Source organism: Neodiprion lecontei, chromosome 1 (assembly GCF_021901455.1).
Source record: "Neodiprion lecontei isolate iyNeoLeco1 chromosome 1, iyNeoLeco1.1, whole genome shotgun sequence".
In the NCBI taxonomy this organism is placed as follows: Eukaryota; Metazoa; Arthropoda; class Insecta; order Hymenoptera; family Diprionidae; genus Neodiprion; species Neodiprion lecontei.
The window spans coordinates 27,238,926-27,446,821 of NC_060260.1; the positions used below are offsets into that span (position 1 = coordinate 27,238,926).

Genomic DNA, 207,896 nt, shown 5'->3' on the forward strand with positions numbered 1-207,896 from the left:
ACTCAACTTTCTAACTGCCAGCACGGGACTTTGCCGCTGAAGGAATTTTGCACGCAACATGATCTCAAAAGTCAAACGATTAATCAGACCCGTGATTTATCGTCGCATTTTGTCAGATTTTCGAAACTACCGGGACCCTAAGAGATTACGTTTCTCTTTCCCCCAGGATCTTATTGCTCGAGTCGCTGATCACTTTCGCCTCGTGACTTATCTCCGAAGACCAACAACTCTGACAGTATCTTTTCAGAAGGTTGGTTGTGTCAAAAATTAATACATTTTATTAATTTTTTACGGGATAGATCTACATTCGTTAACTATCAATGTATTGTATTCGTAAGTTACGGGGATCGTTTCAAAAATACAAGAATATAAAATACTGGAATTTGAAAAAAAATCTCACACATCGATCGTTGAAAATCTAGTAGATTCATTCGATTTTACTACACGATGACACGTTTCATTCAGAAGATTATTTTCCTACAACATGACTAAGAAATTTTTTGTTGTTTTTGTATTGCCAATTGTTGATCATAACAAATGTTGGTGCAATTTTGTAATAATTAATATTTAACGATGCCAGCTGGGTAGTCGAATTGTTTCAGTTAATGAGTAGGAAAAAGTATTCTGACTAAAATGTACAATAAAATGGAACGAATTTACTGTATTTTTAATAATTTTGAAGTTATTTGAATTGAATGGTCGATATCTATTCGGTGTTTTTTTTTTTTTTATTATATTTTAATGAGATCTTGGTGGTTAGCGATTATATAAAATAATTTGATTAAAACCCAGTGTAGAATTTATAAAAAGTATCGATTTTTGTTCAACCAGCCTTCTTAAATTAACTGTTATCAGATAATAGCTGCATACGTATCACGGTCACGTGAATAACGATGTTTCGTCTTATTTTTTGCGTACGTTTTCTTTTTCTTTTCACGCATAGAATAATATATAATTTAAATATTAAAACCCACCCAGCTCTGGATCACGGAATCATGCAGAGAATACTGACAATTTTTGAATACCGCTCCAAGGATGTAATTTAAAAATATGATACATATTTACGTATTCTATAGACATCCGTAGCCCTATGTACTGGCCTTTCAATATCCCCCCCCCCCCCCCCTGTCTATTTCGATGAACTGATCAAATATCACGTTCGGTACACGCGACAGGAATTTTTCCGTCCGTCAATATCGCGGAGCGTATTAAAGCTACCCATACTACAGCCTCTAGCAGTCCTGAATCGATCTTCAAAAATTCGGGTAATATAATATCTGCTACCTTTTTAAACGGCTAATCTCTTTCCAATGCGTTAACGGTTCGCCAGATTTCATAACGTATTCAATAGACTAATCGCACTTTTCACAGGGTCTTTATACGCGAGAACTGGTAGAAGGGAGAGATTTATTTGAACCGAAAACCAGATAACATGGAATAACATTGCTGATCGAAAAACGCGACTTTCACAGTCATTCGACTCTGCCTTTTTCACCGATCACGGTCGCGTTGCTATTCAGTGATCCTTGAACATCTCCACTTTTCACAGAAGGAAAAGGATGAGGAGCAAAAACAGGAATGGTGAATTAAAGGTACGCATAGTTTCGTTTTGCCGAGATGCAAGAACCATATTTAGGGAACACAAATTGTGAGAGTAATTAGTTATAAGTTTCAACTTTTCAATTCAGTAAAGGCAAGGAATTGGGCACATCGATTTACCTGAAAAGTTAAGTTACCAATTCGAAATTGGTATTATTATTTCGTATCGCTCAGAATATAGACGGCAATAGTATAGAAAATCACATTTTTGGGGAAATCAATAATGTAAACAAATCTAACAATAAGGTTTGAATAGGTTGGTTAAACGGGAAACTGAAATATTTATAAATAAAAATCTCGGTTGAGAATACAATAGATCTTTAAAAATGAAGAAGATCTGAATCAAAAAGGCTTTTTAACCGAAATATACAATACATTATAGAAGGAACAGTTGACACAAAAAAGTCAAAGTACAAAGTCATAAAGTTATAAAAAAATTGTAAAACCCTGATTGAACTGCAACAGCAATGAGAACTTGCGATTCTCGTTCGTAATCCATCCGTGCAGATCAATAATTTTCAATAGGGTAAAAGACTTGTAAATTATTATTTTCTAACCATCGCGAAATTCATTATCCGTATATCGCGCTGGTACGCTTATACCAAGACAACGTAAATCCAATTCGTTTCGTCGATAAAGAATAAGAATCACAGACTGTGGAGTACGGGAAGAGCGGGAAGCGATATAAATTTATTGACAAGCGGTCCGTATCCGGGTTCGAAGTAGACATTGAAAAACGTTCGAGGATCGTCAGAGTCCGCAAAGTGTTATATCTGTTGTAAAGTTTTTCGAGTGAACGCCGCTCCGCAGAAACAATCCCCCCCCATTCCATTTCCGTTCACCAAAAAAAGATTAGTTCAGAATTACGTACTAAGCTGCGACTTGATGTCACGGTTTCGGGACACCGATACAGCCGAGCTTTGCCAAAGTGGAGAAGCATCTGGTTCCGGACTCACCGTCAGCCATCCCACCCCGAACTCTGACTCCGTATCGAGCCTTGGGGAGGAGATCGGTCTCCGCGCGAAATCCTCCCCTCCCCCACCCCCCACCGCCCTCCGCAACAACAGACCCTCACCCCTCACTTTCAGGCCGATGTGGTATAGGTGCACCGGAAGCTTGCGAAGGCTGCGGTACCACCCTTACAGACCTTCCTGCAAATTCAAATAGACGGGGGTGGCTATACGGGTGGATGCAATCCGGTTGGGAATAAATTCCGCGGTTCGCTTCATCGGGAGATTATTCCACAATTCTAGAATGAAGATAACGAGAAAATAGTAGAAGTAGTATTAACGATTTTTATCTATATTTTTCTACTGTTTAGAATTATTCTGATACGAAATATTTGACGCGCAGAAAAATATCGCACTGTTACATCAAAGATGCGAGAGGTAAGATTTATTGGTGTGCTTTAGGCTAGTATCGGATTATTGGATCGTGTAGCGGATTTTCACATTTCGATTCTTTTTCTTCTTAATTGTTGCATATTTTTGTGTTCGGTTAATCAAATTCCCAAAATGTATAAAGTGTTTTCGGAGAAATTCATTGCTCGGATTGTATCTGACGATGAGATGTTTCCAGTGATCATTTATCAAATATGGCGATCAAATAGGACGAAAGATAATTCTTTTTATGTAAAGAGAATGTGATTGTGGCAATAATTTGGGATATTGAATGACACGACAACTGTTTGAATGAGCAGAATATTTCTTTCAAAATATGGTTCTATTCAGCTAATCGTGTATAAAATGTGTATAGCATTCACTATACAGACAATGTATTTTTTTTTTTTTTGTTTTTTGTTCGTTGGCAATGCAGCGATTTGCATCGTTCGACGAGCGACTTGTGACTAATTTATTATTTTGGCTCAGTAGGATGAAGCATTCGTCAGCCATGTGAACACAGATTAACGGGGAGCTCGTTTTTTTACGCAGGTAAACAAATTCCACTTACAAGAAAAATTAGTTTGGTCTCCCCCTTTGATTTTGTTGCGATTCATGTATATTGCAGAACGTCGAAGTCTCAAAGATACGGATTGTGTTTTATCGGCGGAAAAAGGATTTAACGAGGTGAAAATGACTCCCGGAGATGAGCACCGAATGGAATGGTTTCTCAATTTCGGATAGAAGCGCTTAATGTATTTGAATGAAAAAAACGCTGAAACGTTTCATTCATCAATATAAACATTCGAGCGTTGGTTTCATTAAAATACACAAAACTCATCAAGAAATTATCCCGTTGGGTGACCATTTTTGGGGGTTATTTTTACCTCTTCAAACCGTTTCTCCGCCGATAAGATAAAACGAATATGTGAGTATCAGTATTCAATGTTTTACAATATACGTGACTTCCATCGAAGTCGGATAGGGACACCAAACTAATTTTCCTGGTTAAAATTAAAATTGACGATGAGATGCTCCGCGATCTCTGGGCTTGCGGATCTCCGGATATTACGCGGGTAATACAGAAATGTACTTCCTCTCATAAGTTTTCCAGTTAACTGAGTATCCTGGCATACACCGGTTATACATAATCGACCGGACGTTCTCCTTGCCTCTCGCGATTTCAATATTTCGCCTCGTTTCTCTCCGCGCTATCCGTAGGTAAACTCGATGACGTCAGTTTTACTAAGTTCAGTAAGCTTCGGGTACTAGAAAATGGGTCCGTTGCAAAAATTGATGTCAAAATTGATTAAAATCGGACCGCGTCGACCACGAAAGAATAATTTTTGTGGGCGATTTGGAAGTGCCACGTTCACAGTGTTGGATTGACATCAAATTATAGTTTACAGCAGTCCCGACCGCATTTTTTTCACAGTCTACGCACGAAAATATGGCCACCCAATCATGGCGAGGGGCATTGATCGCGGGATTCTGCTGAGAGTCGATCACTCGAGAGAGGTTATCCAACCCTTCGAGAGGACTCAACACGTTCGTTTATTAACCCTCCCAATAGATCCTGGCGTGAGCCGTTTAAGCCTAATTGATACGCGTTGTTAGAGTGCGTAAATGGGGTTGGAGCTTCCCGTGGTCAGTCATGTATCAGACTGATCGCTTGTTGACCTTCGAAAAAGTTTCGATTACACTTCAACAAATTTTAATTTCAATATTTCGAAAGTCTTTACAAAGGTACTGGAGTGTTCATCACGGCAGAAATTCAAGTTCAGCGCGTTCGATTAAAAAGAGTTGAGTTTTATTCAGAGGGATAAAAATTATTCTCTTCGTTCAAATGAATGAGAATGTCAGTGATGGTCCCGTTTCATTGTAATAAATTTATTGTAATCTTAGATCCGAAACAATTAAATTGCAATTGTTGGAATATTGTCGCGTTATTAACAGATGTCTACGTGTGAGAAAATTTTAAAATTCATACAGCAACGTCAATTATTAATCGTTTGGATGAAAACTGCTGGATAACTTGACAAGTTTCAGCCTTATGTGAAAAGTTAAAATTGTGTTACTTCTGTTTGTCTAACCGACAAAGTGGTAAAAATTTTGTTCTCTCAATCTACTCTAAGCTCAGTTTCGCCCTCTGGTTGCCTTTGAAAATATTGATTACCGAATAAAATCTTCTGAGGTATCTATCCGACAAAAAATCTAGAACGAAAAATCAACTGGACGTATAATGAAAGCTTGAAATTATCATCATCCAACACAGAATTTTTGCTATCAATTCGCAACCAGCTTATACAAAAGCAATAATTGAAAAGTTATTTAAGAAACTTTACAATCAGAACAATCCTTCCGTAGGAGGTAAACAAAATCCACAATTTGCATGTAATGCCCCCCGTTATTGTGCTCTTATTACTTTCGTCGAGAATCGCGGCGTGGCTCGTTTCGCATATCGCATGTTCGGCCCGTTTCTCTCTATTTCTCTCGGTGAGGTCCGTGCAACGCCTCGACCACTCTCGTTTGTAATCTTCGTACTCTTGACAAATGACCTGTCCAGCCGCGTTATACCACGCGAATCCTCTGCCTTGATTGTTTTCTCCAATTCCGTTCTGCCCGCCCGAGGCAGTCGGTAGCTCCCGGTAAACCCCTCCACATGTAGTCGAGCTACACGTATTCCCGGATAAAAGTGAGCCCAAACGCGTACATGTACGCTGGTTATATCCGCGTATTTCTCGCCGGCTTGCAGCGTTGGCTTGCGAGCACAACGGAGGGTGAAATAAGTGTAAAACTTACCCCTCGACATCAGAGCCGAAAATTTCATACGTCAAACTTCGTTGGCAAACAATGAAAAGTTTTAAATTACGCCAAGGCAAAGAGTGTGCAAAATAAGGCTAATAATAATGATCCAGCTACACAGAGAGAAACGAATTTAGTATACCAAAGTATACCGGTATACATAATTGCACGGATTGCAAAAATTGGGATATCAAAAAATAGTGTGACACAGGTTGGAAGATTCATTTGTTCCGTGTGGAAATTTCAACCGACAATCAATCTGCAATCGAATTCTCCATCAGATTTGATTGCAGGTAAAAAAAAAAAAACCAAAGTTTTTCACATTTATGACTTATGAATAATAACGACTTTTCATTTTTATACAGGTACTTGCTTAAAGGAAAAACGAAAATCAATTGTAACAAGGACGAACCGTTATTCGTATAAGATCTGCACGTTACGTCAATCGCTGGGTTATGTACGAAGTTCAGGTATATATCAAGTTGCGTGGCAACGAAAGATATGCACGGCAGGATTAATCGAAAAGTTTTGTAAAATGATTGCTCAGCGCAGTCGTCGAGTCAGCGATGCGCCAGGGTGTAATCGAGCCATAGGTGGGGAACCGTTCGCATTACACCACGTCATTCGGTTCCCTGAGTGGCCTCATTGCGTCATTCGCAATAATTTTTTATTCAATGCGGCTCGAAGTTTGCAACTCTACTCTTGTGTACACAGGCTGCATCCGCAATTATTTCTATACGAACGAAAGGGTTTTATCGTCCAACTTGACTGTACTCTAGAGCCACGAATTACCAGCGGAAAATTGCGAGTCCAGCGATCAGTTCACATATAAACTTCGAAAGAACTTTTTCCCTTCCTGATATCCGGACGGATAGTAAAGTTAGTTAATTTCGTATGAATTATGAGCTGCAGAAATATACATTGCTGCAAATTGAGCAGAGTATAAAATTTCCTGAAATACGTCAATGCTTATCGTATTTCTCCGGACGATGGATATAATTTTACGGCGTACAGTTTATGATGAATTTCAGTGAATTGTTCAGTCATTACAAATTGAATTTTTTATTCCCGTTCCGATTTCGATTACTAGTTCCGGAAAAATTCAACAGTTTGTTGATAGTATTTTAATTGGAGAATCTAATCCTATGGTGAAAGCAGATTCAGATGAATACTCACTGGTTACGAGAATGAGTATAGCTTTGAGTTTTCACAAAACGATACAAATCTTGAATCTCAAGTCAAAATTTTGTTCCGACTTTGTTTAGAAATTTAAAAAGTTACGCTGTGAACCTTACACAAATTTTTGAATGACATGAATACATGCTGCGCGAAATCAGAGACGTAGTGAAAACGAGGTTAAGAAATTTCGTTACTTCGATATTTCTTTTTTTCGAATACGATATTACTCGGTATGTGTGAAGCAGTTTCTTCATTTTTCCAATCATAACGTATTGATATGAAAATTTTAGAGCCGCTTTTGAAGATGCTGGGGAAAAAGCTTGTAGAAAAAATTATTCCAAAGTCTTTAATGGCGCCAGGTGTTTCAATTTTCATTTCATCTTCAGGAGTGAATTTGAAATGCACCGATGTGTCGGATTCTGAGTACCTCGATCAATTCCCAATTTCGAGGAAAAGTCCACGAGATGCTTCCCGACAATGATACGAATCCCTTAATTAACGCGTTTTAATTTTCAAGTGGAGTGTAAACTGAAATTTGATTCAACGAAATCGTTTCAAGTTCTAAGTTCCCATGCTTTTCTCCTCATCAGTTGGCAATTCGACGAGTCTTGAGCAATGAATGTTGAGTTCCTGAAGGAGCGGTTTTGTTTTCACGGAGCATAAGGGGGAATGAAAGGATTAAGTTTCACGAGGAAAGTATGAGGTAAACTTTCTCAAGTGAAGAAGAAATTCTACAGTAACTCAGAAGTCTGCCAGATGACGTTTTGCATTTCTGTTGAAAGAAACTTGTCGACTGTTATTCGTTGTTCGCTATTACACGTGCACTACGTCTCATTGCCTTCTGAGTGTGAGTTCACATTTAATCACTTGTCAAACTTGATCTGGAATTGTTTGATTTGCGAACGATTATTCGAATACAAAAATTACTATTCCATACATTGAATAATAACCAAAATCGTCATTTATTACTGATGCAGTTTGCTTTTGTCTTTTTTACATTGATAAATAACACCGGTCAACACGAATTTTGAATCCGGGTTCCAGACGTCAAATTGTGATTCCTTCCACGTAACTGATAACAGAAAAAAATAATTTTATCAGATAAAGTTTGCTTTTATAGAAACCAAAACGATATTTCGAATTTAAAAAAAAAATTACATATTCTTACATCATTGGTCGATATTGTAAATCGGCGATTCTAGGATACAATGCGATAGAGGAATAATAGCTAAAGCTTCAGATTTTACTTCCGGTACGTCAACCTTCGCAGTCGGCTCAAGTTTTTCGGCATTAGAATGAATCTTAGAAAGGTAAACAAGCCTTCGGTGTCATCGCGATGCATTGCGTCAACAGAACACTTCATCCTAAATCCTTCGCCGAGTTTACGTCTAGGTAAAGTTATAAGCGAAACTCCCGGCTGTGTAATAAAATTCATCGAGTCACGCGGCGCTATAAATATTTATCGGGCTCAATACGATCTTCGGGACCCGGCTGCCTGCGATACGTGGATTTTTATTGATGCGGGAGATCAGCCAGACCGACGAGAAAAACCTTGGAATTCATGCCAAAGTCTAGTCAAGATCAGACGGTCTCATGGTATCCGCAACAATATTTCAAACCAAGAGCATCTCTTTTAAGGGTTGTTTCTGAAAATTTTATATTTTATTTCTTTTCAATAACTGAAAAGTAATCAGTTCTCTTCGTCTGTTGGGTTATTGAGTCACTCGGACTGAGAATATATTATCTTCTTAATACCACGGATACAAAAACAATTCGACGCGGAGAATGCCGGAGAAGCAATGTAAACATAAACTGTTACGATGAGGTGACGATATTCGTTAGGGTGTTTCTGACCATTAGTCTCTTGGAGATATCCGAAGAGTCGAGACGGTAATTCCTTGCGCGATAAAAGTGAAATAAAATGAAATTAATGCCAATTCACTGTCTTTCTATAAATATTATTTATCTTCTTATACCGGACATCGTTGATTACGGATGTCTCTATTTTCCTCCGGCATTGGCTTCTGACGCGGTTGTTGCTTGCAGTTATGAGAAGACGTGAACTCTAATTAAGTAACGAGAAATTGCCGGTAATAATTCTTGTAAAATATTTGGCATCGACGAGTGGACTTGTCTATCTCATCCGAAATAGCCTTCAGTAAAAATGATTACCGACGGTAATACCATTTCAACGAACTTCTGTAGGTATTGTTACTTTCTTGATTAACCAAGTGGCGCGTTGATTACTGGGACCACTGTCAGTGCGAATAAACGTTAAACACTCGGGAGCCGAGTGTCGGGAAATGAATTCTGTGGGACGAGCAAACACTTGGTGCAGTAGATAAAGCCCCGGTCAAGTCAGCCGCGCAGCGCGGCACACCGAGTCGTCTGCTGCAGTGGGTAAGTTCGAAAAGCTTCTTTGACGGTGGTGGACTCGTTAGTTACCAGCGGAAGTGTAAAGTAATGAGTTCTATAAGTCAGGAATTGAGAAAGTTCATGACAAGATATATACCGCTATCCAAATACTCGGACTTTTCTCGCACAATGTGTCAATTTTGATATGAAAACTTTTGCCGGCAGTAATTGTGACCGCCTCTCAACTTGGTCATCGGGTCTTCACCCGAAAAAATATCGGGATTCTGTCATGCGAAAGTATGAATGGTGTAAGGTACAATTCGGTGCTGAAATATCGTATTTTGAGAAAAGAAAAACGCAACTGCAAAGCAGAGCTGCGCTAATACTGGTATAATTACAGATGTATCGGTTCTTCTTTTTCTCTGGGCATTCAATTTGAGCTAATGGCCGTTCTATCATGACCGTGGAGTTTGGAGTGCGTTTCACGCAGCGTGCGTCTATCTCACAAAAAGTTGTATTCAGAGGCTGAACCGTGGGATCAACTAATCATTCCGGAAATATGACACAACTCATTATTGGCATTGCGAGAACTGACAATACATTTCTTCAGAGAAAGCTCCCCAGTCTAAAAAAATCCATCAACACTCGCATCTCGAAAATCTCACCTGAGCTATCGACTATTTGTTTTATGATCATCTCAATGCTCGACTTTCGTTGAGAGTACGTATTAATCTCAAAACTGACCATTCAAATCATAGTTAATGTTTGACTGAGAAAGCTCCTTCTAAAATCGGCTGATAGCTGTAGTTTCCGCAGATTTGGTATTTTGGTCTTGCAAGATACGACGGGACGGGCAGATGGATTGATCTCTTCTTGTCGTTCATGTTTTACCATCTGCTGTTTCCGAATTACGTCAAGACCGTCCGAGACGGTTTTTCTTAATGACTTATGATTTCCAGAAAATTCTTTCCGAAAAATACACAACCTTTCCATTTTACAACTTTTTTATGGAAAACGAGATCTAAAATACTTAATCCTAAACGGCAAGTGGAAGAAATCTGGAAATATTAGAAACTGTATGTTTGGTGGCGTAGAAGTAGGAAATAATTCGGCGACCGGTTCGGTGGAGGTCGCGGTCAAACCTTGTTAACGTTCATTTGGACCACCCCGCATGTAGGTACAGCGATTTTAATGATTACGTGTTCAGAGTTCTTTCTTCTTTTGTGAGATCATTTGCAATAGCTTGAGATTGCGATCCAATCTCTTTAGCTTCCTCGTAAAAAGTTCTTTTCCACGTAGGAGCGAACAAGCTTGATCAAAATAGATCAGTTTTTATCAGCTATTTGGTAAGCCGTTATAATGCATGAGTCATTGATGTTGATATTTACCAGGCGGCAGCTTTCCAATACTGCTTGTGTTACATCTTTGTTTATAGCGTCGTTGTATCTTACTTTATGTAAAACGAGCTTAGTAATTTCATTTCCCTGATTTCTGCCAGTACATTATCGATGCTAGTTTTCTGTGACTTAGATCAAATTGAATCGAATCGAATTTTTTCACAAGTATATCTCGTGAGGTCATACCTGATATATAAAAAATTAGCCGAAAAAATTAATGAAGATAAAAGGCCTTGGTAGTTACCTCATTTCAGCACTAAAATATATTTTTATTCATCACATCTGTAAATGGTACAATGTTGCATCCGAGGTTCTTGTTTAGCTCTCGTAGACGACGTGAAAATATGAAAATCCTCCATTTTTAGAAAAATTTTCAAACAATTTCGTGAAAATTGTAATATAAATATTCTTCCATAGAATATAATTATATAATATAAATATTCTTCTTGTAAAAACAAAGATATGCACATCCGCATATCAGTTATTAGACGGCTATGCTTGTCTTACGGGGCTTCCCATCCGAAGCAAAGAATTTCAGATGTAAACATTTCACCTACACATTATATTCTTACTGGTGCTTGAAGAGACAAAAATTCTTAACATATTATGGATAGTGTTTGGTAAACAATAATTACTTCGGAGTAATAATTTCTGAAACACGAACAGCGAATGATGACGATTGAAGTTGTCGGCGATTCCGTTCAACAAACCATAAAGCTACGTAATCCATAAGTCTTCGTATAAAAATATTGACCGATGTGCTATGTCAGAAAATGTGAAAAAAACGAACTTTTTCGTGAAACGCATGGAGAACGGTTTATTTCTCAAAATGTGCAACGAACAACCGATGTCTAGGGAAAAACGTTTTATACAGTGACGCGAACGAACCTCTATCGTGTCTTTTTACTTTGAGGGTTCGTTTTTTCTTCAACAACTCGGGTGATTTCAAACTTTGAAGAGTATGCAATTCTGACATAAAACTTCACCCTACTGACGGCCACAATTATCAGAGAACTGGTCGCATCAGTCCGGATATAAAATTTATAAAGCACAACCCTAACCCTTGCATCTTTGGAGGGTCTGTTACTCGCGACTCGCAGAGCAAGGCTTGCCTCACTCATACTCAGGCAACACGCAAGTTTCATTCCACACGTTCGTAGTTCCGTTGGCCAGTCGCAGACGAACCTCAGCGGGAAGAGGATCATATCCTTTCGGTTTATCGGATTTTTAGAAAGTATCATCTGCGGAAACAGAAATGTCGAACAGCAGTAGGGCGAAAAGAATACTGGATCGCGATAAGTTCAGCGATCAGTTTGTCACTGCAATTCGCGTCTTACGTTGCCTTATGATTTATATAGGAATTTGGCCGGACAAAAAAAATGAGAAGCCGTATAATTTATTGTGGTACTTCCATTCGACAATGTTTTTATTTCTACTCTCCGGTTTAGTGTGTGGCCTCGTCGTAATTAGACACGACATGAATAAAGTTCTTTCCAATTTGAGCGTTACAAGTGGGTTAACATATTTCATTGGAAAGTGGTTCACCTTTTCTTGGCACAAAGTACTAATAAAGAAACTAACGTATTCTATGGATGAAGATTGGATCAACTTGGCAAATAAGACTTTGATTCAGGCTAGCGTACCAGAATCAGTACAAATAATGATGAAACACTACGGATCCTTAAACATTTACGTTTACATCATCTTGTTTGCGTTATTTATCGTCGATGCAAATTTTATCGTCGATTATGTTACAGCTACAAATCATCACGACAATCTTACAGACCTGTATAACATGTTACCATTGACTCACAGCTGGTATCCTGGTATCGATTACGATCGAGATTACATCATTCGGGTGATTATGAAATGAATAATTTTACTTAAAACTCATTAGATTGGATCCGATTCGTATTTGTCGCTTTGAATGCAATCTGAAGCTGTCAATCGTTCGAGATTCTGCCATTGGAGGCACCAGCAATAAGTAGTGCAAACAGAGCGACAATAGTGGATTGCAAAATTATTCGTCTGACAACGATCATTTACGAATTATTATTTCGCCACAAGGTTCCCAAACACTCGGATGAGCTTTTGAAATAAAAAGTTGTCACTTACCTCTAGTTGATCTTAATGATTCATGCTATGCGAAGATCTGTGTGCTCGACGGTGACTGGATATGATATAAATTGACAATATTTACGCATAATTATTCTGGTTGCGACAACAGAGTTATTGTCTCTATCTGAACGAATGAAATGTCTGCTAGTACTTTAGAATCGGCCGCTAAGCTTTCGAACTGTTATCTACAACGGGGTTTTGTGAAGGGGTTTTCAAGAGAACGAAGGATAATTCACCAAGGCCAAATAGGTGCCGGTAATATATTATTTGAAAAAATTCACCACTGCCAAACAGGCGCCGGTGAATATACTAAAGTAGAAATGGACATAGTTTAATAGACTTTCCAGTTTGATTTACTCAAGCTTCTGAAGGTAACTTATTTGGTTAACTCGCAATATATAAATTATACACAATGATCAAGTTTATTCAAATTTAAAGTGAGTTGAGATTTTAATGATTGGATATTAATATAAAATAATGGTATTCAAGCAAGAAGAGAATTACGGCATTTCTTCAGAGTTATTTAATTTGTCAAGATTTGAAAAGATTCTGTGAAATACTCTGATCGAAGGCTTACTTACGACGAACTGTTTTCGTTCAAAGATTTTGTTGAACTGCTCTAGTTGGATGAAATTGTATAACTGCTCTGTTTCTGCATACTGTAACGCTTTTCTGAGCTCATTCTTTAGCGTGCGGTTTTCTAGCGTGCTTTGTAGTTAGTTCCTTCCGGTTTTATGGGAGGAGGACCAATACGAAAGATTTACGTATGTCAAGATGGTATTTTGGGCCTTCATGGTTAGATGAATAGCTGAAGCCGTAAAAGGTATTGTAAAAGAGAAAATGCTTTGACCGTTAGCTTGCAATATTGAAAGGATACCAGTCGTTCTCTGATGTGGTCCATCTGGTACGCACGTGCACGTAAGTCTGTTTGGGATCAGACTGCCGTTAATATTATGTGACTATAGGATTTGCATAAACAAGAATAAACGTTTCTCAAAATGGTTAGAAGATAAAAAAAACCGAAACTTAAAGTGAAATATAAGGATGAGATAAAACGAAATTATAAAAGTTACAAGTATGAGAAAGGAATGTATCAATCCACGGAATTGAATAGATGATGCAAAAATGAGGCTAATATTCAGAAGCGTTAGGCATCCAGGATGTGACACGTTGATGCCCACGATTCTCTCGGAACAATCGGTTTATACGATGATTCATTATTTGAACCACAAATAATTACTGACGAATGTCGGTTTTAGACCAAACATACAAGTAAAGGAACAGGACTCAGAAAGTTTGGATTTGGTATCTTGTTTCGCTTGCAAAACGGCGAAGTCAAAATGAATGAAAATAAGGTCTCGGAAAATAGCTTTGAAGCTTTGAAATCACATCGATCCGAATTTATGATTGATCAAGCTTGATCCAATACTTATTATTAGTCATTAATACCGAGTTCAATTGAAAAAATACCTCACGAGGAATTGAGTTTAGCATTTCGTGTTGTTCAGATTTCGATTGTCCGTCAAGACTAGTTGTTAGAATTCGGTATCAGAAAATTCAAGATTTCTGTTAAATTCGATCGATCAAAATCTTGGGTACATGTAACAATTGAAGTCACTGTCAAAAATTAGTTACAGATCAATGAATCATATCGCTTGCACCGTTATTTATTACGCAAAGAAAGATAACTTGAGGAACGATATCGTGGTGTAAGAAATAGACAACAGAAATATATAGAATTTAAAAAAAAAAAAAAAAAATTAGACTGATTTGTCAATGAGTAACGGAATAATATATTAATTTTCGTGTAAAGTTTACAATTAAGATTCCGGCCATTTTCCGAAGGTGCTTCCCGTTAGATAAATGACATTTGAGTGACGGTTCATTCATGCAATGGTATTGTATGATTCAAGTTTTTGGCCGCTGCTCAAATACTGTGTACGACATCATCATTTGTCATAAGCACTGCAGTAGATGGATTCTTCGTTATTACGGTTCTACACACTACCGGTCAACTCGAGATTTTGGGGTACGTATAGACGCGCGAAAATGTGGTAGGCCTTTACGTATTGGCGGGTGTTTTACTTCACTGATAATTTTATATTTTCCAGACTTTTTATTGAAAGAATGAAATGTGATTCACCAGATTCCGAATGCCACAAAACGAATATCAAAGAGATGGTGAAGCGTCACCAAATGCTACTGAGGTAGGTTCTTACTTCTTCGTTTTGAGACATTTCATACTATTGGATCTTGTGAAATAAACTCACTTTCAATTCCAGTGTGGCAGACGACATACAAGAATGTTTCGGTGCGATTACCTTTATGCGTGTGTCTATCTCTTTGGTAGGCATATGTACCAGCGCGCACACATTTCTTGGGGTACGTAATAACTTTTTTCATTACGAATATGTTGCAATACTCAAAGTGTATCGGTAATTCGAAAATTTACAAGTATGTGATCAGTTTTACTTGGCTCCCATTTTGATATACGATTGTACAACGAGGTGTACAACAATGTCAGTATTTCTAAATTTTAGACCCCTTCACTTCACTTTTTACGAAAAACCTCGTTCAGTGGCAGCACACAATTTCGATCGACATGCACTCAAATTCTATAATCCAAAATTCAGCTATATTCGATAAGTAAATCAAAAATCCATTCGAAATTCAAACCAAATTTCGATCAATAGACTATACAACAAACGTCTTTTATTATAAAAATGCGAAACCGACTAGAGAAAATCATTAATTATTGAAACTAACAAAGTTATACAGTGAGAATGTTGATTTTCTGAACCTCGATTATCCGAATCATCAATTACTGGAATGATAGGAATAACAGTAATAATTTTTGGTGGCTATACCCTTAAGCAATTACCGTAGTAGATCATTTTTTCAATTTTCATGAAAAACAAAAGATCGTATTTACCAATACATACGACCTTTTGCTTTTAGTCGATGAATTTATACTTGAGCCGAAGAAAGGTAAAAAGAGCTTATTTTTGCCAAATACGACCTTACGGAATTAGTCAACTCAGGTTTTTATGGCTGAATCAATAGCAAAAGATCGTATTTACCAGTATGTATGAACTTTTCTCTCAATTTCACTGCTAGTCAATTTCAACCTTTCTGACCATACATTACATCCTTACATCCTTATACCAAACACGCGATGTGTTTTTTTGTCTGCTGCGGAGACCAGAGTTATTTTCATACATAAATCACTATGGGTCAAATATTTTTTTTCCGACTGCAGTGAGTGCAAAAATCAATGAAGTAATGCATCAACGCGCTTCCGGTGTACCGTTGGGCCTATTGGTCTAATCGTAATATTTGGAGGGCATTCATATCGTGAGGTACCTGATACATCAAAATAGCCGTTAAATGGAACTTTTGGCGCTAGATCGCTCACCTATAATTAGCGGAATAGTCTTTGTTTAACTATTAATTTGGACAATTATTTTCAAACGTGCTTATAGTGGTTTCAAAATTGAAACCAGAGAAAAAATCAATCTTGGGCTCGATCGCAAATCATCAAATTTGAACCGGACATCTCAGTAGAGCACAATTCCTCTTCTTTACATTTGTCGTTGCGAATAATAACTCTATTCCGAGGTTCGGAATGATTTACTCTCCAGGAATATTGTTGGGAATCTTGCCCACCATCTTTCGTAAACTGTTTGTTACTCCTTTTAATTACTTACATCTCCGACTAACAATAAACAGTAACTGATCTAGATCCAATCGATGGACAATTTCTAACGTATCTCTACCAAAATTGCAGTTTGTGAGTGACGCGTGAGTTTATACAGTATTTGATATAGATTTTTCAACTGCAGTGCTATCTGTTATAGGAATTACAAAAAAGTGAACAAGGTCACGTGATTGCGCTGAAGTACGGGTTCGTCTCTTTCACAGCGCTGGCGAATGTCTTCGTCTGCTGTTTCGTTAGCGATACTTTGATGAGTCAAGTGAGTATAACAAAGTCTGCAGAATCAAAGACTTCGGAAGAAAATTTCGCAATTCTTATGTCTGTTTTGAATTTATTATTCCGAATGAACTCGTCACGTGTGGTAAAATCGTTTGTTTAATTACGCGCTATTATATAAAGAGACGCTCACTGACCGGAAATTCAGTAAAAGCGTAGTTGAGATTGAATGGTTTGGAAGCGATTTCCGCTATTTACTGGGATACCCTTCGAAATTACTTGCTACCTACTTTTACATGCTTGATTCCGACAATATTATAGCTATGCGTGGGAAAACAGATGCACAGAATTGGTACAAAAATCACGTCCCTTCTAAGTACTCCGCGTTTTCAACTGACGTAAGCCTTTTCATTCAAGGGTCTTGCTATCAGAACGCATGTCTACAATTCAGAATGGTACAACGCTACGTCATCTGTAAATCTCTCGTTATCAATAGTTACGATAAAATCATCTCAACCGATAATAATTAGTGCAGCCAAAATCTTTCCTCTTACGTTGCAAAATTTCACAGTGGTGAGTATTTTAATACTGACATTCTGCGCGTGTTTATATCAATGTACGCTATCTGTAAACGACAATGTGTTTGGTTTGATTTTTTCGGTGGCAAATTATCTCACATATTATGATTAATACGCATACCTACCAACATGCTTACAGGTGATAAAATCGATCGCATCATATATTTCTGCACTGCGAGCAATGAGCGTGTCTCACATCTAGAAATATTCGAGTAAACCGATGGATCCGTACCTACGTGACACAAAGTAAGCGATGAGAACATACATTTATCGGGTGAGTCTTAAGATACAGTTACAAATGAAATATGCAGTGCATAATTCGTGCGAACCTAATATAATACATTTTGTTGAAATTCTAACCGGATATTTACCGGCTTGCAAAATGCTTACAACGATTTTTCTTTTAGAAAATGATTTATCGGTTGACGGTTTATTTCATTGATAGAACAATACAAATATCCAGATTTTTCCTCATACACAAACCTAGTAGAAAACACATTTATCATATTTCAAGTTTATGATGACAGGTAATTTCTTTGGTGTCCAAAGTGGAAACAGTAAATTACGTCACACAGTCTTTTCTCATGAATATTCATCGATGTTTACTCTTATTCAACATATGTTTTGTATTTCTGCATAGATAATCGAAAATGTTTAGCGCAACCTCCGTCGTTGATAGAAGAAAATCGCACCACAGGCTGCAAAATGCACGTCTACAAAAATGTTTCAAACTGATTGACCAAGCAACGAAAATACGTGCACACGACTTCGGCTAATGAGTATAAATGTTCATTTTTAGTAGTCAAAAATAAAAATTTTACGATTTCACGCACATACAATTTGCAAATATGCATCTACGTGAGGATTAATAAATGTTCATTTGCATCCAAGAATACAACTTCGTTGGGAGTCAATTTTTTTGCTCAACTTCCTTTGTTTCTCTAACTCATTATTCTGTTTCTAAATTCGGTTGGTATTCATCTCATCTGTCCAAGATATACCCAAGAGTTCACGCAGCAACACGACTACGTAGTGCATTTCAGTGTCGTGGACCATGACCTACAACGATAACGGTCCTTGCTGACAGGAATGCGACATCGGTTCTCAAAGATACTCTCTACTGCGATAACAATCCGAAACGGTATTATTAACAGATACAGAACCAGAGGCTGCGAACTACCATGTACGCCGTCTCCGGGACTGTCGAGAAGATTTTACATCCCTGTACGCCGGCCGCCGGAGTGGTACGAGAGGTTCCGGTACGAGAGGTTCCGGCACGTCAGGGACGGTCACATCGGGCAGTAGGTAGATGAAGTTATCCGAAGCAGAAAACGGTAGCCATCGGTAGCTGTTGGTTCCTCGGATGCCGGGATCGCTGTTATTCTGGCACGTTGTTTGCTTGCGCCAAAGCACGAAATTACAGAATTCCCAAAGAAAGAATCAGTGACTAGTGTTTATGGCCTATCGAGTATCGAATTCGCTCGGAGTACCCCGCCAGGAACGCGTTTTTCGGGAGTTTCCGTCAGCCACGTGCCATCGTTGCGGGCTATTCTGAAATTTCACGTTACAGCGTGCTTATCGACGACGCATAATGCGGCTCCCGTTCGACCCGGAAATATCGGGCTTTTACCTCCTTGTTACAAAATATGCTATTCACGATTTGCAATGCTTCGAGCTTATTCATTAACACACTTGCAGCAAGTTGCATCGACCGGACGACTGCTCGTGCCGAGATCGAGCTTTATCGTGACCAATTCTCGAATTCGGTGATGTCGACCTTATTATCCAGTACATGAAATTTGCGAAAAGCTCGCATGCCAGCAAGGGCTGTTGCCTGCCACCGTATAACCCGTCAATACTGATAGAATTTAAAATTACTATTTCAAAGAACATTGGTTGACAACAGTCGTGCACGAAACATCGTAACGAGTACTACGTAATGTGGAATTTTTACAGTCAGCGCGTGCCGTCACTTATGAATGAATGGATGCAACGTGGTTTCCATCGGAGTTCCATTCTATGTATAACTGTATAGTTATGTAGAAAATATTAAAACGAAATTCATGGTGGATCACTTTACGGGGGATAGTATGACGTCGGTGGCTCCAATTTTGGACCATTGATTCGTGATATTTTGACCAAAGGAAAGAGAATTTCAAGTATACAAAATGTGTTGTTTCGGCTTCCTGAAGGAGATATAAGCGCCATTGTGGGTTGTCTTTTTTTTTTCTTAAAGGTTAGAATAAGTTCAGCCTCCGTATAAGGTACCTTACCTGATTGTCCGTATCTGTGATTTTCGATATCTCGAAAAATTATCGAAACATCAACTTTTACCTCTGTTTAATTTTTGTTTATTTAGACTTGAAAACCAAAATTTCATCATTAAGATTTGGCGTCACGGAAATCGTAATCATGCCACTCTATGTAGCCAAGTAGGAAAAACAGAAACAAATTCTTGCGACAGTCGTGACGGAACCCTGCTCAATTTCATTTGAAGTTGTTCGTGCACAAATTCTTTATATGACTACTTTCCAATCTGCACATGATTCGTAGCATCACGTACGTGCAAAGTCAGTGGTTTGGCATGTCGAAAAGCGATGACCCTTATGGACAATGTTTTGTAAACAATAATTACTTCGGAGTAATAATTTCTGAAACACGAACAGCGAATGATGACGATTGAAGTTGTCGGTGATTCCGTTCAACAAACCATAAAGCTACGTAATCCATAAGTCTTCGTATAAAAATATTGACCGATGTGCTATGTCAGAAAATGTGAAAAAAACGAACTTTTTCGTGAAACGCATGGAGAACGGTTTATTTCTCAAAATGTGCAACGAACAACCGATGTCTAGGGAAAAACGTTTTATACAGTGACGCGAACGAACCTCTATCGTGTCTTTTTACTTTGAGGGTCCGTTTTTTCTTCAACAACTCGGGTGATTTCAAACTTTGAAGAGTATGCAATTCTGACATAAAACTTCACCCTACTGACGGCCACAATTATCAGAGAACTGGTCGCATCAGTCCGGATATAAAATTTATGAAGCGCAACCCTAACCCTTGCATCTTTGGAGGGTCTGTTACTCGCGACTCGCAGAGCAAGGCTTGCCTCACTCATACCCAGGCAACACGCAAGTTTCATTCCACACGCTCGTAGTTCCGTTGGCCAGTCGCAGACGAACCTCAGCGAGAAGAGGATCATATCCTTTCGGTTTATCGGATTTTTAGAAAGTATCATCTGCGGAAACAGAAATGTCGAACAGCAGTAGGACGAAAAGAATACTGGATCGCGATAAGTTCAGCGATCAGTTTGTCACTGCAATTCGCGTCTTACGTTGCCTTATGATTTATATGGGAATTTGGCCAGACAAAAAACATGAAAAATTGTACTATTTATTGCGGTGCTTCCATTCGGTAGGTTTAGTATTTCTACTTTCGGGTGAAGTGTGTTGGCTCACCAATGTTGAGGATGATATGGATGAATTCTTTGCTACCTTAGGCGTGGCATGTGCGTTATTTTACGTTCTCGGAAAGTGGCTTACATTTTCTTGGCAAAAAGTACTAATCAGAAAACTGACGAAATTTATGGATGAAGATTGGATCAACTTGGAAAACAACGCTTTGATTCCTAAAAGCGTACCAGATTCGAAACGAATAATGATGAAACATTACCGAACATTAAATATTTACGTCTGCACCATCGTACTTGTGTATATATTTACAGCCGGGGAGTTCGTCATTGATTTTTTCGTAGCCACAAACCATCGTGACAATGATACAAATTTGGGTAACCTCTTACCATTGACTCACAGCTGGTATCCTCTCGATTACGACCAAGGTTATACCGTTCAGGTATTTATGAAATGAATATTCTGACTCCAAATTCAAATGTATTTAGATCGAATACGCGCACTCGAGGAAATATGTCGCTTTGAATATATACTGAAGCTGTGATAGTAAAAACAAGGACCAAGAAAAGTCACTCGAAACATTAACGATTTTTCCGTTAGAGGTACTGAGTAGTGAAAACAGCGCAAGGACGATTAGTTGTGAAATCATTCGTCTCGCAGCAATTTATTTACAAATGGTCGTTCCGAAAAAAAATCCATATGATTTATTGAATTGTTGAAACTCTTGAAAAGATTATATCCACAAAAAATCTCAGATCCGTCAGAGCACAATTGAAGGTGCAACCAAGACCTGATACATTTCACATGAAACTACCTAATGAAGAAGATTTATCTTGACCTTGGAGATTTGTTGATTAAAGTTATTCTTGGATATGAAGGTCACAACTCAAAACACTTTTTATCGTGTTAACGTTTCGACCCTGGTGGGGGCCCTCCTCAGAACAATTTTATTTAAATATCTGTCACGAACAAAATAAAAAATTACGAAACTACCTAATATTTCAAAGGTTTGAAAAAATATCGGTGTGGAAATGGTTTCGCGGCAAGAATTATCATCGACCGTGCACGTTTCGTCAGGTGCGAAAAATATGCGTTTGTTGATTGTTTCGAGAAAATCGTGTTTCAATCGGTTTAATAGACATTAGAGTAATCATTATTTAAGCTAAGAATAATTACTAACTAATGCCGATATCAGACCGAAACTTCAAGTACAAGAACAGGACTCAAAATATATAAGAATGTGAAATCTTGCTCCATTCGCAAAATGCCGTGGCCAAAATGAAAAAAGTTAGGCCCTTGTCAGAACAGCTTTCAAGTTTTGCAAGCTTCATCAAACACTCAGTCACCAATACCGAGATCCAATAATGAGAACATACGTACAGGCTGAAATTCAGCATTTCATGGTCTCTCTAGATTTCGATAATTCGTCACAAACTTAGTGATTGGAACTCGATATCAGTGATTTCAAATTTTTCGTCAAACTTGATCGATCGAAGATTTAGGTACATCCAGCAATTATAGTCATCGCGAAAAATTAGTCATTCAGTGCGTGAGAAAGGACAACTTAAGAAACAAGATTGAGGTATAAGAAATAGCCTACGGAAATGTTTCGAGTGAAAAAAGCTAAGCCGATTTGTCAACTAGTAACAAAACAAATTCTTTCATTTTTCGTACAAGATCCGCAATTGAAATCCCGACTATTTTCCGAAGGCGCGTCCCGTTAGCTATACGACAATTGAGAGACAATCCATTCGTGCAATGATAAGTAAATCTAAACTAAAATTTGAATGATTCAAGCTGCTGGCCGCTGCTCAAATGATAAGTATGGTATCAGCATTGGTCGGAAGCACTGTAGTCGACGGTTTCTTCGTTATTACGGTTCTGCACACTGCCGGTCAACTGGAGATTCTGGGGTACGTACAGATGCGCAATAACTTGGTCAGCGTTTACGGATTGGCACGTATTTTACCCCTCTAATTATTGGTAATTTTTCAGAGATTTTATTGAACGAACCAAGTATGATCCAATGGACTACGAATGTGACAAGACGAAAGTCAAAGAGATGGCGAAGCGTCACCAGGTGTTGTTAAGGTAGGTTTTTACTTACATCGTTTTGAGAAGAACATTTCGAGGCAATTTATACTATCGAGTTTTATTGTCAGTAAAGGTAACTCTTTTTAAATTCCAGCGTGGCAGACGACATACAAGAATGTTTCAGTGCAACTATCTTGCAGTGCGTGACTGTCTCGTTAATCGGTACTTGTTTCCACGCGCACGCATTTCTCAGGGTACGTAATAAATTTTTCCAATACGAGCTTTCTTGGAATACTAGAAGCGTATGAGCAATTTCGAAATTTAAATGTAAGCGATCAAGTGGCGAAATTTTGATTTAACTGTTATTTTGATGTATTATCCGGTGGACAACGATGTGAATATTTCCAAAATTTCCAACCCCTTGATTTAATCGCTTACGAGAAACCCATTTGTGTGTCAGCACACAATTTTTATTTCATTGGAATTACCATTTATTCGGACTATGGCTCATACATATTGCCGATAGCAGTAAGGGCAAAAACCAATGGAATAATTAATCAACGCGTTTCTCATGAATCGTTGGACTTAGTGGTCTAATCGAATCTTAACCACTGTTTTCCTTGAACTGATTGTCACTAATATTTTAAGAAGAATTCAAACTAACAATAAATAGTAGCCAATCGAAACCTAACCGATCGACAACTCCTCGCGCATCGTTAGAAAATTTCAGTTTGTGTATTTCAGCTTTCAATTGATGCGTGAGTTTATACAATAATTCATCTGCCTTTTGAAACTGGAATGCTATCTCTTATAGGAATTAGAAAGAGGTGGAGATAATCAACTGATTGCGCTAAAGTACGGATTTTCCTGTCTGGTAGGGCTGATGAATATTTTCATCTACAGTTTTGTTGGCGACAGTTTGACTAGTCAAGTAAGTATAACGACGTATGCCGAATCAAAGAATCAAAGACTTGGGAACAGAAAAATTTCGTTATTCTCATCTCTGTTTTTAGCTTATTAATTCGAACGAATTCGTTAGGTGTGGCAAAATTATATATTTAATAACTCGCTACGAAGACAAGTTTTCTGGCCTGAAATTCAATAGAAGTATAGTTGGAATGTTTTGGCAGTGATTTATGCTATGTACTAGAATGCGCTTCAAAGTTATTTGTGGTACTCTTACACTTTCGACCCCGACAAGTATTATGCACGAATATACAAACTCAAAGAATCGTTAGAAAAATTTTCAATTTCAACTGTGGCGGGCTTATGTTTTTCAAGGGTCTTGTCATCGGGACGGTTACTTACAATTCAGAATGGTACAACGCTACTTCATTTGTTAAAGGCTCGCTGTCAATAATAATGGCCAAAGCATGGCAACCGATTATAATTAGCGCAGCAGAAATTTTCCCCCTCACGATGCAAAATTTCACAGTGGTGAGTAAATAAGTAAGTTTATTGATTTGTTCAGACAGACATTGTATATAAATAAGTGTCGATTTGACATGAATATACAAACATCTATTCGTCATTCCCTTGTTACGTATGAAACTTAAATTATTTTAAACTTTTGCGCGTTTTTTGCCTGAGATACATAACATATTATATAGTTAAATAAATCGGTAATTTTGCCTGTCGTACTTCGTTGTAAAATTCTTAGCCATGAGCTTTTGTACTGCTGGGATTAGTCAAATCAAGTATGCGCTCTGCCTTCGCTATATTTTGGACATTCTAAAAGAACATGCGTGAGATTTTCGCTGAGCGACTGGAAGCGCATAATTAACAATAATCGCTGTTATTTAGTTTCGGCTTGTAGTCTGTAATTTTTATCGAAGGAAGATATTGCAAACCAGTCGACGTTGAGCTAGAACTCTTATAATATGGATAGGAGAATTTAGATGTAAGCAGCTGTGCTCAGTGAAGTCCACTAGTGGACAGAATTCTGGAGTGGAGGAGTTTTTTACTCTACAACTGCCCAAAAGCTTCATTTATTTTTATTCTTTTTATTAGTCAGCGATAAGTATGTCTGCTTTTGTATTCGCGATATTATAAATATTCGATCGGTCTGCCCGATATTCAATCTTACCATCAGTTTAATCATCAGTTTTGTGCATATTTTCGGAAGTCTTTCATCCTTCCTGTTGACTATTTTTGTAATCCAGTTAAGAGCCTTCTCCAGGACATTTGCCAAAATGGGATACTACTCTATTTCGTTGCAAATAGCATAGTTAGCGCAGTGTTGTCTTGGGAGCACCATATTGATTTATGATAAGATGTTGTGTTTCGTTTGTGTATCCAAGTCCCCAGATCTCCACACTGTGTGAAAAAACGCTCTCTACCAATGCCCTAGATAAGGAGTTTACAGTTTCCCAGTCGTTAGAGTTCACTGAGCGTAAAGTATATAGTTTAGAGTTTATCACCGCTTGAGGTAAGCTTTCGATTTTTTTTTTTTTGGTCAATTCAGTCAAGAATAACTCAGGGCTCTTGAATTGAACACTCAGGTAATCGTATTCTTTAACTATGTCTATCTTTTCATTTTCGCAATTGAATGGCCATTTTTGGAGTTTTGCAAACCGGAGTTCTTTGTGCACTATCAGGATTTTGGATTTTTGTTTATTCATATTGAGACCATTGGAGTCACAAGATTTTTAATATATTTCCAAGGTCAATCTGGGAACTGCCTGACCTGAAGAATGAGATAACTTTTCGGCCAGGTTGACTCAGATGAATTTGAGTAATCGTGTTCGGGATGAAGAAAAAATTGTGTTTTAGCTGTATTTTGCGTATTATAAGTTCGAAAAAAAAAACAAATCTGAAATCAGTCGCAAATTTTCCCGGGGAACACGATCCTGTCATTAGTTTTCCAATATTTCTACGTGGAAACTCGGAAAATCGGAAAACACGTGTATCAAAATTGTCGAGAGCAGCATTTGATGACTAGTCGGAAGATAGATAAACGCAAGAGATTAAGCTGTGTCTGTAAATTCATTGTCGAATCGTATTATTAGCAGCAAATTTATTTTTCGATCAAATGTGACCGATCGGAACTTCAGGTATACAATGCGTGCTATGTGTGGACGCCAATGTGTTCGCTTCTGTTTCCTCGGTACCAAATGATCTCGTATAATTTAATCAGAACGCATACCTATATGCTGACAGATGGTTAAATCGATCGCATCATATCTTTCTGCACTACGAGCAATGAGCATGTCGGAAGATGGTCGAGTCAACCGATAAATTCGTGCAAGAGTAGAAAACACGTTTATCGTATTTCAAGCTTCTGTACGATGATAGGTAATTTCTTTAATTTCCAAAACAGAAACAGTAAATTACATCGCACAGTCCTTTCTCCTGAATATTCATCGATATTCATAGTTATTCAGCATATGTTTTATATGTCTGCACAGATATTCGAAAACGTTTAGCGCAACCTCCGTCGCTAGTAGAAGAAAATCGCATCATAGGCTGCGATATACGCGTCTTCAAGAATGTTTAAAACAGGCGATTCGATTTCAGCTAGTGACTATGAATACTTATTGTTAGTAGTCAAGAATTAGACTGCACGACGTTGTGAACACTAAATTTGCAAGCATGTATTTCTGTGAAGATGAATAAACGTTCATTTGTATTCAAGAACATAACTTCGTAACGAATTGACTTTCTTGCTCAAATTTTTTTTTTTTTCTTAATCCCTAGTAAAAGAGCAACTCGTGTCTGTTGGACTATTCAGGTCGGAAGTTACAATGGAACCTTAGGTTTTTTTCAACAATTACGGGGTGTAGACGATATTTATTGCAAAACAAAGATGCCTGTTTAAAAAACTTGAAAAAGTGTTGGGAAAATACGAAATTGTGTTGTCATTGCGATCGAAGATAAGAGTATTCACTTGTTTGTGTGAAATGTATTTTTTCAATTTCCAGGCATCACTTTTATCGAGACACAGGGTTGCATTTTTGCAGGGATTTCGTTCCACATGCATTTCGAGGTGATTTGAGGATTGAAATTCTATTCAAGTCTTATTGAAGGTCGCTTCAACGTATCCCGCAAAAACCGTATCGCCGTTTTTTAGCCATCATTTTTTTTCGAGCAAATTTTTGGCTAGAGAAATATAATATCCCTTGAAAGCACCTCCGGTGCAAAAACCTTGCGCCAAGTACATTAAAGTGGAAACTGCCAACAGAAATTCATTTTGCAACTTAGAAACCACTGAAATGACAAAGTACACAGTGTTATAGTCTAAGTTTAAAAAATGTTTAAAATCAAACCTTCATATGTGGATACTTTTCTTTAAAAGAGCTTTCTTTACACAAAGTATCGTATGAACTGTAGAGGTCACGTAGATTTTTTCCACGTTGCCAATTTGCAATATTCTTCCTCGTCTCGTGTACGATTAATATTGCAAACTTACATTCAACGTTAAAAGATTTACTTTGCTTCTTTTTCGGATAAAAGAGGAATCTGAACTTGAAAATGAACTTATACGAACTTACTGTCCGAACAATAATGTTTTTGACAAAACGCGTAATTTTGTCCGAACACGTAATTTCACTGTCGATTTTGAATGACACGATGAATAGTAATATTTGAAATCCGTCCGTGACCGAAGAAAGTCGAGATTAATTCTGAATTTGCTTCAACGATTAAACGTATAATCTCATAGATACTAATTTTAGGTGGAGATTGTCAGTGGAAAGAGTTGTGTAGAATTTGTCAATCCGATTCCTTCTGCATGGAAGATGACTCGATCCGTACAAAAACAGCCATTTATGGTGGAAACGTACCCCTAATTTGTACTGATACACGCCGCTCCATGCGGTGACGTGGTCATCCTTTCATCAAGTAATTTTTAACTTGTGAGACGATTTTTTTTTAAACTCAATAGCTTAGGTAGCCTCAAACTTGGAACTCTCGAATGCACATTCCCAATTAGTTGAACAAAGTGTACAATTCTGGTACGAAACTTTACCCTACCGGTGACTACAATTCTCGGAAAACCAGTCGCATCAATGCAGATATAAAATTTATGAAATCCAACCCTAAGCGTTGCATCTTTGGAGGGGCTGTTACTCGCCACTCGCAGACCAAGGCTTGCCTCACTCATACCTGCACAATTTTCATCCTCATGCTCTGAGTTCCGTTGGCCTGTCGCAGACGAAGCTCAGTCACAGAAGGACCATTGTCGTTCGGTTAATCGGGTTTTCAAAAATGACATTAGCGATAACCGCAATGATAAACGACAATCAGTCGGTAATAATACAGGGCAGTGATGAGTTCTGCGATCAGTTTATCACTGCGATTGGTGCGTTACGTTATCTCATGATTTATATGGGAATTTGGCCAAAAAGAAAACATGAGAAATCGTACAAGTTATTGTGGTACTTGCATTTGGTAACTCTCTCATTCCTAATCTGCGGTTTACTGTGTGGCCTCGCCGATGTTAGTCACGATATGGATAAAACCATTTCTAACTTGAGCATGACAAGCGCCGTAACTTGTATTATTAGCAAGTGGTTGACATTTTCTTGGCACAGAGTACTGATCAAGAAACTGGTACATTTTATGGATAAGGACTGGATCAACTTGGAAAACAATACTATGATTTATAAAAACGTACGAGATTCAAGAAGAATAATGACGAAATACTACCAAGCCTTAAACATTTTTGTCCTCACCATATTATTTATGGCTGTTGTTGCTATTGAGAATTTTATAGCCGATTTGGTTGCCGTCATGAATCATCGCGGCAATGATACAGATCAGAGTCGTACTTCGATTCTTCCCTACAGCTGGTATCATCACAATCGCGACCGCGGTTACACTAATCAGGTAATTATCAAACGAATACTTTCAATCAAAACTGTAATGAAATTAGGTCGGATACGTCTTCGAAAGAATATCTCGCTTCGAATGCATGCTATTGCTGTCCTCGTAAGAATGAGGACCAAGAATTCGATCACTTGAAACATTTTATCCCCGACTCAACGATAATGTTTACTGATCTGGTAAGCGGGAGAAAATTTACATGCAATTCCCCCGTATGCTTTTCTCCTGCTCTTGAGTTTTTCAGTATTTCTGGTATTCTCTAGTTTTTTCTGATTTTTGACTATTTCTTTCTACATTATAGTAGACATTAAATAATATTCTAGTTCTCAGACCAGTAAAATGATTAGATTTACGCTTTGATGAAAAAATGACAATAATTTGTACAAAATAAAAAATACTTTTCATCGTGCATCTGAAATATTCGATGTCTCACACCTAATATTTGAAATCTACTTTGTATATAAAATAGTGACAGTTAGGTTTTGGAAAATTTCGTTGCACAAAAATTTACTCATGAAAGAAAATTACTATATTATATGATGTGCAGTATTCAAAGACACATTTCTTTTTACCTCGTTTCATTTCTGAAATCATGATTTCTAACGTGAAGGATCCTCAGAAAAAAAAATCAACATCCAATTCGAATTTTGAACTACGTATTCAGATTCGTGATTAACGGTTTAAAGGCCGTCAGGTCCCATGTTACGTGAAAATGAGACGATTATTTTTAATTCGTACCACCATAATGGATTCGCCGTCATTAATTTTGAAAGTCAGATCTTCGATTCGTTATCGGTAATCGCAAAAGCCTTCGCCTACAAATTTCTACCAAATTTCGAATATTTATAATTTTTTTTTATCCTTCCACATTGGATTCGTCATTTCGGATTGCACAAATCTGATCTCACATTCGGGATCAACGACCCAACAAATTTTCGTGTACCAATTTTTACCGAAAACCAAATGCTTTTAGTTTTTCTTCTACAGCATACTGAATACGCCAAATTAACATTATTCACTCGACGTAAAAAACACAATTCTTAACTTGATATATCCTAAAAAAGAATGTTATCGAAATGAGAAACAAATTGTGCTCACAGGCACTATTTCTTGTCAAGATACAAAGTTGTGCTGTGAGACAAGTTTTTTTCCCTCATTTACTTTGAATCAATTTGAATGCCGAAACGCCAATTTTTTTTTCAAGTCGTACCGAAGGTCACCTTAGTAAAGTACCTCAACATTGAATGCCAGCCACCACTACTTTCCGAGCAAGTTATCGGCGAGAGAAGTGATACTAATGGAATCATCCGATCCCTATCTAAACAGCCGCAGGTCGTAAACTATACAGACCAAAGTTTATTACAACGATGCCGATATAATATTCGTCAGATGTTTAACACAACTTCGTTATAACAGAACCGAACTTTTATACCCATACTGAAAAATGTTAGGTTGTACAGTGAGACAATACACTCCCGATGGTATAATTTCCTTTTCCACGGTCCATTTTTAATTCACCGCTTTGTGAAGCTCCGAACTTTTCAATGCAAACCTGGAATCGGTAAGTTGCACCGAGTCTCCGATTCTGAAACCAAACCTCACCCCTCCAGCCAATAATGTTACCCAGCACATAAAATTCATGCACAGCACCCTTATTGCGCGTATCTCTGCGGGAGCCATCACTTGCCACTGATCGGCTCGATTTGCGTTGTCCGTGTCGATAGAATTTGGAATCCCCATGTGCAGGAACATGCGTCAGTCGTGAACAAAGCATCGTAGCCACTGAATTACTTTTTTTGGTCGTTCAAGCTTGTAATAGTCAGAAAGTATGAAATGCAATATGTCAAGGGATACCTCCGCCCGAACGGGGAAGAAGAACAATAAGTATATACATTAAATAGAGGTAGATGGAAAACGTTCAAGTTGAATCTAATGATTAAGGGAAATTTATGTGTTTTTTCGTAACTGGATCTAAGAAACTAAGGCGCAAAACTTCGAAAATCTAACACGTTTTCATCGTTCTACAGCGAATGAGCTTGTGAATAGGAGATAATGAACGCTTACTGTCGTTGGAAGTTAGGTTCAATTTAAATTTTTTTTGTAACAATTAAATGTATATTTGGATGCTTATTATTTTGCGAGCAAATCATCAGTTAGAGAAGTTGTACTTACGCATGTACAATGAAATCAGCCCCATGCGTTCGCGCAAAGTTGGGGAAACCACAACGCGTAACAGAATCGAAAGTATTCAGCTTCACCCACCAGATGCAAGTTTTTCCACACCACGACCAAAGTCTCCCCTCCGTGAAATCATTCCCTCCGCCAAAGCCTACTTTTTATTCAACGCTTCGCGTCGTCTCCAACTTTTCAATACCCATTGGCAATTATTTGATCCGAGTGTGCGATTCTGACGTTCAACTTTGCCGTGATACTTCCGATTCCGTGTGCGCCAGACACGCCGCAGAATATCCAAAATTCATGAACTTCGCCCATAGCGCATGCATCTCTGCGGGGAAAATCCATTGCCATCGCCTGATCGCAGTGTGCTTTCTTCGTATTGACAGTATTTCTAATCCCCACTCTGACCGCTTTGGTCAGTCGTCAGCAAAACTCCGCAGCAAGTGCATCAATTTTCGTCTTTTAACGACGAAATTTTCTATCGTAGAACAGCGAAGAACGCAATATCGAACGAGGCCGAAGTCATGATCACACCGAGCAACCATACTTTGAGCAATCAATTCACCAGGGCAATTCATAGTTTGCGTTGCGTCATGATTTATTTAGGTATTTGGCCAGGAGAAAGACATCAGAATTGGTACCTTCTGTTGTGGGTTTTTCATTCGGCAAGTTTAATATATCTAACCACCGGTTCGGTTGGCGGTCTCATCGTACTCAGACATAACGCGAACAAAATTATCAACAACTTGGGTATGTCGAGTCCAACAATACTCATTGTCTGTAAATGGTTCACGTTTGCTTGGCGTAAAAAACTGTGCAAGAGGCTCATGCATTTCATGGATGACGATTGGGCTAACTTGGAAAAAGATACTCTCATCAATAAAAGTGTACCGGATTCCAAACGAATAATCATCAACTTCTACAAGACGACGAATTTTTTCGTCTGCACTTTCATAATTTTGGCATCTGTTGCCACCGTCAATTTTCTGGGACAATCTTTTCTTTCTCTCAATCGACGCGATGATAAACCGATCAAGGACAACATATTCCCGATGCCTTACAGTTGGTATCCTGTCAATTACGACGGATTGAGTTATATTATCCAGGTAAATATGGAACGCAAATTTTGACCAAAATTTAGGATGAAAATAGATTTGGTGCATACTTTTGAAAGTAATAAGAAATAACTTTGTGTGGTTCGTTAAATTTTAAATACTTCAAGTTCCTAGTGTTCGCTCAAATAAGTAGTATGCTGTCAACGTTTCTCGCGACAACCGCAATCGATGGCTTCCTCGTTGCTACGATTCTACATCTCAGCAGTCAACTAAAGATTCTGAGGTACGAAGTGCATGTGTGAACATTGAACATAGATAACATCTGTCGATTTGAAAGAGTCGGATCCCACTAATAGTCTCGTACTCTTCCAGACTTTTCGTAGAGGGAATCGTCTATGAACCGTGCCATCCCCAAAATTACAAAAAGAAAGTGAGAGAAATGGTGAAACGCCATCAAGTGCTGTTGAGGTAAGTTGAATTGCGTTGGCTATTGTTTTAAAAAAGCCCTTTGTTCACTCACCTCTCAGAAAATGTCTCTTCAATTTTAGCGTGGCAGCCACGTTACAGGAATGTTACAGTCTCATTGCTCTGCAGCATGTAATGGCGTGTGTGCTTGCTCTTTGCTTCCTTGAATGTTCATTTCTCATGGTATGTACGCAGTAAATTTTTTCAATTCTGATAGCAGCCCGTAGTCATATTTCCTTCTTGTCGATCTGTTTCGCACAACTTACGAGACCAGTAATGAAAAGCGTGCTGTATTCGATTTTCATTCCACGAAATGATATCCTTACAATTTTCCGAATCGGTTGTTTTAACCTGACCGTCCGTTTGACATTCGATGATTTATGGAGAACACTTCTGAAATGTTACATGAAATTTACTGAAAACTAATTACACTTACTCATTTTCGGTGCACTGTAAAGTTTAGCTTTGTGACTTATCTGGACTGTTATTAAAATCTATTATTCTCATGCTCACTGAGTGATTCAGAAACGCCAAATACCACGACTCTCTCACATAAACCAAAAATGTTTTCACATAACTGTATTCGAAAATTTACATTGGCTTCGATCATACACAGAATGAATCGCGTGGGTATAGTTTGAGGTGCGCGACAGATGAATCTTTCTCGTTTCCAGTCAATGTAGCATGGCAGTTTAAGCTTGTTCGTCATAAATGATCGAATGCCCAAGACACGGACTGGTTTAGTGCTACCATTGTACAGAGATCACAAAAACTACCCCGTAAAAATTGACTACAGTATCCTTCTAGGGTAATTTTCAATGCGTCAGGCGCAAGTGACATTATTTTCAATGTAATATTTATGGCGTATTTTGATAGACAATCATCAGATTGCAAATTAGATAGCAATTTTCATTCCTAATGCTGTACCAGAATAATAGTATTATTTATTCAAACTTTCACTAGAAAATTGTGACATATGGAGCTTTTTTAAGAACAGCAATTACGATGCTAGAATGTCTCGACTAATATCATAAATATCTATGTGTCTGTAAATAATAAACTTGCCAACTCAGTGTGATAGTTCCAAACAAACGAGCAGAACTCCTCTCGTGAAACTTTGTTGACAATTATAATTTTATGCCACTGGAAAAAGCCACAGGAGTTTCACTAACAATTCCTCAACACCTAAATGTGGTTTAGGAATTACAAGAAAACGAAGCGAGCGGAACGAGTCTCTTAACGTTCGGACTTTTCGCTATCGGATCGCTGGAGACTGCCTTTATCTACTGTTTTGCCGGTGATTCGTTAACTAACGAAGTGAGTAAGAATATTTAAATCACGATGTGCATTTTTATAATTCGCACAAAAATTCCACTCCCGTTAGGTGCACGGATATTGCGGGATAAGAAAAACTGAGAACGATTTTGGAACAAACTGTGGATTTATTGAAATCAGAGCCTAATCAAAATGTAATACAGTACAATTTCGTTCACCCGAACGTCCGTCATCCGAACCCCTATGTCACCTAATCTACCTTTTGTTTCGTCAGAACGTTGTATAATCCGAGAAAGGATCTGACATTTCGGAATACAAATGTGCGCTGTGAAAAAAAAAAAAAAAATTAATAATTAAAAATCGGTTCATGTGCATGAGCATTATTTTGTTGAAATTAACGATATTTTTGTCAACTCTACACGTAAATGGAGTACAAATATAATGCGACGTGTGAAAGCTACACAGTATGGTTATACCATTAACTCAAAAATATATTCACTGCTCTGTTACAAGTATAAATAATAAACCTAGAAAAAAATCAATTCCTAGAAAATATCAAGGTGGTGTAACTCCTCGATTCGGATGATAGAGGTTCCGTAATACACAATATGATTTTCAATGCATGGCAATACTACAGAAGAGAAATTAATATTGGTATGATTTCTGCCGTTCCGTCAATTTTTTTTTTTTTTTGTTGTAACATAATTTGAATATAAATCTGCAAACTTGCTACGATCGGCTGACAGGAATTAAATGCTTGCCGTTTAGGAACGAATGTATGATAAGACTCAAGTTAGTGACATTCACGTAACGGAACGTTGAAACAAGAATTACTAATTTGCAGCTTTAGAATAACTGAATGAATTGAATTTACGAAATCTCAGTTTTTTAATGCTCTCTTACGATCGACCGAATCTCAGGATATTCTAAAGATGCAAAGCAACGGGTTTTTGTAAAAACGCATCATTACAGTAACAATCTTGAACTTGATTATGTATTCGCCTGAAATTAATGCTACTCATCATGTTTAAGGGATTCGCTATCGGATTGGCTATCTACAGATGTGAATGGTACAGTTTTACAAGATCGGCGAATCTCTCATTATCAATAGCAATGATCAGAGCACAGAAGCCGATAGAGATTAGCGCCGCCCAGATTTTCCCCCTCACGTTAGAAAACTTTACCGTCGTGAGTACTTGAATTTAAAAATTAATTCGGCCTTTATGTCTGCGTGTACTCTTTACGTCTGAATGCCAATTAGAAGTTCTATTACGGCTCTTAAACGTCAAATAACTCTATGACTGGTATTTGTTTCGTTTACAGATTGTCAAAGCCGCTGCATCGTATCTCTCTACTTTACGAGCTTACAGTATGGTGGAAGCCTGAAGATAATTAAGTCAGCCAAACGGTGATGGGAGAAAGAAAAACTCGTGGGAACATTCATTGAGCAGGCTACAGAATACATTAAGTAGAACATGAAATCCAAATAATGACGTGCTTATGTCGAGACTCGTTCGAGTGGTAATCATTCGCATCTCATGAGATTTGTGCGTGACGATTTGTTTGTGCAATCAAATCGGTATTTCATTTAACGACTTAAGCAGAAAATGAGTGATTGAGGCATATTCTACACTTTACTCGCAGGTATATGAATATAAACGTAGTAGATAATATTTTCTCGATTTTGTAATTTCGTTATTGTATTACATGAAAGGATTTCGTAGATGTTTCTGCAAATAATATATCTATTGAACGTCAATTCAATCTTATAATTTGAAACGTTCGGCGAAATAATTGTCCGTAACCTTGTTCGAACCGTAAGTATAAGGTACAAAATCCGATTTGCTTCACTCGTCGTTTCAAGAACGACATACGTGGTCTCTGTAACAAGCTGCCATAATACAGTCGAAATTGTGAAAACACTTAGAATGTTCTTCAGCCACCGATAATTTCACTCAAGTCTTCGGAAATGCCTGCCTATCCGCCAATTCATCAGCAATCCGTCGGGCTGCAGTAGTCAAAGCTCTGGTCAAGTCAGCCGGACGCTAGAAATAACTCGTGCCTCGCAAATTCTTAACAGGCCGCATAGTGCTCAACTACTTACCAACACCGGATTATTCTCTTAATTGACTATATGAAATGAGCGACGACAAGATCATTTGCCGAGATGTAGTGTTTATTAACTACAATTATGCGTATTTAGTACACCCTGAAGAACATATTTCCAAAACTGACCTAACTCTTGATGTATTCGTACTAGCTGCTGATCATGTGGTGTAAGTACTGTGCCATTTAGTCTGACGTACGACGTTGTTGCAATGGATGGAAGCATTTGTAGTCGCACAGTAGATGTAATCGGACCCTTCGACGTAGTTTTATTGTACACATGACGTCATCAAGGAGCTCAATCACCCTCCTCGGAATTACCACAAATTAATAACGCTCGATAGCCAGCTACTGAATAGGCAATGGTTTTGTGGCATTCTTTGGTATCCTGTAGCAAGTGGCGAGAGTCAGTGCGGCATTTAATGGGATTGAACTTCAACGCGCGCTCCGTGTACCATGATAGATGGTTTTCCAACGTTCTTCGCAGCTGCATATGTCGCAGAATGAAGCAGCAACGGGACAGTCGTTAAGTTCCAAGGTGTTCATGAACGTTTTCTAAAAACTTCTACATACATAAATGCATTTCATGGCTTTCTTCATTGCTGGTGTCAGTTTTCCCAAGCACCGTAATGTTTACTGGTAATATTAAATTACACTCGGTAAAATATTCTTACCGTTTACAGATGCGCAGCGGTTTTTAGAGGGATCCTGAAACACCGGTGACCATTCACATTTCCTCGGAACGGGATCAACGTACCCTGTGAACGCAGCTTAATCCACACACCCGACCATCATGGCGATTGTTGACACTCACGTGACGAATCCTGGCACGGATTCACCTATCATAAACTCAGGGTGATCGATTGCGGCACTGACTAACTTGAAGGACACCACTTGAACCAATTCGTAACGAACCACTCGCCGAACAACCCGTTGAATATTTCGGACACACCGGGCACGAGCTTTTCGCCATGACAACGATACCGCGTACAGCTTGCGATCAGCTGGTTCTTGAGGCAATGGGTGGCTGTTCCGGTATGCGGTGCTTCCATCTCTGAAACAGTGGTTGAAATTTTCAGGATCGTCGAGGGTGCGCTGGCCAATATTAAATTGAGGGTGGCGTCGGGGGCTGACGGAAGGTAAGGATTCCGCGAATCACTTTATCCCCGTTGACGGTACGCGGTAGAAATCGATGCGTGCTATCTGCTGCCGAGCGAAATGTGCCGTCAGGGTTTGGAAAATTCTCAATAGAGAGCATAGATGGTTATTTCAATTTCTTACTTTTCGAGCGAAGAGTAGGAAAATACCGATAGCGGGACTTTTCGCTCCTTGTCATTCGAAGACAAGATATTTGGCATTTGCTATTTGCTTGGCATCATTCTCTATAAATTTGAACTTTACAGCTGATCAGACTAAATATTAAATTCAAATTGGATACTTAAGAGTCCGCGTGTATGTGCGCCGGAAAAATCTTCTCCGTTCTTCGCGTATCTTGATGTTATATATTCGTTATCCTCGTAGTTCTGTGGAAAAACTTTTAAGTGTGGTCTTCGACCGTGCGAAGGATCATGTGATAAATTAGTATTCAAGCCTCGTAGTTTGATCGATGGAAAAACAATGTACGTGGTCTATGAGATTGAAATAATACTCGAAGGAAAGAGATCGAGATTAAACTGAATATTTTACTGTATCAAGGATATTTATTACATTAAACACAAATGTACCACAGTTTTGAAAATAATGATTTATCATTTTGGAGTGTATCCGCGATCTGATTATCATCGCTGCAAGCTCATTTATAACTCATATCTCGGAAAGCGTTAAATTCAATTAATAAAGAAAAGATGGAAAATATTCAGTTTCATCGGCACATTACTATCAGAGAGAATTTTATCTAATGGAAACTTGGGGCTTCAGTGACTTGTTCATTTAAGCTATTATTCGGAATCGTCCATTTCACGGGCAGACGATCATCGTGCGTTAACGTATGACTGTGCATTTATTGATTCACCCAATCCTATTGTGAGAAAGTTGCCTCAGGCAAAAAACGCACCGTGCAACTGAATCAAACCTGTATCCAGACAGGGGAAGGATATTTCCTGGATATTGCGACTCCGTCATATGCGTGATACATTTTTTATTCAACGGTCTGTCAAGTTTGAAACATTTCATTCTGCACTTGCAATTAGTTGTATCAACTGTGCACTTCTGTCGTTCGAGTTTGTCGTGATATCATCAAGTTTGGCGGACAAGGCACACTACAGGATTTAAAATGCATGAACTTTTTACCCGGTATTCATACAGTACGTTCGCGGAGGAAATAAAATTTAGCATGGACTGAAATCGATCTGCATGGACCACATCGATAGAATTTATAATTTGGTCAAAGTCGTTGATAACCTAGACTCAGTAATAACGATGAAACGTGTCTTTCAAATTTGTTTAGTTGATTACCCGTAAAAATATGACGGTGAAGCTTTCACCTACAGTGAAAAAGCATTCAAATGACATTGAAAAAATTTCGTCGTTAAGTAAAAGCTTGTCGGATAGCAAAGATATAATGGAAATGTACTCTTGTATTGCAATAGTCTTCTTTGATACATACTCATACAAAATATGCAGTACGTTATTAAAGTAAAGTCGTTCGAAATTTTTTGAGAAAATGAAAACCTCGTGGAATAATTTTCATATTTCCTGTTAAGAACTATGACTATCAGATGATTCCTTATTTTTTTCCCAATCTTGAATGATTCAGTTTCTCTGATATACGATTTATTTGTGCTTCTAGCGATTCTGTTCTTGCACATTTTACAGAGCATTTTTATGCACACAATACCGAATGGTAGGAATTTCGGCAACTGACAGACCTCTGGTTCTTCTAGGTCTAAAGAAACAGTAAATATGTCTGCAACCAAATTCTTCACGTTATCATTGAAAAATAATACTACCTTCAGTGATCCTCTATTATATGTGGATAATATTTACTCTGCGTTATTATATTATATCCACTATCCGAAATGAGAAGTATTCTTCCTCTCCCCTACAACTATCACAAGTTGTGATTACAGCTAATATAATCGAGTGCGTTTCGTCTCTTCGGTTTGCGACTAGTCTGAATCGGTGAATATTACAACAAAACTGCACCAAGAATAAAGTAAGACGTGTGAACAAACGAGAGTAGAAATCTAATCAAAAGAAGGTCGAGTATATTTTCGGAGGAAAATAAAAGAACAGAAGTTAAAGGCCCCAGTAAATTGAATGTATTAATGATGCAAGATTGAAAATACAAATTTTGATTAACAAGTTGCGACAGTCATTTTTTCTACGAATCACAAATGCTGATAGAAACGTACAACTGTAATAATATGGCAAGTAAATTATACCGCTCTAAAATATAATTGCAATCATGAATAAAAAAATATTGCGCAGGTTACTTCAAGAATAACAATCTATTAATCGCTGTATGATTGGATTCTCAGTTATGCAAGAAACCACCTGTATTTTTACAGTTAAATTATGCGCTATTCGTCCGAATCGAGATACTTTGAGAAATTTAGTTTCCATTATTCGGCTATTATTTGTCATCGTTTATGGTCACGCAACCTCGTTTATCTAATTAAATTTAATCGCATCGGTATATTTGTGACTCGATTCATTGTCAGTGACGGCCATAAACCGAAACTTTTGTGACAGAGATGTCGTCTTATACCGACAATGAAAGTCCGAGCCGCAGCCAAAAATCTGGGACCAAAATGCTCAAAGGAAAAGACGACTTCCAATCGAATTTTTCGAGCCGTTTTAGAGACATAAAAAACCTCCGCCAGATACACAAGATACCATGGATCAAGGAAACGAGTTTTAACACTGCAATGGGGGGCGTGAGGCACGGATTGAGTCTGATTGCATCTTGGCCAATGATGATGGAAACTTGGAGAATGACGGTGATTTGGTTGTTTTACGCTGCCGGGTTTTTTGTGTGCGTGTGCGGCTGTTTGGGCGGGGCGATTACGGCTAGGAAGGACCTCCAGCGTTTGGTCGCGGCGCTTGGTCAAGCCATCCCAGTCACGGTGATAGCCATCAAATACGGGCTATTCAAGACGCAAGTGAAGCCGCTGAACCAGATCCTGAAAAGCATGGAATCGGACTGGGAAAGTGAAAACCTGAATTCACGAAGGGACGATCCGGAGGCGATACGACGCCGTGAGATAATGACGAATCATGCCCGAGTACCCAGAATTTTTTTCAACGTTTATACGTCGGTCGTGACGATTTGTTGGATTTTGTTCACGATCGCGCCAGCAACGAAGAGAATATCGTCACGTGATCAATCCGCACCGAATGCCAACAAACTCCCTCTCAATTCGTGGTACCCTTTTCCCTTCAGTCACAGCCCTATTTATCAGGTGAGTTTCTGAGTCGAGAATGATGTAGAGTTTTTTTATCGTGGGTCATTTCGATGCCAGATCATGTACGTGTTCGAGGTATTCTTGGGGAATGTAATGGTCATCGCACACACCGGCATAGACAGTTTGCTAGTTACCATAATTTTTCATCTCTGCGGACAGCTGGAGATACTGCGGTAAGGATGGAATTCAATTCACATTACAGGCTCAGTGAGAATCCTTCCGAGGAATTCTACGAGTTTATTAAATGCATGTTTATACGATGGGAAATTTTAAGTAAAATAAACTTTAGAACTTTCAGAACATAATTGTCTTTATATGATTATTAAGCCACACTAACGAGTTGCACACAAATACCGAATTCTCTTTAAATATTATGAAGTGAGATCTGCTCATACTTTATTTTCGCTTTTTTGTTGATCCTACTGCAAGGAGTTGCATTGAGGAGTTTCGAACTGAGGAACGGAGTGAGGAAATGATGTGGGCTGACGTGAAGTTCATAGTTAAACGACACGAATGGATAATAAAGTGAGTGACATACGATAAAGTGACTCAGAGGAGACGACGTATTATACTTTAATTTAAATGTTTTCTAGTTCAGCTCGCAGTCTGGAGAAATCCTTCAATAAAATTTTATTCAGCCAGCTACTTGCAGGCACACTGCACATTTGCTTGGCAGGCTTCAGTGTCCTACAGGTACGCTAAAATTTGAAATCGCCCACTGAAAAAGTTCAATCCTAATTCTGCCGTCACTACAATTGGAAAAATATCATTTACAGGCAATGGAATCCAACAACACGTCAGTTTTTGTGAAGTTTGGCCTTTTACTTACAATGGCTCTGCAGCAACTATTCATTTATAGTTTGGCTGGGGATTACCTAACGTCCCAGGTGAACAGTCTTAGATTATAGAACGATGCCCAGAATCGGACGAATCTTAATTACTTCTGATGCGATTTCTGGCATAAGTTGGTGAGCACTTTTTCAGTGATCATTCGTTTGATACAGGGTACTTTGATCCGAGTAGCTGCCTATAAAGCCACCTGGTACAAACTACCACCATCTGTGAGCAGATCATTTTTATTGATCATGATCAGAGCAACGAAACCGATTACACTTACTGCGGGAAAATTCTCCGTCATGTCATTACCCAATTTCACCTCGGTGAGTTTTTGTTTCAAGTATTTGGTGGAACGGATTTTAGAATGAAACGACTATTGACGATATTTTAGTTTTAATAAAATTTCCAGCTTATCAAATCGGCGGTGTCGTATCTCTCGGTTCTAAGAGCGATGAATACGGACAATTCTAACTAGTTAGTTAGGACTGTTGAAGTAGTTTAAGATACTTGAATTCTACTTTATTGACGTAGTTAACTTTGTGCTATTGATAAATATTAGGAAATTTGTTAAAGGGCTATAGTTTACTGTATTCATGTCACAAACAATTCTATATTTAAGTATATAGTGAACTTCTATTTCTATTCTGATATCATTTTCTATACGATATTAATCGAATTATCTTCATGTGTAATAGGCTTTCAAGTCAGTCGTGTCAGTATGCAAAGAAAGTTTTTTACCTAAGCTTGATATACCGTAAACAAAATCATGCAATTGATACATGTCACGCTCTAAGTAATTTTACTGATCCTTTCGAGCACTCTTATTCAATTTGCTAAATACACACTGCAAAGTACTGCATTCAAATAATAGTAGCATGAACATTTGATGGTAACCATCGTCATTCAAACTTTTTCCCTAATCCATGACCAATGATCGATAAAACAACAACTGTTTGTTGATATTTTTTTCCCAAGATTTATTCTTAAGTGTAGCTGTAAGGAGAGAGATCGTTTGATGAATTTAGCACGGTTCAGTTTTACTTCGACTTCAAAACGCAACGAATATCAAAATTCACTTCAAACATAGTGTTTCTTTTCAGACACTCGGAGTTTTGTTGAATATAACAGTATTGCTGTTGTGCTTGACAGGAAACAGATTTTAATAACACTCACAAAATGGCAATATGCGTTACTTTTGATTTCATCAAGTTCTAAACGTTTTCTAAAGTTAATTCGTTTTACCACCATACGGTCACATCGCCATTTCACATTATCTTTCAACCAAGTTAGCAAGGCGTACGATATCGTGATTGACAGGCAAGAAACAGCAACAATTAGTCTATCGATCAATAAAAATTTTCCCTATTAATGGCGAAATTTCGACCCAAGATGCTACCATAATTAATAGCAGGACCAAACCGAACCTCGTACGTTAGTCAACAAACGAATCTGTATAGCAAGTGAACACTTTTTATCAGTTTAGGAAGTTCTTGAAAGTGAAAAAGTTTATATGAAATGGAGAACCTTGCCCAGATACAGCAACCCAAACGGAACTGAAAACTTAGAAGCTGATGGTGAGTATTAAGATTAACGATACAGTTAATCTTTCTTTATTTTATCTAACCCTGGTAAAAAAATAAAAAAGCTGAACACGTTTTAACAGTTGCATATTACGAATAATTTTGAGGAAAAAAGGTGATAAGCATTTGCTACGTTTCGATTTTCTTATAACAATTGAATTCGCATTTCCCTGCCTACTTTTTTGCGAGCAAAATATCGGCTAGAAAAGTTAAGCATAGATACAAATAAATCAGCTCTATCTGTTGTTACAAAGTTAGTTGAACGTAAAAACTACACATCGTGACAAAATCGAACGTACACAGCTTTACCCAGGCATACGCAAAGCGTTCTACATCAAGACGGAGTCTCCCCTCCATGAAATCATTCCTTCCGCCACAGTCCACTTTTTATTCAAAGCTTTGCGTGTAGTTTCCAACTTTGCAATACCCGTCGGCAATTATTTGAATCAAGTTTATGATTCTGTTGTCCAACTTCGCCTTCATACTTTGAATTCTGTGTACGCCAGACATATCTTCCAATATTTAAGATTCATGAACTTTGCCCACAGCGCATGCATCTCTACAGGGAACGTCCCTTGCCATTACCTGATCGCAGAGTGCTTTGTCTGTATTGACAGAATTTCTAATCGCGAACCTGACTGCGTGGTTCAATCGTGAACGAATCTCCGAAGCTAATAGATCGGTATCTTCTTTGGCCGATGAAATTTTCAATAGTGAAGAGTGCAAAACGCAATGTTGGAACAGTCCAAAGTCATGATTGCACAGGAGAACCATAATTTTAGCAATCAATTCACCACAGCGATTTGTGGCCTGCGTTACGTTATGATTTATTTGGGAGTTTGGCCAGGACAAAAATATCAAAACTTGTATCGTTTCATTTGGTTTTTTCACTTGGCAAGTTTGATATTTCTAGCTTCCGGTTCAGTAGGTGGCATCGTCGTACTAAGACACGACATAAATAAACTCATCAACAACTTAAGTATGTCAAGTCCAATGATACTCATTTCCTGTAAGTGGCTTACATTTTCGTTGCGTCAGAAACTGTGCAAAAAGCTTATGCATTCCATGGACGAAGATTGGGTCAACTTGAGAAAAGATACTTTTATTTATAAAAGTGTGCCGGATTCTAAACGTGTAATCACCAATCATTATCAAGCTTCGACTGTTTTCGTCTACACCTTTTTGATCGTAGCTACTATTGCAACCATTAATTTTGCGACTGATTCTTTTCTCTCTCTAAGCAATCGCGATAATAATACTGATCAGGATAATCTCTTGCCAATGCCATACAGCTGGTATCCTGTAGATTACAACAGATCGGGTTATATTGTTCAGGTAAATATGAAATGTTAAATTCTTATCAAACGCTTGTACCTACAAACGTAGATATGAGACGTAATGCTTAAAGCAGTAAAAAATAGCTCTCCATCATTCATCGGACCTTGAATAATTCAAGTTCTTGGTGGTCGCTCAAATAATCAGTATGGTGACAACATTTCTGGCAACAACTGCAGTAGACGGCTTCTTCGTTGCTGCGATTCTACACGTGAGCAGTCAACTCAAGATTCTAACGTAAGCTATGCATGCATGAATACAAATAACGTGTGGCAATTAAAGAGAATTCGATTCCGCTAATACTTTCGTACTTTTCCAGATATTTCGCCGAAGAAATCGCTTATAGACCGTCACATCCCGAACATTACAGGATAGAGATTAGAGAAATGGTGAAACGCCATCAGGTGCTGTTGAAGTAAATTTCATTGCCTCGTTTCCTGATTATTTCGAAAAAAAACCTCATTCCCTTATCGCGCAAGTAATATACTTTTACTTCTAGCGTAGCTGCCACGCTGCAAGAATTTTACAGGCTCATTGCTCTGCAGCATGTAATGGCGTGTGTGCTTGCTCTTTGCTTCCTCGAGTGTTCATTTCTCATGGTAGGTATGCAGAAATATTTTTCCAGTCTGACGGTACTTCATGGTGACGCCACAAGTATTTTATAGTAAATGCAGTTACATAATTATAATAAATCGTATAAAAACTTTTGTTGTTTATGTTATCAAGGTAACCGTGAAATCATTTTCAATTTTTATAAAAGAAATCGTGACGCACGGTGAGTTTGTAGATCTTAAATCCTAGACCCCACTAATTGATCCTTTTAATACCAAAATGTTTAGGAACTACAAGAAAATGGAGCGAGCAAAACAATTTTGTTAAAGTTTGGACTTTTCGCTATCGGATCGTTGGAGACTGCCTTTATCTACTGTTTTGCCGGTAATTCGTTGATAAATCAAGTAAGCAAGAATAACTGTAACATTATTTCTATTTCTGCAAATCACAAGAAAATCCTGTGTCACATGGGCAAACATTTAGCTCAAGACTGTGGCTACAAAATCCAAACCGCGAATGAATGAGTATTCACAATCAGGATATAAGACATATTGCAAACAGTGCCACGTCAAATACGATTTACAATTTTTATCTGTTTTCCACAATACCGCACTGTAGCAGAAATAGTACCTATCAACTTGACTTGCTGAGCTTCTTTTATTTTTAAAAAAGAATGCAAATCTGCAGACTACCTACAAAAAGTTAACATTAATTTAACGCTTGCTGCGCGTAACGGCTGTATTTGCGTTCAATCAATGCATCTTTTCGCATTCAAGGGCTGTGCTCTCGGATTGGCGATCTACAGTTCCAAATGGTACAATTTCGAAAGATCGATAAATCTTTCATTGTCAATAGTAATGATCAGAGCACAGAAGCCGATAGAGATTAGCGCAGCCAACATTTTTCCTCTCACGTTAGAAAATTTCACAGTCGTAAGTAATCTCATTCCATTATCAATTTGTCATTTATATCTCTGCATACTCCGGCTGACTCTCGATCAGATATTCTATTTTGTTTCCTGAACGCTCAACAATTTTATAGTCGTTATTTGTCTATGCTTACAGATAGTCAAGGTAGCTGCATCATATCTCTCTACTCTACGAGCTTACAGTATGGCGGAAGCTTAAAAAAATTTCATTACAGCCATTCAACGAGTGCAAGACAAAACAAAACTAACGGGAACACCGATTGACCAAGCTGCAAAAAAAATTAAATAAATTAAGTAGAATATGAAGTGCAAAATAAACTCGAGCATCTCTTGAGACTTGTTTGCATTGTAATTATTTGAATCTAATGCGCTGTGCGGTTGGCGATTCCTTTCTCTATGTGCTTGAATTCCCATTCAGTTTGTCGACTTACGTACAAATTGAGTCAAGGAAGTATATTTTACATTTTAGCCACAGGTACGAGAACACGAACGCACTAAAAAAAGTATTTCCCAATTTCGTTATCGTGAAATCCAAAAAAGATTTAGCAGATGTTATTGTAACCAATACAGATATAAAACGTGAACTCGTTATTTAAATTTGCATTCATTCGACTAAAATTGAATCTCACGCATATTGCAATCAAAACCCACAATATGAAAATAAAAAGTGTGGCGTAATAGGTATCCACAAATGCGTTCCAACTGCAACTACATAATGCGGTTTGCTTCGCTCGTCGTTTCGAGAAAATCATACACCGTCCCTGTAATTACATAATACAGTGGAAATTGTAAAAAACTGTTAGAATGTTATCCGACGACCAACAGTTTACACCCGAGTCTTCGGAAATACGCAACTTTTAATTCATAAGCAAATCGTCCTCGCAGTCAAAGTGTCAAGTTAGCCCACCAGTAGGATCGACTCACGCCTCACAGTTTGCCGATAGGTCACATAATAATTGCAGTAACCAGATTATTTTACTGAAGAAATCCATTGCCAATGTACAGTGTATTTGAACTTTCACTTCGAAATCTGTGAAAATGATATTGAGATTTTTGATTAAGTATGTAAGCATATCACTTGTCTAATGGCATAAGATCGTAAACACCATTACGTATATTTTTATGTATATATATATTTTCTGTGTTTTTTGGCCAAATAAATTGTTCACATTACCCGCTACAGAAAAAATTAACAGCGCGGTCACTAGTCGATACGTGACAATAGTCAAATACATAAATTACGTAAAGAAATTGGAGAAGTTTCGATCCTGGCGTCAGTTCACTCTTTCGGTCTACATGGTAGAGTGATCATGTCTAGGTATATAATATCTCCGATTTAATTATTCGTCAACGTAAGGCATTTCTAAAATGTTAGTCAAAATTATCGCGAAATAAACTGGAGTGATTCACTATTTCTAGTATGCTTTGTAAAAATGAAGGATCTGTCGTAAATCGAAAAGACGTACGTTTATAAGTTTAATGGTATTGAACCAAAAAAAATATCAAGATGGTAATAGATAATTTTTAAATTTGCCACGTGATCATACATTGCATTTAATATGTATCAAAATTCATCAAAAATTGGTGAAATACACATTTTGACATGTCCTGGTTCATGTCAATAAATAATAAAAGTATTTTAGAGTCTTTTGATGTTTATATGTGATCTAATTTATGAAACGATTTATATAATTGATCATTTCAATAAAATCTCTTGTTTTTTGAATCCTGTCTTTAAAATTTATAGATTAGCGTGGCCCATTCTTTTTTGATGTGAAATATTCTGACCCACGAGCATTATTCTCAATTTAAATTTCAGTCACAAAGTATCTGAGGTTTCAATAACTCATTCTTCCTTCAGACCTACCTCTAGAACAGTCCGTTTGGTCGGAAAATTACATAACGCAAAAACCAGACCGTACTATGAAATTATAACCATTTACCCAGCTAAGAGAAGGTTATTTTCTGGACATTGCAACTCCACCACATACATAGTACATTTTTTATCATTCAATGCTCGATCAAGTTTCAAAGTTTTCAGCGTACACCTGGAATTAGTTGTATCAACTGTGCACTTCTATCGTTCGAGTTTGTCGTGATACCTTCAAGTTGGATGGACAGGACACACTGCAGAATTTAAAATGCACGAACTTTTTACTCGATATTCATACAATGCGTCTGCACGGGAAACGCCGCGTGCTATCGATTGAAATTGATTCGCGCTGACTGCATCGATTGAATTTGTAATTCATTCTGAGTTGGGTGGGTTAGTCAAAACCGAAGCTTCGCAGTGAGAGGATCATCCTTACCAATTGCTGAAAATTTCATATTCTTCCTTTTGCAGAAGGAGAATCCAAGTTTATTATTCGTCACACAGTGACTGTCGAAAACCGAAGTATGCTCCAAACGATTAAAATCACAAAGCACACATGGTGAATAAAGTGGCGGTGAATAGACGAAAATTGGGACAAGAATAAAGTAAAAGGTAAGAGTAGATAAGACCAGTAGTGATGTAATTACAAGAATTTAAAATATGATTTGGGGCGAAAACAGAGGGAAAGAACGCTGAAGTGCCTGTGATTTGAATACGTTAAGTATCTATAAGTTACAAATATTACCTTTTATCAATTTTCCCAACAATTGTTTTTCGAGCAAATTATAAAAATTTATAGAGCCGTACAATAGCGATGCGATAAACTTGCACTGCTGTTGTAGCACTGCCATAAAGTGCTATTTAATTTGATGTCTAAAAGAATAATACACATTTTAGTTAAAGAATAATTAAGCTATCATTCAGTGTCACTGAATTTTTAATCATGTGGGGAACCGGCTGTATTTTTACAGTTAAATTATGCGCGATTCGTTCGAGTCCAGAAGTTCAGATACATATAGCATCCATTACTCACCTATTATTTGTCATTATTTTCGATCACGCGAACTCGTTTATCTCAAATTTAAGCACAACGGTATCCCTGCTGGTCCACTTATTGTTACTGTTAAAAATCAAGGGCGAAATACTTAAAAGAAAAGAAAATTACAATTCAACTTGCGTAGCCATTATTGAGAAATGAAAATTGTCCGGCAGATCCAATCGGACTAGAAAAATGGGAATCTAAATTCATCTAAGCATCATGCCCGAGTACCCAGGATTCTTTTCAAATTTACTGACGATTGTGATGATTTATTGGATATAGTTTAGGATCACACCAACAACCAGGCGAATATCGTCACGTGATCAATCGCCTCGTATCCTTTTCCCTTCAATTACAGCCTCCAAGTACCAGGTGAATTTTTTTTTTTTTATCAAGGTTCATTTCAGTGCCAGATTAATTACGTGTTCGAAGTATTCTTTTGGACTGTAACGGTCATCGCACACACCGGCATAGACAGTTTGGCAGTAACCGTAATTTTTCATCTTTGCGAACAGCTGAAGATACCGCGGTAAGTATGGAATTTATTTCACATCGTAGCTTCAGTGCCAATTCTACCAAGGGATTCCGCAATTCGATGTCAAATCCTCAGTTTTTAGACCAGCAATGAGTGTATCAAATGCACGGGGATGACCGGTTCATTCACAATGGCACTGCAGCTTAGTTATAGTCTGGCTGAGAATTATTTTACGTCGCAGCTGAATATTTTGTTCATGATACCCTGAATCGAGCGAAATTGATTACTCTTAATGTGATTTCATGATTAAAGTGGCGAGTACTTTTTCGTAGGGCGCTCTGATCCAAAGGGCTGTAAATCATCTGTAAATCCACTTGGGACAGGCTACCACCGCTTGGGAGTAGGTAATTTCTTTTGGTTCTTTCCAGAACAACTGAATCGATTATACTCATTATTGAAAAATTTTCCGACGTGCCATTATTCAATCCCATCTTGATGAGTTCTAAATTCGAATATTTGATGTAGTAAAATCTAAGAGGGAACAGCAATTGCCGATATTTCACGTTTGGTGATATTACCAAGTGATCAAATCGGCCGTTATCACATCTCTCGGTTCTAAAGGCAATGAATACAGACTAGTTAAAATAACTATTCAAGAGTGTTAAAGAATTCCAAAATACTTGAATTCTGCTTCAATCGCGAAAATAGTTTTATACTCCACGTAAGATTTTGGAAAATTACTTATCAGTGTAGTTGTCTGTGCTCAAATAAACGTATATATAATAAATGTACTTAAACAAACGATAAAATTCGTATCACAAACAATTACATGATCAAGTCAACTTCTATTTCGATCGTCGTTACACAAAAAACATTATCAAGTTAGTCATAGTATGCAAATTAATCATTTCTCTGAGTGAAATATGCCACCGCAAAGTACATTCAATATCTGTCCCTAATCCGAAACCGGCAATCGATGCGGCAGCCAAGACTTGTTGACATTTTTTGCCCAAATTCACACTCGGGCGTAGCAGTGGGGGCGGGAACTATTTACAAGATTTACAAGGCACCGTTCAGTCTTAATTCACCTTCGGAACGCGTCGGATGTCAAAATTCACTTCGTACAAAGTATTCGTGTTCGAGACGGTCGGCAATTGATCGTAGTAGCAGCGTTATCGTGATTCATGGAAAACCGATTATAAGGCGACTGGTTTATGGAGTGAGAGACAATCAAGCTTCCAATTTTGGTACAGAATTTGATTTTCTAAAATGGTCGTAAAAGTCGAACACTGTGTGAATCTCGTCAACCGCTTTCTCGCCAATACGCCAAAACGAAGAGTGGGCAATTCAACGCGTGCCTGTGAGAATACGCCTAAGCAACAACAAGCACACTAACTTTCACATGTTTGCAGAACGCGAAAACAGACGCAAGAAACAGTGTAGAATAGAAACATGCTTCCGGATGCATTAGCGTCCGACAAAGCTGCAGCCATCTACGGATTCGCGATTCAATGTACATTGAAGGCAAGAAGCCTCCCATAATATAACGTTTTCTCCATAAGTGTATCCTCTCATAATTTATCACCACCAACAGTACATAAATGCGACTCGGTTTCGCGACTTTGGTTCTTACGCACGTACGTTTTTATTGTTCTTGCTCACCATAGTGAAAAGCTTATATGAATTCAGTGCAGTGAATGTAGTGATGATGAATCGCTGGCGAATTCGGTGGGATTTACCGGAACGAGAGGAAGCATGAATCAACGACTAGAGGTGAGTGTATACAATATGTATTCATGTATTTTATTGCGTACTTCCATTATTATATTAATAATCAGATTATACAGTCGTATTCTAAAAGTTAGTTTTGATGAAAATAGAAAGAGATAGAGGGAAAAAATTGTGAAAAATAGTGGCACCTCTACAAAAAGGTAACGCTACGATTAACATGTAATTAATATATATGTTATAAGTAAGAATGTACAAAATAGTACCTACGCACTTAATTATATGCAAACGCGTCTCAAAATAATTCCTACCTTACCGTAGCAATTCTTTCATAAAGAATAATAATTCGATTTTTTATTCAAAAATGTTTAACCTTCGCATTACAATTACGGTCACCGTGTTCACGCTGAGTCGCATCGTCTCGGGGATGATCAGTTTTCAGTATCCCGAATGGTTTCCTACATCCGTAATGGACTTTGGCATGAACGCGATGTAAGGCTGATCACACTCCGAAGACGTTGCCCGCAAGCATGCGATTTAAGATCGCTTTGATGTGTGATCAGGCTCACAGATGATTAATTCAATATTTACTACAGTTTTGGCACTTGGATATATAAGATTTTCGATTGCACTATAAATCGGTATGCATCTCTATACCTACGTAACGCGTCATCATCGGCGATAGGCCCTTGATTGGACCGTTGCAGATAAAAACACCGACGAGGGTAGCCCCCCAGGCACCAATCATTTTTCGCAATTGAAAAGTTGCATTTTGTTGCTCTGTATAACCATTTTCTTTCAATGTAATAATCGTATTGCGGTGCAAGATAATTATTTCGCAAGAGATAGAAATCGAACGGCAAAAAGAAAAAAGAAAAGAAGAAGAATGAAGTTGGATCAACGTTACCTTTTTCCAAAAATTGAGATACGGTAACTTCGAATTCGTTCGGGAATTTCAAATCTGTCCGAGGTTTCGTTTTCATTCGTTCGATGTTCCGCGTTTGACGAAAGGGTAAACGACTATTTTCATGTTCTGCTTCATTGTGATGCTTTGACAGACCACTTTCACCGGGAAAGCGGTGCAAAACTGCGTGGGCAGCATGGCAAGGAACTCTTGTTTCAGAGTCGGCTGATAAAACATGCGTATATCTGATTGTCGGTCCGGTTACTGTAGTTGCGATTTGAGTTCTGTTGCATTGTATAAAAAATTGAACAGCGGGACTGATGGAAACAATAGTACAATTAACTTAGGAGTATGAAACTTAAATGAATAGCTTAACGATATAGTAAACTAAACTTAATCATACGGATGACGATGGATATGGTGTGGTTTTGCCGCCCTCCACGAGCGTGTGAATAATTGTGCTGCGCTTATGACGCTAAAGCTAATTTTCGTTTCTTGTATTCTGTTTTTATATATATAGTACATTTGAGAAAATGGGGTTTTCCGATCTGGTCGAACACTAGATGTATGTCACAGGCAACTGAGATTAGATTAAACGAGCGTTGGAATGGCTAGCTATGCGGATAAATCTAGCGGGAATATTGCTCTTTTATTTCCATTGCAAGGATTCCGAGTTTACTGGATCAATAAAAGCAAATCTGTAGGACAGCTCTAGCCTTGAAACACTTGAACAACAGTTTTGAGTATATATAATATATATCATACAACATATATACTAATCAATATAATACGGAAAAATTCCACGTCAACTTTGATTGTTTCGTAAATTTTCAAATAACCGTTAATACAAAGCTCGTATAGATGAAAAAGAATAGTATTTACATAATTTTTACTCAAACACCATTCCAATTTCATGTGGCAGGAAAGCAATGAAACATTCCTGGACTGGTTGTTGCAAATATATAGTATCAAAACAAAAACAAAAGGAAGAAGAAACTAATCTCTCGTCTATAAAAACTGGCCGACGTCTTTACACTAAACCAAAATCCGTGTGAACTGGCAAATCGCAGTTATTTGGCTTTTCCGCAGCCGCCATGTTCACCTCGACCAAGGTGTCGACGCTGTTGATTGAGCAGCCCTTGAGAATTTTCTGGGCAGCTAAACTGGTGAACTGTACCTGGAGGTCGCTCAAGCTCGGATACGGATAGAGGTCACCGCGACTCGGTGATTTCTTTAAATTGGGTTCAGAACCCTGAGGTACGCGCTGTTTGGAAGACTCCAAATTTTCGATGTAAACGTTGTTGAACGAACCTCCAAAACCGTCGAAGGACTTTGTGGGTGACGGAGGGTTCGAGGCCAGATTGCTCTTGGAGCCCGGTCGCAGTAAATTTCTGTAGCTGAGTGCGTCCTTTGACAGAGAGAGACTCAATTTCCTAGAGTTGTTCATCGCGTCGTTCGTGTTCTTAGAAGTCGGTATTGTGGAGGGCGGGTTTTCGTTTGGGTGAACCAGTGAGATTTTTTCAATATGAGATGAACCGTCGATTAAATGGGCCTGGCTGTTGTTAAGATGATTCGTTAGCTTTAGTTTGTTCGGGGGATCCTCGTCGACCTTCGGCTTGTTTTCCTTGTCGGATTCAGATGCTAACCTGACCTCCTTGCAGCCATAGAGGGAGGTTGGTCTCTCCAGTTTGATCGGCTTGTAACGCTGCTCGTCCACCTTCATCGACTTGAACTGCAAGTCCTCGTCGATTTTGGTTTTGTATAATTTCTCCTCCCCCATTTTGACGATTGTCGGCTTGTAGAACTTCTCGCCGACCATTTCCTTCTCCTGCTTATCCTTCGCTGACGTTGACTCTTTGCCGGCGTTACTCTTGTTCAGTCCGTTCTCGAAGGTGATGACAGACCTCATCGGCGAGTTGTTTTGATGCACGTAGATCTTGGTACCAGGCGCCCCCGATATCGTGGTCGTTGTACTGGCATTCGAAGCCAACGTCACACTGCTCTGTACCCTTTCCTGGGGTGGACTTGTTGGGCTCAGATTCGTCGATAGCTGAAGTGTAATCGAATTCTGCGCCTCCTGCAACGGCGTGAGAGCTCCCTGCTGGATGATCTTGAGAGGTGACGACTTTGCCGGGAGTGTGGAACTTTTCATTGGCGAAGATGAAAGCTTGCCGCTCGATGTTGACTTTCCACTAGAGTGCGTCGAGTGACTCGACGAAGTCTTCTGGAGTACCTGAAACCATCACGTATGGCATAATCAATCGCTGAACGCGTGATCATCGCATCAACGCATTCGTCATCAGTGATCGCGCGTATTCCTTACCTTATGCTGTGGAGAACTATTTGAGGACTTCGTGCCACTTCCAGTTGAGTCGTGGCTGGGTCGTCGGGAGCTGTGACGAGTGCTAGATCTACCAAGAGTACCAGTTTTCCCAGGACTTCCATTTGAGGCTCTGACGGAACCGGAACTTCCTCCACTTCTGCTTGGCGACGAGTTCGCCGAATGTTTTCCCGTCTGTGTTTGGCCTCGGTTCTGATAAATGTCCTGCGCTCCACTCGGTGGCAGGACCGACGCTCTCGACGTGCATCGACTCAGGCTGGAACACTTCGATCTGGGCAAAGTCGAACAAGGTGATCGATGACGCCTCGAACTTCTGGGCGTCGAGTTTGCGAGCAGGCTGGACGAGTCACCGCTAGCTTGGCGCCGGTGGCGCCTTGGAAGCGTCGCTGATCGGGCGGAGCTGGAGTCATCCCAGACTTGAAAACTGGCCTGAGACTGGTCCAAGCCTTCCATCATCTATGAATAAAAATTTAATCGTTGTATAAGAAAACAACACCCGTATAAATGCATGACCAGTGAACTGGCCTGCTCTGATATTTACCGAAGGACTAGCTGCCCTGGTTTGGGTAGCGACGCTGTGCAGATGAACAACACGAGGGTTGAACCACTCTGTCGGTGGATACTGGGCACTGAAAGTCCCCATAAGCGGACTGCCCTTCCTGCGTGAGCTGCGTCGAAAGAGTCTCGACAGTAGTCCAATTTTCTCTGAAAATATGTTTGAGAAGCCTTAAAAAGAGAGCCGATCGTGTAGGAAAGTTAAGCGCCGAAGGATACTGGGAAGGGTTTGCTATCAGCTAAGGTGACTAGAAGCTCCGCGACCAACCAAGGTGTCATACAGGTTCAAAGGCAATTATACACAGGGCAATATAATGTAGAAAACTTGAAAAGTCAGTTTGGTATACGTTAAAAAATTGCAGAGTTTCACCACCCGTCACCAAATCAAACCCTTCCCAATGGGACTCACTCGTTGGACTGTGAGGGGTGCTGTCTGTGCTGGCGTACTCAGCACTCGAGGAGGTGTCGCTTCTGTCCGGTCTTCGCGGCAAGGATCGAGAACTGCCACTCCTGTGAAGGCGTCTGGCGGACCCCCAGAGACGCAGAGAATGCCTTCGCTCCAAGCGTCCAGGAACAGATCGACACCTGGCGAAGAGGACCTTGTCGTTAGGATTTCCTGAAAAAAAAGAGGAGCGGTCAAGATCACTCGACACTACGGATACCGCATTTTCGATTGACCCATTCACAGTGCAGCTATCAGAGGTTACGTTTTCACATTAGTAAGTACGAATGCATTATCTATGATTGCTGAGGGGCTGACCATTCTGAAACAAAATATACATACACCTGACATCGAGTCTTCGTGAATTCTAATTGCCACGTATTTCCAAATGAATTTACGTAAGTTTAAGTGCGTCTACGTAACTGCTTGACTTCATGAGAATTTTCACCAAGTACACACTTGGCTTCTATTATGATTAATACCTCACAGTTATTCGAGAAGGTGGATATCATTCGCGAATATCAGCCTCTGGGTGCCGCACCAACCCAGCGGCGGTAACTAACGGTAGAAGATGTCGTGACCAATAGCTAATGTACATCGTTGTGCTAAACGCTTTCCAAGCACACGGGTATCAGAGACTCGGGCACAGGCATCGAGCGAGACACACGTGAGATCAAGAGAGCACGGAACAATCGTGTCAGCGAACGTGAGCTCGGCACTGCCGATTCAAACGTAGATGCAGGAAAATCATGGAAATCTAGGACCTTTTGTACGGAGTATCGTATTGGTTAACGTCACTCTGTTCAATTTGCCGCCTCATAGACAGTTAGGGTTTATACCTACCGCAGACTTTCATGGCTAGCCAGTAAATTCGTTGCTTCCAAGGCATGACCCAGATGTCACGTCGTTTCTTTGTGGAAACAAAAACGATGGTGAACGTAACGAAGTTTTATTTTTGGTGATTCAAGAAATATACGAGCAGCGTTTCAGGATTTCAGGACAGATCAATAACCTGAGACAATACAGTGTAAATACAGAGTTCACATCATGCTCTTACGAAATTATATCTAAAAACGGGGAAACGGATCTTAATCAAACGGTGCTTGTGTTTTTTTTTTGTTTTAATCGAGGTCACGTTCACAGAGGATTGTTTTATTTATTGTGTTTTTACAGTTTTTCATTGAACTCGTAAAAATTTATGACACTGATCATGTTGCAAAAATGTTGTGACTAGGGCAATCATCCTTGAAGTTCTGAGTTTTGGAAAACAATGTTTTTTGAATTGGGCATTTCTCTGCCAGACTAAGTATATTGATGACGGACTTAACAAAATATTTCGACAAAGTTTGAGATTTCCTAAATATTTTCTCCGTTAAAACAAAATTCTAACAACACTGCAAAGCTGCTATACGTGATATGCGTTCCAATTTCATCTAGTTTGTAAAGTTTCTCCAAAGAACCCCGCAGAATCCTTATGGGAATTGGCTCTTGATCGAATTGGCTGAAATTTTCAAGTATGTTGTGAAATACAGGCCTCGGAAAGGGGGTGCGCGGATTTTTTGTTATCTCTGGATTACGCGATTTTTACGAATTACAAAACTTCAAGGGGACTAAAATTTATACTAAACGACATACTAAAATTTCAGCCAATTCAACCGAGAGCCGATTCACATAAGGATTCTGCAGGGTCCTCTGTTGATTAGTTTTTACTCCATACGGACTTGTCGCTATTCTGCGCTGCCTTTCAACTAAAGCAGTTATTCCAAAGTGTACAATAACGCGAACGGGATCGTTCAAGTTGGTAAAAAACCGCAACAATTCAAAGAACCTATCCACGAATCTTGTGTAACTCCCGCTTTGCACTGAGATGAAAAAAACAACTCCTCGTCATAATGGGCAAATCTCGACATTGGACATTGCTATTAAAAGCACGACCAATCCAGACCTTGAATGGACCGAGGTATAATCTCAGTCTCTCTCTTATGTGTTAACAACCGCGTATTACGAACAAGTTCCATGGTCTGCGTACGTGCCCGTGAACAAGCGTTCGTCCTATCCTATCCATGCATAAGAAGCTGTCCGCATTGCGGTATGAAGATAGGCGCTCGAAGCGTGTGACGCTACGGGCGCTTTCTCGAGTAAAGTGGTGACTGTAGAGTATGCATGAGTGCACAAGTCGGGGCAAGGTTTCAGAGTTACTCGGGAAGGAGATACTTTTTCGTCCGCAAGTTGGGTATTTTCGCTTTCTTGTGTTTGATGCGCATCACAGGGCTCGGAAGAGAGTACATACAACAATAAATGGGCACGGAGATAAGAATTTAACAGGTGAACGTACGTCAACAGGAAGTTGTCATGGACGTACATACTCGTGGCAAAATTCAGATATGGCTTTATTGTTCAAGATACATTTCAAATTTAGAAACAACTTGTTCTCTTTCCGCATCTACCGATCCAGATTTTCGTTTGCTCGAAATCACATGTAGTGTCCAACAGTTTTCAGCCATTTTATAGCCGCCTACGTAACCCGGATACCATTACAAATGCTCGACTCTGCAACTTCAGGCGCAGAACTGCGGGGTTCAAATACCCGCCAAGGATACCACGTTATACTCCTTCGTGTTCAGATATAGATATAAACTGTTTAAGGTCGTGAACTCTTGTTTATTCGGCTGATTGTGGCCAAACATCTGACTGCAGTCCCACTCGTGGGATATTTCGTAATTTCGCTGCGTTTCTCTTCTACCGTACGTGACTTTTGTACCCGACCATTTACACTAATTTTCGTATGTTGATCTTACCGCATCGAACCTTCAAATCATCGTCAGCTCCTCAAAGGACAGTCTTTTCCTATCTGCTTATTGAATGATAAGTAATGCCATGTTCGCAAATTCTCCTCACCGGCCGTGAGGAATTTTTTTTTTTTAACGATGTAACGACGCGCCGTTTCATATGGCAAGTAAAAATGTCACAAACCGGTTATGCCATTTAAAATAGCCAATGTTTCAGCGCTTTGCTACAACGGCAGCCCGACTTGGGCTACGTCTACCATGATCAACTAGCGCTATGTTGAACTAGAAATTTTCATTCACCTATGCGAAACGGAAAATCCGACATAATCAAACTGAAGTAGGTACATACATATTTATATCTGAATAAAGCTTTATAACTGCACGCAAAAGGAGAACCCGGGAGAAGAGGCGAAATTACGTAATTTTAGAAAGTCCGCATACCTCCACAGATTACGTCTGCCAAATTCGTCTGCACGGCCTGGTGGGTGACGTCACCGTCTCTCAAGGTCAGCATCTCGCCGTGAACCAGAGCCATAGCTTCGTCGTTGCTCATTAGCATCCCGCCTTGTCCTCTGGAACCGTGAACTTCCCTGGAGTTCCTCCTGGAACTCCCGGAGTCCCGCCTGAGCCGCCTGGTCTCGGGGGTGACGACAAAGTAGCCCTGAGAAGTGTGGTAAATTTTCCTCTCCTGCATCAGCTTGGCCAGCGCGTCGTAGACGAGATCGCGTCCAGGTCGTTGCATCGCCGGGAACGCGTTTCTCAGGGCTGTCCTAAGGGTGTCCAGGGTGGCCGCCTGCCGCTGGGACGTCAACTCGAGGATGGCCCAGCAAAGGGCTTCGGGAAGGGGCGTAAATTGGCCCTGCGACACGGGCGCGACTAAACAGTCCTCGATATCACCTGGAACAGAAGATGAAGAGAAGGTTTCATTATTAATGCGGAACCTGGGGCGAGATTTTTGCTCGGTCGGTTTCCACCGCACGTTTCGTCCGTCTGCAGGAACTTGGCCTCATCCCTTCCGGAGCACGTGTCGAGACTCCCGGGCTTCCCTGCCAACTTCTGATGACATTACAGAGCCACACGAGGAGAGTCCGGAGACTCGGCTAGGAAGTCTGAACACGTTTGAGTCTCTGAGCGAATCAATACGTAGCGAAAACTCTGCGGTGTGCAGGATGTATGAAACACGACGTATTTATACACCTAAGTTATATCAGCTGCGGGTCGAATTCCGAATGGTTCTGTTCAATGAAAATCAAGTTTCCTTCGAGAATCAGTTGGACAATTAGCTCAGATATCTTCGGACATTTGTATCTACCTTTTGAGCTACTGACGAGTGCGTAGAATTTTGATCCCCGCAACTGTTGTTGGATTAATTATTAATAACTCGAGGACAATGAGACGTTTGTATTTTGGCATCGCGTGACGAATGGGTGAAATTCGTTTTTTCCATGTCTGTTACGATTATGTTGTATACATGTTGCATACGCATGTCGGATACGTAGGAGAGCAGCCGTGCGACTCTAGGCCTGACAAACCGCGCTGCAAGAAGACGGTGTGTGGCTGGGTATAATCCGGGCAGCGAAATCGTTAAATAAAACAAGACTACAAGCGCGCAATTACCAGGCCACAAGAGTTCCTACCAGGGCTCGCCTTCTTCCTAGCTCCTTAACATACGTAGTGAGTTGAAACGCAGCTTCTGGGAACACCGAGCTGCCAGCATGGACTTGTGCTTGCAGTCGACAGGCGCCGGTAGAACGCGGCTGTTGCGGCGTATGCGCGCCACCAGGACGTCTTAATTAATTATTACAGATCACGATTTATGGCGTGCGAATTGTTTCTGGGGTATAAGCCTGCCAGCGCATGCCACCGTTACGTTTTATACTTTCTAAGGACGTGCTAACAAGATCTCTGGGAACTTGTTACACCGCGCTGGTTACTCCGCAGCCTCGGCAATATCGCAAATCCATTAGATCTGACAAATGGTGCACCGCCGCAAGTGCAATAATTGGTTAGCTCTTGTCGTCGCGTTGCGCGGCGAGGCAGCCATTTGCATTCCCGAAAGAACTCGAGCCCTCCGAATACCAGCGTGACTGTCAGCTCAGCAAATGTTCGCCGCGTGCCGGAAAACGCTCGCGTGACAGTCAGCAAAAATTTGCTATGTGCCAACGTTGAGGTATTTCACACGGTGAGAAAGAGGAGAGAAGAGAAGGACACCGCAATCGTGGTTGCAAATTATCCACGAGAATTCGTTCAAAGGCCAATCGTTTCTATTGGCTAACGTCGACTACGGGCAATTTTTCTCCGCGAACGAGGTTCCCAGAGGTTCGGTTCATCTCGCCAACCGCCGCCCGACTTGCGTCCGAAATCGATAGTCGCTCTTTGGACGCATATCAAACGGTGAATTGGGGTGCGACTCACATCATGGCAACCGCGTGGCGCGGAGCGAACTGCGTCACCATCATGAAAAACACGTTCTCGTAACAGAGACCGTCAACCCCCCAAAGCCGAAATTGTTAAAACTCAGAACGTCGGCCACCCTTCGCAGTCTCTCCCTCAACTACGAACAGGTTTTAACTCCGATAATCCTGCGACGGTAGAATTTCCAAAGCTTGAGGCTTAAGCGTGCTTACCATTAATAGTTGCACTTATGTCCCGTCAGGATCGTACGTTATTCCGCGGAAAACACGAGTCACGAAATATTGATTTCGTCATGCATCAGCGCAAACTTGTTACAAGTACAACATAAGTTGAGGGATTTTTATTTTTATTTATTTATTTATTTTATTTTTTTTTTGGAATGGGGGATTCGTGACTTTAACCCTCTCGATCGAGCTCGCCACGTTCATTCTGTTCACTGTGCTATAAAAGACCTGCTACATAGTGCATATATCAGTCTGATCCACCCTTTAATTCTTTCCTTTTCACCCCTCGGGGCCGGTCGCGTTAACAAAGCCCGTCCAACAATCAGGTGGTCGATTCGTGTCCGGGAACGAAGCGCAGGGATCGACCCCTGGTATTTGGTCGACAGTATTACGACTGGACAAGTAATAAGTTCGAGTCGGAATCCAAGAATTGGATTCACTTGGGAGTGTTTTTTTATATCGAGCATTGTACGGCCGAGGGTCTTTGCACCCTTGCAATAAAAAAAAATTGATGCAAAAAATCTCATATCGGTGGAACGTAAATATACCCTGCGCCCGCAAAAGTAGAAGGAATTGCGATTATAATAAAGCGGTGTGGCGTGTCCCTCTGCACGCATCGCTCGTCGACGTGTCTTGAATTCTTATGCACTTTGTTCCGACTTAACTAGACGCTCGGAACTGTGGAGTCTGGATATTTCCAAGCACCAATATTCAAGAGAAGAGAAGTTAAAATAAAACGAATTACAATACGTGTATATAAATACTCTATGGATACTCGAACTGCAATTAGTTTTTTCAAAGGCTGCGAACTGGGCAGGATGAGGTCCGCAAAGTCGAACCTCGTCAATCCTGGATTTCTGTAAGTAGAGATATGGAATGCATCTAATTGATTCCTGACCAAGAGGTGCTCAGCTATCCCTGGGGAAATATTAAAACGATATCCATAATTGAGCCTGCCCAGACCCTCAGCTTCGTCATTTCTTCGAGGGATCGGATTCCCAGTAAATGGTATTCGGCAGCGACACCTTGCCGCCGTTCAAGGTCGTCGGAATAACCGTGGCGCCAGAGGTGAAAGAGGCGGATCAAAGGCAGTTAACCAGAGAAACGAATGGGAGGAAATACTGCAGGGTAGCGAACGAGCTAACGAACGTACAAACATAGGGAGAGACGGACGCAGTTCTTTCCCACGAGAATCGGTACGGTGCACGGTATGCATGCACGCATGCATGCATGCATATGTGTACGCACATATGCGCAAGTAGGCATCGTGGCACCAAGGGAGTGGCTCGCCCACGCAGGCCGTTAGACAGCGTAAAAATAAGGAAACTAAAACAGGTGCTTTGTGCCTTTGCCTCTGACCAAGTCTATCGCGCGTGTAACTCTTCGAGAGATTTTCTCAACCGAACAACCAAATCGAACCAAACCGCGCGCGGTATCGCGTGTCGGGTTGTAGAGCCGGGCAATATCTTGGTGCTAAGTTATGACATCAAAGGAGTGATACGCCTGCTGAATGAAATCGACGAAGTAGTAAAGACGGGTGAAAAGGTGGACCGAGGGCCTGAATTGAGGAGAAAACGGAGCGCAGGTTGAGCACATTTTCATGGTTGGAACGTCACTCGAGTTTTGTATGAGTTACGACTTCCAGTGGTGCAACTCTCCTCGATTATACCCTGAACCGCGTTATACATCGCCAGATCACGTCAGTCTTCCTTTTGTTCTTCCCTATGCGCGGCTGTTTATCGTCTGAACTGACCTGATTTATCGCCCTCAAGTACAACCTTTGGGTGTCAGGCTCTTGGGAACATTTCATAACCATCTCGCCGAACGTCCGCTGGTTGTTCGAATCAATTGTTAGGCGTTGGCGTAATTGCCACGACGCTCTTATACTTCCAACCGTCCAGCTCGTCTCTTGGTAAATTATCCTTGACACGGTGTCATAAATTTAATAAAAACAAGATTCACTCCATTTTTGCGTGTACTGATCATCCCACGCACTTTTCAACGTTATCTTCTGTTCCCGCGGTCATTCATAAATTCATCATTTCCGGGTGCTGATCTAGATTTCGAATGGTCACGATTCAGATTGACCGTGTACAGTCCTTCGAGTATTGTCGATTTGACGAATCAAAACTCCAAACGGTCAAATGGATCGTTATTGCAGATGTTTTCAAATTATTTTTGACAAATTTGTCAGATGCATTGAAACGATTTTCCCCAGAAACTTCCGAAAATCGGTACCATTGGTAATTCAAACCATTCAACACGTATACAAAAGAGATTCGGAACAATGATTGACCTGAATTTGATTCGTTAGCAAATTCGAGCGGCACCGACGTTGCAGCATCTCGTGGTACGCGGCCAAATATAAAGAACTGCAGCAAAAGTTGAACCCAATGGAATTTCGCTCGAAAGCCTTCCCACCCTCAGAAATTGACTCGGTACCTGGTTACAGATGGGAAAAATGGTGCCCGGCTAATGCAGGAGTACGTCTGCAGGTCCGCTGCGGACGGCTTCAGACTCGGTCGTGACTGTAAATCACTTTTCCTTTCGTAGTCCCGTCGCCGTATAACTGACAACAACCGGCCTTCGACATAGTTTTATGGATGCCACAACAGTACCGACCCACCTAAGAGAACAGTGTGTATGTAATCACGTAATGCGGTGCCGGTTGCAGCGGGGTACGGCTGACGTGAAATCACGAAGAACTCGCGCCCGCCGAGAGCAACTGTCCGTCAGATTGTTCTGGTGCCTTATAATGTGCAGAGCCGGAATTCCGACGTTGCAAAACAGTCTATATACCATTCGTGGATCTGGCGCGTCGATCCAAACTCGTGCTAAAACCGTTTTCTAATCCTGCGGTGACGCGCCGATCGTGATCGTCGTTGTACAGATCGGGTTGACCGTATCTAAAGAGACACTTTACTGTCATGATTAAGGCCGACAGCCACCGATTGATAATGTCAATAATTTGTACCGTGGATTCAGCAACTTTTCAGGGAGTTATATCCCGGAAACTTTCCTTGTTGAGTCACTCTTGAACGACACGGCTGACGATGAAACAGATGAGCTTTTGCTAAACATTGCGACGTTGAAGAGGAAAGTCGAATTTTCAAACATCATATCTTTTTTATCTTCATAAGTAGGTATAACAGTTAGCTTCTTGATGCAGATTTTTTCGTACAGAATGCCAATTTCGCTGTCACAAATCTATAGGGCGTAGATACGTGTATTATACGCGTATATGTTTTTTCGAGCATTGAATTTAGAGTGGCAAAAAAGTGACTCCGATGCGTTATTTGACGAAATTTTATTGAAACCAAACAAGCTGGAGTTCGCAAACGAAGCTCACTATACAGCCTGAGAAGTTAGCCGCGTTTTGAGCTTGATCATTTCGAACCTCTACCAGATTTTATTCTCCAGCCAACGCTGCCGTTTACCTTAAACTGTAGTAATCAAACTATCTGCGATGTAAGACTCATTTCTTGAAAAACAATAATTAATGTCCATTGTATTACGATTGTCCAGTGCATGTAGCAGCTGCGTTTTACAAAACGGTAGCTCATATGAACCAGCAGCATCGTACATCCGAGCTTCTCTGAAGCTCGAAGGTCTCCTTTGTGTGCAAAGTACAGTGTTCCCAGTAACTTCCCATACAAGTAGAACAAACAATTTGAAGAAGAATTATCTAACATCGAATCCTGCAAGTTCAATATTCTGCGACAGTGAAAACACTCGAGTCGCCACGAAAGAAAAACCAAAGACTCCATGGTGCGAGTCATTAATAGTGGTAACGAACGTGACTTTCCGGATTGAAAGTTCCCGCAAGTTAAACCATGCCGGGTTAGATTTACGCTCACAACTAAATAGATAAATATACGCACGGTGAGTTACGCTAGCGTCGATTCCGGAACGACGACACATACACGCAGACTCCGGTGGGAGGAGACCGTGTAACGTTTCAATCTAGCCCAGATCTCATACTTTCGTTGGACTGCTGCTTCCATCAAGGCAAAAAGCCTGCTCAACGCGGCAACGATAAAAGGCCACCATAATCCTTGGATTGTAAACCACATGCGCTAACGAGCTAGTCTGAAATCGAAACTAGGAACATTGTTGCCATTTCCGCGCTTTTCCTCTCTCGTACTTTCTCGCGTACTTTGCCTAACTTGCACGAAAACTTTTCAGAGATTTAAGTGTTCGGACCGGCTCAATCCCTCGGGCATTGAATTATTCAGGGAGAAGTTTACTCGTGTCGCGAGGACACTTTTTCCTCCCCATTCTTACGAAAAATTATCCAACTCAACCATTACCAAGTGTATAACAAGTACTTCACTGGATTACAATTCGAATCCTGCCATGAAAAAAACTCTTCGCTAAGAAAATTTCCTTGCGTTTTTTGAATCCGTTTGCAGATAACTCAGAAATTTCGGGACAAGACGTGTTCTTATTTCCCCGATTTGATCCCACTTTAGAAGCGTTGACGGGGTAACAGAGCTGCAACGATGAGCAGAAAAATCCTTGACACACCTGCGCCACATACGATCGGAACGATAAAATAACACGTTCAGCAAGTAGCCAGTCATTTTCCGAGATAGAAGCGCAAAGCCGAAGCCGGGAGGTGGATATTTTTCTTAAACGAGTATAAATTCCATACGATTAGCGACGCTAGCTTTGGACTCAGCAGCGTTTATCGGTTAACTCATTACACGCTCTAATCACATATATTGCATGATAGTTATACCTAGCTCGGTTTACGAGATGAAGTTTTGAGTGTGCATATCCAGTTCTCCTCTTGCGGAGAATATGAAAGTGCGCAATCAAAATGATGTTGCAACTGTTAACGCGAACGAACGTGAGGAGTCAAAAGTTCATATTAAAATACCCCTGGAAAAGTCAACCGACCTGTGATGATTTTAACCAACCGCGCGATGCGCGCTGTTCTCCACACGCTGTTTAAGATTTCTCCGCATATCCGAGCCACAATGCATGCGCAGTCTTCGGACAAAATCGTGCAGACAAATATCTACTCGGTAGAAATGTGCGCTGCGGTAGTTATGAGGCCCTGCTGATAGTAAAGACGAAGCAAAAAATGCGCGTAAGAGTTGGCCGACCACGATGGCGCACATGCGATGACGGGAAAGTCGAGTCGAGGAACAAGACGACCGGGAGGTTGACATTTTTTCATCCTTTCGTTACGCGATCATCGATACGGGGACAATGGAAGGACAGAGTGCCACGGTATAACTGAGCGATGAATAACTGCACGGTGCAGAGTGAATCTTAGTATCAACTTCCTGCGGGCGACGCGACGACTGCACGGTCCGACCTTTCGATCCGCATAGAGTCTGAAACAGTCGGCGTGGTTTTATGCAAATCCGAGACGTGCTCTAGGATGTAAAGCAGCGTCTGTCATCTCGGCGAATGCCAACGCTGCAGCTTGAGCGGGAGCCGCCTTATGCACCCTTCCCTTCGGTACCTGTTACATGACGATATTGGCGAATCGCGCATCAATCGGTTCTGCATACCGGACGTTTATCGTTGTTATTCGTTTTTTCCGCCATTCTCGGGATCGAGAGAAAAATGAAGACGTAAGAATTTCCGGAGAAATTTATAACGCGCCGCGCAGCTCCGTTCTCATTCGCTGGGATGATTTTTTGTTCGGAAAGCCTGTTTCTCCATTGACTGACATTTCGTGACTGTGCAAGAACCACGGTACGACGGAGCTTCGGATGGCTGAACGGATTACGAAAATCGTACAATCATCGCGAGTAAAATGTTCATTTTCAATTCCAACATGACGTAAAAGACAACAGCGAGACTCTTGATCGCCAATCGACGTCGGATACGAGAGAGAGAGAGAGAAAAAGAGAGAGAGTGATATGGGAATTTGTCACAGTATCTTCGCTTTGTTACTCGACGTGGGCGAATCAACCAGATCCCTCTCACCTTTCCCTTCGCTTCTACGTTTACATCTACCGCATGCTTATACGCGTTTTCTGTAGGCGGAACGAGCCGCTTGGGCAAAGGTTTCAACCGATAGAAAGGTTGTTTCTAATAATAGTTTACTGCCACTTGTCCGAGCAGGTGTCACCGTTGGTTACAAACCGATTTATACGCCATGCGTCAGGATATTTGTTACGTGATAAGAACAATAACGCTACACAGTCGCTTGAAAGTAACGCTCGGTTGATTTTCCATAAATTTTCGTGAAAAATGACGGAGTGATTGAGAAATATATTGTCGATATAAATCATCAATTTGCACTTCGCGCATATACTTATTGGGTTCGGTGCATGGATATTATTATGGCGATTCGCAAAGAACAAGAGTTTCCAGGTCAATGATTTCAACGAATAGGGTATAAAATGATAACGCCCGAATTTGCTTACCAAGTATCCTGCAGTCTGAGAGTTTCGTTACGCTCTTGAATACAGAGACGTTTGTTTGTCGAATAAATTTTCTTACGCGGTTAACTCGGAATTATATAGAAGTCTTCGATACCGTTACACACGATGCGTGCGTGCGTGTGTAATTGGCAGGGTATCGTGTTCCTTACATAAGCTATTTGCATTTGATTTGGTAGCAGTGGTAGTAACAAAATGCCTTCAAGTTATCACGGACCGGCCATTAGTATTGATTGCGGACGGTATACCGGCACGCATAAGTCCCATCGTGAGACTCCACTGTATTACATGGTATATACATTTCTGTATTACATATAATCTGTATCGAGTAAACAGGCAGAGATAGATTATATTGTGCAGGGCAACAAGGCGTACTTAAGACTCGTGCGTGGTTAAACAGTAAATGGTGAAACACATATATCGGTTCCGGACAGGTGATATAGGTGGCGGGTAACCACACCTTATTCGTGAGCCGGTACATCTGATCTCAGTAAGACAATCGTAAAAATAATAAGCGACGAACGGTGTCTGCAGAACGTTTCGCGCGCCGTGCACCAGTCGCAATGTAGGAACTGGCAATTGCGCAATTTAATATCGAAACTGTGAAATCCCATTGCTAAACATCGCCGTAGACGTACTTTGCATTCTTCATTCGTTAAGAATATTCACCGATCAGCTGCCGATCTGTTGTTGATTTTCATGCGTTCGCAGATTTCTAATCCTTCGTTATACGCGTGGTCCACTCGACGAGTAACAGCAAATAGTGGACTTCTGACGGCGAGCAAATGCATTTGAATGTTTCTACGGGCAGTCCGATGCTGTATCGGTAGAAACTTGAAAGGTAACTCTAAACTCATCCCATGTACAGTGCACATGTCTGTCGTATACAACGCGTACATACATTATACACGCAATCGACAGGCAAAACAGAGAGAATGATTTATTGCGGATGAATGAGTTGAAAGTAATGAGCACAGTTTTTACCGCTCGTTGTCCTTTGTTTTTGTCGGTAACAGGTATCGAGAGCATGAAATCTTCGTCTTCACAGGCGAAATTCACTCGCATACACGTTCTGCAGCTGCTGCTGCAGCTCAGTGATCTCGAATTTTGTCCAAAAATTGTTAATCTTTTCACGGTCACGCTGTCGGGCGTTATTTTTTAACACGACAATATTGCAGCGTGATATTGCGATGCGGTCATGGAAGAGATATTTCGTTTTATTCGCAGGATGGCAAGTGCAGCCGGTAGGTGAAAGAAATAAGGAAAATGGAGAAATCGACACGTAAATGAGGACATCGCATCTTCAAGCTTTCCACTTGAATTTGCGTCGTGCAAAAGTATGAGGGACGTACGGGAATTCGGTAACTTAAGAGAAGGGAAAAAACGGATCGAGGGCGATCGGCGGGCAGGTGAAACGATGACCGCTGTTCTTATTATGCACAATTCCTAGAGCACGCTTTCGTAATTGGCGAGCTGTTGGGTTCAATGAACGAATTTCTGGGCGAACAGTTGATGCACCGAGCGACGGATGAGCGCAGAATTCATTTGCGATAATTCCGTGAGATGTTACATCGCGAATCATGATCGCTGTTCAAAGATATGAATGCATTAATTTTCCGCCTCCGCGTAATAAATTACACCAGTAGCGTTCGCTTCGTAGATGATACATAGGTACTTACATCCGCGAGTCACTGTCGAATGCAAATTTGATATAAATCACTGTCCAAGTCAATCCTGGAGTCTATGGTATAACCTTTGAGTAATCGTGACGAATGTTTACCGCCGAGTACAGTCGTGTCGTGACCACCGGTTCAAATTACAATTCCAACTTTAATCCCGTTTCTAATCGTGAGATCGGGTCCGGTTCGTCTTGAGAAAAATTTCCCGCGTAAGCCACCCAAAGAGACGCTCACATCCAATCGGCACGGTTTCTAATGTAAAATATTTACTGGCTACAGTATGACCTTGAAATTTTCATCCTACAATTTTACTCGCTTTATAAATACCACATTGGACTGATCGAAACGCCGGCTGATGCAAGTTCAAGTCCAACATTAATCCTCAACAACTTTGTCCTCATACGTAATTCATCACGGCCATGTTATAATTACCAAAAAAATACCGACGATCCGTTTTTCGACATTCTTCTGTGGGCTGGAAGAGCTTATTTGTCACCGTTAAAACTGTCGCATACTTATGAGAGTCATGAGTTGTTTTCAGACCTGTGACTACGCGAAATAATTTTACACACCGAATGACGAGAGATGTCGAACAAAAGGAACTAGAATGCTTTATAGCTTTTCGACTTGCCTACCTTATGTATTTTCAAATCATATCTCTCAGCACGTCGGCTGCAGTACAATTAATAAAGCAGTTGGCTATCCGTTTCGTGCGACATTGTGCAATTAATCACCGTTTCCAAAATTCGTTCATGACAACAAAGCACTGGTACAGTAAAATAATAATCAGGTCTCTGGTGGTCTTGAATTCGGGCCTGTATTCGCGTAGAAATTATTACCATGAAATAGACGAGGTACGAAAAAAAAAACGAAATATGTACAAAAAAGAAGAAAAAAACAGTTTTTGTTGCGGATGAAACGAGCCAGACTTACGTAAAATAACAGTTTTCGGTCGCAAAGGTCGTTTTTAACGGTCGTCGAAGCGGCTAAATGCGAAAAATAATACATATGCGGTATGCGGATAAAAAATTAGCAAAACAAGAAAGCCATAATTGCAAGCGATACAGCGTTTGTTACGACAAGTATAGGTGTGTATTTTTATTATTATTATTTTTTGCTGCGAAAGGTGTGTTTTTTTTCCAAGAGTTCGCTCTCGGTGCCGCGATTATGCCAATCCCTGTATGCGTGGAATTATTTATGAGGCGGCATCGCGTGGGCCGGACAAGCAAAGAGAAGTGTAACATTACTCTGTTTCACAGTATCGAAGTTGTCGAGAGAGTTAGGAGGTATAAATGTATAAAGAGTTAGAAACAACCGGGCACCGGCTACCTACACAGTGTCCATTCACACCTGGGCCGCATTCGTAAAGTCCATTGATATTTTCAGTTAAAAATTTACCGTCACCCCCGACCGTAAGGCAAGGCGTATATGTATCCTCTATACACATATATATATATATATACATATATATATATGTGTGCATATGTATATAAACATATAGAAGTTGTCGCCTAGTGAGAGAGCTGGGAATTCTTATACATTTATCCCGAAACTGGTTTCAGCGATAAATCGAGGACCGGACACGTCACCAAGCAACAATACTTGTACACCGTTTCGCGCTGCAGACGCGTATTACTTGCGTAAAAGTCATTTTACAGTTACAAGCGCTTCTACAGAAGAACAGATGATGCTCCTAGGGCGTTTCGGACGCGATATAGCAATAATGGCGAATTGTTAGGTCTCTTCGTTCTTGTTTCTCCTGCGTGACTATGCCGATCACAGATCCACGGTATACGTTAGGTATAGGATGTAACGTTTGCTATTTAACTTTTACTCCGACGAATCATTGCGGACATTTGCCACTTTCGAGATCCTAATTTTGCAACTCGAATGGAGTGTAACAACAAGTAAAAGTGACTCAGAGACCGCATTAGATAGTCGCCCGATACTCCCGAAAGAAATTGTATTATTACGAAAGGTGGGCTCCGATAGTCACCCGTGGACTGGAAATAATAGGTACTCAGATTCTAATTATTCGCAATTATACAGTTGTAGTGCGCAGCCTGTTATAAGGAAGCAATTTCTTCTCAAAATATAAACTCTCAATTGCGTATAGCGTTATTCTATTTATTTTTGATAATGAAAGTAGGTACAAGCGTGCCGCTCTGTGAGATGCAATTAGGTACCACCGGTCGAAAAATGAAAGTCTGATATATATTTGCGGACAGGCGCATCGCGTTAGCAACGGTGCTTTAACATTAGCTACGAATAATTGAATTCATGCTAGAATTAGTAACAGACTGGCTCAGTCCGCGCCTTGACGAGGATTTGATCTGCAAACTCTTTGCTCAATCATATTCGTGTGGAAACAGACAAGTCAGCGATAGCGAATAATGCAGCAGGAATCATGGCTGCAAACCTGCAATTATGTAAATTTGCAGTTTCAGATCAGATTTTCGGATGTATTAATGCCGAAGTTGACTGGCAAATGAAGTCGTCAATCCGTAATTAAGTGGACGTCATCCAGTGCGAAAGAGAAAGTGTAGAGGAGAAAGAAGTAGAGGAAAGCTCGGCTACAGTGTTACGGGATGCTGAAAAGCCTAAACTTCAGCGCCATTCCTACGTTTCGGCATTAAAAATTGAGACAAGTTGGATAGCTGAGTATCAACATCAGCGAAGCGAACGCGAAGGTTGAGTTGAGCGCAAAACAAGATTATGGTACGTGACCGTGGGCACGTTCATTTTCATTTCATTAAACCGCATTCGGCAAGATAATTGGCCACCCGTACATTTTGACCAATAAAACCGGTGAATTAACCCTGTGCCGAAAATAGAACCATGGAACTGTGATACTCGTATATTCACGGTAGCTGCTGACCGCAAAAATGCTTATTATTAAATTCATTCGCAAGACATAGACGCAAGGCACCGATTTGACTCATTGGAGGATGAAATGAGTTTGTGAGCATAGCGTTATTATCTCACACCGTATTACGAGACCTTGCAATGGTTGAACCTCAGCTCATATTTTCCAGCCTGTTTTTACGATAATTGTCCTCCACCATGGTCGCGGGATGACAATAATACGCCATTTTTTCTGTCTCTCGTATGTGCAATTTTTCTGATAACACCTTCTCAGCCATACGTGTAATGACGTTAGCCGGACTGAAAAGCTATCGTGGCTGCGACTAGCGTAAGGCGTGCATTTACATGTTATCTTGAAAGGAGTAATAATACGGCTATTCATCAATCACACTACGCGCCACCGCCTCCTCGTCATACTTTCCTGGGGTATTAGCCTACATACGATGTGCGATGGACGCATGCAGGGCTGTGTAAAATTGTACCTTTTAATCGTGGAAATGTAGAACTAAGCTGCTAGGGTCCTATACTAACTGAGCTATAAATCGGATATCGAGCAAGACTTCGCTATTATGGTATGCATATGGTATTGTACATATACAAAGATGCATATTTTTCACAAGAGATAAAATATCGAACTTTCTTGTTATGCTTTAGATGCGTAGACGCGTGTGTATGTATTTTAGCGTTAATGACCTAGACGGTGTGAGCTTTCAATTAGGAAACCGCGGTAATTGGCTAACGTCAATTCCCTCACCTGCGACCGGCGATAATCTCACCTATCACGCAATCCGTTCACGATGTACAGTGCACTCCAAGAAAGTAATAAATTTTATCCGTGATTCAGCAAGTTGCCGACAGTGAAGCGAGCCGTTATTCATGTACATAACACCGGGACGAGAAAACAAACCTGTTGATGGCGTTTGCAGCAACAACAAGGATCGAAAAAGTATAAATAAACAAAAAAATAAAATAAGTACGTATATGTACCCACAATCGGATTTCAATCGATTCAATTGTCCTCTACCGCTGATAACAGTTTTTTTTTCCTTCTTCGAAGAAAAGATACTTCGATCGATTACAGGGATTATTTTGACTAAAGCGAGGTAATATTTCATCGAACAAAATTTATTTGTCCTTATAACAAATTGCCGTGAGATCATAACCCGCGATGCGGAAGCGCTTCGATTCAAGGCTCTACGGTTATTCATCCATCTCATTTCTTATTGTTCATTGTAGTTTGAATAGCGCAACACGAATAGAAGCGTTAAAAATAGAAACAAAAATTGAAAATGTATGGTAAGAAGCAGTAAAAAAAAAAAAAAAATGGAAAGAAATAAAAAAATGCGGTACACGCCGAGTTCGGGCCATGTGAAATAGTAATTCGACATCGGAGATGAGGTAATAGTTTTCTTAATGCCCTGACATAACAATGAGATCACAGCCCACGCAAGAAATTAGCAAATACGCACGGAAACGGTCGAGAGAAGGTGTGCCGAACAGGCAAGGTACATACGCTAAATTATATTTATCACCTGCAAGGAGAAGGCAGGTAGACTGGTTGGTTTGTATATTTGTTCCCGTCGTCTTGCGACCGGTCCCAGTTTGTCAAACGAGCCAACGACACGTACGTCTTTTTTTTCTTTTTTTTTTTTACTCTTTGCCGAAGAGTGGTCCAGTATCTTCGATATACGCTCGGCTCTGATCTCTGAAGATTACGGGGCGCTGATATCCTCCTGAAATTTATGCTAATGCAAAATTTAATCCTTGACGTAAGCTGCAACCAGTCCGCGTACGAGAGTCTCTTCGTTTTCGTATTTATCGTTACAAACTCTATTTTCTCATTATTTTGTCAGTTGTGAAACGTATCTTGAAAAAAACACCTTGAGACGAAGTTGAAGCCGGTGGTTTTTTTAAAAATGTTTTCGATCAATTTCACGGGTAATTTCGCGAGGCAGAAATCGGTGGTTAGAACCAATATCGAAGTATGTATTATGTGCCTCGACCAAGGATAGGAATCCCGAAAACAGCTGTGCGTCCGTATTTTTTCATTTCACGAGTGATTACGGAACTGGTTTTATGGGTCACAATCGGAATTACGATGGCGCCCGCCAAAGAGAAACTCTCGGTGACTTAGTGACCAAAATGACGGGCATTAATCAAACAACACGAAAAAGATATGAAGTATGTATAGATTTTGTGATCGAGCGTGTTCCAGATCCTTGATCACGTCGTTAAATCACGGACGCAAAGGCCAGGCCTAATCCGTCGAATTCGTAACCGATGAAAATTACGTAATAGTTGAGCCATCGGAATCACTGACCTCAATGCCATGATCGAAAACAGCGTCCGAGCGTATTGAATAATAAGAAGAATGAAGAACGAAACGAGACAGTTTGTAACAATACGAGATAGAGGCATGTTCCGAGTTTGATTGATGAGAATATCGTGAGATAGTGGCTCGAGGGGGCATCCACCTTAATTCACTTCGCTGCACTTCAGTTAACTTCAGTTTGGACAGTGAAAGGCATGAAAAGCATAACGTCCTGCAGGTTCACGTATAACGAAACAAACCCTCCACCAACCCGTTGCTGAAACGGTGAGTCCAGCCGAGGTGAATAGGCTACACTTCCTTTTTATCCCCAGCACGGCTAAGCCGCGAAAGAAATAAAAACACCTTAGTGTATTCTCAGCGTGCGACTCCCAGAGATAATAGATAATGTAATCTACACGGAGGCAGAGATTATGCATCCTCGAGATTCACGACAGAGATTTCGCGGTGATCTATGGACATCGGGAACGACGCGGCGACGTAGCGAAGCTCCGGAGAGGAAAAGAAACAACAATCGCATTGCCTAGGCGTCGAGGAAGGACTGCGTTCACACCAAGTGCAGGTCTTCACCCACGTTGAGGAATTGCTTCGGCGATTTCCTCTGAGCATTGTGTGTCCGCGCGCAGCTCGAAGCTTCGAGCAATCGTACGGGTGCTGTTTCGACCGGCGAAATACGGTCCAATTGAACAATTGTCGTCACATGACAGTGGTGGGCACGAAGAGGAATGGGACTGATGGATACGTGACGTCAGACTTTCGCCGGATATTTTCGTGGGAGAGAATTAATACCGCGGAGTGACTCAGTAGAACTGGACTCCAGCTTCCGTCACGACTGTAATACCTTGAAGATGGACAGAAAGGAATTCCCCGTGATTTACGTAAGCAGTGGATGTAGAGATACGATCCGACTCTCTAAGGAATATTGTAATCCTCGGGGCTAAGAAAGATAACGTGCCCACATAATGTATACCTTACGTACAGCTACTCTCGAGTATCGCGTTTTTACCAACGGCAAATGTCATTAGCAAACCTAATTGGCTGATTGGGTGCAGCACTGCTTCTCCGGTGTTTTATGTCGTTCGAAAGGAAAAACACGCAAACCGCGCGAAATTCACCCGCCTTCACTCACTTTCGGCCAAGTCACGCACTCTCGCACCGGAGGAGAGGCTCCAACCTTCCGGCGTTGAATTAAATCTTGGAAAGTTTTCCCACACAAACTCAATCTCCGCACATTTATACTGTATTCTAATTGATCGAACGTACGTCGGAGAGATCTTCTCACTTATGATCGCAACCGTCAAGAATTGAGCACTCTGTTCTCATTTCAAAAAGCCTATGATGACACTCGAAACTTCTCCAATTTTTTCAACGCACATTTTCCGATTCTATAGAGAGTAGGGAACTGCATAGTATCGATAACGATGCAGTCGAAACCAGGCTACGGATTGACGCGCCCATCGCTTCGACTTTATCTGGTGCAGTCCACATCCAGCCCCAGTTCCCAGGAGGGACTCTGATCGTTTACCGTAACTCTGCACGACTCTGCGTTCTCTCCGGATCAGGCATGGTTAGTCATAATCCATTGGGTACAACCCAATGATTATCAAATCAGTTTGGCGATTGGAACCCCGGTTTTGCAACCAGCTTGGATCTGGTACCCATCAGAATTGGTGGCAGAGAGCGCGGCAAAACGTCACGTTAAAGTCGCACGTACGTATAATTATCTCGACAGATCTGCGATATCAAAACTGTTATCTTTGGATCTCGATACTTCCTAGTTGTCACATCGAATTACAGTTTTGCTATTCGCCGATCCGAGGTCTACCGCGATATGTCTTGAGAGGATAAAAAGTCCGCGAGGTGCGGACCGTCGATTCGAGGCATGTTAATTGCGGACCGTGGCCAGACCAGCATTGTTTCATCTGAAAAGTTTGTCCTCTGACTTCATCCCATTCGTACGGGACTGGCGAATCAAAGGTCAGAGGTGTCACACCGTCGGTTAAAGGTGATTTGGCAAAACTGCGATGTTGCAAAGCGACTGCCATTACCTATTGGCGTGGAGGCAGGCTCAGTCATAGGAATGCTCGCCTATCTTGTATGATCTAAGAAATCACGTTAAACTACTGTGAAGCCCACACGCGTGTCGCGCATGACTTGAAGAGTGCATAAGGAAGGGAAACCAAATTCCGAGGCTGTTATAGGAGTGTCTCGATTCGGTTTCATAAGCTTAATTCATGAGCTCTCCAACTATCTCTGTCTTGCTATTATACTCACAATTTTACACAGCTCAGGAAGACGTGTGCGCGTGTGCGTTTACAACGTGAGTATTTCGCTCAGATTGAGACTGCCACCGCCTACCGAGGCGCTCGACTATAACTGCAGCTCGGTTTAATGATCGGTCTTTAGAAAGGCGTGTATGAACTACCGGTCTTAAATAATCATTGATTTAGTTAATAACTTCATTCGACGCGGTAGACCGCCTTGGCTTGTTTAATCAATGGGTTTAGCACGATTCAGAAACACAATTAGCGCCGCTGCCTCAACGCACGAAGGCATCAATGGAATTTCAACCCAGCTTTTATCCCGTTTAAAAATTCAATGAAACGACTTAAAAGGTTCTTGTTACATATTACACCGCGTATCATTGCTCTGCATACATACACCATGAATATTAGCTAAGTCGGATTCAGAGAACAGAGTAGAAAACGTGGTTTTCAATCATCTGCTGCTCCAGTATGGGTCATCGATGCATACTCTTTGTTGAACAAGTAGTCATATCTTTTTCCTCGATGAATTGACAATCATTTCCCACAGTCAAGTCTATCAACTTTTGAGTATTTAAAATTAGTGAATCAAGATAAAGACCGTAGATCTCTGAAAATTATGCACCTTAGTGAACCGAGTAAAATTCAAGGGACTAACCCTTGGACCGAGGTCGAGGAGAATACATAACATATCAACTTTCTTTGACCTTTTTCTTTTATCATCGTCACACAGACAAGGCTCTCCATTTCATACAAACAGCCGGAACACTCGAGTTCGACGTTGAAGCATTCACGTCGTATCCAACTCCAGATACAATCGCCGTGGAACTAGGCGAAGAATGGTGACTCTTCAAGCGCCCTCGAGTAGTACAGGCACTCGAGCAGGATCCTTCCAACGCCGATCCTCGATTGTTTTTACCTACGAAGTGCTTGTCCTCTTTATCCCGGTCTATCGAGTAAATGAAAAAATTGCGAAAGGTATGTTTAGCTCGCGTTTTATCAATCCGCTTTGCTGGTTTTAATACAGAAATTGCAGAATTGTCAAGCATCCGCGGAGTGTCGTGAGAGAGTGACCTTATGCTTGGCTACACCGCGTGGATTGCCCTAGGCCCCGCTCACAGTGTCCCACTCAGAGGCCTCACCGCACATTTGATAGAGGATCTCAGATCTGACCTAGGTAATTATTATTAGCTGGCTGGATGCACGCGTTCGCCTATGTAACGAGGGCAGGACACTTTCAAACGCGAGATGGTGCGCCGAAGGAGAGACCGTACTTCCACAACGTCGCTCCTAAGTCGTGAACAACGTCTGCGAACCGGGCTCAAAGGTCAGTGTCAGAACTCGTGTTGAACAATGCAAAGTGGATTTACACTTGGTGCGGACAAATGCACGTTGGTATACCTATTTCCATACGGCACTCACCTTTCCTGCCCAAGTCGTCGAGAACATGACCCCGTGACTCGACTGCTATAAACATTACTTGTGAGTCAACTGTCGATGCGGTAGTGAGAAATGTTTGGAAGCCTTGAACCTTCGCTCAAGCATATTACGTCTTTGGTCATTTGGACCGATGATGAAACCTCTTGAATCGAACGCCGGTGCCGTGAGTTGAAAACTGACGATTGTCGATCTTTGCCAATACGCGGACTGAAAAGTAACGACAATGTATTTCATGGCGTCCGGTGATGTGCGCGGGTTTTTCTGCTTCCTGCATTAAAGTTCTTGTAATCTTTTCAGGCAATCATCTCGGTGGCCGAGCTTTAATGTTTCATGGCGAAATCACGCGGAGTACACACCACGATGGCAAAGAATGGATCGTTGCGAGATCGATCGAAACACGATATCCGTACCGAAAGAGAATTACACTCGTTGATCGCACACATGGGTTTACGAACTCTGCATGCGTGTAGGTATTATACATTGTACGTACGTGCCATATTAATATCTTGGGAATTCATCAATTTCCGAGTCAGCGAAGCGGATAGAAAGTATAAAACGGCATTTCTGGTCACACTCGAGCTCCTCTCGCTGGCCAATAAGAGACCAGGTGTATGCGATACGTCAAATACAGGCTCATACGCGATCACCGTACAAAGAGATTATTCCGAAGCGTGTCTCCGTTTGGCACGCGCCAGCCCTAGCCGCGTCTCTCAATGTAGACGTTGCATAATACAAACGCCCTCGGAATGCCGCTACTGTCTTGTCGCGATTGATTCATTGCCTGCCTAGTAAAACAGATTAAATTCCTACCGGCTGTGGTCCTGCTACCGATGCGAAACGTGTGAAAGGTGCGTCCATTGGTCTGCAGATATACCGACGGATGCATGTTTCGCGGACGCGTTGTCGCGAAATTGAAATAGACGGATTCAGCGAAACGATCGTTCTTCTCGTTCGTCGGCATTAACATTTGTCTACAAATTTGTCAGCTATTATAAGCAGACGGTGAACTCGAGCTTTCGCGGAAAGGAAAAGGAACGATACCGGCAGAAAAGGGTGATAAGTGAAAAAAAAAAATACCGAGCAAGCCGACGGATAAACGCAGAATAAACGCTCTGTGCAATTGTGCGAATACCTTGGCCAACTCGGTGAAGCTACAAATCCGTTGTCCATATATATGCAAATTATCTCAACCAACAAGTCGGCAGCGGTCGGCCTCGCCTCTTCGGCGATTGAACCTTAAGCTCGTTTTACACCTGCCTACTTTTGTCACGCTTTTCTCGTTTCGCAGCTGCAAATGAATTGCCAATGGCGTTTTGAAAAATATCCATAAAGCACTTTTCCCGAAAGTTCAAAGACAATCAACGACATGATTTGGAAAGTTTTTCTTTTCCGTGAAATACCTACGGTAGTTTTTTTTCTCGTTGTTCCTTGTTTTCTTTTTTTTTTTTTTTTTTTTCTTTTTTGTAAAAATATACACATCTCTGGTTCTTTTGGCAGCAGAAATTTTCTTCAACAATTAAATGTACCCTACACGGGTGTAATTTTCTATACCGAAAAGAAAACAATGTTTACACAAATCGTTTCGAGTAGTTGTGAAAGAAATTGACGATGAATTTTTAAGGTCTTTGGCGAGAAAATTTTCGACTTTCGATTATTTGGCCCAAGCTACAATTAGCAAATGAAAAATAAACTGAATTTTGCAAAAATTGACTTTTAGAATACCGGTAAATGTAGAATTTTTCTTCCGACACTGCCACAGCTGTATCAACTAAACTATCCATTGCGCACGTGCAGGTACAGACTTTACATTCTTCCAAATAGAGGTTCCAAGAAATTAGCATACATACTCGGTATTTCTACAAGCCGTTGCGTATTCCCGTTTCGCGACCCAGGATTCGCACATAAAGTCCCGGCTGACGCCCAGGAATTGCAGCCGCGTTTCTCTGGGCTCTCCGATAAGAAATAGGTACCCGGTTAACATTGTGTCAGCATCTTGGGCCTTATCGGTGCCGAGGCGAGGTGATAATACGCTAGCTAAGCGGTGCGCCGGATGGCCACCAGCGATAACTCGACGAGCCAGCTGCAGCCTCTCGTCCAGGGGAAGATGTATATATATATATATATGTATACATATATGTATATACAATATATGTATAAGATCGAAGGCGGCATTGCGTCGAGAAACGAATCCGATTGCCGATCGGTTTTACGCTCATCATTCAACGCAGTGATTTCGATCCCTGCAATCAGCGTATAACCGCAAAGAGAAAAGAGGCGCAGATTCACACGAAGCTGTAACGCGACTTTGCCCACCTGCACGGATTGGCCATAAAATATGAACACTCGTAATGCCAGCGGATCTTGTGACTGCAACAAAGTCGAGAGAGGCTAGCCTGTGTACTATTAGCGTTGTTGCTGACGTTGGGGGCGGGGCTTTGGTGTCATAAAAATTTCAGGAGTCAAGTTACTGCTATTACGGTTTCTACCTCGACCCCAAGTGCATCACTAAACAGAACAATTTATTGCTGATTATGCCAGTCCGTTCTTCTTTCCTTCTTCTCCCTATTTACCTTGAAGACTTTGATGTTTGCGAATGTGTTGGATAGTTTTCTCATGGGTATCGTTAACGTGAGACGTGGATCAATGAAAACCCAACGTAAATATTTAATATTTTTTGCAGACCTTGTCAAGAAATCGAATCGTCACAAGATTCTTATCAGTCAACTAAACATAATCAACCTATTTTTGAGTTGTAATTGATGTTACCAAGAAAAGAAATTTCACACTCGAGACTTTAGTTTTGAAAATTTAGTTGCCATGGTTTCCAACCTCTTACGCGGAACAAAGAAAATTGCACACGATGTATAGTATTTATAGTTGATATGAAAAAGAAAAAGAAACGACTCCAACAACAAGTCGGATCGTCAATTTAAAAAATTTCAACAATTTACATTCCTTCCAGAATAATATTCTGGCAAGTTTTCAGTTTCCGAGGAATACGAAAACAGTTCGAAAATCCCTGCAAGTACGTCGTTCCCACCGCGAAGTGCTTCGCCTGCTGAATGCACGTGCGTTCTCATATACATGAGGTAGATTTGATCGACCGGAATGAAATGAACTTACCAAGGCAAGTTATGGCGTGATCAGCGGGCGGCCGTAGAACGTTGCGGGCCCAAGCAGCTCGTAGTACTTCGAGAGCGCAGGGAGGCCCTCCCACGACGAGCACCCCCGGGGATACGTGGCCCTTGTACCGAAGCTGACGCGCCGCGTCGACCAGGGCTGCGTTCCACCAGCACTTGGAATTCGCTTCCAAGAAGCTCTGCAATCCACAAAAAGGAAAATATCTTAACATCAAAACGAGCACGACACTTTGTGTTCACGGATTCAAATTTTTTTTAATTTTTTCATTGATTACACAGGTCAGTGTATTTTTTTATTTTTATTGATTACACAAACAGTGGTTTTGTTGCCCTTGATATTGGTGTGGTGTTCGTAAGATTTAATGTCAACGATCCTAGGATCCAGTGAAGTTCTTCGAAATTAGCTCTAGTTATTTATTTGATCGATATTTTCATGCGTGACTGAAAAAAGCGATATTTAGATGGAAAGATCGATTTTTTTTTGAAATATCTATCGTTTATCAAAAAAATAACACACAGCTTGACAAGAAATAAAATTTTTTTATTCCCCTGATTTTTTCCCTGAGTTTTGATGTTTGAGAACGAAGAATTTACGAGCAAAATTATGATTATGTTAGAAACGATCCCCCTTCTTACAATATTACAATAACACAAAAATTACAGCCAATCTAATAGTCATGATTTTATTCGTAAATTCTATGTTCTCAAACATCAAAATTCACGGAAAAAATCGGGGCAACAAAAGAAGTCTTGTTCATCCGGAAATTCTATTACACGTAAGTCACTATTCTCGGGAGGATTTATTTAGCCAAGCTGCTTGTATGAATATTACATTCGCAAGCTCGAAAAATAACGTATGTTCGCTGTTTCAAACGATCACTGAAAATGATTTACTTATGTTACTTACTATAAATTAACGTAGTCTTTTGCCAAACGGTGTTTCAAGATTTTGGATTTCTTAATAGTTTTGAATACCTGTACGTTGTAAAGTACGTAAGCCATTACAATCAAGTACATATCTAAGTAAAAACCGCGAACTTGAAAAAAAGGATCGACAACTGCCTGAATTTTAGATCCTTCGTGCACTGAATAAGTTGCGCACAATATTGTAAAACTGGTCGAAGCTCTCGAATTCGTTTTGAAAAATATTCAAACCTTCGAATCTCGATGGCGAGTTATACGCAGTGTTTTTCGTCGAAATTCAACGGACTTTTACATTTATCTGATTTATTACGTTAATCGTGTTTCGTGAAAGAATGAAGGCTAAAATATCTTTAAAAAAAATCGTACTGTGATATATTCGTCAAAATATTCTATTCTCGTTGAGAAAGGTGATTCGTAACTTGAAAAATATTGAGAAGCAAACTGGGCAATGAAAATCAAATTACGTGTTCGAAAGCGCCTATGCAGCAGGTTTTAGCCAAATTGCGAGTCACGAATCACGGTTGTATTATTCCAGGCAGCGAAACAAATTCCAAGTCTTTTTTACTTCTTTTTTTCTCCTCTTCCTCGTCGAAATGTCGGGGATATTTTCGCCACACGCCTTGAGGCGGTTACAAAAAGAGAATCACCGAGACGGCCGAGAAGTCTAGCCTGAGTTATCGAATGAAATATGTCGGCGCCAGTAAGTGTTTAGTGCCCGAGGGTGAGGAAGCTTACTTAGCTTCATGAGCTATTCGACTTTCCCCGCGAGATTTTCAACCCCTCGATGTGGGGCGAAGCTCGGCCAGACAATAGACCATAAACGAACGCCCTTCCATGCAGCCCAGCCTCGATAAAAGTTGTCGATCCCTTGGGCGGGTGGTTCCCTCAAGTAGGCACTGAATTAGCGAGAATTTCCTATTGATTGCCAGATTTATCGCCACTGTCCGTAACACGGGCTACCAATTTTTCACACTCTTCTTTTCCCGTACGCTGGGGAATTTCCCAAATTCTTCTCGCAATTCTTGATTCCACGATTCGAAGGTGATTGGAAGACATCAGTTTACAAATTCTGTTATTCGAGTTCCACGAATCTTTCACGGTGATTCGAAATTGACGGAATTTATGGGAATCGTACCGCCCTGCGCGCGGTCTGATTAACGTCGAAGTTGTCGCTCGATCGTTCGTCGATGTGAACCCCACCGATAGGGGATCTGCTACAAGGTAGAGTGGCCGGTAGAATAGTTAATTGATTTACGGCGGCGGTGCCGCAGAGACAGACTACTCGGATTAATTTTCCACTTGTTGATTAAACCTTTGTTTAATTAGCGCGTACACGAGGAACGCGTGACTACGTCACGATTCTGGTCGATACGTGACAGCAAGAATTTACCGTGGATTAAATCTCACCGGCTTTATGCGATACCGGTCGGGCATTTCTCGTTCCATGACTCGCACTGAGCTGGGTAGTGAAGAATAAAAAAACAAAAAAAAAAAAAAGAAATAGAAAGTAGTAAATACGCGGCTGAATTTTAGCAGCACAGCTGATGAGGTAATCAATATTTTTGATATTTCCGTTAGCAAGCGAGGAATGTTTGCGGTTACTTTTTTATTTGAATTGTATATTGTTTTTAGTCTTCAGACTCTTCGGTCAAGTTTTAGAATACGCGAAACATTGTACACCGAAGTTGAAAACGTTTCAAGGAAAAGTATTAAAAATATATTCACAGCTGGAACGGAACGTGAAACATGAAAAAACCCGGTACCATCACTAAGGAATTGTTTGAACGGAATTTTGTCTTAAGAAAACAGTCAGCACTTGGAGAATCCTAAGTCGAAGTCTAAAATGAGTGAATGGAAGTGAAAAAAAAATAATCGAGTGCCTCCGTTAGTGTCATGTCTGTGCTTTGGAAGAATGTTTAAATGTTTTCAACAATTTTGGGTGCTTTTCAAAAACCCCGTTTGAAAAAATCGTGTTACCGGCAGTACTGCCAGCTCGGATAGACCCTGTGCCTTAACTTTCCCTCTTCTCGCATTCGTTCGAAGCATTTTCAATTCAACGGGCACTTACGTCGCACCTCGGCGGCTCCAGTCAAGCTGTAATTTCGCGTCGGCTGCTATGGACGGGACATTTTTCACCCTAACTCCGAGTGCAAAGTGGAGTTTTGACCTTGCGTAGTTATCGATAAAATTTCATCGCCGTGAAGCTATTCATCCGGCGTAAGAGCTACCAAAGCAAATAACTTGTGCAGTGAAAAGCAAATCCTTCGACATTTCAGTGGCCCAGAATTGACGAAATCCGTCGAGCAAAAGCAGAAAGATGTATTCCGCATCATGCATTCCGACTCGCTTACTCGGATCAGTGACCTGAACCGAAGTAAGAATCTCCTGCTCTGTTCACCGACACAACACTAAACTCATCGGCATTCTGGTCACGTCACGTTAGTCTGTTCTAAAATTAAAGTGAGGAAAAAATATACCGATTTCAAAGCGATGAATACTGCAATGGAGGCATTGTGGTGATTCGAAATATTGGATGTCGATATTGCGCGTTGGAATTCTCCTGGTGAACGACTGAATCGGGATCAGCGATCGAACAGCCTTAGAATCGATGCTAAACTAGACGTCCGGTACACACAGCTGACACTTGTTCCAAATATACATTATACAACGTCTCAGTTGCGAACGGACACGAATATCACGAGTACAACAAACAGTGTGTAGTAGAACTCCGTTCTGGGCAAATGATCACCGATAATTACTTCAATCTAATTTATTATCGTAAATTGGACGCTTTTGTCCGTTGCGAGTCCGTGTAGAAAGGTCGAATGCAGACGGATGGATTCAAGGTACTTGAGGATATAATTATTCCGATCAGCACTTGCGGGTTGAAAAAAAATTAACACCGCGATTTCGAATCGAGACAATGTCGCTGCGGTTATATCCTTTAGTCGTTCGTCTTCTTCGAAAATAATGCACAGCGTTGAGAAGGTGAACATCGAAACTCCACGAAGAAACGCAGTTGAAGGCTTGGAGGTTTAGTCTTAGTAAGAAATACCTACCTACTCACGCGTGCCGTAAATCTATTCCGTTGTATTTTTTATCCATCTCTTTTTTCCACTCATTTTCGTTTTTCGCACTCGGTGACAGGCGACAGACGCCGTGATAGAATAACATGAATATAAAACCGCTGTCATCTGCGTTTTTCCATTCACGTAGGCTACCCGCACGTTCCGATAACAAGAACGAATCTTTGTTCCGTCACGCGCCAGACGTGAACAACTCGGCTTGGAAGATCCTCAACGGTAAACACATCAAATGATGGTTGCGTCGCAGAATTCATCGCTAACATTTTCGAAAACTGCAAAGGTACAGCCTTTCGTTCATGTCCGAAAAATGCGATGCGCGAAAGCGAAAAGCAGAGCCGGGTCGTTAAAGTAAGTGTAAAATTCCAAACAGCCTCAGACATGTGTGTAAAAATGAAGTGAAAAAACAAAGTGGTCCTTGTGAAACGGCCGTAATATACAATCCAGCGTCAATTCCGTTTTGCCTAATTTCACCGAGCGTTGATGCTAATCATCCATTACCAAAACTTCCGTATCTCTATCGACCATCAAAACAATTGGATATCAATTAAGGACCACCGCGTGAGTGAATTCGGGAAGAATGAACCACTGTAGTCTCGTGCTTCATGCTCAGTGAAGCGTCGTCACTGCAGACCATGGAAAGGCGATATTTTTAACTGGAATACCCGCTCGAGCACTGCGCGTCGTTTCACCTTCTCCCAATCACACCGAGCATCCCCCTTTTACATTTTCAATTTTTTTCCAGCCTCGTTGACTTCAGACTGCTTATGACACGGAGGAGTGGGAACTCCGACCCAAGTTGAACCGCAGGACGCGATTTCACTTTCCGTTGTGCCTCGCTCAATTTTGCTTGTAACGTTACGAGTGCGCTGTCGAGTCTACAATTGTAATGCAGAAGTTCTGCATCACGAACGTGTCTTGATGAACCCAGGCTTGCATGGTGATATGAAATATCCTAACTTTCGATCTATCGTCTCGAAGAGATGAGTCTAATTACGAGTCACAGTTTATACGCATTGTACTCTGGGTTTGCGACGTCCCGCAGATCCCGTAACCCCGGTTAGCTTTTCTCCCAGGTGCAAATCAAGTGAATCCTAGAGCTTTATATACGCGGGTTACTTTCCCAAGTACTTATGGCTAATTTATACAATTAGACGTCCAGTTTAATCGACGCTCGAGAACGTCCTGTGAGTGTTGTTTCATTCGATGAAACATCGGCTGGAGACACGACAATCGGATATTGGCGCCACGGTTGAAGGAAGTTTCCTCTTAAGGAAGACCATGGCCAACGAGTAGGAGACGCGTATGGAAGTAATAATGACCTCTCTAACGGATCTTCCAGAGCCGTGAGTAAAACTCGGACGGGCTTTCGGGTCAGGGATGCAGCAACTGTTTTGGCTGTCCGCAAGATTGGAAATTCGCGAAGTCGAAATTTGTGACGTTGGTAGTAACCAGACATGAAAAAGAGAAAAAATTTTGCAGTTTCAGAATCAGTTTTTAAAGGCTACAGTTTTAAAAAAATTTGCATCACTTGATCCTGAAAACTTCAACCTTGAGTGTGAGTCAAATATATTTTTGTAAATGGGATGAATAAGGAATCAAAAACCTTAGGAGCTTTTGTAGTTTTCATAATTTCTTTAGAAGAATTCAAACATTTGCGGTAAAAAAAAAAAAAAAAAAAAGAAACTACGGAAAATATTCGTATCGCTGTATCTTCTTTTTACAATTAATCGTGACACCAATCCCAGGCGTAATACTTTATCAAGGACAGAAATTCAGCCGCCTTGGTAAAGAAGTGCAAGTATTATTTAAAGTGAAATGAAAAAAGAAACTTCTACTGTCCCTGCAGTCCGAAGTATCCATTGTCTTTCACACCTACGACCTAGACTTGGGTTATACTGGTTTAAACAACCTGATATATTTAGTTTTCCACTCTACCGGTGTCAAGAAAATGAGAAAGTGTAAGAAACGGGTTTATCAGATGCTTTTGATAAAATGGGAGCATTCATGTCGTGAGACAGTGAAATTAGCCAGAAATTGGACTTTCCATGTCTCTTCATTGGGTGATCCACAAAACTTGTTCCGATGGCATTTTCGGAGAGTGAACCCGAGCTCACGAGTAAAGTTCTGAAATCGCACAGACTGAATCCAAGTCGTTGTTATCACCTCGATGAATATTTTCAACGGTCCGCTTTCATGTGAGATTTACGTCGTAGGAGCATAAAAGAGTCACCGAGCGTAAAAGTAATTATCGAATGTGACAAAACAAAATGGTGACCAGAGAAGCGAGTAAGCCACGCTTAATCTGGCGCTAGTAAGTGAGGATAGTTGTTTCGAAAAAATTTGCATTCAAGATCTCGTTCGAGATAATATTATAAGACAGTCAGCGTCCGCGTTAACGGCCTGTAATATACGCTTTCACGTAGAAATTGTAACCTAGCCACTTGATTTACTGACGAAGCGGCGGACGGTCATTTCCTTGCCGCGAAGTGATTGATATCGCACAGATATCTGTGACGTCGCACAGTTCTGCTGCAATATCTGCAGCTCGCGGTTTTCTTTCATTTCGGGCTTTTTTCACCCACGCACTGTTAAATTCTTCAAAGGATCTGTCAAGCGTACAGTCCGGTTGAAAAATTGGTAAATGAAAAAATGTTAGAACAAGCGGGCTCGTAATGTAAACTGACAATGAAATTGATTGATTCGAACTCCATTGAAAAACTTTTCCTCAACACGCAGACAAAATGATTATAAGTTTGAATAAACAAGTTGTTAAGTAAACATTCTGTTCGTAAATGAAGCGCAAGTATAGAGACACATGTATAATGCGAGTAGTTACAACCTGTATTGTTTTTGCATGCAACGTTTTTTGTGCAGAGTAACTGACGATTTGTTGTACAGAATTCCCCATTTTATGATTACCATCATTATTTTCATGGCAAAACTGCACTAGATAAGCTTACAATTTCTCATAAAATGTTTTTCTCTCTATGCATGGGAAATCATCACGATACGATAATATAATTTCTTGAAAATTAATATATAATGTTCTTCGAATTAAAGCTCGTCGATTACAAATTTTCTTGATCATACGGAGATAATGTCGCGATAATATTTATCTTGATTCATTTCAATTCCTGTTTTCGAACGCTTGCTTTGCTTATTTTAATTTTTTTCTCTGGTGGCACTAAATAATTTCTAATGTGTCATATTATTCAACCTGTGAATTAGACGGGAATTCGTGAATTTTGACCCGACCGATCCAGTTTGTGAAATTTTTCCGCGCATCTTGTGAAATATTCGAAAAATCCAAAGGAAAGAATGGAACTGAGAAAAGAGATTCCGAACCGCAACCGCCGACGGTTACCTAAATATCTATATACCCCGTGATAAACATTCGCCAGATATGCTTCTGCCCTTATTGTACCGAACGTATGAAACGCTTCGTCCGCCGTCTGCGTAGCGCGTTGCGAGCATAAATCATGATAACATAATTTATATGCTAATGCGCAAATGGCACCATCGGTACGTAGAATCGTCCCTCCGAAGGGCGAGGCGGTTGTAACGCGGCGTTCTATGAGATCGTAAAAGGCAACTTTTCACAGTCTCGCGGAACGCGCGAGCGTGGTTAAGCGTAAGTTATAGGAAATCTTGAAGGGTTATTTTTTCCGTCGAACAACGGATAAAAAGTAAAGAGGCACACGGTGTATCTGTTAAGCGGATTACGGTCGTAAAACAAGAAGGAAATTTAAGTAGGTGCGCTTGGAAGCCTCGCTCCTCGACTGCACCTGAGTTGAACGGTAGTGATTATATACCCGTCAATTTTCTACCGACGAGTATAATACACGTCTTGTGTATTCCTTGCCACGGGGATAGAATTTTTGGTGGATTCAATCGGGCGGCGCTGATTAATGAATCTTATCACGACCGTAGCTCTTCACACTCTACCTTTTAATCTCCAGTTTGATCTTTGTTTATTAGAACTTCAAAGACCGGCTTTGAGGTACTCGCCGGTTAATGTACGAACACCGTAGATGGTTAACAGACAATAAAACTAAAATAGCGCCAAGTGAAAGCGCTCTACACTAGGGACTTAAGCAACGCCCGAGTAGCGGATAAATGGTTCGCGACGCCCGGCGTCTCTCGATGTATTCATACATTTTTCCGGCTTGTTCGTTGCCGTGGATTCACGATTATACCGGAATAAAGAAACAGCTCGATAATACACTTTAACACTGACGGATAATGAGAGAATAATTCAAGATAATCGCTAAATGCGGCAGGCATTTGCAGCCTCTGACGTTGCCCAATCGCCTCGGAGAACAATGGGCCGTGGATTAATGAAGATTATTAGGCTGATCATTGTTCCGATTTCTACCGGTAACATTATTCTCTTAACGGAGAAAAGTTTTACCCGAATTATGTAATGAAAAAACGCTACATTGCGGGGAATTTTTCAATCCGGTTACAGAAGAATCTTCTCATTCTCTTTCATCTTTTTCCGTGTAAAAGTCAAAATGATTACGAAACATCGAACGCATCTCGAGTTTTATTCATGTTTATTGCGATTGTTTTCTGGTGACTCATGCAAGTAATTTGGTATTTTAAATGAAATTAGAAAATCAAATTTTATTTCAGTTGGCATAGTGCATCGTTTTTAATATCCTACGTGAAGAACTTGAGCAAGCTGCTTTGACTGACGGTGAATAAATACACAGATCCGGCTGTTGAACCTTCCCACGACTTTTCTCACCTCAGCAAAGTTGATTTACGATCTTTTTTAATTTATGGTGATCAGCAAAAAACTGCAAATTTCCCGACAAAGATAAATGATTGCATGTATATTTTTTATACGCCTACGCAAACTCGACCACAGATATCGATCTTGCTATAATAACGCTGCGTGAAAGTGGAACGTCGATAAAATTACTGCGCAGCTTGACTCGGGAAATTTTTCAAAATCACAGATAATAAAGAATTCAGGACTTGATATATCACTCAGAATAACGTCAACGACAAAACTGTATAGTCGTTAAAGAGAATCTCATACTTTTCTTGCTAATGCAAAATCAGTTTCGGCTATATGAAAAGAATCGCGCAAAAATATGTAAATTTTATCAAATGTGCAGTTCCAGTAAGGGAGTGATCTGTATCCCTGTTAAAATCGAGAATATCTCCGCATTGTATCCCCGGAGAAAACAATAGGGGATCTGCATTATTCGAGGGTGTGAAATGCCGATCGCGAGGATTTTTGCCTGCGTACAAGTAAATCATTTACTGCGAGACGTGGCGCAGCTAGTCTGGTTAAATATATTTTCAAATCAGGTGAAATTCGTTACGTCGCTGCAATGCGTGTAAACCATTCTCTCGCGTTGGCTGCGTCAGACGGCTATCATGCGTCGTTTAAATTAGTTTCATTTGTGCGGTTTTTAAACGATCCCATTTACCGAGTTATGCGATGTACGCGAATCGTCACAGCGATTCCTTCCCATGATAACGTCCAATATATAAGGGAAGAAGCAAGTACGCTTTGTCTTTCGAATTGAAGCGACGACACTGTCATTTCCGGCCAATTAACCCTTCGCTAATTAACGCAACGCCGCCGCCGTCATCGTTGGTCGTTTCAACACGCGGCGCGAAAAATTATTAACTGCTCGAATTTTCTCTGAATAACACGCTGAGCGCGGTTTGAACGTTGCATGTATACTCAACGATAACGCGCAATGGACTATTATCGACAATTGTGGTGAATTATTTATTTCGAGACCTGATTAAATCGAAATGAAATATTTCAGCTACTGGACCGAAACTCGAATCGTGACGCTGCAAGAAAAGTTTTTCGAGCGAGATTTAACGTCTCTAGATATGTAGTAATTTGATTTGGTAGACGGCATGGGCTCCTGTAGACAGGAAAAAGCGGGTGGGCGGAAGGACAGATCGCGGATTGGGGAAAGCCGGGTGATTTTGGAAAATGCGTTGGCGATAGCATCCTTCTCGTTAGCGGGATATCGATTCGCCGGATATCTGATTGCAGTTCAGCGAAGCAAACCGCACACCCCATGCAATACGCCGTAGCAAAGCCCCTCTTTCTTCCTTCCTTCCTCATACCCTCCTCATACGCCGAACTGCAAGCTCACTCCCCTTGAACAAACTTTGCTCTCTCGCCTCGAGGCCCAAAGGGGGAATCCACCGTCTGATAACGTTTTATTACATTTGCACAACGTAGCGAAGTGCCCCATCGATCCCGTATTTCGCATCACCGACCGGAAGAAACGCAGGAATCAACGCGGGAATATCATTCCACCTGACCACCGAAATTCGAGAACTAACTTGATCGAAGCCTTTTCGAGAATTCCGAAAGGCAGTGACGAGCTACGGATCTTCCGTCAAAAAATCGGAACTTTCTAACTATAGGTACCTTCGACGGCGAGTGATCAACCTGTCGCGAAATTACTCCGGCTCAATTTGCATTGCAAATTTTCCCGCAGACTGGTAATCTCGATCAAGACTAGAGTCAGCCCCAGACGCACTCGCGTGTATCGCCTGTATCGCCTATAACCGAGATAACAAAAAAAAAAAAAAAAATTCTTACCCAGACAAGACTATATGTACAGAGGCAATCTATGTGTGCGCAGAAAGCTGCGGAGGCAGGTAATTGCTATCTTTATTGAAGGAAAAGATTATCAAGAGATCCTTTCTTACTGCAGAAATAGGTACGCGATACTACACGGGCACGTAACGAATAACCGAAGAACATAAGCCTAGGTTACGTAACTGAGAGCAGGTGACGGGAATTAGTTTGTGGAATTGTATACAGATGACTCGCTTCAAGGTCGACAAAAGAAGTCGTTTCAGGAATAGGCGATGTAACGATATCGATTGCTCGCAACTTTTTGTTACTTAATACAGCCAAGTTTCATACAAAACACGTACATTATTCACGGGTACGGTTTTAGCCGATGATTTGATCCAGAAATATGTTGACTAGGTCACCAGGTCGAAGGCGAGAGGCTTTGTTAAATATTCAGATGCTCAGCGTTGCCTTGAAGAGGGGTTGTACTCTCTTCAACCCCTATTTTGCTTTGAGAGATCGGCAAAGATTTTGAACATTGTGCTTCTCTTGCATAGGGGTCAAACTCCAAGGAGTGCTTCTCGAGTTGAAGGCACTTGTGAAATTTGCCAGTCTTCCTACGTTCAGTGGGATATTATTCTGCATAGTTTACGTAAGATCTACAAGCTTAAAAATCAACATTGCGCATAAAATGAGTAGTTTCAGAAGCTTTAAGCAGGGTTACATCGAAGAGGATTTAATCGCGTCCGAGAGTCGCTGTTTCCTGCTCCCATAACCTACATGGAAATACCACGTCTACATTATCGAGAGGCGTTATCTTTGGTCTATCTCTCGTGTACTTGACGGTCTGCTGGACAGTTCTATTGCCCGTTTGTCCATCCACCCTCACTGCAATTATCTATAATTTACCAGAGATTTGAAACCGTAAAAGCGAGTTGGACTTGGACTAACCTGGAACAGATTGTACCCCTTGTCGTACATCCACATCTCGTTAGCCGGATGATCATTGTGCCTGTCTCTGTGACTCTCGTGATGTGCCGCGTTGAGAACTGGAGATGGTGGTCCCCTGGACAGCTGGATTGCAAGACTCCTCTGGAGGAGCAGGAGACACCGAGCCGGTCCTGGACCACCATGAGTCGAACCATCCCCCAGCATCGAGGCCATCCTTGCGCCTCGAGCTAGCGGGTCCAGGGATTAGGAGGCGGCATAATGGGTCCTGGAACAAAAGTGAAATCGGAAATTATAATCGGGATAAGTTGTCGGGACAGCGACGCGCCTGTCTACGAAATAGATTTCCCACCACGAGCCACTCCGGCGAGGAGAAAGCTTTCTCGAAAAACTTTGGTAATTCTCTTTATCTTTGGGGAGTAAAGTGGCGCGTCGGTTCCTGCGAGCCATCAGGCGGTGACAGGTTCGACGTTATATTGTATCAAGGCCGTCCTAACCCCGCCTTGTTCATCATCTAATCGAGTTACCCGCCTGCAGGCGTCTGAGTTTCCCTTCCTCGAACTGCGCGCAAGAATAACCCTCCTAATGGCTTCTTTGTCGGGATTATAACCCTTGCGTCATCTCGAGTGCCGAATTATTTCGATTTGGGACAATCGAGGCGTTTCACGAAGACCATTCCGCAATCGACGAACCTTGTGCCTGATCTGTACGACCGGAAGTGTCGCTCTGTCGGCGTGTGGAAAAACGGTTTCCTGTCGACTGACTCACTCGACGACTGGCCAGTGGTGACGGTCAGTGTCCGTGACACTGTGCCGATCGAATTACTCTCCGCAACCTTTTCAAGGCTGCACGAGAACAGCTCAAACATGGAACTGGGACTACGTCGGGTGGCACCGCGGTTCATGCAACAATAACCAGGCAGCATTTGCGCGAAGCCGATGTACAATTACGGGCATGTCCATCCTGCATTCCCGATGGAATACAAGTTCCTTCATCGTGCTGGGGATCAGGCAATTTGAATGCATTGCATGCAACTATTGAATTCCTCGCAACGCGTCGCTCGTAAGGTACGGATAGCGAAATCCAGAGATTCGTTTTTACCTCTGAGTGCGACTGGAACCTGGCTTATCTTCGGCGTCAGCAAGAACTTGTAACGACGGTATAATGATAACCTGGACAATGCTGAGTGGGTGCAGGAGGACTCCGTGAGTTAGCAAAGCGTCTGTTCCGCCGGAGCGATTATCTCGCAGCCTCGACGAAACGACATGGAATGATCGAATTCACTGGCACCGTGAGAAGGACGAGGTTCTTCTTGGTCGTCAACCGTCAGGATTATCTCCGGGCACCGCTATGCTTACCAAATTATGCGGGAACGATCGAAAGAGGGAACAACGCCGTGCCGAGGAACAAGTGGCGAGATAAGAGCTGCATGCGCAGGTGAAAAAGTAGGACACCGAACACCCAGCGCGCTGATAAACAGCTTGGCGTTTGTATATCTTGGGAAAGGTGGAGTTCGGTCCACGTTCACACCACGGAGCGAGAACACAGGTCGTATTTTTTCCTCTCCTCGTTAGTTGCTAGTCGTATAGAGTGGTTCAGAGATAGAGATAGAGCAGGTTATGCACCTCGGTTTACACCGATTCACGTGTATCTTGAGCACCAGCTACGGCACAGGAATCACCCGCTTTGAAGTCTGACAGATTCGGGTTTGAATCGTATACACAGAAAACCAAACGCAATGACGTGAGTTTAATCTCTGATCGTCAATGATGTAATCAGACCGTACAGTTTCATTTCAGAATGAACCGAAGGAACGAGAAATGAAATATTCGTTTTTTATACTCACACTGATTCGCGGCCATGGCGGCAGGCAGGCGGTGCCTAATGAGAAGAAAGATGCGTACTTGCCTGACAGCCACGTCAATTAAGTTGTCGAGGCTAGAGCTGGCTGGAAGCCGCTAAATGGGATGTGTGAGTTCGCTCGCGGGCCAACCTAGGTACACACAAGTTCGTACGAGGGAGAGGGATACCGGCTGTAATAAGATCCCAGGAAAGCCAGAGGAAGGCGAACAGGAAGAAGAAGAAGAAGAAGATTTCCAAATCACTACAATCTCGGTGTGTCTCTTATATTTGGTACCTGTCAATATGACCAGAGTAAATAATAACTCAACTCATAAGCGTCTCATATAATACATTCTGGTTGTTTGTTATCTAGTTTTTCAATACCTTATGTACACAGCTACCACGAGAAAATGGTTTTGACCATGAGACCCTTGTTACGAAATGCAGATCTGTGTCAGAAAACCGTATCGCTTATTGAACTCATTTCAACTGCGGATTCAACGGGTGGTCAAAAGTGATCAATAAACGGCTAAGCAGGTGGTTCAACGGATTCAGTAACGTCCGGTAAAACAGAAGCTTCGGCCAGCACCCATTTATTAGTGATTGTTAGTTATTACCAGCGTTAAGACTCCAGGAAACTTTAAAAGCGAGGAGTACAGTTTGCGTGTTACCCGTGATGTGACGGAAAAATTGCAGCGTTGACAATGAATATCTCAATCAAACCGAAACAGAAGAATGTGACGACTGGTCAGTTATTACTTCTCCGTAGATGGAAGCATGGCGGGTATTCCGGGAGTCGATTGACGATTGTGCTGTCAAATTGGTAGCCGAATATACATTGGGTTGAACGAAAAAGAAGAAGAAAGGAGGACTGAGTGATTTACAAGCCCTGAGTCTGCACGTGCGCACACCATTGTTATTAGCGTAATCTACCATCCTTTACGATAATCAAGAAAATGACCCGTAGGATTGAGTGCGAGCCTTTTAAGCCAGTGGGCGTCCCCTAATGCTGAGGGGATGATTTTTACACGGTGGAAATTCGCTTTGGAGATAAATCAAACACCTTGCCTCGTAAAACGAAGTGCAGTGGACCTTTCTAACCAACAGTAAAGCGAACCACAGCTACCTGCGACGTTCCAGATAGGAGATGATAAGCTCCACGGTGTGTGTATGGAGAAATTTCATTTTCATGGGAAGATGAAAGAGCGACAGAGCTGAGGGTACGAATGACCCATGGTTGGAAGTGACGCCGAGCTTCCAACCACGAGGCACAAAGTACCAGTATGCTTGATGTACATGCCGGATGATTTATCGAAAAGTGCGATCTGGGAAGCTGTAATAAGTGACTTGGTTATAGCGGACGCAAGCCAACAACCTTGCAATGGAAGTCAGAGCGACGCCTGGGTGGTCTCGTACCCTGCAGTCCGAGCATCGTTTGTTGCCCATGCTTATTTCACCAGCAACAAACTATACCTCGGGGGAAAAATAACGCTGATAATAGTTTCGGTCTGGCTAAAGTGACGGCGTGAAACGACGTGAGCTATCGTTTGAAAGTTAAGTTATGTTTATACGAGTCTAACGACGAAGATGGACACAATGTAGCATCGGGGTTTCGAAGTAAGGTACGCACTGCTGTCAATCGTAAATTCTCTGTTACCTAAGGAAAATGGTTTTTAATTAAACGATTGGCAACCTTGTGGCCTGCAGCCTCACATCATAATGATACTTGTATGTTGGTATTATTCAACGAGATTTTTTAACGCTGAATCAAACTTACAGTTCAACCATAAACAGTTTTAATTCGGAGTCTGTACGCGATTTCTTTCATTCGTTCCATCTTGAGATAATTATTGTAGGGAGTCGAATTAACTCTATCGTCTCATCTTTTTAAACCCTTTTAAACAGACCGTGTACTTTTGGCGAATATTCTTGTACATCATATGCGAAATGTGCACAATTTTCTAATCACCTAGACACGGAGGCCATGCATTCAACAGTCAGCGCGGTAAACTGCAGCCAATAAAACGGTGTAAAGGAATAAATATATCGACGGTAAACGTTTTCCATTGCACGTGACAACTTAACGCTTTGACGTATGAATAATCGCCGCAATTTCAAGTCAAGTGCAGCAGCGTTGTGAGAAAGGTTAAACTACGTGCATTTTGCTTTCAGGGATGAATAAACCTATCGTTAGCATAACGACGGTCAAGTTATTCTCGTTGAGGTCGCGCGATGGGAATTAAGGGGGAAAAAGGAATGGGAAGAAAATCGTGGTCTGACCATAGATCAGAATATTATCCGCGATCAAGTTTCCCCCACGAGTTTAGTTGAAAATTAATGACCTCAAAGTGAAGACAATTTCTGTGCCACGTTGCACGGACAAGTGCCTCGCAGTGATCGTTCCATGGCTGCGACTTCCTCATCAATCAAATGGGTATATAGACTCGTCGGTAAAAATTTCCTTCGGATTCGTATAATTTATCTATAATTATACGCCTTGCTCGAGTATGCTTACAGGTTGTCATTAAGCCGTGTTTAATAATCGATGCGTTGATCTACGTGCGGTGAGACACACGTGAATTCTGTTCATATAGGATGATCCAAAAATTGACCAACTGATTTAGTCCATTATTCAGAATTTTTGGCTCAGATGCATTCATTCGCCTCAATAACGCAATCGAATCTGTTGTCAAAAATTCGTACGAAACTTTTCGAAGTTCTCAATAAAAGACGATCATCGAAGCCGTGTCTACATTTATCGATCAAATTTGAACCACGTTATATATCGATATTTACGCGTTGATGATTGTCGAAGGTGCGCATAAGAAGCGGGTTAAAAATCGTGGTGATTTACGTACAATTTAATATAATACTTGTGCAAGGCGGACACGAAAGAAAAACGGAGTTGCCAATTTATTTTCACTTTCATTATACAGCTAAAGCACTACAGCTACAGCACTTACAAATCGAATTGAAAGTGAATTTTATACGTTGGCAATACGCGACTCGGAAGTTTCTCTTCGTAGGGTCACCTTCTGTGCTTCTACGTGTCCACTGCAACAAACGGAAATCCAGAAGTGTTTTTACTTCACCTCTTTTTTTTCTCATTTTCGAAAACGTTCCGATCGTACGCGGCGGAATGATGTCGGACTAAAATGCTGATCTCAATTTGATCTCAAACTTTCATAACACAAAATCGACTCTACGTGTTCTCCACGCTCAAACAGGCATTCAAAGACCATTTATGACGTACGGGGGCCAGAATCTTTGCACAGAGTCAGAGTACCAGGGTACGAGTTCCAGTAGTTGACTTGGCCGACACACGATTGCCCCATGGGCCAGGTACCTCGTCCCCTTTGTCCGGATGCTGCACTGCAGCTAGGTGAAAATCTCTCCGACTGTCAGCAAGGTGATTTGTGGCGATCGAACCAGCACGTTGCACGCCACGTACGACCCTCTACTCGATTCGATGCACAGAGCGAACTGCTCTCAGCAGCTCATATATTATGCGGTACGAACAATGATCACGGCGTCTTGAAATCGTAGGAGAGAATTAACAGTACTTTTTGCCTAGACGAGGGCACCCGCCGACTTGTGAGTCGTAATCACGACGTGTCAAAACCGACGACTCACTGTGCCCGGCGATATGATTATCACCGCGAGATACGCCGACAAGAGAAAATCGTTACAGTAGATGCCTGGTTTGCAGGGATTATTTTACACACGTGTAGCATCGCGTTGCTGGGAATAATAATAGAGCAAATCCTACGGTACATTCATCCTCGGCTATCGTTCTATGAAACGAGCGCCAACTATCCTGTTACCGAAAACTTAGGTCCGTACGTGACGCGATACGGATCACGGGCGATCGTCGTGTGTGCGAAATGAGTGAAGCAAACGATACCTATAATACCCGTAGATAAAAAAACTCCTCGCGGTATGAGCTTGCACCGAGGATGTTCAGCGGTGCTCCGTGACTCTGCAGGTGTGGCCTAAAGTCACTTTGTGCGAGTTTGCTGCTCGAGAAACTAGCTACAAGATCATCGCCTCGGGCAAACTTATGCTGCACGGATGTAGAGCCGCGCGTCCAGGCAGCTTCTCCAGCCCCGTACCCAGAGCCCAGGAATCTTGATGGGTACCAACATCAAGATGCCGCACCGTGTTCACGACGCTCCTTTGCTTCGTATTATCCTCCACTGCGGGATCAATTCGCAAGATTTTATTCGCAAAAATCTACTTCACGTGTGATTTTTACGGTACCGTATATTTTAGGTAAAAAAAATCATGAATTATGATTGAGGACTGGCAAAGCTCGCTCGCTAGTCAGTGAATGTACCGTATTTACGGCTCAATCCGACAGTCAGGTGTTATCGAAATCTAAAGTAGTTACATCTGGGAAGCAGGAATAAGTCAAAATTATAGAAAATTTACAGTTGATTTACAACTCCCTTAGGGCGGTATATATTAAAGTTTGGAACAGCTTAAAGGCAACTGCAGCATGATCAGCGATCATCATATTTGAGAAACGTAGGAAATACACAGTCGCTATAAATATTTCCTTTTTATATGAATATCTAACAATTTTCAATTATTAACGAGAAAATCGACCACGCGAACAAAGGTTAAAGCTTCCCAAAACTGATTTCACTCAATGATACATAATGAAGAAATCAACAAAACGGAAATTAGGTTTCAAGTTGAGAATTGTTTAGATTCCTGATTTTAATGGACGTCAATTATCAAGAAACAAAGCTGATGAGATGCAGTTTTTTTGATACCTTAGAAATTTGTAGATTGAACTTGAAATGAGTTGAAATAGTTTAATTATCACAAACATTTTCTTTCAAGTATTTCCCGATCTCGTATGATCGATGAGGTTTTGTTCCGGAGATTTTGCGATCGCAGCAATTGAAATCAGACCAATATATCAATTTAAAACTTTGAGACAGTCAATTAATTTTTCTGAAAAAATATGTCACAATTTCTTCTTGTTCGTGTATATTTGTTAATCGCTGCTGACAAAAAATTGCTAAATTATACATCAGGAAGCTTCGTAAACTCCAGTGTTTTAAACACCAACTACATCTCAACTATGAATCCCATATATCGTTTCGCCATTTGATACGAAATGAGCTGATACTAATCCCGACCAAGATCACTTTCGGCATGAACATCTTCAAAGTTATTATCCTCGGCAGTTAGTTACGCCTGACAATTTCTTCTCTCGTACTCATCACGAAACTCATTAAAAGAAGTCATATCATCGGTAACACACAGAAAGAGAGAGAGAGAGAGAGATAGAGCCCGGGGGGTTCGAATCATTTACAGATGTACGTGCACAGAGCTCGGTGTTCTATTAGCCCAGAATCCTTCGGCGTTGGTCAGCTGCTCCAGAATCCGAATCCTTTGTCAAGATAACCGATGGACACGTAGGTCCATCGATATTATTACGAGTTAACGCTGAGCCAAGTGTGCGCAATTAGACGAGTGTGTGAACATACTTCATACACAGGAGTCTCGAGTGCCGGAGATACAATCATGGACCAGGGCGATTCTCTTCCTCACTTCGCTTCACTCTCACGCATATGAGTTTCATTTGCGTTCCACAGCCTGGTATCCCTCTATCTTAGACCCACTTAACCATCCATTTGGCCGGTCCTTCTCCCCTAGATCAAACTGTAAGATCACTCTCGTGTATGAAATTGGCGTGATTCATTCGACTGCACCACTGAGAGAATAGCGCGTCTAAAAATCGTCCACACTGATCGTACATTGGTGACGTTGTCCGTGGTGAGAAGAAATTCTTTATTCACTGTCGGGTCTTTCACCCAGGGAATTCAATCGAATTCAATTTATTTCGCGTGGGGAATTGATTCGCTCACTGACAATTAATAGAAAGGTTGTGAATTCTGCGTTAGAATGGGTGAAACCTCACCGTTTCGTCTTGGCCTTTGCAGAATTGATGGTGTCCACTCTAAACCTGCTTTCCTTGTGTTCCCGAGAGAAAGAGAGAGAGAGAGATCGAGCCGTGATCGTTAAGAATTCTAACGCTTCTAAATTTCGACCGGATATGAACGATTCGCGGTCAACAGTCTAAATAACACAGCTTAGTACACGCGTCAATTAGGGTACTCATGTGGCTGCAAGAGCGGATGAGTGTGCGTTATACGCATATAAGTGAGTATTAGTGCACATGTGATTGAACAACAACGGAATAGAAAGTAAACACAAATTTAACATCGTTGATTGCTGCCTCGTCCAAACGTGCCGGTGTATAACATTGCGACTTATCTTTTTTTATTTTCACTGACAGTACGTTGTGGTTTTTCATTGGTCATTTGTGCCACCCGCTGTTTGTTTCAAACTGATAATCTCTTGTTGGTCTCCGGTAGACAAGAAGCACTGAGAGATTATATTTGTTGAAATTTAAAACAAGAAAGAAATAAAAAACGTAGATACGCGAACTGATATGACAAAATAAAAAATAGTCGTAGAAAGCGTGCAAGGCACGCAGTGTTAATATTCGTACCTCTGTTATGGCTGTATTGTTAATTAATTACAAATTATTCAAATTTTTTTTCTCCTTTTTTGAAAACGCTTCTCCGTTCGATCGGCAGTCATATCGTTGAAACGTATTGTACGGTTTAATTGCGAAAAACTAGTAAAATGACACAATCGCATCGTCCAAATTTCACCAAGAATAAAAGAGACTTCAAGTTATAGTTGAGAGACAAAAAACTAACCCGTGAAAAATTCCATTTCAAACTGACCCATACGTGCTTCTTGTTTATCCACGTATCACTTTTTTCGGGCTACTGTAGCAGGTATACGTTCATGGATTTGTGATGTATTCAATAGGCAGATTGATTCTTATAGCTTCGATACGTTGATGGCGATTCAAGATATTCAAATCATCTGCAAATCTGTTCGAATTTTCGACAAACCGTTTCTGACCCTTGAATTTGAGATTCGCAATTCTGGAATCATATTCGTAATAGATTGAAGTGAAAAATTCTATACCAGATGTCATGTCGGGAACTATTCACTAACTTTACCTCTTCTATAAACAATCTGAGAAAATTTTGATGCCATTTTTTACCCTTCGAAAACAGTTGAAGTTGAAGGAACTTGTTACTGAACTTGAAAGTATCACACGCTGGAGAAAACTCTAACATTCGAGAACCACGTGGTAACATTAACGTAAAATGAAACTGTCTTACCGAAATAACAATTTCAAACGTTGATCGTCATTTCCACTAATCTTTGTTTATAATAAAAAAAAAAAAAATCCAACTATTTTTTACACCATTAGCTAACAGCGAATAAAACTGATCGATGTACCAGCTCTGGATTCAATTAACGTACTGTTTAATAGTTTTACTAAATATCCGCTCTGTTTGATCGCAGGTAAAATATGCAATTGATACTCGTTGAAATTGAATTAAACTTTTTACGAAACTGAACGTACAGCGTTCGTTTTATTCCACCGAAGCGTAATTTATCGTTGAACGAGAACGCCTCCTTCGTTTTTCCGCCGCGTTTCTTGAACTCGAGGTATAAACCTGCAACCTGCGCCGGAGAAGAAAGATCTGTAGCATCCGGCGAGCGGTTGTTTCGTCGATTATTCACGGCCAGCTCTTTGTGTGAATAGTAAATAAGCCGGATACAGTCGGGGGTCGTCTGCGCCCATTTGAACCGGGGAAAGTGTAATCAACGGTCTTCTGTCACCTGCAGGCTTCACTCTCCGCGGGTTGTCACATCCCGGAGAGAGAACCACCTTTTTGTCTAATTGTCTCCGATCCATCACGTCCCTCGACCCCGCGAAGCTTTCGGCTGCACGCGAAATCGGCCCGCACGCTTTGCATTCAAATTTAAAAAGAGAATCGAATCGCCACGCACGAACACCGTCGGTCTTGTCGGCACTTTTTACAGACAAATAAGAAAATCTCACTAATGTATGGGACGATACAACAACTTTCGGACAGCTTTTTAGGGCCCACATTTCGATCCGGCCATGCGATTTGAATGTGTATACAGCCGTGTACACCAAGTTGTAAAAATTCTACAAGTTATAAGACCTTAGGACTTATTCATGCGATTTAAGAAAAACACTTTTATCAAATTTGTATCACGTTTCCGAATTCAACCTTTGGCACTGATTCTAAACTAATAAAAAAAAAAAAATTATTTATCGTGTTTTTTGGGTGAGCAAGAGGCTGCGATTTCCGTATTTTTGACACTTGCTGCAAATCTATATCTTGAAGTCGATTGGCAGCAAAGTTGGTGAATCAGCCCCTGTACCAAAATGCTGGAGACACAAATCGCAATTGTCGTCGACTCTCTTTCCGATTTTCATTATAATTCACGGACCAGCGGTTGGATATTTTCAAATACCGATTCGCGTTCACATTCATCGTGAATCCGGAGACTTCTGTGCGTGAATTTTTCAGTAGTATAATATATTGGAAACGGGTTGTGCGAAAGATCCCAGTAAGCAAACTTTCTCGCTCCTTCCGGCGTTTCGCGGTTTGTAGATAGAATAATTACAGGCCGAGCGGATATTGGGACGGCATTGTCTAAGACGAAAGGCCGAGGCCGCGGTATTTAATTGTAATTTAATTAGGCTTTGTTACCCGCTGTGTCGGCCCAAGAGGCCTGCGGCTTTTGAACGTACACTGTATCCGGAATGTGGACCAATCCGTGCGGATATTTACCGTAACGAGATCAAGAGGAAGACGGAATTAAGTCTGAGGAAAGGTTACCGCGATGCATCTGTGTAGGAGGATGCATCAATTGCTGCACGCATTGTTTCCGTTTCTTCAGGTAAGTCGCTTTCTAACTGTCGAGATACACGCGAGTGACAGAGCGAACGACGCACGCACGACTCGCCTAAATGCAGGAAGGAAAGTTGCGATGCAGTTAAAAATTCTCAATTCAATATCCACCGGAAGGTCAAGCTGTACCACCTCGGACAATGAAACCGATTGAACGGCTCGATCATCGGATACACTGTATACTTAATTGCGACCTTATTGCCAGCGATTTGACCCTCGATTCAAACTGCCGCATACCAATGTTTCAACTGTTGCGAATGATCGGCTTGCTTCCTGAATTCGAGAGGAGACAAAACTTTTCACGCTGCACAGTGTGTTAGGAATATTTTTGACAGACGTTATACTGAATTACCACCGTTTTATTTGAATCTTGTTTCGCAAAAAAAAAGACGAATCTGCAATTATTGGTACACAGTCAAACAAAAAAAATCATTAGAATTTCTCTTGACATGATTAGAGAAATTCGATTAATCGAATTTACTTTTGTATTTGTTCCTTTGATTTTCACACAATTTCACGACGATATAAGGATGAATCAGGCAAATATGTTTTATGTCGTTAGGTGGATAATTATTGGATCGCCGGATTTGCGAATAAGTAAATCCAAGAATTGTATATCGAGTCACGCATTAATGGCACCCGCGGTATTTGCATGGTTTCACTTCTACCGCGGTGAATATCACATATGCCGTGCAATATAGTCACAGTATTAACTTTCGGAACATACTTTCATCGCAATTCATGTGAGATTCGATTTTTAATTTTCATCTTGTACGGTCCTGTACGAAAAGTATTCGTTTCGATCGAAAATAACTGTTTCTAATTTCAATAAATCTTTATGTTTACGAGGCTCTATCATCCAAAAGACGGGCTTTTCAATAATATCTGTCTACACAGAAAAACTCTCGCGATAATCTCAAAAATCGGAAATTTACAGGACTTAAACTTCAACTTATTGGCATGAAAAATTTCTGTGTAACATTTTCTTTTTTTCTTAACTTAAATGCTACTGTTGCGGAAAATTTTTTAATTTCGATATCTACTCATAAGTGATTAGATTTTGAATCCGATCAGTACAACAGTTTTTGAGTTGTACGAATGACAGAATTAAAACAAAATTGAAAATTTCGCTATGTAAATGTTTTATAAGATCGAATTATCGCATCCGAGCTGAAAGTTCTTAGACTAGCCCATCAAGGTCAGCCAAGTTGACCACTTTTTCTTTTTAAGATCATTATTTGTAATTAGTAGCCACGGACAGTTGAAGCGGAGGGACCTGGTCCAATTCCTCCGATAATTTTGACGACAGAGCACATCGACTGCCGGCAAGAAAAGCTGTACAGCGATTCGCGTCCGCGTTATTAAGTTTCACTTTTATTTGGTGAATATGGTAGGTGCGCGAGCGAAATTTATTCGTCGCGGTCGATAACCGTGAAGTTATAATATCCGTAGACGGGTAGTAGAGCCGTAGTGCCGCACACGAAGAATCGTACTAAATCGGACGAAGAATTTTTCAAAATAGCTACCCAAGGATACAAAAGCACGCGTGCAGCACGTACGTACAAGTTAGGTATGAACGCATATACCTACCTATAACGGCACGGTGTACCTGCGATTTGTAGATCATCATTTAATACGGATTGTACATTTGCGAGGCAGAAGAGGATCATCGCTCGGCTTGTAATTTCACAGATTTTATCGCCGCGTGCAAGTACCAGAGAGCATCGGACTTCTCCCGTAGACATACCGTGCAATTATTTTGTTGAAATAATTATCCCACGTACCGCTCTTTACGTACAAATCCAATTCGTTCCTACACGTGTGTACCAACACACCGCTAAACTTTCTGCAAGACTGCGACTAATTAGATTAGGAAGTTCTGTATCCGGCCTTCGGGTTCCGCGACCCGTTCAACGCGTGCAAATCTCACCGTTATGTATGCGCTGAAAATAACTATACAGCAAGGTCGAATAGTTTGCATTCTCGGCAAAAATATTCATTAAATCATACCCGGGGCACAGGAAAACTGGTATACCGCGAGAGACTCGGGTTATATACGTCTCGAGGTGATATTCAAGCACTCAGTTACCGTGTCGCGGAAATTCTCACTGTGTATAATGCAAATTGCTTTCATGAAATACGGGAATATCAACTTCACCGTCGTGAATTTAACGCGATTGGCTTGTCGAGTGCAAAACATCGCTGTCCCCGTTAAAGAGAACTGAAAGGAGGCTATCATTGCTCATCGGCGGTGAAAAACGATAACCTAAGCCGCGCACATCTTCACGCCTAAAGGAACACCGTCCGTGAGAGGAAAGAGAACTTTTCACACGCGAAACTAATTTAACAAAAAAGAACAAAAAGTTTATATGGGTCTACGAACAGCCTTTGAGAGACAACGTCATCGGAAATTCACTTGTGGGTTTTAATTCTGAGAAGGAACAACATTTGGCGTCTTCTTGTTAACGTTCAACCATGCTAGACTTTGAACCTTGCGACGAGCAAGACTTCTTTGTATGCCAAAGTTTATTGGTTTTCACTACATCGTACGGAAAAAATTGGTCCTCTGCTACTTGAAATTGTGAAAGTCTCAGTTCTGAATTTTACAAAAAAAGTTGCCTAGAAGTCCCTTAAGTTCACTACCATTTTCGATGTTGTGACGATAAAGATTAGGTAGGTACTAAAACCATGAAAAACATGTCACTCACATGTCGGTTCACAACGTCACACTTAAGGTTTGGATTAAACACGAACGTGGATTTATCGGCTTTCTTATATTACACCAAAATGTCAAGTTTTCGAAAAATCCCAAGACCGATGAGTGGGGGTCGAAAAAAGAACGGTTCAAATGATTTTTCTGCCTTGTTCCAAAAGTGAAAAGAAAAGAACAACTATAGTGCATCTTGGGAAGAAGGACCTAGTACCAAATGTAAAATCAAGGATGTACAAAAAGATGTCGCGATTTGAAGAGAAAATTTGATTTTAAATAATGTGGTTCAGAGTTTGGAGCGGACATCATATTGAATTGACACCGTTCGATACCGTCGCAAAGAAGCGAACGTGGGGAACAGGAATACCGAAGTGGTGAATGAAACGGTCGGAGATCTCGGACGGAGGATGGAAGCGTTTCATCGTTGGTTGAGAACCTTCAGGATTCAGGTTCTACCTGGCCACCGGCGTCTCGGTATACCAGAATCCTTCGGTGAGTTCCTCTCGGCGAGTTCCTCGCGAGTGAGACGGTGTCAAGACTCTTGGGTGGCATGCATGTGGTGTGGTCACGCCCTGCGCAAACCTTAACCCAACCTAACTTCACCTAACCCGAGCCAAACCTCATCTGCACCGCTGATCGTGGAAGCCAAGAAGTTCTCTCATGCATGCATGCATCGGGTACAACACGGAAAGAAAGATCGAACCGCAGCTATACCAGTTTCTTTCTCCTTTTTCAACTTGTTACTCGGGAGGAAAAGCCTTCGGATTTAGCCTTCGGGAGTCACCATCGACGATTGGTTTCAACCATTACCCTAGACATCGTCAATTTGTTCACCCTTTGCGAGACAGATCATCGCACTAGAAACCATCTAATTACGCACTGCTTTTCACAGAATAAGTAAGTTCTCCATTCCTGGAGTTTAGTAAGCAGTTCTAGTAAAGTTTTTAAGTTCAAGAATTTGTTGTTCGAAGTGTTATTGAAGCGCTTCGATAAAATCTTTACTCGAGTCTTGCAAAATATTCATTGCGGTCACAAATAATTACTGTTAAATGTTTACACTGCATTTTTTATTACAGTTGACAAACTTATTTATGATTATATTTATGATTATTTATTTTCGGCGATCATAAGAACACTAATATTGTACCGAGATGTGTACCAATAATCACTTGCACACATATCCTTTCTACTGTGAATTAGTCCAAGTGAGTCATCTATCTCGGTTCAAAGGTATCCTCGACGATAAAGCTTTACGATTTGATAACGCGTTCTTGTGGAAAAATTAAGGTTTCTAAGGAATATTTCTACGACAACATTGGATAAAACATTCTTGGGACTTTCGAAGTACATACGCAGCAATTAGATGGTTCAATCCGATTTCACCATACGATTCCTTATGGATACGGATTAGAAGAAATCACGTGTACGATGAATACTCGACGTGTACAGAGTGCACGATAGTGATATTGAAAAAGCTTCTCACACTCCCGAAAGCTTTTAAGTTTTATCCGTAAGACCTTTTTCAATGTCCCTTTAACTGGCTTCTGACCGAAATACATGATCCGTCCAAAAGATCGTCAACGATACACGGTGACCCGGGGTCAGCGATGCCGTTTAAAGATTTCAGATTTTCTGAAAAAAAGTTCCGAAGTGAAACGCGGGAGTCGGTTACGCGGGGCTTGGATTCACCTGCCACAACTCGTGGGAAGAGTTCGATGACCCGAGGGGCAAGACTAATAAGCCGGCATCGTAATAGCGTGTGATTTTGAGTCATTCGGAACAACGACCGAGTGACAACGAGGCTGCGATCTTCCATCACAGCGCGGTGTCTCTGAACCTTGTACACGTATAATGTACATGAAATTATTCCTCCATCCTGCACGGATCTCACGAGCTGCTTTCCGCGCCAACTTGCGTGCAGCACATGCGCCTTTCCTCGATCCTCCCAACGTCTCAATCTCCCGGCAATGTCCTGCACGGCAAACAGAATTCGACCCTCGTCGACCACGCGAGCATCCCGAATATCGAGAAATCGGCACCGCTCGACGTCACGAAGAGCGAAATCCCACGCGCGGTATTTTCGACTGCTGAAAAGGGTCCGCAAGGATATCGGCGAGGTGTGCGTCGCGTTTGGCCCCTGGACCAGAACCCTGTGGGATGTGTCATGGTGTCGACGCCAGTGTTACACAAGGACCCGAACAAGTCCTGATGCTGGACTGCGTGGGATTCCTTTGGTCGAGACACCAGGAATGCGATAAGGTTTTACTTTTCATTTTCTTACGAGGGTCGAAACCTCGCCTGGTTCAGATACGTTCGAACGATTCTGATTGTGAGTTAAGTGGCCGTCCGCCTTTTACATGTTTATCTCAATTATTTTTACACGAATCATTCGGAACTAAGACAACAGAATCTGAATTTTGAAGGGCAGACTCATTTTTCTTATAATAATATCGATTTTTAAAAACAGCTCTTTCTTTCGTCACCTGCCTCGTTTGGCAATCCTGAACCCTGCGCAGTGGGCATGGACAAGTGATTCTGCAATGAAAACTACCGCGAGCTTGTTAACTCCAGTTTAAACTCCGCGATAGATTTCATTGAACTTGTTTTTTCGGTACTTCAAGGTTCGAGGCATTGGCGAGAAATAGAAGTGCAAATGTGGGAACCAATTTGATCCACTTAAAGGGCAGGCGGTAACTCGGTGCGAATAATAATTATGCGTCCATTCTCGACTAGCTGAAGTGAATTACCCGCAAATTGATTGCCACTTACGTTAGTCGAAGTTGAAATTTCGTGCTAACTAAATTGCCGGCATCCTGAGACGGTAGTTTATCACGTGTTGCGAATTTATGTACTCATACTCCTGTGTTTTCCTCATAGACAAGTGACTAATTTAGATTCGAAAATTTGAAAACAATATGCGTACATTATTATCCAGGGAATGGAAATTAATCGCAACAGGGATCAGAACTCGAGGCACAATCAACGTGTCGTGATGTACTGCTCATTTTAATTTGATATTCAGATCTTTCAATGTTATTATAAGTATGTCCGTGGAAGACTGGTAGAATAATATGTTAATAAGAAAGAATACGAATAGATAGACAATCTTGGAACAAGTAAAGTAAAATTATATACCGTGTCCTAATACCACGAGACAAATCATTTCAATTGTTTGAAAAGAGGTCCGATCGTTTCACCAAAAGGTTCCGAAAGTTTAACGAATATGTGTAATATGTCTTCATACCCACGGAACAATGGGCGTATCGTGAAATAACAGAAACGTACACATTGTATTAAACCCATCGTGAATAACGTCCGTGAGAAAATGCTGCGCGTATATTACGGGTGTATTGGAATTACCGTATATCGGTGTACCGCGCGTACCCTCGGGAGGTATGGAGCACTTTGCCAGGACCGTTACGAGGCTTCAAGGATATCCTCTGTCGCGTGCAATATTATAGCCGCAAAGGCCAGTGTGAATTACTACGGGCAGTCATAGACACCGAGGATTACCGCCGATCACCGTTTGGTCGGCAAAGTGCCGGACAAAAAGTCCCGACGATCTCGCAAGTGCCTTGCGCCACATCTGTGCGCCGATTTTGTTTCGCAGGATTCTGTAACCGCGGGCATAAGAGGAACGATCGTGTCTCAACTTCGTTCCAGTTCTTTTTCAACTTCACGCAGTCCATTTCGCCGTTTACCATTTAACCATTCGCCGGATTTTGTTAGTAGTTTATCACTTTTAGAATCAAACGTGACTGCGTTGTATACCGAATGCAGAGGTATAGCTGCACAGCCGGGATATAGATAGGCGTTGTAACGGTGATCATGTGTACAGGACTGGTTATGGTTAATCCTCTCTAGCAGACAATATTGAAGATCATTTCAAACCACATGTCCAAGGATGAACAACCATGAACGCGGCAGTGGCAGCCAGCCTAGCCAATTAGTTAATCTTTGTTCATCCATCGATGCAGCTCGTTCGAAGCTGCTGCGGCAGTAGCAGCAACAGCAGCAGCAGCAACATCAGAAGCAGCCGTACGATGAGCAATAAATTCTCATTCCCCGGTAATTAATGGTATTCAGAAACTAGCGGCGTGGGCTTAGTTTGCGTCAACGCAGTTGTACATACATACATATATGTATACATAGTTCTTTAATTACATATCTAATTGAATTTCACAATTATTCAATTATCGCAATTAACAAACTCGAACCCATCCAACGAGACAAATGAAACGACATTGTAACGCAAAATGTGGAAACCTATTAGATCGTCTCTGTTATAGTTTCTCTTGCGCTTTACAAAAGGAAAGCAGGAGAATCGCGGTTGCACAACTCGTCTCGCAAAATCGGTACCACTGTCATATTTTTCATGACCTTCGAAATTTAATTACTTGACATTTCGGGGCCTTGTTGCTGTTGTATAAAAGCCGCGGCACGTTACGCTACGACCAATTTTTAGTTGACACTCGCCCTCGATTATCGTCGACATGCCATTATCATATTCATGTTTCTGCCCTATGGGCAAGAATCTCGAACTGATACACCGTTTATGTTAAATACGGCTGGTCGAAACCCTCGGTGATCTTATAACTTATGCTGCTCAGAGTTCGGGTCGCTTTATCGCTTAGCCGCCGCGCCGTCTAAATATATGTACAGTCCATGCCTGTAGGGCTTGGGCCATACCAGGGTTATTTTTACGCCGGAAGTCGAAGGATAAAAAAGATGTTTAGGTTATCTGTCTATTTAGCCAGGCTCGAGCTTAATTACGAAATTATAAAACTGATCCTTATACCGTACGTAGCGGCTCTTTGCCCAATGATTACGCGACATGTGATTATTATACTTTTTGGACACCCTGGGTCTGACACGATGCATCGTTGTCCAATTACCAGAAAAACATCGATGTTCAACGGAAAAGTTGAAAGAACGGATGAAAATCTCACATCTTCTCCTTGGGATTGATATAAATCCGTGTATGGAAGAAAAAATATAACATACATTGAAAAAATAAAAACACACACTTGATTCGATGAATTAACACTTTAACTCGAAGAAATTGATGAAAGTAAACAAAAATCAGAAGAAGGAAAACAAAAATTTACGCATACATGTGGAAGGAAAGCGAGCTTGAGATAGATCCTGAGAAACCTGTTTTCAAGCCGAATATCGGTAGGTACGTCAAAGCTATCATTAAGGACCGGAGCCCAAAAACGGGCTGATGCATAAATGGACCGCAGCTGCCTTTGTCGGTGAACGTGTGTAAAAAATGTTACATTATACTTTTACTTTTGAACGAGCAATTTTTCAACGCACAATATCATTTTGCTTCCACGCGTTATTGTGCGTAGTACCTACTTATGGTTTGAGCTAGTGAGAATTTATACACGTATCTTGTACTCGTGACGAAATAATTATACAGCCAATTATACCGATAACTTATGGATAAACTCGATATCGATGAAAAGAAAACCTGTTCCGAATTCTAATCAGGGTATAAATAATAATTCTTAGTCCTTTTTCAATAGTTTAAATAAGAAAACTTCCGTTATGGCCAGCGGTATGCACACATGATCATATAAATGTCGATCTACGGTCGAAATGTATTTCGTAAATTTATTCACCCCCTCCAAAATGAAATGTATTTTCTGTTACGGAATACCTATTAATTCGAGATTCCTGACATACGAGACCAACGTGAGTGTAATAATTATTGGTTAATAGTACCTGCGGCTAAGCGGAAAAATATAACTCTCAATGGAGAACATTTATCCCGTGCATTCAAAGTATGAAATACTCCCCATCGTTTGGAGGACAAAGAAAATGAGTCAACTTTAAAAAATGTATTTTTCACTGTAATTTATTGAGGGTTTGAACTCTGTTCCTTTTTCGAATGCGGTAGATATATCTCCAAACACAGGCGCCTAAGATCTTAATCTCGACGTCGCGTCTGCCGCTTCACTATTTCTGAGGTATCTGTACTAAGGAATTCTAGATATACATGTACATAAATTGTATAAATGCATGATCGAAAAGATTTTTAAGATTCGTTTGTATTTTTACGAGCTGTATTCACTTGGAAGATCCTAGGTCAGCAACAATTCACAGAATATTTATTATACAGTAACTCTACCAAAAATTTTAATAAAAACTCATTTGAAGTTTGGACGCATGATTTTTGACGCATCCGTTGGAAATATCTTCAACTGCTGGAAAGTTTTAACAGTCGAACTGTAAGTGAACCGGTGAAGAGAAAAAGATTTGGCGATATTCGTTCTTATTTTCTGCTTCGTCTTTCAGACAATTGGAAATGGTTCCGATCTCGAAGAGTCAAGACCACCATGTTTCCGGCTAACTGATCTAAACTGGTCAGGCCGACACTGAGGCCCAGTCAATCGCTCACGACGATTAGTTTTGGCATCAAACCGAGTATTATACGCTCACGGAAAGAAGTACACAAAAAGAGCAAAGTGCGAAAGAAATACAGGTAGATACCAGAAGCGTGAAATTATACCAGCAACACGACATCAACAAGGTTGGCGGTCAGGGATCGACAACGTGTAAGCGTCAAAAGCTGTGATTTCAAATTTTCTTATTGCCCGCTGCTCTTTGCGCTCATCTCCATCCAACCCGATTTAGAATTCAGAACGTGATCGATTGCACAGAAACTGCGAGGACGACGCAGACTTAGTGTCGCCTCGTATTCGCTTGGAGCACATAGACCAAATGTATATAGGCGGTAAGTGTGAGTGACGTGGCCTATCTGCCATTTTAATTAAAACTTTCAAATCTTCGAAATAATGGCAACTCGTTGCAACCGATCAACTTCCGATCGGATTGGAACTGGGTGAGTGCATCGATATTGCTGTCTGCTTGTTACGCACTGGCTCAAATTGACCACGTATATGGATCACACCGCGTGCAGCGTGAGCTTTTTCATGACTGACTACACAATTATTTATAATTATTTAGAAAATCCCGCATATATAGGTAGATAAATACATACGTAGACGCTCGCCGCGACACTTGGTCTCGTTTCCATCAGGTTTCTTCAGCGGTTCAGGTCTGCCTTGACCGTATAGAGGCAATAACGCGTTATATCTAGGTACCGCTGCGGGTTACGTAGGACGCGTCTGCAGTTGCCGGCTTGTCACATCGTGAAAGGATCGATCGTCGTTTTATAAACTCGCGATACAGCACCATATGTACATAAATATACGAGCACCGATACGTGGGAGAAATCGGATGTAGGTATGTGATTTGGGAAGTGGTGATCATTTTTAACGGTTTTCTTAGTATACGACTTACGCTGTGCACGAAATCAATTACCAAGGTAAACCAGCTGATTGATTTCACCTTAACTTCCTGGCACGCCTCGGCTTCGCCTATTCACAATTAACACCTCGCCGCCCACGCAATTACACGCGACACTAGATTTGGAAAATATGCAGTTTGTTTACCTTAGGTTATAGACACGAATTGGTCGCTGAGTTTAGTGTCGTACAGATTTAGCTGTATGACTGAACATTCAAAGAAACATTTATGTTATGTTATCGATTGGAATGAAATTTCGTATATTCGAACCTTAACAGACTGCAACGACGACTTCCAGTTACCAGACTGAAGTCTTGCTTTTTCTTAGGTCTGCAACGGCTAGCTCACTTTCTTGAAACCCAGTCGACTTCCCTATTTTTTCATAAATCTAGGAGATATCTGGATCGATGAGTTCCCTCGAGCAACGCCGTGAAAGCGCAGGACAAAGTTGTTATATTTTTCCAGCTTCACGGTGCCGGTGGATCCGGCGCGGCTAATGAATCAAATGAAATTACGGGCTAATTGCGAGGCGCGCAGTAGGAGTAGACCGAGCCATTACGCCCCTACCATAGACGATCATCTCGAGATAGGATGTGCGGGCGTCTCACGGACCGCATCTTCAGGGATTGCCTATCTTGATGTGGGACAAATTAGCCGACTGAACTGAACACCAACTATCAAGTATAACCGTAATTATCCCGTATTTATTCACACTGTGCGGTGGATGTGTACCGTAAGACCAGCTGTAAACGTTTTGTAAATACCAGCAAACGAATAACTTATCATTCTGCGGTGTTTATGAGATGCGGAATTCTATCTGGGTCGGGCAAGATTTTAAAACCAACTCTATCGATCTTAAACTGTACCGCCTGCATCTTCTTTCGGTTATGCGCATGCGATTGAACGCATAGAATCTTCTACAAGGCTATGCATGTATCCGAATTCCTGGTCAATTAAATCACTTGAAATTCATCTTCTCAATGGTAAAAGACGTAACGGTAAATTACCTGATAGCAAAATTGTGCGAATCGATGAAATGTACGACCATCGTCATTAGCGATTTATTTGGCACGTTCGCTTAACGGATTCCATTAATGTTTTGAATGATATTACCAATCGGTTTGTAACAGCTTCCATTTATCAATACGTTTTTTATATTCCTTGTTTATAAAGCTCGAAAATGTTCAACGTAATTCAGATATTATTCACGATACATTACGTTTCTGCAAAAAGTAGCTTTCCACCCAGTTGAGAATTCACAACTTTCGATAAACTAGATCGAATTCGGAACCATTGCTTCAACATTTTTTTTTCTATCAAACGATTGTTTCTGATTGTTTATAGAAAAGCCACGCCCAACAAATAATTACCTATATGCAGACGTACTTATGAAAGAAAAAAAAAAAAAAAAAACAATTTCATACGACTCATAAGTCTTTCTGCTTAATGAACAAAAACATTTTTATTCAATGAAATAAACGTTGTCTATAGGTAGAAATAAAGTCGTTTGTTTGGTCGCATAAGTACTCAACAAATTTAATTGAAACGATTTTATTCTTAATTACTTAAAAAATTACATTGTTGTCGCAATAAAACATTCTAACAGTTTGTTATTTATTAAAATTGCTTTTCTGATTGAAAAACATTGATAATTTATTTTCAAACAACCTCGATTAGCGTAAATCGCAGAGTCATTTTCACCTAATAATGTGTTTATCCATATTCTCGAAATAGGATGGGATATCGGCGTCCCATTAGCGCTCGCAGAGCAGTGACATCGGCACTGTAAAAGCCGAGAACAGCTTGGAGCAGCACGCGACTCTGCACATCTGACTGGTGGAAGCCGCAGCTGATGACGTAGAGTAAATTTTAGATTCACGGCCGACTTCTCACGTTTTTGCGCGGCCCTTTCATCGGCTTCTTCCAGCTAGGTATTCTCAGGTGCCGTTGCCTACATTCAGGCGAGATCACGATTTAGGCACGGTTTGATAATCATTTGAATTGAAAAGAAATTACGACGGATCTTTCACCGTGAAGCCCATTTGACATCCTCAAGCGAATAAAATCGCGCAGTGCGAATTCGTGTCGATTGCGATAAGAAGTGCAATTAATGACTGGGTTATAACAGCGCTGTTACCTCAATAATTCTATTACTCTAGTGATTATGTGCAGCAAAGTTGTGTCCTTGCGGCGCAATGAATTGAGATTAATCGTTTTATTCCTCTACCTGTCAGAAGATATAGGTATATAAAACAGTGCGACAAGGCGGTTAGATCCGAATGATTGTATCGTTGCACAATTACACCTCAAACTGTTAATTGAAAGGATCGAATCCGGCTTACGTAACATTTTACGACACTTAGATTTGCTGAATGAGAAAGGGAAAATCGGCTCTACTATCACCCAACGCTCCGTTCACTATATTCACACGTGAGTGGCTTGAAAAAAAAAAAAAAAACATTAATTCTAGACACAATTTGGGTTTCTGGAATGCGAATAAAAATTTCACCTGTGTATGTAGGGACAATTATTTTTCGTAATAAAAAAGAGAATTGTCATATTCCTCGAAGGACCGAAGATTGACTAATTGTACTCGATTCGTTAAAGACTCACCAGTCAAAGTGTTTAATATCCAAGTTGGTAAAGCGACATGTCGCTGCACTCTTCGACAGTGATAAACTCTTCGTACAATAAACGGTCGTACAAGTTTGCCAAAGTTTCGTTATACTTATACTTGTACGTATGTACGTATATTTACGTGTATGTATCGAATCTAAAACTTGATCACTGTTTAAGCACACGTGAAATTCACTTGTAACTGGGAATGCGGAAATCCACAACGAAAAATTCCGCCCGATTGGTATTTTCCAAATAGTTAATGTACCTCAAGCCACCCGGAATTCCAGCTCGGTCTCGATTGAAATACGGGAGTGAAACTAGACCCTGAGATGATCGAGGAAACGACACCAGCCAGCGATGAGCAGAATAATCCGCGACTCGTTCCTGGATCTGGTTTTTCCGCGAGGAGACAGCGCGACAGGTGCAGACGGTTCGATTGTCGGCGTCATACTAAACGCACGAAAGGCCGGAGGAACTGCGAACGACGGCGACAGAGCGGCATTCGAGAGTCGGAGGACTTCGGGTTCGGCGACGGGAACGGCCGCTCAGCGGAGGGAGCCAACAAACTGGCAGCATTGGCTGCCCGCCGGCCCCAACTCGAGTCTCGCCTGTCTCAGAGGACGCCCGGATCCCGTCGACTCTCCCTCCTGCGATCGTGGCCACGGTCCACGATACGTACGCTGGATGCTGGATGCTAGATAGGGACTGTGCCGTGCACTTCATGGCTTACCCCGAAGGACTCTGCGTTTCAATCGCCGGAATCTCCTGACTAACAATTAGGAAAATAGCTGAGATGTACCTTACCGATTTTCTTTTTCTTTTGGACATGTTGTTGTGCATCGTAAAATATTGGACAAGAATGTTTTTGCAGGTGCCAATTCGGCCGTTTAAAGGATGGGAATCACTCCTAACGTACACCCAGAAAATAATGAATGCGACCCTCGAATGGGAAACACTGTACTGTGCATATCGTTCTTTGTTGATGGTGAATAGTGTGCGATTGATTTTATTCCTAAATTCCTGAAAAATTGTTTGTTGGGTCCGAGCCTTGAGGGTGGTTTTTACACCTCAGAATTACCGAATCAGCAATTGAACGAAAAAACGTGTTTAAGTTTTGTGAATTAAGAAAATCCATGAGGTACACCTCGGGTGCTTTCCTTGTAGGTGCACATGGTGTCTGATGAGCCCCTTTTGCTGAATTCTTAGGGATAGTTGATGTATGATCATTGGTTTTCAGACAAATCGAATCTCAAGCTCTGAACACGAGTCAAAGTGTAATACTCTCTCGTTATAAGTCCGATTCTCTACTCGGAGTTAAAAACCCAGCGAAAGATGTGAAGAAGAAATCCCATCTCCAAGAGCCCCGAGACCAGTCTAATAACGCGAGAGGAGTGTAATCAGAGTGTTGAGAACCGGTTGGTCAGCTAGTCTCAACGTTAGCGGAACGCGCGCTACGAACGCGGTATAGCGAAGGACGGAAAAGGGAGGGAGAGGCAGAGAGAGAGAGAGAGAGGTGAAGATGTGAAGAGAAAGAGAAGAAGGAAGGACGACAGCTGTTTGAATGGGAAATAGATGCAGGCGGTTCACATGCGTGTATCGTACGTCGACGTACAGGGTGAGATTTGGATAGGGGGTGTCGATTTGGGGGTTGCCTGGCGCTTTAGGGTTGCCCCAACGTGGCGGAGCCGCACGGGAATTTGAAGAGGGTTGAAAAAGCGATCGAAGGAATGGCTTCACTCTTGTTTCGAGCATCACGAATTAGGGGAATAGCTGGAACGGATTTTACGGGAGGGGGGGTAAGATAAAGCACAAAGCTATCATGACGGGCGAAATAAAAGATGATCCAAGTGAAAATGCTACTTTCGGCAAGCTATTCGTACCTGACTCTGCTACCTGGTCCAAACCAATGCTGCGGGGCGATGGGCGCCCGGGAAAAAGGACTTCGCGGCTACTTTTAACCTCGGCACGAAACTGTTCAACGCTTCCTTTGAAACCATGACGGCAGGACGTGAGTCGACAAATGTCCTGGCCACGCCTCCCGGATAATCGTTGCCGGTCGGCGATGTTCGAGTTTTCGAAATTTTATCCTTCGATCCGAACTTGTTGAATAGAAAATATCTCTATAATCGGATACGCGTTTAAATCGCAATTTAAAAGCGATGAGTCAGTGCGAAAGCCATTTCCTGACGAGGGAAATAAGGTGAGAACCCTGATTTTTGTGATATTCTATGAATATTATTATTCTTACTGTTATAATTATACTCGTTGCTAGATAAAAGGAAAACTGAGTGCCTGATTGAACAATTTTCATGCTATAGAAACAGTTTTCCTAATTAAAATAAAGGTTGACATCATTTAGTGGCATAAAACCGACGGTGAACTCTACAAGATCTTCCGGTTTGAATTATCGTTTTATTTCTTACCTTAGCATACTTGATTTCCCACTTATCGAGCATGCTTTGATATACTCGAGTGCAGTGGTTCGATTACTAAAACAAACCGAGTACCTACTTTGAGCACCACCCGCCATACCGGGGATTCCTTTAAGGTTGGATACGAATAAGGATACCTTAACTTTGATAAACTCTCCTGATGGTTATGTGAACCGGAGCTCGGTGAGTGAATTTCACTATTTCCTTATACGCAACTGCACTTCCCATACAATCAGTTGTAGGTATGGACCGCGGTGTGCAACTACTGTTTATGCAAAACATTTCAACAATTTCTCACAGCTGCCTTGACGCGTTCTCCTCGACTATCCCGCGTCCAGATCTGGATTACCTTCCCAAGGCAACGTGCGATAGACCAGCAGACTTGCGCTGGGTACTGCTTAGAAATTCCACCTCCAAACAGTCGAACGGCCCTCGAGTCTTGAGACGTACTTATGCAAATCGGGAACGAGAGAGTCTCTCCTTTCAAATGAGGTAAATAATAAGCGCATCACATACGACTTGACTTACGCCCAGGCGAAGCACGGCCAGCGATATGGATGTGGGTGTTCCAATATGGGAAGAAAACACGGCCGAGGAATCGAAGGGAAACTGCTCGGTGAACCTGCAAGTCGGATGTGTGGCATGTCTCGCTCGTTCAAGGGGAAATCTGCATTTCCCTCTTCCGAGAACTTTTCTTTTTTACTCCCCTTTTCTGGATCTAATTTATTCACCCGGTGCCCGTAACTGAACGCCTCGTTGCCACGATCATCGCACGCCTACGAAAAGTAAGACAACTACGATGGCCCAAAAGTGGGCCACCTCTTTCTGCTCTACGACTCAATTTATGCGAAGGGGAACCACGAAGTGAATTAATACTTAGCCCTGTTATAGAAAAACCTTAAAATTTGTGAAGGTACGACTACTCGCCATCTAAATTCTTACTTGGAACAAAGATCGGACGAACACACAAGCTTGTAAACAAATTGCAGCATTGACTTGATAAAATGGATTGCCATGCATATGTAGAAGGGCCTGTTGGGGACAAATGCAGCTAAGGATGACATCACCGGCGCCCACGTAAGACTTTATTGGATGCGGTAAGCCATTAATAGCGGCAATTCTGTTTGGCACGAGCAGGGTGACCCTTACAAGGTAACAGTGGTTGGCATGCTCTGCGGAAATGCACAACCTGGTATCTGAAAATATCCGTAGCGTTTCCTTATCGATTAATGAGTTAAAAGAACTGTGTCACTGAGAATTGACGTGAGTGCGGTAAAGTCGATTTTTTCATCGATGAATGCTACAACCACCTGAGATAATTCTATCAAAAATGAAAATGTCTACGTTTTCAACACTCTTCTTTAGTTGTATAATGTTTACTCGACGTTACGTATTATTTTGAAAGTATACGCGTAGCGCTAATGAGGCGCTAATCGGTTACATCAAACCAAATACTTTCTGAACGCTGTGCGATAAGTGTTCCTTGCAGCAAGGCTACTCAGTACTGCGACTGAACGAAAATATGGTCAGGTACGCACTTGAGGTGACTTGACCGTAGCTTCCAATCCTGGGCTAATACACATGGGAGATAGATGCAATCACCACAGGTAAAGATGTCAGTCGTACATTGCGTAGTATACAAGTACGTGTACCCTCTTGGGACGGTTTGAATGTCTTCTTTTCCTTGATATCTTCTGAATCGCAGGTACAACTTCAACGTCAAGTCGGTACGAGATCGAATCGGTAATCCACGAAGACGTGATAAAAAGGATGAATTGACATGCTCCCTTTCCACAACCGGGCTTCGTGTGTGTGGGATCAGTCAAAAACCTGCGGAAACGAGTTAAAAAACGACTTTGCCGGGTACCTGGAGAACAGGGAGAGTAGCTCACCAGAACGGTGAAATTGGGAATTGATCGGTTCTGTTACGGACGAGAGTCTAACCGCTGAACATTCGAGAGCTGATAGCCGATTTGGCGAGCCGGTTTGGCTGGAATGCGTCGAATGTGTCAGAAGGCCCAGTGGCTCCCTCCGTCACACACGCCTTCGGATTACACGAATCTTTTGGCAAGACGCAGCTCCAAGATACAGTGTTCCACAGTAATCACGCCTAAAGATAGACGTCAATGGGTGGATGGTACATGTCTATTAATATTAAAGTTCGACACCAAAGTTTGGATGTTCGGATGTTCAGACGTTCAGAAAGTGACGTTACCCAAAATTTTTTTCTTTTGACGTCATCGATCTATAGTAATCGTAGACGACGAAAATCAGCTAGCCGAATTCCTCAGTCTGGAATCAACCGCGCAGTAGAGAGGACGTATGAGGATCGCGCTCCGCAAATTTCGAGTACCGGGTTCTCTACCTCCTGATCCTGCACTCCAGGTCCGCTACCTGGTGAAACTCGACGTCTAGGACAAGCGCTCCAGGTCCGTTACCTGGTGAAACTCGACTTCCAGGACAAACGCTCCGTAGTTCTGGCTGTCCAGGTCCTTGACCTGGTGACTTTCGACCTTCAGGACTAATTTTCAAGTTTACAAGTTTGATTATTGAAAACGTGATGTTTTGTACTATCAAACCAATATGCATCCTTCAGACGACATTTTGAATCGAAAAAAAACCGAACGACCTGGATCAACAAATTGTAATTGGTGAGTGGTTGGCATAGTGTACATAGGAATACATGACAATAACGTCGTTCAATTAGAGTTAAAATTGCGGTGCGTAGTGTTTCAAATCTGTCAGCACTTAGCTGATTATTCTGTGGTATTTTTTGACGAAATTTATTGTCATAAAATCACAATACGTTATACTTACATGCATTCGTCAACCGGATTGATAGCATTATATAGAAAAAATCTTACGGGCGGATTCGGTTTGCGTTACGTGCACAAAAACAGTGTTCATTCTGTATACTGTGAAGCAAATACCACAATTGATTGGGGAATCATCGTGCCCCAGTCTCCCCTACAACTATGTCATCTGGTAAAACACTGACAACGAGTAAGCGAGCTCACGAGCACAAAAACCAGTTACACTAGGCATCCGACCCCGAGCGAGCTTTAGCGAGCGAGTGTTTTAAAACTAGTGTCTATTAATCGACCATATCTAGACTATTATTATCCCTGATCTCAATACGGCGACACGAAACCTTTGCCTCTGTAATTATGCGACTCGTTATCCGGCGTCTTCGCCTGACTGCGGATACCTTACCTCAGAATGGTTCAGAATGTCCCCGACCCGGTCCAACCGCTCCTTCTTTGGTCCGTCGTTCAGCCCCCCGGGTCGCTCCAGGTCCCGCGATCTTCCCACCGACTCCGGGCCAACGTGTCTCGCTACCGATCCTCTTCTTCGGTCGGATCCTCGGCCATCCTCCTGCACGCGCCAACAGCTGATCGACGAGCCTCTAGACGACCCGGTCACCGATCACCCTACGTGCTCGGCACTTACCTACGTGTATGCGTTCCGTTTTAACAGTATTTCTTCCAGAGAGCCCGGGTTTATCCATCATGTAGTGGACCGTGCGTTTATGGATCAGTGGTGCCTTTTTCTATTCAAAATAGATGTTTTGACTCACCCGCTACATTGCCGCCTGTAATTGGGTGGGTAACTTGGAAAGTTGAGTTGCACCGCAGTGTCAGGTACTTTGGTGAATGAAAGGTATACTATGTTTTTTACTGGTGTGTAGTGAATGTAGTGAAATGCATATCTGTGATATCCTCAAGATGTTGTGCGACTGTGGAATGACACCAAAAAAATTTAATCACAAATCCATCCACAGGCTTAATTTGTAGATTGGAATTCAAAATGGTCACTTCTTGTACACGTCGCCGGTGGAAATGAATACAGTGGAACAAATCGAACAGTGTATGAATGAAATCCAATATACATCGGTTTGAGAAACGGGAAAATTACGGCTGTCTAATACATTATTGAGTGACCCAGAAGAGAGAGAAACTGAAGTTTATTCAAAACCGGTAACGGCACACTATACGAAAGATGGAAGGTGAGAAGAAGGTACGATGGCACGCACACAAGTAGCGAATCCAGTTGAGTGTACCGTTTAAAGCCGATATGAATGAGAAGAAGTTCTCTAACTCATCGCGTGTCACGACTTAAGAGAGTATTTTAAGTAATGGTTCATTGACCGATCTGACTAATCCCGTGTAAGGCGGGATGATTCTAGGGTAGACTTTCAAACGTTTTTGCTCATCTACGCTCCGAGCACAGCATGTGAGAGAGAGAGAGAGAGTAAAAAAAAGATTAAAAACAACTTTCAAGCCTGTCTGACAATAATTACTGCAAAGGCAGCGAGCCTCCATCAAATAAATATAAAGTCAGAATGAGGCACTGAGTCAACAGCCACGTGTTTTAGTACGGCGGAAGATGAGCCGAGGTGATCAACTCGGCAAAAGACCTGCGGGGAGCAGTTGGCGCTCAAAGATTTCTGTGAGGAATGGCAACAGCAATTCAGGATGAATTGGAACCAGGAGTCGGTGGATTGCTCGGTTATCATTCGACTATTATTCGACTCGGGATGTAGATTTAGCCACGGACCAACTCGATATCAAAGCTCTTTAGCGTGTTGCCACTCATTGTCAGTAGTAAAAGCCGAAGAGACAACGGATCACAAAACTCAATGGAGAATGACTTTGACAGAAGTTAGGCTCGTGGCTCTTCGTCCATATGGTATACAGAATATTACCATTCATTATGTCAGAGTATTTGCTCTCTGACGCAAGCGCCGTAAATAGTATATCGATAATTCAAGTTGCTTATGAAGTTATACAATCCAACCTGTCCGAAGTGATTGTATCAATCCACTCGATAGAGCCTTGCTTCTAAATCATCGCCGCCGTCTTATGGTGTTTATTTAATGCAAATGTTCGATGCTTTAATCCGATAACATGTTCAGGTGTATATTGACCGTTCTCCCACGAACCGTATGGCTTGCCAAAAACCGTCAGCCTGCCAAGAATAGGAACAAAGAAAAAAAAAACAAATTGAATTTGCTCATAGAAGATAGAAATCAATTCCAACCTGCTTCGCTCGAAGTCACCGAAGTCAGTTCGTAGTACTGAGCAAACATTGCGAAGTTACCAAACCCTACCACCATCTATTCTGACCCCAAAAAGGCTGCTGCACACAAGTTTGTGGCTGTGTAACGAAGAACATGGATGAGCCCAGTGATGTTTGCACAATTGTTCTCAAAGTGTCGGTAGAGGTGCCTCTTCTGCCTATTATGCAACCAGTCGACATTTTTCGCTATCCACGTTTCGTAATCGGACGTAATCGGGTTTCGAATTATTTGCAACTACGACGTTGACCACCGCGTTACATTCTAAGAGAAACTTGGAAAAAATTACGTAAAAAATACAACAATCTTTGAATCAAGGTCTGCTGGCGGTATTCTTACAACCAGTCGGGAATCCAGAAACGACAATGCCAAACCTCTGCTAAGGTAGATGTAATAGCTTATTTGCTAATTTACAGAGCTAATGGACTGAACTTGTTGGTAACGACAGCGTCGGTTTGTTTGACCAAGAACTTATTTTTCGCTCTTTAAACCACGCTTGGATAGTCCGCCGGTAGTTCTCGAATCATCGGTTGGGTGAATACAAAAAATTGCAGAAAACATTTCTGCATGTTTGGTGCGCTCATACCTCACTAGCCGAATGTTTGCCAGGCTGAACACCGCACCTTTGACCATGCAAACACTCAGCGTTGTTTAAAAGTCGGAATTTCCATGCAGGATGGAAGGCGCAGATCACAGGCTTCGCTTTTCTAAGTGGTGTGCTTGGTGTATCTGGAGTGCCAATTTATCACCGGTAGATGATGCAGAGTTACGTAGCGGTAGGTCCGCGCAGGTAAGAATTAGCGATTTCTCAAGCCGCATACACGCTGTGCGACGATCCAGAGTTTCGTGCAATCCGGTAGATAAACAGAGTTATTTAGCCGGTATATTCTTAGCGGTTGGGTTCCGGAACCGAGTTCACGGTTTCCGGATTGCCGCGCAAATGCCTGTTACTCTCTTACGCTGGGATATTTTCACCCGGTATTGTTGTTTTCCCTCGTTATGCCACGATGCGGCATATATACAATAATTCGCAATTAATTCAACGTAACTTCACGCCACTTCAGTGAAAGTCACGCAAGTGATATTTATATGCATTTCGGCTTTCCATTTTCGTCCTCAGTATGTACTAGACCATTCTAAATTTTGTGAGAATAACTAATGTCTCGAAGCAAAGTTCCAGATATTTTGGTTACTCCTGAACTTGCAGTCTGGCACCAGAAAAACAAACTTCCGGAAGCTGTTTCGTCGTGGAAGGTTGGCGTTAATTAAAATCCTCTGGTATACCTGAAACACGACGATTTTGACTGTGGATAATTGCTTCAGCAAAATTAGTACTTTTTGTGCGCTTCAACCTGACTGTTATAGGGGAGCATAACTAATTCACAGTCTGATAATTTTCTACTGTCAGTCACTATCTGATCGTAAGATATAAAACTCGACATTGTATCACTGGAACTTTACGGCAAGAGAGATTTGTTTAAAAATAATCCGAGTAGATCGTTCTCAATGTGAAATGGTCAATACTTAGTTGATTTTTTTCCAAGTGTAAATAACTATACTCAAAGTGTACAAAATCACTTCCTTGATCAAAAAAGTATATGCAGCTATTTTTGTCTTCTGTTGCAGATGTAAAAGTGACCTTAGGTTCACCGGATGACTATCGAATCTGCGAGCTGGAAAACGTCTCAAGAGAAAATAAAGATAGCTCCTAAACCGTTGAAAGTCCAAGTTGAGGAATCCCGCTTCGGCGAGTTTAAAGGCGACTTAAATCGAGTGGAGCTGCTCTCGCATAAAGGTCTTCAATTATTAGGCGTTAGAAATTTTAGCTGGAACATAACGCGCTCTGTTCACTTAGTATTCAGTAATTTCCTGCACAGAGGGAAAGAATTAGCTGGCTAACAGCGAGGTCGCCACCGAGTCCGTGACTGAAGTAAAGGCAAGTTGGCCAGTGTTACGGAAGGAACGGGGTGCGGGAGCAGAAACATTTATTCTACGGACGTGTTGAAGATTTTTCAATACGTCTCTATGCCTGCAGCGAGTACCTATGAGGCGATGCGGACAGGAGACGAAAATGTAGTCCAGGAATCCAGGAGTTTCCAGGTACGGTAGACGGGGCTAGCAAACGATTAGTAGCTACAACGTGTGTACAAGTAACAGTATCTCATGGAGCAACTCCTAAGTCGGTGTTAACCGGGAACCTGGCAACCCCGGTTAAGTCAAACTGGCAATTTTGACGCGACGGATGGATTAATGCAATTCCAGGCCGGCAGTATTATCGATTAAGGCACGCGGCCTTATTCAACTTATTTGGAAACGGGATATATAGGATATGGAACGGAGAGAAAAGACCCCAGGTGCCCGGTTTCAAGGACAAAGACGGAAGAGTCTGACGTTGTGATTCACGTTCATGAGGACGATTTCTATTCTAATGCATTGGACTGGACCGTCTAGCAAACCATCGTCGAAACTTCTACCCGCTCTTAAAAGGGGACCAGAATGAATCAACTTTGACAAATACGAAAATACGAAAATACGAAATCGGTCACGTTATAGTTGATTTCTTAAACACGCCATTTCGTTTCCTTGAATAAAAGCAGCCGCAACGCGATGCGATTTTCGATTGGAAATACTAATTTCTTCATTTCTAAGAATCTGCAATTTCTCGGTTTGACGAAGGTAACTGAGAGGCTGTTTTCTATGAACCAAAGAAATTTAAATCCGAAAAGGTGAAGACATTTCCTCGTGTCGATGAAACGGTGTCAGCATTATCCATCTGTAAAGTGGAAGCGAATTGGGGGGAATAAAGAGTGGCGGACTGTGTTATCCAAGGTACCAGATGTAAAAGTTTGGTGTAACGCGTAACGACGGCTGAGTCGTTAATTAACAGAGGTCACCCAGGTATATCGCGAACAGAGATCGTTGCACGGATCAGCTTTTCACTTGTTTAGCCTCAAGCAATCCTTAAAATTAACGATCTAATGACTCGAGCCAAGTAGCGAGAATTGCTATTGGGTAACCGGCTGCACTCCAGGCAGCAGGCCAGACATCAGCGTTTACTTTTGCTGATAGAAAACGTTGTGGCAAGCGGAAGACTCCACTGTCATTACACGCGTACAGGGATTTGCATTACATTATGCAGCACACGTAAGTGCAGCACATACGCAGTTGTAACTTGCACGCAGGAGGTAACTTGAAATTATCTTCACAAACGGTTTTACAATAGTTTCAGTCCGTAGTAAAATAAACGATAGCTGCTTAAACCGCGGCTTGTCAAACGGTGGAACTTGACTGTTGAGTTTTGATCGGCGTGCCTTCGGGCATAATTAATTTATCTCAAGCACTCATGATGCAGTTGATACCTTTCTACGCATGGCTGAGTTCGCTGTTGATCTAGCTGCTACCGCTACCGCCAACGACTTATGCTCATAAACCTTTGCGAATGCAATAAAACTTGAGCAATTTTATGATTCAGAAGTTCACGAAGGATTCTTACTACTTTACAGCCAACCGTATTGTTTTTTATCTGGTATCCGTGCTCGGTTTTATTGGCAACTATTAATTAACTCCGACATCCGTTTAACCACATTATCAATCGAATTGCATTTCTCTATCGTATACAAATAGCAATTCAAGCAGCAGTGTTGATTGCTTTTCCTGCGATTCGGACTTCGGTCGCGGCAGAAACCAAGGTGCGAAATTGGAGCTAATGCTGACTCAACGTCAGCTGACGAGTCGTTCGCCTGAAATAGCTAAAATCCAACAATGTGCAGAATTGACAAATAACAAAGCTTAACGCTGCTATTTATTGAATAATTTTCTAATTGCAAGATTAAAATAATAAACGCGATTAAAGATATTTAACGTGCACCCATACCTCGCTTTACTAACATACCTCGCTTTTTAAACAAACCCACACAAATTCAATTGGATGTATTCCAATTTTTTATAAAATATGTTTTTAGTTCGTGAAGTATTTTATTCTTTTTATTTCATATAAAAATGCTTACACAAAAATAAGTTTTTTGGCCGTATAACGAAACATTGTGGTCTGTGAATCGAAAAAGTGTCATAATTGAAAAAAGGCGTTACAGCGTAATGCCGTGTAAAGAACGGCCATATAGAGAGGCATAGATGTATTTGAAATTCCAAAATAAGAAGTTAATTGAACTCGAAAATTTTACTGTGTTAGAAAATACCTCGCAAAATATTGCATTGTGTATTTAATTTGAAATGACTTTCCGTGGAAAAAGTTTATTAGACCATTTTTTCTTTGTATTTGCTTGTTTCATTTAAAAAAAAAAACAAGGTAAAAACAGAGATCAGTTCACACCCCTTGCATGCAGTTATCTTGGTAACGGAAGAAATGAAAAATATGACTTCCAGATGAGGAGCTGTGGTACGAGTTGGACGGTCACGCGTTGTGATCAAGCCACCGTACGTACTTACGTGCATGTCAGTGGTATCTCTCCCTTGGGAACGATGGCCTCGGTAGATAAAAGCTGCATGTAAGTACGGGAGATGAATACAAGCCGATTCCTTCTGTCGCGTGTTTCCTACAAGTTGTGTTATATGCCTGCGTACAAGAGGGGGAACATTTGGTGGACGCTTTACTGTTCACCTCGATGATGTAACAGTCGTAACTGAGAGTACAAGTGCCCTCCGTACACAAAAAAAAGAAGGAAAAACGCTGAATCAACGACACGAATCACGCCGTAGCGTATCATGCGACGTGAGCCGAAAACAATGCTTCGCTGCTCGAAAGAAGAAAACTCTAAATTCCTCGTTAAACAGATGAGAAACATTTAGAAGTCTTACAAACCGACCGTACATCGCGCACTTAAAAAGCTCAAGTCTGTTTTTCATTAACGAAAATTTTCCGACGTGTAGAAAACGAAAAAAGCTGCTTCGATGTATTTTAGACGTAACGTGGGACGCGAGTTATGAGCGCATATATGCACACGAACATCAACATCTCGGATGTACTTATGTCTTCTGACTTCCTGTCGGGAACATCTGAGCGAAACCCGAGAGCTACTGAAGAATACACAGCGGATTACGAGGGCATGTCATCGACCCCAGGGAACTTTGCACTTTATTGATTTGCTGAACCATTATTGCACGTGTAACGTATTGTCCTCAATATGCGGCGAAAGTTACTCTCAGATCTCGACCTGCCTCCGTGTGCTTCTGCCACATGCGATTAGTCCACACTCTGATCGTCACCGTGGCAATTCGAAACATGTGCAATATTTTAACAACCTTTGACATAATTCTTACTTCCTCGTCTAGCCTACGTGCAAAATATTGTAGACTCGTCTTGAATGAAATGTGTGCTTGAATTCGTGAGACTTATCAAATGTCTCATCGTTGTGCCCTGACCTCGTTTCGATGCAAATAATTGTTACGCTGTGTTGAAAATCACGCGGATTCTCACAAAACCGTCTAGCATTGAATCAGAGATAAAATAGATACAAAAATAGCATGCCGCATCTCGGCTGAAAAAGTTAACGAAGTCAGAAAAGAATAGTTGGAGCTGTCACGAAGACTGTATTTGATGGTAATTGGATATAGCTGGCTCGACCTTTCCTGAACTCGGCAAGAAGAGCGTTTGCGGTGTCAATTCTTCACGTTTTCCACGAAAACCTGGCCGTTTTACAGTTAGGAGAAACACATCACCGCTACACTGGCAGGATGTTTGTGTCCGTCTAATGGACCCCGTGGACAGTGAGTTCCAAGTTTGCGCATATAACGTAACGTAGCAAGCATTCTTCGTAAGTATTTTGGTGCTCCAAGGCGGAGACTTGACACATACCGATCAGACCTCCTCTTCGACTATGTAGAAAATTCCTTCATTGGCCAAACGAAGGGACAAAGTTTTATACCATTTTGTCAAACCGATCAACGAATATTCGGATGAAAGTGTTGAAGGAAGTTGTTTCTAGTGATGAAAAACTTGAATTCCGATGTGAATCGGTTCGAATTGATGTGGCAAATTCCTCTCGGCTACAACGTGTAACACGAGAGAAACCTTGACGCTTAACTATGTACCTAAAACAGTTCAGCAATAGGGGGGAAACAATCTAACCATGGTCACGGAGCAACGAGGAAGACAAAACCTGAACAGTTATATAGCTAGTAACTGTCGTAGATCAGAGAACACTCAATAAAGATCTGTGTATGTGTAGTTTTATGTCTGTACCTCGTGCCGCCGCCTGCATCCCCAGACGTAGTTTTTGTCTCTTCAACACGCCTCATTAACTCCTGGCAATCAGTTGAACTCCGCGCCATTATAGTTCTCGGAACTTCTGCAAGCCACGGAGTGACTGTGCCGGTGTTGAAGATACCCTACCAAAATGTTGCACGCATCTCGATCCCCACAGTTTTCACTCGTTCGCATGAAACCACGTGGACACCATGGTGAAAGCAGGTTGCGCATTGAACCCTAACTTGCACAAGTTGTGCTTGAGTCTGGACATGTCGTTCGATCTCCAGTAACCAAGTGTGCCGATACATAAGAAGTTGAACATTTGCGAATGGTGACGGTAAATATCGTCTACTTCTTCAATAATCTGTACAACTGGAATGCTTCGGGATTGACAGATTGTGTGCCCGTGATGGTGTGCCCGTGATGTACCCTCTTCTCTCCTGTTCAATGTCTCAAGAATCCACGAACTCGCTTCTCTCGCATGATTTGTGCCAATGACGGTACGGGATGTAATTGCAGAGGGAAAGCTCGTCGACACGAGAGATTGATCGGCATGTTTCGAACGCGAGGACTGTGTGACTTGGCGGGTATAAATTGTGGAGTAAAAAGTGCGTGAAAATATACGTATACAAAACCGCAAGATTACGGTTCGCCGTGATTGAGAAGCCTCCGAAATCTGTTTCGAATCATTCTACGAAAGCGTGTGTACCTCGGTTTGATTCGTGCATGGTCTCATCGCACATGATCAGAGATGAGCGGCTGTGTTTTAGATATTTTTTGTTGTTGTATGAACCGCGACGAGGATTCGGAAAGATGAGGAAACCCGGAGTGGCGACACGTGACCCAAAACTCTAAAATCCAGAGTTCGTTGGTGTTGGGAGGAGTGGCGGAACGCCGGGTACCTGCCTATAATTATCGTGCGTAATGAGATCGTGACTTGTATCCGAGTCAAGTAGTCACTTTAATTAGCTTACAACATCATTTCCATAAAAAGACCGCCCGCCGCATAACACCTTCCCATACCCGAGTACGATCAACATTGTCTGTCAAGGTACAAAATGGAGCATGCAGCAAGCCGATCGAGTGCTAACTGGCATACCCGACCAGCAAGACGCGTCAACATGCAATCTGCGTAACCTTCGATCAAAAGAAGCCGTCGTTTCGGAGTATCGGCGAATCGCGATGCTTGATGAACGAAAGCCTCGAAATGAAGTGATAATGTATAATAAATTCAACAAGGGAAATATTATACCGGCTGGTTGACAGATTCTGGTATTGCTGTTCGTAGTTTGAGATAACGTGTGGCATCTTCACTAGCGACTGATTTTTGTTCTTTCAATCAAATCATTTCTAATATAGTTAAACCTTGATTAGATAACGCCAGTACTTGATAAAATAAAGTGAAAAGTGTTCCATGAACAAAGAGTGATCGAATACAATTTGAATTAACGTAACATTTGATTTGACTTGAACATTTGGTATTTTCTATCAGAAAATAGGCAACTTCGGGAACACTTAATTTTCAATGATTAAAGTGGGGCAGAAGTTCTAAGAACTAAATTAATGTGTATAAAACAAATCAATGTATAAGGGATCCTCATATGTATGAGGATTTAAAACAAAAACAAATAACTAACAATCAAAAAGTACTTTGACACATTCCTCACTTCTCGCCTATGCTCAAACTTGCGTTGTATGTAACAGCCTTCCGTATTGTTGAAGCGTCAAAAACGCTCACCGTCGTACCCATCCACTGGAATTATTAACTTTCAATTATGGAGCGCATGTTCTATGCATCAGATACCGACCATCAGCTGCTAAGAATCACATGACTAGATACCCAGCGATGCTGTTTGTTATCTGATGAAAACAGCAAGTGATAAAAGAAAGGAATATACATCGTGATGCACAAAAAGAGAGATCTAAATATAACCTGCTTGTAACCGCGTTACGTATGCACCCGTATAAAAATGTGCATAATAATGCAACGCTTACGCAATGTGTGTGCAGCATGAACGTGAGCTCATTACACTACCCGAATCCGACAATCTCTTCGGTTAAGAACTGCATGTAAGCGCGGGATTTGCTTGGGCGAAAGGTACCACTTCATTTCGAAGGCACGAATGTGGTCGAGGCAAAAAAGATCGAACAAGTGATATTTTCAGTTGCATATTACCCCTTCTTGACGAGCAAGACGGTTCTAGATTTTGACATGCATCTATGGAAAAGTTGATGGTACAAGTGAAAGCCAGAATCTATTGCACGTATAAGTTTTTCTACAATTTTCTATAATGGATATTGATGACCAAATTCAAATTGGGGACACCTAAGTCACCGTAATGAATTGACTAATTACAAAATTTAGTTCAACATTTGATCTTTTAACCCATTTAATGGTACATTTGTGGTTGAAATTTCTTGGAGATCGTGCTAAATAAAATAATGCATGATGCATAAGCGACAAAATATTTCCTCGGCTTAATTTTCTAACATATTTAGTCTTATAATCTAAGAGCCATTGAGATGTACTGTGTTTGAGTGTACGGTTTCGAATTTCTTCTAACGGGAAGCAGGTAAAAAGATTACCGGTAAAATTAACATTAGCACGCAGTTTGTTTTCATCCTAGTTTTTATTGGACGTGAAGAGAACACCATTAGTTACGGTGGATTAGCCGATATTATTGATTATCTTTTACTAACGTTCGGTACCTACCTGTCTTTTTTGGTAGCGGTCCAGATATTGATAACTCGCGGTAACATCGCCATGGATCGTACTTGACCAACCTTGCTTAACGTCTCGTTTAACGGGCCCATAATTCAATGCCCTCTATTTCTCATTTATTGTCCCAAACCAATGAGACATAACGCAGCAATCAGGACACTAATTCATGCTTAATTAGTCAGAGTTTTTGCAACAGTTGATAAATTTTGGGACCTATACATAAGCGAGAAAAATAAACAAAGACGCGTACTGTTCACCAAGTTTTTAGCGCATTTATTCAGTCGCCGTTACCAGCATGCTTTTTAACGAGAATGTCATCCCTCCTCCTCTATCGTACACAAGTTACTGACGTGACTTTGCAACAGCACTCAGCAGTAAGTTAGCTCCACCGTGAATTCTAGCAACATTTATTTCTCATCAATGCAGAACGAATACCGCGGCTCCATATGGCGTCTGTGTATAATTCACAATCACGTTGTTGTTGATTTCAGTGCGTACACAGTAGCAATGCAAATTGCGTCTAGCACTGCAGTTGGTATAGCTACTTTTACCAGCTATAGTTATAATAGATTCTTTAGGGAAAGTACAGAAATAGTCACTTAACTCTGTTATAGCTGAGACCAAACGGCCTTTCAATTAGCTTTAATAACGCCTATTATACTTACGTTTATGTAACCAATACCGCTAACTTTCTTATAAACGATTGTTATTACCCTAACAATTCAATCATGCAAACAACAAATGTAGGCACACGTTTTTCATACACGCTCACGAAAATCTAGCCTAATAGGCTATTAATTACCCCGAAAATTACATATATCTCCTCAATTTTTCCGTTCTGCCAATAGAAAAAATACACTCCCACTTCCGAATAGTTGGAAGAAAAATTGTTACCTCCTCACAGATACCTTGATCGGTACGCGTAATAAGTTAGCAAGGAAGACTCGGACTATCTGAGTCGAGAATAACTAAAACATGTTTTATCCTGTCCAACGGATTCATCATCATCGTACTCTTAGACGTTGATTTTGATTAGCACCATGTTTCGCTAAAGCTGGATGCGAATCTCGCAGCCGAGTGATCATTGCGAATTGACTTGAGAATAAAGTCCCACGGTTAAAGTGTATGTAGGGCCGGTAACCTAAATCACGAGTTAATGACCCAGATGGCGTACACGTATAAGGTCAATTATCTAACCAATTTGGCAAATGAGATTAGACTTTCTCCGTTATTGAATATGCGTGATTCAAATCACTCAGTCACGTCACTCATTTTATTCCTTTTACCGTATTTTATCGTGCAGAAATCCGCCGCGCATTACAGACAGATATTAGGCGAGGAGATACCTTATAACCAAAAGATTTGGGCACATGTAAACATTTTTTTGCGTCGCTAAGAAAGCAGATCGCAAGTGCGATGATTGCGTGCGATTAGCATCGCTGTGGTCGCTTGTCGCTCTCTTTACCCAGGAGATAAAATCGCTTCTAAGAATCGCCAAGGTGCATGTTCGCCAAACACGATAGTTACTTTTGATCCGTTTGTGCAGGTGCTTTCGCAATTAGAGCTGCGTGAATCTCGATCTGCACTCAGCTCAATGAACAACAGGTTCATCTTCTCGGAGTAAAAAATGCTTGTGCTTTACGATGGTGACTTTTTTAGTTTCGGTCACCCAATCGCCAATTTAAATGAGCTATTGATTTTTCAACGGAGTTCGCGTTCGGACCTACGGCTTGACGATGATCGTGTCGAAAGAATAATACTACGTGCAGGAGAACGAATAACGATTCGGAGACAAAGAGATCAAACAGCACACGTTAGATTATTAGATGAGAGAGTTGTGGACGGGAGAGATTTCGCGAAGTTTCACTGTATCGGAGGTTGTGGTCGAAAATAATTTTCGCTCGAGTATATACGAGCAGACTCGAATCGTTTCGTTTGTCTGACGGTGTTCCATTTTATGTCCGATGGTATTATAACGCAGTTTTCTATTTTACCACAAAGTATTGCGTAATCTTACAGACCGTTCGAATTATCGTTTGAATAAGCTGGAGTCAAATCAACTGGCTAGATCAGCCGGATAATGCGATGGAAATAGAAGCTGCTAGGTCCTGCAGGCGGCTTTTCTCCGTGGACTCAGACAGGCAGACAGGTACGAGTAGCTGACGGGGGAAGCCAGTACACGGTACATTGAATTCACCACTTCCTGCACAACGCATTTTCCCACAACGTCTTACATCTGCCTAACTTCATTCTTACTTAGTTCCAGGCGAACTTTCATCAACGATGTAGTCCCGAGTCGTACCCCATACCTTGGTGTATCTATTGTACGCAACGGAAAGCTTTGTAATTAAGAATACTATTGTCACGGAGTCACATGGCCATCAATTAACTGTGAACGCGTAAATTGGATTAGATCGTTGCGCTGATTTGTTTCTTTAATTTCTTCCTTTTCGATTGTTATTCGGAATTCCTTGTTGGACATATTTCGCTCGAGTCCTATTCGTTTGATTGTAGGACAAAACTGAAAACCCCGTACGACGAAGAAACGTGGAATGAAGAATCGTATTCGTCGAAGTGAGCAGAAACGGACGTGATTTCGCACCTGCCAAATCGCACAAGAGGCTCTCGTGACTGGCCAACCATTCGCTGGCCGTTTGTTACTTTCATTTCTATCCTATCTTGCATCTCTATTCTGCCGCGCGAGGTCTAGGACATTTCAAGAGAGCAATGGAGTATCCGAGAGAGATAAATTGACAAGGAGAGAAGGATGGGTAAGAGCAGAGTGAAAGAGCGAAGGAGAAAGAGGAAATTCATAGAGTCATTACGCTAACAGCTGACAAAAGGTTCTATACCATCTGCGAGATCCTCGTGGTATCAAAGGTCGACGCTTAAATTGAAAGTATCAATTGTTTAGCGTGGTGCTGTTTTCAAATTCCGCATTCATGCCCCACCATAAACTCTCAACCATCTCATACGTTGCCGCAGCTCCATTATCAGATTATTTCCTGCAGCAGATTTATATCGAAGCAATAATTTCCAGTTTAATGTCTTGTAATGAGGAAATATAATAGCACCACCTTGTGGAAAAATACCGATTGTACAATGCCTGTAAAACTGTTTCGAATCGTTGACGATAGACCTTTATTCATAACATTAGTGATTCTTCCATTTTTCACATAGTGATAATTTAATTACATTTCATATTCTTTTGCAGTAACTGTACTTTCGCTACTTATGTGATTGAACCTTATAACATTGGCGAGTAGCAAAATATTTCGACACCGGCAGATGAAGACAACGACACGTACGATCCATCGTGGAACCTGCAGTCGACGAAACCTCCGAGGATGGATTTTGTCAAATAATCGCGCTGATTCGAACGGAGAAACTGGAACAGCAGCGTTCTCCAATTGAGGTAAGGGACGACCTCTACTCGCCAGGTACTTAGCGAGTCATAATTCTGGTGATTTAAGGTTGGGGTAGCAACGGATTACAACGAAGTCGTGTTCCCGGGTTCACGGGGTCAGCGGGACACGTCGGGCGGATAACCCCGACAAAAATACATAGAAGGTGCTACGAGAAGGTCAGAAGTTGAGAGCTGGTATTCCCGCCGGTATGACAAGGCCTCGGAAATCGGTCATACCTTTAAAACCCCGGAGAATCCATTCTCTTGCTGTAGATGTCTTCGTCTATTAACGTTTACTTGGTCTCTTCAATTCTAGAATATACCGCTCTTTGAACTTGACCAATGACCAATATCGTTCTTCTATGCACTTCTATCTAATTTTAACGGCGTGACGTGGGACAGAAAAGATCCACTCTAATTCTTGCTTTGTGCAGGCTTCACGAAAAACCCAGTCAAGGCTGTCATTTTTTGATTCATCAGTCGATGGACACTGTGATATCTTTCTTCTACAGAGTTCTAAAATTTTTACAGTTGTCTGAAACGTTGTCGCCGCAATTTTGATCGGCATATAATGTGCAACTTTAAATGTAATGAACACATTTCACTAATTACAACATTTGCTAGCATACAAATTTTTCCGATAACTCGTGGAAAACTGTTGCCCTAACAATGCCCAGACTGTGATCCCACCTGCCTTGGTGTGAAATCTGAAAACTGTCGTGGATTGTTTATGAAGTGAGAAGTGTGGTCGGTGACCATACTGTATAGTGCTGTCGGACCTCACGTACCTGAACTGCTCTTAACCAGGCAACCTCACGTATTTGAACTCCTGAGGAGCTCCCCATACTCTACTTCTGATACACAGCCGCGTGAAATTACCTGGAGACCATCTTAAATATGGAGATAGATGAGATCGAATCTAAAGCAGATCCCGTCTCCAGCATTTGTCACCGTCATTGATCATCTCAGTGTTTTATACTTTTTCACCACGACTTTTGGCGAGGCTGCGTTGAGGGCTGCTAAAAAAGCTCCAACGGGAAGTTTGGTCGTGAATTCAGTCAGTCATCGGACAAAAATGAAGTAACAGTTTCGATTCCACTCTCTTCGGCAACCTTGGCACTGAAAACTCAACCAAGCTAACAATGACGGTGTTAAACTATGCGTAGATCCCGCAAGGTGTTCGAGCTGTTCAGCACACCATGGTGCATGGCTAAGGTCGGTGGTCCCTGGGGTGAGCGAGGGGGACACGCAAGAGGGGATCCGACCATACAGGGCGAGAGGAAGTCGCACGACCCTCGTCGCGGTCGCTGAAGCTGATAGTGCAGCTTCGGTTAAGACGAGCTTCAGGGAACGTTAAACAGTGAGCTACCATTTCTCGAAGAAGGCGAAGCTGCACGTCGCGAGCCATGCGATTATTGTGTCGATTGTGAGGAAATCGGTGCGGCGCTAAGTATGTACATGGCCATCATCGACCTTCGGCGTTTCTTACAAACGATCTGGCCCGTCCTCACGGTTTAGTATTCATATTTACGACCCGGTCAACGGGCGTTTAAGAGGTCACCCAGAATCACCAGGGTCATGAGACTCCGGGAACCGTCAACGATCGTACTGTTATTTTCACTAACGGACCTATCGAATATCGATACTTCCCACGCCACTTCGCCACGTATCGTCTCTAAAACGTTGACCATTTTATTGGTTCATTCTCACATCTTTCTCTGTGCGGCGAACCGCGCAGCAATTTGCCCTAAGTGATATGTCTGGGGTCGAGTCAACTTCTCCTGCTGTAAAGAATATAAAGAGAATTTCAAATCTCTCCACCGAAGGTCAAGGCAAGTTCCGAATATTCGGTTACACTTGAAAGTACGTATAAAACTCGAGCATTTTTAATTATGTAGGAATACGTCAGAGGTCAATTGCCTCGGACCCGTTGACGCACTTTTTTATATCACTCATATATGTATAGGGTATATAATTTTGTGGAACTCACTTATAGCAGAGTATATAAGGTACGTGATAAGACGAAGATTATGATGCGCATTGTGATTACTACAGATTAATTTGCGCTTCAGGGTTAGGAGCATTCATACACCAGATAACGATGGAGAAAAGTAACGAACGTACATGCGAAACCGAGGCGTTTCCCACGTTCCAGATTATCTAAATCACCCGCGAAATAACCGGCCAATTTAAATGGTTAATCTCACCTACTCCGGCTGCAAGTACATGTTCGGTGACTCATTTCTGCACATCGTACGAACCGATCCCGTAGACCAAAGTGAGTAACTCGGCAACCGAGACTTCGTCCACGGCACATGTTGTTTCGCGGTGAACTCGGGCATATCTCTGCCCACACACGTGTCTGTGTGTATGTGTTTGACGTTTCCCACAGTTGAGAAAGGGCGACGCTTTCCTGCCCACGTATGCGCAAAGCTAGACGCTTACAGTGATCGAGGTATAAGAAATAAATAATATTACGTCCGATATCCAGGCCATTGCCTGCAAGTAGCGCGGCTAGGTCAGTCGGTTGACCTTAACGATTGAATCATATATGTATGTATTTCGGCGGATCTGACGTAGAACGTCGAGGCGCGATACCTACTCGGTGCAGGGATCAGGTTTGAACACACGTTTCGAGCTGTACACACCTCGCGTCTCTACCTACCTAAATTGGTTTTTACCGTAAACACCGGCACATGCAACGGCCTACATCTCCGGTTTAATAACCAACTTCGATTTCTCTCGCCGAGCAAAGCATTGCCGCCCCGACGAGATACTCGGACGTATTTTAATATACATATAATAATGTGCATTATATGTAGACGCGTGTATACGGCGCGCGGTTATTTTCAATGAACAATAACACGTGCTGGTTCATATGAGAATTATCAGGCTCCAGCCTTGACTTACAAATTACTCAATTAGCATTATGCCACTTCCTCGTGTTGGAATTAACGACTGACTTAGATTTAGACTCAACTAACGATTATTTTGTGGGAAAACGTAACACCGATACTGCAATGTTTCAACAGTTTGATGTTTGCTGAAAATGGTTTGGTATTGAGATTTTTTTTTTTTTTTGCATTTTCGAGATTAGCGTGCACTTTGAAATTTACATCAATATTTCACACGTTCTTATTACTGAAATTTGTTTAAAAATCTTTTTGAATTCAAATTCTGAAGCCGGAATGCAAAAGACTTGGTGTTAATTTATTTAGAACTGAAATATCGAAGAGCGTGAATATAATTACAACGTCTATTTATTGTACTACACGATGATATAACGTAATTCAAACTAAAAAAAAAAAGGCATTTTAGGTAAAATTCATCATTTACTGATCAAGTGAAAAATACAACACGTATAAATGCATACCGATCAGATTATTAGTGTTTATATAAGAAAGATAACTGACAGATTAAAACATTTTTCGATCAGGAATTGGACCTTGCCGACAACCGCGAGGACTCACTGATTGCTTCTGAGGATTCGAAAGTACATCTCGCGAAGGAAAAAAAAAAAACATAACATCAATGATAATTTTAAAAATCTAATTTACACCTAACTGGGTATTGTGCCCATGATTGGAATCCCTCGCCGCTTCTTTGTAGGATATAACCGACCTCCCTTAAAAATGCGGCTAAGATGGAGATTTCGATTGATGTAACCCCAGTTAAGCCATCAACCGGACAATAGAATTTTAATACATTTTCATCAGGAAACCATTAACACGTTCACGGGACTTCGTTAACGAAACAAACAAGATGAAAAGTATAAGTAGAAGAAGAAAAAACAGGGTGTAGGGATGACGGGCCATGATATTGATGACTAGACGGTCTTTGACTTGATGGTAAAACAACGATGTGTGACCGTTAAGACCGCGACTTTCACTGCTCGATCTCCGACGATATTGTACCGGTCTTACGCGGGTCAACTTATCCGACCCCATCACAATATCGGTGCGTTGTGGTATGTATATATTTTCCACTTGATTCCACAAACACGTGTTGATTATCGAAGAGAGCGCCTCGATCGCGTTTAACTACTGGAATCATCGCCCGATCATGCAGTTCGTTTTACCCTTTTATCAAAGAAATATTTTTTCCCTCCGTCTTTCTTCGGACCGTTGCATGCTCGAAACGCGATAGGTCAAGTTTCACGTTGTAACTACGTATCGTTCAGCGTGAGAATCAATTGGTCGATACACGTTCATGAATGTTATCTGTGCAGTGAATGTTAATAATTTCATTTCGAAAATTGCACGTCTTTGAAGTTAAAAGTGCTAGCGTTTGTTTTTTCGTTGATAAAACACTATGACGCATTAATTAACTTCCTGTGTGAGGATCAAAATAATCACCATTATATAATTAATACTTATACGCAAACGCTAAATTTCATTTGCTTCAACTTGAATATTTACTCATGTCAAAATAAACGTTATACACCATTGATCCGAATGTGTAAGCTAGAAAAACTATAAAAACTGGTAAGATTACAAAATCTCACAAGCTATGGACGAGTGACAATTTTTCATCACTTTCTACGCACATCGTCAAAAGTCATGCGTGTGGATTATAATCTCATTGTCTGTTTAGTCATGAATCTAGAATTTCTGACATTTTTTCAATTCTCAAATATCGTTGGATCATCTTGTGCAATTACGCGCTTGTTCCTAGAAAAATACGGTCGATTTTGCTAATCAAACCTGAGTTTCAATATCTTTACACGTGCAATTTTTCGGCCTGATGTAGAACTGGTGAACAAACACGTTATAATGATTGAAATTCGAGTTAATGACGAACAAAGTTCGCCGATCACAACGTGATCAAACAGTGTGTTAGTGTGTCAACAAGCAATGGGACCGTCCCAATCGAAATGGCACATCAGACAACGTGGATCCGTTTCTGCTAGTCATCGATTCTGCCGGCAATTCCACTAATCGTGGGCTGTGCAATTGCACGCAACAACGGTTTCCGTTCAAGGATTGATGAGGGAAAAAAATTTCTCCTAATCGTACAATGTCGGTAATATCTTTTCGACCCATGAGAACGATATGAAATAAAAAAAATTCACGCGCAGATTCTATCAAGTTTCAAGATTGCGGTACAAGTCATTATTGTTGAAAATAAAATAAACACAAGAACAAAAAAAAAAGATAGCCCGCGATTATTACCGATCGAACACATTTTTCTTCCTTCTTCTTCTTTTTCCTCTCAATCTCGCGGGACCCCGATTAATATTTTTTCTTCCACCGTTCATCTTTTTTCTCTGCATTTAACAGCAAATTAGTTTCACTCCGAATGTGAAAATAAGTCAGTACGAACCGGGTCTCTCCCTTCGCACCGTGGCAATCAGAATCAGCTGTATTAGCTTCATATTGTATACAGCGTCGTAATTGTACAGCGCCAATCTCTTCGGGGATACGCGTACATATAAATAATACTGTGGGATATGTCGAGCCATTATCTATGCATCATTTCCGATTAACTCTAACCTGCATTATTCACAATGCCTATACATACATCTGTTATTTATCATGTTTGTCAGAAACGTTCCCAGATCCGCGAAGTTCTTTCTCGTGGACGAGACGCCCACACTCAACAGACTTTGACTTTTAACGTGCTTTCGGGATTACCGTTTCCGTCAGCCATACTGCGGAATTGTATTTTAGTCTTTATTCGGCGAGAACTTTGTATCGCGGGTTTTATCCCGGATTCTGCTGCTATTTCATTGTGAATAGAAACCTGTATACTTTTTGCTAGTATATCACGCTCGAAAGCTGATGAAAAGTATTTATTATACCTACTTGAATGTGATCTCGTCGAATTTTTGGTAAAATTCTATTAGAATGGCTTATTTTACTTTACTAAAATCTCAGAGAATATTTCTTGGGATTCAATGTTACGAGTTAATTCAAAGCAGAAATTATAAAATAAATTGACACTTTTTTTTTGTTAGAATATGAAAAATTAGTCAAAAATATCGAAAGATTGATAAAAATTTTGAAACGATAAAAGTGAAGAAAATTCGTAGAGTAATATCCACCTAATACGAAAAAAAAAACATAAAAATCGAGATAACAAAATTGTTGCAATGTTTCTACTGTCAAATATTTATGTATTACGTATGGTATACCTACAAGTATAGTGTACATTATTTCTTATTATCGATTAGATTTACTTTCACCGAGATTTAAATCACAATCGCTGAGAAAAGAAATTCAAACTTTTTTTATCGGATGGCTATCAAGTGGCTAAAAGTCATTTACACATAAAAATCGCATCCTCGTAAATATTATTATTAAAAAACACGGAAATTTAACGCACGTCATAAATTTGAATAAGTGTGATGCCGGAAAAAAGCTGTTTAACGGTTGAATGAACCTATTGCAAAAGGTTTTCGAAAGACAAAACTCTCTTTCCGTTTAAGAATCCTATAAATATAAAACGCACGATGTCGTCGGTGTTCAGGATTAGTTGGACAACGACAAACGTGCGTTCGTTGCGTGCACGCAATATCGAAGTTAAATAGTGTATTTTGCAATTGACAATAAATTCGTTTTATTACAGAAACTAAATCTTATGCTTAGTTGAGCTCGCGTATGCGTACAATAATTAAATAAGCACAACGAATGGATAAGCCGAGGCGAAATATCAAGGATTTCTTTTCCCTTTCCTGTTTTCTTTCGGCATCTGTTATACATCGAGCAATTTATATCCGCCGCGGCGTGCAGCCTCGACCCGATACTAATAATCAACTCTCGCTGAGCCGCTAATAATCAACAAAACTACTTTTCATTGACCTGTTACTCGACACTATTAAAATCCCAGGCCTCATACCGTAAGAAATTAGGTCACCGGGATGAGATTGACTAATTAACTTTTAATCACTAAAGCCTGCTGCTACTAATTAACCGCTTGTGTACTCGCGGCTTCGACGTGCATTTGTTTCTCATGGCAGCCAGAACTCCCGGTTTGTGTAAATACATAATACAAAATGCATAATACAAAATACATAGTACAAAATGCAAACAAATGCGCAGGAAATTTCACGAATTGAGAGATTCTGCTTTTCATTATTTATTTCTTTTTTCTTCTCGCTTTTTTGATTATTCGTATTCCTGTTGCAGGATTTCGAGAAGAACCGAAAGTGTCGTGTATATACTCGGGCTTTTTCATCGTTCCATAATGAATCACGTGACTGAACGCATTAATATTCATTCCAAGGTAAAGACCGTCTAACGAATCTTTGAAGTGAAAATAATGTTGGAGCAAATGGAACAGATGTTCAAACACCATCGCAATTCAGTCTTGCCCGATCGTTTATTCTGAACAGTTGAAAAAAACTAAACGTTTTCGGCGTCATTGAAAGTTGTTCTTATTCACCTTGATTACAATGTTTCGTTAGACACGTCCGTTCATCTTCATCCATTTCATTCAGGCTCAATGGAATAACTTGGCCAAATGTGTTTAGAAAATTCTAATGGGACGTTAGCTCTTTAACATTTACTGACCGACTAATCTCTCTCCATATTTCTCTCTCCAGTCACGTTTTGATCACTTCCTGTCGTATCTCTAATTCCTCCTAAAATCGCTGTTTATAGGCCGAATCTCTTTTCAGCAATCCATATACGGATGATGTCGTATGTGCAGAAAATAATTTCTCCCAACGCACTAATGGTTAATTAAACCAACGTCGATTATCAGCACAAGATATAAAATATGGAGCAGCGGATTCGCGATAGCAAATACGCGCAGAAAAAACTCTCGAAACAAGGAGAATATAGTCAACAGAACGTTTCGCAACGCAGGAATTCGAACCGATAGCCGCGTTTCTATTTCGTTGATAAAACGTTAAGCTCGGGAGTGTTTTAACACTCGTTCTTGAAACGGGACGTGAAACATCACGTTCAGAGGTGCGAACAAAGGGTCGAGCTGTTTGCTGTGCGGTGTTCGCCATTCGCTGCCAGGCATGCAGCCATCGTCCACCCGACACCAACTCGCACCTGTTTTCATATTGGTAATTGCCGTGGCACGAGATTGTGGGCGGGAAAGTTGTTCGGTTTACTTGTCTCCAGGTACACCGTGCACCATGCAGCCACGAGAAAGGCGAGGCTATTTTTCCAAACTCACGAAGTCGTACACCGCAAGCCTCAGTCTGCGGGTCGATGCAGCGAATGTTGATATTTCGCATCCTCGCTAAAATCTGTCTCATAAATTGTGTCAATTTATTACGAGTTTTGTGCGACCACGCGTGGAATCCGAACGGCATGTCCTGCGCGAATCTCTTGGCATTGATGTCTCCCTGATTCCTCGCAGTTTTTGCCATTCGCGCGCAATTTGCCACGCGGTTGTTATAGTTTTTCGCGATTTTTCATCTCTCAATTTTTCTCTTTTGGCAGGAAAGATTTCAGCTACGCGTACGTAAGTCTGGTGCAGTTACGATGTCGATATACGTGTAGAGTGATCCATTTTAACCTACACAGCTGAATAACTCAAAAAATTGAAAGCCAATCAAAAAATGTTTCGAATATAAGTTGTTGAGTATTGAAGGGCTGACCCAACTATTACCTTAACTTTGGTATTGACCTGCATTTCTGTCGTTATTTGAAGGCCAACTTGTGTTTTTTTAAATAAAAACCCGTACTTTTGACTTTCGGAATCCAAGGTCAGAGTTAGGGGTTTTTATTTGAAAAACACCAGTTGATCTTCAAATAACCTTAAAAATGAAAGTCAATGCCAAAGTAATGGTCATAGTTGGGTCAGCCTCTTGATACCCAACAACTTTTATTTGAAACATGTCTTGATTGGCTAGCAATTTTTTGAGTTATTCAGCAGTGTGAGTTAAAATGGGACACCCTGTAGACGCGAAACAAGGAAGAAGGCCGAGTGAAGATGAGAGCTTCTGTCCCTTCCTCTTCTCACTTTTAACATTTCACTTCGCCCTTTTTTTTCTATTACTGTGATTTCCTTTCCATCAGCTGGACGAGTTTGCGGTTTGTAGTCTGGTAGACTCGCAAAATGCAGCTCTGTTCTACAGCCTTGCTGCAACAAACGAAAACGTAAACTTAGCTATAAATATGACTCCCGTAGTCATTACTTGACGTTGCCGTTGCCCGAGGGAATGCAGTAATGCCGCACTGGGTAGGCAGCTCTTTTGCCGCAGAATGCACTGTACATCTCCGTTCAAACATTCGCACGCAGTTCACCTGATCGTAGTTCGTCATTATCGAGTAATTTTTTCAACAATAATTTTCAATTATTACCTTCGTTTCACTTGGTATTATAAATATATGGATCACTGGACTATCCAATATTTATGTCACTGTGATATTTTGGACATTATCCAATTTCTTTTCTAAACTGGGCTTGACTAAAGATATTTTACAGACATCTCGATAACTCTTCTTTCCTTTACATCGATCGGAGTACTTCCGAAGCGATTGCACATATATTTGAACCAAAATAACGATCCTAAACCAAGATTACCTCTTCGTGATGCAAAACTGAAAATACGTCTTTCCAATATTTACTAAATTGGGAAGTGATCTGAAAAACAATATCAACATTTTGTTTCCTGATACTTAGTGAAAATGTATATTGATGAAGTTGCGCGGTAAAAATCCAGAGTAGAACTAATTTGTCTTGAAAAAAGGAAAAATTACAACATGGCGGAAATTTATAGAGCTTCGATATTGATACGGACGTAATAAATTCCGTCAATGCGGATGCGTGTAGAAAAATGATTCAAATTTCACGTTGTTTTTCAATATCGCAAGCTATGCGTAAAATGCAAATAGTCCGTAGCCACGCTCTTAACAACTTCGGCAGATAATCGTCTCGGAACGTCCATCATAATTGAAACGGTGATTAGAGGGTACGTCATAAATCTGGTTCCCGGTGCTTTCAACTAAAAATGATTCATCGTTAAATCGTTCGTTACAAGGCAAAGGGGCCGGTCTTGCGGACATAGAATCATCCGTGTAAATCCTTCTACAACGCGGGAGGAACTGCAGCATGAGTTTGTTTCTCCTCAACATCTTCCGTACACACACACACACATCGATATCCATTCGTTCGTTGTTCCGTTTTTGCCGACTGCAATTGTGAAATATGTCCTTATGTCCGAGACGCAAGTCCCGGCCTCGTTAACTTACCACTTATAAACAAGCCCTGGTACATAAAGATTTTATTTCAAGATTGTCAGCTCCTCCGGAGAATTCCTTCGCAGAATCCAACTAGAAATACACCGGATTAAAGACTCGGGGAATTCTCTTTGCCGGATCTGTATTATACACGTATCGGGGATCTCGCTGGGTTCTCACCTGACGTAAATCCAAACAAACGAGAATTGATACGTGGCTTTAATAAAGCTCGCGATTCCGGAATTCAGGACGCCCTATCATATCGGAGGTGAACTTTCACTCCGGGATATCGCCCATTGTCCCCTCGGCATCAAGTCACCCTAAAAGTTCTCACGCACCGGTTGACCTCTTGACCATTTGAAACCGGCGCGTGCTTGAAAACCTTAGATCGCACTTAGCGATAGCCTCGAAGCTCAAACGTTACTCGCTTCGCCACGTTTATCTCATTGTTAATGAATACCAAGCAAGCTCTTACACGCTTACCTGCTGCTACTGCAATTTGCTTTCAGGATGCGTACTTTTGACCGGAAATTTTCAACATACAGAACCAGTCATGGGGTGGTGATTATTTTCGGAAAATCAAATTTCATAAGATATTAAACAACTTTACGATAAATTTAAGACTGAATAGAGCTTTGTACAACCGGAATCTTAAATCAAATCTAGAAAATAATAATATCGCGAATCAATTCCTACAACTCTCGGTAATTTGTCAAGCTAACTCATAGCGGACTCATTGAACCGGACAGTGAATGCAGTTCCGTAAGAAAAAGTTGAAAAAAAGTAGACGTATATATACTATACGTGCTGGAGAAGATTATCCGCCTGTTTGCTCGTTAAGTTTCACCTCCCGTTGACGTGCGGTCACGATCGGTGACAATTCGATTGGAAGACGTCAAGTGTAATTACTTTGAGAAAGAGACACACCCTCCTTCGAATTGAACCACCTGCATCACGTTCTTGGAAATGATTTCTAATCTTACGTTCCTCTGGAGTTAGAATTATGTCAGACGAAGCGAGTATCCGCAGATTCGCGATCTTGGATTTCATCTCAGGCGTACATCGGCAGCTAATATTACTCCCGAAATTCCGTCCCGAGATCGTCAGTCCGAGATAAGCCGGCACAGACATCCGCCGATTTGACGTAGGTCAGCCGCCCAAAAGCGAATCAGTCAAAAGGCAACCGACTATTCCAGACGTTGAGTGATTAGGAGTGTAGTTCTCGGTCTTCTCTCTCCTCGACACTTTCTCATTGCCTACTTGTTCTCATCCTTTTCTTCTCGTTTCGCATCTCTGTCGCTCTGGCACACCCTCGCCTGGTGGAATTTCCTTCATGGATGAATACGCCCATGATATGTAGGCAATAAGGTAGTCGGACTAAAATTTTGCCCTGAACATGTTCCCACACTCTCGGGGAGAAAGTGTGAATTTTTGAATACCCTCGGGAAATAATGGAAACTTAACGAGCCACAAAATACCAGGTCCATATTTGTAAGAAAAAGTTTCAAATTACTAATGAAATTGGAAGGCTACGTTTTTGTACCTCTGTGCATGGACTCGTATAATATATCGCGTTGCTTCTTGCCGCCGTTCGTCATTCACTGCACAAGTACGCGGATAAATAAGCCCTTGGATGTAAAAGCTGCACGCCTCAAATCTTCATAGTCTCAAGATAAGTATGTAGAGCATTGTTTTCAGTGCCATTGACACATCTCAAACGAAGCTCGGATTATGAAAAGTCCACTGTATAATTCGATCTACAGTAACACGTAGACATGACTAACCTAGCTCGAATGAGACATCATTTTAGTGTTTATTTTTTTTCTTCTCTCTTCGCTTTCCGTATTCGCCTAATCATAGATCTAACAAAAATGGTCCTGTTAATAATCATTTTGCAAAGGCTAGATATTATAACGTGAAAATTTCGTCATTTCTCGAGTGATTTTTTCTTCGCTTCGTTCAGTAAATTTTGTACCTCGTATGAAATCCATTCCGTTGAATATTACAAAATTCAAAGGGGTTCACACGAATTCAAACTTCATTCTAAGGCTTAGACAAAGTGGCAGAAAAACATGAATACTTCACAACCACTATCTTCATTACAGCGAACATGACGTTCTTTCAATGTACCACTACCGAAAAATTGTCCCCTAGGATTCGTGTTTCAAGTACTGTAAGCTCGGGGAATTTTTATTTCCTCGGAACGGTAAATAACTTGGTTCAATTTTGAAATTGTCATGAAATTGCCTCGCCCATACAGACAAACGTACAACGCGTTTCAAAATACCTTTCTCTGGTACAGCTTACTGCATAATCTATAGAAATGAGTTTAGCCTCGATTCGATGTACATCGCGGCCTTTCTCGGTGTGGACATAATGCTACAGTACGTCGTCGACTATTTCTCAAGGAGGATCGTTATTAACGTCCCGTTGTACGGGGATGACATCTTGCTCGGAAAGGTCACCTGTGACACTGACCCTGAGACGGGGGCCTCTCGATGGCTCGTTCCGACGTCCGGTCGGGATAATTCGCTTTATAACGAACCGCGACAAGACCGTTTTCTTCGGGGTCAACTATTGTCATCGGACGAGAGCTGGAAGGCTCGCCGATTGCTAGGCTTGAGAGAGATGTTTATCTCCAGGTTGACTTCTCGGCTCGTTATAACCTCGGTATTTTGATCGGTGCCTCGTTTATCCCTCGATCCTTCGATCCTTCGATCCTCAACTTATATCCAGCCGTTCTTCGACCGCTCGGGAGGTTAGGCAGATCCGTTCCCACAGACTATTATCCACGTCCCTGCAGGGTTATACGATGCCCGGTCTAACACTGCAGCAACGCAACCACCGCGGCAGGATATAAGTCATATTTATTTACGGACGTAAATTTTATTGTTGCCCATAAGTACGAGAGAATTTCACATGCATGTAGCGTTTAGATTCCCGTCTGCGATGGTACGGCGGACTCTCCGTAACTTCCCGCAGGCCAACTTATCCCTATTTATACAAGGGAAACTCTGCTCTCACCTTCCCAAGGGCAGGAAGTTACGAAGAGTCCACTCTATCCATCCGTTCGTTTATTTCTATTTGCATAATACACACCTGAATGTCAAGCGTTATAATGAGGCTAAATTCTCGTAGTGCCAGCTGTATCTTCACGGTCAATAAAAAAAAAAAAAACACCATTTTTCACCTATAACGTATGAAAAATTCTTCACGCACAGTGTAGTATTTATCACCTCACAGTTTGAAACGAACATGCCGTATTAATCAGTTGGATTTCATTGCTGTTGTACTCCCGTATAACCACCTACCGCGAAGCAACTCATCTGCGGAAAGAATAAAAGGCCTAAAAATTACAATAATAATATTAGTAATAGAAATAATAATAACGGTGTCTCCATAATCTCCGTGCGAAACAAAAGCTTAAGCTAAGGTGAATCGAATAAGCACGAATATACTCTATAATTCAGCAGTCATTTTTTCACCCCAATTTTCGCCATCACAAGCGGATTTGATCTCGCTTTTTTAGATTATAAATACACTTGTAATAACGCCACCAATGGAATAGTAAATAATTATTTTTCAGGAATTATGGCCGAAAAATTGGGTTCCTATACGCGTCGCTCAAGGTAAAACCGTAGAAGGAAATAGAAACGATCTGCAGCTACAGATGAGAAGAAAAAAATGACAAGGAAAAACGACGAGGTCGAATCCCGCTTCGGAAGGTATTTCGCACCGTTACACCATAAACCACTGCACGGCGTTATTGTCACGGTTATTTATATACTAATATTTATGCAATGGCACGTGTAGGCTACCACTTGTTGCGTCGAGATCGGCTATTGTGTTCTGCAACTGACTGACTGACTGCCTTCACCCATTTTAGTCACACCTACGTAACCCAGCCGAGTATATGTAGGCACTGCAGTTGTCAGACTCCGCTAAACTCCTTTGATGGTTCTCGAGATGCAGTCAAGAAATTTATTAAATTCCTCACTCGGCGCGTGTAAAAGCGGTGAAAATGCTTAAATCTCACCAAACCGAGAACCATTCGTGTGAAATAATAATAAACGAGCATTGTACCGGCTAACGTTACGTTCAAATTTCCATTTTTAGAATGACTTCGATCGCATTGATCAGAAGAAGGGCTCACTTCATGTGCATTCGCGGAAAATTTCGTTCCATTGCGGTGAGAAAAGGTCAATGTTTCCAAGTCAAGTGTACCATAAGAGATTATTCCATGAGCTTGACTTTGGCTACTGCAAAGAGAGCCTGACGAGTAAAGATTTACCGAGAGCGACCGAGAACGGCAATGACAACTGTGTTTTGTCTCCGGGAACGTGGTGTAACCCAACCTAGCTCGGCCCTTAACACGATATAATATAAAGCTACTTATGTAATCGCGCATTTGAATAATACACTGACGCAGTTGTCAGAGGAGCGCATCGCTCACGCGACTCTCTAGACTTGTATTTCTCGTTTTGGCCAGGTATCTTGCGTCTCGATGCATGTATTGCGCGCATGTGCAAGACCTCTGGCATTGTCGGGGCAAGGCTGTTGGGTCAGCCTCACCGCGCTCTAAGAAAAGACTTTGCTGAAATCGCACGTCGGCGAACAAGAAATAAGAAAAACAAGCAACGACATCTACGCGAATAAAAATCAGCTGCTAGGTAAACTTGAACTATGCGCTCAGGATCCTTGAATCTAGGTAAAAAAACAAGGTGGCCTTAACTCGAGTGTCTTAGGATTCCCATCTTCGAATCTCGCGGCCATTTTTGACCCCATTGCTATTCGGTATTTGCCAAATTCATGCATCTGTAATTTCTGTTCTGTGCCCAATTCGAGATAAATTATACCGAGTGGTTTTTGTTTGACAATCTTTAGGTGCTTGTCGGTTGATTTCTGGCGACTATCGAACGTCGAAAAAAAAATGTAAGTTATATCATTCGACAAGTTAAACCAGTTTGTTTCTCCGAAGCAAATTGTGAAAAACTTGTCAATATACCTACGAGAGTTTCATTCACCGTCGAGAAAACTTTATTGCATAATCCAATGGCCACGAACTCTGAACTACGTGTGAATGTAACAAAAATCAAGGCCGAATGTGCAAAAAAGTGAGTTGGTAATATTTCATTTTAACCAGTGAGTTTGGACTTGATTCTTGCGAAGTACCAGCCGTCTTGAAACCCTACGACGATTTCTTCAGTATCTTCGCGAAGGTGTTCCCAAAGAGGGTTGAGGTATAACTGGTCGTTATTTCCGGTGGGTATTGACTTGACGATTAACGAAGGGTATACGGTTCTCCGTCTGCAGGTTGTATTATACCTACGCACTTTTCTCGCCGGACAAGGGTTCAACAGCCATGTTTCAGAGTCGGGTTTGAGTTCGTTGCACCTTGGCTCGTTCGGGGCGGCCTCCCAGGACGTCTTGGCTTTTGGCTGGCGCCAAATCCTGCAAAAAGCCGACGCCAGACCTGGCCGAAGTATTTTTAAACCCCGGTCGACCAGTCGAACCATCTTAGGGCTCTACGGATTTGGCTGGACACTCGGACACCGGCTGACCGGCGAAATTGTGTAACGCCAATTCTTCCTGGAGCCAAAAAATCCTTGCTAAAAATACGAATGCGTGCCTTCAACCCCTCCTGCTTCCAACGCATCGGTAATCAGAAGGTAAAAAGAAAATTATGCACGCACGATCTGATACGGGGAGAAAATGCACAGGACGTAGGTGTCATTTATGCGAATTAAATAGCAACGCGTGCAGAAATACCAGGCGTGTGATGTTTATTGACAACAATATCGTTTCAGGATTGGTGCGGCATGCTCGAGCCGAGGGAATATTTTGTTGTCGCGTACGGATAAGCGGAGATTTCATGCATACGGAACTCGATAAGGACACGTTCTTACGCGGTGATACGCGCTGGTGTTTCAGGTTGTATTTCAATACTGATTTTTGCTTCATGCGTCGTTAAGTCGACTTAACATCCCGTTATAAATAAAGTGCCAAAGTTGTCTAATAAACGTTCAGAGCGTGCCGAACCAGACTCCGGTTTATCTATGCAACGACAGTTTTATCTTCGCGGATATTACGCAAGTGCAGTATCACAATTTCGCAATTTGTTAATTACGTAAAAGTGACGGCTGCCGCACTGCAGTCGGTGCAAATGTTTTATCGGACAAAAAGAACTATAAAATTGCCATCGTCTAATATTCTTTACCTCTACGAAACCGCGCTCGTTACTTCAATATTTATGTGAAACCATTAACTTCTCATCAAGTCAATTACGCAATTATAACAAAAATATAACAGTAGCAAAGAAAATCCTGTTTTAAAAACTCCGTCAAAGGTCTAGACGATTTCGATTTACGTATACGCAGGAAAAGTAATGAGTCGTGTAAAAAAGTTCACAACATGATTATCCGACCGTTTTCTAAGCATCTGAATTTTTATTTTTCTTGTAATTATATATCCAAACAATAGGTCGAGTCTGGGATGCGTTGTCGGTACAAGACCCATTTAAATAAATCGAATAGCGCCGAGTCACCGGGTGTAGAATAAAAAAAAAAAAAAAAATGGTTTTTTGTCCAAGTATTTAACTCCTCATTTTGTATCGATAATTATCCAATCATTCTGTGACGATCCCAGCATGTGCTCAATTTTAAATGATCACGTAACAGGATTCGCGCCAACGCGGTATTGCGGACGTGGCGATGATTATAAAAGCTGGTAGCAGTTTTATGATCCTTAGCGCAATCAGACCGTCCGACAGGCAAGACCCGTGCTAAATTTCGGCTTCTGCCTTCAGGTTCGCGGCACCCTGATTCCACGCTAACGGGAGTAAAGAGTCGCTCCTCGGATGCATCACTACTGCATTCTCAACGCTCCGGTGGTCTTACGCCGTGAACCTAGTCTCTCTTTCTCTCTCTCTCTCTCTCACTCTCTCTCTACGCAAACGATCATCGAATTTAATGGTCTGTACAGCTTAAGAACGCTGAAAAAAGTAAATGCGGAAAACGGTGAATTAGATACAGTCTACTTCTGTAGATTGCATGATGCAAAAAATGGCTCGTGCAGGTTAGGATACATGTTTCTTTGCTCGATTACAGGGAAATATTTCTTTTTTTTAAATAATTTGATACGCCGGTGCTTAAGTTTTATGGATTAGCTTGAAGATACACGGAGTGAATGTTTTTAGATTCATTGAGAGCGAAATTGAAGTCTAGATTGCAAAATTTTAACAAGCTCCAAAATATTTAAACGTTGTAAATTTCAAGAAAAAATAACACTGGCGCGTTGTAAGTCCCGAAAATCGAGAAATAGCCAAAAAAAAAAAAATGGTTTCTTCCAATGTTTACCATGTCACACCACTGTTTTCGACTTCTACCACGATGCGGTCGATAGACCCTAAGATCGAAATTTACACCCCATACAGAATCCAGGGAGTCATTTCATAATGCCATCGAGATATAGCACATTAAGAATCTTAAGAATTCTATGAAATGAATACTTACTTACTGAGACTCGGAGAAAATGAACATTTTTCAATTTACCCTGTAACTGTAATCTTATACAGCGGGGCTTCATAAGTGATGAACTACTCGCTGTTGCAGGTGTCGAGATCAAAGATGAGACCGAATTAAAGAATCATTGCCACAAATTTTGACGCGCAGCTTAACGTATGACCAAAATATGTGAAAAAAGCTTGCTTCAAATTCATGTGACTTATTATAGGTACAGTATATCAAAAATATTAAACCTAACATGTGATGATTGTTGGACTGCTTCCTGTTCCAGAACTACACTTCACATTTTTGAATTCTATATTCCGCAATAAGCCGGACAGATACCTAACAATCCATTGTTGCTAAAATTGTGGAAGTTTTAAAATTATTTGAAAAATTCATAGGTAATGTATATCGAAGTTGACTTAAGATCCGCCCGCGAAACGCACTTGTATGTAAGTACAACAAGGTTCAGGGTGGTTCGATCGACGGATCGAAGGTGTCCGCCGAATATGGCGATGACAACGGTGTAGCGTTACAGAATAGATCGGAGATAATCTCGGTGTCAATGCTGAATCGAAGTCGAAGTCTCGGAAGTGTAGGAACACCGCCGCAAGACGGAACTCGACCCAAATCCGGACTGGGATAGAAGTAATAAAGACAAATGCCCTTCACCTCGCGTTGCCGATACGTGTGCCAATGTCCCACGCTCTTTGGTCCCTGTCCAGTCGAAGACACGGTCTATTTATACCTGCGTTACACACCTCTCGCCTCCCATAAAACCCATGCACGCACGATGATCGTTGCGAGACTTGAAGTCACTTTACGACCTTGCGATTAACATAATTTTAAGAAGCAACGAGCACGAGCACTCCAGCTCATTCATCCACCTATATTCACCCGTCAAATTACGACGATGATTGACACAGGTGTACTTATACCTTCAAGGCGAGTCGGCGTCGCCGCCTGCCATGGGAGTAACCGTACCAGTACATGCTGTAACGAAATATACAACCTCGTGGCAACTGTTACACCGAATAAAGGACCCGGTTGTAAAATCCTTACGCCTCCTACCAAGCCGATAAAATTCGAGTGAAACCGTTTATGCATGGTACGCTACAACGACACCGATCTCTCATGTAACTAAAGACAATGTGGAACAAGGCGCGGTAACAGTATCGATAAGTTACCAACTTAATCAAGGACCATCGGCATATAGTTTATGATCGTCGCGTTCTGAACCGTTCAACTGTTGTCATGCGAGAATTAAAAGAGCCAATAGAATAATTCAGTTTAAAAAGTGATATGCAAACGGACGATTAATTTCTGAAAAAATGGGACTGATTAGTTCTACTGCAGGAGCGGAATGAACGCGGTGTCGAGCTATGTACTAGGATAAATGCGAAGAATTGCAGAACGCAGAAATATCGAAGATGATGCAACGAGCGGCGTCCATCCTACGTAATGGGTCGCTGTAGCGACCGCAAAGCTAAACGAAACTCATTTGCGCAACGTTTGTAAAATCGCTGGAGTAGAATCGAACGCTGCGTTAAGTTGCGGACGTTCGGTTTGCTCGGAGAATTCCCTCTGGCTTAATGTTGTTTCCTGGCTCGCGTTCACCTTCTGTACTGTATATATAAGTATATACATCGTGCAAACTTGGTGACATTTGCAAACTGCCTTTATAGAGCCTTGTGATTTCGGGCCGATGAACCGTCCGAATTTGACGATCAATCGTACGGCGATATCTTTCATGTAAGGAACAATTATTCATGCACGTTTTGTGAATTTCTTCTCATACAAATTTCATAGCAGCGTTGATGCTTTCTCTTTTTTAATCACCAAATGCAGGCTGCAGGTATATTTACGATATTGTGACAATCGCGAAGTGCTTAGTTACTCAAGTCGCAACAGTTGACGATTGGTAAGTTACGATAAATATGCAGATCCGCGTTACACAGAGAAGGTTGGTACCTAATTATCATCTTACCTCATGTATTCAGCATACGTTTCGTTTACACGCACCGCGTCTTACATGAAGGCCTACGCACACAGTGCGGAAATATTGACGTGCGTACATCGGGATATAAGCGCTCATAATACGCCCAGAGGGGCAAAGTAAAATTACATCGCTAAATCTAATTGATTTTATTAGAAAGGTGTTCATTTTTCAGTGTGTGCAAACGTTGTTCGTATAGTTTATTATAGCCAAGGTCGACACGGTGAAATACATCGCTTGTCGGTTTTAATTGGATACAAATTCTGTGCCAAAACTGAGGTATAATATCGCCGTGTATACCGGGTTGTATTCACGTATCAGGACCTGTGACAAATTGGCAAAATCATTTTGAATTGCCGAACAGCTCGATCCTAAAACGGTGGAACAATAGCGAGAAACAGGTGCATACCTTGCGTAATATGGATGAAAGAGGATAAAAAACCTGAAGTAAGAATTGAGTTTTTACTGACTAACGCTTAACGGTAGTCGCCAAGTCGTCGAATTATGTATTCACAATTATATCGTTAGTCTTCAGTGTGAGGTAAAATTTATTGCATCGCCTGCTGCTCGTATCCAGGATTATACTATTTATAATTGACGCAACAATTCGCAAACGCTTCACGTGCGTACACTTAATTATAAATCGCACCACGCTCAACCTTGTCGCGTGAAAGCTGCAGCAGCGCCTGCGTTAGAATACTGGGGAAAAAAGAAAAAGAAGTAGAAAAAAATGCTTCAAACAATACAGCTGGAGCAAAAATACGCACCCACATCGTCTTACGGCGCCCACTATTAACCTGCAAGATCTTTGGTTCGTGTCAATTTGCATAAAACATATCTTCGATGATCCGTGTCGCCTAGAGAATCCACGCAAGCTAATTCGCGCGTATATCTCTAATCTGGTTATTGTTTCGCGCAATCAAGAGGTAATTGTTGCTTCGTTTTATCCTCGCATAACTGATTGAAACAATATAGCTACATTCATGCTCGGCCATATAAGTCTGCTGCCGCATTGCAGAACAACGTGACCGTTGATCCAATGAAACAAGATAACATTGATCACCGTCGACGGTTCGGCTTATCTAGAAATTTCATCGGCAAATGCAGCTGATTCCATGTGTGACAGATTATCCCAGCGGGAAAGTGCGGGGGTGAAGAACGAAGAGTACCGAAGCTTCGCCCCTCCGACATCGAACATTCGAACATATTTGTTACTCCCAAATCGATTGCTCCTTCGTCGGCAGTCTATGGAAAGCTGCGGGACGGCCCGACGCCCCGTTGCCATGTAATCTCCCACATTGGAAACATATGAGCCTTTTATTACGGTTGCGGAAAACTGTCAAGATGGAGAAATATGCTTCTTGCATGTCTGGAAATAATATCCCGACAAATTATCACATACTGACATTTTTTATCTGGTCCTTTTCTCGTTCGCGACTGCAATTTCCACAACCTGAAATTGTTTTATTCCATATTTCTAAAAGACACACTCTGATTCGAAATGTCAGAAAATTTTTAACACTCAAAAATTATCGGAGTTATGCCTTTTTCCACGACGCTAAATAATAGCGTCACGATCCTCGAGCTTATAACTCAAACCTCTGCTTCCTTTCAATTTTAAACAAGTGATTGTTTGCTGAAGTCTGATTCGAAATATGTTCAATTAATTGCGTTCGTGTATTGGAGTGATAATTTATTCGCGTACAATATACAGACAACCGAATTATGCTGAAATAAAAATTGCCAACTTAGGTTTCTGACTGCAGTGTGACTTGATCCGCGTGAACTTGGGAGATGAGAATTGAGCGAAGAATAACTGAATATGTACAAGACATTACACGTGAGTTTCCGAAAGGCAGGTTTCCACCGCGAGAGCGAGTGGAGTCAAAGGCCTACTTTGTCCAGAAAAGGTGTTATACAGCATGGGATAAGGCTAGATGCGGTGTGTATTGCGTTTAGTAAGAGCTGTCACTGTTTTTCATTAACACAATTCCAGGCCACGGAACGTAGGTAATTGAAGGCGGATTTCTATTTCAAGATGAGACTCTCGCTGATCCCTGTGCTGCCCTGGTTGCTTGATTCATTTTGATTGCTCGCATTATCTCCAGAGTTAACGGTGTATTCTGTTCCATCTAATTAAAACTACGAACGTCAATTGTCTCGAAGAAGAGAATAAAATCGATGCTGCAACGAATTTTTCGCAATCTTTAAGGCTTGCGCAACATGTTCGTTTATGTCCAAAGAGAGAGAGAGAGAGAGAGAGAGAGAGAGAGAAAGAGAGAGTTGCTTTCGCGAAATTCAGTATGAAAACATGAAATTTGGTTACCGATTTAATGACTTTGCGTTATTCGGTATCCGCATATGGATTGAACCACAGGTTCGAGAAGGACTCGCATTTGAAGTAATTAGATGCGTATTTCTTCTCAATGTCAAACCTTGGAATAGACGATCAAAAATCTCGCAGAACACGCTATAAGATTTATTTACTTATAGCAATTCAGGTGAAACCCTGGGTGGCTGAGAAACCGGTTTGCAGTTCTTACTGCCCTGGATATATGGCCAAATATTGTAAATTCACGGTGACGGTAAGAATCCGAAAAATTCATTTTATCCATCGATAATAAATTCGAGAAAAAATTGGACTGATTCTTATCTGTGTTTTTTTTTCTCCAACAGTGACAGCCGAGCTTTAAATTCTCGGCACGATGGAGTTCAACTCTCTATATTACGAGTTAAATTGTCATAGCCATCGTCTAGGATTTTCCCAAGTCTGTTTGACGTTAAATGTTTCGTTTCGACACGTTTGACCTCCTCGAGTTATACGTCGCGACTTCCTCTATTTTTCTAGTCTATAAATGACACAGCCTCGTAAAAGTACCTGACTTGACTATCAACGCGGCATGGTTTCCCTCTGAAATTTTCCAAGATAAATCCAACGACATACGTGAACGAAAATTAAATCCACAGAGTCAGATCGAGCAGATAACGATTCCCCGCGAGCATCCCCCTTACGTAAAGCCTCAATTTATGGAGGCGTCGTGCGTATGACTTGCTCGGCTGCAGAAAGCCAGCGAGACTGGTCAGATCGACGGAGGAACAAGAGGAGGCCATTTTTACTTTCGCACATACGGTTATAAAAAAAAGAGGTAAAAAGCGAGGAGGAAAACGAAGAACCAAAAAAAGAGAAATATCAGCAGCGCCCAGATGTCTCAGTCGGTAAAACTGTGCTAAGAGTAAAAGATTTGCAAGGAATTTCAATTTTACGCGGACAATTCTGGACTTCGAGCATAGCTGCAATGCAGGTACGATTACCAAGCACGGCTTCAATGCAATCGGAGGATGTTAGGATTAGGTGGCACGCGCACCTCAGCGTCTCTTAATCAGTACAATAATTATATATGCATACATATATATACGAGGATATTTAATCCTCGAAACGAATCAGGATGCCACGGGCCGTCAAAGCATGTGTCTAGTCTTTTGTGTCTGATTACGATCACCGTTCCAATTACACTTACTGCAGGAGCCGATTCCTTTGTTCCCGTAATTCAAACATCGAACACACGTCGTAATTATCCACCATACTCCACCGGTTTTCGTAACGCCGTCGTTAACCTGTGGCAACGAATCCAGTAACTGATCAATCCTGCGCAGTTAATTGCGTGCCCTACTAAACGGTTATTTTAAACAATCGGCGCTTTTGGCTAATTTGACAATTTTACCGAAATTTGTAGAGAAAAAAAATTTGTACTGTTACCAATTGACGCAAATGTATCCAATCGAGCGGTCGCTTACTACACACGCTTGGCGTTTGTTGCGCAAATGCCTGTTCTACAACCGACTAATTGGGAAACACCCGCTGAATCATCGGCTCTAAAGCCTGTTCCACAAAAGTGTCGATACGCGATCGTTATGCCTTTCTATTGTGGAGACATGTGGAATGATTTTGCAGCATTCTCACCTCAGCGCGACATTGCACTAGTCGAAAGTAGAATGGAACAACTGGATTTCAAGTATACGATAAAGAGAATGATAAGTTTCTTTAATAGAAACACTTACATTCCATACCATCATCGAAGTCACTTGACTTCAGAAAAATGTTGTACAAAAACCACAATGACACATCTGAAGACGGTATTATGATACGATTTAACCTGTGTAATAAGCAACGCCTTCATTCCTGCAGGAAATCTTTGATCGGAAATAAAATTTTTGCATCCAATTAATCAAGTGAGATAGAACGATCGCTTTCATAAGATAGAGAGCGCGTCAGAAGCAAGGTAACCGTCAACGTCAACGATGTGCCATGGCTTCTTATTATCTGTCAGTAATGTAGTCTGGCGGGAATTTCTTGCGAGCGTATATCCGGTAATCTAAGACGGTAATACATCCTGAACAACTTCGCATCTTTACGCGAGATACTCGTTCACCTTGTTCAAAGGCGCAACCTGTGACCTTAGTAAAAAGGGAGTCACGACTTAACGCTAACTGAAGTGGAAGCGACGAGTCTATCCGCCACCGCCGCCAGCAGCTCAACACTTTTGCGTCAATTTCCTTTAGTCACGTTTAAGTACGAGGCGATAAGTTACCGCATATCCCTATACAACCTGATAAACAAGTGAGAAATTACTGATGTAATATGTACACCTTTACTGCTCAAGATTCAAGCATGCGCGTCACCGTAAGAAAAATACACGTGGACATGTTTCCGCGATTAGGTTGATCCAGCGATCATTAAGATGCTTAAATCCACGTCTCAAATGTCCAGTACTGCATTTTACACGAGTCTATTAATTCCTGTCACGTCAGCTTGTGTAACTCGCATGGAGGATGGAAATTATCACTTGAGAATGTGATTAGCGAAGAAGTGGTCATCGAGTGTTATAAGCCAGAAAATGATGCCCCGATTGGAATAATCCATATCAGCTCTGTGGTAAGTTGGAACGAATTTAGAATTTCTATTCTGTAACCGTTGACACATTACTTTGCGGAGCCTACCATTCAACGTTTTCTTGTACTCACACTGCAGGATTGGACTTAAAGCACCGTAGAAATAGATATGCTCGTACGACCTTGCATCACGTAAGATAATAAGCCGAGCGTATTTAAAATCAGCGTGGGTACAGAGGCGGGTTAGTAACCTGATCGGTGAATGGAGAAGGAAAATGCACCGGTGTCCCTGATGCAATCTGTAAATTGCACCAAGGATATAATGTTACAGAGGGGAGGAGGCCATGAAAATTCTCAGCGCGACGGTCGCTCGGTCCGGCTGCAGGCTACTAGGATGCAGCTCAACCGAGCGACGAGTTTAGAGAGAAATTTTTGATTCCTGAGAAATCGTTTCCCCGGTCAAGAGATCAATTGAGTCCCACGAACGGTACATACGAAGTAATTGGTTGATATCAGTAATTGCTTCCGAGAGGATCGTCTTACACCCGGCTGCACGTGCTGGCGAGGTTTCACTCGAGACAATATGTGTCTTGAATCGTGCCGGCGCCGATGTTTCTTCCTCGATCAGTGCTGATCTCCTCTCGGTGAGAGGTCAGACTACCAGTATGGCTCGTTAAGCAAAGACCCGAGTCTACGAGAGCTCGAAGCAAAGAATAACGCCGGAGGATAGCGTAGGTGTGAGCATGTGGGACATCGAAGGCCCATGTGAGGCGGATCCATACGAATGTGAAACTGGACCAACGGTGAACGACATTCGTCCCAATTTTGTAACAATCAGCGTGAGGAGTCAGGACACATGCGAAAAAACGACCACGGAGCAGAAACTCATCGGAAGTCAACTGTGCAAAGATTTTCTCGTGACGGAAGATGGACAGATTAATGGGGCGCCCCTTTGTTCAACCTTGTTGAATCCTGAGTAGGTAACTGTTTGACTTCTCACAACTTCCGCCAGCAGAGTCTCACACCCGTTGTCACCTAATGCACGGACTGAAGACCGGACGGCGGGCACCTTCTCATCCAGTGGCGCTTGAAGCCCTAGGAAACGTATCGAGGCCAAAGGCGTGTGGCCTCTGTAACAAAAAAAATCTGACCAACGGACACCACATGAAGAAATTTTCTATTCCCTGATATGGTGGTGATTCAACGGTGAGAAACTTCTTCTCGAAAATGGAACACTGTCTGTTCAGAATTGCGCTGATGATCTATCACATGCCCAGTGAAATGTGGCAATCTAGGGACACTCGGTACCCTCGGCATAGAGTCACTCCGTGGCTGGGGTCTTGAGTTCAGTGAAGGTAGTCAAATTGTGTCTCCAGGAGAAATCATCTATTCAATAAATGGCCTCGACTGCGTGCAGGCCCGTTAGGCGTCCACGCATCTCTACGGACAGAACTGTACCTGTATACTCAAGACCGTCCAATCTCTACGTTACACACATTACCATGTTGGTATCACGCATGCAGGCGCATTCAGTGGACGTTCGCCAATGGTATACACGTGGGACAGCTGCGGGTACATGCATGCAAACGGTTATGATGTCCTCCGATTCTCACGACACGCATGTGTCGGGAGGGTATCGGTTATACCCCCCAAAACTGGGCTACATCAATCGACCGCCGCCGACCGCAAATCACTTCTAGATATGGCAACGAATTCAGAAGGCCAATATGCTTTATTTTCAGACATCAGAATGACGCAAGTAATAACAGCCTCTCTTGGGTTGAGTAACGAGGTAATACGATACGCGTACACCTTTATTGAATTATCCCACTGTATGTATGCGCTGTTACACTGTGTTTTGACCAAGGGTGCGTTCCGAAATCAGCTGTCAAGCAGTCGCCACCATTGACTGATACGGCAAAAAAGTCTCCCGACTCGTTCCCGATTTATTTGTCAATACTGGCAGCCCTGGAAATTGAACCCTACGTAACGTGTCCAACACGTTTCGCAACAGATTCAATGATTGCAGTTTTTTTTTTTTTTTTGCAACTTTACGATATGATCGCCAACACTGTGTTCCACAGCGACCTGACGGCGCCATGTATATTTTATCGAAATTAACATCCATTCCGGGCCTCCTTATGATTAAGCTTCTTTTTAATACTAATGAGAAATCTAATTTCTATCATTTTGTTATTCTATCTATATTTTTGAAGAGAAGCAACGTTCGTTACATACTAGTAGACTGTTAATAGAGTCGAAAGATGTGCCGAGATTGCATACTAGTAGACTGTAAATAGAGTTGAAAGATGTGCCGAGATTGCTGACTCAGTTGTCACCCAAGCCAGATAATCGCCCAGCTTCGCAATCTAGTAACTCAAGTAGGAAACTGTAACACTAGATGTGTGAGCATACCTGCCTACGTAAGGTAGGTACTTTGCACGTAGTTTGTTTAAATAACAACATCTAACACCTTGCCCTTGAAATACAGTCTTGGAACAATACGTCTAAAAAAAAGGTTTTGGTTATACATGTTGGATTAAAAATATGCCAATCATAATTTGATTCATTACATTGCTTATCAGAAATTGGCTTCAAGTTGTTTGACGTTTCGTTGCTGGGCTATCGCGGTTCAATCGGAATATTCTGTTCGTTTGCGTCGCTGAAACTGAGACAGATACGTATCCATATTAATAACCGTTAGTAATTGAATTTCAACTTGTATCTCCCCATAGATAGATTGAAAAATCACTACAAGATACGCAAGATGCACGATCGTAATACCACTGTCAGTCACTCTAATGTACGCTACCATTTTGTAACGCACGTAGGGCTGCTGCCAGTCTTGCCTGTCCTCTGTTACGACATCAAACTGAATCCGAAGACTTTCCTTCCGGATGATAAACCGCGTTTATCTTACACCGGTTCATTTTGATCGACAATGTAACGCCCGCGGACTTCCCTTGTGCTTTTAAAAGTTCCCGATCGTCTACCACTCGCGAAACCATGTCTCACTTTCAACTCTTGTACTTTCAGATACATTGGGCATAAATATCTGTCGGCGATGTCAACAATGAAGGCAGTCATGGATCGATCGTGCGTGTATCTGCCATACTTACTACATGTGCGTATCCAATCTCGTGCTGTTTTTCAACTGATAAGTACCGTCGAAAGGTGAAAGGGCACGGTTCTGGTATGGAAAACATGACGAATTGAATCGAAGAAAGTCATCGGTTATTAGGGCGGACTTTCGTTTCTTTTGTCAATGTCGACGGCGCTAGGTTCGGATCGAGATAGCACCAATGCGATACGTCCGGTGAAAAATGGTCCAACAAAGTACAAAGGTCTCCAGCCGTCCTATCGCGTCACGTGTGAGTTCTGCTCGGAACCGACCACGACTCATGTGCGTGAAGAAACAGCAGGCGCTATCCAAAGCATCTGTACAGGTGTCTTTTACTTGAAAGTTGAGGCAACAGGCATTGCTCAATGGAAGGGTATAGTGACCATGAAAAATTTAGGTCTGACTAACGATAGGTTGAGGTTCCTTAGACATTATTCGCCTACATCTGCCGACAGGCTGCATCAGGTAGGAATATTGGAATATTTACCTCTATATGAAAAATTTTCATCAATATTGGCTGATTTATTTGTGAGATCAAAAAACAGAGATCGATCTGTAAGGCTGTTTTGGTCGAGGTATTTCAAACCGTCAACGTTTTGTCATCCGAATGTACAACTGAGCTAACGGGCACATACCAAAGTCTTACATAAGTTGATTTCGTATGCAACCGATCGGGTGCGTGTGATATGAATACAAGTGGCCCGTGCGCACAGCTGAGGGAATCGGTTCTGAGAAAGAAGATGATTTGGTTGCCGGTTCACACCGACCGTCAAGGCAATTCCTTCAAGGTAAGAAGAGCATTGCGATCGATTCGAGGAACCGTACAAATGAGACAACTTAGCAGTAAGTAAAAGTGAACCGCAACTCGTAATTGGGTGGTTGATCGAGTGAGGAGCGAAGTCGAATAATTTATCGATGAGCAGACCGCGAGGAAAATCATTTTACGTAAATCGATAAGCCGTGCATAGATGATTAATTAAAGGTGTTAATTGGTAGTGAAGGGAGAATCTTCGATCACCGGTAAATTCTCCACTTAAAACTTCTATTAGCGCTTCTATTACGGTCTCGAACGTTTCACGGTCTGGAACTACCTAACCAGACAGGAAGCAGACCCCGAGGTGATAATAGGCTTACAACCAACCTCTGGAAAGGGTGCCCGAGTGAACAAAAGAGTTCCAGAGTCGGCTGATCCCACTATTCAAACAAGCCTAGGATCGCTTCACACCACTTCTCGGCCATAAACGGTTTCAGGCAAAAAGCTTGTCGTTCCGGAAATCGACTTTAGGAATTAAGTAGTATGGTAAACAAGAGAACTTCGGGTAATGGCAATGGAAAGGGTCATGACAGAAGGTGAGGCATCCATGTTTCCTAAGATTAATTATCAAGGATATCCAAGCCGATCGATATTACAGATTACACATGTACGATTTTGAATCAGAATTCAAACAGCAACGACGAGAACGTGAAGATGGTTACGTGCAGTAGGCACAGGCTTTCAGTAGAAATCGTCCTGGATCCACCTTTTACCTTCCCGAGCTTACCTCTCTGACTTTCTGGCTTCTGCTGCAACTTATGCCCAGAGCGGTGCATTATATCGCAACACAACCTTATATAACCGGGCGACACACTTGCAAGCGACAGGAATGCCACGTATGCGCCTTAATTGGCGCTACGCAAGTAACCATACCTACGTCAATTTTTCATCTCATTTTATCGAGCAAGACATTTCCAGTTGGCACATTCGGTGATCCGTTTACACGCCGTGTCCATACGTATACTGTTACAGATTTCAATACGACTCGCTGAATTTGACATACATTTTTTTCCATACGATTTTACTATTGCTACACTGTGACATCTGTCAGATCGACACAATAGACGCATGCGTCCAAACGTTATCAAGTGTCTCCAACCTGGTTAACATTATACGTGACATTAGAAAACTCTTAATTACTGGAGCCAAAAAACCCGGCAATCACAAGCAGGCACCGCCTGTTTACTGAGAATTTAACAAATGGCAGGTCACATGAGATGCATCATATTTATTGAACTGTCTGGCCGAGATCGGCTTAAGAGTGGATGTGTGAACCTGAAATCGATCTCGGGCAAAGGTCACAAGTAAGAAATTATTTCTTGCATACGTTCCTTGTGTAAGGATTAGCGTTCCTAACTTACAATTAGTGGCGTAATCCTTGCACATGCGAGAATATTCCTTTAGGTCTCGGGTCAAATTTCGATTAGATTACGTAGCCGGGTTTCGTGCACGTGTCGAGTTGCGTCAGATCGAACGATGACGTCCAAAATGTCTTGTACGGTTATATCCATAGCCGACTGGAGCTCAAGAGGAAGTCCCCATTAGTAGGTACGTACTTCCTGAATGAATAATCGGCAACAAGGGTCTATGCGGTAAGACTGGATAATGAAGCGGAGAGAATCGTTGCACGACGAGCTGTTTGTGCAAGAGTCGCTCCGAATGCCAACTACGGCACGAATATTAGTGGGCAATAAACGCTCGGTACCGAAGTCTGCTACAATAACGATCGTAAATTACGCACCGTGCAAATATCGCGTTAACCGACGCCCGGATATATTGCGAAATTGCGAAATGGTACATGCTGTACCATTACTTGCAATAAATAATTAACAAATCGACGAATTAGTCCAACCGTATTGTGCACGGGTGTAACGCTCAACGTGTACCGAAATAGCTGAACAGTATAACATGAGATCATCGCGCAGAACTTATTCCGAACAATAAGCCATACGTGAGTGGCCGGTACGCGTAGTGAAGAGAATAATAATTAAGATCCCTGTGGAGAAGTTACATAATATTTATTATAAGATATCTCTGTGTAGCCTCAGGAACTCTCGGTACTCGAAAGAAAGACGGAAAGAGAGCATTTCTATATCTATCTCGGCTAGGCATCAGGCCTTGATAACGATATACATTAATTAATTTTATAGTCATCTCAGGCCTGTTCGGTTAATGGCTGCAATGTCGATAAAAACTGAGCCGGAAATCCCTATCTAACGAAGGGAGATGTCCAACTTTTTTGTCCGAGCTCGTTGAAGCGGTTTTCCTTTTTCTTAAATCATGCCGTCACATGGCTTCCATGAGCTTTGATCTCTTATTCGAAACTCTCCTCGCGTCCAGATTAATTTCTCGGCAACGTCTGAACGCCACGACAACTACGAAGACGACGGCCCAGCGACGCCCAGGATATCGCTAACGCCATCGCCAAGGATGGTTGTATAGGTGCCTCTGGCCCCAGCCGGCCGCCCGTCTTACTGGTCAAACAGGTCATTGATCTGACACTGGCAGGTCTGCCTGCAGCAGACTCATTCATGGGGCAGCAGCCATATTTCCTACACACTGAATTCGAACTCTGGAATACATACGCGCTCTACAGCACGATACTGGAAATAAAAATAGCCGGAGAGGACAGGTTGGCCGTCTTACACCCACCAAGCTGCTGTACCAGCGGTAAAGACGATATTTTTCATTGGCAAGCCAGTTGCAGTTTATATAAATTCAGGTCTAATGTCTGTTCCTTTTTATTTGTTTTCTTCAGAGCGACGGGCTTGAGTGTACCAGGAACGTCGAAGAGAGTCGTTGAAACTAGTCTGAGGTCATTCTTGCAATGAAAGAGAAGGCGGATACTCGACAAGTATCTTCTCGGCGGATGATGCTTTGAAAAAGTTCAGTTATGATCCTAAAATGGCTATAGTTGATGACCACCCTCGTGGACTCTGACATTTTAGGAAAAGTGCAATAGAGGACTATTCATTCTTTACGCTCACTAATTATCGGTAAGTGTACGTTTATCCGTGTGTTCCCCTTACGACTCACTACACGCGGTCGTTTTATCGATTTGTGGATGCTGCGCAAAATATATAAAATAAATCTCTCTCATATAAGAATTTTACGTCAAAAAAGCAACGCGTAATTCATTTTAAAATCGTTTTTCTTCCTACGATTTTTGCAGGTCTAAAAACGGTAGACTAGACGTCTATGGAAATTTTGAAAGAGTACCACATCTGCTTGACTTCAAAATTTGTATGATTTTGATTGCAATGTCGCAGACAAAATGAGCTACACGCACAACATCTCCATGATTTTCTTCCTCTGCAAAGTATATAAGACTACTCAGCTTCAACGATCTTCTCTAGACTAACTTTCGCAATGTCCGTAAAAAGAGATAATTCAATCCCCTTCAACCGCAAAATAATAGAAGGGGCCAACTCGTGATACGAGAGCAGCACCGTGACGCCACGCAGAGGATTATTTCCACAACCTTCCCAGTCGCAGGATCGCTTTAGCTGTCTAGACGTGGAGGCGTCGTCGTCCACATACCCAGAAATGCATTAAACGACAACATCAATACCGCTATACAATTCGAATTAACAATCGTATAATAATTTAACAGTCCGATTATGACAGAATCCGGAAGCTATGGTGGTTGTATAACAATATCATGCAATGGTAGAAAAGTCGTTTTTATTTGGGAGCAGGATTCAGAAAACGGATGGAAAGAGGAGTATGTAAAAAAATAAAATTTGCAAGCAATTGTCTAAGGAATTATTTCTGTTTACTCTACATTGCGATATTGAAAAAATGTAATCTATGCAATTGTATTACGAACCAACGGGGGTAGAATATGGCATAATATATGTAATAGAATCTTCAGATAAAGAAAAGCGTCAAAAATTTAGAATCCCGAACCGTGAATCAAACTATTTAAACTTTCTCGTGCCTGTCGTGTTATTAAACTGAATCACGAAAGCAAATATATTTTAATTCCGTTATAGCTGAAAATTAACTTCTCCCGTAAATGTGCCTTGATATTGTATGCAGGACAGGGCACGTAAGTAAAAATTTTATAGCCGTATCTTCATTGTAATTTGAATTATTGTCCAATGAACATACCGTTCACCTTAAATATCACCGTGAACAGCATAAGTAATCAAATTAATTGATTTCAAGAATATTAAAACCAGTTTCCTACCAGAACTGTATTTTCAAACAAATATCTCCTTCGGTTCCAACTCGAGAATTTCCTTTCTCGAAATGACTGCTCTCAGCCTTGCTTTTAGGTCCGTAGTACAGCTGGGTCGTAATACGATGTAGAATGGAGCAACAATTAGATTTCTTAACGATACGTAGAAGCAGCCGAGAAGGTATTGGAGCTTCCTTCGCAGCTGTGAAAATATTGCGTGAAGTGACGGGGAGTTCAAAAGAACGAGGGAACGATGAACAAAGCTGGATCCCCTTTTCTTCGGGGAAACGAAATGGTAGCTAAAATCCTAACAATTCTTCCAGCAGCAGGCATGGATCGAGTCACAGCTGTCTCAGCATTACGCCTGTGACGACTGGTGGAACTGGACACTCAGCATGCGGGATCCGCCACATGCATCGTGAAGCCAGATAGTAATTGTTGCGTTAATGCTATTTGTTCAAGAACTGCAAATAGGCCATTTCATAGCACAACCTTGCGAAAATATTTCACTCGACATAATCGATTTAAGAAACTGCCGTGGTCGGCTGCGCGGAGTTTTCAGAGTTTTACGTGGATACTTTTTGTTACGACACTTCCGAACACCAGCAGCATCGATCTGGTGATAGAAAGAAAGAGGGAGATTCTTGGACTAAAATTCCACTTACGTCGTACGCTGATTAAGTCAGAGTCAACGCCTGGACTACGGAGAGGCGTTTAAGCCCTAACGGTCAGAAGTTGGATGCTGAAATGTACTTAAATGAGTATAAATCTCGTAACGATGCCAGGCGCTGGAGAGACGATCGTGCAATCTATGAATATTAACGACCTGCGGTTTCACCTGCATGTGAACGAGCTGCGACTAACTGAAAGTTTTGGGAAATTTGGGAAAGAAGGAATACACGTTATGTCTTCATGCACGCAAAGATGGTCCGATAAAGGAATTAGTTGCGGATCATTGGGGAAAAAAGAACTAAACCCTATACCGTCACCGCACGATTTTCACTAAGGCCAAAACTTTCAACACATCCATAAAGCCATCTAACGCTGCGCCACCGGTATGTCGAGGTAAATATTTATACTGCACTACACAAACACTGGCGAGGTACCGTGCGTGGGCTGCACCGCGATCTCTTGTAGACTGCTGCAGCCATCGACCCAACGTTTTGGTAATCCAACCAGCTGTGGACCATCCGAGGTCTGAGACCCGGTGTACGAGGGTAGGGTCATCCTCCTTCTCGTTCAGCCTGGAGGCGAGTGACACGCGTAATTCGAACTTGTTGGCGAGGATTTAAGAGCCAAATCCTCGATGACAAGTGCTTAAGAGTCATCGGTAGAGGCTCGAGAGATCGCACTTGCCAAGGATTCTTTCTTTGCCAGGAAAATAATGATCTTGTTCTAATTTCTTTGGCTGTTTGACGTCAAAGACGATGTTTGACAAATCTTTGACAACTGTCTCAATCGGTTCCGAGTACGCCTATATTTTTGTCCAATGTAAAATCTTGATCGGAGATTTAGCCGGAGCACCGTGAAATTAAAAGACCAAAGACTTTTCTCCCTCGAGCCTTCTGAACTGTTATTCAATCAGCAATGAAATATTAACGATATAATTGGTTTCGCCTAACTGTTCTTAAATACGGTGATCGTGCGCGCGCCCATATCGCGTACTGCAGTAAGCCTACTTTCTCGTCGGGGGTTGGCAGAATGCGGGTGATTGAAATTACGGAAAACGGGAGCATCGCCCGAGCCAAATGGTTATATATATGACATAGCTTTCAGTTCCGCCACAACACACCTGAAAGAATTTTTTTCAACCGCAAATCGTTATGAATTCAAACCAGCTCTTGGAGACCGTGGCAATGTCAAAATAGGTCAGGTTCACAATACAAACTTGAGTGTCACGGAGTTTTGATTTTACAAAATTTATCAGCAGGATAACCTTCTATACAACCCATTAACCATATACTGTACAATACATTTTGTAATACCGTAATGGTTCCTTATGTTTTCTATCCATTGGGTTACAGTATAAAAAAAGGAGAGAAGTTATAGCGAAGGATAAAATAAATATAAACAGTATCATTTGCTGTGGTTAGAATTTTCACAGTGTCCTATAGTAGTATCTCTTTATAGCTAACTATCTTCTACGGGGTCTCCGGTGTTGCTTTATGGGCTGTACAGTTGCACCCGCAAAAGTTTTCTCATGCATAAACAAGTAGAGAATGTATGCCTGGCTTAAACGTCTAAGTGCGTCGTGCGGTGTATAGATATATTTGCAGTAGGATGAGAGAGCGTTTGTTTTCCGTTTAAGCTCATTACTACACAACGACAACAACAATAACAACAACAGTAGATAGAGAACGAGAGAGCAAGAGCTAATTTACGACCCAACGTTGAATCTTGGGCGAAGCGAATCTCGATGGTGAAAAAGCCGTAAAGCAGCTAAAGTGTCTCTTTCTCTCCAAGTAGGACAACGCGTTGCGTGACACTTGCAAATTGTTTAGGATCGTTCTGACCCAATATGATCAGACTGAAGTGCACTCCGCTTATACCAAATACCAATCCGATGCAAAGCGGAACGCTGGTCGCCGGAATCAACGTCGAAACCAGAGTCACTGGACACCGTGTGTCGCGTGACAGACGTACGCCGCAAAGAGTTGTTAACAATAGACTGTTTTTCTTTTTCAGATACTTTACGAGCCCAATGCCCTTTATCGAAAGATCCAGCCACTCACGTACAACGACCGTTCATTCTATTGTTGCACAGCTTCCTGATGAAGTGTCACATCTTGAAAAAGCAGTATCGTCATCGCCTCGCAAACTGAGGTAAAAACCTGGCAACGACAGTAGGATCGGAATTTGTCGAAATCTCGAGAATTAAAACGGGCAAAAAGCCTCATTTGATACGTTTACTTAAGCGGGTACATGACCGTGAAACGTCGAGAGATCAGTTGACGTTGTTATACGCGATTATAGTGGTCGCATGGAATAGCTATTCACAATTTACCTCGTTGAATTTAAGTTATTCATTGAACTCGGTGCCTCGTTAACGGATGTATAGAATACAGTTTTAACTTGATTAAATTTAAAGCGACGTGAAATTCGTAAATTTTTGGCGAATAAAATACCCGCATGAAGTTGTTGAACTGAGTAAAATGCAAGTACTCGGCAAAATATATCGTCTAATCGTACAAAGATAGAACGGCAGGTACGGCACGATTTGCATAGACGCATACAGGTGCAGTTTATAAATCATTTCAAGTCCGCAACGGTATTGACACACGAACAAGTATATCGTGGAAGAATCGAATTTCACCTAGCGGCAAACCCTTCCGTGGCAAGCTGCATTCTCCAGCATCCGGAGCAATCTTTGGCAAGAACGCGAGACCGGTGTGCCCTGCAAGTAGGCGACTTTCAAGTCCGTCGATTAAAATCTGGTTCGAATTTACAACCTCGATACGAAATCTCGGAATTGATGCACAGCTGCCGCTGCTGCTATTGCTGCTGCTACTGCTGCGATACGGCTGCGAAGACTAGCGTGGCATGGCGTGGCATGTACCGCTTCAACGTAAACTCCAATATTTACGTCTACCAGCTGATCTCACTAATTAGGAGGCTTCTACCGCAGCAGGACGGCGCTCCTGTACCTACGGAGTGACGTAGGCGAAGCAATTTATTGGCAAGAAATCCTGGGCTGGTGCCGTTTTTGTACCTTCTATGTAGTTTACATTGTACTTTAATTGATACTTACGTAAGACACCGGCATCCAGTGGATCAGTAGGCCGTAACTGGCACACGCGACATGACAAATGTGATTGACCGAAGCCCAACAGTCAACAATCGCATCCAGCGCTTCGCGACACCTTCTTCATGAATATGAGCTCAGCGTCGGATGCTCATCCAGCAGTTAATCAGAACGGGAGAAAAATCAACGAATTGTTACCATGAAGTTTGCGAGGACCGCTTGTGATTTTTAATAAACTGAACTGAATATTGTAATGGTGGAGTGATAATAAGTGTCCTGATCGGTCAATGTGACGGCTAGAAACCTATCTAATTGAGTGCAATCGGTAAAGAAGAATCCGAATTAAACCTCAAGGGATCAGAATAATGATATTGTTGATCATTTACAAAACTTTTATCAGATCTTAGTTCAGTTAAGATCGAATTAATTTGGTTTAATTCGGTTGAATTCGACAAATTACTGCGTGAGAGACGTGGTATAATTGAAAATCGCGTACAACTTTATTAACCTACAGGAAATTCTTCAAAGCTGCGTTTTATGGAAGATCTGCTCAAAGCGGTTACGTCATGAATATTCATCTACAATTCATTACTAACTTATTCAACTTGGTAGGTACATCAAACTTTGGCTTCAGTTAAGATAGTTGAATTGAGTCTCTGCTTGGCTCCATCTTCGGCAGTCTTCAGTTAATTAAGAAGCATTTTCTTGCGATGAAACATGAGCATCATTGAATCATAAGAAATGTACCAATAATACCTACTTCCTAGCGGATCTACCGATTAGGAGAAACGGAGAATGTAAATGCAAATTCGGAATGGAAGAGGGAATATAAATGATATACGGTGAAAATTGGTTTTTTATTTTATTCAATGTAATTTACATGAAAAATAGAAGACGACATCAAGCATTATGTATAGTATCATGCAAGGTATGTTGCGCCTCTAGGCAGGCCTTTACAAAATCGCTAGCACTACAAAATCACGTGAATTTTTACCAAAAATGCAAAGGCGTTAGATGTAGATTTAGATTTATTTGGAAGATCATCGTTACTTTCTACATACACATTGTAATCAATTTTGTTCTTGATGTTATTGACAGTTCTCTATACCTGAGCATATCTATATGCTTGTGTGTATACAGTTTTTATATCTTCATTACAAAAATTTCATTTTAATGGCAATTTAAAGCTCAAGTTTTCTTGTTAGAATTTCAAGTGTGTGTATTTGTGCGTACATTATATTTATATCTAGTCCTACATAACTACTTATTTATAGATTTGTTTGTTCTTCTGTATAGTTTTTTATTTTTTTTATTTCTTTCTAGCCCTTCACAGACATATAAACCTTCCCGAACGCAGAAAAGATGCCAAAAAGAGTGCAGGGCCAACGGCAGAGAAATTACGACGTAAATCTTTTGTTTATCGCCTGTAACGCTTAGTCCATCGCTCGTAGAAAAGACGATGAATTTTTCTTAATATCTTGACAATCCTTATTTTTCTACAGAGACAGCGGTATGTGAATCTACCGAACATGGTGAACAAATCAAGCAAGAGAAATGTCTTTTTGATTGAAAACAAGTCGTTTGATCGGGCAAAAAAAGTTATCAAAACATTATCTTGGCTTATTGAGGGACACGATATTCATTTGAGTTATGAAAGCATTCTTATCGCTATATTCGATTTTCATAGTTGGTAAATTCATTAAATTTTCTCCGTGTCGACTTTATATGTACTTATTATGGGACCAGTTCATAATTCTGTGTCAAGTACATGTATTACAAATAATTTTGTATTTCTATCAAGATGCTATTATCAATTCCAGAATTATATCAACCTAGCATTTCCGGGGTTACGATGGTTCGCTGTCATTGATTTTTGTAGTCAGTGCCAAGTATCTAAGTTAGCTGTAAGCGCTTAATCTTGTGTACACTCAGTTTCGAACGGCACAGCGCACAACCATGCTCTGATCCCCTGAAAAATACACAGGAATTTTGTGACGTCCTTATGAGTCCCAATTTTTTCCGCTGAGGAGATAAAGGTGCTCGCATCTGATTAACGGTGTCTGCGGCCGTGAGCGTCGACCGGATTGCAAATACATTCGCATTCCTCCGTGAAAGCTTACAGTTGAGATCGCGTGACTTGATCAGCCAAGGTCATCAAAATTACTGATTATTTGAGCATGCGACTTCTAAAAAATAAATTATCGGCACCTTGGTCAAGGATGCTCCCAAATAGCGCCGTAGAACAGTCCGTCTCTTTTAATAGAATATCGAATACAGTTTAACCCACTCTTTTCATGCTATACGTTTTGAATACTCGCGTACCTGCTCTATAGTCATGATTTCTTTCTGCATATTTTGAAAGCCTGAAACCTGATTCCTATATTTAGTGTTTATTTATTTATTAGTTCAGTTATCAGTCCAAATTATCTACCTCACGTATCCTTACAACTAATCTTCCATAGTTCGCGATTGGGAGTTTGAATCACGAAAGCTAGTGCGCCATTCGGCGTGCACGAGTGTACAACTTAGCTCAATAACCATTCCGTTTGTCACGAGATACAAACGTCAGTATGAGGTATTGTGCATTTACGTCGACTCGCATACGTGTATAAAGGTGTGCGTACTTGTTCAAGCAGCCCTCCGCAGCATCGATCATAAAGCAGAGGTATACATCGCGCGCATAGATCGTTCTTCATTATTTCTCGTTGTTACTCATTGTTTGCTAGCTCGGGGCCAGCATCTCGCCGCGTCTGTTTCATTGTAATTCTTATCGACGGCCATTGTTGCGACAGATCGCTGATTATTACAGGGTTGTTGAACCGACCAACCAGGCAGTGTGGCGCTCGCCGTCGCGACGACGTGTGATGGAGAGAAATTTTGAGAGTGGGATATAGACGCAGAACCGAACACCTTGGTTGATCCGCCGCCGACGAGAGATTCTTAAATACTATCACGACGCACGTCGTTCTGGGTCGAACACGACTGCCCGACGGTGGTGTAATTAAACGGCATACCTTACCTACGAGTCGCCCACGCCTCTCTCACGCTCGACGCGTTGCACCGTACAGCCAAGCAAAGTCCGGAACTCTCCACCGCCCGGCGTCCGGCCGGTTGGACTGGTCCGAAACCTCGTCCTGCAGCTCAATGGCTTTGTAAACCAATTGCATGGTATTACAAGTCGGACGGATGATGTGTGTACCTACTTCTGGCATATGAGCACAAATTACGGAGGCTGAAGCCGTTTTAGGATACAATGATAAACGCCGCAGTTTGCAGGCGGCACTGAGAAAGCAGCCAGTTGGTGATAGTGTACGAGCATTTTCACGAATAACCCATTTTGGAAAATAATAATGGTGACTTGGGAGGTTTGAAAAGTCATTTCTCACGTGGAAGGATTCAGGGACTTCTCAGGAGGTATCCACTTCAGGTACCGCTGGTGCACCTGCTACAAGGTGGATGAATCAATAACTGGTATCCCCATATGTACGCCTCATTATTCGAGGTAATAATTTGAAAATGGTAATTCTCTATTCATAGGCTTCTAGCTGATGACTTGTTTAATTAAAGTGTTTGTACGATTTTTACATCTTGAATATTTACGAAATTGACTGATTGCCAGACAAATCACACATAAATGGATCCCATGACGACAAGCAGCACATTTTTAGTTGCGATTGTGATATATGTGAGAGTATAACATGCAATGACTCAAGAAAGAAGGCGAATAAAAATTATCCTTCAAACTGGTGACAGATGAGATTAATGGAGGGAGTCCAAGGATCAATATTTGTCAATGGCGTAGGCGACAGCAGCAGCGTGCTAATAGCTACAGCGACTGAAGTGACATTTAATTCTTCACTTGAAAACTGCAATTCTTTTATTTTCAACAAGATTGGGGTGGGCGTCGGCCTCTGTGAAGAATTTTTTCCCTCTCAATACCATAACGACGACGGTGCAAATGGACGAAGTTTCGGATTCTATACCGGCCCGGTACTGGTGAGTCAAGACTTATGCAATCCAGAAAAAAACATGGTAAACAAAATGAAAGAAGGTTATGCAATAAGGTACCTCGCTTGTACTTTGCAAATTATTTGGCAGTACTATTGAAATAAAGCTAGTTATAGTAACTCAGAGACTAGAGCCCCGATACTACTAATCTGAAGCAGCTTGGAAATAATGAAGTCAGTCCATGACTCGGTGATGATTGCGCCTAAGTTGGAATCTACAAGGGAAAGTTGGATTTGCTAGGTCGCTTTTTCATGATTTTCAAATATTTGTAAGTACGCTTAAAAAAAGTATAGACATCTACCGTTGGAAACAAAGTGTACAAAGGTGTCGATGTATCTAATCCCCTCAGCAAATGTAGTCTATTGTCTTACATGGGGCCTGGTCCACATAGCTGCATGTACCGCAGGGATCCATTGAATACGACAGAACAAAGACAGTCAAAGGTTCGTATGTAAAAGTTCTATTATTCTCGATCTAATCTAGCGGGTACATTATCAGAAAAGAAAGGTGCTAAGCATCCGGTAGAAAGAACAAAGTTTTTACTTCTTAGCTTCTTCCGAACGGTGTACAAGGCCCATTATTCAGTTTTCTTTTGACATTGTAATCGCGAGTGAAAAAATTGTCACAATGATCCTACGGCTGAACAGCGAGCGATTTGAAAAACAGTCCAGCATATTCGTGAAACACACTTTATACCGGCCGCGATATTAACCCCCTCGAATCGCGAGGCCATCAAGAATCCCGTACGTATACGGATGTGTATCGCAAACTCACCGTTACAGAAAAACAACCGCAAGAAACCCAGTTTGACGTAAGTAACCCAATATATATGGGTCTGTAGTTCAGTCACTTGCAATGCAAATGTACGTACCAAGCGACTCCGGGATGTGAGCTACGACAAGGCGTTGACTAGAGAATATAAAGACAACTGTCCCTATGGGGACACATGGCCCTAATGGGATTTGGTGTGAGAACCGAAAATCGTCGTGTGCTTGCGCTCCCTGAGATGTTCCAACGGTAGAGTGAAAAATCTAATTGAAGAACATCAGAGAGTTACCGATTTCGACATAATGCTGGCTGCATTCACCTTCCGAAAAACACAGTCTTCGCCCAAGCCAGTACTTAGCATGTGTGTACTTATCGACTTGTTGGCGACACAAGAAATTGATGATGAGGATGAATTTCTTCCAAGATTCGTAGCGAAACAGTGATTTAAATGAAGTACAGGTACGCGAGAGAAGAATGTATACATAGATCAGAAATAATAATAGATCAAATGTAATACTGATGCAAAGACCAAAAATATTCATATATATGTATAATACGATCCATTACCGATTGATACGTGATGCATACTATAAATTTTATAATTTTCCAGGAGACAAACTAGATTATCTACAATAATGCGTCTATGATGTGAAAATAGAAGAGTTAATCATTTCAAAATGGGATTCTACTCGACATGGTCTCGATGTATTCCATAGCATTATTATTCGTCACTAGTCCAACAACTTTTCATTTGCTCTCTCGATCGTGAATTTTCGTAGGCATAAAATCGAAACGCTGTTGTAGCTAGTCGCAAGTGAAGTATCTACGTTGGGTAGAGGAGCAGAATTGTTTTTCGAAAACTGTTCGTATGGAATATATTTAAGAGCAACTGTAATACATCACGGATACTCTAATTTTGATCGAGATGAAATAAATGCTCCGCATATGAGACAGTATTCAACACAATGTCCTGAGTTAGACACCCAAATAGGTGATTGTCGGCGATTTTTTTCTTTTTGATACACAGAGCAAGAAGGAAGCTTCTTGAATATTTGAGTGTACATATTTCAACACACCTTTGAAAGGTACATGCGAAAATTTTTATCATCTAACTGCCGCAGAACGGCAGCTTTATTGACTGACCCGTTAGCTGGAGAATATATCTTTAGTCAAAGGCTGACCATCGAAGGGCCTAGCCGCTAGAGTCTGGAATCGGCGGGAAAGATGAAGTGCGTATTTCTTGTCTGAAATATAGACACTAAGATCACTATACAATAAATACATCATATCACATCATCTTATATCGAACATAGTATTGAAGTTCAAAACCAAAGTTCGGATGTTCAGAAAGTGACGTCACTCAAATTTTTTTTTCTCTTGACGCCATAGATCACCTCAGCTCGCCATCAATCAGCTGGCCGAATTCTTCAGTCTGGAAACAACCGCGCAGTAGAGCTAACGTATGAGACTCGCGCTCGGCAGATTTCAAGTACCGGGTTGTCTATCTCCTGGATCCTGCGCTTCTGGTCCGCTTCCTGGTGCAACTCGAGTTCCAGGACAAGCGGTCCGTAGTTTATGCGCTTCGAGTCGGCTACCTGGTGAAACTCGACTTCAGGAACAAGCGGTCCGTGGTTCCTGCGCCCAAGGTACGCTACCTGCGCTCACAGAGTACGAGGTGGCCGAGGAGGATGAGGATTTGTGCACAGTGAAAATAATATTTTTTTATTATTTAGTGGCAATCACAATTATATTTTAGTGGAACTTGTTTGAACATGTAATGTTTACAATAAATTATTTCAATTCACTTTTGTGCAAGCCCATATCCAGTAGCTATCAATGCAAGAATTATATAATATAGTAGTGATTGTATAGTTGGGTAGGGTAGGGTAGGGTGGGGTAGGGTGAAGTATGGTAGCGTGGGACCAACAGGAAAAAAATTATGAGCGATAGGGCACTTGCTGAAAACTGTCGAAAACACATGTTCTCGTTTGTTGGCTGTGACTTTTGATGCATTGATCGCAGCGTATTGGTACTGAGCCCAATCGATTTTTCTCGCAAAATTACGTCGGGATAGCGCCTGATACAATTGATTCCAGCACTTTTCAAAATCTCGAAAATTTTTGCCAAAAATACAAAGGGGTTAACCTTCCTTTCTTTTTGACCGAAAAACTTTTGGTCTCAGAATTGATTCGTATGACTCTTTCCGACCAATTGGGCCCAAAGGAACTCAGAGAACGCAGCGAAGAGAGCGTGGGATCAACAGGAGAGAAATTCAGAAGAAATATACACCTGCTGAAAAATGTCGAGAATTCAGGTTTTCGTTTTTTGGCTGTAACTTCCGATGCGTTGATAGCAGGGTATTGGATCTGCGCCCAATCGATTTGTCTCGCAAAATTACGTCGGAATAGTGCCACAATTAATTTATTCCAGCACTATTGAAAATCGCGAAAATTTTCGCCAAAAATACAAAGGGGTTAACCTTCCGTTTTTTTTGACCAAAAAATTTTCCGTCTCAGAATTGATTCGTGTGACTCTTTCCCGACCAATTGGACCCCAAGGAACTCAGAAAACGCAGCAAAAGGAGCGTGGGATCAACGGGAGAGAAGATACGAGGAAAAAAGCACCTGCTGAAAAATGTCGAAAATTCAGGTTTTCGTTTTTTGGCTGTAACTTTCGATGCGTTGATCGCAGCGTATTGGGACTGCGCCCAATCGATTTCTCTCGCAAAATTACGTCGGAATAGTGCCACAATTAATTTATTCCAGCACTTTTGAAAATCGCGAAAATTTTCGCCAAAAATACAAAGGGGTTAACCTTCCTTTTTTTTTGACCAAAAAACTTTTCGTCTCAGAATTGATTCGTATGACTCTTTCCCGACCAATTGGACCCCAAGGAACTCAGAAAACGCAGCTGAAGTAGCGTGGGATCAACGGGAGAGAAGATACGAGGAAACAAGCACCTGCTGAAAAATGTCGAAAATTCAGGTTTTCGTTTTTTGGCTGTAACTTTCGATGCGTTGATCGCAGCGTATTGGGACTGCGCCCAATCGATTTCTCTCGCAAAATTACGTCGGAATAGTGCCACAATTAATTTATTCCAGCACTTTTGAAAATCGCGAAAATTTTCGCCAAAAATACAAAGGGGTTAACCTTCCTTTTTTTTTGACCAAAAAATTTTTCGTCTCAGAATTGATTGGTATGACTCTTTCCCGACCAATTGGACCCCAAGGAACTCAGAAAACGCAGCTAAAGTAGCGTGGGATCAACGGGAGAGAAGATACGAGGAAAAAAGCACCTGCTGAAAAATGTCGAAAATTCAGGTTTTCGTTTTTTGGCTGTAACTTTCGATGCGTTGATCGCAGCGTATTGGGACTGCGCCCAATCGATTTCTCTCGCAAAATTACGTCGGAATAGTGCCACAATTAATTTATTCCAGCACTTTTGAAAATCGCGAAAATTTTCGCCAAAAATACAAAGGGGTTAACCTTCCTTTTTTTTTGACCAAAAAACTTTTCGTCTCAGAATTGATTCGTATGACTCTTTCCCGACCAATTGGACCCCAAGGAACTCAGAAAACGCAGCTAAAGGAGCGTGGGATCAACGGGAGAGAAGATACGAGGAAAAAAGCACCTGCTGAAAAATGTCGAAAATTCAGGTTTTCGTTTTTTGGCTGTAACTTTCGATGCGTTGATCGCAGCGTATTGGGACTGCGCCCAATCGATTTCTCTCGCAAAATTACGTCGGAATAGTGCCACAATTAATTTATTCCAGCACTTTTGAAAATCGCGAAAATTTTCGCCAAAAATACAAAGGGGTTAACCTTCCTTTTTTTTTGACCAAAAAATTTTTCGTCTCAGAATTGATTCGTATGACTCTTTCCCGACCAATTGGACCCCAAGGAACTCAGAAAACGCAGCAAAAGAAGCGTGGGATCAACGGGAGAGAAGATACGAGGAAAAAAGCACCTGCTGAAAAATGTCGAAAATTCAGGTTTTCGTTTTTTGGCTGTAACTTTCGATGCGTTGATCGCAGCGTATTGGGACTGCGCCCAATCGATTTCTCTCGCAAAATTACGTCGGAATAGTGCCACAATTAATTTATTCCAGCACTTTTGAAAATCGCGAAAATTTTCACCAAAAATACAAAGGGGTTAACCTTCCTTTTTTTTTGACCAAAAAACTTTTCGTCTCAGAATTGATTCGTATGACTCTTTCCCGACCAATTGGACCCCAAGGAACTCAGAAAACGCAGCTGAAGTAGCGTGGGATCAACGGGAGAGAAGATACGAGGAAACAAGCACCTGCTGAAAAATGTCGAAAATTCAGGTTTTCGTTTTTTGGCTGTAACTTTCGATGCGTTGATCGCAGCGTATTGGGACTGCGCCCAATCGATTTCTCTCGCAAAATTACGTCGGAATAGTGCCACAATTAATTTATTCCAGCACTTTTGAAAATCGCGAAAATTTTCGCCAAAAATACAAAGGGGTTAACCTTCCTTTTTTTTTGACCAAAAAATTTTTCGTCTTAGAATTGATTCGTATGACTCTTTCCCGACCAATTGGACCCCAAGGAACTCAGAAAACGCAGCAAAAGGAGCGTGGGATCAACGGGAGAGAAGATACGAGGAAAAAAGCACCTGCTGAAAAATGTCGAAAATTCAGGTTTTCGTTTTTTGGCTGTAACTTTCGATGCGTGGATTGCAGCGTATTGGGACTGCGCCCAATCGATTTCTCTCGCAAAATTACGTCGGAATAGTGCCACAATTAATTTATTCCAGCACTTTTGAAAATCGCGAAAATTTTCGCCAAAAATACAAAGGGGTTAACCTTCCTTTTTTTTTGACCAAAAAATTTTTCGTCTCAGAATTGATTCGTATGACTCTTTCCCGACCAATTGGACCCCAAGGAACTCAGAAAACGCAGCAAAAGAAGCGTGGGATCAACGGGAGAGAAGATACGAGGAAAAAAGCACCTGCTGAAAAATGTCGAAAATTCAGGTTTTCGTTTTTTGGCTGTAACTTTCGATGCGTTGATCGCAGCGTATTGGGACTGCGCCCAATCGATTTCTCTCGCAAAATTACGTCGGAATAGTGCCACAATTAATTTATTCCAGCACTTTTGAAAATCGCGAAAATTTTCGCCAAAAATACAAAGGGGTTAACCTTCCTTTTTTTTTGACCAAAAAATTTTTCGTCTCAGAATTGATTCGTATGACTCTTTCCCGACCAATTGGACCCCAAGGAACTCAGAAAACGCAGCAAACGGAGCGTGGGATCAACGGGAGAGAAGATACGAGGAAAGAAGCACCTGCTGAAAAATGACGAAAATTCAGGTTTTCGTTTTTTGGCTGTAACTTTCGATGCGTTGTTCGCAGCGTATTGGGACTGCGCCCAATCGATTTTTCTCGCAAAATTACGTCGGAATAGTGCCACAATTAATTTATTCCAACACTCTTGAAAATCGCGAAAATTTTCGCCAAAAATACAAAAGGGTTAACCTTCCTTTTTTTTTGACCAAAAAATTTTTCGTCTCAGAATTGATTCGTATGACTCTTTCCCGACCAATTGGACCCCAAGGAACTCAGAAAACGCAGCAAAAGGAGCGTGGGATCAACGGGAGAGAAGATACGAGGAAAAAAGCACCTGCTGAAAAATGTCGAAAATTCAGGTTTTCGTTTTTTGGCTGTAACTTTCGATGCGCTGATCGCAGCGTATTGGGACTGCGCCCAATCGATTTCTCTCGCAAATTTACGTCGGAATAGTGCCACAATTAATTTATCCCAGCACTTTTGAAAATCGCGAAAATTTTCGCCAAAAATACAAAGGGGTTAACCTTCCTTTTTTTTTGACCAAAAAATTTTTCGTCTCAGAATTGATTCGTATGACTCTTTTCCGACCAATTGGACCCCAAGGAACTCAGAAAACGCAGCAAAAGAAGCGTGGGATCAACGGGAGAGAAGATACGAGGAAAGAAGCACCTGCTGAAAAATGTCGAAAATTCAGGTTTTCGTTTTTTGGCTGTAACTTTCGATGCGTTGATCGCAGCGTATTGGGACTGCGCCCAATCGATTTCTCTCGCAAAATTACGTCGGAATAGTGCCACAATTAATTTATTCCAGCACTTTTGAAAATCGCGAAAATTTTCGCCAAAAATACAAAGGGGTTAACCTTCCTTTTTTTTTGACCAAAAAACTTTTCGTCTCAGAATTGATTCGTATGACTCTTTCCCGACCAATTGGACCCCAAGGAACTCAGAAAACGCAGCTAAAGTAGCGTGGGATCAACGGGAGAGAAGATACGAGGAAAAAAGCACCTGCTGAAAAATGTCGAAAATTCAGGTTTTCGTTTTTTGGCTGTAACTTTCGATGCGTTGATCGCAGCGTATTGGGACTGCGCCCAATCGATTTCTCTCGCAAAATTACGTCGGAATAGTGCCACAATTAATTTATTCCAGCACTTTTGAAAATCGCGAAAATTTTCGCCAAAAATACAAAGGGGTTAACCTTCCTTTTTTTTTGACCAAAAAATTTTTCGTCTCAGAATTGATTCATATGACTCTTTCCCGACCAATTGGACCCCAAGGAACTCAGAAAACGCAGCTGAAGGAGCGTGGGATCAACGGGAGGGAAGATACGAGGAAAAAAGCACCTGCTGAAAAATGTCGAAAATTCAGGTTTTCGTTTTTTGGCTGTAACTTTCGATGCGTTGTTCGCAGCGTATTGGGACTGCGCCCAATCGATTTTTCTCGCAAAATTACGTCGGAATAGTGCCACAATTAATTCATTCCAACACTCTTGAAAATCGCGAATATTTTCGCCAAAAATACAAAGGGGTTAACCTTCCTTTTTTTTTGACCGAAAAATTTTTCGTCTCAGAATTGATTCGTATGACTCTTTCCCGACCAATTGGACCCCAAGGAACTCAGAAAACGCAGCAAAAGGAGCGTGGGATCAACGGGAGAGAAGATACGAGGAAAAAAGCACCTGCTGAAAAATGTCGAAAATTCAGGTTTTCGTTTTTTGGCTGTAACTTTCGATGCGCTGATCGCAGCGTATTGGGACTGCGCCCAATCGATTTCTCTCGCAAATTTACGTCGGAATAGTGCCACAATTAATTTATCCCAGCACTTTTGAAAATCGCGAAAATTTTCGCCAAAAATACAAAGGGGTTAACCTTCCTTTTTTTTTGACCAAAAAATTTTTCGTCTCAGAATTGATTCGTATGACTCTTTTCCGACCAATTGGACCCCAAGAAACTCAGAAAACGCAGCAAAAGAAGCGTGGGATCAACGGGAGAGAAGATACGAGGAAAGAAGCACCTGCTGAAAAATGTCGAAAATTCAGGTTTTCGTTTTTTGGCTGTAACTTTCGATGCGTTAATCGCAGCGTATTGGGACTGCGCCCAATCGATTTCTCTCGCAAAATTACGTCGGAATAGTGCCACAATTAATTTATTCCAGCACTTTTGAAAATCGCGAAAATTTTCGCCAAAAATACAAAGCGGTTAACCTTCCTTTTTTTTTGACCAAAAAACTTTTCGTCTCAGAATTGATTCGTATGACTCTTTCCCGACCAATTGGACCCCAAGGAACTCAGAAAACGCAGCTAAAGTAGCGTGGGATCAACGGGAGAGAAGATACGAGGAAAAAAGCACCTGCTGAAAAATGTCGAAAATTCAGGTTTTCGTTTTTTGGCTGTAACTTTCGATGCGTTGATCGCAGCGTATTGGGACTGCGCCCAATCGATTTCTCTCGCAAAATTACGTCGGAATAGTGCCACAAGTAATTTATTCCAGCACTTTTGAAAATCGCGAAAATTTTCGCCAAAAATACAAAGGGGTTAACCTTCCTTTTTTTTTGACCAAAAAATTTTTCGTCTCAGAATTGATTCGTATGACTCTTTCCCGACCAATTGGACCCCAAGGAACTCAGAAAACGCAGCAAACGGAGCGTGGGATCAACGGGAGAGAAGATACGAGGAAAGAAGCACCTGCTGAAAAATGACGAAAATTCAGGTTTTCGTTTTTTGGCTGTAACTTTCGATGCGTTGATCGCAGCGTATTGGGACTGCGCCCAATCGATTTTTCTCGCAAAATTACGTCGGAATAGTGCCACAATTAATTTATTCCAACACTTTTGAAAATCGCGAAAATTTTCGCCAAAAATACAAAGGGGTTAACCTTCCTTTTTTTTTGACCAAAAAACTTTTCGTCACAGAATTGATTCGTATGACTCTTTCCCGACCAATTGGACCCCAAGGAACTCAGAAAACGCAGCAAAAGGAGCGTGGGATCAACGGGAGAGAAGATACGAGGAAAGAAGCACCTGCTGAAAAATGACGAAAATTCAGGTTTTCGTTTTTTGGCTGTAACTTTCGATGCGTTGATCGCAGCGTATTGGGACTGCGCCCAATCGATTTTTCTCGCAAAATTACGTCGGACTAGTGCCACAATTAATTTATTCCAACACTTTTGAAAATCGCGAAAATTTTCGCCAAAAATACAAAGGGGTTAGCCTTCCTTTTTTTTTGACCAAAAAACTTTTCGTCTCAGAATTGATTCGTATGACTCTTTCCCGACCAATTGGACCCCAAGGAACTCAGAAAACGCAGCTAAAGTAGCGTGGGATCAACGGGAGAGAAGATACGAGGAAAAAAGCACCTGCTGAAAAATGTCGAAAATTCAGGTTTTCGTTTTTTGGCTGTAACTTTCGATGCGTTGATCGCAGCGTATTGGGACTGCGCCCAATCGATTTCTCTCGCAAAATTACGTCGGAATAGTGCCACAATTAATTTATTCCAGCACTTTTGAAAATCGCGAAAATTTTCGCCAAACATACAAAGGGGTTAGCCTTCCTTTTTTTTTGACCAAAAAACTTTTCGTCTCAGAATTGATTCGTATGACTCTTTCCCGACCAATTGGACCCCAAGGAACTCAGAAAACGCAGCTAAAGTAGCGTGGGATCAACGGGAGAGAAGATACGAGGAAAAAAGCACCTGCTGAAAAATGTCGAAAATTCAGGTTCTCGTTTTTTGGCTGTAACTTTCGATGCGTTGATCGCAGCGTATTGGGACTGCGCCCAATCGATTTCTCTCCCAAAATTACGTCGGAATAGTGCCACAATTAATTTATTCCAGCACTTTTGAAAATCGCGAAAATTTTCGCCAAAAATACAAAGGGGTTAACCTTCCTTTTTTTTTGACCAAAAAACTTTTCGTCTCAGAATTGATCCGTATGACTCTTTCCCGACCAATTGGACCCCAAGGAACTCAGAAAACGCAGCTAAAGTAGCGTGGGATCAACGGGAGAGAAGATACGAGAAAAAAAGGACCTGCTGAGAAATGTCGAAAATTCAGGTTTTCGTTTTTTGGCTGTAACTTCCGATGCGTTGATCGCAGCGTATTGGGACTGCGCCCAATCGATTTCTCTCGCAAAATTACGTCGGAATAGTGCCACAATTAATTTATTCCAGCACTTTTGAAAATCGCGAAAATTTTCGCCAAAAATACGAAGGGGTTAACCTTCCTTTTTTTTTGACCAAAAAACTTTTCGTCTCAGAATTGATTCGTATGACTCTTTCCCGACCAATTGGACCCCAAGGAACTCAGAAAACGCAGCTAAAGTAGCGTGGGATCAACGGGAGAGAAGATACGAGGAAAAAAGCACCTGCTGAAAAATGTCGAAAATTCAGGTTTTCGTTTTTTGGCTGTAACTTTCGATGCGTTGATCGCAGCGTATTGGGACTGCGCCCAATCGATTTCTCTCGCAAAATTACGTCGGAATAGTGCCACAATTAATTTATTCCAGCACTTTTGAAAATCGCGAAAATTTTCGCCAAAAATACAAAGGGGTTAACCTTCCTTTTTTTTTGACCAAAAAACTTTTCGTCTCAGAATTGATTCGTATGACTCTCTCCCGACCAATTGGACCCCAAGGAACTCAGAAAACGCAGCTAAAGTAGCGTGGAATCAACGGGAGAGAAGATACGAGGAAAAAAGGACCTGCTGAGAAATGTCGAAAATTCAGGTTTTCGTTTTTTGGCTGTAACTTTCGATGCGTTGATCGCAGCGTATTGGGACTGCGCCCAATCGATTTCTCTCGCAAAATTACGTCGGAATAGTGCCACAATTAATTTATTCCAGCACTTTTGAAAATCGCGAAAATTTTCGCCAAAAATACAAAGGGGTTAGCCTTCCTTTTTTTTTGACCAAAAAACTTTTCGTCTCAGAATTGATTCGTATGACTCTTTCCCGACCAATTGGACCCCAAGGAACTCAGAAAACGCAGCTAAAGTAGCGTGGGATCAACGGGAGAGAAGATACGAGGAAAAAAGCACCTGCTGAAAAATGTCGAAAATTCAGGTTTTCGTTTTTTGGCTGTAACTTTCGATGCGTTGATCGCAGCGTATTGGGACTGCGCCCAATCGATTTCTCTCGCAAAATTACGTCGGAATAGTGCCACAATTAATTTATTCCAGCACTTTTGAAAATCGCGAAAATTTTCGCCAAAAATACAAAGGGGTTAACCTTCCTTTTTTTTTGACCAAAAAATTTTTCGTCTCAGAATTGATTCGTATGACTCTTTCCCGACCAATTGGACCCCAAGGAACTCAGAAAACGCAGCAAACGGAGCGTGGGATCAACGGGAGAGAAGATACGAGGAAAGAAGCACCTGCTGAAAAATTACGAAAATTCAGGTTTTCGTTTTTTGGCTGTAACTTTCGATGCGTTGATCGCAGCGTATTGGGACTGCGCCCAATCGATTTTTCTCGCAAAATTACGTCGGAATAGTGCCACAATTAATTTATTCCAACACTTTTGAAAATCGCGAAAATTTTCGCCAAAAATACAAAGGGGTTAACCTTCCTTTTTTTTTGACCAAAAAACTTTTCGTCTCAGAATTGATCCGTATGACTCTTTCCCGACCAATTGGACCCCAAGGAACTCAGAAAACGCAGCTAAAGTAGCGTGGGATCAACGGGAGAGAAGATACGAGGAAAAAAGGACCTGCTGAGAAATGTCGAAAATTCAGGTTTTCGTTTTTTGGCTGTAACTTCCGATGCGTTGATCGCAGCGTATTGGGACTGCGCCCAATCGATTTCTCTCGCAAAATTACGTCGGAATAGTGCCACAATTAATTTATTCCAGCACTTTTGAAAATCGCGAAAATTTTCGCCAAAAATACAAAGGGGTTAACCTTCCTTTTTTTTTGACCAAAAAACTTTTCGTCTCAGAATTGATTCGTATGACTCTTTCCCGACCAATTGGACCCCAAGGAACTCAGAAAACGCAGCTAAAGTAGCGTGGGATCAACGGGAGAGAAGATACGAGGAAAAAAGCACCTGCTGAAAAATGTCGAAAATTCAGGTTTTCGTTTTTTGGCTGTAACTTTCGATGCGTTGATCGCAGCGTATTGGGACTGCGCCCAATCGATTTCTCTCGCAAAATTACGTCGGAATAGTGCCACAATTAATTTATTCCAGCACTTTTGAAAATCGCGAAAATTTTCGCGAAAAATACAAAGGGGTTAACCTTCCTTTTTTTTTGACCAAAAAACTTTTCGTCTCAGAATTGATTCGTATGACTCTCTCCCGACCAATTGGACCCCAAGGAACTCAGAAAACGCAGCTAAAGTAGCGTGGAATCAACGGGAGAGAAGATACGAGGAAAAAAGGACCTGCTGAGAAATGTCGAAAATTCAGGTTTTCGTTTTTTGGCTGTAACTTCCGATGCGTTGATCGCAGCGTATTGGGACTGCGCCCAATCGATTTCTCTCGCAAAATTACGTCGGAATAGTGCCACAATTAATTTATTCCAGCACTTTTGAAAATCGCGAAAATTTTCGCCAAAAATACAAAGGGGTTAACCTTCCTTTTTTTTTGACCAAAAAACTTTTCGTCTCAGAATTGATTCGTATGACTCTTTTCCGACCAATTGGATCCCAAGGAACTCAGAAAACGCAGCAAAAGAAGCGTGGGATCAACGGGAGAGAAGATACGAGGAAAGAAGCACCTGCTGAAAAATGTCGAAAATTCAGGTTTTCGTTTTTTGGCTGTAACTTTCGATGCGTTGATCGCAGCGTATTGGGACTGCGCCCAATCGATTTCTCTCGCAAAATTACGTCGGAATAGTGCCACAATTAATTTATTCCAGCACTTTTGAAAATCGCGAAAATTTTCGCCAAAAATACAAAGGGGTTAACCTTCCTTTTTTTTTGACCAAAAAACTTTTCGTCTCAGAATTGATTCGTATGACTCTTTCCCGACCAATTGGACCCCAAGGAACTCAGAAAACGCAGCTAAAGTAGCGTGGGATCAACGGGAGTGAAGATACGAGGAAAAAAGGACCTGCTGAGAAATGTCGAAAATTCAGGTTTTCGTTTTTTGGCTGTAACTTTCGATGCGTTGATCGCAGCGTATTAGGACTGCGCCCAATCGATTTCTCTCGCAAAATTACGTCGGAATAGTGCCACAATTAATTTATTCCAGCACTTTTGAAAATCGCGAAAATTTCCGCCAAAAATACAAAGGGGTTAACCTTCCTTTTTTTTTGACCAAAAAACTTTTCGTCTCAGAATTGATTCGTATGACTCTTTCCCGACCAATTGGACCCCAAGGAACTCAGAAAACGCAGCTAAAGTAGCGTGGGATCAACGGGAGAGAAGATACGAGGAAAAAAGCACCTGCTGAAAAATGTCGAAAATTCAGGTTTTCGTTTTTTGGCTGTAACTTTCGATGCGTTGATCGCAGCGTATTGGGACTGCGCCCAATCGATTTCTCTCGCAAAATTACGTCGGAATAGTGCCACAATTAATTTATTCCAGCACTTTTGAAAATCGCGAAAATTTTCGCCAAAAATACAAAGGGGTTAACCTTCCTTTTTTTTTGACCAAAAAATTTTTTGTCTCAGAATTGATTCGTATGACTCTTTTCCGACCAATTGGACCCCAAGGAACTCAGAAAACGCAGCAAAAGGAGCGTGGGATCAACGGGAGAGAAGATACGAGGAAAGAAGCACCTGCTGAAAAATGTCGAAAATTCAGGTTTTCGTTTTTTGGCTGTCACTTTCGATGCGTTGATCGCAGCGTATTGGGACTGCGCCCAATCGATTTCTCTCGCAAAATTACGTCGGAATAGTGCCACAATTAATTTATTCCAGCACTTTTGAAAATCGCGAAAATTTTCGCCAAAAATACGAAGGGGTTAACCTTCCTTTTTTTTTGACCAAAAAATTTTTCGTCTCAGAATTGATTCGTATGACTCTTTCCCGACCAATTGGACCCCAAGGTACTCAGAAAACGCAGCAAACGGAGCGTGGGATCAACGGGAGAGAAGATACGAGGAAAAAGGCACCTGCTGAAAAATGTCGAAAATTCAGGTTTTCGTTTTTTGGCTGTAACTTTCGATGCGTTGATCGCAGCGTATTGGGACTGCGCCCAATCGATTTCTCTCGCAAAATTACGTCGAAATAGTACCACAATTAATTTATTCCAGCACTTTTGAAAATCGCGAAAATTTTCGCCAAAAATACAAAGGGGTTAACCTTCCTTTTTTTTTGACCAAAAAACTTTTCGTCTCAGAATTGATTCGTATGACTCTTTCCCGACCAATTGGACCCCAAGGAACTCAGAAAACGCAGCTAAAGTAGCGTGGGATCAACGGGAGAGAAGATACGAGGAAAAAAGCACCTGCTGAAAAATGTCGAAAATTCAGGTTTTCGTTTTTTGGCTGTAACTTTCGATGCGTTGATCGCAGCGTATTGGGACTGCGCCCAATCGATTTCTCTCGCAAAATTACGTCGGAATAGTGCCACAATTAATTTATTCCAGCACTTTTGAAAATCGCGAAAATTTTCGCCAAAAATACAAAGGGGTTAACCTTCCTTTTTTTTTGACCAAAAAACTTTTCGTCTCAGAATTGATTCGTATGACTCTCTCCCGACCAATTGGACCCCAAGGAACTCAGAAAACGCAGCTAAAGTAGCGTGGAATCAACGGGAGAGAAGATACGAGGAAAAAAGGACCTGCTGAGAAATGTCGAAAATTCAGGTTTTCGTTTTTTGGCTGTAACTTCCGATGCGTTGATCGCAGCGTATTGGGACTGCGCCCAATCGATTTCTCTCGCAAAATTACGTCGGAATAGTGCCACAATTAATTTATTCCAGCACTTTTGAAAATCGCGAAAATTTTCGCCAAAAATACAAAGGGGTTAACCTTCCTTTTTTTTTGACCAAAAAACTTTTCGTCTCAGAATTGATTCGTATGACTCTTTTCCGACCAATCGGATCCCAAGGAACTCAGAAAACGCAGCAAAAGAAGCGTGGGATCAACGGGAGAGAAGATACGAGGAAAGAAGCACCTGCTGAAAAATGTCGAAAATTCAGGTTTTCGTTTTTTGGCTGTAACTTTCGATGCGTTGATCGCAGCGTATTGGGACTGCGCCCAATCGATTTCTCTCGCAAAATTACGTCGGAATAGTGCCACAATTAATTTATTCCAGCACTTTTGAAAATCGCGAAAATTTTCGCCAAAAATACAAAGGGGTTAACCTTCCTTTTTTTTTGACCAAAAAACTTTTCGTCTCAGAATTGATTCGTATGACTCTTTCCCGACCAATTGGACCCCAAGGAACTCAGAAAACGCAGCTAAAGTAGCGTGGGATCAACGGGAGAGAAGATACGAGGAAAAAAGGACCTGCTGAGAAATGTCGAAAATTCAGGTTTTCGTTTTTTGGCTGTAACTTTCGATGCGTTGATCGCAGCGTATTGGGACTGCGCCCAATCGATTTCTCTCGCAAAATTACGTCGGAATAGTGCCACAATTAATTTATTCCAGCACTTTTGAAAATCGCGAAAATTTTCGCCAAAAATACAAAGGGGTTAACCTTCCTTTTTTTTTGACCAAAAAACTTTTCGTCTCAGAATTGATTCGTATGACTCTTTCCCGACCAATTGGACCCCAAGGAACTCAGAAAACGCAGCTAAAGTAGCGTGGGATCAACGGGAGAGAAGATACGAGGAAAAAAGCACCTGCTGAAAAATGTCGAAAATTCAGGTTTTCGTTTTTTGGCTGTAACTTTCGATGCGTTGATCGCAGCGTATTGGGACTGCGCCCAATCGATTTCTCTCGCAAAATTACGTCGGAATAGTGCCACAATTAATTTATTCCAGCACTTTTGAAAATCGCGAAAATTTTCGCCAAAAATACAAAGGGGTTAACCTTCCTTTTTTTTTGACCAAAAAATTTTTTGTCTCAGAATTGATTCGTATGACTCTTTTCCGACCAATTGGACCCCAAGGAACTCAGAAAACGCAGCAAAAGGAGCGTGGGATCAACGGGAGAGAAGATACGAGGAAAAAGGCACCTGCTGAAAAATGTCGAAAATTCAGGTTTTCGTTTTTTGGCTGTAACTTTCGATGCGTTGATCGCAGCGTATTGGGACTGCGCCCAATCGATTTCTCTCGCAAAATTACGTCGAAATAGTACCACAATTAATTTATTCCAGCACTTTTGAAAATCGCGAAAATTTTCGCCAAAAATACAAAGGGGTTAACCTTCCTTTTTTTTTGACCAAAAAATTTTTCGTCTCAGAATTGATTCGTATGACTCTTTTCCGACCAATTGGACCCCAAGGAACTCAGAAAACGCAGCAAAAGGAGCGTGGGATCAACGGGAGAGAAGATACGAGGAAAGAAGCACCTGCTGAAAAATGTCGAAAATTCAGGTTTTCGTTTTTTGGCTGTCACTTTCGATGCGTTGATCGCAGCGTATTGGGACTGCGCCCAATCGATTTCTCTCGCAAAATTACGTCGGAATAGTGCCACAATTAATTTATTCCAGCACTTTTGAAAATCGCGAAAATTTTCGCCAAAAATACTAAGGGGTTAGCCTTCCTTTTTTTTTGACCAAAAAACTTTTCGTCTCAGAATTGATTCGTATGACTCTTTCCCGACCAATTGGACCCCAAGGAACTCAGAAAACGCAGCTAAAGTAGCGTGGGATCAACGGGAGAGAAGATACGAGGAAAAAAGCACCTGCTGAAAAATGTCGAAAATTCAGGTTTTCGTTTTTTGGCTGTAACTTTCGATGCGTTGATCGCAGCGTATTGGGACTGCGCCCAATCGATTTCTCTCGCAAAATTACGTCGGAATAGTGCCACAATTAATTTATTCCAGCACTTTTGAAAATCGCGAAAATTTTCGCCAAAAATACAAAGGGGTTAACCTTCCTTTTTTTTTGACCAAAAAACTTTTCGTCTCAGAATTGATTCGTATGACTCTTTCCCGACCAATTGGACCCCAAGGAACTCAGAAAACGCAGCTAAAGTAGCGTAGGATCAACGGGAGAGAAGATACGAGGAAAAAAGGACCTGCTGAGAAATGTCGAAAATTCAGGTTTTCGTTTTTTGGCTGTAACTTCCGATGCGTTGATCGCAGCGTATTGGGACTGCGCCCAATCGATTTCTCTCGCAAAATTACGTCGGAATAGTGCCACAATTAATTTATTCCAGCACTTTTGAAAATCGCGAAAATTTTCGCCAAAAATACAAAGGGGTTAACCTTCCTTTTTTTTTGACCAAAAAACTTTTCGTCTCAGAATTGATTCGTATGACTCTTTTCCGACCAATTGGATCCCAAGGAACTCAGAAAACGCAGCAAAAGAAGCGTGGGATCAACGGGAGAGAAGATACGAGGAAAGAAGCACCTGCTGAAAAATGTCGAAAATTCAGGTTTTCGTTTTTTGGCTGTAACTTTCGATGCGTTGATCGCAGCGTATTGGGACTGCGCCCAATCGATTTCTCTCGCAAAATTACGTCGGAATAGTGCCACAATTAATTTATTCCAGCACTTTTGAAAATCGCGAAAATTTTCGCCAAAAATACAAAGGGGTTAACCTTCCTTTTTTTTTGACCAAAAAACTTTTCGTCTCAGAATTGATTCGTATGACTCTTTCCCGACCAATTGGACCCCAAGGAACTCAGAAAACGCAGCTAAAGTAGCGTGGGATCAACGGGAGAGAAGATACGAGGAAAAAAGCACCTGCTGAAAAATGTCGAAAATTCAGGTTTTCGTTTTTTGGCTGTAACTTTCGATGCGTTGATCGCAGCGTATTGGGACTGCGCCCAATCGATTTCTCTCGCAAAATTACGTCGGAATAGTGCCACAATTAATTTATTCCAGCACTTTTGAAAATCGCGAAAATTTTCGCCAAAAATACAAAGGGGTTAACCTTCCTTTTTTTTGACCAAAAAATTTTTCGTCTCAGAATTGATTCGTATGACTCTTTTCCGACCAATTGGACCCCAAGGAACTCAGAAAACGCAGCAAAAGAAGCGTGGGATCAACGGGAGAGAAGATACGAGGAAAGAAGCACCTGCTGAAAAATGTCGAAAATTCAGGTTTTCGTTTTTTGGCTGTAACTTTCGATGCGTTGATCGCAGCGTATTGGGACTGCGCCCAATCGATTTCTCTCGCAAAATTACGTCGGAATAGTGCCACAATTAATTTATTTCAGCACTTTTGAAAATCGCGAAAATTTTCGCCAAATATACAAAGGGGTTAACCTTCCTTTTTTTTTGACCAAAAAATTTTTTGTCTCAGAATTGATTCGTATGACTCTTTTCCGACCAATTGGACCCCAAGGAACTCAGAAAACGCAGCAAAAGGAGCGTGGGATCAACGGGAGAGAAGATACGAGGAAAGAAGCACCTGCTGAAAAATGTCGAAAATTCAGGTTTTCGTTTTTTGGCTGTCACTTTCGATGCGTTGATCGCAGCGTATTGGGACTGCGCCCAATCGATTTCTCTCGCAAAATTACGTCGGAATAGTGCCACAATTAATTTATTCCAGCACTTTTGAAAATCGCGAAAATTTTCGCCAAAAATACAAAGGGGTTAACCTTCCTTTTTTTTTGACCAAAAAATTTTTCGTCTCAGAATTGATTCGTATGACTCTTTCCCGACCAATTGGACCCCAAGGTACTCAGAAAACGCAGCAAACGGAGCGTGGGATCAACGGGAGAGAAGATACGAGGAAAAAGGCACCTGCTGAAAAATGTCGAAAATTCAGGTTTTCGTTTTTTGGCTGTAACTTTCGATGCGTTGATCGCAGCGTATTGGGACTGCGCCCAATCGATTTCTCTCGCAAAATTACGTCGAAATAGTCCCACAATTAATTTATTCCAGCACTTTTGAAAATCGCGAAAATTTTCGCCAAAAATACAAAGGGGTTAACCTTCCTTTTTTTTTGACCAAAAAATTTTTCGTCTCAGAATTGATTCGTATGACTCTTTCCCGACCAATTGGACCCCAAGGAACTCAGAAAACGCAGCTAAAGTAGCGTAGGATCAACGGGAGAGAAGATACGAGGAAAAAAGGACCTGCTGAGAAATGTCGAAAATTCAGGTTTTCGTTTTTTGGCTGTAACTTCCGATGCGTTGATCGCAGCGTATTGGGACTGCGCCCAATCGATTTCTCTCGCAAAATTACGTCGGAATAGTGCCACAATTAATTTATTCCAGCACTTTTGAAAATCGCGAAAATTTTCGCCAAAAATACAAAGGGGTTAACCTTCCTTTTTTTTTGACCAAAAAACTTTTCGTCTCAGAATTGATTCGTATGACTCTTTTCCGACCAATTGGATCCCAAGGAACTCAGAAAACGCAGCAAAAGAAGCGTGGGATCAACGGGAGAGAAGATACGAGGAAAGAAGCACCTGCTGAAAAATGTCGAAAATTCAGGTTTTCGTTTTTTGGCTGTAACTTTCGATGCGTTGATCGCAGCGTATTGGGACTGCGCCCAATCGATTTCTCTCGCAAAATTACGTCGGAATAGTGCCACAATTAATTTATTCCAGCACTTTTGAAAATCGCGAAAATTTTCGCCAAAAATACAAAGGGGTTAACCTTCCTTTTTTTTTGACCAAAAAACTTTTCGTCTCAGAACTGATTCGTATGACTCTTTCCCGACCAATTGGACCCCAAGGAACTCAGAAAACGCAGCTAAAGTAGCGTGGGATCAACGGGAGAGAAGATACGAGGAAAAAAGGACCTGCTGAGAAATGTCGAAAATTCAGGTTTTCGTTTTTTGGCTGTAACTTTCGATGCGTTGATCGCAGCGTATTGGGACTGCGCCCAATCGATTTCTCTCGCAAAATTACGTCGGAATAGTGCCACAATTAATTTATTCCAGCACTTTTGAAAATCGCGAAAATTTTCGCCAAAAATACAAAGGGGTTAACCTTCCTTTTTTTTTGACCAAAAAACTTTTCGTCTCAGAATTGATTCGTATGACTCTTTCCCGACCAATTGGACCCCAAGGAACTCAGAAAACGCAGCTAAAGTAGCGTGGGATCAACGGGAGAGAAGATACGAGGAAAAAAGCACCTGCTGAAAAATGTCGAAAATTCAGGTTTTCGTTTTTTGGCTGTAACTTTCGATGCGTTGATCGCAGCGTATTGGGACTGCGCCCAATCGATTTCTCTCGCAAAATTACGTCGGAATAGTGCCACAATTAATTTATTCCAGCACTTTTGAAAATCGCGAAAATTTTCGCCAAAAATACAAAGGGGTTAACCTTCCTTTTTTTTTGACCAAAAAATTTTTCGTCTCAGAATTGATTCGTATGACTCTTTCCCGACCAATTGGACCCCAAGGTACTCAGAAAACGCAGCAAACGGAGCGTGGGATCAACGGGAGAGAAGATACGAGGAAAAAGGCACCTGCTGAAAAATGTCGAAAATTCAGGTTTTCGTTTTTTGGCTGTAACTTTCGATGCGTTGATCGCAGCGTATTGGGACTGCGCCCAATCGATTTCTCTCGCAAAATTACGTCGGAATAGTGCCACAATTAATTTATTCCAGCACTTTTGAAAATCGCGAAAATTTTCGCCAAAAATACAAAGGGGTTAACCTTCCTTTTTTTTTGACCAAAAAATTTTTCGTCTCAGAATTGATTCGTATGACTCTTTTCCGACCAATTGGACCCCAAGGAACTCAGAAAACGCAGCAAAAGGAGCGTGGGATCAACGGGAGAGAAGATACGAGGAAAGAAGCACCTGCTGAAAAATGTCGAAAATTCAGGTTTTCGTTTTTTGGCTGTCACTTTCGATGCGTTGATCGCAGCGTATTGGGACTGCGCCCAATCGATTTCTCTCGCAAAATTACGTCGGAATAGTGCCACAATTAATTTATTCCAGCACTTTTGAAAATCGCGAAAATTTTCGCCAAAAATACAAAGGGGTTAACCTTCCTTTTTTTTTGACCAAAAAATTTTTCGTCTCAGAATTGATTCGTATGACTCTTTCCCGACCAATTGGACCCCAAGGTACTCAGAAAACGCAGCAAACGGAGCGTGGGATCAACGGGAGAGAAGATACGAGGAAAAAGGCACCTGCTGAAAAATGTCGAAAATTCAGGTTTTCGTTTTTTGGCTGTAACTTTCGATGCGTTGATCGCAGCGTATTGGGACTGCGCCCAATCGATTTCTCTCGCAAAATTACGTCGGAATAGTGCCACAATTAATTTATTCCAGCACTTTTGAAAATCGCGAAAATTTTCGCCAAAAATACAAAGGGGTTAACCTTCCTTTTTTTTTGACCAAAAAATTTTTCGTCTCAGAATTGATTCGTATGACTCTTTCCCGACCAATTGGACCCCAAGGAACCCAGAAAACGCAGCTAAAGTAGCGTGGGATCAACGGGAGAGAAGATACGAGGAAAAAAGCACCTGCTGAAAAATGTCGAAAATTCAGGTTTTTGTTTTTTGGCTGTAACTTTCGATGCGTTGATCGCAGCGTATTGGGACTGCGCCCAATCGATTTCTCTCGCAAAATTACGTCGAAATAGTCCCACAATTAATTTATTCCAGCACTTTTGAAAATCGCGAAAATTTTCGCCAAAAATACAAAGGGGTTAACCTTCCTTTTTTTTTGACCAAAAAATTTTTCGTCTCAGAATTGATTCGTATGACTCTTTTCCGACCAATTGGACCCCAAGGAACTCAGAAAACGCAGCAAAAGGAGCGTGGGATCAACGGGAGAGAAGATACGAGGAAAGAAGCACCTGCTGAAAAATGTCGAAAATTCAGGTTTTCGTTTTTTGGCTGTCACTTTCGATGCGTTGATCGCAGCGTATTGGGACTGCGCCCAATCGATTTCTCTCGCAAAATTACGTCGGAATAGTGCCACAATTAATTTATTCCAGCACTTTTGAAAATCGCGAAAATTTTCGCCAAAAATACAAAGGGGTTAACCTTCCTTTTTTTTGACCAAAAAATTTTTCGTCTCAGAATTGATTCGTATGACTCTTTTCCGACCAATTGGACCCCAAGGAACTCAGAAAACGCAGCAAAAGAAGCGTGGGATCAACGGGAGAGAAGATACGAGGAAAGAAGCACCTGCTGAAAAATGTCGAAAATTCAGGTTTTCGTTTTTTGGCTGTAACTTTCGATGCGTTGATCGCAGCGTATTGGGACTGCGCCCAATCGATTTCTCTCGCAAAATTACGTCGGAATAGTGCCACAATTAATTTATTCCAGCACTTTTGAAAATCGCGAAAATTTTCGCCAAAAATACAAAGGGGTTAACCTTCCTTTTTTTTTGACCAAAAAACTTTTCGTCTCAGAATTGATTCGTATGACTCTTTCCCGACCAATTGGACCCCAAGGAACTCAGAAAACGCAGCTAAAGTAGCGTGGGATCAACGGGAGAGAAGATACGAGGAAAAAAGCACCTGCTGAAAAATGTCGAAAATTCAGGTTTTCGTTTTTTGGCTGTAACTTTCGATGCGTTGATCGCAGCGTATTGGGACTGCGCCCAATCGATTTCTCTCGCAAAATTACGTCGGAATAGTGCCACAAATAATTTATTCCAGCACTTTTGAAAATCGCGAAAATTTTCGCCAAAAATACAAAGGGGTTAACCTTCCTTTTTTTTTGACCAAAAAATTTTTCGTCTCAGAATTGATTCGTATGACTCTTTCCCGACCAATTGGACCCCAAGGTACTCAGAAAACGCAGCAAACGGAGCGTGGGATCAACGGGAGAGAAGATACGAGGAAAAAGGCACCTGCTGAAAAATGTCGAAAATTCAGGTTTTCGTTTTTTGGCTGTAACTTTCGATGCGTTGATCGCAGCGTATTGGGACTGCGCCCAATCGATTTCTCTCGCAAAATTACGTCGGAATAGTGCCACAATTAATTTATTCCAGCACTTTTGAAAATCGCGAAAATTTTCGCCAAAAATACAAAGGGGTTAACCTTCCTTTTTTTTTGACCAAAAAATTTTTCGTCTCAGAATTGATTCGTATGACTCTTTCCCGACCAATTGGACCCCAAGGAACCCAGAAAACGCAGCTAAAGTAGCGTGGGATCAACGGGAGAGAAGATACGAGGAAAAAAGCACCTGCTGAAAAATGTCGAAAATTCAGGTTTTCGTTTTTTGGCTGTAACTTTCGATGCGTTGATCGCAGCGTATTGGGACTGCGCCCAATCGATTTCTCTCGCAAAATTACGTCGAAATAGTGCCACAATTAATTTATTCCAGCACTTTTGAAAATCGCGAAAATTTTCGCCAAAAATACAAAGAGGTTAACCTTCCTTTTTTTTTGACCAAAAAATTTTTCGTCTCAGAATTGATTCGTATGACTCTTTTCCGACCAATTGGACCCCAAGGAACTCAGAAAACGCAGCAAAAGGAGCGTGGGATCAACGGGAGAGAAGATACGAAGAAAGAAGCACCTGCTGAAAAATGTCGAAAATTCAGGTTTTCGTTTTTTGGCTGTCACTTTCGATGCGTTGATCGCAGCGTATTGGGACTGCGCCCAATCGATTTCTCTCGCAAAATTACGTCGGAATAGTGCCACATTTAATTTATTCCAGCACTTTTGAAAATCGCGAAAATTTTCGCCAAAAATACAAAGGGGTTAACCTTCCTTTTTTTTTGACCAAAAAACTTTTCGTCTCAGAATTGATTCGTATGACTCTTTCCCGACCAATTGGACCCCAAGGATTTCAGAAAACGCAGCAAAAGGAGCGTGGGATCAACGGGAGAGGAGATACGAGGAAAAAGGCACCTGCTGAAAAATGTCGAAAATTCAGGTTTTCGTTTTTTGGCTGTAACTTTCGATGCGTTGATCGCAGCGTATTGGGACTGCGCCCAATCGATTTCTCTCGCAAAATTACGTCGGAATAGTGCCTGATACAATTGATTCCAGCACTTTTTAGAATCGCGAAAATTTTCGCCAAAAATACAAAGGGGTTCAATGGTTTATTGATTTATTTTTCATCTTTTTGACAACAATATTGAAAAACATTATTGCACAATTAAAAATAAAAGAAATCTTATTACCTAAACCTTAGCCTAGTTCTATGGTACTTTTTAAGATCTAGGGATAAAAAAGAAAAATTAGAACAGAGAATGCAAAGCGAAAAAGAAAAGAAAAAACTGTAAAGCAGAATAAAGCTAAGAAAGCAAGGAAAGCACACAAAGAAACGTGGGAAAAAGGAAGTGGAGAAGACTTGATGACGAGTCGCCATCAGGAGCGGGAATCTTCCGTCTGGAAGAGATGTTGATACAGATCGCTTTTAAAAACAGGACGTATCGAGACAGACCTGAGTTCGGCAGGTAGAGAGTTCCAGTGTCGAGCGCCTCTGACCGTCAGGGAGTGACGAAAAGCCTCAAAATGCGGAAGGGGCAGCACAAGTGCACCTAGATTTCGCAACGTGGATTAACCTTCCTTTATTTTTTACCAAAAAATTTCTCGTCTCATAATTGATTCGTATGACTTTTTCCCGAGCAATCGGACCCCACGGAACTCAGAAAACGCAGCGAAAAGAGCGTGGGATCAGCAGGAGAGAAATTGAGAAGTAAAACACACCTGCCGAAAAATATCGAAAATTTAGGTTTCCGTTTTTTGGCTGTAACTTTCGATGCGTTGATCGAAGCGTATTGGGACTGCGCCCAATCGATTTTTCTCGCAAAATTACGTCGGAATAGTGCCTGATACAATTGATTCCAGCACTTTTCAGAATCGCGAAAATTTTCGTCAAAAATACAAAGGTGGGAACAAAAATGATGAATATAAACACCGCTGCCCTAATGGGCTTTGATGTGGTAATCGAAAATTGCTCCGTGAGATGTTTTAACGGCAGAGTTGAGAACTCATTGCAGAACATCAGAGAGTTTCCGATTTCGACATAATGCTGGCTGCATTCACCTTCTGAGAAACACAGTCTCCGCAATGGTAAGCCTAAGCCAGTACTCGGCCTGAGTGTACCGACTTATCGGCGATACAAGAAATTAATAATAAGAATAAAACCTCTCAAAATTCGTAGTAGAACAGTGATTTTGTTAAAGTATAGGTACACGAGAGAAGAATGTATACATAGATCATGCTTAAAAATAGATCAGATGTAATAATGATGCAGTGACCAAAGAGTATAAATGTATATGCGGTCCATGTACGACATTGATATATATGATTCATTTATGATTTATACGTGATGCATACTATAAATTTCATAATGTTCTAGGAAACATGCTACATTATCTACAATAATCGGCTATAATATGACAATAAAAGAATTGTTCGTTCCGATATGTGATTCAATCCGACACGCAGTCTATATATTCCATAACATCAATAATCAGAATTGGGAGTAGGAATAGGAGTGGGATCAGGAGTAGGAGTAGGAATAGAAGTAGGATCAGGAGTTGGAGTAAGATCGTAGTAAAAGTAGGAGGAAGATTGGAGTAGAAGTAGGAGTAGGAGTAGGAGTAGGATCAGGAGTTGGAGTAAGATTGGAGTTGAAGTGAGAGCAGAAGTAGGAGTAGGAGTAGAAGTAGAAGTATCGGTGGAGGGTAGGGGCGGGAAGACTAGGGGAGTGTCGGGTAGGGTAGGGTAGGGTTGGATCACAGGTAATATATTTTGTAGCATTTGCTTTCTAGCAGACAAATAAAATAAGTATTAGTAAATAGTACTAACACTATAGAGTAAGATTAAATCCAAGCGACGGCTTTTAAACCGTAGGATAGGAGTAGACTGACCGGCGCGGAACCCTTGCGTTAGCAAATTCTGTGCCGGCAGTCGGACGCGAGCCGTAACAACGACACGGCAAAGTAACAAACGAACTGACTGACGGGGACTCACAAAACAGACATGTAATAAAATAACATAGCAACAATGGACAGGACATACAAACTAACTAACGGACTGACGGGGACTCACCAGACATATAACTATAGGATAAACAGGACAGTAGAGCAAGGGCGACGGAAGCGGAGATGTGGGCCCGACAGGCCGGTGAGGAGCATGCGAGTGCAAGCCCCGAGCCGACAGTAGGTCAAACCACGGGTCAGGCGAGGGAGGCTACGACAACAAGCCGGCCACAGGGAGGAGGTGAAGTAATGCGAAAGCGGTTCCGCCTCGTCCTGGGTGATGAGCGGCGGAGGGGTTTTAGCCTGTACAAATCCGGCACTATCCGAAGACACCAACTTGAACATCCGGATATCTTTTTGAAGATTTCCCCTTCTCCGCTGAAAAAGAAAGAAAAAAAAATGGTAGGGTTGAGTAGGGTAGGGTAGGGTAAGGTTAAGAAATTCCTCCTACACTTACTCCTACTCCTACTCCTGATCCTACTTCTACTCCTACTCCTGATCCTACTCCTGATCCCACTCCTATTCCTACCTCTGATCCTACTCCTACTCCTACTCCTGATCCTTATCCTGATCCTACTGCTGATCCTCCCTCCCACTCCACCAAATATTATAAAAATGTTACACTCACAGTGCACAAGTCCTCGTCATCCTCATTCTCCTCCTCGTCCACCTTGATCATCTGCAACCACCGCCAACCACCTCCAACAACCACCGATAACCACCTCGGGTTGTACCTTGAACATTAATACATAGTTTCAGTATAAGAACACATCAAAAATATTGTGTAAGCATTAATATAATTAATTAATTAACTCATAATCCAATAAAATTTACTAGCGCAGTTATAGCTACCGAATCTGTGCTTGCGCGAGAAATGAATTGAAATAATTTGTTGTTAACACGACAAGTTTAAATAGTTTTAGATAAAATAGAATTATAATTGCCAATAAATATTATAAAAATGTTATATTCACTATGCACAAATCCTCGTCCTCCTCGTCCACCTCGTACGCTGTGAGCGCAGGTAGCGTACCTGGAGCGCAGGAACCACGGAGCGCTTGTTCCTGAAGTCGAGTTTCACCAGGTAGCCGACTCGGAGCGCATAAACTACGGACCGCTTGTCCTGGAACTCGAGTTGCACCAGGAAGCGGACCCGAAGCGCAGGATCCAGGAGGTAGAAAACCCGGTACTTGAAATCTGCGGAGCGCGATTCTCATACGTCCGCCCTACAGCGCCGTTGTTTCCAGACTGAGGAATTCGGCTAGCTGATTTTAGATCTATGACGTCAAGAGAAAAAAAAATTTGGGTGACGTCACTTTCTGAACATCCAAACTTTGGTTTCGAACTTTAATACTATGTACGATGTATGATGATGTGATATGATGTATAATGATCTTAGTGTCTATATTTCAGACAAGAAAAACGCACTTCATATTTCCTGCCGATTTCAGACTCTAGCAGCTAGGCCCTTCGATGGTCAGCCTTTGACTAAAGATATATTCTTCAGCTAACGAGTCAGTTAATAACGCTGCCGTTCTGCAACAGTTGGATGATAAAAATTTTTGCCCGTACCTTTGAAATGTGTGTTAAAATATGTACACTCAAAGTTTTCAGAAGCTTCCTTCTTGCTCACCGTATCCAAAAAAAAAAAAAATCGCCGACAATCACCTTTTTGGTCGTTTAACTCAGGACACTGTGTTAAATACTGTCTCATATACGGTGCATCCATTTCATCTCGATCAAAATTAGAGTATCCATGATGTATTACAGTTGCTCTGAATTTTATTCCATACGAACAGTTTTCGAAAAACAATTCTGCTTCTCTACCCAACGTAGATACTTCACTTGCGACTAGCTTAAACAGCGTTTCGATTCTATGCCCACGAAAATTCAAGATCGAGAGAGCAAATGAAAAGTTGTTGGAATAATTACGAATAATAATGCTATGGAATACATCGAGACCGTGTCGAATAGAATCCCATTTTGAAATGAATAACTCTTCTATTTTCATATCATAGACGTATTATTGTAGATAATCTAGTTTGTCTCCTGGAAAATTATAAAATTTATAGTATGCATCACGTATTAATCGGTAATGGATCGTATTATATGTATGAATATCTTTGGTCTCTGCATCAGTATTACATTTGACCCATTATTATTTATGATCTATGTATACATTCTTCTCTCGGGTACCTGTACTATATTTAAATCACTGTTTCGCTACGAATCTTGGAAGAAATTCATTCTCATTATTAATTTCTTGTGTCGCCAACAAGTCGGTAAGTACACACAGGCCAAATACTGGCTTGGGCTTACCATTGCGAAGACTGTGTTACTCGGAAGGTGAATGCAGCCAGCATCATGTCGAAATCGGTAACTCTCTGATGTTCTGCAATTAGATTTTCAACTCTACCGTTGGAACATCTCAGGGAACGCAAGCACACGACGATTTTCGGTTGTCACACCAAAGCCCATTAGAGCAATTGTCTTTATATTTATCAGTCAACGTAGAAAGTGTATTTTGGCGGTGGTTGGCGGTGATCGGAGGAGGTCGAGGAGAATGACGACGACGTGGTCTAGGAGGGTGGCGGGGAGGTGACGCTGGTGCAGGCGGACATGAAGGCCCAGGAGGACGAAGGGGGTTGGGGGTGGGAGGAGGTGGTTGACAGTGGTTGGTGGTGCTCGGAGGTAGTTGGGGTGGTTGGTGGTGGACGCGGTGGTCGTCGAAGGCGGTTGGCGGTAAACACTTTACGCGTCTTCTCACGGGGATGATCGAGCTGATCGATATTTCTAAGTCGCGGTCGACAAGTAGTCTTACGTACTCACTTTGTACCGACTCAATCTCAAGCTTCCATACCGAAACTACTTTGGCTGCTACGAATGTCGGTGCGAGCTCGTTAAGTAGAGTCGATAGAGCAGAACCCTCCTACGCTCCCAGGCCCACATGGGCCCGATGCCCGCCTAAAACTGGTCACAAAAATTTACCCAGTGGTAACCGTCTTTATATTCGTCAGTGAACGTAGAAGGCAAGACGACTCCCGCGTTAAATGTATTCCATGGAGCTGTACAGCAGCACGGCCCGAGCGGTGCGTTAACTTGCGTATATGCACGCGTGTCCACGTGTCGTCGAGGCAACTCACGGAACACGTGACATGACTGTACACGTGTATTTCTATTGTTTGTACATTTCAAAGAGAAATGACGGTCTACCACGGGGGTATCGGGGATCGGGGTACGGGGTTAATACCGCGAGTAGCAGTCGTCATGTGATATCAAAGAGGATCTTCAAAAGTCCATAAACAACGTAGTTACAACCCTGCATCACCCCGGCGCGGTACCTACACGCGATGATAAATCATCATCAAGAAGACGTGAAAATAATCGAGTTGCACTATTACAGGATTGCAATTTAACCGCGAGTAACGCGATACGCGGGTAGCTCTCATCCTTGAGCCGCGATCTTCGAATCGGAGCTATCCTTGGACTTTCGATTCTTCCACGTCTATCGCCAGTATAGATCCTCTCTCGGGCTCTTCCTTCTCTCTGGCGCGATGCATTTCTTTCGAACTGTCTACCTGCTTTATGGCAATTTCTTCCCTTTAGTCCCTCCGGGTTCCACCGTCAGCTCGACCTTTGCTGGACTGCATTCCACGCCAAGGAGCCAGGGGACTCCTCGCACGCACACATTTGCACCACATTTTTCCACCCGTACTCGTTATACCCACGTCCACGCATACTCCGGTATATGACGTTCTACAGGTTGACTCAAAGCCGAAGCAATGCATTTTTAGCCGTCTTCAATTCCTCAACTTATTCATACTTTTAGCAATCAGGAATAAGTCAGCAATGGCTGCTGATGCTCCTTTGCGCCGATCAATGAAATCAGATGCAGTGCTGGGGTTCAAGCAAACTGTAGGAAACTAAGAAAAACTTGATTTTATTCCTAACCAAATTTCACCATGAACAAAGTCGAAGCGAACTTTCATAATACGCGTGCGAAGAGACGTAAAAACGCGATGCGCAGCGTATCCGATAACCTTGGACCACCTTGAGGTCTAGCAAAAAAGATAAAAGCATGATAGCAGGGCCAAAGCTCCATCGGCTGGACCGACGAGATGTGGAGCGGAGAATGAACCGACAGAAAATGCTGGAAACTCTCCTTGGTCGCGTGTCACCGACACTGCTTTCTCGTAGCCGCAACGCGCGTACGCGTGCAGTATAGTTGGCATGCTCGGTAGATTTAACTGATAATTTATTAGCTCAATTTTTCACGAGACCAAGAGCACCACGCGATCGATTTCGATTGTTAATTGGTTGCTAATAATAGTTTACCATTACCGTTTGTTAAATTGCTCCCGCGTTGGCGGAATTTAACCCGAAGGTCTAGTGAAACGCACGCTCGAGATGATTGAATTGAACTAACGAACAAGGCGATTTCGTGCCTGTTTGTTATAAGAAAGTTTTCATCGAGTGTAATAATAATCAGTTTATTAAGTACCAAGTCATTAGCCGCGAGTAACGAGAGCCCATTTAATTGTCTCTGGATTCTAAGAGTACGAAGAAAGTAACTAAGAAACCTGAAAAATTCTGTGTTTAGCTAAATTCAATAACTTCAAATTACACCACGCCCATTTATTATACTGTACGTGGAATGGAAATTCCTGATATTGTAAAAATTTAGAAACCATGGTTTATACTGGAATAAAATTATCACTTTCATCAAGTTACAAATAGATCAGAACTTGAAATGACTACACGTGATGACACCGTTCCGATTGTAGAACGTAGAAGGCTTGTTCAAAGGGACCCGAACTCGATACGTCACTGCGTCATATCGAACATGTATGGTACATATACTCTCGCTGAAAAGAAAGCAAAAGGAACGAGGCAAAAAGCACCAGCCGTGGTCCAAGACCAGTCGCTGGTGAACAGAGCCCACCGTATTCATCCATTATTTATCGTTTACACAGAATTATTCTTCAAAAATCCTGTCTAATATGCCTCGCTTAATCAATAACGGATTAGCCGAAGAGATGTACGGTGCTAGGTGATCTTTGCAAATATATCGCCGAGATGCGTGCCGCATCTTTCAATCTCCTTGCAAAGAAGAAGAAGAAGAAGAAGAAAGTTATAGCGATTGATGCACGGAATAGGAAATAAAGAAATTTCATTTGGTACCAACCACGAAACCTTATATTTTAGTACTTGGAGCTGTAGGTTGTTCTACACACGATACTCGAACTGCTACGTGTTTCAATGTCTTAAAGTGCGGCCGGAAATTCGAATTGGATACTTTACGGACAAATAGATGTAGACATTCTACGAGCGGTGCATTGTAACGTTAATCGTATGTCGAGACTTTTGTGAAATCCTTATATCGAAAGCGTGATTGGAGATCAGACACAAAATGCGTTTAAGATTTTACGTATTTACCTTTTCGGGCACGCAAAAGAAAAACAACACTCCTCGTCACTCCTTACGATCTCAAATACTATAAAGTTTCCAAATACCGTTGGGTATATACATATAAACATCTCTCTGCGAAGTAGTGAGGCCCATAAATTGGAGTACCAATCAAAGAGAGTCGCCATCCGGTTTTACTTGTTAGTTTATTTACAACCAATTATATTGGGTATATAGCGTGACGTGTATACGTAAATAAGAAATTGCATGGGGACTAATTTATTGGAAGCTTGCCTACCATTGAACACAATTTTTTTCAATCGCTAGAGCGTAACATCATTCCAGCATTTATTCAGCTATTATACTAAAGAATGAAAAACTTTATTTGATTTTTTTTTACATTGAACCCAAAATAAGGTTCGATGCAAATGCAAGCTGATTTTGTGCTTTTAGTCGGTATAAGGCAACGTTCACGTTTGCTGAAAATTAGACACCTAATAAGAGACGCTAAAACGAGGTGAAATATACATTTCTCTAACCAATTATCCGATCGTAACTATAACGTAAAGCATCGGGCTGTCCAAAGTACCGCATTTATCAATCGGACATCTTGCAAAATGACTGCGAAAGTTAATCGTCAAACTTTTACGACTTCTCTGCGTAATCTCCCGAGGGAATTTTAAGGGTTGGTCAACGAATAGTAGGTCGTATATAATCCGTTCGTCTGGTAGTGATGTAACAAGCGGTGGATGCAAGTTCGGGACAAACATCGCGAGATTAGTTTACACCCGTGTTTTTGTACCGGTGTGGCACGATTCGAGTGTTCAACTTTATGAGCCAGTGTGAAAGCGCCTCCATGCAACCGTTAACGGCTATTAAACGAATGTACATACATGTCGGGCATTTCTGCATTTGCAACGCAACACGTACTATGTTACACCTGGAAGTTGCAACGTATGCGATTCCGATTTAACGAAAATTCGGGCAACAAGAACGGAATTGATACTAAATTTAGAAGTTTACTAGAATATTGAATTAAACAGGCTCGAGTTTTCATATTTCTATTTACTTTAGTAAATCACAGTGAAATTATATTGACGGTCCGTGCAGGACGCAATTTATTTACCAAACAGTGATAGAATATATCCTGGAAAAGGTTGTTCTTAACTGGTACAGTCCGAACGAATTATCTAGAGAAAAATCGAACACTGTTCTCGTACTCAGATTATATTCCTCGGTATTATAACACAGATTTT

At 41.4% G+C, this 207,896-nt stretch overlaps 6 protein-coding genes and 2 long non-coding RNA genes across 25 annotated transcripts; 7 read left to right on the forward strand and 1 right to left on the reverse strand.

Annotated features, from left to right (window-relative positions):
• Window positions 1–11,863: 11,863 nt before the first annotated feature.
• LOC107226400 (odorant receptor 7a) lies at window positions 11,864–18,239 on the forward strand. Its single transcript, XM_015667204.2, has 8 exons — window positions 11,864–12,572; window positions 14,746–14,861; window positions 14,944–15,039; window positions 15,115–15,214; window positions 16,690–16,806; window positions 17,181–17,336; window positions 17,481–17,615; window positions 17,982–18,239. Exons 1-7 carry the CDS (start codon window positions 11,970–11,972, stop codon window positions 17,541–17,543), a joined length of 1,251 nt encoding a protein of 416 aa, XP_015522690.2. The 5' UTR covers window positions 11,864–11,969; the 3' UTR covers window positions 17,544–17,615; window positions 17,982–18,239.
• Window positions 18,240–20,545: 2,306 nt separating this feature from the next.
• Window positions 20,546–30,098, forward strand: LOC124296532. 11 transcript variants are annotated; one of them, XR_006906364.1, is made up of 8 exons: window positions 20,546–21,196; window positions 22,552–22,667; window positions 22,750–22,845; window positions 22,943–23,042; window positions 23,603–23,719; window positions 24,070–24,225; window positions 25,948–26,082; window positions 26,172–26,424. XR_006906364.1 is itself a non-coding variant. In XM_046746324.1 (7 exons), the coding sequence occupies exons 1-7, from the start codon at window positions 20,597–20,599 to the stop codon at window positions 28,353–28,355; spliced, it is 1,221 nt and encodes a 406-aa protein (XP_046602280.1). In that variant the 5' UTR covers window positions 20,546–20,596; the 3' UTR covers window positions 28,356–28,478. The 11 variants fall into 11 exon arrangements, 5 of the variants coding, with proteins under 5 accessions (XP_046602280.1, XP_046602281.1, XP_046602283.1 ...); XR_006906358.1 differs by having other exon boundaries at window positions 26,196–26,424; XR_006906352.1 differs by having other exon boundaries at window positions 25,842–26,082; window positions 26,196–26,207.
• Window positions 30,099–30,473: 375 nt separating this feature from the next.
• Window positions 30,474–35,343, forward strand: LOC124296562 (odorant receptor 10a-like). 2 transcript variants are annotated; one of them, XM_046746334.1, is made up of 7 exons: window positions 30,474–31,895; window positions 32,012–32,127; window positions 32,217–32,312; window positions 32,372–32,492; window positions 33,510–33,626; window positions 34,617–34,772; window positions 34,908–35,343. In XM_046746334.1, exons 1-7 carry the CDS (start codon window positions 31,314–31,316, stop codon window positions 34,968–34,970), a joined length of 1,251 nt encoding a protein of 416 aa, XP_046602290.1. In that variant the 5' UTR covers window positions 30,474–31,313; the 3' UTR covers window positions 34,971–35,343. The 2 variants fall into 2 exon arrangements, with proteins under 2 accessions (XP_046602290.1, XP_046602291.1); XM_046746335.1 differs by having other exon boundaries at window positions 30,475–31,895; window positions 32,393–32,492.
• A 4,042-nt stretch (window positions 35,344–39,385) lies between these two features.
• On the forward strand, window positions 39,386–41,864 carry LOC124296614 (odorant receptor 4-like). The gene is made up of 7 exons (XM_046746664.1): window positions 39,386–40,093; window positions 40,154–40,269; window positions 40,526–40,621; window positions 40,690–40,789; window positions 40,873–40,983; window positions 41,101–41,256; window positions 41,343–41,864. The coding sequence occupies exons 1-7, from the start codon at window positions 39,386–39,388 to the stop codon at window positions 41,406–41,408; spliced, it is 1,353 nt and encodes a 450-aa protein (XP_046602620.1). The 3' UTR covers window positions 41,409–41,864.
• Window positions 41,865–42,357: 493 nt separating this feature from the next.
• On the forward strand, window positions 42,358–45,664 carry LOC107226399 (odorant receptor 22c-like). 5 transcript variants are annotated; one of them, XM_046746330.1, is made up of 8 exons: window positions 42,358–42,507; window positions 43,427–43,848; window positions 43,970–44,085; window positions 44,168–44,263; window positions 44,348–44,447; window positions 44,688–44,804; window positions 45,177–45,332; window positions 45,465–45,664. In XM_046746330.1, the coding sequence occupies exons 1-8, from the start codon at window positions 42,444–42,446 to the stop codon at window positions 45,525–45,527; spliced, it is 1,134 nt and encodes a 377-aa protein (XP_046602286.1). In that variant the 5' UTR covers window positions 42,358–42,443; the 3' UTR covers window positions 45,528–45,664. The 5 variants fall into 5 exon arrangements, with proteins under 5 accessions (XP_046602286.1, XP_015522689.2, XP_046602287.1 ...); XM_015667203.2 differs by lacking the exon at window positions 42,358–42,507 and having other exon boundaries at window positions 43,146–43,848; XM_046746331.1 differs by lacking the exons at window positions 42,358–42,507; window positions 45,177–45,332 and having other exon boundaries at window positions 43,146–43,848.
• A 6,165-nt stretch (window positions 45,665–51,829) lies between these two features.
• LOC107226405 lies at window positions 51,830–115,643 on the reverse strand. 3 transcript variants are annotated; one of them, XM_046746317.1, is made up of 8 exons: window positions 115,348–115,643; window positions 91,764–92,028; window positions 80,218–80,413; window positions 57,916–58,371; window positions 54,653–54,859; window positions 54,230–54,414; window positions 53,671–54,144; window positions 51,830–53,580 (listed from the first exon to the last, which is right to left on the reverse strand). In XM_046746317.1, exons 2-8 carry the CDS (start codon window positions 91,974–91,976, stop codon window positions 52,378–52,380), a joined length of 2,934 nt encoding a protein of 977 aa, XP_046602273.1. In that variant the 5' UTR covers window positions 91,977–92,028; window positions 115,348–115,643; the 3' UTR covers window positions 51,830–52,377. The 3 variants fall into 3 exon arrangements, with proteins under 3 accessions (XP_046602273.1, XP_046602274.1, XP_046602272.1); XM_046746318.1 differs by having other exon boundaries at window positions 54,230–54,393; window positions 115,077–115,643; XM_046746316.1 differs by having other exon boundaries at window positions 115,077–115,643.
• Window positions 115,644–134,045: 18,402 nt separating this feature from the next.
• On the forward strand, window positions 134,046–135,328 carry LOC124296563. Its single transcript, XR_006906382.1, has 3 exons — window positions 134,046–134,289; window positions 134,733–134,933; window positions 134,992–135,328. It is a non-coding gene; the product is annotated as an uncharacterized LOC124296563 (long non-coding RNA).
• Window positions 135,329–165,583: 30,255 nt separating this feature from the next.
• Window positions 165,584–167,157, forward strand: LOC124293104. The gene is made up of 3 exons (XR_006903020.1): window positions 165,584–166,062; window positions 166,151–166,388; window positions 166,565–167,157. It is a non-coding gene; the product is annotated as an uncharacterized LOC124293104 (long non-coding RNA).
• The last annotated feature ends 40,739 nt before the right edge of the window (window positions 167,158–207,896 follow it).

Coding starts and splice junctions, on each gene's coding strand:
- LOC107226400 (XM_015667204.2), top strand. CDS start 11,970: ATGTCGAACAGCAGTAGGGCGAAAAGAATACTGGATCGCGATAAGTTC. Junction 15,040..15,114: donor CGTCACCAAATGCTACTGAG/GTAGGTTCTTAC, acceptor TTTCAATTCCAG/TGTGGCAGACGACATACAAG. Junction 16,807..17,180: donor GCGATACTTTGATGAGTCAA/GTGAGTATAACA, acceptor TTTTCATTCAAG/GGTCTTGCTATCAGAACGCA.
- LOC124296532 (XM_046746324.1), top strand. CDS start 20,597: ATGTCGAACAGCAGTAGGACGAAAAGAATACTGGATCGCGATAAGTTC. Junction 21,197..22,551: donor ACCAAGGTTATACCGTTCAG/GTATTTATGAAA, acceptor GAATGATTCAAG/CTGCTGGCCGCTGCTCAAAT. Junction 24,226..28,319: donor CGATGCAAAATTTCACAGTG/GTGAGTAAATAA, acceptor TTCTTGGCACAG/AGTACTGATCAAGAAACTGG.
- LOC124296562 (XM_046746334.1), top strand. CDS start 31,314: ATGATCACACCGAGCAACCATACTTTGAGCAATCAATTCACCAGGGCA. Junction 32,313..32,371: donor CGCCATCAAGTGCTGTTGAG/GTAAGTTGAATT, acceptor CTCACCTCTCAG/AAAATGTCTCTTCAATTTTA. Junction 32,493..33,509: donor TTGAATGTTCATTTCTCATG/GTATGTACGCAG, acceptor AATGTGGTTTAG/GAATTACAAGAAAACGAAGC.
- LOC124296614 (XM_046746664.1), top strand. CDS start 39,386: ATGTCGTCTTATACCGACAATGAAAGTCCGAGCCGCAGCCAAAAATCT. Junction 40,094..40,153: donor GTCACAGCCCTATTTATCAG/GTGAGTTTCTGA, acceptor TTTCGATGCCAG/ATCATGTACGTGTTCGAGGT. Junction 40,622..40,689: donor CGACACGAATGGATAATAAA/GTGAGTGACATA, acceptor AATGTTTTCTAG/TTCAGCTCGCAGTCTGGAGA.
- LOC107226399 (XM_015667203.2), top strand. CDS start 43,246: ATGTTGGAACAGTCCAAAGTCATGATTGCACAGGAGAACCATAATTTT. Junction 43,849..43,969: donor GATCGGGTTATATTGTTCAG/GTAAATATGAAA, acceptor GAATAATTCAAG/TTCTTGGTGGTCGCTCAAAT. Junction 44,264..44,347: donor CGCCATCAGGTGCTGTTGAA/GTAAATTTCATT, acceptor TTTTACTTCTAG/CGTAGCTGCCACGCTGCAAG.
- LOC107226405 (XM_046746317.1), bottom strand. CDS start 91,976: ATGGCCTCGATGCTGGGGGATGGTTCGACTCATGGTGGTCCAGGACCG. Junction 58,372..80,217: donor TCACGCCATAACTTGCCTTG/GTAAGTTCATTT, acceptor CTTCTGTTCCAG/GTGATATCGAGGACTGTTTA. Junction 54,860..57,915: donor GGCAGACGTAATCTGTGGAG/GTATGCGGACTT, acceptor CTTTTTTTTCAG/GAAATCCTAACGACAAGGTC.